The 288,358-nt window shown below is 36.0% G+C and overlaps 1 protein-coding gene across 1 annotated transcript; it reads left to right on the forward strand.

Moving 5' to 3' along the window:
• The first annotated feature begins 68,013 nt into the window (after positions 1–68,013).
• On the forward strand, positions 68,014–219,044 carry VWC2L (von Willebrand factor C domain containing 2 like). The gene is made up of 4 exons (XM_081051799.1): positions 68,014–68,629; positions 70,838–71,307; positions 94,246–94,375; positions 215,765–219,044. The coding sequence occupies exons 2-4, from the start codon at positions 70,918–70,920 to the stop codon at positions 215,911–215,913; spliced, it is 669 nt and encodes a 222-aa protein (XP_080907925.1). The 5' UTR covers positions 68,014–68,629; positions 70,838–70,917; the 3' UTR covers positions 215,914–219,044.
• Positions 219,045–288,358: the final 69,314 nt, after the last annotated feature.

A 288,358-nucleotide genomic window follows, 5' to 3' on the forward strand; every position in this document is an offset into this window, starting at 1 on the left:
ATGTCCTCTGACATCTGACTAACATTTGGGTTGTTTCCAGCTTAGTCTCTTACAAATAATGCTGCTGCTATGAATATTCCTGTATAAATTTTCAGTATAAATTATATACATTTCTGTTGGGTTATGATTCGCGGTGAAATATTTTCCCATAGGATGTATATGTTTAACCTTAATAATTGATGACAGACAATTAGGCAATGTGGTTGTGCCAAATATTCTCCCACCAGATAGTGTATGAGAAGTACCACATGCTTTCAAACACTTGAACTTGTCAGGCTTAAATTTTAGCCATTCCAGTGAGTGTGTAGTAGTGTTTCATTATGGATTTAATTTTCATTTCTCTGATGACTAGTGAGGTTGAGAAAATTTTTAAATTCTTACTGGTCATATCGATATGTTCTTTTATGAAGAGAATTTGGCTTAAGTCTCTTGTTTATTTTTCTTTAGGATCTTGCAATGGTTTTAAATCATGGCCACAAATTCTTTCATATTCTTCCTGTTGGAAAATGGGTCTATGTCCCCTCCTCTAGAGGCTTGTAATTATTTTCAATTATGGAATAGTGTGGAAGTGATGCCATGTGGTCATAAGACAATGTCATAAAGGGTCATTTAACTTCCACATCATTTACTGGAAAATTTGCTTTTGAAGTCCTGAGCCACAAGGTAAAATGCCCAACTACGCTGAGACTATCATCCTGCAGAGGCCATGTGTAAGCACTCCTGTCAACAGTGAAGCCCACTCTTTCTGCCATTCTCCACAAGGTGCCAGATGTGTGAGTAAGCTATTCTGGACCCTCAAGATAACCTCATTTTCCAGATTAAACCATTGAATGACCTCCATTAATACCACTTGAAACAAGAATCTTCTAGCCAAGGCCTGCCTAAATTCCTGATTCATTAAATCATGATATGTAATAAAATGGCTGTTATTTTAAGCCATTAAGTTTGATGCTAGTTTTTCTTGCAGCAATCGGTAACCAAAACACAATTTGTGTTACCTGAAAGTAGGATGCTGTCATGATAAGACCAAAACATGTGGCATGGGTTTTGGAAATGGCCAGCCGCCTTGAGGAGGCTCAAAAGAAAACAAGGAAACTGTTATTGAAGCCAAAGGAAAGGGGACTCTCAGTTATGTAGCTGTGGAAAGTTTGGCAACACTGTTGCCTGTGATTGCATGAAAAACAGGAAATGTAGGTAATAAACTAAAGCATCAAGCTGAGGAGCCTTCTGGGCGCAGTGTTAGACATGTAGGCTGGCTTCGCACCTCCTGGAATAAAATGAGTGATTAGACAGATATAGATGAACAAACTAAAGAATAAACTGTTTGGTGATTTAGTAGAATTTGAAGGAAATGTAAAAGCTCAGAATAGTCTTTACATTCAGCAAAATAGCTCCAAGATAAAAGATAACTTCAAAGCAAAGATCAAATCCTAGAGATGGCCAGTGAAACATTCATTGCCTTCAGGGAAATCCAGGTGTGACTAAAATTCTTTGGTAAGACCTCAGCAAGATAAAAGCTAGTGCCACATTTACCTTCTTGTTTAAACAAAAAAACCTCTGAGAATGTTAAGGGTGTGCTTTACCATCATCTCTGCTAGGCCATAGTGCTTCTTCAGGTATTGTTCTAAAGGTATCGTGACAATGAGCCTGGGTGGAGAGGGCTTCATCTCAAAGATCTGTGAGTGAACTTTTTGTCTAATGGATTATCTTGTAAACTGATATGTAAGCAGCTCAAAGGAAATTTAACAGCTTGGACTGGAGGGGATCAACATGATACCCCATGAGAACAGAGATTTGAACCCCAAACTTTTATGGGCAGGGAGCAGGCTGAGAAGACTACTCAGCTGCAAACACAAGCTACTCTCTATGGAAAAAGGATGACTCAGGAGGAAGACTCAAGACCAGTGAGGGCAGAGCCAAGAACTGTGGAGAATCATCCTCAGGGGGCAGGTCTGAGCCCTACATAAGGAACTAGGGATGTATGATGTAGTGAATTCCAGGATCACTGTGGAGCAGTGACTGCTATGCATTCTGTGTCTCCCACTTTTCTGAGAGGTAGTGTCTACTTTTACTATTCTTTGATGTTTCACCATCATCGGCTAGTTGTGTATGTGTATTTGGGTGGGGCTGGGGCCGGTGGTGCACGTAGCTTGTCTCTGTTTCACAGGGTGTCACATGGGAGGAATAGTACCCTAGAAACTGAACCTGAGGTGTTTGTGCCACACAGAGGCACGGGTCAGATAAGATTGTTGATCTTGACCCTAAGCCACACTGGGATAAGAATTTAAGGAATGAGAGTCTTTAAAAGGGGTGAGGGCATCTTTCACATGGAAGAAATGAAAATGATTTATGACCAGAGGTTGGACTCTGGCAGGTTTAAAACATGGCCACAAATTCTTTGATGTTCTTTCAGTCAAGTAGTAGGGACAAAGCTTCTTCTCCTTATATCTTAGAGGGCTTCTAACTGCTTTGACCAAGAGAGTATAAGTAGGAAAAAATGCTACATGATTTCCGGGACTAGGTCCTAAAAGGTCATAAAGGTTATTGATTTGTTGAAAAGTTTACTTTTGGAGCTTTGAGATGCCACGTATTAAACCCAGTTACCCCAAGAAGATCGTGCTGGAGAAGCTAGGCAAAGGTGCCCCATCAGAGCTGGGCCCAGCCTCCCAGTCAACCCTAACGGGGTGACATACAGTAAGTGAAACAGTCGTGGACCTTCCATATCAGGTCCTCTGCCACCTGTACCACCAGGCGACTCGATTATGCCAAGTGGGACAGAAGAATCACCCAGCCAGACCCTGAGTAAATTTCTGACCTAAGTACTAAGAGATCTATTGTTGTTTTAAGCCTCTCAGATGAGGAGTAGTTTGTTACACAGAAATACATATCTGGAATTATCTCTCTTTTTCTTATTGATTTGTAGGAGTTCTTTACATATCTTGGCTACAGTAGCTTTTGTCAATAAATGTTTTACAGTATCTTATTCTACTCTGTTTCATCCTTATTCTCTTAAATATGTCTTTTGGCAAACAGCCATGTTTAAATTGTAATGTAGTTTAATTTATCCATCCTGTACTTAGTATTTTTACTAAGTATTCATATTTTACTAAGTATTAGTATTAATACTAAATACAAAATATTTAGTATTTTGTTTCCTGTTTAAAAATTTTTGTTTAGTCCAAGGTTATGAAGATATTTTCCTAAGTTATTTTTCAGAAGCTTTACTGTCTTTCCTTTACAAGTAAATTTACAACCCACATGATCTAGTTGTTTATCTTACACTAATTCAACACTATAGTAATTATTGTAACTTGATAAGTATTGATATCTGAAGTTCTCCTACATTATTGCTATTCTTCAGTATTATCATGGCTTGATAATATTGCTTTCCCATATACATTTGATCCTTTGCTTTTCCATATACATTTTCAAATAGCATACTCGTATTTATATATACATAAACCCACATATACCCAAACGCAAAACTATGCTGACATTCTGATTAAGATGCCATCAAGGGACGGCCGGATGGCTCAATTGCTTAGAGCGTGAGTTCTCAACAAGGTTGCCGGTTCAATTCCCGCATGGGATGGTGGGCTGCGCCCCCTGCAACTAAAGATTGAAAATGGTAACTGGACTTGGAGCTGAGCTGGGCCCTCCACAACTAGATTAAAGGACAACTACTTGGAGCTGATGGGCCCTGGAAAAACACACTGTTCCCCAATATTCCCCAATAAAAATTAAAAAATAAAAGAGGCTATCAAGATGCCATCATGTATGCATATATATCAATTAGGGGAAAATTGACAGTAGTATTAGACAGATGTGACGTATCCCTTCAGACCCTTTCTCATCTGTCTCCAGTACTTTGCTCTTAGTCTCTTAGTACTTTGCTCTGTTTCTGTGACCTACATGGGAAGAGATGTCCTATAAGTTAAACCTGAGGACAAACAGCCATATGCCCAGAATCTCTGGGTTCTCCTACCATAGCCTGACAAGAAAAATAAACAACATGTAAAAGAACTGGAAAAGAGGAAGTAAGCCTGTCATTATTTGCAGTAGACATGATTGTATATGTACAAAATCCGTAGATTCCTTTTCCCTAACTGATTTTCATAAAATGGCATCATATAGTGTGTAACCTTTGGTATAAGTCTTTCACGCAGCGTAATGGTTTTGAGATGAGATTAATCCGTGTTGTTGTCTGTGTCAGTACTTCTTTTTGTCGCTGACTCTGTCGATCATTCTGCTATTGATGGATGCCTGGACTTTTTCTAATTTTTGGATGTTATGAATATAGTTGTTGTGAACATTCTTGCCAAACACTTTCTGTGAGCAAATGTTTTCATTTTATTGGGGTTAATGAATAGAAGTAGAATTTCTAGGCCGTAGCATAGGGATATATTTAGTTTTATAAGAAATTTTCAACATTTTTCCAAATTGTTTGTATCATTTTATATTCCCAACAGCAATGTATGAAAGCTTCAGTTGGTGTCAACATTTAATGTTGTTGGTCTTTTTAGTTTTAGCAGTTTCTAATGTCTGTGTGTAATGGCATCTCATTCTGATTTCAATTTGCATTTATTTTATGACTAATGATGATAAGCACTTTTTTATATGTGTTCATATGTTTAGTAGGCATTTGAATATCTTTGTGTATGTGTGTGTGAAATGTCTGTTTCTTACTAGGTTATTTGTCTTATTAAGTTCTCAGGGTGTTTTATATATTCTGCAAACCAGTCATTTGTCAGAGAAAATATGGTAAATAATTTCTCCTAGTCTTTGGTTTGCTTATTCATTACTTAGCAAGTCTAAATGTTTTCATTTATGATTACTGTTTAAGGAAACATTGCCTATCCCCAATGCATGATGTTTTCCTTCTTTTCCTCTAAAAATTTTGTGGGAATTATTTCCACATATGTAATTTGTCATTTTTTCCTGGCTACTTTTAGGATTTCTCTCGCTAACTTAGAGTTTCAGCAGTTTGACTGCCTAAGTGAGGTTCCCGTTTTATTTATCCTGTTGGGGTTTACTAAGTTTCTTGATTCTGTAATTTATATCTTCCAATAAATTTGGGAAAATTTCAAACATTATTGATTCATATACTTTTTTCCCCTTTCTTTTTTTCCTCTCTTCTTAGACTCCAATTACTCATTTAATAGACCCTTCGATAATGCCCCAGCAGTCCCTGAAGCTCTGATATTATTCTTTTGGCATCTTTGTCTCTGTTCTTCAGATTGGAGAGTTTTTTATTGTTTCTATGCACATCTGCTACTTCTTTCCTCTGGTATGTCCATTCTACTGATAAGCCCACACATACAGTGAAGTTTTATTTGAGATATTGCATTTTTCAGTTCTAGAATTTTCTTCTCTGTTTAAGCCTAGTAAGCATGCTTCAAGAGAATGACCCTGAGTGCATATGTCTTTTGTCACATAAGAGAGACAAGAACTATCTGACTGTCACCTGAAGAAATCAGAAACGGAGAGGCTATATGCAGTTGTCTGGGTTGGGAGTGAGCTCCACTCCCTCAAACAGAGAGACAGTGGTGCATATCTCCCATGGTTTAGTTGTTGTCTCCTACAAGGCTCAGGTTCATCTTAAGAGAGACTCTGCCTAAGAGAATCTCATGAAAGCCATATAATCCCAACTTAGTTGTGAATTTTTGGGAGCCCAGAGGCTGGAGAGGACATTGTGGATGGTCAGCAGGAAGGACTAAAGGCAACATCAGGTCAATGGATCTGCAATAGGCTTCCTGACCCCAGCAAGGGATCTCTAAAAAAAATCTCCAAAGGGAACCAGTGAAAGAAAGCTATCTGCCTCTGAGCTCAATCTGGAGTTGCCCCAAAACATCAGCTAAAACAAGAATTCGAGGAAGAAAAGAAATAGAATTGAATAAGACAATGCTATTTGCAATATGAGCATCCAGCATTGCTAGTCAGAGCTGAGTGAAGAGGAAAGCATTAATTGGGTCACAATGGGGATTTTCATCCTACGAGGTGTGATCAAAAAATACAGTGAAAGTTCACATTTTTAAAAAATGTATTACAGTAAACAACACATTGCCATTAATCCCCCTCAAAATACTCCCAAAATACTCCCACTTCGAACACACTTATCCCCTCATTTTTGCCACTTTCTGAAGCAGTTCTGTGACTTTCTTTCGTGAGTGTCTTTAGTTGTGCTGTCATGGCTGCCTTGATGTCCTGAATTGATTCAAAACATTTACCATTCATGGTCATTTTTACTTTGGGAAAGAGCCAAAAGTTGCACAGTGCCAGATCCAGTGAATAAGGTGGATGAGGACGCACTGTAGTGTTTTTATGTGACAGAATTGCCATACACCTGAAGCGTGGAGAATTGTCATGATGGAGGATGAAACCGTTTGTCCATTTCATGTTAGTGCCTTGTTCGTGATCCATGAATTACAGCACTTTAAAACACACCTCTCTCAACCGTAGCTCACCCCCTACTGACTGCACTGAACAAGTTGAAACTTGTCTCACAATGTTACTGACAATGGATGTGCCACTCCCCATATTGAAGATCCCTGCCTTTCCATTGGATGGCACTCTCAGCAACAGCATTCACTGTATGTTTTGAGCACAAAGGAAAGGCTCACACATTGCTTCTGGTATGGCAATTTCTGTCAAATAAAAACATTCCTGTGTGTCCTCATCCACGTTATTCACAAAATCTGGCACTGTGTGACCTCTGGCTCTCTCCTAAAGTCAAAATGATTCAGAACATCGAGACAGCCACAACAGCACAACAAAAGACATTCATGAAAGAGGACTTCCAGAACTGCTTCAAAAAGTGTCAAGATGGATGTGATTAAGTGTGTTCAAAGCGAGGGGGAATATTTTGAGGGTGCTTAATTGCAATGTGTCTTTTACTGTAATAACTTATTTTTATTTAAACATTCATTGTACTGTTTGTACCTTATGTATGGGAATGGGGATACATGTTTAATAGACTGGAATAGACTTTATTGTCCTCTAACAATGACCAGAAAAACTATGGCATTTATCTAATATTTCATTTAGAAGCTAGAAAGGAAAAATGAATGGCACAAAGCAAAAGCAAAATTTCAAAAGGAGAATTACATACATATATAAAATACTGAAATATTGGCAGTGACCTATAAGATAATGTTGTGTGTTTGTTTTTTTTGGTTTCTTTTTTTTTAGTTTTCTAATTTTCTACAATTAGCATGTATTTTGTTTACATCAGGAAAAAAGCAATGCAAAAATTCTAAATAGTGTATGCAGTAATATATTTCTGTTAATCAAGTATCTTAGATATTCTTGATTGGGTCCCCAGAGATATCACCATTTTCAAGCTTTAATTTTAATGATTTGACACATTAAAGAGACCAAGTATTTTATCATCCTACATTTGAAAGCTAAATCACATTTCAGTTCCCTTGGTTAAGTAATATACTTGAGAATTGACAAATGTTTTTATAGTCTTCTTCTTAAAGAGACTTTGTCTTTTTTCTGACTCTCCAATCTTCCAATCCTGTCCTGATACTCAGACGTCAGAGTTGCAACATTTGTCACACAAGAAAGTTAATGCTTTCTTTTTCTGATTCTTTCTGTGTGTGTATGTTTGTCACTTAACCTGCCTAATACTTTTTTCTTCTCTGTTTTTCTCTGTATAATGCTTACAGAATTTTAGTGTTCTCTTTTTTTTCCCAGATTGTTTGACATTTTAATATATACTTTTCTAATCCTGGTAAATCCATGTGCTTTGCTTCTTCTTCCTTTTTATTTATATTTTTCCCCTTTTCTGCTGGCTATGTAAACTGTTTACATGGCCTTAGATTTTATTCTGCCTTCAAGATAATTATTTAACTTTAACATACATTTCATTTTGTCATGAATTTGCTTTCAATTATTTTCTCATAACTTTTACAGAGAACCTTTAAAGATACAAATAATTACTGTATTACCACACTTGCACCCTTTTGGTAATAGCTCTCTCCTATGATTCTAGATCTAAGCAGAGGTATTAGGATCCTCCACTTGTGTTATTTTTCTCTTATAGATTCTTTAATACATTTAGTATGTGAGTCATTGCCCTCTCTGTTTGCATCTTTCCTGTTTTTTTTATTTTTATGATTTACATACAAGAAGATATGAATATTTAATATACACGACCTGATGAGTTTGAAGATAAGATACATCAATGAAGCCATCATTAGAATCTATGACATAAACATATCCATTACCTCTAAAAGGTTCCTCTCACCCTTTATACTACTACTATTACTGCTTTTCTCCCTCCTTCTCCTCCTTCTCTTCCGCATTATTATTATTACTATTAGAATGCTTAACATAAGATTTACCTTTTTAGCAAATTTTTAAATACATAATACAGTATAAATTAACTATAGGCACTATGCTGTATAGAAGATCTCTAGGACTTACTCATCTTGCATGACTGAAAATTTGACTACCCATTGACTACCATTTGGCTACCCATACCTCCCCATTATCCCCTTCTGCACCCTTGGCAACCATCATTCTGCTCTCTGTTTTTATGACTTTGACTTTCTTAGATTTTTCATATAAATGGTATCATGTAGTATTTGTCTTTTTTTTTTTTTTTTGGTCTGGTTTATTTCACTTAGCATAATGTTCTCCAGGTTCATTCATGTTGTCATAAATTCCAGGATCTCCTATTTCTTTATTTGAGACATCCTATAAAATTATTTTACATCATCCTGTTACAAATGGGGCTTAATCTAAACATTGATTTGATTTAATCATTAATGTTTCTGTATTGCATACAATTTACACTAAACCCTAGAAAGCTACAGGCAAAAAAGAGGGAGGTATCTTTGCTGAAAGGCTAAAAATCAAGCTGATTAATTCAACATTTCTTAAATTTTTGTCTAATTACATATGAAATTACTGAGGAAAATAAATCAACTCTGATTTCATTTTCTAAATCCAGTGATAATACCGTGCATAGAGAGATCAGTATAATAAATTTCCTAAGCCCATCTACCATGCTCAAAGGATAATCAAATATTTTTAAAAAGTCACATTTTCAGAACTACAATTTAGGATTTAAATTATAGAATATTCCAGTGCCCAGAATCTATCTGTAAGAGATGTGGGCAATCGTTGAAAAATGTCTCAGTAAATTCATTCTTTTCTTCAAGAGAGAGGTCTACAGATCAGATACTCTCTTTACAAATTAAGCTCTGCATTTCATAAATAACAAAATCTATGTCAGTCAAGGATCAAATGCTAATAGGCAGAGTCGAATCACCCAGGAATGAAAGATACAATTGCATCAAGACACAATACCTCTCTCAGAATTCTAAGATACTGAAATAAAACTTCCTCTGAATCTCAATTCCTCTTTGGCCACGTGAAAATCAACATGTTATTTATATGATTAATGATAAACTGTGATTGTAGTTATCATCAAATAAAATATAGCCAAGTCACTAATTTCTAATCTGCTTCCATTTTATTTATATTTTAAGCCTGGAAACATGTTTCTTAGCTATGATTGAATTATGTTAGTGAGAAATATACATCTGGAAATATAAGATGGAGAAAAAAATGATTTCCATTGATGTCAGTCTTGCTGTTCATGTTATTCAAAAAAGATATACATTTTCCCTCTGGAGTAAACATATCCAATAAACTCATTCCACGTCCTTTTGCACAGTCACATATTATGAAGAAAAACTTGTCCATAGGTAGAATGCATATATGTGTTCCAAAAACACATAAAGTAGAAGAAATGATATAAATATCTAGGACTCCCATAATTTATCAACCTTTTCTGTAAAAAGCACTTAGTGTGTATCAAAGAGCAGAATGGTTATTAAAACTTTTTAATGTTTCCAAATGCATTTTTAAGCATTTCTCTTCCTTTGGATGTACAAAAAGCCCCCGCCTCTCTTAACTCAGAAGTTATATACTTTATTTTTGTTATTTTAGTGTGTACTCTAGAGATTCAATATACAGATTTGCCATACAGATAATCTGTGTTAATTCTCCTCCAGAACAATGCAAGGACCTTTAAACAATTTAACTCAAGCCACTGGCTTCTCTCTCAACTAAACTTTTATAAGGCAGTATTTAAATTTTATCTTAATTTTTAACACTAAATGTTTTAATGATTTAGTATTGCTGACATGATCAGTTTCTCCTTAGCTCAAGTTTTCTTCTTTCATCTCATACCTTCTCTTTGTAGTCATTGTCATTTCGAAAATGTGATCAGTGCTCTGTTCATCCTAAATACTCTTACTGTTTGTCTCTAATGCCCTCATTTTGCCTACAGTCTTGAAGGTTTTGTTAGTAAAGATTTGTAGATCAACTGTTTTCTTTCAGCACTTTGAAGGTAATCCTCTCTTCTAGTTCCCACTGCTGTTATGGAGATACCACGTTCAATCTAAAAGTCATCCCTTGAAAGGAGCCTTTCTTTTTCCTAGATGCCTATGGTCCCTTCTATGTTTTGGGTAGTCTGCAATTTCACTAGTATGTGCCTAGTGTGAATTTCTTTAAATGTATTTTTCTTAGGATTGATAGTTTTCATCAATTCTGGAAAATTAGGATTTTATTTCAGAATACTATATCTTTCCCATTCTTTCTATTATCTCCTACTAGAATGCAAATGAGAATTATGTTATAGGCTTTCCCTCTATTCATCCTTTCTTATCACCTCTCTTTTATATTTCCATCTGTTTGTCTGTGCTGCATTCTGTTTAATTCCTCTTGATCTATCTAATAGTTTATTCAGTCTCCCTTCAGCTGTGACTAATCTGTTTTTTATCCTATCTACTGAGTTTCTAATTTCAATTATTCCCTTTTTTCATTTACGGAAATTCTCTTTGGTTCTTTATTTAAATGTGTATCTATTTGTATAGTCTCTTGTTTCTTTATCATATTTAGATGCTGTATTTTATTTTCTTATATATATTCAATATGCTTATTTTATATTCTCTGACAATATCACTATCTGCAGTATTTTGGGGCCTGATTGCTTCTCATATGACTTGTTACCTGACTTATTTTGTGATTTTTCTTTAGGGTGACTTATGTTCCATAGGAATTCTTTGAGGGTTGGATTTGAAAAACAAATTCTGCCAGGGAGAATCTAGTTGTGTTTCTGGCAAGTGTCTGGAGATGTTACTTTCCTAGGAAAATATCAAATGATTCAGGAGTTTTCAGGTCACATGGTTAATTTGAATTTGGGGCCCAAATTCTTAAAAGAATGAGTTTATGATTAGCAATTTTCAGAGGATTTAAAAAATATATATTTTCTTCTTTACCCAGAGCCATGACTGGAACATGCACATATCCTTGATATATCCTTCGGAAGTGCAGGCTTTTCTCTAATCCACATAGTGTTGATATTTCCCAGAACTGCCATCTATAACTTCAGGGGGACACATTCACATTGTGGTCCATGCAAAGAGCTTTCCATGGACTCTGCAGTGCATAATGTTTACAATCATATGTGATGGTTTTGGTGTCACCATTTGGGCACCTCACTTTTAAATGAGTCTCTAACCCTATGGCTCACCTTGCTTGGGCCAAAATTGTTTTTCTGTTTGTTTGTCTGTTTGTTTGTTTATCCCTAAGGTCACTTGATCTATTAAAGAACAATTTCGACTAGATCACCAACAATGAACAGCTAGATCCCTAGAGCAAACTCAAGGTTTAGTGATCTGTATTTCAGTGTTTTTGCTTATTAGTTATTGTTTTCTTTTTTTTTTCCTCCTCAACTATATAGCCCACTTTCCCCTGCAAGCCAAGCAGTGCATTTAAAAAGATGTTTTAAAGTAGTCTGTACAATATTGCAATGTGTTTTGTCCTGGAAGAAGTTCTCTGGCATTTGGCCTTTTATATTGCCAAAAACAGAACCTATAGGACCTACTCTGAAATCACAGACCTAGTCAGTGTTGTCACTGCTGCTTATTCCATCCTTGTGAGCAGGGGATGTTTATTAGCTACTGGTCCAGATGGAGTCTTCTGGTTGTTGTGGCCTTCTGAGCTCTGGTGGCTTTATTTCATACTGGAGAGTCTACAGAGACTCGAATAATAATGAGAGCTGGGAAAGAGATAACAGGAGAAAGGATGTACTTCTAACTTTTCAGGCTGATCAGTTGACTCTGTGTTGGGTATTCTCAGTTGCCATGCACATTGTTATTTCATATTACTACAATAATTTTTGCCCACTAGTTTAGAATCTATGACCTTATAACAAGGAACCCATTGATAACAATTTGCTGCTCTTTTTCCTTGTGTAGAAGAAATGACTGATTCTTTTCACAAGCTCATAGATATATAGGGGAAAAGAAGGATCAATTATTAAATGCTTACTATGAGTACCTGCTAGGTACTACCTATGAGATTTTTTTATTAGTCCTATTTTACAGATGATAACATCAACAATAGTAATATTTGTTATTAGCTTACACTTATTGAGAGCTTACTGTGTGTCAGGCACTACTTTAAACGTTTCACATTTATCAAATTTAATAATCCTCACAACTATTTGAAATACCATTTCTATCTCTATATATAAAAAGCAATCTAAGAGAAGTTAATTTTTCAACTTCATACAGCTAGTGAATGACAGGTCATGGTTTAAACTCAGGTCTTCTCGATGCCAGACTTTATATCCTTTCTATGTGTGGCAAATAAGCTACTCTCTTAAAATCATATTGGGCATTTGGGGAGTTGTTCTTTTGTTTGACAAAACAATTAACAAAAAGGAATTTTAATGATGTTAAAGAGTTAATACGATTTTAGAACACTAGAGAGAATATTTTTAACAACAGAAAAAATATCTAACACTTCCACCTTTTAAACAGCATTTAATTCTCATGGTCATGCTTGTCCCCGTATTTCTACATCCATTGTGGATGAACTATTAACTTTCAAATTAGTCGCTCCAGAGTTCTGTTTACATTTTTAATAGAGACAGTATCAGAGGATCATAAGGTCTGAGTTAAATTCAAGAGAATTTTCCACAGAACTAAGTGATCGGAGCAACAGAATGTATCCCAATGCCCTACGTGTCATTAAAGAGTTAATTAAATATATGAAGCAAAACGTAGTGTCAATTTGCTCTAATTGAGGAAAATTTTTGTGAGAAATTATTAAAACCATACTCAGATTAAGAAGGTTTGGTCTGCATAATCTGCAGGAGATGTTTTTTGTCCACCAAAGACTCCGTGCTAATAAACTCTGACTTGTCCAAAGTCCCTTGGAGGGAGAGTATTTAGTCTACAATTGGCTTGCTAATGAGCTCTGTCAAAATGTAGATTGGTCTCAGGTGTTGTACTCTAAAACAAGCAGGAAGTTTTCCTGAAGTCAACTTTTTGAACAGAATTTGATTTGCAAGTTGACCCTATCGCCTTCCTCCAGCCAAAAATCACAACAGTTGTGTCATTTCTCTGGACAGGGCACAAAGGATATTTATCGTAACATGAGATGATTTGTAATTTGGGGGGACATCAATAATTTCCCCTTAATGGCTCTCCCCATCAAATAACAGTTGGATTATAAATTGTTAAAAATCAACATGACTTGATATTTTAATAAATTTAAAGTATATTGGAATATTCTTTTGGACAGGAGAAACAGATATTTTAAATGTTCAAGCATGTCTGTTTAATTCTTAAGCAGCTACAGACAGAAAAAGCCACTAAAAACAAACTCAGTTCTGGGGTGTTGATATGTCATTTTAACTATAGCAAACAAATTGAAAAGCCTAGGTGTTCTATAACTTTTCACCAACTTCCTCTTTATGAACAAATTCTAAGATAATTTATAATTTTTGGAAGTTCTAACATTTTCACAGAAGCAAGATTCTACAGCCACCTTGTCATATTGTCATGCAAAATTTCTATTGTCATTTACAGGATACTCTGAGTTAGATGCAAATCCATTTATCTAAAAGTCCTGTCACTCTGGATTACATGCTTAAAGTAGGCTACTAGGACCACAGTTTTTCAGGCCAAATGAAACTACTTCAGTATAATACAGTTTTTACAATTTAAAGTTGTCTTTTGCCTTGTATGAGTCAAAAGCAGCCAACAATGCAGTGTTGATCAGTAAATTAAAGTCCTTCATCTCTGATGTGGGCTTTCTTGCATTGCTGAAACCTTAATATTGCTCAAGTGGTCAGGACACCAATAATAGTATCGTTTAAAAATATAGACACCCACACACACTAATCTATGTTTTTTTGCCTCTGTTACTAAGTTCATTATTGTGGAATTACATTCAATGTGAATTGCTCGCCCAACTATAACATCACTCCTTAACCCAATCTTAGTTTTTTTGTTTTGTTTTGTTTAAGTAGAGAACCAATTTGAAAAATTATTTTAATAGAGATGATTGGACTTTCAAACATAGAAAATTAAGGAGGCTCTGAAGATTCTGAACATGAAATTCTACATGTTTGAGAAAATGTCCTCATTCTTCTCTTTAGCCCCTGATGTTTGTCTTTTAAAACTCAACTCCAGATATACTTTTTCTCTGAAACCTTTACTTATTTAGCCCACCTGCTTCCAATCTCCACCTACAACTCTCAAAAATCCACTTCAAGTTATAGTCTACTTAGAGATAATTACTTTATATTATTCTTAAATTTTTCCATTTGTGTATGTCTTCTCTGAAGCTAGATTGAATGTGTACCAGGCAATAGGCCTATCTTCATGATTCAATTATCTCAGATGACTCTTCATGGAGAGGGTACGGGAAGGAGAATGTATCAGTCCAGATTGTTTACTGTAGTAACAAACAATCCCAAAATTTTAGCTACTTACTGGAACAGAGTTTTATTTCTGAGTCACACAAATGTCCTTTGCAGATGCAGAGGTTCTGTTCCACGTTAACTTCAACACAGGACACAAGATGAGGAACAGCTTCTAATCTGGGATATTGTCAGTCTCATGGCAGAGGAGGAAAAAAAGGAAATTGTCAAAACATGTCACTTCCACACTTTATGATTCAAAGTAAGTTTTACAACCATTCCTGAGTTAATCAGAATGTGATGTGTATTTCCCCCACATGGAAGGGCCAAAGGAAGTCTTATGGCCTAGCCTGAATTCACTGGATAGGGAAGTAAAATCCTTCCTTAGGGAGTGGCAGCAAGTACTTTGAACGATGCTACAATCCATCATAGAGGGAAAGTGTACAAAGATAATCAAATATATCAACATAACTTTTTCTCACTGGTTATACTGCATGGATGGATCTACTTGACATGTCAAAGTTTTAGTAGACTCTTCCATCTTCATACCCTCAGGCAACTAAAAAGTAATGATTGTCTTTTTGTTCTACTAAAACATGTCAACTAAAACATGGTTCTTCCTGCTCTTCTCTGTTCCTCCTGCTATAGTATTCCCAGTAATTAGTAATATCTGACCAATAGTAGATTCTCAGTAAATATTTGTTGAGTACATTAACTATTTACTACTTTTAGATGCTATTTCCTCCATGTGGAATGCCTTTCCTTTGTTCTACTTGTAGAAATAGCTCAAACCTCACTGGCTCTATAAAGTGTTCATTTACTCTCTAAAGAGATACTCCTCTGTGTTTCCATATTACTTTGCTAATACCTCTAATATAGGTAAGAGTTAAAAACTCTTGTTATGTTGATGTTGCTCTTTGTTTTTATGTATTCTCCCCAGTAGACATTTCACTTCTTGAGGATAGGTATCACAGTGTTATTTACATTTGGTACCCTTACCATCTTTGCAATGCTTGGATGAATCAGTGCATGGTTGGATGTTGGATGAGAGTCAGTTTACTAAAAGCTTTATGTAGTAGACAGCATTTGAACAGGGATTTAGAAATGGATTCTACTTGGGTATGATGAGAATGGAATTCTGATTAAAGTACAGAGTATTCTCTAAGACTACCCAGAAGGCCAACTCAGCTAAAATATGGGCACATTTTGGAGGAAGAATTCATGACACATATTCTGGAGAGTGGATCAGAGCTGATTATGGGGTTTCTGAAATGACGGACATGTGTATTTATTCTATTTTCCCCTCTGGGCAGAGGTGAGCTACATATGGCTTGTAAGTAGAGTAGTGGCTTATTCAAATTTATTACTTTAAGAAGATTACTCTGATGTGAGTATGTCTTATGGAATAGAATGTAGGCTGCAAAAGCTATTAGAAAGATACGGTAACAGTCCAGAAGGAAGAAATGTGTAAAGGAGAAAGGAAAAAGAGAATGGTAGAAGCCACACTGTAAAAGGTACCATCTAAAGTACTGAGGAATGCAGCTGCTAAAAGATAAGCAAAGAGAAGACAACTGAGATTTCAAGCCTGAGTGACAGAAGGGATGTTCCTGCTTTTAGCAAGAGATAGGGAATAACAAGAGGAAACAAATGTGTGTAGAAGATTATGAGTTCAATTTCAGACATAGTGAGTGTGAAGAGCAAATATGAATTTGAACTTGAATTTTAGCACTTATTAAACTCTTCATATCAGGATTGCTTTCCTTTTCCTGTTAAATGACCTAAGGATCTGTCATTTGGTAAGATATTCAGGACCAAATTCTGCTAACAGCAGTCTTCAAGGAATGACTGCCAGATTGAGTGATTGGAAGTTGCCATCCAACACTAACAGTTGAAGCATAAAGCACCGCTACCAATGAAGTGAATAGCAAAATTAAAGCAATATATAAGAAATGCAACCTTAAGAATTTTAAATAAAAAAAGAAATCCATGCTTCAGGAGCATTTCTTATAATATGCAGTAGTGTTAAGAACTGAGTTAATGCAAAAACAAAAAAAAAGCTTAGTTCATCAAAATTTATTAAAATAATGATTTTTCATAGTATTTCCTTTAAAAACATGAAGTTGACTGATGCCCACTTACTACATTTTTTATATTTTGAAATATATTAATTTTCCCTTCTGTTAAAAAATGAAATTCAAAAACAGGGTTGTAGGGAAAGATGACATCTTTATTATTCTGTCATATAAAACTCGTTCTTCACACTCTTCAAGGTCTGTTTCTTTCTAAAAGTGACAGTCTGATGCACTCTATTATCAAATTCTAAGTAGCCTTGATAAAGCACCCATAAAATTTTTCTTACAACTGAAAATATAAAGGAATTCTATAAATGCATGCCAAGGAAAAATGTGAGAGGCTGGTCATCAGAACAGCTATATTTGTCAGATGTCTTTTTTTTTTCTTTAGTGTTTCCTGGTCATTACTGAAATTTTGACTATGGTCAGATAGTAGGTATATAGCTTCTACTAAAAGACTTTTCCACTACTTAGTGATAGTTTGGTATCTACTTTTAGTTTGATCTACTTTTTCAAAGTATTACCAAGACCAGATATATGTAAACATTTCCTCAGAGAAAAATTGCTCAACATACTATAAAATGTGTGTGTCACATATATCTCTAGCACGTATACATGTAGTAATATACATATATAAATGATATTTATAATGCATGTATGTAATATCTCTATATAAAAGATCTGCTATGCATAGATACAGGTGCTATCTACTGACATCTATATACAGCACAAATATATGCAATATATATGTGCAGTATATATTATATATGTGTATGCATGTTATGTATATATATGCAATATATATTGCAGAGAGAGAGAGCGCGCAAGCAAGCACAAACAGCCACAAATCAAAACTCCAATAGCCAATTTAAGGGAATTTGGATTTTAATAAATATGTATTATATTAAATTTTGTGCATCATATCATTTACACTTTGAGTATGTTTGGGTTAAAATCAACCAAAGCATGATTTGATTGTTGCTTCAATGGGTTTCCAATTGTTGGAAGGGAATGATTAGACGTTGGGGGAAAAGGTGAATACATACAGAAAAAGTAATAGCATTAAATGCTGATTACTCACCTCCCACCATCTGCTGTGACTTAGGTTACATAGTGCACCTCAATGGCTCAACGTAGTTTGGAAAAACACATTTGTTAGCATGAATGCTCCCTCCAAGCAGTCCTTCCTAGCATGTTATACTCCAAAATCTATTGCAAAGACTCTGTTCAGATTCAAATTCTTAAATTCTCATGCCTAACTACATAGAGATGGTTAGGAAGGAGAAAGCCTGCTTTTATTGCTCTTTGCCTCTCTCCAACTGCTTTTCTTTGGTCTGTCTAGAGACGAGGGTTTCTGTTGGGAACCACTGGGAGACAGGAAAGTTGGCAGAGACCAAATTCTTGTCACTTTAAACTTGACGCCATATAAGAGAATTTAATCTATGACGTCTTACAACTACTGTGTAGAAAAGGTTAAGAGTTAGATAAAAATTAATCTTTAGAAATTGTTTTAAGAATAGAAAGTTTGGAAATTGCTTACACAATTCATGTAGCCAGTAAAATTCACGTTTATGATTACAAGGCAAACAACTCAGTTAGCTGAGCTTGCATTGACTTGTTCTTTGTAAAAGCATGCCTCTGTCATCCTTCATGTGTGTTGGAAAACACACATATCAGTATGGGTGAGGGAATAGTTGCATGAAATTAAAGAAACTCTACATCAAACTAAACTGACTCTAATTAGCCTAATACATTAAAGACATTTTAGTACTCACTGATTCTCTCTGAGTAAACAGATAAAAGCAGAAAGGCTTCTGTGATATGTGATTGCAAGTAGCAGTTCTACAGGGAAAAGAGATGAAATCTCTTTGAATTCAAAGAATCTTCTTCAGGGAGTGCGGACTAAATTCTGAGACATGTAAATAAAATAATGCCTTTACTCCCAGCATGTTTCTGTGTGTGTGTGTGTGTGTGTGTGTGTGTGTGTGTGTGTGTGTGTGTGTGCGCACGCGTGTGTGTGTAGATAAAATAGTACTCCTGCTTCATATAAATACACTTCCAAGTCTCTTGTGCCTTTTTTTCTTCCTGCCACTTGTTTCATTGGGACATATTGTCTTCTGATTATAATCTGGCTATGTCAACTAGCTCCAATTTTTTTTTCCTTCAGAAAATGTTGTTACTGGTGTTAAAAACAAAATTCAACACAGTAAATCTTAAAGATCTTATTGATTTTATTCAACAATTCACGAATCAGGCAGCATCCAATTTTGCAGGTAGAAAGGAGCTCTGAAGAGCTGTACAAAATGAAAGGCTTTCATAGGCAGAAAGGAAAGGGAACAAGGAAGTTATATTAGACAAAAAAGCAGAATGGATATGGCAAGGTCACTTTCCTTTAGGGGATGGCAAGCAGATTACCTGACTCATGCTGATTAGGCAATTTCTGATTGACTGGTTTAAGATTTCATTTCTGAGAGAACCAATACTGTAATTCTCAGTTTGGTTGACTGACGTGAGGTTTAGCATAAGTGACTCCATTTTTAGTCTGTTGCCTTGTTTTTAACACTGGATAGTTATTTTAAGTGTGCGAATATGATCAATGTCCATCTCTTCCAATAATGCCAATAATGTGTCTCATTCTCACAGTATATGAACATGTTTCCATAATTCTCTGACTTCTGTCTTCAAGGCCAGAATGATGTTAACATAGTGAAAAGCTTTGAAAACTTTTGTGTGGATATGGTGGATAGAAAAATGTTCTCTTTCTGAAGACAAGGATCTCAATATTGAAGTATTCCTATCATAGCTTTGACTTTGTATAAAATGTACTGAGCCCTTCCTTTAGTTAAGTGTATCATGAAAATGCTCTTTGTCAATCACTTATCAACATATATATATATATATATATGTATATATATATATATATATATTTGTTTTGTTTCATTTGTTTGTTTGTCTGTTTAAGGACTGTGCAGCTCACTGTGGCCCACGCAGGGATCAAACCAGCAAACTTGGTGTTATTAAACCACGCTCTCACCAACTGAACTAACCAGCCAGAAATTAAATCACTTTTCTTGACCTCCTTAGATACATTTTTCTTTCTTAAGCTGTCACATCTGTTTAGACATGCCATGTTCTTCTGTACGCACACCTTCAAACACATTCTATCCTGCTTCTTACTCCATCTTTTCCCTTCTTCTCTTCCTGGTCCCATCAAACTTCCATCATAATTCCTCCTCTGATTTTCTAATTTGTGGTTAAGAAATATCTGTATATATTTTTTCCTCTCATGAGAGTATCTATAACTTTGCTTAGTTGAAACTTGATGTTTTCTCATAATTATGCCCCACACGTAGTTTTCACAAGTTGAGAATGTTCATTTTTCTTTTCTCTGCTTAAGGTTAATGAGGACAAATTTACAACATTCTTGTTCTACTTTATACTATCCCAGACCATTTGTCTCAAACTAGCCTGGTGTAGTTCACCCAGATTTGAATCAAAGTTTCTATTGATATCAACTCAATTCCACTTTAATCAACAAACTCTAAGCTATTTTTCCTGATTTTTGGAAGACTGAGTACCTAGTTCAGTTATCGTCTCTCCACTAATTATTATCTTTATCCTGAAGCAAATCTAAACATGGGCTGCCTAATTAATTAACTTCACAGTCTTTGATTTTTTATACTCCTGTGTCAAAATTCAAGTCACTTTTGAAACCAATTCACATGACCATACCATGAAATTTAGTTACTAGCTAAAACACTATACCTCTTAGAATTTTCTGAAATTCCCATCTCTGCCCACAATATCTTAGCTTTCTAATTCTCTTCTAATTCTCACCCTTATCCCTCTTATTCTGTTCTTCATCAGAAAATTTCACCAGACCCTCAATATTCATGTAGTTCATATTCTCCCTTTTTTGGGGTTACTTCTTACCTTCCACAACAGAACCCCATGAGCAATTATTGCACCTACTATCGCCTAGACCCTGGATCCTAATATTTTCCTATATCTTTGCCATACCTCTTGTCGACCTGCAACCTGTTCAGAGGAACAGTCTGAACTTAGAGACTGTATGGAAAGAAAAAGAAAACCAGGTTTTGTAGTCTAATTTGGACCAGAATCTTATTCTACCCTATGTTTGTTGTGATGAGAGCTTCCGTTTGCACATTCGCAAAACAAAGATAACATTTGTTTCTCATATGATGGGGTTTCTATGAAAGCTACATGATGTAAATATACAGGCCGAGAGCAGACAATACGTGATAATTCTGTTTTCCTATCCACTGAGAAAGATTGGACCTATTCACTGTTCAACTTTATCTCCATATTGATCTTTGGTTGACTCTTTTTTTTTTATCCTCTACAATAATTTATTTTATTTTATTTCCCAGCACGTGTGTTCCACACTGGTTCCTGATTCTCAACAGATGGCATGGTCTTTGTTTTTAATCAGAAAACTATAAATCATGAGGTTGTGATCTCCCACAATTTTTCTTTCAAACTTATCTAAATATTCACTTATGCTATCTCATGGGAAGAAGTAACCCCTTTCTAAGGTCAACCTCTCTATCAGTAATATTGATCTTATCATTTTTGTTTCGTCTGTGATGATACTCTCTCAATTATTTCTCTTCTGTTGTCAGTAATCTCTCATCGCTGGATTATTTCCCTACTCTGCCAATCTGTTTCACCCTTTTTAAAAAAGAATTAAAAATGCTTTTCCACCCTCACCTCAGTATTGAAATTCTTTTTTCAAAAGTCAGAGATAATCTGGTGACTGGCAAGCCTAACAGTTTGGTGGGACTTTATATCTGCAGTTCCTGACGAAATTGCCCAGAACCTATTTCTTGATTATATTTTCCTGCGATGTCTGCAATGCATCTCTCCTAGGCTTTTGGTTTTGTTTTGTTTTTCCCTCCTAGTTTCCTGACTAACCTTACTATCCATCTTTCCTTGTTACACTTCTTCTGCCATAAATCTCTACAGATTGACTCACATTATATACAGTAATGGTAGGGTTCAGCCCATTTCTCAGAAAAAAGAAGTCACGACAGAATGTTTAGGCCATATCTATTTGACCACTCCCATCCATGCCGGAACCACATTGGGTCTCCAACATGCCTCTCACTTCAATTGCTATGCTTCATATTACAAATCTGCCATGTTCACCCTAACATGCATTGATCGTTATTTAAGGATTCAGGTTTCCTAGAAAAATCTAACCTGCTGCATTTCTCAAGAACATGTGTTAGAACACATTGTAATAAGAGGGTTATGTTCTGGGAATGAATAAATGAAGCCCCATTTCAGTCAAGCTTTCTGTACAAGTCCCAAACTCCTTGACGTTCCAAGACCTTTTTGCAGCTGAATGTTTCACTTCCAGGATCTCAGTCCTGTTCCGGGATGGTTGTTTCAGATCATTTGAGAGCTCTAAAGAGACTTGCTCTCTGACTGAAGGCCTCCAAAATACAGGAGAGCTCTAAAGATATTGTTTAATGAAGTTGCGGTAATTTAAGTGCTCTAGTGGGAAAATCTGTTTCTATATAACAACAGCCCACTCCGTTATTATATTTAACAAGTGCATGTTGCGCATGAGCACTTGTGCTTCTGTGCCAGGCTCTGTGCTACAGCTTATCTGTAAAGGCAAACATAATTTTTAGCTTATGTGAATTTATTTTCCTGCAAATACTAGAATATTCTGATATATGTGTATGGATGTGTGTGTGTTTTGTATATGAGTTTCTTACTAGACCTTTTGTCTTCTCTTAACTTTGAGATATATCACAGTTTCATAAGTCTCTCTTATTTTGAATAAAATTGATATACAGTGTAGCAGATTCCTTTAGCAGCCAGATATTAGTGAGTCTTTACATACCAGGTTTAAAGCTAGGGAATCACATGTAAAGCTCATTAGGGACCTAAATCTCATGCTGTTTTATGCTTCATCTCTATAATAGAAATCATGCAAATAGCCTGTAGTGTGTTCTGTTTTCTTTCCATATCCAAATGGGATAAATAGTGATCTCAGCTATCCTTGGAGCATCATAACAGTGTAACTAACTAGTCTCTATCATTTAAGTTTCAAAATTAAACAAAATCAGACTTCATTTCCTAAAACAAACAAAAAAAATCAAATTGCATGCTTAAAGGAAATCAAATGCAAATGCTTGAAGGAAAGAAGAATGAACAGCAAGTAACTTTCTTGTTTCATGTCATTTGAAACACATCTTGGGAATTGTTTCAAACAGAAACAAAACAAAACAAAACAACAAAGCCAGTTTTTTATCGAGGGTGCACAGGTGGGTGTCAAGGCTTCCCCACAGGCCCTTTCTCTGTGTTGTTTATTCATCAGTCCCAAGAGGATTGCATGAATTTCAAAGGCGTGGTCCCAAGACTTGGTTCCAATTTAGGGCATAAGAATGTATCATTATTCTATTTGTAGTATTTTGTAATGATATACTTCCTGGACAAATGGAGTAACAGCCTGTAGTAGGAAAATCTCAGCCCTTCCTTTGTTATCACTGTCTGCCCAAAATAAATGCCATGACATTCCATTGCCCACTTTGCTGTTTTTATACTAGAAATAAGATTTTTATTTAAATTGAAATGTTCAAATATGCATACAAGCAAATGGTGCTACCTACATCTACTGATGCTCTGGAATAACAAAGTGATATTCAAGAAGGAAGAAAAACCATGATGAATGTTTTAAGTTACTCTGAGTCAGAGACTGTATGAGACAATCAGAGAGTATATCAAAGAATGTAGCAAAATTATATATTTTATGTTTATTTATGAACTCTCGGTGAATTTAAATATGCCTCCAGACTGGTAATTTCTTAATAAAGGGAAATAGTTGCTTCAGAAAAATTGCTTTCAGAATAAACTAACAATATTGAGACATTTGTGTGAGCAATTTTACAACACCTTTAATAAAACGCCATTTTCTCACCACCCACACATATTATGAAGTTGCTAGGGAGGTGCTATGTGCCAAAGCAGAAACATAGGATTACATTTTCCTCTCATGATACCATTGATTACATGAGATATAGCTATAAACTAATGAAACTGATTACAAGAGCCATACATTGTATGGTTAAACCTTATAACATGGCTCATCCTCTCAGAATAACATCAAATCTAGTATATTTGTATGAGATAAATGTTAATAAATTATTAATTTTCAAAGTAGAAATAAGTTATTATACAAGCAGTCTGTGATTTGCAATGCTCCACTTCTTAATTATCAATGTATAGAAGTAAGAGTACAGAAACGAGAGCAAAGCCCCCACTCCACTAGAACAATGGCCTTTACTTTCTAGTTCAAAAGCTGTTAGTTCATCTAAAAAGAGACAGACAGAGAGAGAGAGAGAGAGAGACAGAGACAGATAACTTTGCTGATAGGAGCACGAGCTTTAAGGGAGGAGCCTTCTTTCATGAAGAGGGGAAAGTCAAAAAAAGTAATTTACTTTTGATTCACATCTTGTTTATCTCATGCCAATGATGGATGAACTAGACAAAGTTCAGATTTCACTTTCTCTTAGCAACAATTTCATAAATCATGGTTATAATTGAAATAATGTGAATTGGTTCCTTCATTTAGCAAATAATCCGTTGAACACCCACTATGTGCACAAAACTAACCATGATCAGGGTTATGGAGGCAAGCAAAAGAGTCGTGGTTCTTACCCTTGAGTTTATCAGTCTACTGAGAGCCAAAAACAAGTAAAATTAGAATACAGTATAGGATGAAATGCTTAAAGAAAACAATGCAAAGTTGTAAGGAACAGTGGCTGGAAATGGAGCTAGAGATAGGCTGAGGCCAGCTTGTGAAAAACCTACCTGGAACTGTATGCAATTTGGATTTTATCTTATGGGCAACTTCTAAACACTGCCTTCATGCTAATTATTTTAAATGAGCATCCAAAAGTGTCTGCTTGGCAGCGAGTAATAAGCCAGGAAGGGAATCTGGAAATGACTCTAAAAATATCCAGAATGATTTTCTTCAGATCAAATTCCCAAGCAAGCAAATTTGTCCAAAATCTATTTGGCAGATGTTAAAATTAATCCTTCCAATGAAACGTGTCTGAGTATACATTAAACAGGAGAGGAAATTTGAGGGGCTACCAGTGTAAGAACACGAACCTCTCTGGATATTTATCAGATATAAAAGATATCTCTGCCCACATTCAAATTTCTTACCAGCTTATGTCTCTAGCTCCTGTTGCCTGAAAAACTTTCTCCTCTAAAATATCTGATATCATAAACTCTTTTGTCAAATAGAATGGAGCCAAGCAGAACATTAAAACCTCTAAATTTCTCAAAATACACAGAACGCTGGAGAGGCAAGCTTGCACCTGCAGCCCAAAAGCAAATGTGTTGAATAATCAGGGATCCCAAACAGAGCCGCACTAGAGTAATTTACTCAGCTAATCATTATATGAAACAGAACATTTGATTTCTGCACCAAAGTTACATCAAAGTAGATGCATACCTCATTCGATTAAATAAAGTACCACAAACAAAATCATTTAGCTCAATGTGTGGTTTTTAGTAAGCACTCAATAAATCTAAGTTCCTTCCTTAGAGAAGGCACTGTGTGTTTTATTTTTGGTGTGTGTACTCCTGGCACATGGAGAGAAGGTCTACATGATTCAAAATCCTGTTAAATGACTGTTGGATGCCATCTAATATATTGTAGAAAGATACACTGTGCTTTAAGATATTTAATATCAAAATGCCCTCAAGATAAGCCTGGTGTCTTTGAGCTCACATGTCAGAATAGAACTTTTCTCCTTTATTCGGCCATAGAACTAACATCTTCAGTCACTGAGAGCTAATGATTAGGAGAAGGGCTGTAGCCTCAGTTTACTCCCTTTCTCTAGCACTTCCTGGCTTTTCTAGACCTCAGCCAATTTTGAAACTGAGCTTTAATTTAAATGGTTTTCTAGTGTAAATAAAGAATTTGGGTTTCCAAGAAAATATGTGGAATTGTTAGAAAATGTAGAAGTTGGAGTATCTCTGAGTTATTTTGGTTTTCCAGAAACTTGGCAGGAAACAGTTGTCAAAAACCAGTTTACAAAGTGGGGCAGAGATTTTTCTATTATATTTATTTTTTTTCCTTACCTTGTCTTTCATATTCTGTTTTCATTACTGGAGAGTAAAAAGTAACTTTTCATGATATATAGCCTCCAACACTGAATAGACTCTCAACCAGCACGTGAATGCATGCAGACTCTTATATAACCCCCCACTAACACACACACACACACACACACACACACACACACACACAAACACGCACGCACACGCAAAAACACTGTTCTGCAGCATCGTTCCTGAAATTCCTAAAACGTTGTAGATATGTACTCGTATGGTCAAGTTGTGGAAACAATGAAAAAAGGAAAAAGTAAACATGTTATGCTTTATTGTGTATCAATATATCTATATATTTTAGGCATGTAGATTCTTAACCATGGAAAATTGAGAACTATACATCATCATACCACCTATGTTTTTGTTTTGTTTTTTCCACATGTCTACCATTGGTATTGAAATAAGCACAGTGGTTATCTCTGAAATGAGAGATGGAGAGCGAAGATTTTCCTAACTTCACTAGTTAACATTTTTACAATTGGTAATTGTTTTAAAATTGATAGTGTGTCGGCTTAATTGGAAGTGCTTTTCTTCTGTCTAGCGGCACATAAAATAGCAGTACTTGTTACAATCTGTGTGCCTTAGATTCTGTAAGATATTGTTATTGTTGAAGTGGTTGCATTATGGGTGATTTTTGTTTTCCTGTGGCCTTCAAATTTTTAAGTAACAAAGAGTAAGGAATAAAAAATAATAATAAAAAAATGAGAGGAAATGCTGAAAAACAAACTAGAACCTGACAGTGGCGCAATTCACGGCAGAATTAAATATTCTAAGATGTATTGAATGTATTCTGGTTATTTGTATACCTGTCCTGTCTCTAATTAGAGTACAAGACACTGTGGTATCTTAATCACCTTGGAATTGCCTCTGGGATGCAGCACACTCCTCATAACTTGGAAACGCAGCAAACATCGTTTGAGTAAATAGATTATGAAATGAATTTGCTTTTAAATATATTGTGCAAAATCATCTGGACCACATTTCTCAGACTTCTTAGGAATCCTTTCAAACTATGCCTGTTTGACCTATCGAAACCTGACCTGTAGAAATTTAAAAAACCTATTTCAAAATAATAGGACCAATCGGAAATGGATTAGTTTAGAACTATATATTTGTTTGGGTTGTAGTAACGTTAATAATCTTGGGTTGTAGTAACATTATAATCTATATATGCAATTAAAAAGACCAGATTATAAGCAGAAAGCCTAACCTAGCAGTTAGAGTGAGGGTCCCTCCCTGTTCACACAGCTTCTACCACAGCACCGAACATTCTCTAATAAGACCTCTTGACCACTTGTCTGTCTGTCCCTTTTAAAAAGGGACAATGACCCATTCATCTTTGTAAACAAGATGCTTAGCACTGTGCCTAGCATGTAGTGTTCTATAAATGTTGATTAAATGACATGACTGAATTACAATTTTTTTAAAAATTTAAAATATTAGTAGTGCTTATTGGTAAGAGACCACAAAGACTCCCCCTTAAGAATACAGCCATGTGGCTATGTTAAGTACACGTGGCCAGCAGAATAAGAGCACCCCACCAAAGCTATCACATCCTAATCCTCAAAACCTGAGCATATGTTACCTTGTAGGGCAAAAGGGATTTTGCAGGTGTGATTAATTTAGAGCTCTTGAGATGGGGGGGTTATCATAGATTTATACAGTGGGCCGTGTATAATCATAAAGGTCCTGCATAAGAGGGGTCAGAAGAAGCAGAATCAAAAAAGGAGATGTGATGGCAAAAGCTGAGGTAAGACTGATGAGGAGCCATAAACCAAGGAATGCGGTAACCACTAGCAGCTGGGAAAGGCAAGACAAGGGATTCTTCCCTAGAGTGTCCAGAAAGAACACAGCCCTGCTGACTCATTGTAGACTTCTGATCCCTAGAACTATAAAATAATAAATGTGTGTGTGTGTGTTTCCAGCCACTAAGTTTGCGGTAATATGTAACAAGAAAATAATATATAAACAAAAAAATCAATTAGGGATAATTTGGCTTCGAATAGTAGGAACCTCTACCCAAACTGTAAGAAAGTGCATGTGTTGACATATTAAGAAGTCTGATAGGAGGCAGAGTGGGTGCTCCATTGTCTCAATGATATTATCAGTGATGCTATTTAATTCCTTTCTGTACCTCTACTCAGTATTTCTGTTCTATTGGCTTCATCCTAAGGCTAGTTCCCTTATAAATTTGAAAAGGCTGCCAGTAGCAATTGGAGTTAAATGCTTCCTTGTTCATTTTTAGCAGGAAAGAGCTAGCCTTCTCATAATCATCTACCTTGATAGACTTGGACAAATCAGGACCCATCCCTGGAGCTTCCCTCAAGGGCTACCCTCAGGGCAGATGGCCGAACAAAATCAGAGCTTTGTTAGGAAGGAAAGAGGAAAATGTATTCAGATAGGATGCTAGCAGCGCCCCACAAAGCGTATCACAAAATCCTGTGATTAGGGGAGTGTGGGAATGAAAGGGGTTAAACAAGTTCCAAGGATAACGCGCCCTCCGTCCCAGGTCTAGGAAACAAGTTCCAGCTTTTATTTGGCAATGTTTTCTCTTGCTCTATAAGGACAATTGTATAACAGAAAGAGTAGCAGCAGTTAGTAAAAACTCACGACTCATTCTGCCAGGCTCAGACTGGCAGTTAGTCTGGACATTGTCCCACCTGGGGAATGGCAACATGCCCAGCCCCTTGGCTCATCATAACACAGTCTGGCATACCTGCTGCAGGTTTCTGAACTCTGGATTAGATTGACACCAGACAGCCTCTTGGGAATCATCCCCCAAATGGTGCATTCCCTTTGAAAACTGATACATTTCTTTAGGTACATTACTACATCAAAATCTGCATCTTCATATATGTTTTACAAGTATCTGATGATCTATTTCTGATGATTTTTCTTCCCACCCAGTTCTGTAGCCAGGCAAAGTAATACAGGGAAAAAAAAAAAAGGAAAAAAAGGAGACAGAAGGGATATTAATTGGGTAGATATAAGGTACGCTCTATGCTTTATTTATGATATTTCATTTAATCCCCAACTTCCAATGCATTATTTTCTCCAATTTTACAGAAGAGGAAATTTGAGAATTAAGTTGCAAAGCATGAACTGTTAGAGCTTGTTATTAAACTTTGGGCAGTGTGATTCCCAAGCCCCTGTTCTTACTTTCCTATTCCTACCGGCCACTCACAGAGTTGGGTATCTGAATAGACCTGACCTGTGAGAGTTGCCCCATCCTAACACTATCCCTGTGATTTAAGGTTCATCCTAGAACTGGTCCTGATGTCCCATAGGTAGGCAGAAATCTGAGAAGCATCGAACTTTCCCCAATTTAGTTAGAATTAGAGATCGAGATGAGGAAAAGTCTCTCTGGCCGAGTTCCAGAAGAAATCTAGAATACACGTAGTGGCTTAATGGCCCCCTTCAGTGGTCTTTACCCCAATTAAACATAAGATGGAAACCTGAGTACAATAACATTGATTATCAGGACTGATTATGGAATTTGGCTTGCCAGGTGGGCAATCCTTTCTCTAAGCATTAGCAGAGGATTAAGATCAAAGATAGGGAAGAATTACCCTTCAGTATTCTTCTGTTTCTGGGGACCCTTTCAGAAACAATACACGAATTCCCCCAACCCTATGTACAGCTCAGGAGAGCCCAGGGTGTGAATTTGCCAGACTCAGTTCTACGAGAGCAGAGATTGCATGATATGAATACTGCATCTCCTCCAGTTCCAAGCATAGCACTTGACCCACAACAAATTACTGTTATATGAAGGACTCATTTAATGGGAGAGAGTAGACAACTTAGTAAACATTTTATCAGCAAAGATGAAGGCAAGGATAGAGTAAGATGGTGAGCTGATGGCAAATTGGGATATTCTTGAATCCTTATCCAGCAAAAATGGTGGAACATTTTGCTTTCAGACACATCCATAAGTCCTAGACATATAGTGATGACTTTAAAATAGTGCAGAATCCACTGTTGCCATTCAGAGGGTAGAAATGAAAGATCTTTTTACCCAATAAGCATCACATGAATTTTCAGGCTTTGCAAAATGTTAGTGTTTGAAAAGCATTTCAAGTTACTGGCAATCTTCAAGAAAATGCCTAAAACAATTTTCAGAACCGCTTCTATTGAACTCTACTGAAATTACATTTTATGTAGTCCTGGGTGATTGCTTCTGCTTTATTGTTCAAGAACTGTTAATAATGAGTGAGAGTTTTAATATGCAGAAAATGAGCAACATAATGGGACCCAAGATTATTTTATTTTTTTAATAAAAAAAGTAAAGACCCTGTCAGAGTCAGTTTCCAGAGATAATTTACTGGCATATACATTGTTTAATTGATTCCTAATTTAGAGATAAATCAGTGTGTTAAGAAGTTAAAACATAGCATGCCATCAAAATGAGATGGTTCATAGGCTCTCAGGATCCCTAAAACATTTTTTTAATGTTTTTTTTATTGATAGTTGTGACTTGAAATCACAGACTGGAAATGATAAACACCACAGTATATGTATATGTGTGTGTGTGTGTGTGTGTGTGTGTGTGTATATATATATATATACACTCTATATAGTATATACTATATATATATACTATATATGTGTATAGTATATATATATATACACACTATAGTATATATAGAAGTATACTATATATATAGAAGTATATACAGAAGTATAGAAGTATATATAGAGTATATACAGAAGTGAGTTGAACGTGGTCACTACTTTTCCATCACCATTTCCAGTGGATGTTTCCCACAATGTGTAGTCAATTCTTGCTTCCACATCTACATTAGTGTAATTTGTTCTTGCTCTTCAAAGGAAAATTTATCAAGACAATTTCAGTAAATAAGGGAAAAGGGCTCCTGATTTGCTACTGAATCCAATGAGTGTGGATAATGACTTCTATCTTCCTCCAAATCCCACAGGGGTTCTTGGTACTACTATATAAAGAAAAGCAAAAGGACACTATTTTTTTTTTGAGAAAATTGATATGCTTAATGACAACAATTTTAGAAAGCAATACCTTTCCAAGTATTGGTTATCATATGTTTTAAAGAACACTTAGAGGGTGTTCACAGGATAGTTCAAAGGAATATATTTACAAGGCATATGCCATTTCTAAATAGTTTTAAATCCCAGTTGCTATTAAGAAAACGCATGCCAAAGCTAAATTTCCAGCAGTCCCTTCATGAAACCAGATCTTTGGTAACTTAGCAAAATCAAGGGAACTTTTCTTTTGGGAAAGTTATTCCAAGTATGAAAGAGCAATGATGCCTTTTCATATGGGCAAGTTCTTCTTACAAAGAGTGTGGGAGATGAGGAGGCATAATTCCCAAGATGGTTGACTCTTTTCTGCCAACATTTTCCATTTTGAGTAAAATATTTTCAGAATGCCCGAGAGATTCCATTATTTGAATAGGGAACTGGAACATCACGTTTATAGCATATTTGGCAAACTTTGTAATGTAATGAAGAAATCAGAACCATTTGCAAAATTATTAATGCATTCTCCACACATTCTGATGCAGCCAGATTCTACGGGTGAAGTGACACCAAAGGGGGACTTCAGGTAAGTGAAGCACCAGTGTGTGCATCGTCTTCAATGGGACACAGGTGGCTATAGGTTTTCTAGACTTAGAGAATTCCAATACAAAGTAGTAGGCAATTTGTTACTTCATCCAAGCTAACCAAAGCAAAGCAAACAAACAAAAAATGCTCTATTAGATATCTTTGCAAATATTCTGAGGGCTGGAACAATCTTTTAATTCAGGTGAGGACAAGCAGTTCTTCCTCTATTATCTGGATTGTTGCCTTAACCCTTAGCTTTGCTTTGAAAACCAGACCTCCCTTTGCATCTTTAGAGCAATATTAATTCAGAACTGACTTGAATTTGTTCCTTGGGCAAAAGGTTAAGTGATCCATAAATTTATTTCCCTGCAGATTTGGAAAAAGAAAAGTAAATATCACAGTGATTTGTTAGCCAGCTTTTTTGCAACAACAGAATCATCGAATATCCCTCTTGTTGCCAGAGTCAGTGTCATGTGGTGAATAAAAAATAATTAAAATATTTATGACTCACCCACATGATGGATGCCAATGAGCAGAAAGATCAAATCCTCAAAGAAATCTGATTAATACGAAATGGCTCTAACCTGCTTCATGTTTGAGTAGGAACTAAATTCCATTACAAATGTGCAAAGAAGCATAATCCATCCCTGCAAAATGGCTTTTTGTTAACATAACTTCACTGTGAAGAAACGCTCAGTATCTCTAAATCACAACATATTTGTTACAAAATAGAACCTACATTTTTCAGGACTAACCTTAGATTTTTGTGGTTCTCTATCCGGTGACTCAACATTAATGTAATAAGTACTTTTATAACTCATGACAGGTGCTACTCTGAGCAGCAGATTTTGTGATTGCAGGTAATAGCCTTCAGACAAACACTTTCATGGAGGAGGGTGTGCTTGAAAAGATAATAGTGGTGGAGAGATTCTTAGAGATGGCACCATCCTCTCTCAACAACAATAGTTCAGTTATTAAGGATCTGTCAAGCACATGGCATTCGTCTATGCTCACTGAAAGCTTCCATATTGAATCTGAGCCTCTTTTTCTAAATGAAGAGCTTTGCCTTCATGTCCCTTTGTGTCTCCAAATAATTGTTCAATATGCAGCAAGAGACTAGGCTTTTTCCTCTGAGAGTTGTGGAAAGATGTGCCAGATACAGAAAACTACACAGTAGGAAGGATCGCATGAGATCAGCTTGTTTGGCCTTTCGACTATCCGAGCATGACTATTACTAAGGCCTTTCATAAAGAACACCAAATATTACAAGCCCAACGATTTGCATGGGGTCCCCATCTCTGTGCCTGTGCTCATGCCGAAGCCCCCACCCTCCTATCCCATAAAACACAACTCCATTCAGTCAGCAAATTTCTTGAGCTCAACACACAGTTCTTGTTCCTGGAAGCAGAGAGGTAAACCAAACAGACATGTTCCCAACCTTCACCGAATTTATGATCCAGTGGGGAAGACAGGCATTGTGTAAGATTATTGCAAATAATTATTTCTGTAACTACATGTTGCATGGTCTGGAAAGAGGGACAGGTGCTCTGGACACACAAAAAGGGGTCCTAGACATAGTCTGAGAGATCAAATGCAGCTCCCGAAAGGAGGGTCATTTAGACTAGAACTTGAAGGAAACCCATTTAATGAGGAAAAGGAGGTTCTTTGGAGGGAAGAACATTCCAGCCAAAGAGAATCTAATTTGTCAAGGCTGGGAGATGGGACGGGGTGTGGCAAGTGATATGAAAAGTAAATGGAAAGGTGATTCTATAAACCATAAAGCAAATAGGAAGCCATCGAAGCGTAGGCAGGTGACATGATCAGATTTAGATTTCTTGAAACTCGCTTTATTGTGTGGATATTTGTTTAGAGAGAGATAAGAGAAGATCCTGGGAAGTCAGAGGGGAGGCTGTGTAACAATTCATGCACGTGGCAACCCTCTACAAATCTCTGTTGATAAAACAACTTGGTATGATTTCACTGACGTATTTCTTCTGTCCTCCAGGTGATTAATATAAATGTAGAACAAGGATTCCGAATTTCTCAAATAGCATTATTACTTTTAATATGAGCTGCTAACCTGTCCAAAGATTTGCAGACAGAGCAAATGTCAGAGCATTTCAATTTAAAATCAAGTCTGTTCTTTAATGAATATATCAAATGGAACAAAATCAAAAGCATTATTAAAATAGTAGATTTTACCTCCCCTTGATCTTGGACACAAATGAGTTGTCTGAAAAGACTTATACTTCACCAAAATATGACAGTTACTACCTGAACTATATATGCTATAATATTTTTCCCCCGATAATTTTTATTTTATGTATGGATTCCATTTCTACTTAAACAATACCAACACTTGTTAACACTTTTTTTTTGTCTAGAGATGATCCTGTGACACACTAGGTAATGGAAGTTAAATAGAACAATTAATATGGTGTACTTCTAAGTATGCCTCTGTTTCTCCAGTGTCATCTTCACTCAAGCAATCTGTGCTGGCCTTCAGAGAGGTGCCATATTTCATACAGAGAGATTTAACTAGTTTTCCTCCTCACAACCACTATCTCTACTTTCTTCCTCCCCATCCCACTTGTAATGCATATACACGTCTCAAGTACCTTGAATGTCCCCTTGATAAGCACTCCACATCTCCCTCCAGGTGGAAGGTAGGCACATACCAATGGCAGAACATGTTTTCCAGGCAGGAAAACTTTTTCAGATTTTTTCAGTTTATGCAATAGGTCGCCAAACATGCCATCTGCCGATCTGGTTTCCAAGGCATATGGTTGCTTCTTCAATCAGCAGTGCCAGAGACAAACTAAAAGAAGTCATATTTAGGAAAGAGTAACTAAAGCACATACATGTGACTCACTCCTATATGAATTTCTAAATTCTATCCCTGGGTCAAGTTGGAATTCCTGAAGTCCTCATACTTGGAACACATTAGATTTGCCTTTTGCAGAATTGCTGTCACTGGGTTCCATTTTAATATTACACTTTTAACATAGGCAACAAGAGACAGCCATAGAAAAATCCATGACTGTTTGCTTTCAAATAGTATTGAAAATGTTCTCTGTCCTCTATCACAACACTAATAGTCATTAGACATAAAGCACTCACGATGTGCCAGGCACTCTCATGGCTTTCATTTTTTCCGATGGGCAGCACAGCCAGTAGCTCAGAGCCTAGATCCAGAACCAGGCAACCTAGGTTCATGTTCTGGCTCTACCACTCATTATTATATGCTCTTGAGAGACTTACTTAATTTCTCAGTGCCTCATTTATAAAACAGGGCAGACGATAACAGCTCACATCTTTGGGGTTATTGTAACGGTTAAATGACTGGTATACATAAAGTACTTGGATCAGTTCCCAACATGTTCTCAACACTGTGGAAATCTTACCTATTAGTGTCTCATTTAAGCCACACACAATCTCCATCTGATATATGAAGAAACTGAGGCACAGAGAGCTTAAGTAACTACCACCAAGGCATTCTGACTCTAGATTCCATAATCTTAACACCTCATTCTTTATATAACGACTTAAGAAAGAATATTTTTGTTTTAAGAGTGATAGCTATTAAAACTATGAACTTACTTTTTTGACTGCTACCAGCAAGCAAAGATCCAAATTTGAAGTACAATAATGACGACATTGTGTTAATTTTTTTGGTTGCCATTTGTGTGTTCTCTTTTATCATGATCCTGATTTTCTATTAACATTTCAATTTGGCTCTCACACTGTATATACATTTGGTAATAACCACCTCATAAAATGCTTCATAAAGGGAAAAGGTATGAATATTGTTTTTATAAAGAACATTGCAGTCTGTAGAGGGAAAACTCAGCTAAATAAGGAAAACAAATTTCATTCAATAGAGAAATCTTGTTCTAACAGAGACCACTGAGGAGTGAAAATAAAGACACATTATAATATGAAATGGGAAGGATTACTTGCCTTTGTCAGCTACCTGACTTCAATCTCAGCATCTATCAGTCACCTACAGATGCCCTACCCTCCAAACCCAATTAATTTAATTTCTCTAAACAAGTTGAATTTCTTCACATATCTGTCTTTTTATATACCACTTCCTTCTACCCCAAATAAGTTCAAACTTATTTTCTGTGAAGCCACAGTTACCTGACACCTTTAAGCAATATCTTTCCCTCTTTGAGCTCTTATAGGGATGCCATATACATACCGTGTTTCCCCGAAAATAAGATCTAGCCAGACTATCAGCTCTAATGCATCCTTGGGAGCAAAAATTAATATAAGACCCGGTCTTATTTTAATATAATATAATATAATATAATATAATATAATACAATATAATACCAGGTCTTATGTAATATAATGTAATGTAATGTAATGTAATGTAATGTAATGTAATGTAATATAATATAATATAATATAATATAATATAATAATATAATATAATATAATATCAGGTATAATATAATATAACACTGGGTCTTATATTAATTTTTGCTCCAAAAGACATATTAGAGCTGATGTTCTGTCTAGGTCTTATTTTCAGGGAAACAGTATTACTATTATCAGATTTTATGGATTCACTTGCTTATTCTTGTAACACATATCCATTGAGTGCCTGCTGTCTGACACTCTGCATTAAATTGGAATTATCATGCAAATCTCATTTCCACTTTTAAAAATGGGTCCCTGGTTTATCCATCAGGATACCTGAAATAAAGCAGGTTCTTAATGCATGCCCAATGAAAGAAAAAGTTGGCCAAAAGCCAAATAACATAATTCTACGATTTTGTGTTTATATTCTAATTTTTAACCAAAGATAATACTATTTCAATTTCTCCTCTCCTTTCTACCAGACTCTCATACTCTGAATACCTTTTTTTTTGGTAGTTTTTTTGATGACTTGAGAAAATCAAATTCATCCTTAGAAATTAGCAATTTACCATCACTTAAAAAATTCAAAAGCACATGCTATCTTCCACAGTGTGATTGGATCATAATATTTTAAACTTTTCAAGCAATGAAAGTCAGGTTGTTGTCATATTTTTAATATCTTACAAGTGCTATAATGATCCTTGTATATATTTCTTTGTATATTTGGCAATTCTTTCCTGTTGAAGATTTACATTTGTGAGAATGCTAGAACAAAATGGATGTATATATTCCAGATCTACTCCCCGAGAAAGATGATCACACTCAGGAATAGATCCACACTGTGTGTAGCCTGCCACATGAAAAGTCAGGGGTCCTCTTTAAGAAAATAAATAAATAAATCATGAATTTCAAAAACTGCTAGGACCGCCCCCACCCTGCCACCAGGTTTTAGAGGGGCCCATACAAGCTAGGAGCCCTAAAGGTCATAGTCACTTATTTCATGGTAAACCTGTCCATATCTATGGTATGTTGCTAGAGGAAAAAGAAAATGTTAAGCCAGGGGTAACGTAAGGAAAGATGTGTGGTTAGTGGAGTGTGTGTGTGTGGAGGGGTGGGGATACGGGGAGAGTTGTGATCATCATTTTTATTTTAGACATTTATTTTCACGATTACAGTGATGATGTATAACTTTTTAATTCTAAAAGCTGAAATAAACTTGACCGAATAGAGAGTAAAACCACGAGCTGCTGTGCATTCTGAAGGCATTCCTAAGAAGGTATTCTACAACTGACTTTAGGATAAATCTACATCCTCCCAAGGTGACTATGCCAAAATATAACATATACTGGTTTTAGAAGTTCTGTTGTATTTGCTACAAAATTAGCCACATGCTTTTATGAGAACATCCTTTATATTAATAGAGTGCTCCACAGGCATCCCGTAAAAACATGCCACAAAAGAGCCAGATAAGAAGAGAGAACATAAAAGCTCACTGACCTACCAAAAAGACTTTCCAGGATATCACCATGAAATTACTTAAATCAATCACCATTTGAAACCAAGAGGAACTTTCTTCCTTAGATGAGGAGAACTTAAGATGAATCCAGAGGCATATATAACCCACAAGAATAGAATATAATCAAGACAAGTCAAGCCAAAAATATTTCTCTTGACTTCTATGCAGGTACCACTTGACTGCGGCAGAGGAAAATCCAATACACATTTCAAAAAAAGTTATAAAAAGAAATTAAAGGAGATTCACACCAGAAGAAAACTGTTTTTCAAACTAGCTATGTACAATCTAACTTGCATGATAGCTGTATGCCAACAGCAGTTTCCATCAAGAGATTCTATGGTTCCCAAAGGCATAGCAGTGTAAGGCTCATGACTACAGGGTATGTGATGGCAGTCCCAGCCTCAGCTCCAACATGAAAGCAGATGCCTTTCTTTTAGGTGTTCTGACAGGATGATATTAAAGAGCAGCATATGTCAGAGATGTAGGAAATCAGCTGGATTCTTTGACAGATTTTACAGTGCAGTGTTTGTACTGTCAGGGCAATGGGAACGACAGACCTGAGAGATGAGAGTAATAGGAGTATTTAGGTAAAAGAGCAAGCTTAATAGATATGCCACTGTTGACAATTATGTGCTTACGTTAAAAGAACAATCCTTGCTTTCTTTTTCTACTAGCTATTGCAAAGCCCATTTTTTAAATCAGCTTTTTTTCTAAATCTTACAAAATGACCTTTTAATTCTTTGCACAGGCAGGAGACTAAATTACCGGTCATATTTTCTCATCTCCTTTTCAGGATACCTCAGCCCATCGTATTATTGACATTTTTCAGTCAGGGCATTAGTCTGGATTGAAGCAGACCTTATGTAGAATTTTGAAGTGACTGTGACATGACTGCCAATTTTTCTGGAGTATACTTCAAATTAACCTTGGAGCCTCAGCTCAAGAATGGCTATTACCCAACATGTGTAGTAAAGCCCAACAACCCGATGCGCAGGGTATCTTGCAATCATTCTAAATCAACTATCTCGTTATTTTGTACCACAAATAAAATGTATGAAAAAATATAATCTTCCTCTCCACAACCATACATAAATTTTATATTTTTTTTCCATTTCTATGGATATTTAAGTTAATTAGAGTGTCTATATCCCATCTCTAGCAGTAACCTACTTCCAAGTTATTTGAACGCCTCCAGAAATATTTTACTCTAACTCTGCATGTGCGCTCAGTGACAGAGCATTTGGGAGAATTAACTGCCAGTTGTGAATTGATGCTAAATGAATGGGTATGTTTTAAAAAAAAGAGTCCTTTTCACTTGTGGGCTTTAATACTCATCTAATTATAATGATTTCACATTCTCTCAAGGCTAAAATTAAACTGGGCTTCCTGGATAGCCAAACAAGTGACTACTCTTCTACACCACCCAGCTCCCATTTTTATCTCAGGCTCACTTTGAGTATAAATTGGTTAAACACAGTCATATTCTGAATGCTGAATTAAATATCACTAAAAAATATCATGTGAAGGGGCAGTTAAAATCCAACACCATCCGGTTAGAATGACTGTCGGGTGTTGTCATTCCACACCCAGTGAAATGGGACAGGCAGGTGGTGCTCAGGGAACACAGCACTGGTTCTAGAAGCCAGTGTCCGTCATGGTGCTAACGTCCAACAGGATGCAGGATGTGGAGCCAAGGAGAAAGTCACCAAAAGCACAGTTCCAGTGAGAGCCACATCAGACTCCAGAGGATGGTCAAAAATTCAGCTGCCAGTCTGTAGTAGGCTTCACAAAAGAGACAGCCCTACATATGACACTGATTGACACAGACATAAGAGTGATATTCCCTTAATAAGAATTTCATAGAAAATGTTTGAAATTGATATAAAGAACTAGCAGTGGCACATAGGGAAGCAAATATAAAAGAAGCAACTCAAAGGATTGAAAACAGGTATTTCTGGGAATGGGCCTTTATGGTATGAGAAGATTTAGGGCAAAAAAGTGTTGTTTTTTATTATAAGCCTATAAAATTTGTTGATTTTTTAAAACCTATATTATATATTTCCTCAATTAAAATTATTTTAAAATGTAAAGATTTTATATGGAAGCAGTCTTCCAACCTCTCTTTTTAAAATTAGATTAAGGACATTTTCATGAATTTCAGATGGCTTGTGGGTTGTTTATCCCTGTCTTGGTTGACTACAGTTTTCCTACAATTATGCCCTGTTCTTTGGTTGGCAGTCCCTGAAGGAAATATGCAAGATTTGGCTTTATCTTGTCTCTTCCTTTTCTATCACCAGGCAGAAAAGTTTGATTCAACAATATCCAGAATTAGGTTTAAAAAAACATACATTTTTCCTTTTGACTGGTTCATTGGATAATAAAAAGTAAGATATTGATTGGATTAAGTATGTAATAGATGAGAATTAGCATTTCCAGGTCTAGGAAAAGGACAAATATTTTTACGAATATTTTTGTCAAAGTACAGAGTAGTTATCCAGTAAAATAAGTCGGCATTCATATCAGTTAGGATCATTTAAGTCAAAATAGTCATTTTTTTAGGTACAGGATTAAATGTGACCCTATATATCTTCAGAGGTGTGTTTGTATTTGATTGAAACTAGGAATACTTTATGCCCCTCATGCTTTATAACACATAATGTGAAGCTAAAACCAAACAAAATGAAACAAAAAAATACACAGAAAGACATTGAAAAATATTGAAGATATTGATCAATTCCAGAAAAAAAAAGATTTAAAGGGCTAATAGTGTGCTATTTTGAAGAGACTTCTGATGTAGAAAGTCCAAATTATGTTTAATTTGTTTTAATGGAAATCTCTCTTCAATCATAGGAAATGTACCACCAGGACAATGTAATCAATGTGAACCAGATAGTGGAACAATTATCTGGTGTATTTGGGTACTACCATTAGCCAAATCATAGAGTGAGGGCCAGGAAATTCATTCTGTTTTCAATCTGCTTTCTGGGTATAATAGATAATGTATTTTTTATTGAAAATCTTTGTATTATTTCAGTTTCCATAGTACAAGCTGCATCTACGTAGACAACTTCTCTTTTCTTTCCTTTTTTTCTCTTAATAGCTTTTCATTTTTTGTTTATGTCCAGTTGGAGCTCTACAATGATTCTAGGAATCTATTTTTGAATTTGAGCTGAGATTATTTTTTAATATCAGCATGGTTTGTTACTTTCAATTCTTTGGGTAAATAACTGCTTCCTATACCAATACAAATTTGAGTATTTTATTTAAATTCTTTAAATATTTAAAATTATATAGTGCGAATCACAATTTAGAATACACTATTTTTGAATGCTTATTCAGAATTATGCACAACAGTTTAAGACTTTAAGAAGACATTTAAAGTGCCTACTTTTCAGCACTTAATAAAGTCATGTTAAGTGATTATGTATTTTGCATTATGTATTATATGTAATTATAATATGTACAAGTAATAAGTATTATAATCAGAAATTATCTATAATCTCATCTAGGTTTCAAGTCTGTTTTTTTGAACACATTATATTTAGTATCTTCAGTTATCACTATCTAACTCTATATCTGCTAACAAAATTACTTAGACACATTGTATACATACCCAGTTCTAGAACAATTTGTTATCCTTTTAATAATAAACATATTTTTAGTTCTAAATATAAGAAATGACTACATAGTAATGATGCTGATGCGATTATATAACTAATATGTTTAAAACTTTGAATATCATTTTCCAAACCTATTATACATAAAAGTGGAGCAAATAGTATAAGGAACCCCGTTTATCTGTCACCCAGGTTCAACAACTATCAAGATTTTGTCAATTTTGTTTCATCAATCCTCTCTCATCACATTTTCATGTTTTGAAGCTATTTGGAAAAAATATTTAAGTTTAAACACAAAAATTGTAGTTATTTTTAAGATAATGACTTTATAAAATAACTTATTTATTTGCTTATATAAATTTATATATATATTATGAAAATGGGCTCTTTATTTTAGAAATAGCTGGTATGCAAAACTCTTTTCAGAACTACATCAAGGTCTTTTGATCACGTGCAAGATTGTTCCTGAAATTTAAAATGTATCAACCTAACAAAACCCTTAAAAAGTTTTCTTACATTAATTTTTTTCCTGCAAATACTGCGATTATTAAAAAAGCTTATACCCCAATATTCCCCCAATAAAATTTTTAAAAAAGTAAATAAATAAATAACAAAAAAGCTTATAAAAAAGCTATGATATGTTTCTAATTTTTGAGTTTATAATAATTTTATTCTCTAACAAAGGAAATTCAATGTGAATTGTTGGGATGGTGTTTCTTTTGCGGGGCATACTCTAGTATATAAATGCCGTGCAGATTTTAGTAATCATAGTATCTAGCTAATGCAAAGGAGGCCCAATTTTATGGACTATTTTCCATTCTCTAACACAGATTGCTTGTCACTAGATATTTGGTTCTTTCTGTTCCTTTGCAAGTAATTCTCCCTTCATCCCCACACTCCCTACAGTTGTCCTTGGAATTTTTCTGCATTGTATAGCCTCACTGTAAATCAAGAGACCGCCAAACATAGGCTTCTGTTTAACAAAGTAATTGTGCTGATTGCTTAGTAAAGCCAGATGAAGTTTATTTACATAGGAATCTTTTAGGAGGCAAAAGTATAAAATGAGATGCATTGTTAAATGGAAAAAATACAAAAGAAAATAAAGCATTGTTTCCGTGGCCTAGAATGTAGCTTTCTTTTTCTCTGATGCAAAAGTTGGCTCTAGTTGTGCATAGTGCGAATGGCTACCTGATTAGGGTTCATTAGTTTGTCCTTCATGCAAAGTGCCCATTCCTCTTCAATAACAACGTATTGATCTCCCTTTGTGTCTCTTGGTGTACTTTGAATTGTTGTAGTGAGCCTGGTCCATCACACCCTTCCACATACCAGCCATGGTAATTGGTTCAGAGTTAAGCACATGATCCACGCTAGCCATTGAGGGATGTTTTTTACCCAATGTAAAACTGTTGAGCAATAGAGGTTCTCTTCCCTTGGACCTTGAATTTGGGAATCTATGAACCTGAACCTGCTATGACCACAAAGTGGAGAGAAACTGCATGACAGTGAATTCATACTCCTGAAAGCACAGCTGAGAGACAATGCGAGATGGTATTCTTATAACATCATTCCGACCTCTTGGTCCAACTATTTCTACTTTCAGTCTACTTGTATTTCTGGGTTATAAATATATATTCTTCAATTATTTTTTTCTCTGTGCCACTTTGAGTTGATTTTCTTTCACTTGCAACTGAAAAATGTCTTGAATAATATTCTGTCCAATCAGACAAGTCAAACCCTATTTTTTAAAAAAATAATTGCAATGTCAACTTTGCCATTTTTATGCCTCATGTACATATCTAAATCATTTGGGTTTCACATTTTATTTTAACCCCACATATTCATCCGTGCCCTTAATTTCAAATTGTCTCCTAGCTTTTAGCAAAAGCCCATATGATACAAGTGGAATGTCAGATTAAAAGTATAAGAACAAGAAAGTGTGATGAAGGGAGACTGAGTAAAGCACAAAATAATAACGTGTTGCTTTAATTTTTCTGAGGTACAAAGCAGGTCATCAGAATACAATGCACTAGAACATTACTTTAGATTTCCATAAAGATGACTTCACAGAATTATGAGTTAATATAAATTTATTTAGCACTTCATGCAGTAGCCAAATTAGCTTACCATTCTGGTTTAACAACTTTACTTTCTCCCCAGGCTAAAGAATAGAAAGGGTTTCTAGACAATCTTGTGTTGGCACTTGCTCTAACACTAGGTCTGTTATCTTAAAGAAGCTATTTAACTTCTTTGTGATTCAATACCTTTATCTATAAAATGAAAGTAGTGTTTTCTGCACATGTGGTGCTAAGGATTACATAATATAATAGAAATATTCAGGAAAAAAAATAGATGCTCAATATATGGAAACGAAGTTATATCTTTGATCAACTACTAGAAATCATTTTGAAGGTAGCATATCTATTATATGTTAAATCTTTGTACTTCCTCAGGTAATGATTTATGAAAGATTTGTAATTTAGGCTAATCTCTCTATGATTTCAGATAATTTGATGATTTTCTAAACACCAGCAGATTTTACTATTTCCACTTCAAACTCATACAGGACTTTCATATTTGATATTCCAGCCATTCTTTTTGTCTTGGTGTGGGTGTGTGGGTGCCATCTTTGCTAAAATTTTTATCAAATATTTGCATCTTTTTGACTCTAACTATTAATAGTGTAGTGATGCTGATTTATCACTAAGCCACTTTTATCCAGTTGATGATGTTATCCTGGAGTAGGAAAGGATGAATTTCTAAAACTAAGGATATAATTATTAAAAATTCACCACCTCAACATTAACAGAAACTGACACCATTTTCTTCCCATTGACAAAACTCCACATTCAGAAAGGGGGAAAAACTCCTAAGATATTAGAAATCTAACTTTTTGAGTCTTAAAATGTAGTAAATGTTATGGTTTAAGTAGTGAAAAATGAGAAATACTAAAGATAGTATTATGACTTTAGAATAGATTCAGGTCTCTCTCTACTAATGAACAATGGGGAAGAAGATATCACAGTCTATGATTTGCTCTGAACCACTTTTTACCATACTTGTCTGATCCCCAGAACTGAATCCAAACTAGATTTTCTTCTGACATCAGCAAAAGCTTTTCTGAAATTACAAAACTCCAGGTGCATGCAGTCCCTGAATAAATTATTATTTCAACACTGATCAGCTACATAGGTGAAAACTAAGTTAGGAAACATGTCTACAAGGATTTCTTAATGAAAGCAGGTGGCTGTTGATATTCTAAATAGATTCTATAATTAGAACATTTTTAGGACTTGAGGTGTATCTCACAAGGGGTTTCTGTAACATTCAGAAGACAGCTCGTAGAAAAGCACATGTTCAAGAAGATATAAATTCATTCTCTCTTAATAGGAGGAAAATATTTTAAAAACTACATATGATAAGACCAAAAGTTTATGTTGCTAGCAAGGGAAGACTTTACTTTTTGGATTTATTCACTGCTAATGTTTAGAAATTTCTGCACTATCAAAGAATTGCCTTTCTAAACAAGAATGAATTTCAGGTGAAAAAAATTATTATTGTATCTGTTTAAAATTATTTAGGCCAAACATATAAAACATACTTTGTGGAAAAAAACTCACTTGCTTATTAAATAACATTTCATATCGAGTTTAACTAATAGTATATTTTTTTCAAACTCTGTTGACTCCATTAAACTTATTATCTATTCCAAGTAAGGTAAATATACCTGATTAACTCCAGTCCTAAAATGAGATTTTGAAGCTCTTTCTAGCATCATGTTTTTGACATGAGTTTCTACCCAGAGAAATTCATAATGCATTTATTTTTTTAACCTGTATTTATACTTTGAAACAAATTAATCTTTGTTCAAGCAGTACTACCTACAATAGAAAAGTTTAGACCCTTTAGCAAAAGCATGAGATCAGACAATTAAGTTCACAAACTCATCCTAGAAAACATGCTACATGCCTCATTGCTGAATATCACTGCAGTCACCTTTGAAGTACTCCCCTTGGGAAACTAAGCACCGACGCCAGTGCTTAGTCCACCCTACAAAATAATTTTGGAACTCTTTTTCTGGAATGGTCATCAGAGCTGTTGTATTACCCTGGATGTCCTGAATGTCATCAAAATGTCTTCCTTTCAATATTTCCTTTATCTTTGGGTAAAGAAGCCATTGGGGGCCAGATCAGGTGAGTACGGAGGGTGTTCCAATACAGTTATTTGTTTACTGGCTAAAAACTCCCATGCAGACATTGCAATGTGAGCTGGTGCATTGTCGTGATGCAAGAGCCATGAGTTGTTGGCGAAAACTTCAGGTCGTTTTCATCTATCTTTTTCACACAGTCTTTTCAACACTTCCAAATAGTAAACTTGGTTAATTGTTCGTCCAGTTGGTACAAATTCATAATGAATAACACGCCTAATATCAAAAGAGCTTAACAACATTGTTGCAACAAGTTGGCAGACTTAATTGTCAGACTTTCATACTTGGTAAAAATACTGGAAAAGTTTATAAATTGTTACTGGCACTTAAGCAAGTTACATTCCCAAGTAATATATTTCTTTTTCTGAAATGTATTGATCAGAAATAGGACGCAAAATAAACTAACTCAAGTTTTACATCTTTTTTTTTAAGGTGTATTTGAAATTCTACTGAGTAATGACACAGGTTGAGCCATTAATGCAAATCTTCAAAACTTAAATAGTTTCCTAATACTTTTCATTTTGAGACATCTTTTAAAGAAACAACAGATGCCTCTCCACATGCATTCTAAAAATCGATATAGTTAATCAATAATGCTCTCCACAGGTAATAAATGCTGAGAAGCATTTCTGCCTATCTGTATTGATCAAGAGAATTGCTTCAAATTACTTCTGATGTGTATAAAAATCATTTCCTTATTGATCAAAGTCTCTCTTTTCCTCTCTGATATGTTAGTGCATATATGGCACACAGTTGTTCTGGACTTCATTCTTCTATATTTGTGATAAAAATAAAATTCCTATGATCCATATATGAGACTAATTTTAATGTAATATAAAGTGGGTATTTTAGTTTTCTCAGGGGAATGTATCACTCAAAATTTAATCAAAGTATGAATAATCATGAGAAATTAAGTGACCTATTGCTTATATAGATATGTATGTATATATATACAGAGAGAGAGAGAGAGTAATAAGAAAAGTATGTCTTCTAAATTTTCTAAAAAATAAGTTTACAGTTTCATTAGGTACAGCATTTAATGAGTCTCATTCAATAGGACTCTTCATCTTTGATGCAAACAGTATAGGTATCCATAGTTGCCTTGCTAACAGTGATGGCAACCAGTGGCTCATTGGGTTAATGTTATTAGATCAATTAAGAAATTTTCCAAGGAAGCTCAAATTCTAACTCTTGATACATTAACTAGCATTGTGAATTATTCCTCCAATGAAAAAAAAAATCAAAGATTCCTATCAATGTGATTTAGCAAATTTCATAACTTACACTACCTATTTTCCTTCTCTAAATGTCCTATTACAAAATGGCATTATTTTGTCCAATGAATATACAACAATGGAAAGTGTTTCTCAACCAGTATCTTCTTAAAACTTGACCACCAATTTACTTTATTAAAGGTTTCATTCATCTCATGATTTTTATTTGGAATTTCAGGGAATATGAATTATCATGTAGACAATTGATATATATAGACAATATCTATATTGATATATATAGACAACATCTCTACCTGAGATAGTTTTACTTTATCAATCTAACAATTTAATTTTGTCTTGTTTTAATTCTGAGGGAATCTTTAATGAAAAACAAATTAAGTTGAAATCTTTCAATAAAATGACAACTCTTTCTTTTTCCATGAACAATTAGTGTAAAGGAATTGGATAAAATATGTTCACTGTATTCAAAATTACTGTTCAGATGAGTCTGAGGGGATGTTAGTCAATGTTGAAAGCATAAGCATCAAAAGGATGATGTATTCTGGAGTGTTTCCCAGAGCAAAAATAAAATGATACATTATTATAACATTTTAATATAAAACACTTATCTAAAGATGTGAAGGTGTCTTTTCTGCTCCCTGTTGAAGGCACTGCGGAATCTTGGGAGGATGGATGGGCTCTCTGAGCTCTAAAAGAATAAAAGATGCTTTCCTAAGGCCCTAGCTTATTCCCAGAAAGCTAATTGCATAGTAAGATTCTCAGAGTCAGTAAGTGCTATTAGGGTAATCACAGAAATGAAACTTTTAAAACATTGTGTGAATAAATAGAAATTAATTTGAAGTATTCCTAGGAGCAAGCATAGGTTCAGCTGGAAACTGGAGCCGCACACCCAAGGGATGTTTACTCTGACTCATGTTGTATTTTAGGAAGGGCAGTTTAATCACAATGGGAGAGATGACATTGAGCCAATCAATAAAAATTTATCCAGAGGTATTAGGGCATGACGTAGAGGATAAAAGCATGAGTTTGGAGTCAGATGGGCCTCAAATCCAGACTCTAGTACTTATAAGCTGTGTAACATTGGAGAAATTGTTTTTATCTCTCTAAACCTCATTTTCCTCCTCTGAAGTAGGATTTGTGCTAGCACTTTCTAATAGAAATATAATGTGAATCATATATATATAATTTTAAATGTTTAGTAGCCACATTTTTAAAAAAACAGGAAAATTAATTTTAAAATATGTTATTTGGACAAAATACAATTTGTCCAAAATACTGTCATCACAATATATAATCAATATAAAAATTCTCAGTGAAATTTTTTTTTCATAATAAGTCTTTGAAATCTGGTGAGCATTTTACAATTATAGCATGTTTCAGTTTGCACTAGATGCATTTGAGGTTCTCAATAGCCACATGGGAGTCATGGCTGCTGTAAAGTATTGTGCAGGTATGTACCTACCCCATATAGTTGTTGTGAGGATAAAAAGAGATGATGTGTGTAAACGCCTTAGAACAGTGCTTGGCAAATAATAAGCACTGAAAGAGGCAGTTGTGAAAACTGTTACTATTACCACTGAGCATTGATTACAACAGCCAGTGTGCTCAGCTAAGGGGAAGGGCAAAATATGCTGTAGCCTCTGTTCCTGAGTAGTTACAAAGTTTAGAAGGTAGAACAAATACATATTTAACTGTTATTTATGGCATCTTATTGTCATGTGAGTGATATGAATAAAATGCAAAAAATGATCAAAAGAGGAAGATCACTCCATATGCCTTATATCGATTTGGTGAAGCAAGTCATTTTGAACTGGGATTTAATAAACAGGTCGATTTTACTAGGAAGATGTGGTCGGGGATGGGAGAGGGCTAAGGAAAATATTCCAAAAGGAATAATAGAAGGAACAAACCAAAGTTGGGGAAGTGAAAAATATATTCAAGAAATGATGGTGAATCATTTGATGAACACAAGATTTACTTAAGAGTGAACTTGCGTGAATAAATGTGGATTTGTTTTAAAGTGTAGAGATCTTAAAAGCCATGCAAAAACACTAGGACCGTTATTCAGTGTCGGAGGGAAATCATAAAAAGGTCAAAGGTCTAATTCAGTTCTACAACTGCCATAAATATGTTTTCTCACCTTAGGCAAGTCAGCTTAATCTCACCGGTTTTGTTTGTAAAAGGAGGTGGATAGATCTAAAGCAAAACCAAACCTGAGAATGTCAGAGTTGTCAGGAGTCTCTTTGTTGTTGCTGCTTCTGCTTTCATTGTTGTCCTATTCAAATTTATGGTATTTTAGGATAGGAGGTACAAACTTGAAGAAACACCTTAAGAATTAATATAGGTAAATTTCAAAGTAAAGACATTGTTTTAACAAAGATCATTTGGGGTGTCATTTTAATGGTCCTGACATCGAAAGTTAAGGACATCAGTATTGTGGACACAACAGTTAGAAATGGGCAGATTATAGAAAATTAGTAAAGAAGAATAGACAGAACTTGGGTTGAGGATGGAGAGGGAGAAAAGGTGAGAAACAGATGCTACTGCCATTTGGAGTCTGGGAAAGAGAATATCGTATGTCTTCAAAATGGAAAAACTAGGTGGATTATTTTGCTGGAGATATGGAAAGGGATGTAACATGAGTCTTTTAGTTATCAATTAGGTATGATTTTTAGTATGTGCAATATATGCACTAAAAATGTGTGTATTTAAGAATTTAATGGAGATATATATATATATATATATATATATATATATATATATATATATATATATATATATAAAGATGACTCCTGCAAGAACATGGATGTTTTAGTTTCAGAGTTTTGCAAAGTAGTAAAACCAACACTGAATAAAAGAATTATGGGATTAACATTAGCATTACATTTAAGGTCCTATATATCTTATAAATTCATTGGCATTCATAGAGAAGCCCCAAAGTGTCACACTTATCTGAGTCTTAATTTGTGAAAGAAACATTCAAGCCAATAGATGAAGCACAACTTTTGAATATAAAAGATTTTGATACAGATTCCAGCTTAACCTTCTCTGAGTCTCATTCTTCATTCGCTAATAAGGGAGACCTCATTCATCATAAGGTTGAGTGCAAAACATGTAAGGTAAACAGGTGGAGCTCTAAGGTGTTTAGTAAATGATGGCTACTATAAACTTCTTCCAGTGGACATGGAAGACAAAGATATGAGTGCATATTTTTACTATTTAAAAAAAATCATAAGGATGTTTGTGTTCTTACTTATATGACACTACAATTTCTCATGTAAGAAGCATGTATTAAGCACTGATTATGTCAAATTTTATGACTGGTGTCAAAAATATTGCACTAATAGGCAGCATGCAGAATCCCTAAACTTAAGAAGAGTTTCTCTAGGTTAGGAGATAAGTAAGTGTTGAAAAGTTTCAGATAACTCTTGGATATTCTATGTGTATACTCTCATAATCAAATTGAATTATCACACATGTATGTATCTAAAATTAATGTCAAATTCTTTAATTGAAAAAGTGCCAATTTGTTTACCTTTTATTTTTATGAGATTAAAAGGTTCCAATTTATGTTGCTTTATCCAAAGTGATTGCTGTATTTTGCTGTGTATAATGTGCACTTTTTTGCCCAAATCTATGAGGGAAAAGTAAGGATGCCCATTACACATGGATAGTACTAATTCTATATCTATATAAATGTTTTCAATTCTTTTATTTATGCTTATGAGTTAAAAGTATAACTCTAGAAATCAATAATGATATCCATATGCAAAATAATACCCTGGAATACGATAATCAGTTTTGTTGAACTTACAATGAAGTTTATTTTGCTTTTTACATTTCACAGATAAGTGAGGTCATATGGTATTTGCCTTTTTCAGTATGACTTATTTTACGTAGCATAATACCCTCTATGTCCATCCATGTTGTCACAAAGCTAAGATTTCATTATTTTCTATGGCTGAATAATATACCATTGTATATATGTACCATTTCTTTATCTAATCATCTATTGATGGGCACTAAGGTTGCTTCCATTTCTTGATTATTGTAAATAGTGATGCAGTGAGCATAGGGGTGCCTATATCTTTTCAGTTTAGTGTCTTGGATTTCTTTGGATATATATATATTCAGAAGTGAAATTGCTGGACCTTCGAATCATTTTCCATAGCGACTGAACCAATTTACAATCCCATCAACAGTGCACAAGGGTTCCCTTTTCTCTGCATTCTGGCCAAAACTTGTTGTTTGTTGATTTATTGATGATAGCCATTCTGACAGATGTGAGGCAATGCATCATTGTGGTTTTAATTTCAATTTCTCTAATAAATAGTGATGCTGAACATCTTTTCATATGTCCGTTGGCCATCTGTATGTCTTCTTTGGACAAATGTATACTTAGGTCCTCTGCCCATTTTTTTAATTGAATCATTTGGTTTTCTTTGGAGTTGAGTTGTGTGAGTTCCTTATACGTTTTGGATATTAACCCCTTATCAGGTATATCATTGGCGAATATCTTCTCCATTCAGTAAGCCGTCTTTTTGTTTTGTTGGTGGATTCCTTTGCTGAGCAAAAATTTTTTTAGTTTAATCCTGTCCCATTTATTTAATTTTTCTTTTGTTTCCCTTACCCAAGGAGATAGATCAGAAAAAAATATTACTAAGAGCAATGTCAGAGAGTTTACTGTGTATGTTTTTTTCTAGGAGTTTTTATGGTTTTGGGTCTTACATTTAAGTCCTTAATCCAATTTAGGTTATTCTTGTAAAGGGTATAATATAGTGGTCCAATTTCTTTTCTTTTTTTTTTTTTTTTGCATGTAGTTGTCCAGTTTCCCCAACACCATTTATTGAATAGACTTTCTTTACCTCATTGTATATTCTTGATAACTTTTCCATAGATTAAATTATCATGTACTTGTAGGTTTATTTCTGGACTCTGTATTCTAGTCAATTGATCTGTGTGTCTGTTTTTATGCCAGTACCATGCTGTTTTGATTGCTGTGACCTTGTAGTATAGGTTATCAGGTATTTTGGTACCTCCAATTTTGTTCTTCTTTCTCAACATTGCTGTGGCTATTTGGGGTCTTTTGTGGTTCCATATAAATTTTAAGGTTATTTGTTCTAGTTTTATAAAAAATGCCATTGGTATTTTGATAGGAATTGTATTGACTCAATAGATTGCTTTTGGTAATATGAACATTTTAACAATATTAATTTTTCCTATCAATGAACATGGTATATACTCCCATTTATTTCTATCTTCTTCAATTGCTTTCTTCAGTGTCTCATAGTTTTTGACAGGTCTTTCACATCCTTGGTTAAATCTATTACCAAGTATTTTATTATTTTTTGATGCAATATTAAATGGGATTGTTTTGTTAATTTCTCTTTCTGATAGTTCATTATTGGTATATAAAATGCAATGAATTTCTGAATATTAAATTTTGTATTCTGCTACATTGCTGAATTCATTTATCAGTTCTGATAGTTTTTTGTGTTTTTTTTTTTTTTTTGTCTTTAGGGTTCTATATGTATAGTATCATGTCATCTGCATAATAACTGTTTTACTTCTTCCTTTTCAGTTTGGATGGCTTTTATTTCTCTTTCTTGTCTGATTTCTGTGTCTAGGACTTCTAATACTATGTTGAATAAAACGAATGAAAGTGGGCATTCTTGTCTTGTTCCTGATCACAAGGAGAACACATTTAACTTTTCCATGTGGGATCTGATGTTAACTGTATGCTTGTCATATGTGGTCTTTATTATGTGCAGATATGCCCTCTATTCCCACTTTGCTGGGAGTTTTTATCATAAATGATGACATATGTTGTCAAGCATTATTTCTACATCTATTGATATGATCATATGATTTTTATCTTTCATTGTTTATGTGGTGTATCATAATAATTGGTTTGTGGATATTGAATCAATCTTGCATCCCAGGAATAAATCCCACTGAGCATAGCACATGATCTTTTTTATGTATTGCTCAATTTTGTTTCCTAATATTTTGTTGAGGATTTTCACATCTATGTTCATCAAGGATATTGGCCTATAATTTTCTTTTTCTTTGCTGCCTTTGTCTGGTTTTGAATCGGGGTCATGGAGTCCTCATAAAATTAGCTTGGGATCTTTCCCTCCTCTTGAATTTTTTCGGAAGAGTTTGAGAAGAATAGATGTTAATTTTTCTTTCAATATTTGGTAAAATTCACATGTGAAGTGATCTGGTCAAGGACTTTGTTTGGTGGCAGTTTTTTGATTACTGATTCAATTTCACTTGTAGTAATAGATGTGCTCAGATTTTCTGTTTCTTCTTGATTCAGTCTCAGAAGGTTGTATCTTCTAGGAATTTATCCATTTATTCCAGATTGTTTAATTTATTGGAGTGTAATTGCTTGTAGTATTTTCTTTAAATTTTTTATATTTCCATAGTGTTTCTGTCAATCTCCTCCATTTCTGATTTTATTTATTTGTGTCCTCTCTCTCTCTTTCTTGGTGAGTCAACATTATCTTTACACAAAACCAGGTCTGGGTTTCATTGATCTTTTGTATTTCTTTTTTTTTTTATGCTATTTTGTTTATTTCCACTCTGATCTTTAGTATTTCCTTCTTTCTAATCACTTTCTAATCACTTTGAGTACCTTTAAATGTAAGGTTAAATTGTTTATTTGAGGTTTTTCTTATTTCTTAAGGTAGGCCTGTATTGCTATGAATTTCCCTCTTAGGAATGCTTTTCTGTATCCTATAGATTTTTGGGTCATTGTTTATTTTCTCATTTTCATTTCTCTCAATGTATTTTTTGATTCTTTGATCTCATTGTTAACCCATTCATTATTTAGTAGCATGTTATTTGGCTTACACATATATGTGTGTTTTTTAGTTTTTTTCTTGCAATTAATTTCTAATTTCATACCTTTCAGTCAAAGAAGATGCTTCATATGCTTTCAGTCTTCTTAAATTTTCTGAGACTTGTTTTGTGGCCAAACATGGGGATTATCTTTTATGCTGCTTTGGGATGAAATGCACTAAAAATATCAATCAAATCCATGTGGTTTAGTATATCACTTAAGATCGTTTTTCCTTGTTGATTTCTCTGTCTGGAAGATCTGTCTGTCTATTGGTGTCAATGGAATATTAAAGTATCCTACTGAGATTCTATTGCTGTTGATCTCTCCCTTTATGTTGATCAATATTTGCTTTATATATTTATGTGCTCCTATATTGGGTGCGTAAATATTTACAAGGGTTATATCCTCTTGTTGGATTGATCCCTTTATCATTATGTAATTTTCCTCTTTGTCTCTTATTATCGTCTTTATTTTAAAGTCTATTTTGTCTTTTATAGGGGGCATTGCTATTCCAGCTTTTGTTTGTTTCCATTTGCATGAAATGTCTTTGTCCACTTCTTTACTTTCAGTCTGTATGCTATTTTTGGTCTGAAGTGTGTCTCTTGCAGACAGCATATGTCTGGGTTTTGCTTTCTCATCCATTCATCTACCCTATGTATTTTGATTAGAGCATTTAATTGATTCATTTTTAAAGAGAATATTGAAAGGTACATAGTTGTTCCCATTTTATTATTCATCTTTGTGGCACTTTTTCCCTCCTTCTTCTTAAATAAGTCCCTTTAACATTTCTTGTAATACTGGTTTTGTGGTGATGAACTCTCGCTTTTTTTGTGGGGGAAACTCTTCATCTCTCCTTCTATCAATTTCAAGTGATAGCCTTGCTGGATAGAGTAGTCTTCATTGTAGGTCCTTACTTTTCATCACTTTGAGTATTTCATGCCAATCCCTCTGGCTTGCAAAGTTTCTGTTGAGAAATCATCTGACAATCTTAAAGGGAGCACCCTTGGAAGCAACTACCGTGTTTCCCCAAAAATAAGACTGGGTCTTATTAAGTTTTGCTCCAAAAGACGCATTGGGGCTTATGTTCAGAGAATGTCATCCTGAAAAATCATGCTAGGGCTTATTTTCCAGTTAGGTCTTATTTTCAGGGAAACATGGTAGCTGCCTTTCTCTTCCTGCTTTTAGGATTCTCTCTTTGTCTTTAACTTTTGCCATTTTAATTATTATGTGTCTTGGTGTGGGCCTCTTTGAGTTCATCTTGTTTGGTATTCTCTGTGCTTGCTGGCTTGTATTTCTATTTCCCTCACCAGATTAGGAAAGTTTTCAGTCATTATTTCTTCAAATATGTTCTCAATCCCTTGTTTTCTCTCTTCTCCTACTGGTACCCCTTTGACGTAAATTATGTTATGCTTGATGTTGTCCCAGAGGTCCCTTAAATTACCCCATTTTTTTTCTTTTTTTCTTTGTCTTTTTGCTATTCTGATTGGGTGTTTTCTGATACCTTGTCTTCCAATTGCTGATTCACTCCTCTACTTCATCTAATCTTCTGGTGATCCCTTCTTGTGCATTCTTCATTTCAGTTATTAGTTCTGACAAGTTCTGTTTTGTAGTTTCTATGTCCTTTTTTGTTTTGTATTGTTTTGTTGAAGTTCTCACTAAGTTCCTTTAGCACCTTTATAACCATTGCTTTCAACTGTGTATCTGTATTTGTTAGGTTGATTGCTTTCATTTCTTTTAGTTCTTTTTCTGAAGTTTTCTTCTATTCTTTCATTAGGGCCATATTTCTCTGCTTCCTCATTTTGGCTGCCTTTCTTTGTTTGTTTCTATGTATTAGGTAGATATGCTATGACTTCCAGTCTTGGCCAGGTGCTGTTACTGTGTTTCCCTGAAAATAAGACCTAGCTGGACAATCATCTCTAATGTGTCATTTGGGCAAAAATTAATATAAGACCCGGTATTGTATTACATTACATTATATTATATTATACCATACGCAGTCTTATGTTGTAATAAGACTGGGTCTTATATTAATTTTTGCTCCAAAAGATGCATTAGAGCTGATTGTCTGGCTAGGTCTTATTTTCAGGGAAACACAATATGTAATAAATTCCCTGCAGTGGTGCAGTCTCCCTGATCACCTGTGACAGGTATTCTAGGAGTAGCCTTTATGTGCATTTTTTTTTGTAGTTGAACCTCTAGGGCCGGCCCGGTGGCTCAGGTCATTGGAGCTCTGTAGTTGAAACTCTATTATTATTGGCACATCAGTAGGTGGAAATATTCGCTGGCTGACTGACCCCTGTGGACAGGGGTTTGGCCCTGTCCACAGCTTACAGGATGCTGTGTGAGAGACTTACCCTGCAGAGCAGGATTCACCACAGTGGTTTCTGGTGCCCACTGAGACCACCCTATTAGTATGACACTTGTAGTGCTAATTGGGTGGTGCTCTGTTGTGTTCTGAAGCCAGCCTCAGAGTTTGTTGGTTCTGGGGTCTCTTAAGAGACTGCAGTGCAGGCCCAGGTGAACCTCTACCTGTGTACAGACTGAGGCTACCTGATAGGATCTAAAAAGTGATCAGCATTTGTTCACTGCCTGTGCTGGACCTGGAGGTTCATGGAAAAGGCTACACTGCAAACCAAGGATGGCTGCCACCAGTACAAGGCATGGGGTGGCTTCACAAAAAGCCCAGGATGCCCTGCGGTCTGTTGCTACTTGCTGGATGCCTGAAGTCTTGGCTGCTTATAGAGCATACTGCAGTATGGGAGTTGGGTCTCAGGATGTCACCAGGATGGGGCAAGTGGTTTTCAGAAGGTTAATGTAGATTCTGGTTTGGCATCAATGCTGATATTAGAGCTACTCAGCAAAAGGCTCAGAGCTCATCGAGGCCAGCTATTGCCCATGTGCTTACTCCCTAGAGTTGTCCAAGAAAGACTTTAGCATGGGCTGGCTGCTGGCTGTCAAAGTGCCTCTGGTGGTGTATGAGTTGAGGCCAGCTATTTGCTGTCAAAAGAGTCTCCTGGAGTGTGCGGGGCAGGGGCTGGTTGCTGGTCACAGAAACTGCCCTTGGTGGTGTGTGAGTTGAGTAGGGTGAGGTCTCAGGGAGTCACCAGAGTTGAGCAAATGGAGTTCACCAGACCAATGCAGTTTCAGATTTGACTGTATGGGAGGAGGGCAAAATAGGAAAGATAACACCCGCTTACCAGCTGCAGGGGAAGAGAGTTCTACACATGGAAAATAGCTACTGTCCCTCCAGTCCTCATCCCAAAGCCACAGAACTCAGTCTCTCAGTGTATGTCTCTGGAGCCTCTTGAGTTTCTGTCCCTCTGCTGAAGCCTAGGGTGAATGCCCGTGGACTACTGAGTTTGTACACTGGCCCCGTGTACTGAGTTTGTACACAGGACATCTGGGTTTCTAGCAGCCTTCCATCTCACCCGTATGATAGGGAATCCACACTGTTTTTCACAGCCAGTTGTGAGGGCTTCATTTCCTAGCACTGGTACTCCAAGATGAGGATCCTGGTGTGAGACTGGGGTCCCTCTCTCTTCTGGGTGGGGAGAGCCACTGTAGTCAAGATAGCTCTCCCAATTCTCAACTGCCACACACAGGTGTGGGGCTTGCCTGATTTGTGTCTATACCCGTTTTACCACTCTTCATATGGCTTTTTCTTTATATCTTAGTTATAGCATTTCTGCTCAGGTAGTCTTCAGATGGTTCTCCAGGTTGACTGTTCTATGATTTAGTTGTAATTTTAATGTGGTCATGGGAGGAGGCAAGCACCTCTTGCTTCCCTCTCTCCTACATAATTTATATTCAAATATATAGTGTGTTTTATTTGCTGGCTGACTGACTATGGGGTTTGGCCCTGTCCACAGCTTACAGGGTGTTGGGTGTGAGACTTAACCTGCAGAGCAGGATTCACCACAGTGGTTTCTGGTGCCCACTGAGACCACCAATTTATGCATCAATTTGCCTGTTTTTATTTTTAAATTGATGTTGATAAACTATATTACTCTGTTTTTTTAATCACACATTTTCAATCCATGTGATGATATTTGTGGAATGTGTGTATTCATAATTTGGTATCTTTATTCTTGTTAAAATACTATGCTAAATCATATTTTAAATAATCTATTCTGAAATGGAATGTTATCAGACAATTATTTTGGTTAAATTTTATTTTTATAATATTTTAATAAAATATATATATAATTAATAAAATATATAATTATTAAAATATATATTTAATAATATATATTTAATGAAATAAATATAATTTACCATTTATCTTTTTATTTTGCACTTTCAAGAGGTGTATTTAATTTTTCATGGACATTATTAGTGCAAGTCTGTATAAATTTTTATGGTACTATTTAAAATTTTGTTTCTGCCATATTTTAATTCTATTGACCAATAGAATTAAGTTTTGATGTAGTTAAATCTACTATACTCCTTAAATTGTCGTTAAGTCTCTGACATTGGGATGACAAATAATTTACATTATAGTTTATTTCTCCTTGCCAATCAGCAGACTATTTATAAAGACACCTATGCACATGTCTGTAAAAATTCCGCTTGCTAGAAATGCTACCAATAGACATACTGTGAATTTTCTTTTTTGAGAGTGCTACCTGTCTCTCACACCAAGTAGATACTAATGTAGTAATTGACACATCTTAGTAAGCAATTTTCAAAATCTTGAAACCTAGGAAGAGTTCATCATCTCAATTCCCAATAAAACTAATTTTTAGACCAGGTATTGTATGCCATGTAATAATCCAATATACTTTATTTTTAGTGTATTTTATTAAAGTATAGTTGATATCTTTGTACAATATTATATTAGTTTCAAGTTTAAAACATAGTGATTCAACATTTACATATCTTACTATGTGATCACCACAGTAAGTCTGTCACCATACGAAGTTATCGTGAATTTATTATCTACATTCCCTGTACTATATATTACATCTCCATGACATTTATTTTATAACTGGGAATTTATAGCATTTTCTTTCCCTACACCTTTTTTTACCATCCCCCACTGCCCTCCCCTCTGGCAACCTGATTATTTAGTTTTATGTATCTATGAGTATGTTTCTGTTTTGTTTTTATTCAGTTTATTTTGTTTTCAGATTTCACATATAATAGAATTCACATAGTATTTGTCTGTCTCTATTTTACTTATTTCTCTTAGAATAGTATCTTCTAGGTCCATTTTTGTTGCTGAAAATGGCAAGATTGCATTCTTTTTATTGCTGAATAATATCCCATGGTGTGGGTGTATATGCCACATATTCTTTATCTATTCTTATATTGATTGACACCTAGGTTGTTTTCATATCTTGACTACTGTAAAAAATGCTGCAGTTAACATAGGGGGTGCATATATGTTTTCAAATTAGTCTTTTCATTTTCTTTGAATAAATACCCAGTAGTGGAATTTACAGGTCATATGATAGTTCTATTTTTATTTTTTTAGAGGAAACTCCATACTGTTTTTCATAATGGCAGCACCAGTTTACAATCCCACCAACGGTGCCTGAGAGCTCCCATTCATCTATATCTTCTCCAACACTAATTATTTGCTTCATTTTCTGATAATAGCCATTCTAAGAGGTGTGAAATAATATTTCATTGTGATTTGTATTTGATTTCTCAGATGGCTAGTGATATTGAACATCTTTTCATGTGTTTGTTGGCCATCTCTGTCTTCTTTGGATAAATGTCTATTCAGATCCTCTGCTCATTTTTTAATCAGATATTTTTGTGATGTTTAGTTGGCTGAGTTCTTTATATATTTGGATATTAACCCCATATTGCATACATCATTTGCAAATATCTTCTCCCATTCAATAGGTTGTCTTTTCATTTTGTTGATCGTTTCTTTCATGGTACCAAAGGTTTTTAGTTTGATGTATTCCCATTTGTTTATTTTTGCTTTTGTTGCCCTTTTGCAAAGATACATATCCAAAAAATATGGCTGAGATCAATGTCAAAAAGTTTACTGCTTGTTTTCTTGTAGGAGTTTTATGGTTTCATGTCCTGCTTTTAAGTCGTTAATCCATTTTGAGTTTATTTTTCTATATGCTGTAAAAAGTCATCCAGATTAATTTTCATTTGCATGTATTTGCCCTTTTTCCCCAACACCACTTTTTGAATAGACTGTCTTTACCCATTGTATATTCTTACCTCTTGACATAGATTAATTAATCATATAAGCGAGGGTTTATTTCTGGGTTCTCTATTCTCTTCCATTCATCTATGCACCTGTTTTTGTGCCAGGACCATACTGTTTGGATTACTATAGCTTTATAGTATACTTTGAAATCAGGAAGCATGATACCTTCAATTTTATTCTTCTTGCTCAAGATTGCTTTGGCAATCTGGGATTTTTTGTGGTTTTATATAAATTTTAGGATTCTTTGTTCTAGTTCCATGAACGATGCCATTGGTGTTTTGATAGGGATTGCATTAAATCTGTAGATTTCTTTGGTTAATATGAACATTTCAACAATGTCAATCTTTCCAATCCATGAGCACAGTATATCCTTGCAATTATTTGTGTCTTCTTCAATTTCTTTGATCAATGCCTCATAGTTTTCAGAGTATAGTTCTTTTACTTCCTTGGTTAAATTTATTTCTAGGTATTTTAGTGTATTTGATGCCATTGTAAATGGAATTACTTTTTAAATTTCTCTTTGTAATAGTTTCTTATTAGAGTATAGAAACACAACAGATTTCTGAATATTAATTTTGTATCCTGTAACCTTCACAATTTATTTATTCTAATAGCATTTTGGTGGAGTCTTTAGGGTGTTTTTTTTAATATATAATATTATGTCAATTTTACTTCTTCATTTCTAATTTGAATGCCTTTTATTTCTTTGTCTTGTGTGATTTTTGTCTCTATTACTGACTTACAATACTATGAAGAAAGCGGTGGGAGTGGTGACAGTGTGCATCTTTGTCTTGTTCCTGATCTTTAAAAAAAAAAAAAAAAGATTTTATTGAGGAAGACGAACAGGACTTTATGGGGAACAGTGTGTATTTCCAGGACTTTTTATTGGGCAACAGTACTGTGTTTTTCCCAGGACTCATCAGTTCCATCGAAGTCAACCTATTGTCCTTTCAATCTTAGTTGTGGAGGGCACAGCTCAGCTCCAGGTTCAGTCGCCATTGTTAGTTGTAGAGGGGCAGCCCACCATCCCTTGCAGGAGTCGAACCCACAACCTTGTGGTTGAGAACCCGCGCTCCAACCAACTGACCTATTTGGCCACCTGGAGTTCAGCGGCAGCTCATTGACTTCATTCTAGTTGCGGAGGGCTCAGCTTGCTGGCCCATGTGGGAATCGAACCAGCAGCCCCTTGCCCAGAGCTTGCACTCTAATCAACTGAGCCACCCATCCGCCCCTTGTTCCTGATCTTACAGGAAATGCTTTCCTTTTTTCATCATTGAGTGTGATGTTAGCTATGGGTTTTTCATATTATAGCCTTTATTGTGTTGAGGTATGGTTTCCTCTCTACCCATATTGTTGAGAGTTTTATCATAGATGGATGTTGAATTTTGTCAAATGCTTTTTCTGCATCTCTTGAAGTGATCATGACTGTTATCCTTAGTTTTGTTAATGTGTGTGTCATGTTAACTGATTTGTGGATGTTGAACCATACTGTCATCAATGGAATAAATCCTACTTGATCATGGTGTATGATCCTTTTAATATATTCTTGAATGTGGTTTGCTAATATCTTGTTGAGAATTTTTATATCTATGTTCATCAGGGATATTGGCCTATTATTTTCTTTGTTGTAGTTTGTCTGATTTTGGTATCAAGGAAATTCTAGCATCATAGAATGAGTTTGAAAGGTTACATTCCCTTGAATTTTTTTAGAATACTTTGAGAACTATAGGTATTAATTCTTTAAATGTTTTGTAGAATTCACCTGTGATGCCAACTGGCTCTGAGCTTTTGTTTGTTGGGAATTTTTTGATTACTGGTTCAATTTCATTACTAACAATCAATATGGTCAGATTTTCTGTTTCTTCCTGGTTCATTCTTGGAAGTTTGTATGTTTCTATTTTTTTTTCCATTTATTCCACATTATCCAAGTTGTTGGCATGTGGTCCTTTATATTTCTGTGGTGTTAATTGTCACTTCTTTTTCATTTCTGATTTTATTTATTTAGGCTCTCCCTTTTTTTATTCTTGAGTCAGGCTAAAGGTTTATCAAAGAATCAGCTCTGGGTTTCATTGATCTTATATATTTTACATTTTGTTTTATTTATTTTCACTCTGATCTGTATTATTTCCTTCCTTCTACTAACTTTGGGTTTTGTTTATTCTTCTTTTTCTAGTTCCTTTAGTTCTACAATTAGATTGTTTATTTTAATATTTTCTTGTTTGTTGAAGCAGGGCTGTATTGCTATAAATTTCCCTCTTAGAACTGCTTTTGCTTCATTCCACTGATTTGGAAAATTATTTCCATTTTTATTTGTCTCAAGATATGTTTTTTTAATTTCCTCTTTGATTTCTTCTATGACCCATTTGGTTGTTTAGTAGTATGTTATTATGTGTCCAGTTTGTTTCTGTTGTCTCTAGTTTCTACTTGTAATTGATTTCAACTTTCATACTATTGTGGTTGGAAGAGATACTTGATATGAATTCAGTTTTCTTGAATTTACTGAGACTTGTTTTGTAGTCTAACATGTGTCCTGTTCTGGACAATGTTCCGAGTGCACTTACAAATAATGTGTATTCTGTAGTTTTTGGAAGAAATGTGCTACAAAATAAAAGTATATTAAGTGCATCTGATCTAATGTGTTGTATAATGGTTCTTTGATTTTCTGCCTCAGTCATCTATCCATTGATGTAAGTGGAGTATTAAAGTCCCCTAATATTATTGTATCACTCTCAATTTCTTTCCTTATGTCTATTAAGATCTGCTTAATATATTAAGGTGTGTCTATATTGTCTATATAAATATTTATAAATGTTATATTTTGTTCTTGGATTGACCCCTTTATCATTATACTGGGGGTGCCAAAAAAGTGTGTACGTATGACTTGTATTCATCTTTTGTTATCAGTATATATTGAATATATAATTTTAATACACTTTTCACTCAAAATGTGTATACATTGTTTTGGCACCCTCTGTATATTGACCTATTTGTCTCTTTTTAGAGTCTTTGTTTTAAAATCTGTTTTGTTTGATATGAGTATTGCTACTCGGGTTTTTTTTGTTTGTTTCTATTTGCATGGAATATCTTTTTACATTCTTTTACTTTCAGTCTGTGTGTGTTTTTCTATCTGAAGAGAGTCTCTTGAAGGTAACATAGAGATACTGTACCTCTTTTTTTTTTTTTTTAAATCCATTCAGTCTCCCTATGTCTTTTGATTGGAGCATCAATCCATTTACACTTAAAATAATTATCTATAGGTATCTACTTAATGAAATTGTATATTTTTGGTTGTTTTAGTAGTTCTTCTCTGTTCCTTTCTTCTTCTCTTGGTTTCTTCCTTTGTATCTGCCGGTTTTCTTTAGTGTTATATTTGAGTTCCTTTTCTTTTATTTATTGTGTATCTTCATAGGTCGTTGGTTTGTGGTTACCATAAGGTTCATATTTATATCTATATCGATATCTATAATCTATATATCTATATATCATAGATATATAGTAGTCTATTTTAAGCTGATAGGCATTTTATTTTGAATACATTCTGAAAATGCCACATTTTTACTTTCTCCTCCACACTTTGATTTTGACATCATATTTTAGATCTTTTTATTCTGTGTATCCTCTATTTACTTACCGTATTTTAACATTTATTGTAGTCTTTAAATGGCTGATCCATGCCTTTACTACATATTTGCCTTGACCTGTGAGACTTTTATATATATATAATTTTATATATATATATAAAATTTTAAATTTTCTGCTTATGGCCCCTTTTCTCCTACTTAAAGAAGATCCTTTAACATTTCTTGTATACTAAGTTTAGTGATGATGGACTCCAATTTTTGCGTTTCTGGGAAATTCTGTTTCTTGCCTTCAATTCTGAATAATAATCTTGCCATGTAGAATATTCTAGGTTGTAGGTTTTTTTCAGCACTTTAAATATATCCTGCCACTTTCTTCTGGCTTGCAAAATTTCTGCTGAGAAATCAGCTGATATTTTTATGGGGTTTCCCTAGTGTGTGACTAGTTGTTTTTCTCTTGTTGCCTTTTATATTCTCTCTTTAACTTAATTTGCCATTTGAATTACAATATGTCTTGGTGTGTGTCTCTTTGTATTCCTCTTATTTGGAAATCATTGTGCTTCCTAAACCTAGATGTCTATTTCCTTCCCCACTTTAAGAAATTTTTTAAATATTATTTCTTCAAGTAAGTTTTCTTCCATTTCTCTCTCTTTCCTTCTCCTTCTGGGATCTTGATAATGTGACAGTTACTGTCTTTGATGTTTTCCCAGATTTCCCTTAAATATCTCATTTTAACTTTTTTTTTTCTATTCTGATTAGATGATTTCCACTATTCTGTCTTCCAGGTCTCTAATCCATTCTTCTGTATAATTTAATCTGATGATGATTCCTCCTAGTGAGATATATGTGTGTGTATATATATATATATATATATATCTTTTCATTTCACTTATTGTATTCTTCATCTCTGGTTTGTTCTTTGTTATGTCTCGCTGTTGATGTTTCTCACTGAGTTTCTGCATTATCTCAAGTTCGGTGAGCAGCCTAAAGACCATCACTTTCAATTCTTTACCAGACAAATTACCTGTCCCAATTTCATTAGGAGTTTTTACTCTTTTTTTTCCCTTGTTCTTTCACTTGGAACATATTCCTTTTTCTTCTCATTTTGTCTTGCTTTCTATGTCTATTTCTATGTATTATGTAAAACAGCTATCTCTTCTAATCTTAAAGTGTAGTGGCTTTGTGTTGGAGCAACCTCTGTGTAGATTATGTGTGCTTCATGGTTTTGGCAGGCCAGCAGGGGCTGAAGGTGGTATGTTTGCGCCAGGGGCAACCAGGTTTATCAATGGGCTGCAGCTGCAACAGGCACTGCCTCAGGTGGCCAGAGAATGCTGTGGAGATCTTGCAGCTGTCCAGAGTGCTTGTACCATGCTCCTATTTGTACTGTCTAAGTGGAGGGGGAATGTAACAATGGTGCCCATCAGCACCTCTAATCCCAGCAAGTTCCCGCGCATCCTGAGAGTTCCTGCAGTTCTCTACCAATTAGGCAAGTGTCTTGGGGTCAGTAAATGGAATTTTTTATGTATAGTCTAGGATCCCTTTGAATTGCTGTTTTATTGCTATACCCTAGAGCAGATGAGGCTTCCAAGGGCACCTCAGTGATATTTCTCCCTACTGCAACTCATATGTGGGAGTGAGGTCCCCATGATTACCACATTACCATCTCTCCTACCCTTCTCTATTTGGTTTCTCTCTCATTTTTTTGTGCAGAAGCTCTTCAATCAGCCCTCAATTCTTCAGGATGAATTGCTCTATATGTAGGTGTATATTCAGTTTGTCCATGGGAGTAGATGAGTTCAGGGTCTTTTTACATGACCATCTTCCACTTTAATCTAATATACTTTAAATAAAATTGAACATGATTATAAATTTATACCCCTTAGTTCAAGGAAACCTGAAAAGAACCTCACCATAAACTTGCTGACTCAAGTCTGTTCTAGCAAAGGCAAAATCTTTTTTCAATACCTGAGGCGTGATACTGCTGAATTATATAATCCTATCAGTAAGTTCCGATATTATCATTTTCTCTATTTTATTGAATAAAGTCAGAAATTAACAAGAATCTTTGTATTTCTAATTTTAAATTTTACAGATTTGACTTTAACAAAAGATAATGGTTTAAAGCTAATCATTTCCTTTTTCTTTATGGGTTTTGATTCTGATTGTTTAAAAAGTAGTAAATATTTACCCCTTCCTAGCTGTTGTATGGACTACAAGAAAAAAGTTATTCATTTGATTCTTAGGAAAGTCACAAACAGCAATTGCCTATAGAGTGAGACTAGAAGTGAAATCCATGTGTAATGCCTCTGTCAGCAAAGACGAAGTAGAAGAGAGTTTATAATAAATATTCACATCTGCTGCTTTGGACACTCTAATCCATCCTAAGGATATTTGCTGTGTCAGGCTTTGTTCTAGATGAAGAAGCCCAGTAGTTATAAAGGTTTGCAAATAGGCCATATTTATCATGATTAGCTTTACTTTTATAACTTTTCTCTGTTTTAGAGATGTTATGAAAATTTTGAGTATAATTTGTGATTAAATATTTCACTGTAAGTTTTATAGTGATATCATTATAGAATTTTTATCATGAAATGGATAAATTCTATTTTGACAATATATCACCTACTTAAAATCTGCCAAAAAGGCATCATGGATAACAGTGCTACACTGGATGTGGAGAACATAGTGACTAAAAGCCCAGGTTTTAGATTCAAAGTGCCTGTGATTAAATGCTAGCTCCCTCCATACATGGGGTATCATCTTAAGCAAGTTTCTTAGCCTTTCCAAACCTCTCTTTATTCATCTATATAACAGAGTTAATACTTTCTTTATCATTAGATTATTGTAAAGATTATATGGAATTATCTATGCAAGGTACTAAATCTGGTAGATAGCATGTTGAAAGAGTTTAATAAATGTGAAATGTTATTACTGAAATGATACTTTATGCCTTCTAAGAATGAGTAGATAATCCCAGGTATAGTACTAATATCATACTTATTTACCTCATCCCATGTACTGTACTTATGTAAGCATTCTATTGTTTTTACTTACCTCCAAATTCCCTGATTGTTTGCTACTGTACTTTTTAAAATAAAAGTATTAGTTAGAATTTGATTGGTGATATGACTTTTCATTTAAAGACATTATTCATTCAAAAATATATAGCATGAAAATTATGTGAATACTCTGTGATGCATTCAATTCTTTTATGTAACAAAAATTTAACAGCATTTTGAATTTTAGATTAGAGAAAAAAAACCTAAGTCATCTTTGAAATGGAGGTATCTTCAGTTCAACTCCAAAGAAATTTGTTGTATTAATGAGTATCACAATAAAAAAAACAATAAGTATATTATTATAGTTTTAAGTAATGATTCAGTATACTTATAATAGAGTTGAAGTAAATATAAATTTTAAAATATAAATTATCCATTAAAAATGTGTTATATATATGATATATTCTCTTGTATGTGTGTGTATGTACATCTTTGCCATAAATACATGTGAAGCCTATGCTTTCTAACAATTTTCACAAATAATTCACTTTTAAAAAGCTGCATTACTTAGTGCTTCTAATCTCATCTTCTCAAAATTATTTATTAATCCCCAAATACAAGGAGACTAGCAGGGCATTTTATGACCTCTGCATATAAAGCAGGCAGAGCATTAGGTGTTACTTCTTTATTTAAAATGTCTATAATATAACCATTGACAAATCTTAATTTTGGCAGGAATTATTTCTTATACTAACAGAAGTTAGTTCATATTTAATGACTGACATCTAACATAAAATGAGTCTGTTGAATTAAAATGGAAACAAAACTATATTACATTGCTTATACACTGTGAAATAAAACTTTGATCTCTCTCTCTCTCTCTCTCTCTCTCTCTCTCTCTCTCTCTCAGGTCGAGTATTAGCTCAGGCGAGTGGCAATGGGGTTATTAATTTGCTGGATCTTAAATCAGGACAGATTCACAAGTTGATGGGCCATGAGAATGAGGCTCACACGGTTGTATTTTCTCATGATGGAGAGAATCTGTTTTCTGGAGGCTCTGATGGCACTGTTCGAAAATGGTCTTGATGGTCAGCATATCCCACTACAGAGGGCATTCCCTTTTATGCTTCAAAATGCCTCTCATATAGTCCCAAACCAGTAAATATCTGGTTAAATATGCCAGCAGGTAACAGTTACAATTTGCTTTAAAACATGCTTTCAACATATATTTTACTGTTACCAATAATAAAAATTTTTAAAAACTTTCTGCTCATTTATTTGTGTATGGGTCTTTTTTCTTTCTCATTTTGATGAGATTTTAGAGACAGAGCATCTTTGCTAGGGGTTTGGAGGAAACAGCTTTACAATGACGCCTAATGACAGACTAGATGAATTACAGGAGATTGATTTTGAATGTTAGAGAACACACTGCAGAAGAACCAGGCTACTTTTTAAAAAATCAAATTCAAGCTGCAAGAAGACCTGAAGTTTAACCATGTAGCACAGAGAAAGTGTTTCTTCAACTAAAGGGTCAAACAGAATCAGGGAGCATACATCTTCACAGATTCTTTGACAAAGATTATGCTTCATCTATTAATAATAATAATCAGAGACTGCAGATACTTAAATCTAAATGCAAGTCTCTTACGGAACTTTCACCTCTGTAGCCCATCCAAGAATACATTAAGTATAATCACAATGTTTTTTTTATTTTTGATTGCAATTTCAATGCAAATAAGTATCTCGCACGTCAAGTGCCTCCCCCCTTCCCCCCCAATGCATGCATCAGCTGTATAAAGTGCTACTGCTTAGAGAACACTAGCCTGGTCTAAAGAAGCAGCTCGGGATTTCGACCGAGATGGGCTCAGAAGCCAGTTGGCGCTGTCCGTGGTGCTGAGGAATTCCCGGCTGCCGGCAGAATGAGCTCCAAATCAGCAGTCTGCAAACTGCTCTCAGTGATGCAGAAACCCAGCTAAAGTTGCTCCTCTCCTTCGCGTCCACAGTTAGTATTTTCTGGTGTGTTAGAGGGGATTCGAGTAACATATTGTGGATGATGCTGATGTTATTGCCAGCGGAGTGGGCTTTAAGCTACAGCATGCTGTTGCTGTTTGTGATCCACAGAGCCTAGCCAAATCACCTCTACTGCCGTAGCAAACACTGTGTAAATGAACTCATGTGTGGAGGAGGCATAATCAGCCGGGAAATTTCATAGAAGGATCTGAGAAAATGCTAAATATAAGTTCAACATGATTCTGCTACTGGGGTCTGGATTTCTACAGGACCAGCATTGCTTCTTGCTTTGAATTCTGAAGACAGGTCCAAAGCATATTTCTTATGTGTGTCTGCTGTATTTCTCTCTGGAAGGGCGGGAGACTGCTTCTTGACTGGTTTGAAATGGGAGGTAGAGAGAATGGATTGCCTTTAATTCAAGCCTGAAAATGTATTCTGTGGATAATTAAAGAGAAACTGCTTTCTTAAAACATACCTGATCTTTTAGTTCATATTGGTCTATGACCCCATCAGCACCATTAACCTCCAGAGTGATTAGGTAAGTGTATCTTATGACATGAGTTATATTTGTTTTCTCAAAGAAATAGATGCAGTCATGTTAAATCATATGTAGCAATAAGGGGAGGGGGGAAAGTTTAGCTGGGAAGTGATCTTCTGTCTAGCAATGTCTACTTACTTATTAAAAATCTTCAGATAAACATTTGGATCTCTCTGATTTTTTTTCTCTTAAATAAATAGTGTCTTAAACTGAACTAGAACAGCTTAATTATGAAGAGGGATTTTTAAAAATAGCCTAAGAACTTTGTTATATTAAAAAGAAAATCTTGTTTTCTCCATGCAGATTTTAAAATACATTTCATATAATAAAAGCATGTTTAATGTTCATATAAAGTGGATGTCACACCCCTTTTTTACCTTTAAGTTCACATTTGCCATAACCTGGCACATTAATGCCTACCTGTGGCTTGCAAAGAGATAATTTTTGTCTATGTCCTTTTGAAGCAGAATAATATGTGTATTTTATATGGCTTATCTTGCATGTATTGACAGATACTACTGAAATACTATAAGGAATCACAATAGCTCTTTTTCTCATCCAAAATAAACTTTATAAATATGTGAGAGATGTATAAAATGCATGCCTTAATTAGTAAAATATATGAATGCTTTTTCAGAAGCTTCTGTTGTGTTTGTGGCCTCTGTAGTAATTTCAGAGGGGAAAAAAATGCTTTGTCAAAGGGAGCTTCCAGCTTCTCAAGTAGAATTATAGGTTTGCATTTTTTTGTTCTGTCATGACTCATTATTTTTGACATTTTTTTTTTAAATCCATCTCCTTTATCATTACCTACCCAACAGGAATTCTAATATCAGAAAGCAGTTTTCCTTTGAAAGGAGGGCATGAATATAGTACCTTCCATTTTACTATTACTAGAATTTACATATCTAACTTAAAAAGCAAATATTATAGTTTGTGAAGTTTCCTAATGCCATTTTTTTATCTTATTTAAAATTATCATCAGTGTATGTTAGACTGGAAAAAGATGGTTTATCATTTCTCTTATTATAACTTAAAAATAAACCAATAAAGAATATTGATAAATGATCTCTGAAAATGTCCTATGTACAATCTTAGTGATATTGGCATAAAGCCAAAGGCATTTAAATAAACAAATGAACTATTTGACATTTTTCCTGAGCTATTACTCCCTAAAGTCACAGTTTCCCCAGAGTTTTTGTGTGAGTTAGTCACTCTAAACATTTAAATAAGAGCCCACTAGCAACACTCCACACAAGCACTAATACAAAGTGAAGTTTTCAGGAGTCAATGCCACCAAACTAATAAGGCATATTTTCTATGAATGGTAACAACTCATTACTGTTTTAAGAAATTTTAATAAATAGTTTTACACTGGCATTTTTGTGCAAAATGACACTGGCATTTTTGTACAAAATGCAAACATCTTTGTCATGTCAAAAGAGAAGTATGTATTCAAGACTGTATGAATGGTATTTATTATATATTGAAGTATAATTCAAATAGTATTCCATGAATACTAGGTTCATGTTTCTGTAAAATAAAATTCACAGATATATCTTTCCTGCCCACTAGGAGCTTACTTCCTGAGTAAAATAGAGGTATGGACAATAATACAAATAAATTTATTTTTAAAATTATTTTTAATACATGCAGTTCTGTTGTATTAGTTATTATTTAAAATTTCTTTTCTCTTATTCACTGTGGAACAGTTGTGCTATTTTTCTGCTTGCTATGTTTTAAAGTCCAGATTTATGTTAACTAAAACAAGTAACCCATATTGAGACCATTGTTGTTCTCCAATGATGGGAATAAAGAAGTAGGAAGGCCTTTATACTGGATTCATTCCAATTATAATTTATATTCAATTGTTGGTTTTTTTCTCCTTTCTTTCTTCCTTTCCTGACTTAGAAGTAGAATTTTTCTCACTAAGCTCTTCAGTTTTCATACAGATGATTGTAACATATATACATTCTGTCACTGAAACTGGAGTTTCCTAGGTGAAATAACTCCATAAAACACAAATTTTAATGTATATGTTGTCAAGGACCAACTCTCCAAATTTCATAATAAAGTGTAGACAGTTGCATGAACTTAGTCTATTTGAGGTCTGTCTTCCAAGGAGATCCCAACGAACAAGAGCGTAGGCTTAAATGAATCTATGTTCTCTTCATCTATGTCAAATTTTTCTTTTTAAATATTTATTTTCAGCCTACCCCTCTTGTATTCCCATGGAAGGAGCTGAGTATATTTAATATTAGGAGCACATCCAGAAGCCTTTGAGGAGGGGGATGGCTCTTCATATTCATGAAGCTTGCATACTTCTGTTGGTCATCCCTGGATTGGTCACCTCTGCTGCCATCAGTCATGAAGACTATCCTGCTGATGAAGGTGACCAGATGTCCAGTAATGACAATCTGATCTTTGATGACTATCGAGGCAAAGGGTGTGTGGATGACAGCGGCTTTGTATACAAGTTGGGAGAACGATTTTTCCCAGGGCATTCTAACTGTCCATGTGTCTGTGCTCTGGATGGACCTGTTTGCGACCAGCCAGAATGCCCTAAAATTCACCCAAAGTGTACTAAAGTGGAACACAATGGATGCTGTCCTGAGTGCAAAGAAGTGAAAAACTTTTGTGAATACCATGGGAAAAATTACAAAATCTTGGAGGAATTTAAGGTATGAGTTACCATCCATATTTATTGAATACTAACTTTTCACACCACATGTTCAGTAAATTAGTACATTACAATTAAAGTTGGAAACACATTTTTAAATTTCTCTTTAATTTACAACAATATGGTTCCGGCTAGCATAAGTACCACTGTGGTCGACAAAAGGCCAAGTGGTTTGTTGATCGTTATCTGAAGGGTTTCATGATAACCTTTTCCTTTAAAAGTATTTTGGCCATGCTTAATATTTCTTTTGCCCTTAAACATTTCTTCTGTGTTATTAAATATATATTTGATTAGGGAAAAATGTTTGTTTGGAGGCTATGTGTCTATTAAGTTAATGTTTAAATTCTGTAAACTGTGTGTGTGTGTGTGTCTGTCTGTCTGTCTGTCTTATTAGCCTCTATTTGGAGCCATTTAAATATAGCCTAAAATTATCTATTTAGTGTGTGAAAATGCAGATGCTATAGAGATACAATTCTGAGCTGTGGTCTTTATATTTAAAATATGCATTAGACCTACTTGCTATAGAGCATGATCCCCATTCTGTTCTCTGCTCACTAGATTTTTTTACTTAAAGGACCCCAGAGAGGACTGCATTTTTATAGTAGTCCATTGTAAAAAAGTAGTAAAAAACTACTTTTTCAGTCTCTGTGGTATTTCTTGGTCTTTCTTTTATGCTTGTATTATATTTTCAAGTAACTTGGAGTCCATTTTTATCTCTTCTTAGAGTCTCTTTTCTCCAATGGCTACTTATAATTAGGGTTTCCTACAAGCCAGATCTGAGCCCTGAGGGTATAAATTAATATGTCAAATTACCCTCCTTAAATATAATGACAGTTTGTGCTTTGGAGTGTCTGACATACTGATGGCTTGATATAACAGATTTTCATTTTATCCAATCAAGTTTGGTGACAAAATGCCCAGAAACTGATAGGCAAAGGAAGATATAGCTGGTTTTCAGTATAACTGTGTATGTTTGGGAGAGGATGTTAAGGTATTAGCACTGACCGAACTCCTTTCTTCACAAGAGTCAAATGGTGGAGGAAGTCAATATGTGGTAAAAAGGTTTTAACTGATCATGATCAGAGTATTCCGTGTTTTGGCATTTTATTGCATTCAGTCCATTGCAGGTTATGGGTACAAACCAGTTCTAATTTACACAAGAATACCCAATCATTTTAACTAGATTCTCAAAGACATGAGGGGAATTTTAAAGATAATTATCACTTTCAACTATCTTGCACACGTTATTCTAGACTTTCCTTTTTCATGTCTTACAATACTGTGTTGTACAATATTGTGAAGAGGCAGGATTGTCTAGTAAAATTATCAATACTTACATCAAATAATAATTTAGAGTATACTACATTTATTAATGGCTTTGTGGTGTCTAAAATATTGGATACATATTGACATTCACTAGTCTTACTTTTAGGATAATGAAAGTAAACGTGTGTTAACAGATGATTTGATTCTAGACATGGTTCTAGAATCATGTAACTCCTTTCTAATATGCATATTTATCTAGAGTAGAATGCAAAAATTCATTGTAGAATAGCCTAGCCCAAGCAAAAAAGTATATCAGATAAAATTTCTGAAATTTATAAAATTTGATAATCAATATTTAATAAAGGATAAAAGATATTGACAGATTATTTGAAATTGGTAAACTCACCACTAAAAATGCTATAGTTTAGCTCTATTTGTTAGATTTTATTTTATTACCAAAGTAATAACTATATACAGATATAAAGTTAATTCCTTCACACTAATTATATGTCCCTGCTATAGTCATTATATAACCCATTTGATCTGCACTGCCTTTCTACCTGACTCTCTATGACATGAGACTTTTTTAATGTAATTTTTTTTAATGTCACTTTTTTAAAAAAATACACTTTAGAGTTATAAGAGATTTAGTGATTATCTAGGGCAAATTCTTAAGAATGAGGAAAGTTTGTTACTTGTCCAAAATTGTCAAGTTATTTAACCTATTTCTAAACACTGCTATTCTAACAATAACAAGTCTACATAATGTCTCAAAGCACTTTGGCTGGAGAGCCAGATAGAACTGCATTCAAATCGCAGATTCCTCACTTGGATGTAAGACTTTGCAAAGATTCCTTAATCTTTTTGAGTCAGAGTGTCATTGACTAGAAAATGACCATCAGAATAATTACTTCTCTTGGGAGGAGATATTGGGAAGATTTAATGAGATAATTTATGTGAAGTTAGCAGCCTTGTGACTGGTACACATAGATAGTGAATAAATGGTTGTTTCCCTTCTAAACTCTTATGTCCAGAGATTTACTCTAAGTTCTAAATTCCTCTGTGTCTTCTACCTACATTTTATAATTGAAACCCAACTTTAAAATTCTTTCAACTGAAAGAATCACAACACATTGTTTTTAAATGTTCTACTTATCTATGTGAAGTATATACACCTAAGTAAATAGCAGCCGTAATCTATCATCTTGATTCTCTTTCAATTCAGCTAGCAAGAGACACGGAACTAATTTTGAAAGATGTACTGAACTGTCACATAATAATCTTGGCGTATCATTAAGGAGGTTATGTTATGAGGTATGTTTACATATCATACTCATCCAACAAGCATTTATTGGACTGTTTAGTATACAGGATACTATAGATGTACTTACATTGGGAAGTGAGATCTCTTGAAGGCAAAATCTCCACTCCCAAGAAAAGCAGAGACAATGTGGAGAGAGAAGGGTGGGGCTGGGGGAGAGGAAGCATTCTAAGGTGAATTATATGATTGTGAAGCTGAACATCAAGGAATTGTGATGTTAAAATCTTGCCAACATGGTGTGAGTTTGGTTAACAAGCTCTATTTTTCTTCAGGATGGTCAAAGTTGGGCCTGTTCTTAAAGAAGTAATTAAAATTGATCTGGGGAGATTAAAATTCCAAAGAGGAAACTGCTTGAGCAAAATCAGAGATTGAGGTGAATGAAATCTGCAAAGCAAGATGAGAGATGAGAATAGTAAGAAGCTAGATCTTACTAAAACGCAATTATAATGAGAGAAGTAAATTTGTACATGTATTTTGGACAGTGGAGAAAGGAACTGGAATACTGGGCCAAAATATTTATAGATTCAGTCTAAATAATGAAGGAAGAATATCTAAAGTATAAAATGCAGGTTGTACATAGAGATGACCTAGTTAAATTTGTTTTTTAAACAAGGTCACTATGTGGCCAAGTATAGAATTGAATAAAAGGTGAAAAATTAGTGGCTGGGGCGGTGGGGCTGCTGCAGAAAACAAAGAATGAGATGACCAGGACAAAAAACAAAAACATTCAGGACAGTATTTAGGATAAAAATCTAAATTCCCTGGTATAGCCTAGATTCTACTCATCAACCTCTCCAAGGATCTTTAACTCTCAGTAACTTATCTTCCCTGCGTGCTTGTATATGCTGTCCCACAGTTTTCCACCATTGCACACCTGTATAAATCCTGCTAGACTACTTGAAAACTCCACTGAAATTTCATTTCATCTGGAAAGCCCCCTCGGATTGTCCTACTGCTGCATCTGGGTTGGGTCTCACTCCTCCCCTGTATTATCTCCCAGCATGCTGTGCACGCCATTCAAACAAGAACTGTAATCATAGCCAGACACTGTTAAGACCTCTGTGTGTATTAAAATGCATTTCATTTCATAATAACAGTAGGAGGATTATACTTTTGTTAGCACTGTTTTACAGATAAGAAAACTGAAGCATCAAAGTGCAATAGCTTGCCCAACATTACACAGCTCTAAAGCGTAAGACCTGGGATTCAAATCCAGGCAGCCTGGCTGCAGAATGGAAGCTCGTCACCACCCCTGCTACCTTTATCCTACTACAATGATATAATTTGACACCACCTGTCTTTCCCACTACACAGGGAACCCTTTGAGCCTATGGACAGGGTTTTTTTTTTGTTTTGTCTTTTCTTTTCTTCTCTGTTCCCAACCATAGCACTCCTGTGTGAACCACATAACAGGCATTCAGTACATTTTTGGTAAGTGACCTAATGGGTCAGATTATAACTAAACCCATAGAGTAAAGAAGTAAATTAGAGTTTCTTTAAAATGCCTTAGTTTCTTTCTGTTTATTTGTTGATCTCTTCATTTTAATTAGTTAAAGAAGCACTCAAAGTTGAAATAAAGAGTGCTCTCCGGGCCCCTAAAGATGACACACATTGCTCACAAAGCACCTATTTCCATCCTGCTACTTTCTACTCCATCTCCCTACCTGAGTTTATAATTCGCACTCAGCTAGAATTAGCTTGTGTGTGTGTGTGTGTGTGTGTGTGTGTGTGTGTAGATATATATAGATATATAGATATATATCTATATCTATATATACATTTTTTTAATACTCTGAAAATTGGACTGATTTAGTTTTAGGTCAGACACTGAAGGTTATACTACATGCAGCTAAAAGAAATAGTCCAGCTTTTGCATAGCTTGTCTTATTTTAAAGTGATTTTCTACAAGTCAACACCCAGTATCCCTAATTCAGGAGTTGGATTTGCCCAAGGTCTGCCTTCCTCTGCAGGCATTGGCCTTTGTCCTAACCTAGGCTCATCTTGAATTGTGTCTCCACCCAGGGGTTATAATGTCCCCCCAGTGTTTTAGTTGTGCTGCCTCACTCTGTATAGTTGCAAAACATATGTCCCTACTTCAGTTGTTTCTGATCACCAAATTCAAATGTAAATTAACCCACATGTGCCTGGTAGGAAGAATAAAGTTATTTATAAAGGTTAGGTTTGGGTTTGTTTATTTGTTTGTTTTTCAAAATAACTGATGCAAGCTTTGAAAGTGTATTTCTCTCTACTCATTTTGAAAACTCTAAGTTTTCCAGTGTTCTGGTAATAATGTATTAAGATAAAGGTCACTGTATAGTAGTTTTCTCATCGTTCTTTTATGTGTACCCAGGCAAAATAACACTGGACCTACTTTTGAAAAAATAAGAAGTATAAATAATAAATTACAATAGCATTTCCTACAAAAAAGTTGATTGGAAATATAGGCCCTGTCAGCTTTGACTCAGTGCTTAACTAACTTATTCTGAGTTTCTCAAAGGGAGAAATAATTTATCATTTTGCTCAGTATTTCTATAACTCTCACTAGGCTAGAATTAGCTTTTTTTGTATGTTTTTTCCATACTCTAAAACTTGGACTGATTTAGTTTTCGGTCAGATACTGAAGGTTATAGTATATGCAGCTAAAGGAGAGAGTCCAGTTTTTGCATAGCTTGTCTTATTTTGAAGTGATTTTCTGCAGTCAACACCCAGTATCCCTAACTCAGGAACTGGATTTGCTCAAGATCTGCCTTTCTCTGCAGGCATCGGCCTTTGTCCTTTTCCCACTGTGAGCCAAAGACAGTAGATCAGGTTTCTGATTTTTATTTTTAAAAGGTTCAGTGTGATTATTTTCTCATGCTGCACATTTTGTGTATATGTCACTTTTTTTAAAAAGTAAACATGTTTTCATGCTGTGGCGACCTGCCTAGATTTTGCCCTGAATTTTGCATTTAATATTGAAATCTTGAAGAAAGAAGCAAAGATGACAGAAAATTAATCAACTGAAGTATTTTGCCAAATCATCACACTCATAAAAATGTCAACGCCAAGGTTTAGAAGTGACTTGTTCTTTAATGGATACATTCGCAGGAAGGCAGGTTTTCCAGCTTTCTCATTAATCTATGCCCCATTATTAAAGTCCAGTACTGTAACATTAAACCCAGAATACTGTTTAAGCAGGCAGGATTTTTGCATTTAGGTTTGGGAAATTTGTTTGCTGTCACTTTTTTTTTTTTTTTTTTTTTTTTTTTTAATATGGCAAAAGAATGGAAGGCAACATTCTAGGGGCTGAGGACCAAATATGCAAAAGTACAGGAAAAACTGCAGGCTGTAAAGACATCTCAATTGAGGGGCTAACAGTTAACACCTTGCAGAAAAACATTTCACTGCACCCACCCATCTACCTCCCATTGCACCAGTTTATGTGAAAGGCACAGAAACTAAGGTGATGGCACTAGGCCAAGGGCAGAGTTCATCCTTCCAGAGGTGTGAAGGTTGTATTTATTTTAATAATAAAGAAATGGGTGAATTTTGAGTATATGGGTGGGATTTTTAAATAGTATTTTTTCCAAGAGAGCATTTACAAATTCTCTGCAAATGGTTAATGTAAGATTTCTTCTAAAGAAAGTCCTAGAAAACGTCCTAATTTCATACAATAAAGGAAATTTAGGATCTTTGTTGAGAGGTTGAGAAGAGTAATTCCACAGTTGTTGACTCTGCAAAATACAGTTTCTGTTTTGCAGAGCATGATGTGGTTTTAATATTAAAATGGCCTTTGAGCGAATTCAGGAATGGCTGCTCCTTTCAAGTTGCTATGAAATAACACAGGTCAAGAAATCTTCATCAGTAACAACTTGCTCACCTGAGGTTCGGCCCCAGCATGCAGAGGAGTCTCAAAGTGAATTTTCTCAGTGGGGAATTCCTATCTCTGTAAATAACTAAGGAATCACGATTTAATATGTATAATCTAAGACCAATTTCAGAGATTAGATGTCAATTTTATTAAAACTTAAATTTATAAAGTTCCTCGCACCCTTTCTCATTGTTATATTGTGCTCACTTGACAGTTTGTAATTCTATAAAAATACACTAAATCTAGGAAACAGATCAGTTTTTTATAATAATTTGTTTTATTTTCAAAATCTCCAGTAATAATGGGGAATGTTTTTTTTCATTAACAGTTTTTTAAATGAGGGAATAAGAATAAACGGCTTCCAAGTTAACTCTGGCAAAGGTGAAATAGTCTGTGTCCAGTCAGAAAAATTCTCTAGCTTTAAATTTTAAGAGGACTGATGGTCAGCTAACCCTTTGTTTAGTTGTATGTAGAAATAGTTTTTCATTCTCACGCACCGATATTTATTGCTGTCCGTCATATCACAAGACGCTGCTGCTAATGGCGATAACTGTGTGATAAGAATGACTACAAAGATTTGTGACTGGGCTTCTGTGCCCTGAGCTCGTGGGGCAATTGGTGTTTGATTTGCAGCCACATCTGTGATTTGTGGAGCTTGTCACTGTTAGTGACTACCTCAGACTTGAGTTCAGCCACCAGCCACTCACTGAGTCTCCAACTGTACGAGAAGATGAAATTGAAAAGGAGGTGACCTGGTAGTCTCCCTTTCAAACTTTAACTCCAGTTGTATAAGGTGTTGGATATTTTAGAAATTTGCCTATTTTTAATTGTGGCCTTACTCTCCAAAATGCATAATTGATTGATTAGTGGTCTGATATTAATGGGTGTGTTTCTTTCTATTTCCTTTACATTACTTCATAAATCAGGTCTACATATTTGTGTAAATTTTGTAGAATAATCTATATGATCTAAATTAAAATTGCTCTATATGTGTATTGAAGCATGTACTCGCATGCGTGCTTACATGTATGGTGCATGTTTGTGTTTATGTTTGAAATTCTAAGGAGGTGGAATGTTCTTAAAGAAAATCTTACTTTAAAATTATGTGAATCTTGTTCCTACTTCTCCTTAGTTGCCATGACCATATTTTTGTTTTCTTTTCCTACAGCTTGATTTATACATCAGGCAGTGTTTTATGAAGGCCAGTACAGGAAAAACTTATTGGTTTATTTTTTAGTTGTACTTTGACAAGTTTTTGAGGAAGAGCTTGAAACAAATAACCAAGAGGCAATTTGAAGTGATCAGTAGTTTTGCTTATTCAGGTGATCTTTCAAACAATAGCCATTATTAATAGGGAACCGGCTTATTTTAGAGTCTGTACTTTGAACTTTTATTATCACTACTGATTAACATCAGTAATTTCAGTCTAACACACCTCCATCGTTGATTTCCTTGCCTCTAGCCTGCCATATAGAGCACATCACAATAAAGCCATCTTTGCAAGGATTTAATGGCACAATGAAAAGAGTGAATAAAGTACTAAAGTAGCAACAGAAATTATTTATCTCCTGAGAAAGTTTTCAGATGATAGTTTGTGGCTGTGAAAAGTTGTCTAAAGTAGATAAAAGTCCATTGAACACAACTCTTAATTCTTTCCCTATTATGTCATGTGACCATGAACAAAACTCAAATAATTTTAATCTTTCTATCTATGGGATGAGTACTATAATATATCATATAGGTCTTGTGAAGAATAAATGGTATTGGGAGATTGAAAATTATAGTATTACATATTAATTTATCACTAAATTCTAACTGCTTAAATTTGTTTGAATTAAATATTACTTGGATAGGATTTTGAAATAACTTCGTTTTAATATTGACCTTAGATTACCAATGTTACTTCTTGGCCTGGAATTGGTTTTCTAGTATCTGAGTTTATATAAATTCTTCTATTGATAAAAGACCAGCATTATGGTCTGTTTTTCACAGTCTAGGTCCTACCTTCTTTTAAGAGCTGACCATAGAATTTTAGATCTGGAAAAGAACTTTGAAATTGTTTTGTAACTGTAACTCCCTTATTTTACAGATGATAAAACAAAGCTAGCAGAAACGTATTGAAAACACCACAATAACATAGCTCATTATTTGCAAAGGCAATATATTAATACACAGTTCTCCTGTGGTCTTTTTTCTACATTTTACTACCTTCAGGTATAACAAGAAAATGCCGCTCATTTGCATCTTTCTTTCCAATAAATATGTTTGCTGCAAAGATTTATGTCAACCGATTGTCTATAGAAATGTGATGTTAGGACCTATTACCATGACAACCCAGAGTTACAAGTACACAAGAACAATAAAATATTGGCATATCTAAAATCAGTCTGACACAGATAGGCTCCTTTTGCAAATTGCAATTTGCAAAGTCTCTGATAAAAAGGAGATCCTCTGTCTAAAAATGAACAATTCTTTAATTTAACTGAAAAACATAGGCCAAAATAAAATAAAAATAGATTAAACACTACCTATTTATTTTGACATAGACTATTAAGAAGTAACAAAGAAACTAAATTAGCTGTTCTTGCCATACATTTGGTGGTTTTCAGGAAGTGAGGACTGTGGTCTTGATTTTTTCACTCTGCAAACTCCCATCTCTCAATGGATAACTGGAACAGAGTATGCAAAATGGATGGTGTGTGCAAATATCTCTAGTTACATGGCATTGGAACAAAGGCATAGCCTTAAAATGGCACGTGATCAGTATCATCTAAGGCAGAAAAGTTGGAAAAACTCACATGCCTTGATCTCTCCTTTTCTAATACCAATTAAAGTGATTTAAATTTACATTTTTCTAAAGTTTCCCAGACTATTCTAATGATCAGCTGTATCTGGTAATCAATGCCATAATGTAGTCTTTTCCAGACTTCTAGGAACACTATAGTCTTTTCCAGATCTTCTAGGGAACACTAGTATCCTGTGAGATTCTTAGTAAGGATTTCAATTTTTTTTTGTCATGGTCAAGTAACTTTGACCATGACAAATTTACTCAATTCCCTTAACATGTCTTGGAAATGGGCAGTGCACATTAGTATACTGACAGTGCTTGAGCACTTTAAAAGTGTTTGTTTGAGAATCGGTATGTATAGTTTACCAGATAAGAGCTTAACAGTGTGGTTGAAAACCGGATTTTAGAGTGGGCTCTATCATTTACTGCCAAATGACTTAGGCACATATTACCTCTGTCTGTCTTAGTGTACACATCTCTAAAATGGAGATCATAGTAAAAACTTGGCACACAAGAAGGGAATCATAAAAGCTATTTGACATTTTTACTATTATTACTACTAAACTGACTTTAATCCTGTTTCACAAATTTTTGAAACTTTGAAACTTTTGAACTTTTTTTTCTCAGAACATCTATTAACATCTTGAAGTTAATAATAATACAGTGAAATACAGTTTAAAATTATTTGGTTAATGATTAAACATTATCGTTTATTCTGTTGACTCTGTGGGCAGCTAATGATAAAAAAAAAATCTATACGTCTCAGTGTATCTTCTCATTTCTAGTTCTTATTAAAGTTCCCCAAATTGCAATTAATGTGATTATTTACAGCAACTTATTAATTTTTGTTACATAAAACTGTTTAACTGAAAAGTGACTTATCCAAAATAATAAAGACAATGATGCCAGTGACATATAACCAAAAAGCTAAGACAGGGTTCGGCACATTGTAATCCATTAGCCAAATCCAGCTCACCACCTATTTGGTAAATAGAGTTTTATTGGAAACAGTAATACTTTTCATTTATGTATTATCTGTTGTATCTTTTAGGCTACAATGCACAGTTGAGTACTGCCCAAGAGATCGTATGACCCAGATGGATGAAAACTATTTTCTATCTGGCTCTGTATAGCAAAAGTTTGCCAACTTCTGATCTAGGATCAAATTCTTCTTCCCTTTGTATTTCCCTCAAATTGTACTGTCAGCAACTCTTTCTACTGAATTCTTGCAGGTTACATATTATTTAGGTGCTGATAGATATCGGACCTACTTCACTTGTGGGTGGTCTCAGGGATCTCTTCTCACACATGTAAATTTTAAAAGGCATGTAGATTTGCCTATTTTAAATGTGTTATATACATACTTAACAGTAAATATCTCTTTGCATTCACACTTGTCTGCAAGGAATACAGTTTTGCTTTTTGCATGGATGTATAATAATTTAATAACTTTCCACTAACAGAGAATTCTCAGATATAATAGATAAGCAAAAATAATCAAATTTCCATTATTTTTATATCTCGTGCTTTTTGAGATGTGGCAAGTCAAATATGTATTTTAGTTTAAAGTAATGTAATTATTTCCTATTAAACTAAGTGAAAAAATACACACACACACACACACACACACACACACACACACACACGTATGGTCTGTGTACTTAGATTTCAGTCCATTTTTACATTTTTCGATCAATTTATATAATCTATAGTTTGATTTTATAGTGCCCCATTTTACTAAATATCTCACATGTGGTAGGTCTTGTTGTGGTATACCAAAATATATGACATAAATCTGACACTCCAGGTTTTCCTAGATTATCAAAAGAAATTATACAAGTACCACTAATAACAGGTGGCCTGTGATGACTTCTCTAGGAACTCCTATAAAGAAAGGAGTAATTCAGTCTCAAGGACTGAAGGAAGATATCCTAAGAGTGGAAATTTTAGTGCTTTGAAAGTATTTCAGAAAAAAAATTGGAAAATTTGTGAAAGTAAATGCAAAGCATGTACAGAGAAAAGTGAATTAACCCAAGTGGCCAGAGCACACAGCATAGAGGAAACAAAAAGTGAGTGAGAAGAGTGAGAAGGGAGCATGGGGCCAACTCACAACATGAATGCTAGGCTAAGGAGCTTGGGTCAAAGCCTGGACTAAGTAGAAAGTTACCCAAGGGCTTGAGTGACACAACCAGATCTAGGCCTCAGGCAGAACAAGTAATTGATGACAATTTCATAAAATATTTTGCACCAGTGTTCCCTTATTAAGTTATTTCGTTCTAAGACATTTTTATTCTCATAAATGAGAGGGAATGGCTTTTGATTCTAACTCTAATTCTCTATTATAGCTGACCAGGTTCCACAAGTTCACTGTGGACATTACGCAGGACAAGTGGTAGAGATGGCCTATTTTTCATTCAAGCGTATACATGTCCTATATTCTGGAATATGTGTTCAATTATAACTCAAAAATTTAATGTTAAATCCCGTATATTTCTGATGGAAATGTAGTACATTGCTGACATGAAGAAAATTCTTTCTCCGCTCCATATTTTACAGGGCTCAATTTCTTTCATTTTAAAAACTCCCATGGCCATAAAGAGGCCATATAAAGAGGCACATTCCCAATCATTAAAACAAACAAACCAAAACTCCATTCTAAATGTAGTGTGAATTAACTAGGAATAGTTTTGCAAATTTAGGTTGTTTTTTTTTCTTTCTTTACTTCCTACATCAGTGAAGTACAAATTTAAAATAACAACAACAAAAAACCACAGACCTCAATAATGACTTTTTCATTCTAAAAATACCATAGTCAATTGTAAAAACTTCCAGTAGTTATCAAATTTAGTCATTTTTTTTATAGTGAAGAACAGCTATAGCTCTCTGAAACTTATTTTTACTGCATATTAGTTTTATTTCCTGTTCCTAAATATGACAGGGGAAAAAATAAAATTGTTCAATCTAACTTTAATTTTTCCCCAACATTAAAAGTAAAATCCTGCTAGAATACTAAACTTTTGGCTACTGAGATTTAGAAAGCTTCATTAGGGAGAAAAAAGACAATCACAGAGAATTTTACTTTTGTTCATGAGATTCTAGGACATTCACATTGAAGCTAGAAGATACTTAAATAAGACTCCAAAACATGTGAGCTTACATTACCCTGTCAAAAAGTCTGTTTTGGGCAAGAATCTGATTAAAGATTGAAGTTTCATCTCTGTAAATAAGAATCTAACCATGATCTGAGTGAAAACATTGTTACATTTTAGAGATGGTTTTCAAAACTCTAAAAGATATATTCTTTACAAATCCAATGTAAATGAAAATGATTATGCTATAATAACATGAGTACTTTATGGTAAATGTAATACTTCCTTGAGAAATACACAGCCATTGAAAATGTACAAAAGGAAGTAAATAAAGGAATACTGGTCAAGTTGAAAGCTATGATGAAGATGATAGTCATTTAAATGATGTTACAGGCTTAGAAGTTCCGTTATATAGTTCACAAGTTTCTCTTAGTCTTATAAGAAATCAAGTGAGAAAATTAGAGCCCTATTAATATTATGTTATTATTACCGCCATCTTGCAAATGAGAAAACCCAGGTTCAAGTGGCCTAAGTAATCCATCCAAGGTAAAACAACAGTTTTTGACAGCATGACTTGAGCTCCAAATGTGCTTATTCCATACAGCTCAATTCCAGTGGGCGATAGCACTAACAAATTTTATACATAGTTTCAAAATTGTGGCTGTTCCTGATGTACCTTGCACAGAAATACACACTAAAGTTGGAAGGTTTAACAAGAAATTACTTGTTCAAGGTTTTTTAAATTGAAATATACTTTCATATTATTGCCTACAAGCTATCTCAATATATTTTTATGGAATGAGGTAAGCTATGAATTAAGCATCAAATAATGAAGTATAAAATTCATTAGGAAATTGCTGTTTGGACTTCAAATAGGAAATTAATATATTTTAATATTAGCTGTTATAAAACACTTTATTAATTTTAAGTACTTCCCCTTTATAACATGTAAAAGAACGTTATTAGCAAATGGAAAATGAAGAAAAGATTTCAACTTTTAGATAATATTTGCTCAGAGAAAAACTGAGACAGTGGCAAAGAGAGATTTCTTAAGTAATAGTCTGATTGGCATTCACAATAAAAATGGATTTGGTTGTACCAGGCCTATAACTCCTATATCCTGAGTTCCCTGTGCACCATGGAAGGCTAGCAAGCTAAGTAATGGCCCTCTCTCTTTTCTGACATCATTTCCTTTTCATGTTTCCGTGGAATAGGACTGGTGTATTTGCCACTTACATAATTCTTTCAGGTTTTAAAACTCTAATGATGTATTCTCCCCCACCCACACATGGCCTTATTTTAATGCTTTTATAGATAACTCGCTTTTTAATTGATACCACCAATCTGTCCTTCTCAGTGTCAACGGAAAAGTTTTGAAATTATACAGTTACTCATCTCTTCCCTATTGCATAAATAGATGATAAATGAAGTATCCTTAGTATGGAAACACAGGCTCTACTGAAAATACTTAGTTCATTGTCAAAGACCTGTCTTGTACCAAAGTCAACTGTCAATCCAGCTTATCAGTGAAGGACTAAAGGCTGCTGCTTTTATAGGCTATTTCACAAGTATAGGTGTGATACTTTATCAAAATCTTTGTCTCGAATCTTCTAGCCTTTGTCTATTCCATTGGGTTCTCCTTCTAAGATCTTAGGGGCAGCAAAAACATTTTCCCCCTTTTACATTCAAACCGATATTTCCTTGATAAGTGTACTTTGCCTACTTAAAAAATACATCTGTGATTGCAACTAAAGAAAAATATTTTTACTTACATTCTACTTATCTATATCCTTTTCTTTTCTGCATGCTGTTCTTCATATTTCAGAAAAAGCTACTTTTTTTGCCATGAAACTCTTGAAAACATTCAGAAAATAATGTCAGTTCACTAGACCATCAGTTTATGAGAATAAATGGTATATAATTGTAGAGGTAGAGTTAACTGTCCATAAAACATAAGCCAAAGTATATTTAAGTAATTTTTTCAGGTAAAATATGTTTAGGAAAAAAGTAAGCCATTCATATAATGTCACTGTTGTGTTGCAACTATAAGATGAATTTTGAAGAATGAGTGAACTTTTTTGTACTTGATAGTTAACAATTTTGTATCGGGCATTTCATCAATTGTTTTGCAATATTCTTGAGTTTTACATTAGCTTGGAGTACATGCAAATAAAAATAAACTCCAATAATTCTGTATTCCATTTTTAAAAAGTACCATCAGTTATTCTTATAAAAATTCATTTGTTTTAAAAAATTAAAATATATTTATAGATCTAGATTCTCACTATTGTGTTTTAGACTGTCATTTATTAAGGGCAAGCCAGATCTGTAGTTCATCTTGGTTCACTTTGTATACATTATCATGAATATAATATACATTTCATAAATATACTGGATAAATAATTTTTAAAAATTATATCTTATTTCTGAATTTGGTTTATTAACTAGTTTATCATAAATGTATGGGCAAAGCTATGTGCACTTCTTCAGTCACTTGACTGAAATGTGTGTTTTTAATAAACATGAAGTGTTCTTTGACGGACACCTAGAAATAATATTCTAGAATGTATTATCAAAATATCAACTTCCCAGAAAAAGCCAGAACAGCTACTATTTAACTTGTTACTCAAATGATACATTATACATATTTGCTATAAAAAATATTTATGCACCTGATTTTTTTATTTTCTTCAGCAGTATTAAAATTCTTTAAGAAGTTCCAGCTCTATGGTCATAACTTTGTAAGACTTACAATCTCAGTATTTCAAATATACTCCAATCAATAGGGCAGAACACTGAAGAGGTCATCATAATCCCATTCAACAGGGGACATTGAGGAGCACATTAATCAGTGACGCAGTGGGTTTTCTTTTTTGCGGATGGTTGTAAATTTTGGTTAAATCCCATCAGATTCATTGATTATTAGGTGACACCTACTGCGCGCAAATTACTGGCTACAGGAGTGTCAGTGGATGTTAAGTATTCTTGTACTCTGTAATTTAATGTATATTTTAATGAAGTGAACAGTGAGATTCCCGACAGGCATCAGCAACTTTGAAATAGTGTCTTCCAAACTTCTCATATAGTTTGAAAGTAATGAGATTTGTTTCATAAAGTGATGAAATTTATGCCATAAATTATCCCTAAAAGAAGAGTGCTTCTTAATACAGTGTATTTTCCTTGGTAGAGATCAGATTTTAAATAGTTGTTTAATGGGAAATTTTTGGAAAAGTAACCTGAGCACTCATATATTTAATAATTTCTACCAATTATCAAAGGTAGAGACCGCATGGTTTCCAAAGTTTAATGTAACTTGTTCAGAAGGAAAGTCATTGATAGTATGCTAAAACTTGGCATGTGGAATACTCATATATCCTGTCCATTTAGTTATCTATTCCTTAGACCTCCAGCAATATTTACAGAGGGCTTTCTAGAAATCAAGTTTTGTTTCTCAGAATATTCAGAATGTGTTTTGTTGGACTTTGTACTCTAACCCATCCTTTAAGAAAATGGACATGTTTAAGGTCTTTTTCCTAAAAAAATACTTTATCATATACTAAAATAATTTTGTTTAATAAGCAGTTATTGAACTTGATATACATTATAAATGAAACTAGTTTTTCTCAGACTCTTGAGCAATTTCTCTGTGTGTATACTTGTCCTAAATTGAGTTATCATAGTATTTCTAGTGCAATAAAAATCTGCAATCATCTGCTAGATAGTGTAGTCAATGGAGTGCTTGAAGATTGACTTACCTTGTGATCCACCTGATAGATATTATGAATTTCAAATTACCTTTAGAGAGTGAGTTTATGTTCATTGCCATAATATTGAAACTCAAATAGTTATTTCATGACTTATAGTCCAAAACCTTTCCCCCTAAAGCGCCCTTGAACATGGATGAAGCTTCTCAGATGTATGGCTTAGTAAATAAAAAAAACATAAATTTTGCATAAGTGATTATGTGTATGTTAAATATTTATTGATTATTATGTGATAAGTTGTCTTCTTAGTACTCAGAATATGGCAATGAACAGTATACTATATAAGAAGTTTATAATCTATAGGGAAGGCAGATAAGAATCAATCGATCAATAACTATGAACAAATTCATAAGATAATTTCATGAACTGATTAGAGCTCAGAGTGAACAACATTATGGAGAGAGATGATGGAGGGTTAGTCTGGGGAGACCTACCTGCAGAGAGGGAATTTGAATTGACATCTAAATGATGAGCCTTCAGGAAATTAAAATGGGTCTGTTGCTTTTCTTTTTCTGAGTGATTTCCAATAGTCATTTTAGCCATTCACAATTGTTCTTAATCTAGAGGCTTCTAATCATTTGTTTTCAATGTGTGACATGACATGATTAATTCTATTTGTTCACAAAATCCCCCCTCCACCAAACCAAGTCCAGTAAAACTTCATTGAGACCACCTCTGCCATCAGATTACACTTTGGACCAGAGAAATAACTTAAATATTCTTTTAAATATAGTCTTGTGCTCCCAATTTTATACTTTAATTTTTTTCAGAAAACCCTCATTAAGAACGCAAGTGAATAATAATGATAATGATAATGTAATATTTCTCACATATTTTAAGTGCTTCACAATAACTCTATGAAGCTGGTAATATTGTTATTCTCATTTTATAGATTAAGAAACTAAGGCACAGAACAGTTATGTAATTTCCCAGCCATTAAGCAAAGCGTCTAAGACTAGAACTCAAGAACCATGGCTACAGAGAGCTTGCTGTTAGCCATGATACCACAACCACCCAAGCAAAGCCAGCTATGTAAGATTTTTTTTTCTATTTTTCCTAATTTAGAGTGTCTCAACTTGTAATATGAATATTGTTATAGTATACTTCATTGAATTAAAACAGTGAGCTGAACACTGCTATGTCCCTTGTCACTTTGACATTTAACTTCATATAACAAATCTTACGGACTGTGACCATTTCCTCCTGGGCACTCTGTGAACAATGCCAGTAACAGTCACCACATAAATAATGATGCCATGAGGTATGGTTGCATGAACCAAGCACTCAGGTTTTCCTCAGGTACAGATAAGTATCAGTATATTCAGAATACAATATAAATGTGCATTGTCTATAAATATTTGGAAAATTCTATGTAGCAGTTTGTAATAACATGTTCAAATAATCCTGCATTAACTCTTAGCTTCCAAATTCTTACAAATAACATATTTGACAATTTTTTAGAAGTTATTCAATTATTCCAGTAATTAAGTTACCAGTTCTCAGTGTAATTTTTTCATTAAAAAAAAATCATGGAGAATTCTATTATTTCTAGGATTCTAGTACCTCTCCTCCAATTCTCCAAGAATGCTCAGAAATCACAGACAGAGACATTGGGATTTGAACTTCAAGGTCTTTAGAAGATAACTATTTTGAAAATGATGGTATTGCCATGTTTGCATTCTGATACCAAGGGGAAAAAAATGGATTCTAGTCACCTAAAGCAATATTAAAGAAAATGTGTATATATATATATATATATATACACATTTCCCCCAAAATAAGACCAGATCTTATATTAAAGTGTGCTCCAAAAGATGCATTAGGGCTTATGTTCAGGGGATGTCAACCTGAAAAATCATGCTAGGGCTTATTTTCCGGTTAGGTCTTATTTTCGGGGAAACGTGGTGTATGTATGTATATATATACATATGCATATATATATATATATATAGAGAGAGAGAGGTATATATATAATAGGTATAATATATACTATACTATATATACTATTATATATACTAGTGTATATAATATACTATATCAGGAAACCCCTTTGAAATTTGAGTGCAACTGGGGCATTTGGATTTGCCATGCAAATGTATTCAGTGATAGCAGGAACTACAGATAAAATGTACAGTTTCTGCTTAAACAAGATCCCACATTAGATATTCAAAACACTAAGCTTGAGGTGTAGACTCATAACAGACATATACTCAGATCATCTAACACATACATCAACAAATAAATTTTATCTTTAACCCTAATTTCAATTAAAATTTACGTAAAGGTATATATAGTGAATGTGACTTCATTTTCCAAAGCTTTCATAGAAATAAAATGTTCTGTGACATTTCTTAGAAGAAGATTTTCCTGGTATAAAATTGTAGGGTGGTGTCATTTAATCATCTTACTTACCAAATCTCTAACTGACTAAAGCCTTGTACTAGAAATCATTTCTCACATGTTCCTTTAAAAAGGCTAGTAAGGATCATTTTTTTTTCCCCAAGTGCTTGTTTCAGTCTCCTCTGTTCCTCTAAGGACAGCTTTATTGTTTAATCTTTGGTTTTACGGGTACATTTTCAGATTTAATCTATAGTTTTCATACTGAAGAGCCTGATAAAAGGGAATCTGTAACCAGCTCAGCGCATGAGATGTAAAGATTTATTCAAAGCACCAAACCTTTCAGAGTTTTACGCTGTAAAGCGGGAAGGATTTTTAAAGCCTGAACTTAATGTCAAAGTAGCACACAGCTCACTCCTAAGAAACATCTTGCTGTCTAAGCAACGTCTTTTCAGAAGAGCAGGGGAAAGCAGGGGCAGTGAAGGAAGTGAAGCCGTGCAAAAAAACAATGGTGTTGAACCGGTGAGCTTATGAAAGGAAAGAGGCGTGGCAAGAGGGCTGAAGGGACTTTAGCCGGAAGTCAATGGGTTCAATTTGATGGGCAGTTTAGAGGGGGAAGAGAGGTGCACATGGAGTAGATGAGCAGAAATGGACTGAAACAGGGACATTATTTGGGAAAAAAAAGAAAACAAAAGAGGAAATAACGTTTCAGACAAGAGATTCTGGAACAGGAAGTGACAGAGTATGGCACACGAGTAAAGTCAGGTTCAGGAAGGATTTGAAGCTGCTAATGGCTAGGGTGACATTTTTATTTTTCTAATTTATGTTTCTCATTATTCCAAATCCTTCAAAAATCAGGCACACTTTTATCAGGAAGCCTTGTAGCCTAAGCTCTTACCCAGAGTATTTCTCAGTATTTCTACTGCATGCACATCCAGCCTTCTCTGACTTCAGACAAATGCCCTGGGGTCTCTACTGGGCCCCCATCCATTAGTGCTTCTCCCAGATACCAGTGAATGTAGCTTTCAGGCTCCAAGGCTTGTGGCATGAGCCTTGTGGCAATCTGACTTCAGCCTACTCCAATTTTCTACTCACAGAAGGTTAACAAGCTCTGCAGCTCCACAATAATCTTTTTTATGCATAATTATCCTAGTTACTGTAATTGTCTTTCTTAGCAAGAAGTATCTATCCTCTATAAATCAATTACAGGTAATCCCCGTATAACACGGTTGTTAGGTTCCTAAACAATGCCACGTTATGTGAATCTGTGTTATACGAAACAAAGAACTAATACCAAAAAGGAGGTTGGGTTCCAAAAATTAAAAAAAAGATACTATTATATTTTTATAATTAAGAGAAATATCTTTATTAAAGCAATTTTCACCAAAATATAACATATTAATATGTAACTAATATTTTCTTCATCACTGCTAAGCACCATTAATCAAGGGCGTTTATTTTGACAAAATATCTTTTTTCTTTTTTATGTTTTCTAGTTCCATAATTTTTTTAAAAAAATTTTATTAGTTTCATGTATACCAAACACTGTAATACTTAGACATTTGTCATTTATACCCCTCACAAAGTGATAAGCCCCCTCCCCCAATCTACTACCCCTCTGACATCACATGTAACCATTACATTTGCACTGTCTCTATTCTTTATGCTGTACTCCACTTCTTGTGACCGTATACATACATATATATGTATATAAAATTATGGTTGACATTCATTCATTATTATTCAGCTTCCTCTTCAGGTGTACAGCGTGGTGATCAGGCATCTACAGCATCCCTGAAGTGGTCTCCCTAATAAGACAAGTGTCTATCAGATACTTTACAAAATCTTTACAACATTATTGATTATATTCCCCAAATTGACTTTCATATCCCTGTGGCAATCTTGTGGCTTGACAAGATATCTTCATCCTCTGAACTTAATACTCCACAAAGAAAATGGATTTTAAATTCTGATAAATTTTAAAATTCTGCAGTAAAATCTTGTACGACATCCACGCTCGAATGAAAAATTTCAAATGAGATTATCTTTTGCTCTTAAAAGCTCTTATTACTCTCCCTGTTATTGGAGGATTTCTCTAATTCTCAAACTCTATTAGAGCAAAACTGTGTTCTAGTATGCCGTGTTGTACGAGGGTTTTCCCCAATTCTTGAACCGTGTTAGAGGGAAGCCATGTTATAGAAGTTCCAATGTTATTCAGGGGTTACCCGTATAACACGGAACTTCTATAACATGTTGCTAATGGTTGTTCCTGGGAACCTGGAATGCATGTAGAAATGTACAAAGCTTTGAAAAGTGAACTACTTAGATGGGAGTGCACAGAATACGATTATTGCTATCACATGGCAATAGTGGTTTGGCTGCCAAGAGCCAAGTCCTGCCTCATCCCTTTCTGCCTATAGCACCTGGGAAAGCTACTGAACCTCTCTCAGCCGATTTCCTCATCTGTGAGACGGAGTTAATAACCAATCTTCCTGCACAAGGTTTCTATGAGAAATAAGTAAGTTGACATAAGTAAATTGCTTAGCATGATAACCCAGTAGTTAATAACATTAAAAAACATTTGAATTAGAATGGCATTCTTCATCAGTCTGTGTTGGGAATCTAATAGTCCAACACTATGGTCTTTCTTGAAGACTATAGTTATTTTGAGTTAAACATTTTACATTGGAAAATTTAGGAGGTCTTTGGGATTTTTAATGCCAGAGTCAGTTCACTAGAGTTGCAACAGATTAGTCCTTCCTTCAGCAAGAAAGAAACCAGCGAGAACAAAAAATCACAACTGTGGAAGAGCAGAATGTGGAAGCAAGGATACTCGTGGCTCTCTTTTTCTCTCGAATTAGCAATAAATGTAGGTCAAGTTCTTGCTGTACTGTAAAAGTTTGTACAAAACTACCTTGCAGTTAACCAAGGACAGGGGGACACCTTCTGACAATTTTGCTTGGGAATTTAAGATACAATAAGGGAGCAATATGGCAGCAATAATTTCCATTGCTTACACTGCTTCCTTGTGAAACACTTCCTCCATCAAATAATCTGCCATAGTATCAAGTCTTTTCCTTCATTTACTGAAATTATTCAGTAGAGGATCTTCAAGAAAATCCCAGTGCTTGGGAGGATACAATAGATTCTTCTGAAATGCTTAACACAACTCCCCACCTGGGCAAAGAGCTTAACTGTACCCTTCAACAAACTAATTGACCATGCTAAGAAATAGCAATACTCTTCCCACAGATTCTATGTCTAATTCTCTTGTTCCTGTGAAACTTAAAAGTAAAATAATTAATTGAAAGCTAGATTACCATTCTTCAAGCAGAAAGCAAAGATAAAATTAATTTAAAGAGAATTAGTTGAAAGGTTTCTACCCCCACAGACAACCTGAATCCAGGAGCACTGATGTTACTTAAGTTGTCAGGTGTAAGAAGAAACAAGAGCCAACAGAAATTATAGACAGTAGGCCCTGAGACAAAGGCAGAGGGTTTTAATGAACATAATCTGGAAGTGGGGAGCTGTGGCATAGGTTGGAGGCAGAATTTTCTAGGAACAAATGGCTTTTTTGAGAAGTAGAGACCTGCATAACTTCTGAGACTTCCAAGTTGTCATTCCAGAATTCTAAACCTCTGTTTCATGAAAAAGGAGAGCTAGCACTTGTAAAGAACGAGAAAGTCACAGAGTGGCCACTACTTTAGATTATTTGTGGTGCAGGCAGTTTCTAGAATGGAAACAGAAAATTCCAAACTCACTCTTGGTCGGTAAGTACTCTGAAGACAAAAATTGTTTTCTGACTTTTTACATTTTTTCCTCTAAACTAACCACTTTTCAGTTCTATTTTTAGAGTCCTTGCTTCCTAAACAGTGGCTTTTTAAGTCAAACAATTTTAGTTCATTTATAAAAGCAAGCAGGCAAGATGTAAGGTGTTCACTCAATTTTCTGAGAGGCAGTACCTAGATGTTTGGATCCCAAATACAATCTCCTCTAAAATTCTCATTGGAAAAACAATGCCATTTAGAGTCCAGATTAGCTTGAAAAGAAGAGTTCATACAAAGGGTTAAGATGTTCCTTTACCATTTTCCCAGTAAATGTTCGTTTACCATTTGCCCAGTAATTTTCTTAGGAAGAAAAATTATAAATGGCAAAAACTTATTTCACACGTTCCAGTACCATTCCTCTTTTCCAGAGGAAGACAGAGTAGTCAGCATATCTAAAAACCAAACCAGGAGGTGACACAGTAGTTGTCCAAACATGTCTTTGGAAAGTAGGAAAATAGACAGGAAAAGTCACACGTGAGCCCCCAGTTACTCATGGCAACCTGATCTGCACGTGGCAACTCACCTTGGCTTGGATGTCCAGGTGGCCTTCAATTGGGGGAGAATGATTATATACATGGTGAATGGAGTTAATACTGTAAAGCCAATATAAACACTAATGTTTTGTCTTCTGACAGCCTATGAATGTGCAAGCATTAAGTTATAGGAGAAAAGGGGCTAATTTTAGATTTGTTCCTAGCCCTCTCCATGTGAATGGTGTCGCTGTGAGCCCAGCAATGAAGTTCACTGTGTTGTAGCAGACTGCGCAGTTCCTGAGTGTGTCAACCCAGTCTATGAACCAGAACAATGTTGTCCTGTCTGCAAAAATGGTAAGACTGTACTGCATTAGCTTTCACAGAGGGGTCAGTGCAAAATAAAAAATATTTCACCACCGCACACCATTCAATGCAAGAGCCCTCTAAGATTTGCCTGTGGTCTTTCAGGATGGGCATGGCCAATTTATGTTTATCACCCCCATAAAGTAAAAATAAACCAGCAATGGGTGAATAGTGCAGCTTTCTATCTGGGGAATGAAAGCTTTTATAAGCTGACTTAGTTGTGATGCCTTGTATTTATTGTTGACTTATAAGGAAGATATTGGAAAGAACACAGTACCATCTTTTCTTAGTGACTCAATTTCTGTCTCGTGGAGGCAATCCAGCACTTTACCCCTGGTGCATAACCAAAAAGAGCGAGTAGGATAAAGGCCAGGTATTTTACTTTGGGCATAGATACGCAAGACGTTAGGTTTAAAGTGAAGGTATCAAAGAAATTCAATTATTAATGCACTTAACTTGAAGTAAGAAAAGACTAGAAAGTTTAGGGTTTTTATTCTAAGTTTTTATCACAATGGAATCTTGCTGTCATAGTAATTGCTGTAGAGTGGAATTCAGTTTATAAGATTTTGGGTCCCTTTTTGGCCCTCAAGGAATGGAGAGGTTGAAATGACAATATTATGCTAATCATCCAAAATCAAACCGATGCTGCAGAGAAGACAATGTAATGCCATAAAGCCAGAACAGCATATCAGCAAAGCCAATATCATGCCCTTCCTACTGGTCAGATACTAACAAGAAACAAATTTTCTCTAGGAAACACTCCACAAAATCTTTGCATCAAAATCTGCTTGAAAAAGTAGATCTAGCTCTTAATTAAGCTGAAGTCACTCTAATGCTGAGTCCCTATGCCCTTTCTTGAATTAACAGTCCCCATCTTCCTCTATTACACGTGGTTTTTTCTTGTCCTGAATGTGGCATTATGTTAGTTCACCTCCTAATCTTTTACTTTGCAGAATTATAATTAGTGAAGAGAGGTGTCAGGTTATTTACTTACAAAAAACACAGAAGAAGCTCTGTTTGTTTTTAAAATGATTTTTTATTCTAGTATCTTCCCAAAGGACTTATGAAGAATCCTATGACATTTTTCCAGGCACAGTTTTCACTATTTCTGATCATAAAAATCCACTGAGTTGAAAATATTTAACGATTCACCTGGCTTCTCCTTTTCTTCTTCTCCCTCTCACCCAACTAACCTGTGTCGTACTGACCAACTCTCTGACTTAGAATGTGAAAATAAATATCTTCCTGAAGTTCTAACTTATCTCTATATGCAAAAGTATCAAATTTAAGACTTTCCATTTTAAAAGGATTTTGAAAAAACTGGAGAAGATACAGGGAGAACAATAAGATGATTTAATGGTTGGAAAATAGGCCCTCTGAGGACAGACTGAAGGAGTTAGCATAATTTGTCCTGGAGAAGAGAAGGCTCAAGGGAAACCTAACTGTCATAAAGTATATGAATGGTTAGTCTAAAGTGGAAGGAGACCTGTTATTTCTCATTTTCTCCAAGGACAGAAGGAAGAAAAAAATCAGCTACCTAATCAATCTTTCAAAATAGGATTGACAATGTCTTTGCAGAAGACTTTTTCTTTTTCTAGAAGCAACTGTCTAAATAGGTCCTTAAGGATCCCCTTTTCCCTAAGTGGCCCTGGTTGGCTTTGTTTCACATTTAGGGAAAACAAAACTATGCTTACAAACTCTTGTCTGGACATAGAACAGTCATAGAATTAAAGAATTCTAGGCCATATATTTAAAATACAGGTTTTACACATACATCTGCCACATCATCCTGGCTACCCCACACCAAAGCCTATAATATATCCAGAGCTAATTCCTATGTCATGTGTTAAATCAGCCACTACAAGCTAGTCATGCTTAATTTGCTGTCACCTAAAAGTATCCTATTTCTCTCTATCACGTGCCAGAGTAGGAATTTGTCTTGAAATGAAACCCTCTTTGTACAAAAACGAATAATGAATAGACTTTAATTTTTCAATTAAGTAGTAATCCATTAGTTTTCCTGAAGAACATATGATGATAGAACAAGATATATTAGTAAAGCTTCCAAATTTTTGTTCATGAAGCATTACAAAATGACCATTTTTGTTTCCTTATGCCATTTCCAACCAAACTTTATTTTCTTTTTTAAATCAGGAAATTAACCTGAATTAAAATTAGTAGGAAGATTAACTCTGTGTTATAACATTATAGCATATCATCTTTTTTCCCCCATTATCAAATGTCAGTGATTAGTCACTTGTACATAAAAGTAAAATATAATTAGGGTCAAAGATGATCATCTTAAGGACCCCTGGAGAATCCTTATGACCACCAGTATTACTAATATTTTTATTGAGACAATAGACTGAGCCCAAGTCTTGCTTGCCCTCATTGGAAGCCTAACTCAGGAAACAGAAACAAATGACCCAAGTGTAGAAAAGCTGGGGAAAAATAGATGTTTATTACCACAAAATATAACTAGAACAATTTCTTAAAATCCCAACAAATGATAAGTCTATCTCATTCTATATGACAAGATTAATTTGCCCATTATAATATAAACTAATTTTTTAAAGTATGCTACTATTTTCTTGTATTAAAAAAGAGAGAGAGAAAACGAAGTGGGGGGGGGAATTTACTCTATGGATTCAAGGTCAAGGCAATAGATTTTAATCTATAAAAGTCCTATAACATTTTCTACATTTTCTTAAATCTTCATAAATATTGAAATTTCCAGTTTGCATAAATGTTGATTATCTTGGGTGACAAATACTTTCTTTTTGCATACTAAGATTGGTTGTTCTGCCTTCTTGAATTATAATTTGCCAAGAGCAAGAGGCACTAATGATATAAAATAAAAGTTTAAAGCGATAGAATCTACCACATCTAAATTTAAAACTCAATATTCAGCTAATATCACAACCTTTGTTATCAGATTATTTAAGAGAAAACAAAACAAGGAAATGCCTGGCACATGTAGTATTCCAGAAAACGGTAGTTTACCAATGAAAATGTAGCAATTATCTTTAGATATAAGTATTTAAAAAATATGTTTAGTGCAAGGTCATCTACTCCCTAGATAAACAATGATAGCCTGTCTTTATTTTCCTTAATATAAATTTTCAAAATAAATTTAAAGACACATACTTCTAAGTTTTTTTCTCTAATAATGTGTATATATATATATATATGCATATATATGTGTGTATATATATGTATATATATATGTATATATATATGTGTGTATATATATGTATATATATATATACATATATATAAAGAAAAGATTTCCAGTAGTTATCAATGAATATTGCCAAGTCATAAAATATACTCCATTAAATTAAAGTTAGTTTAGCACCAAGAAAAGATTCAATTTAGTCTGAATAAAATAGAAACATTAAGGAAAGATGTGAATGCCTGGGTAAACACAAAACAAGAGAAGAAAGAGGACAGTTATTTGGGGGGCGGTGGTTGAGGGTGGAGGATTGAAGGGATTCACACAGGAACTTATTGTTTTTCAAAAATGTTATTTAGCATTTGCTTCTCCCTCCTTTATATATCTGCAAGACCTAACAATCCAAATGCCTTCTGAAAGATATGGCATTTCCAGACTGTTTTTCTTTTACCAAGGTAGTATTACTTTGACCTATCTTTTGGCCCCAGTCTTTTTCATGTGAATTAATGAATACTCTTTATGGGTTTTTGTTTGTTTTTATAATATGAAAAAATAGTGTAGTACAGCATCTTCTTAAAGAAAATATTCTACATTGGAGTGTCATATAAATATTTCAAATATTTAGCAACTGATTATACATTTGACTAGTGAAATATATATCCTTATGGCATCCAGATGACAGCATTTTTTCATTTCATCAGCCAGTATGTCAGTGAGTTCTGTATTTTCACTGGGATATATAGTCAATCATTACTCATGGCTCTGAAGGAAGTCACTTCATGAAAAATTGACAGGAAACACCCACAATATCCTCCATACATGCTCAGTGAGGGGCTTTCATATCTTTTCTAACTAAATCAAAGTTGTCATAAGCCCTGTTCAAATATGGAATTTTCCATATCACCTACTCTCTTCTAGTTAGTAGTGAAACAAATATGGGAAGAAACAGACAAGCCAAAAGGGCAAATGGAAAGAAGACAATATAGGGTACGGGCAGTGCATACATAAGAAAAGAAGGGGGCTTTAGAGGCATCTAATTCCTTCTAAATGTACATTGGGCGAAAATGTTTGACACACATAGTTGTTAATTTTTCTAATATACAAAGAGCTCCTTGAAATAAATAAGAGAAAAACAATTATACAGGAAGGAAAGAAAGAAGGGAGGGAGGGAGGGAGGGAGGAAAGAAGGAAGGAAGGAAGGAAGGAAGGAAGGAAGGAAGGAAGGAAGGAAGGAAGGAAGGAAGGAAAGAAGGAAGGAAGGAAGGAAAGAAGGAAGGAAGAAAAAAGGAAGGAAATGAGAAAGGAACATATAAAGGAAATTCACAGAATCAGAAAACCGAGTGTCTTATAAATACGTAAAACATATGCTTAACCTCACAAGGGATCAAGAAGAAGTAATTAAACAGATACCAATATCGTACTGATATTTGAGACTGATGATACCTCAAACTGGCAAAAGGGAAGGTTGAGAAAATATTGGAACAACTTTCAAGGAGTTCCTTACTATTGGAATTTTCATGTAACTTGAAGTCAGCAATGACACCTCTTGTACTTTGTCCCACATTTCTGTCCTGAATTTTAACTGCATTTTAAGAGTGAAAAAGTGAGGGAAAACTAATAGTCCTTCGATGAAGTAATGAAATACATTTCAGCCTTTAAAAAGACCCTACTGGCATTTTTTATTGCTGTACAAAATAAGCAAGGAGTAGACTATAGTAGACTAACCATTATTTTATACATAATATAGTAATATACCTTATATATAATACATTTTAAGTGATATATGTTTAAAACACTTTTATTGTTAACTGATACACAATATTAATGAGATGTTAAATTTGTATATAAGCTAAGTGGATACACAATAGAACATTAGCAATGATTCACTGATTACTTGTAGAGAGTAGAAATGAGAAGGTAAAAGGGAGGGTAGATAAGAGATAATCTTTTAAAAATATTAAACCTTTACAGATTGGTGACAATAAAAAAGCAAAAATGTACACAAACAGGTCATTCATAAACAAAATACAAATGTTTAAAGTTATGAAAACTGTTAATCCTCACTAACACATTAGGTTATTTTTAAAATCCTTGTTTCTTATTTTTGTACGTAATGTAAGGAAAGTTCTGGAAGAATACACACCAAATTTTTAATAGTGATCTAGTGATCAGAAGAGTAATTAAAGAGTAGAAGTGAGAAGGTAGAAGCACAGAACTTTGACTTTTTTTAATGGGCCTCTTTATTAAATAAATTTTCCAAAAACTATTCAATTTTTGTAATTTAAAAGGCTATATGAATTCTTTAAAGAATAGATAATTCTACTGTTATTTAAGTTTTTCCAGAGGAGAGACAGAACAATTTTTTTCTTCTAAAGTATAATATTGATACAAACCAATGATTACAAACTAAGAAAAAGAACACAGAGAACCTTATTTATGATTAGTAATGAACAAGTATTAAAATACTAAATCCCCATTCTAAAACCCTTGGGTTGTGGATTTTAGATAGGGAATGGTGTTCATATATTTTATAATATATTATATCACCAGTGGGTCTAGGGCAGCATTCTTCAATAAATCACATGAACATTTCTGCAACAAATACTAAGTATGATAATCATACTAAGGAGACTGAATAAATGTAAAGTCTCATATCATCTCAGATCAGTTTTAATCCCAATTGAGTTTTGGTATCAAAATTATGAAAAACTATTTGTTCATGTGATTCAGAGATTATGGGAAATGAATTGTATATTGTGTTAGCAAACAAAATCTAGTAGTAGGTTAAAATAATTATTCATTTCAACTAAGTAGAGTTTTCAAAAATAGTTCAAAATTAGGAACTCTATTAATACAATTTATTCCATTACTAAATTGCAGAGAAAAATCATATTATCATTTCTATACATATGTAAAAACCTGAGACATAAATCAGCAAAAATTACTGACAAAAACTTTTGATAAAGTAAGACTAAGTGGATACTTTTTACATGATAAAATATATCCACCTCAGGCCAAAAGGAAAGAATGCTTAAAAGTGTCACCCCAATAAATTAAAAAAAAAAAGAATGCTTAAAAGGTAAATGCTAAAGACATTCTCGATAAAGTCAGGAATAAGACAATGAGGCCCACTATTACTTAAAATTTCACATAGATATTAGATATGAACTAGCTAATGTAATTAGAAAAAAAATCAGAAGTGAAAAATTAGAAAGAAGGAGATAAAACTATTACATTGGCATATATGATATGATTCTATACTTGCAAAACCCAAGAAAATAGATTGAAAACTACTATAAAGAGAGTTGAGTAAGATAAGGTACAAAAGAAATATATAGATCTTCCTAAATATGTACATGTATATTTTATTAAAATTGTGGCACTGGTCCATGGTGCAGAGATATCAATGGAATATAATGGAAAGTTTATAAGCAGACCTAACAACGTATGAAAATGTGGTATATGGTAGGTAAAGTAGTATTTCAAATCAATGGCAATTTGTAGAAGACAAACTGGATTGTTGTTTGAAAAAAATAATTTAAAATTCCTACCTTATCTTAGAATTCATAAAAAAGTTAAATTCTACAAAGAATTAAATATAAACTATTTTCCAAAACAGTACAAGAAGAAAACCTGGACAATGTGATTTACAATCTTGAAGATTTATAATCTAGATCTTAAAAACAAACAAACAAAAATCTGCATATAGCAAAACAAAACAAAATATCACTGTAAAAAAATTAAAAATGGGGGGAAAATTAATCTTATATCCTAAAGGATTCATCTGCCTCATAGATAAAGAGCTCTTAGAAATTGATAAGGAAAATGACCAACAACTCTATTTTAAAAATAGGCAAAGAACTTCAAAAGTCATTACACCAAAAAAATGCAACAAAAAAGTTCCTAAAACATATGAAAAATTGCTCAAATCACTTATAAAAAGAAAAATGCAAATGAAAATTGTATACTATTTTTTTACTTATAGATTGGTAAAAATCCTAAAATTTAATAACCCACTTTGTTGTTGGTACTGTGCTGAAACAGGCAATCTTTCTTATTGCTGGTGCATGTATAAATTCGTACAACCTGCTGGAAGGAAATTTGACAATATATGTCAAAATCAAAGTACACATATGTTTTACTTCAGCAATATCACTTCTATTCACAGATGTGTGAAATGACAAGCAATGTTGATCATTTTCTATGTTGTACTTCCAGTTTTCTGATTAATGAAAAATTATCAGAAATTTTGTAGAAATAACTAAAGATTTAAATTCTCTTTTAATGTACTATTAGTTGATAGTCACAATAGTCACAATATCTTTTTAAAATACTCAATAAAATACTTTAATTGTATTATAATTTAACTAGCTTCCATTTAGCTTTCTTTTATTTTTTAGTCTCATAATACATTTTTAAACTTTAGTTTCACGTGGTTTAAAACTGTACAATAGAAATCTATTTAACATCAACAGGTGTTAGGCTACTTTTTGTTAAAAGTAACATTAAAATAAATAAAATGGAGGATATATGTATACAGTTTAAAAATTACAAAACCTTACTCAGAACTATTTACAAATAATAATCAAGGAGACATACAAGATTTCTAAATGTGAAAACTCAAATTCGTTGGGTTGCAATTTCTCTAGTGATAAATTAAGTAGAAATTCTATCAAATTTTCAAAAGTGATGTGATTCTTTTCGTAGGTTGACAAAAGTTGAAAAATTTAAGTCCATGGTAAAGAATACACTTAGTAAGATGGGGAAATTCAATTTACTGGATATGTTAAAATAATACATAAAGATATATATTTTTTAAACAGTGTGATAGTGGAACAAAAATAATCAGATAAATGGAATAGAAAATCAGAAAGTAACCAATATTTGTATTATAATTTGGTATACAGTTAAAGTGACATTCTAGTATCTGATGAAAAAAACTATTATTCTAAAATTATATTATAATCATTTTTAAAGTGAAATTGCATTCCTGTCTGACTTACATAAAAATAAATTTATCTTCCATTAAAGAAATAAATCTAAAAAATGAATTCCTAAAGGAATTTTTAAAATATAAACCTGTGCAGTCAGACAAAAGCAAATAAAAAATTTATCAAAGGAAAAAATAAAATGCAAATTAAGTAACACATAATTTTATTTATAAATTTCTTCATAAATTAAAAGAAGAGAATGTCTGATTTTGGCAAGGTAAAATACAATTGGCATTCTCACTACTGGTGTAAACTGATATATCCTCTCTGAAGGGGAACAAAAATGTGTGGATCTTTGATCCAGCACTGTCATTTCTAGAAATTGATTAAAAAGAAATAATTAGATCAGTCTGTAAAGATATGTATAGAGATATTTAATACAGACTTGTTTACAATAGCAAAAACTTGGAAAACCTGAAACCTAAATATTCAACAATAAGGTAGTTTTTGGAACAACTACAGTATATGTACACGGACTGACTACTAAGAAAACATACGAATAATACTATAGAAAAAAAATCCTCCACACAAAAAAATGCATGATCAGAGTATATTATTAATTAAATTATTATTATATAAATAATAGTGTCATATATGACCCTATTTTTGTTAAAAAGAATATACGTAATATGTATAGAAAAAGACTGGAAGAAAATAGTTCAAAATGTTAATGGTACATACTCTGAACAGTAGGCTAATCGATGATGTTTTTTTTACCTTTATACCTTTGCTAGCCCATATTTTCTAAATTTTCTACAACAAACATGCATTATCCTTGTGATTTAAAATTATGATTAAAAAGGGACAATAGCAAAAATTCTTTTAAAAGATCATGTAAAAATATTCTCACTATTTTCATAATTTATGTGTCACTTATTAGAAATTGTACTATAAATCCTTTTTAAAATTTGTGCTCCATAAATTAATTAACCAATTAACAATTCTACCACTTGACTTCAGTTCCTTAACTATGAGAATCTTCATAAAGTATTTGGAAAACCTCATTGCCCATTTAATGCACCTGTTAGGACAATTGCTAAAATATTCACTGAGGTGTATCTATTTAAATTGTCATGAAGTTATTTTGCAAAATCAGTCTTTCAAGTTCAAATATTGGATGCAGTCTCTCTCCTTAATTTGATTTTTTCTCACTTCCTCTTAGGTAGACAATTAGTAACAAGTGAAATAGACATAAACACACTAAAGATGAAAAATTTTCATCTCATATCCTTTGCTACAGTTTCCCTGAAAATAGTTCATGATGAAAGCAGATCCTATGAAAGGCAGTTTGAAAGTCTGCATTTCATTGACTACATAACTGAAGGTCAGAATTATCATATTCGTATAAAGTAGATGTCAAAACAGAGTAATTATAAATAGCTATTTTAATGAGCCAAACAATAATTTTCTATTGCTTTCATAGAGCTTCCTCCAAAATATGAAAGGAAATATTTATATTTTTGTTGTCTTAAACCTACAGGATTCCCTCTTAATTCATCAGCAAATTAGATTTCAAAAACGTTATTGTACAATGTTGACACAATGAAAATTAATGCCATATTCATTTCCTGGTAAGCACATTTTTATTTTTTTAAATTACCGGAGCTAACCAGTTCTTCAGAAAATGAAGGAAGCCCAACACATGGAAAAATGTGAACTTGTTTTCTGTGTTTCCTCCTCTACATATAGGAAATGCTTAGGGACTATCTTTTCCCTACAGCATGTTTGCCGTATGGAGTCCAGTCCTCCCACAAAGCACATACTCACTCCCTTGAGAGCACACATTAGGAAGTCACACTCACTCCCTCAAGTAGTGCTTTAATGTTAAGCGCACCTCCCCACAGAGTGCCTCAGAGACCAGAGGAAGGGTAATGACAAACATGTACTGAATGTCTTGTTCTTAAATGTTCACAGAACCTCCAGGTAATCTGCCCCAAAAGAGTAACTTGGCACAGTATTGAATATATCTCCCAGAAGTGATGTTGCATTTCTAGTCTTAACTCCACCTTCTCTCTTATTCTTGAGCCTATCTTCAATGATGTTTTTATGGAATATTGTTGACTTCTAGAATTGTATACAGAAAGATGTAATAAAATACCTCTGTGAACTGGAGATGGCAGTATACGGGCAACTGAGAACAATAACAGGTTCCTTGGGAGCTGGATTTGATTCTAGGAGTAATTAAGTGGGATGGGGTCTAACTGGGAAGCCAAGGCATTCAGTCTTGCCAACAGTCATGAACTCCTGGGAATAATTCATTTCTCTAAGGGAGGCTTAAATCATTGGCCATGGGAGAGCCTCACTGAGGGCGCAACACAACTGCTTGGTCTCTGGTGCCATCAGTCTGTAATGATTTGCTATGTGAGCTCATCCTCACATAGCCCAGATGTCCGTGGCACACTCAGGGACAGCCAGAGACCAGTGGGTCACTACTGCTGATGAAGGTACACAGTAAGTCTTAGGGTCTCATTTCATCCAAACTTCCTTTCTGATGCATACACATTAGAATGTTGTACTCACTCCAGCCGTGTGGAAGCCCAGGGCAAGCTGTGTCCCAGCACCCCCACCCTCTTTCCCCTTCACTGATTAGTATGAACCTTCAATAGTCAGACAAGAAAACAAAATTGCAATGTAAATAGTGTTCCTTGACCTTCTTTGAATTTGAATGTTTTCAAAAGCGTTTATTTGAGCAAGAGGAGCCTAGAGGACCCTTAGGAAGGTGTTAATCCTTCTTTCAGACCAGAGAACTGGAGCAAGAGTTTCTACTGGACTCATCCCTGAGGCCTGATTGCCAGATTCCCTTTCTTACAGTTAAGACCACACCTCTTGGGCCTCTGCATTTCAGGTCACTGGAAAAAAAGAAGACCCATAACTCTGCGTGGTTCTAAATCCTAACACCTCCTTGGCCAACAGTCACAGCCTCAACCTCACTGTTGGGTTAAGACACTTAGGCCTGATTTCTCCCTGCTTACCTCAGACCCCGCCTGAAGGCAAGGGCCACCAGGAAACCCTTTCGCCCATGGACTCTGATCCTCAGAGAGTTCTGTGAGCTATGAGGTAACACCCAAGCCCACCACTTTCCATTCCTGCTCCTTGCTTTTTCATTCTCCATCACGCCTACTGCCACCTGAATAATATAGATTTTACTTTTTCAGATGCTTTTCTTCCCTCGTTACACAAGTAGAAACTGCAGGCAAAGATTTTTCTCTGTATTGTTGAGAGTTATATCTCCAATGACTACAACATGTTGTACTGTGTTTTCCCAAAAATAAAACCTAGCTGGACAATCAGCTCTAATGCATCTTCTGGGGCAAAAATTATATAGTAAAATAAGACTGGGTCTTATAATATAATGTATAGTATAGTATAATATAATGTAATGTAATGTAATGTAATATAATATAATATAATATAATATAATATAATATAATATAATATAATATAATACTGAGACTAATATAATATAATGTAATATAATAATACCGGGTCTTATATTAACTTTTTGCTCCAGAAGACGCATTAGAGCTGATTGTCCAACTAGGTCTTATTTTCGGGGAAAGACAGCAGGTACAAACATGTTTTTGAATAAATGAATGGATAAATATATGCCCGTATTTTGCCTCTGGAAGCACTAAAGTTAAATAAGAAATTTGATTCTTTGAGTTATTTTAAATTCTCTTTTGAAAAGTATTAGTCTTCTATTTCATAGAGAAGAACTGTCATATGGAGAGTCTAAAATGCATTGTGTGATAGGAAGGAAGGTACTTATCGGAAGATTTCTTTCCTCGTTAAGTTTGCTTTAGTTTACCACTAAGATCCGTGGTACATGTATTGATAGAAGTTGTATCGGGGTGTTCTGGAGGAGATAAGCTGATTGCCAGGGGAAACTGAGTCCAGTTTGATACCATACTGCTTCATAATCTTGCCATAAACCTCTGTTTCTTAAGAACTAAATTACTTAATGTAACATATGGATGGATTGCCTTAGTACAAAATTAATGTAATACTTTAGCCAGTATTATCCTTAATGATATATTTTATGTAACAATAGGAATAGGACTTTTAAGCATTATGAAGCCATGAACATTGACTGAATTTGTGATTTCTCAGGGTCTGATACAATCAGCTGAACGTACTGTGAAGATACGAAACAAATTCAGAAAATGTGACTGATAATTGGGGCAGAGGGAGAAAAACTGATTGCAGGGCATCATAATTAATTTTAGAGATCAAACTGTGCAACTGGAAAAAAAAAAAACAGAAATGCGGCCTAAAACAGGGACAAAGCAAACTGACTAACCAATCTCTTTTGTGGCAATTAGTAACTGGGGAACTCTCCAAGGATGGCTGTGGTTGAGGCAGGGAGCCCTTGCAGTAATCCTTCTGATATTTAAATCTAGCTCAGAGCCATTTCAAATCAATCTATCAGAAATGTTAAACCTCCTTTGAAACATAGTTATGGTTGGATACCCCTCAATTGAGGAAAGGGAAATGGGAAGTTCCTGCATGCAAACTTATTTTGCTTACACGAGCTTCATTTGTATAAGGTGATGGCACAGAACAGCCATAAATGCTGCTGCTTATCAGGGTAGATCATCAGCCAACCCTGAGTCCTCCCTTCCTTTCACCCGTCACTTTTATGTGTTCTGCAAAAAGGTCCATAAAGCAATACACCTTCCTTCTGGAAGGCTAAGCTCAGTTAGTTTTAAACGTCATTAAATAACAAAATAGTCATCAGCGTCATATCCAAATCTTGAAAGCCTGCCTCACTCCAACTTTCTGTTAGGATTTAAAATAGAAGCAAGACGTAGGGCACTAGGGATTGATGTCATGTGTTTTAAGGTGCAGGGTTCTCGGAGGCATCTGTTTGCTTTCTCCTGCCTGCTTTCGTTTGATGATTTCTTTAAGAACGGAGATAGATGACAACATACGTAGGAGGAAAGCTGCAGTGTAGTGGAGAGCACAGGAGCCTTTCAAGCTAGAATTCCTGCAGGTTCATGGTAAAAAAGCTTTATTGGATTCTGTTTTAGCTCCCAGTAAATGCAATAGTGAGGTCCCTGAGCTGAGTAATCAGCCTCCTATACAACACCATCTGAGGTATACTCAAGCTTTTCAGCCCATCAAAAATAGTGCCCCTCCTCGCCTACCAACATACACACACATTCATAAATACTTTCTCACAATTTCTTTCATTTCTAAAATTTTCCTTATTAATGTCACTAAAATTTTGAGGAAAATAGCTGAGATGTCAAATATTAATGACACCAATTAAGTTACATAAATTTTTTGGGGGGGGTTATCAAATGACTAAGTCATCAAATATACGCTCAATTAGTTTAAGTGTGGGGAAGACTAAACCTGGGCTAAAAGGGAGACAGTAGGAAAGTGCTGGACCAGAGAAAGAGAACACCTGGAATAGGTGCGTATAGGATGAGTAAGGGAGCAATGAATGCCGGGAGATTGAAATTGAAAGGGATGTCTGCTGATGGTACATGCTGAGGGAAATAGTTTCCTTTTTCATATATTTTTCAAATGACTTGTCTATTAATGATAATTAATCTACTAAGAATAACACTAGCTTTCATGTATTAAGTCCTTATATATTCTAGGTGCTATGCAGATATTAACACATTTCATCTTTAGATCCTATAAAGAGGAAACAATGATAATTGTTAATTTGCTGAGGAGGAAACTAAGACTATGGTAAATAAATTATCCTCAAGTATATATGTGGGATTTGAACCTTGCTCTATCAAAGTCTAAAGCCAGTAGCATTTAATCAGTAGATCTCAAAGTAACTCCAGGTCAGCAACATCACCATTATCTGGGAACTAGTTAGAAACGCATACTTCTCAACCCACCCGAAATCTGCAGAATCACACATTCTGGGAGTAGAACACAGCATTCCATGTGTTAACAAACCTTCCAGGAGTCTCTGATGCTCAATGTTTGAGAGCCATGTATGTTTTCTCCGGTGTCCATTAGGGAGTCTGTTCTCTTTCAAACAAAGAATAAATGTGTGTGTTGGGGTTAGTAAAAGCTGAAATAATTACCAGTCAATGCTATCTGAGAGAATGTTATACTAGGACAAGAAGACAAGGCCGGAAAGAAAGTGTCAGCCCACAAAACGCTCTAGTCAAGGAGGATTTAGGAGTGGTAAATTCCAATGGGGGCAAAAGCAAGGGCTTAGAAGTGAGCAAGTGGGAGCTACCAGAAAAAGGATGTTCAGGTTAAGCTGTCAAGAGTGGTCAGACCTAAAGATATTTCTTAATAATAAAGCCATGATCATTGAGAACTAAATTCAACTGACTTTTAAGGCAGCAAAAGTCACTAGAGAAAGCACAAGGAAAGGCAATGTGAGATGAACATAACTACAGTTGACCCTTGAACAACCTGTTCCCTCTACAGTTGAAAATCCACATATAACTTGACTCCCCAGGTGTCCCTCGCTTACCTCTGGTGATTGGTTCCAGGGCACTCTGAGAATACCAAAATCTACAGATACTCAAGTCCCTTATACAGAATGAGTAGAACAGTGCACATTGTCAGTTCTCTGCATACCGGTATTCCCAACTATGGACTCAAAGTACGATTTTCCATCCACGGTTGGTTGAATCAGCTGATGCAAAACCTGGGGATTGTAGAGTCGACTATATTTATTGAAAATATATGTGTATCAGTGGACCCGTACAATTCAAACCCATATTGCTCAAGGGTCAACTGTGTTGCTAATTCATTTGTCATTCATCCTGTTTCTCTCAACTGCTCCACTATGAAGAAGTTATTGTTTCCAGTGAAGTATTCTTTCTGGACTTCAGTTATGGTAACTATTAACACTTTATAAGTCATAGTTATATTTAAGAACACTTTAATCTGTTTAAACAGCTGTATAAATGTCTAATTGACATAAAATGAACTCTGCATTTGTAAAGTGTACAGTTTGATGTTTTGACATATGTATACCTGTGAAACCATTACTATAGTCAAGATAGTGCCCTAATCCATCATTCCCAAAACGTTCTTTATGTCCTTTTGTAATTCTTCCCTCCAGCCCTTTTTTGCCCCTTCCCATCCCAGGCAACCTCTGTTCTGCTTTCTCTCATTATACATACATTTGCATTTTTTAGAACTTTACATATTATAAATGGGATTATTCAGTATGTGCTCTCTTTAGTCTTCATTCTTTCATTCAGCACGATTACTTTGAACTTCACTCATGTTGTAACATGTACCAATAGTTCATTCCCTTTTTATTGCTGAATATTATATTGATATACCACAGTATAATTTATCCATTCACTGATCAATGACCATTTGGGTTGTTTCCAGTTTTTGACTATTACAAATAAAGTTGCTTTAAACTTTCTCACACAAGTCTTTGCGTGAATATATATACTTTATTTTCTATAGTGAAAATACATAGTAATAGAATGCTAGATCATATGGTAGGTGTATATGTCACTATTTTTTCTAATGCCAAGCAATTTCAAAGTGGCTATGCTATTTCAATTTCCCATCAAAAATGTAGGAGAGTGCCAGTTGCTCTATATTCTCGCCAATGTTTGGGATCATCGGTAATGCTCAATTTTAGCTACTCTAACAGATATGTATTATTATTTTATTATTGGGCTAAACTGCATTTTCCTAATGACTTTTGATGTTGAGCATCTTTTCATATACTAATTTTCCATCTGTATATTGTCTTTAGAGTAATGTCTGTTCAAATCATTTGCACTTTATTCTCTTAATTGGGTTGTTTGTTTTTTGTATTGAGTTTTGAGAGTTCTTTATATATTCTAGAGACAAGGCCTATATTAGACATATGCTTTGCAAATATTTTCTCCTAGACTTTGGCATGTCTTTTCATCCTATAAACAGGGTCTTTTGAAGAGAAGAAGTTTTTAATTATGATGAAGTCTAATTTATCAATATTTTCTTTTATGAATTGTGCTTTTGGTGTAGTAAATAAGACATCTTGACCATATCAAAGGGGAAAAGTTATTTTCCTATTTTTCTTCTACAAATGTTTTAGTTTTAGATTTTACACTTAGGTCTATGATCTATTTTGAATTATTTTGTGAACATGATACAATAAATAGATTGGAGGATTATTTTTAATATATATACCAATTGTTTTCGCACCATTTGTTGAAAAATTACACTTTCTTCTCCGAGTTATATTTGTAACTTTATTACAAATAAGATGTTCATATATGCTTATGTATGTTTTTATCTGTTTCTGAACTCTTCATTCTGTTCCACTGACATTGTTTTGACTATTGTAGGTTCTTTGTATGTCTGTCTGAATTTTAGAATTCAGTTTATCAGTTTTTACAAAAATAAAAGTATTTATTGTTGGCATTGCACTGAATGTATACATCATTTTAAGTAGAATTGATATCTTAAGTATGTTGAGTCTTTTGACCCATGAACAGAGTATGTCTCTCTGTTTATTTAGCTCTTCTTTTTCTCATCACTTTTTTGTCATTTTCGGTGTACAAACCTTTCACATCTTTGGACAGTTTTATTCCAAAGTATTTCATTTTTTAATGCTATTGCATTTAGTATGCATTTTTAAAAGAATTCTATTTTCTGCTAGCATATAGAAATAAAATTGATAGTCATATATAGATCTTGGATCCTGAAACATTGCTAAACTCAATTATTAGATCCAGTTGTTTATTTATTTATTTATTTTGTAGATTCCATTGGACTTTCTACATAGATGATTATGTTACCTGTAAATAAAGACAGTTCATTTCTTCTTTACTGATTTGGATGCCTTTTAGTTCTCTTATCTTACTGCACTTGCTAGAATCTCTTATACAATGTTGAATGGAAGCACTAAACCCACATATCCTTGTGTTATTCAGATATCTTTCCCAATTAATATGATTATTACCTGTATGCTTTCCCAATTAATATGATTATTACTTGGGTCTTTCCCAATTAATATGATTGGGAATTTGTCTTTCCCAATTAATATAATTCTTACCTGTATGCTTTTCATAGATGTCCATATCAGGCTGAGAAATTTCCCTTCTATTCCTAGTTTGCCAAGAGATTTTTATCATGAATGGAGATTGGGTTTTGTTAAAAGCTTTTTCAGTATCAATTAAGATGATCACGTGATTTTCTTTTACAGTTTTTAATATAGTGAATTACATTGATTGATTTTCAAATATTAAACCATCCTTGTGTTCCTAGGATAAACTATATTTGGTCATGATGTACTACTATCCTTTTTAAAGGATTTAAAGGATAGTAGGGTTTAAAGGGTTTAAAATTGCGTTTAATTTTTTAACAATATTGAGTCTTCCAATCTAAGTATATGAGACATATTGGTATGTAGTTTTCTTTTTTTGGAATGTATTTGTTAGGTTTGGGTATCAAGGTATTGCTGACCACATAGAATGAGTTAGGAAAATATTTACTCATTTTTCAATTTTATGGAAGAGTTTGTATAGAATTTATATTAATTTTCCATTATATGTTTGGCAGAATTCACCAATGACCTATGAAGTTATCTGAGCTTCAGGTTTCTCTGTGGAAAGGTTTTTAAAACAAACTGATTTAATAGATGTAGGAGAATTTTGGTTATTTCATCCTGAGTTTGCATTAGAAATTTTTGTCTTCAAGGAATTACACAATTTATCTTAAATTGTTGAATTTATAATCATAAAGTTAATATTTCCTTAGATATTTTCTTGTTGATATCTTCAGATTCTGTAGTTTTTTCATCTTTTTCATTCCTGATGTTGGTAATTTCTCATTTCTGTTTTTCTCCCTGATCAGTTGGCTAGAGTTATCAGAGATTATTTATTTACTCAAATAATCAATTTTGGGGTTCGTTGATTTTCTCTTAACATTTTCTGTTTTCTACTCTAGTATTGATATCTACTCTAGTCCTTGTCATTTCCTTTCTTCTACTTACTTTGTCTTTAATTTGATCCTCTTTTTCTAGTTTCTTAAGGGAGAATCTGGCATAATCAATTTGAGGTCTTTCTCCTCTATAAATACCCTAAGTTCAACTTTAACATAATCTGCCAATTTTGACATGTTGTGTTTATATATTCATTACATTTAAAATGCTGATTTCTTTTTTGATTTCTTATTTGAACCGTGGGTTATTTAGACTGTGCTAGTTTCCAAATATTGTATATTTTCTGGGTATCTATTTGTTACTAATTTCAGATTTAATTCCTCAAAGAGGAAAGACCATGCTTTTATTACTCAAATCTTTTATATTTATAAAGATTTGTTTTATGGCCAGGAATTTATTCTATCTTGGTAAATATTCCATATTTATTTATGCTGAAAAGAAACTCTCATCACCCATTTTTAAAATAAAAATTGAATCAATATTGTCAGTACAAAAAAAAAAAAACACTTTTTTAAAACTTCTATGTTACTGTGACTGTCAGAAAACATCAAATAATTGCATTTTACTGCTGAATTCAACCATAGATGAAAAGTACACAAAACATAATAAAGTTAAAGAAATATTCCATACACATTGTGCAAATAACTCTATCAAATAGGAACAACCAATTAGCTCTAATATAATCCATGCAGTCAACTACAACTTTATTTGAGAAGTAGGTCTGCTTCAGATTCATTCTTCCTCACTAAAAGCTGTTTAAAGTATCATAGTACACTGTTACGGTATGTGAGAAGATGAAAAGAAAATCTATATAGCATTTGAGATCTTTACATTCTCTTAGGGATAGCTGGAAGTAAAATATCACCTTGAAAGGCATTAAGACAAAATAATAAAATTTCCAGAATTTTATTATTTTATCTTAATGCCTTGCAGAAATTAATACTCTGCATTCATTTCCGGTATTTAAAATGTCCTACATCGAAGCAAAAAGAAAACTTTAAGACTATTGCATTCCTGTTGAAGAGATGCCTAAGAAACAAATCTTGGCTATACAAATAAATATGCATGTTACAATTTTTTTCCTTCATAGTATGGTTGTAAAGAATAGAAAATGGAACTGACTTTCTCTAAGTCTCAGCATTCTTCAAACACCCGAGGAACTTAGAGCCAACTGTTTTAGAGGCTTTGATATCTTTAAACAGGGTTTGACTTTTTTTTTTTTTTTTAAAAAAGGCAATAGATAAAATGATGTTACATGTAAGTCCTCAAATGAACTATTAATATATGCAAAACATTATGGTGATAATATGGATACAAGTATGGACCCACAACAGAATAGGCATAGTTCTACCGGTAAGAAGAGAGCTGGACTGCAAACTATAAATGAATCTTTTTCTAATTACTTTCTAGATAAAATTGGAAGTCATAGAAAAGAATATTAAAACTAAAAGAGACCTTGGAAATCATTTGATATAAATCTCTTCCTTTGCACTTGAAGAAAAACCAAGGATGAAAGGTGAAGGTGAATTGTTCAAAAGACCACAACAGAAAGAGCTAGGACTAAAACCCGGCTCTGCTCCTTCTCCGGAGACCCATGTTTTAAACTAAATAAATACATATTCTGTGTTACATCCCAAAGGTATTTGTGGGTTTGTTTTCATTTAACAGGATTGCTTGCACATTCTGATGACAAGTATTTTATAGAATTTAATTTGTTTTTATATGCTGCTGGGTTTTGAGTGCCAATCAAATGATTCTTAAGGTTATTTTTGATTTTGCAAGTACAGTGCACCTACAAGTAAAAGTGTGTGGTTAGAATGTTAATTGCAACATGTACTAAAGAAAACTAGAGGATCTGTCATGTTAATTAGTTCGGAAAACATCATGTCCCAGGGCCAACTTTGAAGAAAAATAAATAAATAAATGAAAACCCATTTCATATTACTTCTTGGGAGAAGAGATCCCAAAAGTTTTGAGCAAAGTGTTGAAAAATGGGTGATGAGAGTTTCTTTTCAGCATCTATATCTTTCTAGTGGCATGTTTTATTATTGTCATAATGAATATATCTCACAGAACGATCAAATTAAAATATCAACACTTTTGTGCTCAATTCAGTTTAACAAGTATTTATCGCTCTCCTTCAGTTTGTCAACACATGAGTATCCACCATTTGCCAGGCATTGTGCTAACTTCTAGAAATACAATGGTGACCAAGATTAGTCCCTGCCTTCAAAAACTCCCAGCTTTAAGGGAAATCTGGGCAAGCAAACAAGCAATTAATTGTCATTGTAATGTGCTCAAATAAAATTATAGGGAAAATCTGCTGAAGAATGCCTAGGGAGAAAAAAAGTAAACAGAAATTTAAGTCACTTTGGCTATATTAGAGAGAATTAATTGTAAGAATTAATTGCAATATGGGACAATCTATTGGTCCTTATGCTTTTCCTTCTAAAGAATCTTTGAACTGTTATGTCCACTAGCTTGAACACAGCTGAAAAGATTGATTTCATGTACTTGTAATTTAATTAATGTTTAATACCTTTTTATTGGTATCTGGTGATACAGAGGATTGATAGAGTGTTAGGCATTGTCAGGTTGAGGAAATTTTTGTACTACTCCCTGCTCTCTGCTCCCATAGTAAGAAACAAAAACCTGATAGATAGTATTTAGAGAAATATTTTTTTAAAAAGTTTGAAGATTAGAGTCAAGGAAATTAAGAAGACACAGACTGGAAAATTTATTTGAGATTCTCTGTTTCTTTGTTTCCTTTTCTTCGCTCCCACACCACTTGATATTTCTCAGTCATCTTCCCTTTGTTTCCCTGAGAACCGTAGCTACGTAAATCATCTATAATTTCAATTAAAACACTAGCAAATAAAGAACAATTTAATTTTAAATGATAGCATCTGTGACTTGTTCCTTTAGTTTTTAGAACTTGAAAATATTGCCTTCTACTCTTGTTTCAGGGACTTCAACAGCAAATGCCCCAAGTATTCTGAAAGACTCCCTAGGGAAAAATAAAAGTGTTTTCTTTCTCAAAGAATAAGTAAGCAGAAATAACAGAACTTCAGTTTGTAGCCTCCTATTGAGACAGGTGATCACATCATGGGCAGATGAAGACTAGGTTAAAAATTAGGTTTAAAGTCATATTTTAATGAATTGTATCCTCTTGATTACAAAGTATTTTCCCCCACAAGAATTTTTAAAGGCTATCTCAATAATTTGTCAGTAATTTTTATTGTTTGCAAGAATATCTCAGTAATCTTTCCAACACGAGGAAGAAGATACTATACAGACTGGCCGTGCTCTAACCACATTGCATTTCTGGAAACCTCTTGAAAGAAAAAAAAGTTTCAAAGCCTAAATCATGCCCCTCTTAGAGCTTGCAAGACTCCTTTCTTTGCATCTCCTGGGTATATGATTCTATATAATTTAAATAGGACTCTAAGGTTATTCATGGAAACTCATTAAGGACTAAAATTGATGAATAAATGAATGAATGAACGAACGAATGAATGAATGAATGAATGAGCTAAGGCAGTAATGCGTAAAGTAGGCATTGTTTTATGCACTTTAGGATGAGTAAGTTAGATGAAAGTATAGCTGTAACAGGTAAATTTTTCTATGCAATAGACATATATGGGACAGCTAGCTTAGGTACTGTACACATGTAATCTCATTTAATTTTTCCAAGAGTCCTGTTACAGATGTGACTGAGGCTTAGCAATTTATTATTGGATCACATGGCTGGAGAGTTATATAGACACGTATGTTCACCACTCTTTCCTGTCCAAACACCATACTCTTTCCACTAAACCCTACAGCCAATGTGTGCTCTATGAGCAGGCTACCTTGATGGAGCACTGTCATTCAAATATACTCCATTAACAAATGGCAAAACTGAACATGGGCTTGGACATCTAGAACAAACTCACAGGACTCTATAGGCTTTAATACGATAGATGTGCTCTGCACTCTACCTTTAGTTCCTTATTTTCTAGCTATAGCTAGAAAATTTTGTATTTGTAGCTATATTGGTGAGGACCAGCTCAGTTGCAAATGACAATAAACTCAGCTCCAGTCAACTTGAGCCAAAAAGGTTAGCATATCTGAAAAATCCAAGAGCACTAATTCTAGGCCTAGATGAATCAGGGGACTTGGATAGTATGAGGTCTCGTCATTTTTTTTTTTCTTGTCATGTCTCTCTTCTGCATTTCTCTTGTTGGCTGAATTTTGAGGCCCTTCATCGTGACAAGATGGCTGCCAGAACGTCCAGGCTTTATTCCTGTCTATATCTAGTGGAAGATAAAGGAATGGGTAGATCTTTTATCTAACATAAGTATTTGGTATAACTCACATTGCCTGAATTGAGAATAAACAGATTTCTGAACCAAACCCCCTGAGCAGAAGAATGTGTTTCTTAGTTAACCGGTCAGGAGCCACATTTCCATTCCTGAAGTTAAGGATGGAAACAATACTACTAGAGTCACATAATAGAGAGGATGGGTATTATTCCAAGGAAAACAGGAATGCTATACTCAGAAGAAAAAAAAAATTCCTCAATGTCAAAAAACATGACATTCCCACTATAGTACAGAATTAGGAAGAAGTTAGAAATATTTGCTATAAAAAGTTTTTGTGTACAAGCACTGAAGCTAAAGGTATTTGCCAATAACAGTGACAAACACATTATGGATAATCTAAGACTAGGTAAACTTTGATACGGAATAGCTTATGGTCATGTTTCTGCATATTCATTCCATAATTGATGAGTGAGAACCACCTTTTCCATACAAGGAATCTTGATATAGAACATCACCCAAAGGCAGGCAATAGGTTAAAGAGACCTAGATCACAAGTCTTATCTTCAATAGACTGTATTCCCTGTCACCATGGATAATCTCCTTATTTGTTTAGAACATGTAATTAGTATTTCATGGAACACAGTTTGAGAAATGTTGCATTTTTATGCCACCTCTTCAGTGAATATTTATGTAGAAATATGTACAGAGATACACCGCGTTTATGCATAGGTTTCTGATGTCCTGAGTTTGGGGAGGAAAGCACTGAATTTTACAACTTGGTGGTATCAAAAAATTGGACCACTTTTCTTGTCTTTGCTATGAACTTTGGGAAATGTGGTCAAGGTCAGGAAGCAATCTGTATCTAGGGACATGAGCAAAACAAAATTATCATCTTGGTTTCTGGCACATGTCTAGGTAAGCTGATCAATTACAAACAGGTTCCCGGAGACTGTTAGGAAAAAACTTAATCATTACAGACACCTCCAAAAGATGTCATGCAGTCTAAAAATTTTATCTATGAGAGATAAAAGAGTCTGTGGGTTTAAAATGGACAGATGGCTGTAGCAGTATAACCCAATTAAGAATAACATTTTTTTTATTGTTAATCCATATTGCAACACTAAAATAAAAAATGAGAAAGAAGAAAATATTTTATTGTTTACATAGAATGCAAATCATTTTTCCTCACTGTAAGAGAGAGGCTCTTGCGTACTTAGAAGCTTATCAACCAGCTAGTCTACAAGAAGAGAGGCAGCCTGGCATGATGAGGGAGTGTATATGAGGACTGTAGTTAAATTCCATTACCGTGTTTCCTCAAAAATAAGTCCTAGCTGGACAATCAGCTCTAATGCATCTTTTGGAGCAAAAATTAATATAAGACCCGGTCTTATTTTACTATAACACCAGGTCTTTATAATGTAATGTAATGTAATGTAGTAATATAGTAATTATGATATGATATGATATGATATGATATGATATGATATGATATGATATGATACCAGGTATTATATTAATTTTTGCTCCAAAAGACATATTAGAGCTGATTGTCCGGTTAAGTCTTATTTTCAGGGAAATACGGTAGCAGCATAACCTTGAGACAGTCACATCATTTCAATAGGGCCTGGTTTTCTCACTTGCAAAATGAAATCAATGAGACCTGTCCTGTCTGCCTCCTGGGTCTGTTGTGAGAGTTAAATGTGTGAACGTATCTTGTCAAATATGAATTATAGGAGGACAAAAATGCATATTTGTAGGAAAATATTATAACATTTGAGGGGAAAATAATGTCTATTATTGCATAAGTAAGCCAGAATTTTGTTCCCTGATCTTTGTCAAAGCTATTAAGACCATGATACAACAGGGTGAGGTGGTTTTGAGCAAAGCCTGTGGCAATAGAGAGACTCACTCTCTCCAGTGCTACATCTGTGACCTTCAACCAGCTATTTAACCTCCCAACATCTTAGACTCCCCATGTGAATTGGGGAAAATAATACTGTCTTCATAAAGTAATTATAAGGATTAAATGAGATAACATTTTGCATAGCACCTGTACATAAATGCCTGCGATTTATTGTGCTTATTATATTACAAACAAGGGTATGAGATATTATTTACCTCAGGCTTGTTTTTTTCTGAATCTCACCCCTCTTGGGTTTCTATTATTGCCAAAAAAAAGAAAAAAAGAAAGAAACCACAATGTAGAGTGGCAAGCAGGACAGAAATCTATAAATCTTTGGTTCATTGTAGAAATGAAACAATACAGGGAAACATGGAAACTTTGTTTGGGAAAACCATTCTCTCAAGCACACAATTATCTCTCCAAAGCCCCTGAATTCATGTAAATTGCTTATAACTGTTCAGCAAGCTACTTACCTGGCCCCCAGAGCCCTTCTTTTGAAAGCTTTACATTGTATGTATACATGCCCTTCTTCTGGCTATTAGACTCAGACATTCTCCCAAAGAATTCTCTCTTTGGTGTACATTACTGGGACTTTCAAAGGAAGGCATCTGTTGGGAAGTTTGTACATGAAGTTATAGAATTCTAGCATTGTATACTCAAATGGACCACGGGTGACAAATTTGAATCCCTAGAGAGGCCAGATAAGTAACATAAATAAGTGAAGTGGGGCTTGTATTTTTTCCATTGGATTCTTTTTGTGAGCATAATGAAATCAAAGAGAGATTTTTTTCGTTTTAAAAAGAAATGTACTCTTCCCATATACTTTTTTTGAAACCTGGGTGTCTTGGACATTCTCTTTTTCCAGTTTAAATACAGATGCAGATACTGAAAAATATACCCATTCTATAAGAAAATTGACAATAAGCATAGTAAGTGGGACTACCATTTAGTCCCAGGGTTGGGGAGATGATAGAACGTGGTGGAGACTGAGACAAATGGGAGAAAGCACATCCCATGTGAATGAGCTACTATCCTGCTCTGATCATTACTGCTGTGTCAGAATGTGAAACTGGCATTCAGTCTGCCAACTTTTGAATGGAAACCAGAAATCTGATTTTTAAGTAAAATCTCCCAATTTTTAAGTGTTTGTTGGCTCAGAAAAATTTAAAAACATAATGCAGGGAAACAAAAGAATATCTATAGACCAAATGTGACTTTGTGATTGCTGACGATTACAAGAGTCCCTGTTGCAGCGAAGTAACTGATTACAAAGGAGGCTAAATTACTTCCTCGAGGTGACGTGGATATTGGCAAAGACAGAAGTTAAACCTGAATCTCCTCATCCTCCAACCCCAGGAAATCAGCCTGTCTTCTCACATCTAAACCAGTCACATTGTTGTTGATAATAGAATGCATGAAAGTAGGATAGAGTAGTTAAATACATGTGTTATTATTATTTCTCTTTTTCTCCTCAAGAGATTTCTCCATTTTCTCATGTATTATCCAGGACATGATAAGACCCCCTTTCTCCTTTCTTAGTGTAATAATAATTCTCAAACTCACAGAAAGCAATCTTCTGCTCGATAGCTAATATCTTTGTAGATTTAAGGAAATACAATGCAACCAATATGCAGAGAAGTTTGGTACAAGAAGCACATACTGTATCATTTAAATCAATATTTTCAATGATATATATTCAGAACAAAATCATGCACATTTCAACTCTTCACTTGCATAGTTTTTAATAACCAGTATGAAACTTGTAAGTTTCCATACCCACATACTGACATTCCGGTCAAAATTATAGTTTCCACACAACATGGCAATCGTAAAAATATTCACTCGGTTACAGATCAGAGCATCAAATGCCAAACACTAATGAAAAGACTGTTTTTTGGACATAGTGCATCTAATCTGTCCAGCCTCTCTTGCTCTGATGCACCAGAGGGTTAAACTGAAGAGATTACTTGTAGTTACCTGGTGAGATAATGCTACCCAACCTAAAAGCTATATGACAGCAGGCGCTGAATAGGAAATTATTAGGTAGTGGGGAAACAGTGATTAAAACCTGAAGCTGGCCTTGTTAAATCTATAATTATATTTATGCAGCACATTTGGAAGAGAAACCACATTTTCCCCTTCCTTTCTCATGCTCTCTTTCTCTTTTCCTTTTGAGCTATTGAAGTTTTTTTTTAATATATATATATATATTATCTACTTATTAACAGTGTGGAAACTCAGTTAGGAAAGCTGAACTTCAAACATTTACTTTGTCAATTGGTTATGTAGCTGGAACCAAGGGTATTAATTAACCTTCCTTAAGAGTCTAAGCCCCTTTTAGAACCTCTCTACTCAGAGATTGGCTTTTATGCTGTGATAAAATAAAAAGTTCTGAAGAGGGAAAAAAAGTTTGCCAATGTTAATTCACCTTCCATCTGCTACAGCTAATACCACTCTTGAGAAGAACTGAAGCATCAGGATACATATACATATGTAAAGGGAAAAGAGATAAATCTCAATCAGAAAATGCATTTGTGTGAACACTCACTAATTAATGAGGCTGTGGACTGAGTTCTTACCATCCTATAACAATGTTGGAGAATTCCCCAAGGAATGGAAGGAGCCATGATATTTTCTCCTTCAACCCATTATGCTCCTGGAAGCCGTAGCCATGCATTTGTATCACAAGCTTTGAGACCCATAGAGAGGTCATCCTTCGTTCAACTCTAATACGGACTTGTTTGGCATAAATCTTTAGTCAAAAATTTGCAGCACCCCCTTAATTTATAAGGATATATATCCTTTGCTCCTTTGACCACAACCTCGGGAAAAGGGCCAATCCTGCTTCATTTCATCACTGTCCCTAGAACCATAATAAACACAACAGCTAAATTGTGCAGAGCACTTGATGTTTAATGGATGAACTCATTTAATCCTCACAACAAGTTTATGAGACAGCTATGATTATTCCCCGTTCCCCCCCCCCCAATTTTGCAGCTGAGGACACAAAGGCTTAAAAATATTAAGTGTCTTGCCTAAAATTACACAACTAATAAATGACGTGGCAGGATTTGTACTTAGGCAGGCTGACTCTTAATCCCTGTGTTATGCTGAATGTACAATGAAAGGCCTTATTTGTCCTTGAGTTACATTTATTCTTAGATAATACCATTGTGATATTAAAGGAACTATGTAGGCTATTTCCCAGCTGTGATTTATTTTAGGGTTTTTTTTGTTTGTTTGTTTGCTTGTTTTTTCACTTATATATTTTTTATATTTCATTTTATTATTTTATTTTATGGCGGTAAGAACACTTAACGAGATCTACTCTCAACAAATTTCTGAATGTAAAATATATTATTGCTGACTATAGATACAATGTTATACAACAGATCTCTAGAGCTTTTTCCTCTTGCCCCACTGAAACTTTATGCCCATTGATTAATAATTTCCATTTCCCCCTTCCCCAAGCCCATAGCAACCCCAACTGACTGATTCTATTTTCAGATACCTCATGTAAGTGGAATCATGCAGTATTTGTCTTTCTTGACTAACTTATTTCATCTAGCATAATATCCTCAAGGTTTATCCATGTTATTGCATATTGCACAATTTCCTTCTTATTTTAAGGCAGAATAGTATTGCACTGTGTGTACATACCATATTTTTTAAATCCATTTATTTGTTGATAGACATTTAGGTTGTTTCCACATCTTGGCTATTGTGAATAATGCTGCAATGGACTTAGGAATGCAAAAATCTCTTTGAGATACTGATTTCAGTTCTGTTAGATAAATATCCAGAGTTGGGGTTGCTGGATCATATAGCAATTTTATTTATTTATTTATTTATTTTTGAGGAATCTTCATACCGTTTCCTGTAGCAGCTACATTCCCACCAACCAGTGTGCAATGGTTCAATTTTTTCACATCTTTTCCAACTCTTATTTTCTTTTTTTATATATACACCGGGGGTGCCAAAAAAATGTATACACATGACTTGTATTCATCTTTCATTATCATTAGTATATATTGAATATTACAATTTTAATAAAGCTTTTTCCTTTCTTAAAGTGTGTATACTTTTTTTTGCACCTTCTATATATATATAATAGCCATCCTGGCAGGTGTCAGGTGATGTCTCATTGTGATTTTTATTTGATTTCCCTGGTGATTAGTGACATTCAGCGTTTTTTCATAGCCTGTTGGATATTTGTATATCTCCTTGGGAAAAATATCTATTCAAGTCCCTAGCTCATTTTAAAATCAAATTATTTGTTCTTTTTTTTACTATTGAGTTATATATTTTGGAAAGTAATCCCTTATTAGATACCTTATTAGATATATGATTTACAAATATATTCTCTCACTCCGTAGATTGCCTTTTCACTATGTTGATTGATATCTATGTAGAAGATTTTTAATTTGATGTGGTCCCACTTGTTAATTTTGTATTTATTGCCTGTTCTTTTGGTGTCATATTCATAAAATATTGCAAAGATCAATGTCATGAAGTGTTTCCCCCATTTTTTTCTAGGAGGTTTACAGTTTTGGGTCTTATGTTTAAATCTTTAATCCAGTTTGAGTTGATTTTGTATATGGTATGAGATAAGAGTTGAATTTCATTGAATGTGGATATTAAGTGTTCTCAACACCATTTGTTGAAACGACCATCCTTTCCCCATTGTGTATTCTTGGCACCCCGAAGGTTAATTGACTGCACATGTATGGATTTATTTCTGAGCTCCCTATGCTGTTCCATTGGTCTATACATCTGTCTGTTTGTATGCCAGCACTACACTGCTTTCATTACTGTAGCTTTGTAACACAGTTTGAAATCCGGAAGTGCGATGCCTTCAGTTTTGTCCATTGTCAAGATTGATTTGGATATTCATGATTTTTTGCAGTTCCATAAGAATTTTAGACATTTTTTTCTATTTCTATAAAAACTGTTCTTTGGATTTTGATAGGGAGTGCATTGAATCCCTACCAAAAAGACTGCTGTGTGTAGTATGGATATTTTAACAATATTTTATCTTCCAATCCATGAACACAGGATGTCTTTCCAACTGTTCGGGTCTTGTTTAATTTTAATCTTTCCTCAATGTTTTGTAGTTTTCAGTATTCAAGTTTCTCATCTCCATAGTTAAATTTATTCCTATGTATTTTATTCTCTTTGGTTCTATTGTAAATGGAATTGTTTTCCTAATTTTCTTTTCAGATAGTTTGATATAGTGTATAGAAATGTAAATGAATTAAAAAAATGTTGATTTTGTATCTTGCCACTTTACTGAATCTGTTTATTAGTTCTAACAATTTTTTTTTTTAGTTTCAGGTATACAAAGCAACATAATAGTTAGACATTTACACCACTCACAAAGGGATAACCACCCCCCCAATCTACTGCCCCTTTGACATTGTATATCGCTGTTACAATACCATTGACTGTACTCCACATCTTGTGACTTTATCTTCCCTATGCTCTACTCCACATCCTGTGAATTTATATTTATAATTAAATATAAATATATATTTAATTATAGTTGACATGCAATATTCTACTTCAGCTTCAGGTGTATAGCACATTGGTCAGGCATCTACACAGTAGTTCTAACAATTTTTAATGGGATCTTTAGGGTTGCATATCTCTATATAGCTATACCTATATATATTCATATAGTCTGCAGACAGGGACAATTTTACCTTTTTCTTTTCAATTTGGATGCCTTTTATTTATTTTTCTTCACTAATTTCTTTAGGGAAGACTTCAAGTACTATGTTGAATAGAAGATGTGGTAAGAGTGGGCACCCTTGCCTTGTTTCTGATCTTAAAGGAAATTATTTTAGTTTTTACTGTTGAACATGCTATTAGCTGTGGGCTTTTTATATATGACCTTTATTATTTGACGTAATTTCCTTCTCTTCCTATTTTGTTGAGAGTTTTTATCATGGAATTTTATTGAAATTTGTCAAAAAATTTTCTGTACCTGTTGATATGATCATATGATTTTTATCCTTTATTCTGTTAATATGGTATATTACAGTAATTGATTTTCACATGTTGAATGATTCTTGCATCCCAGGAATGAATCTCACTTGGCTATGGTGTATGATGTTTTTTATTGTGCTGTTGTACTTAGTTTGCTATTATTTTGTTGAGGATTTTTACATCTATATTCATCAGGGATATTTGTCTGTAATTCTCTTCCCTTGTGATGTCTTTGTCTGGCTTTGGTATCAGGGTAGTGCTGGCCTCACAAAATGAGTTTGGAAATGGTCCCTCTTCTTCAATTTTTTGGAAGAGTTTAAGAAGGATTGGTGTTAATTCTTGTTTATATGTTTGGTAGAATTCTCCATTGAAGCCATCTGGTCCTGTGCGTTTTTTTTTTTTTTTTCCCTTGGGAGGTTTCAGAATAAACTGTTTCAAAATGCCTCTTTTGTTCAGGTTATGTTCTGCATGTACTTAGTTTATTGATCAAGGCTTCCATAGATTATGGACAAATGCAACTTTCTTTTTGACTCAGTTCTTTTTAAACTTTTTTGGTGGGAGGTACCTTTTCCAGCTCTTAGATAGAAATTGAGCCAGGGCTTGGACAGTTAAAGTCACAAACATAGTCTCCCAAGTGCAGGAAACATATTCCAAAGCTCTCAATTAGGCCCCCTCATTAGGGTCAGGGTCAGGAACTAGTAGGACCATATATCCCTCCTCCAAAGTGGGACGTGAGGACTCAGGCAGAACAGCTATTTCCACAAAATAGCTAACAGTGTTGCTTAACAATGTTGTGTCCCCACTCTGACCCACTTTCTGACACCCTTTAATATCCTTGATCTAAGAGAGGAGCCCTTAAATCATGGAGCAGCTTCACTCCCTTTGCAAATTCTGCACATGGGTGCAATCATCTCAAACTCATTTTGTTGTTATGACATCAAGCCATTCAAAACTGATGAAGCAAACTTCCCTTTCTAATATGTTTTACAGTTGTGTTTACAGTCCACCAACAATATTATATTTTACTTTACATTATCCATAAGACTTTTCTTTCTTGTTACAGTCACCCTGTATATGTGTATCATGTAATTTCTTTCTGCAACCACCATAAAGAAGTAATTTAACATATAAAACCTATTAAAGGATCCACTTACTCAACAAATTGACCATTCTTCAATTTTTATTATACTAAAGTAGATCAAACAGTAAGAACATTAGATCCAATTAGGTTTTATTAGTTTCTATATTTTAGTATTTTTAAAAAATAATGACTAGCTCCTGAATTTTCTATGTTAGTAAAAGAGACAGATAACTTGAATTAACAAACCTAGAAAAATCCAAAAGTCCCTGATTTTTGGTGATTTTTTAAAGTTATGGTTGACTGAACGCAAGGAAGAAGATAATTAAGTTCCTATCTCTGTATGATATCAAAAGGGGAATAAACAACAACTTGATGATGGGTTCAGTACATTCTGAATGGCTCTCTAATTGTAAAACAAAGGGAGCTATGTTAGCATTCAAGTTTATCTGCAAATATTAGAGAAACCCAAGGAATAGTGCTCAGATGATTTAGAAATGTATTTCTCTTTGACAGTCAGGAAATCTAGAAGAAATCAGTCCAGGAATCATGTAGCATTTCTTGGGGTTGGGAACTTGGAGGTTTATGTGCCCAGTTAAAGAAAAAAAAAAACAAAAAACAGACAAATACAGGGGATTTATTTCTGATGAAGAAGGAAATAATTAACTTCGAAGGACAACTAACAGTCTTTGCCAGAGGAGGATAATGTGACTCATTTAATCTTAACCTAAAACCGAACTTGGCCTTATGGCCAATGGACTACTTGGCCAAGTGGGAAGAAGACTAGAGGGACAGAGAGAGATGCAAACTCCCAAAGAAGGAACCAACTTAGAAAATGATGACAGGGGTCCTTAACAGTAACCCCAACGTCCTCCCTCTATGCACATCCCTTTTCAGTGTGACTCTCATCCTCCCACTAAACAGGGGCGGAGTCTATTTCTCTACCCCTTGAATCTGAGTTGGCCTTATGAATTGCCTTGAGCACTAGCATGTAGCAGAGATGATGTGAGACTTCTGAGGCTAAGCCTTAAAGAGATATAGCAGCTTCTGTTTTCATCCTCTTGCAATACTCCCACGGTCATGTGAGGAAGCCAGGTAGACTACTGAATTTGAGAGACCACACAGAGAAAAGGATCCCGTTGACAACCAGCACCAGGATCTCAGTCTTGAGAATGAGGCTAGTCCAGCACCACCTGACCTGACAGCTGCCTGAAGCCTTGTGGGTGAGCTCAGGAGAGGCCTATTGCCTAGTCAACCCACGGAACATGAGACATAATAAATCATTTCTAAGCCACTAAGTTCTGGGGTGGTTAGCAGCAATAGACAACTGATACAATGGTATATTTGAAAATCATTACAAATAACAGTTTGATATCTGACATACCTTAAGATGTTGGCTTTTAAATTTTAACAAACTATATAGTGCTGATGTTAAATTCTGTCACAAATATCAAAAGTATTGATTTGCATTCTAACTTCAGAATATAATAACGTCGGTACTATCAAGCTTACCTTCTTTAAAAAGCATCATAAATACCTTATTGAATTCTTGAAAATAAAAGTAACATTACCATGCTTGTGCAAGAGAACTCTTCCCAGATACCAGTGCCTAGTATAACTTTAAAAATATGTGCTTGGTTAACAAGTTGAAGAAATGCTCAATATAGGAAAGATAATGCAATAAATGGTGGGAGGAATATAAAAGCAAACCAATTTCTTTGTTTATAACTCATATCTCAAAGGAGCAGCTAATGCCTGAGTCTGGGGTACTGATAATTGCAATATTGGAAGAAAATATAAGAAAAGCGACATGGTCATACCAAACATGGCAGAATAACTAACACGAGTAGTCAAGAACGGACAAAGACCAACAGGGCAGTCCATATGTTCATAGCCTTAAGTGTAGGCTGGCCTTAGGCCTCCATCCTCTTCATGCTCATCAACACCATTCAATACCCTATATGTCAAATATTTTTAAAAGTTCTCATGAAAAGAAATAAAGGATTCCAAAGGAGATGTAAAGCAGACCAGCTTCCTCCTAAAACATACTACTCAATTCCTCCTTCCTCACTACTCCTTATTGAGAATGCGGACCATCCCCTCTCACTGACCCTAGCACCAGCGAAAAGAAACATTTCTCTCTCTTCTACTCTCTTACACAAGAGCAATAACTATGTCTGATGGTGTTGTAAACTGGTAGAAAAATAAGATAAAATAAAAATGTTCATCCAACATAGATTTTAATTTACCTGACGGCCAGTTTGATTTTTCTTTTTCTGCCCTATTCCTCCCTAAAATGTACTGTCCTGGATACTGAGAAATTACCCATTCCAAGGGAGAGTAGAAGTGTCAAAAGACCATTTGCCCTAAAAGTACTTGCGTTCAGTCTATCGGCCCACTCCTGACACAAAGCTCCTACCCCTTCCTGTGTCTTCCCTTTGTTTGCAGGCAGCAGTACACAAGCAGTGGGCTTGAAATCAATACACTCTCTCTCCCAACCTCCCCATTATAAGAATGAGGGGGCTTGAAATGTGAACTTCTAATTGACTGGTTATTGATGTGTCATGTAAACAAAACTGAAGTGCTTCGGTCTAAAACGGCATTTCTGGTCACAGAGCCTGTGCTTTCCACCCTCCTTTACTCCTGCGTGGCTGTAGATTGAGTGCAAAGAGTCTCCAGCTATACTAGCTACAGTGACCAAGAAGGCAGATCAATGGAGAGCTGGAGATGAGTTTAGACTCTGATAAACTGTAGTACAGTAATCCGAGGTAATGGGTCATTTTGTTTTTTTTTCTGTTAGACTTTCAACTTCAATCAACATGGTAAAAATCGGAACAATATATCTGGCAAAAAAGGGGGGGGGGTCAGTTTGAAAATTGCAATGTGCCCATCAATTCTGTGGGAATACAGTGCTCAGAATTTTAATATGTCTCTTACACTGACCTCCAATAATCTATGCTCTCTTAACAATTCTAGATTTCAATACCCACAACAAGCAGGAAATCATTTTTCCCCATTTTATTCCTGTTTGGTGTAAAAGCAAGCAGCAATACATGTACGTTCAATTTAAATAGGTCACTGCTTCCTGTGATGAGATGTAAGGTGACTTACAGCTAATTGGAACACAAACAACAGTAAATGTGTTTGTTGGGTGAGAGTGAGAGACCCGTTTTGTTTATATATTAAAATGTTGTCCTTCATATTTGAGGGTAGGACTGTAAACCCACTGGCAGCGGCAGCACACTTTGGGCTCTTGATCTAGTAAGAAATATGCCTAAGATGAGCCATGATTAAGTAGAAGAGATTGCATTCATTACCTAGCACTGCCATAAAAATGTACCACAAAATGTGGCTTAAAATAACAGAAGTTTACTCTCTCTTACTCCAGTTGTGAAGACTGGAAGTCTGAAATCAGGGTGTGTGGGGAGGGCCATCCTACCTCCAGAGGCTCTAGGGAAGAGTTCTTCTTTGCCTCTTCTAGCTCCTGGTAGTTATGGATAATCCTTAGTGTTCCTTAGCTTCTAGATGCATCACTTCAACCTCTGCATCCAGTTTTTCCCCCGCATGGATCACTGTGTCTGTTTTCTCTTCTTATAAAGATACAAGTTGTTGAATTAAGGCCCAACCCGTTGTTCAAGTATGACCTGTTAACAAGTTACATCTGCAAAGACCTTATTTTGAAGTAAGGTCATGTTCTGAGTGGACGTGAATTCTGGGGAGACACACTACAACCTATTATAAGAATGCCAGTGAGGGATTCAGGTGGTCTGAATTCTTCCCCGAGATTTGCCACTAGCTTATTGGGTGACGTTGGGCAACTCACTTTACCACTCCCATGCCTTAAAATGAACAGCCTTGAACTAGATGTTCTCTGAGAGCCCTCCAAACTCTAGTTATTTGTGATTCTCTCATGTACTCAGTTTCAGCTGTCCCAATTTCCCCTTGTGAACAATGGCATACATTTACCAGCCAGCTGGCCAGCCAGGCAAGAAGCACTGCTCGTGCAGAACAATGGTAAATGATCTCCTGTTGGGTAGCTTAGTCACTGAGAACATAAGTCACACTTAGGCCTTTACATGGATGCTATGTTAAGATATATCGGGTAGAAATCAATGAAGTTTGTCCATCTCAAAAGTATGGTTCATTTCTAACATGTTTAAACTCCTTTGAAAAGCTTTTCTAAGACATGGTAAAAAGTGAAGCAACACGATAGATAATATTTGTGTTATTTTTTTTTCATAATTACATTTGGTCTTTGCAAATTACATGTTCTCACAAATTGTAAGCATCGGGGTAATGTCAATGTCGAAATTTCCATACGATGAACTTTTAAGCAACACCCTTTCCTGGATTATTAATATTTTTATAAACATAAAAACGTATCATCATGAAAACTATTAAGGGGCTGTTTGAAGCTGAGATATGAAGAACAAACATTTCCTACCTTTAGAACTCTGTATCTTAAGCACAACTAGTTGGGGAAGAAATAATGAGTAGTTGTAAAGAGACAAGCCTGGATTTGATATCTAGCTCTGCCATTCATTAGTTGTGTGACATTAGGTAAGTTACTTAGCTCTCTGAGTCTATTTTTCCTCATCTGAAAAATTAGGCTAATAAAAATGTTTTCCTCATTGGGTGGCCATAAGAGATGAAAAATAATCTATGAAACGCACTTAGATCATTGCCTGTCACAGAGGGGAAAGAGAAGAGTCTTACTGAAAAATGTGGTGGTAGGCTGAAATCCACACATTTACATCATTCACGTAGGAAATAAATGTGCTTTCATCTTCCTCTGTGTCAGCACTACCATATATATATATATATGGTATATGGTACCATATATATATACCTGCACTCATAGTTTAAAATTGTAACTGTTCTCAAGTCACTTCTCCTTAAAGACAGCAATTCCATATCTTTCATCTTTTTTTTCACCCAGGAGGGTCAACACTGCCAAATGAATGAATAAGGCAATTACAAAGAAATAAATACTAGGGAAATTTTAATTCCATGGATAGGTATTAAAAGATATAAAGCTGAAACAGTGTGTCCATAGAAATAAATTATTAAAGCTACAGTTGATGTAGACCCAGACCCCTATATTTGATCATTTCATCTGAGAATAATTCTAAGAAGTATTTTTCCTTCCCATGCAATGTAATACATGTGTGTAGACTGTGTGTGTGTGTGTGTGTGTAAAAAGAAAATAGCCATTGCTATGTTAAGCTTTAATTATATATGCAGAGCCCTTTTGAATTGCCTATTTATCACCACAATCTGATGAGGAATGTCACATCCCATCATTTTTTACAGATAAGACCCTGAGCCATAGAAAGGGTAAGTGGCTTAGGGAGGTACATGCAGAAATCAATGGCAAAGGAGGAGTTAGAGCTTGCAGCCCTGGAATCCCCTATTTATCACTTCACACGGAGAGTTTTTTTGCAGAAGGTACAGAGATTTCTCGTATACCCTCTGCACACTGAGTTATCACTATTTGTAATAGTGTGTTCTTACAAGAAATCTTAGAAGACTAGGGGTTGAAAATTGATCTGTGACGGCTTGCCACTTTCCCTTAATTCTTCCTGTGTCGCAAGCAGACTATTTTATTCATGTGGCGGCTTCATAGAACTGACCAGAACAGGACTCTTACGACTCCAATGATTATACACATCTCCATCAGAGTAGAAATTAGCTATAGATGAGGGAGGCAGTGATGAGAGTCCTACTGCCCCCCCATGCCGAGGGGATCATGATATACTTTGTTCAAGAACTTGGCTAGCGGAGCCTTTTGTGTTTATTGCTTCCTATACACATTTTCCCATTTTTAATTGTTTTATTTTAATATGAAATTTATTGGGGTGACATTGGTTAGTAAAATTATATAGATTTCAAGTGTACTATTATACACCATCTCTACATTGCATTGTGTGTTCACCACTCAAAGTCAGTTCTTCTTCCATCGCCATATACCATGTTTCTTCGATAATAAGACCTAGCCAGACAATCAGCTCCAATGCATCTTTAGGAGCAAAAATTAATATAAGATCCAGTATTATATTATATTATATTATATTATATTATATTATATTATATTATATTATATTATATTATTATGTTATGTTATATTATATTATATTACATTATTAAATTAAATTACATTGCATTACATTATAAAGACCCGATCTTATAGTAAAATAAGAATGGGTCTTACATTAATTTTTGTTTCAAAAGACGCATTAGAGCTGATTGTCCAGCTAGGTCTTATTTTTGGGGAAACAGTATTTGATCCCCTTTACCCTCTTCTACCACCTCCCCTCCCCCTTACCCTCTGCTAACCACTAAACTGTTGTCTGTGTCTATGAATTTTTATTTGTTTGTCTTGTTCATTTGTTGCTTTCAGTTTTATATCCCACATATGAGTGAAATCATACGGTGCTCAATTTTTTCTGTGTCACTTACTTCACTTAACAAGATAATATCAAGATCAGATCCATCCATGTTGTCAGTACAGCTGCAAATGGCAGTGTTTCATCTTTTCTTAGGGTCGAGTAATATTCCACTGTATATGCAGAGGGTGTCAAAACAATGTATACACATTTTAAGACAGGAAAAAAATTGTATTAAAATTGCAATAGTCAATATATACCTATAACAAAAGATGAATGCATGTCACATTTGACTTCTCCAATTACAAGAGTTGCTCAAAGTGGTTACCATCAGCGTAATCTTCATACAGTTTTTTCCTTTCTTAAAATGTATATACATTTTTTTGGCACCCTCTGTAAATACATCTTCTTTATCCAATCATCTATCAAAGGACACTTCAGTTGTTTCCATGTCTTGGCCACCGTGAATAATGCTGCAATGAACACTGGGATACATATATCTTTACCGATAAATGTTTGCAGATTTTGGGGGGTAGATACCCATAAGAGGGATTGCTGGGTCATACGGTAGCTCTATTCTTAATTTTTTGAGGAACCTCCACACTGTTTTCCACAGTAACTATACCAATTTACATTCCCACCAGCAGTGTATGACGGTTACTTTTTCTCCATAACCTCTCCAACACTTGTCTTGTTGATAATAACCATTCTAAAAAGTGTGAGGTGATATTTTATTGTGGTTTTGATTTGCATTATTTGCGTTTAGAGCAGGTTTAGGTTTACAACAAAACTGAGAGAAAGGTACAGAGATTTCTCAGATACCCTCTACCCCCACACATGCATACCCTTCCCATTATCATATCACTCACCAGAATAGTACAGTTTTTAACAAGGATGAACCTACATTAACACATCATAATCACCCAAAGTCCAGAGTTTACATCAGAGTTCACTCTTGGTGTATACGTTCCATGGATTTGGACATATGTATAACAACATATATCCATCATTATAATATCATACATAGTACTTTCACTGCCTCTGTGATCTGCCTATTCATCCCTTTCCTCTTCCCTAACCCCTGGCCACCATAAATCTTTTTATTATTTCCACTGATCTTTTGTTGTCTCCATACCTTTTATAGAATGTCATATAGCTGGAATCATACAGTATGTAACCTTCTCAAATTGTTTTCTTTTACTTAGAAATATGCATTTAAGGTTGGATGACTTAATAGCTCATTTCTTTTAGGTGCTGTATAATATCGAATTATCTGGATATACCACAGTTTATTTATCTATTCACCTATTGAAGGTCATCTTTGTTGCTTCCAAGTTTTGGCAATTATGAATAAAGCTGCTGTAAATATCTATGTGCTTTTTTTTTAATGGACATAAAATTTTAACTCCTTTGGGTAAATACCAAGGAGTGTGATCACTGGATCGTGTGGTAAAAGTATTTAGTTTTGTAAAAAAACATACCAAGCTGTCTTCCAAAAAAGTTGTACCATGTTGCATTTCTACCAGCAATGATTGAGAGTTCCTGTTGCTCCATATCCTCACCACCATGTGATGTTGTCAGTGTTTGGGATTTTGGCCATTCTAATAAGTGTGTAGTGGTATCTATTGTTATAATTTAATTTCCCTGATGACATATGATGTGGACCACCTTTTCATATGCTTATTTGCTATCTGTATACTTTCTTTGATGTCTGTTAAAGTCTTCAGCCCGTTTTTCAACTGTGGTGTTTGTGTTCTTAGTGTTGAGTTTAAAGACTGTTCTGTATATTTTGATAAGATTTATTTATCAGATGTGTGCTTTGCAAACATTTTCTCCCAGTCTTTGGTTTGTCTTCTAATTCTCTTAATATTATCTTTCACAGAGCAAAAGTTCTTTAATTTTAATGAAGTCTAGATTACCAATTATTTCTTTTATTATCATGGCTTCAATGTTTTATTTAAAAAGGCATCACCATACCCAAGGTCACTTAGATTTTCTCCTGTATTATCTTCTAGGAGTTTTCATACTTTTCAAGTTTTTATAGTTGTTCATTTTAAATTTTGGTCTATGATGCATTTTGAGTTAGTTTTTGTTAAAGGAGCAAGGTCTATGTCTATATTCATTATTTTGCATGTCAATGTCTAGTTTGGGCCTTTTGTTTTTCATTTACTTTTTCCCCTTCATTATCAGCTATAACTTCTCTGTGTAATCACTGAGTCTGCTTTAAGCGCTTTTACTTTACTTTTAATCTGCTTTGCACTTTACTTTTAAGCTGAACTCAGAGCTTTTAAGAAAACAATTTACCAAATTTGTCAGTTTAGTGTTATGGGCTGAGCTGTGTCCTTATTGGTTGAAACTAATTTAAAGTGAGGTTAATAGGGTAGACCCTAATTTAATATGACTAGTGTCCTTGTAAGAGGAGATTAGGATTCCCACCCAGAGGAAAGATCCTCTAAGGACACAGGGAAAAGACAGCTATATACAAGTCAAGGAGTGAGACCTCAGAAGAAACCAACCCTACTGACACCACGATCTCAGACTTCCAGCCTCCAGAATTGTGAGAAAATAAATTTCTGTTGTTTAAGCCATTCAGTCTGTGGTACTTTGTTATAGCTGCTCAAGCAAACTAATACAATTTAGCAATCTTTATTTTACATTCACTACTAATGAGCAAGCATTGGCTTGAAGAACTGAAGGTATCTGATCCATTACTTAGTGAGTACCTACTGTTCTGACTATTGATCACCTATTGTGTACCAAGCTCTGTCCACTTGCTGGGCATACAATGGTGAGCAAGATAAAGCTGCTGCTTTTAGGAAGCTTACAAGCCTATAAGAAGAGATAGTCAAAGGAAGATTTGATTATTACACAATGTGAAAAATTAGCAGGCGCCCAATGTGCTATGGGGATACAGAGGAGAGACATACAATCAGAAATATCTTGGAGAGAGTAAGGTGTTAGGCAAGTCATCCAAAAGAAGTTTTCGACAAAGTTATGTTTTGAAGAATGAATAGAAATCAGCCAATGACAAAAGGCCTTTCATGAAACAAGGAGCTGCATTTGAAAATGCAAGAATACCTCAGCACAGCGCATTCAGGAACACTGCGTATACAGCATGATTAAAGCACCTGACATGAGTGGAGGTACAATGAGAGAAGGCTGGAGAAGCAAGCAGAGAAGCCATGATGACCTGTAGATTTTATTTTTTGGTTACAAGCAATGAAGCTGCAATATTCAGTTTAATTCAAGTGATGGGTTTTATTAGATTAGGTGAAAGAGAAAAGAACAACAGAAAACACCTCATAATCCCAACTGTTAGGTCTCACTGGAAAAGTGGAAGATGAATCAGCCTACAGCATCAGCTTTAGGCTTATTGTTATTCTGGCTACTTCAGCAAAACTCATTTCCTCCTAAATGAGTATCTGTTATTCTTCCTCCAGGGACTCACCACACCTTAAATTTAATCCTCTTGGACTTGGATTCTACTATGACAAAATCTACATCTTCTTCCCCACCAATTCTTTCCTCTCCTCTATACCTTATGGATTTTGCTTACTATAGCTTCATAGCTTTTGCTCATGGATGCCTTCACTTGATAGATTTCACTAAAAATCTATTTTCTGTGATGCTCTTTTTATTTATGTTGCTCATATACCTCACATTCAACCCCCCCCTAAGACAGAGAATCTGATTGGGTTGATAAGTCACAAGCCAATTTAGAGAAACTGCATTGGACAGAGTTGGAGTCCTAGGCTACTTCACTAGTTGTGACACACTAATCATAGAGCTGCTGTTGGTTTGGTTCCCTGTTTGAGTCACCCTTGGCCATCATCATATCAACTAGTGCTCCAGAAAAGAATTCTAACTGATGAGTGCAGAGGGGGCGATGGCAGGTGGCAGATAAATGGAATTTCATAGACTTTTATCCAGAAGATGTTACAAAGTCACTAAAAAGATTTTATGAAGAAAAATTAAAAAAAAACAAATGTTTGTTTCTAAAGCTATGATAGCAGAAGAGGAAAGAATGTTATGAACTGAGTTAACCTAGAGGATTAGTTGTAAAGCTACTGTGATAACCCAGCAAGAAATGCCAAAGGCATTAGCATTTCTGAGTGTAGAGATTTTAAATATGTGAAATTAGTAGTAGTTGCTGACCTGCTGTAACTGGAAATTACAGAATACGGAGCAGTGAAATATGATGCTGAGATTTCTGGCTCACTGGATGGTAGAAGTTATCAGATTATATCTATATATCTATATCTTTATCTCTATCTATCTATCTATCTATCTATCTATATATCTATATATCTATATATCTATAGTCAAAGATATATAGTCAAAATAGATATATAGATATATGTGTGTGTTGGTCTCTGCTTCCAGTTATTGACATAGACCTCCCAAAACTCTTGTAAATTCCTAAGTAATAAGACCACTAGGACCATTACACTTCTCTGGAGAAACAGAAGGGCCAAAAATTGAGTTAATAATTTATCATGTCTGTGAGAAAGTCTCCATAAAATCCCAAAAGCACGGTATCTAAAGAGCTTCCAGATTAGCAAACACATTCACATAATGGGAGCATGATGCACCCCAACTTCTTGGGGACTGACACTCCTGTGCTTGGGACCCTCCTAGACCTCACCCCATGTGTTGCTTCCCTTGGCTATTTAACTGTATCTTTTATCACGTTGTTTAATAAACTTGTAAATGTAAGTAAGTTTTCTCTAAGGTCCTTGAGATACTCTAGTACATTAGTCGAACCCAAGGAAAAGGTCTTGGGAGCCTCAGATTCATAACTGATCAGCCAGAAGCACAGACAACAACCTGGACTTGTTATTGGCTTTGGAAGTGAGATGGGGGCAGTCTTGTGGGACTGAGCCCTTAAACTGTGGGATCCAACACTATCTCTAGATGGTGGCACAACTGAGTTAAGTTGTAGAACACCAGCTGGTGTCACAGAGAATTGTTTGATGGGGGGAAATCTCTACAGATCTGGTGTCAAAAGTATTATGAGTATGGTAGTCATGTAAGAGTAAAGAAGAAACACAGGAGGAAAGATTAGGGTTTTTTTTGTTTGTTTGTTTGTTTGTTTTCCCCAATTCAGAACGAGTCACTAAGATTTGGGGACTGGAGAGAAGGGGAAGATTATAAGTGTGGTATTGGGCATGTTGAATTTGATCTAGCTGCAAAACAACATATTAGTAAAGGTAAGTAATATTGTTATAATGTTTATAGCTAAACCTTCCAAATCTCAGTGGCTTAACTCCATAAAAGTTTATTTATTGTTTTTGGGGTTTGGATGGCTGGTGATCTGCTTTGTGCAATCATTTAAGGCCTTATATATTCAACATGTGGCTTCAAGGTCACCTTGGCAGTGTCTAGCATTGATGAGAGAAGAAACTAAAGACAGCATACTTATTCCTAAGTGACTAAGACCAGAAGTAACGTGTCACCTGCAGTCACATTCTTTTGACAAGAACTAGTCAGTGAATGCAAGAGGACTAAGATGGTGAGAGGAGGCTGGGAAAAGATTACCTGTGTGCCTAAGAAGAAGACATAGCCATTATCTAGCCAGTCTGCCACAAATAGCTGAGTGGGGTTTTCAAAGGCAAATAGATATCCAGGGCAAATTTAATCTGATAATATATTTGGGAATGGATCAGTTAGATCCCAAGGGCGGGTATGTAACCAAGCTCCAGGAACAGACTGAGACCTGGGCTTATAAGGACTCACTCTCCTTGTATAATTTCTCCTCTTTGGTTTCTCAGGCCACATGGTAAAAACATGACCTCTGATAGCTACCAATCTCATGTGATTTGGGTATGCACATGAAAAAAGAGTAAATCTAAACTTCCTTTTTGGGTCCAACTACAAATTTCTAGGAAAGGTTTCTGATTGGTCCAGTGTAGGTCATATGCCTGTCCCCTGACCATTTCATTGGGAGAATTATGTCACAGGAGCTTCGCTGCTAAGAGTCTCATTAAACCACATGGATGGGGGAGAGAGGGGAGAATCAAGCCCAAGATATGTGGAGAGGGTAGGGGTAGGAAGGAAAGGAGCAGAACAACCCAATAAGTAATACTGTGGAAATTTATTAGAATAAGTGTGGCAGCCAAAACCTTGGAAAGGAGTAAATCATCAAAAAGAGACTATAATGGAAAATGGGCTGTAGGTAGAACCCTAGAAAATATTAATATCTAAGTGTCAGGTAAAGGAAGATGAACCTGTAAAGAGGTTTACAAAAGAAGAACTTCAGGTGCATATGATGTACAGGAAGGAGAGAGACTGAGGAAGGAGAGGGGATATTGCACAGAGAGCAAGTCAGACATGGACAGAGGGCATGAGGGTAAGGAGTTGAAATCAAGGTCCATAGACCACAAGCTTGAAAAAGCTACTCTAGAGCTACAACAAAGATGAATCATGGCAACATATCATGCTAAGTGAAAGAAGTCAAACACAAAAGACCACATGTTGTATGATTCCATTTCTGTGAAATTTCCAGAACAGGTAAAATTCAAAGGGACAGAAAGCTGACAAGAGATTGCCAGGTATGAGGGAAGGGGGAAATGGAGAGGGACTGTTTAATAGGTATGGAGTTTTTTGGAGAGTGATAAAAATGGTCTACAATTAGATTGTGGTGATGGTTGCACAAGTTTATGAATACACGAAACACCACGGAATTTTATACTTTAAAATGGTTAAAATGGGGAATTTTGTGTTATCTGAACTTTCCCTCGATTTTTAAAAAAGTTAGGCAACAAAAGCATGGCAAGTGATTTGGCTACGGATTGGGGAGGGCAGGTATCTTTTTTTATCAGGAGAGTCTTCAATGTGTTCTGTATACAATAAAGAGAGAGAAGCTAAATATGTAGAAAAAGAAATGGAAAGATACAATAAAGAGAGAAAAGCTAAATATGTAGAAAAAGAAATGGATAATTTCAATAGGAAAGATACAATAAAGAGAGAGAAGCTAAATATGTAGAAAAAGAAATGGATAATTTCTGATGTTTTGCCTTGACTGGATGGGGATATTTACGAGGCAAAGGATAAGTAACAGGTTAAACTTGGAGTGGAGAAAAGACACCTTTGCCATCAGAGAACCATCAGGGAATGAATAAATTACAGATCCAAAATGTTGGTAGGAAAATAACAATGAATGGAAGAAACCTCTCTGCTTTTCTCCAATACAATAAAGTAATGGGCCTTGGGCAACCATCTTAGATTCATAGAACATTATGATAACTTAGAACAAGTTATTTTCACCTCTGTCATTACCTAGGAATCTTACATAACTTTATCCAAATCATGGTTTCCCTTCTGCCCTAAGAACTTTTTCACTTAATTCTAAGAAACATCATTACATAGAAGAAAGAAAAGAACTTTGGAGTCAGTTGGAAATAAGTTTGAATCCCAGCTCCATTACTTATGGCACCTTGATTATATTACTTCTGAATCTTCCGAGCTTTATCCTCAGATATAGGTAAAATATCTACTTTTTAGTCACTACAGTTTCTAGCCCAATAATAGGCCCATAATAAGTGTTCTTCTCCCGCTTTTCCTCCTGCATTACAACCTCATTTTCTGGTTCTCTCCTAAGTAGGAAATAGCTGAAATTTGTAGAAATCTGGCAACTGATAAATAGGATGATATTGTATTTTTATTTGACACATCTTTTTTTGCCAAAGATATAAACAGCAAATTATCGAGGCTTAAAATATTGTAGGGCCTCAGGAATATAATATCAGACGGATAAAAGTAAGCATGCTAACAGCTGATCTTAGAGAATTAAACATGATGAGCAAATCAAAGAGGGGAGACGTCAAAGAGTGATTTTCTGTGTGTAGTTCTGGGACACACAATATGATATGCGGTGACCCACTAAGCAGCACAAAGCCTCTTGTAAGCAAGAAGGCATGTGACAACTATCCCCAAAGGTAGGGGTTGGTATCAGGGACGCACAGCTCTCGGAGTGCAATGTGTCACAATAGGAAACAGCTGTTCAAAGAACTCCACAGTCCATCAACAAGACCATAAAAGGTTATTACAAAAGAAATGCTGCTGTGACAAGTGCCTTCTCTTGTGACATTTGTTGGCAGAGTAGCTGAGGTGCTGTCAGCTTAGAACAACAATGCATCAAAATATCTACCAAATCAACAGTGCATTCCCATAGAGTACTGTATGTATGAGACACACAGAACAACCAGAGCCCAGAAAATACAACCACGGAAGAAAACGGAGTTACATTACATTCAGAACTGGGGTGGACTTTGCTATGAATGCATTCCTTTAGCTAATGTAATTTTAAAAAATAAATTGAATAATATAAATGCACCAGAGGAACTTGTAATTTAAAGAGGACACCTATTGGTACTATGAATCATTAATTTTAAATAATCATTTTTTTTCTTAACTTTGGGTTTTGCTATGCCTAATGTATCAGTCAGTATTTATTAGGTTTTGCTGATGTAACAAACAAAACCAGAATCTCAGGAGCTCATGATAAACTATTATTTCTTATTTACATCACATGTTGGATGTGAATTGGCTATGACTCTATTTCTCATAATTTCTTCATTCTAAAGTCTAGGCTGAAGGAGCAGTCCCTATCTGGCACCCATAATTTTCTTGGCAAAGGAAGGAAAAATCAAATGGCAGAACTATGGGATGTTTCTTACAGTTTCTGCTCATATATGGGGCTCATCACTTCCATTCAAATTTAATTCATCAAAGCAAGTCACCTCGCCAAACCTGTGTCAGTGTGGCAGAGAAATATAATTGTTTTACAAGGAGAAGAAAACAAATAATTCAGAACTATATTAAAAATCTATCATAATTTATATTCCTAATATGGAATACACTTTATATATATATAATTTAATATAGTTCTGAATCTGTTAAGCTTTTGAAATTACACTGAATTTAGGTTCAATTAGACTAGCCCTCTCTGAGAAAACCAGGCAAAATATAACAGAGAACCTTGCAATCTCAGAACAATATCTCAAGGAAGAACTTTATGGCTTCTGAGAGACAAGGTTTAAATGACTAATTCAATTAGTATTATTCCTATTAACCCATATGTTATTTGATTAGGCAGCCATTTTTGTGCAAATAAAACCTAATCCTATGTTAATAAGATCCAAAGGAAAACTATTACTGCATATAGCTGAAAAATCTAAGCATAGGTATAGTTGAGAGCATGACTAGGCTCACAGGCCCAGAAATATCTTGAAGATTCTGTCTCTTTGCCTTTCAATACTCTGGTACTTCTACCCACTATTCCCTTCATTCTGAGGCATGCTTCCCTCATCCATTTTTGTGGCAAAGACAGTGCTGTCAATAAGCTAACCAACTAATATACAGCCGAATTATATAATCCTATCCCCCGTTTTCTAAACTTCAAAAAGAAATCAGTGGAGAGGGACACTCTACTTTGCTATAGTTATTATACTTTAATGCTAAATGCATTTACCATATCCTCATCAGTACATAATGAAACTAAAGTAGTCTTATTTAGCATAAACTCATTCCCATATGAACAGGGAATACTGTAAATAGCTTATCTAAGGTTTTTCTTCTTGCTACAATGCCTTCAATTATTTATCCAGTCCTAGGTGTAATAAAATATTATAATTTATTCTCATAGACACGAAATAAAGTACTTTTCAATTATTTTGATTTGGGATTTTTTTGTTTAGGAAAGCAAAGTGCTTTCCCATGCAGTGTGAGCACAAGGCTATCAGGAAGACTTAAGACAGATAAATTTTGCCCAAAGCATTTCAGCAGCAAACCAAACAGTGAAACCCCACTCTGTACATTGTTGAAGAGTTTTTCAGTTGAGGATCAGGAATGAATTTGACCTTCACCTTCTTCAGAGCCTCTCCCATGTGTGATAGTCTCCTCCATTTTGGAGGAAAATCTCTTAGCTCATCTTTGCGTCTCAAAGTCTCTTCTGATCAGCTTTGTTTACCCTTTCCTCTCAGAGGTTCTTGAAGTCAAATCAGAAATTAAAGTTTATCAGAATTAAGCAGGTGTTACTGCCTCAAGACTTGAATGTGCTTAAAATTCATCCTTGAAATGTTACTCACTATGTTTTTTGTTTTTTGGTGTGTGTGTGTGTTGTGTGTGTGTGTGTGTGTGTGTGTGTGTGTGTTTAATAACACTTGGTAATTTTTTTGAGGTTTCTAATGTGGTGACTTGGTTTTTTTTTGTTTTTCTTTTTTTTTTTTTTTTTTTTCTTGTTCTTCTTTCTTTCAAGGACATACTTGAAGTAGAAAAACCTTCTGGAAAAGTGACTGCTTCTCTCATTTGTCCATTTAAGTTTCCATCTAGAACAAATCGTAGATTTCTCATGCCTGTTTTTTTCTGAACTATCTTCTAATACATTACAGTCTTTAGTTGGTGCTATCAAAGTCTAGAATTTTCATAAACAACTAAGTACATACCTTAATGTTGGTGACCAGTTTAACGGTTTCTGTTGTGTTTTATTTTTTTTTACATTAATCTGACTTTATGCTTCTCTGGACTGGAAAATATTCTGCTAATTCATTGTTAAAGAAAATCCAGAGCCTGACAATAGTTAGAGGGTAAGAACAGATTTCATTCAGAGCTATTGCAATAGGGGAAAAGAAACCTAAGTATAGAACTGGTCTCCATTCTGAATACAACATGGACAAGTCGGGGATTTCCAGCCAAGGTGGGAAGGGGCTGTCAGTGAATGAAAAACTACTTAGAGGAAACATCAAAGGTAAAGGGGGATTTCTACCTAAACTCTTGACGGGATTCTTGCTGAAGATAGACCAGGATGATCACGTATCATCTAGGGGCTGTTGGGAAATGATGAATTAAGATACCGAGGGTAATCGACATCGAGGGTGGAGGGTTCTCAGTAAACTTCCCTAGCAAAATTTGAGCTAAAATTGGGCTCTGCAAAGATGGACACAAAAGTCCAAATGTCAAGGTCTGGTTGGCAAGAGAATTCATAGGAGCCTGACTAAAGTGGGGGGGGGGGTCTTTATCAACTCTCTCCTTCCAGTATCATGTCACCAAATGCTGCAGAAATTAAATTACAAAGCCAATCCCTATTCCCCACCATTTGTTGACCCCTCACTGCTGCCTTTCTATCCACTGTCTTCCATCAATGAGCCAGCAATGATGCTGAGTACCTGTTCCCGAATTATTTGCTTTATTCCCCTCAGAGAACTGTGAGCTGCTTGGTGGCAGGGATCAAGCTTTCTCACCTTTGTTTTGCCTGAAATTCCAGAGTAGCTTCTCAACAAGCATTTCTTAATTTGAATGATTTCATTTTTCTGTTACTTCCTAAGATAACAAATCGGGGGCTCTTTCAAACAAAAGTTTTCCTCAACTGACTAGTGTTTGGGAACTACTTCCAGACAACCTCACCGTCCCACTAGTTTAGGGGTGCAATCTTTCAGCAGATAGCTCAATCTCTTTTTGTTTCAGTTTTCTCATCTGTAAAATGAGAACCAATACAGTTCCAATTATATATTTAATATATTTCCACTACGTATATTTCCACTATGGCACTGGGCTATTGTAAGTGGCAAACAAATTGTCTTGGTCAACATGTTTGGTAACTTTGAACATGCTATGACTATTGTTTCCGAAAGGAACACAAGCGCCTACAACATTCACACTCAAACTATATCATTTTACACATAAGCCACATAAGCTTGAAAAGCAGCATGCCCTCTTTCTGAAATCCTCATGACCAGCTTCAAAACATGTAAATTACAGGAAATAATATTTCAAAGAAGACAACAAGTCAGTTCAGATATTTTGTGAACTGGTTATCCCACATTTTAAAAAAGAAAGATGCGAGAGAATAGTTACAAGCATATGCAACATTCCTCTCCATTACTTTTAAATTTACTCAAGATATCAGGCACCTTGTCATAGAGTATGACACTGGGTGCTGTACTGTATTATTTTACAAATATCAGTCATGCTTAGGTCTCCAGACCTGTCAATCTACAAGAACACCAGCTTTCCCATCACTGATGGACCCCTTAATTGAATTATTTCTAAGAACATGATGGCCACTCTGCTGTGTCCACTTTGGGGTTTGGTATCACTACAGAGCAAAGATGTTTTTTTAACAAATGTACCTGATTTCCCAATGGAAGCACAATTAAAGAGAAATCTTATGTAACTGTATTCTATTGCTTAAAGCTGTTGCTGACTGACTAAATTGTCAATAATTGAGTATTATATGTGTTGATTTGTGTATTTTGGTCCTTTCACCTCTTGCTACAAGCTTTCCTTTTTTTTTTTTAATTGTGCTAATTATACTGCACCAAAAGACCATAGCTTTGAGGGCAAAAGATGGTCTGTTCCACGTTGAGGTGAAATGCAGATTTCCCATTGAAAGGCAAATTCTACCTTTCAGAAGATTGAATAGGCTGGTACTTACAGAATCCCAGCTGGTTAAATTTAGAGCATTGGAAAAGATCCAATCCAAGAATAGTCTTTGGATTTAGGCCTGTAACATTTTTATTTGATAGTGTATTGGAAAGAAAAAAAAAAGACATTCATTTTAAGCTGTTGTCTTTATACGTGTTTTTCTGTGGTAGGCGAATGGGTGTTGACAGTGGCGTTGGCTTCAAAACCATCACTTCCCTTAAATGATCTACTTTAATTATATTATGCCAGTTTAAAGGGGCTTCTGTTTGCAAATGTTTACACTGAAATTATCCTCTCCTGCATCTCTCAACGTCAACTGCTTCCTTCTTGGCTTCACCCCATTTTTGCAATCCTGTCTTTGAGCCTTTATCCTCCTTGAAATATGCAGGGTCATGGGTGTCTGAGTATTAGTGCTCATTGCTGCAGTATGGAACTTTTCTTTGACAATTTTTCCACTTACTCATTGATTTCAAAATCATCTCGCTCACGCTTTGGCTCAGGTTCCAGTGTGCTATCCGTTTCCAACCCCAGACTCCCAGTTGCCATTTCTGCAAATCCATTCTCTTTATCAGAATTCTTCTAAATGTGCATCTAAATCACCTGAAGTGGTCATGAAAATGCCTCTTTCTGGGCCCCATCCCAGATCTAATGAATCAGAATCTGAGAGTGAGGCCTGGGGATTTGTATTCATAACAGACTTTCTCCCAAAAGATTCTGCTGTTTGAGAACTGCTACTCTCTGCTCAGCCAGCTTGTGCTAATGATGGTAGCTTTATAAGCGCTGTGAAAGCTGTAGCATATGTATACTAGTTGAGGTAGTGCTACGTGTTACACAGCTTAACAAGCTGAAATCTCTGTGATTTCACACAACAGTATCATGAGGAAAGATGCTCTCCTCTCAACAGTCTTTAGGTGACTCACCCTGACAGAGGCCCTGCCTTCTTCAATACCTATTTCCCAAGGTCACCCTGCACATAAAAATGCAGCCAGCCAACCCAGGAAAAGAGCGTGAGGATCACCCAGGAAATGTTAATGGCCATGGCCTACGAGTGGCTTCCATCACTTCTGCCCATATCCCTACGGCGAACACTTGGGACTCTACCTCACTGCTTGAGAAGTGATGGGAAAGGCAAGCTCTGGGCAGCTGCTTTATAGCAACCACTGTGCACTATACGGACATGGAACGAAACTGCTGGACCCCTGGCATGTCTGCTGCTCAGTGCCACCCAGAATGTAAAGAAATGGATTGCCTGGTTCCGGCACATATTGTGGAGCCTCAGAGGCCTGCTATTCTAACACCTTCATTTCCAGAACTTCCTACCCAAGGAGGAATACCAGGATCCGCACAAGTTGTATCTCTAGACCTATTGGAATCTTCAATATTTCTTTTTCTTAACGTTTCTGCCTGGCTATCTTGAAACACAAGCAGATTTTATAAAATTTTGGAGGTGAGCTATATGAATACTATATCACATGAAAATTAGTGGGTGAATCTTTCAATATGGTCCTGATATTGAAAAACAAGAAAATTATGTGTGTCTGTATACGTGTGTGTGCATGTATATGTATATTTATATATATACACCAATCATATATTGTGTGTACACATGTATACATATTTATATATGTACATTATATATATATATATATATATATATATATATATGCCTCTCAGTTTTGGGGTATGTGTGTTTGTGTGCATGTACATAACAAATTCCAGTGGCAGATTTATTTTTCATGAATGTAAAACATTGCTTTGTGTTCATTTTATTACTAAGGAGATGTAGGGTATATCGGCTCAAGAAAAATTAGAGACTATGTAGCCAAGTCAACATAAAGGTGATTTATGAGCACCTTCATGTGCCTTTTGAGGCTTATATCTCACCGTTCTATTTCTTTCACATAAAATTGAAGGGAGGGAATCAGTGAAGTTTGAAAAATTGCCTTCTAGCTTAGACACTTCCAGTTACACTGAACAATTGTAACAAGACATATTATTTTAACAGGCACAAGGACGACTCTGAAGTTTAACAGGATGTTTGAAGTTCTCCACCTGAAATGAGCCATGAGTCATAATTTTTTTCTACATGCGTTGATTTGTTGGTAGTTTTCTCAGAAAACTTTCAGAATCAAAACATGCATTAGTTTTTGCTTTTATTCCTTTATTACTTCAATTGTTTAACAAAGATTCATTGAGCAACTACTAAGTGTAAGACACTGCTTTAATCACTGAGGAGACAATAATGAAAAATAACGTAGTAAAAAATGTCAAGAGTCAAAAATAAATAGAGGACAGTTATAGAGAATGATAGGGGCTATTATTGTGTAGAGGATGATTAGGAAAGGCCTTTCTGATCTGTGGATATTTGAGCAGAAACCCCAGTGAAGGGAAGGAGTGGGCCATGTGAATATTCATGAGAAGAGGACATCAGGCAGACGTCAGAGAAAGCACTAGTGCTCTGATGGAAGAGAGTATCTTACGTGAGACATCTCAAACACATACATACACACATAAGAAAATTCCCCCATGTGATTTTGAATAAGTAATAATTGGTGAATAAGTTCACCAATATGTATCATCTTTCTTGGAAAAAGCATCCACTACACACTTTCATTTGTCTGCTGTAATAAAATGGTCAATTAGAAACTGTGTTCAACTACAAAGTAATGGAAATATTTTTAAAAAATAAACAAAACAGGTTTTTTTCATTCCTTCACTTACATTGAAGTCAGGGAGTAGGTGATGGAGGGCTGGGGCAGGGACTCCATCGTCTCATCAAGGTGCCAGCCTCCTGTCTTTTTGCTATTCCATTCTTAGTGCATGGATTTCATCTTTAAGTTTACTTCGAGATCACAATATGGCCACTGTAGCTCTAAGCATTATATCTGCTTTCCATGTAGGAAAGAAGGGCAAGTGAGCACCTCTTCTCTGAATCTGATCTCCAGGTCCTTAGCCCTATAGCCAGCTTCTGAGCAACTTCCCCACAACTCTCACCTAACAGCTAGTCAACTGGGTCATATGGCCTCTTTTTTCTGCAAGGAAGGTTAGGAAATATAGTTTTACACAGATACACTGCTCTCCCCAACAAGATCAGTGTTATACAAGGACGAAGGGGAGAACCCATTATCAGTAAACCACTAAACCCAAGTAATCATGGCTTCAGTTATAAGAAGAGAATACAGAACCTTCATTCTATAACCCAATATGAGCCGAAAATCCTATTACTCTGGCCATTATTTGTCCTCCTTAGGTTATACAATACTTTTCTCAGTATATACATCACTTACTCTTCATCTCTTTTCTTTGAGTCCCCACACATGTCTCATCATTTATAATCTCCTCAGGTTGTTGTACTCCCTGAGAAGGCCTATAAATAGCATCTCTCTTCCCTGAATGGAAAAATCAAATGACACTGTAGCAGATGGAAGCCAAATATCATTTTGGTTACTCATAAAGACCAATTCAGAGGGCATAGTTTCAGGTTTATTAGCCAGTAGCTACTACTGAACCCCAAAATAATACAGACTTTTCTACCCACAGTGCTGGATTCCTCCTACAGAAAAAACTCACTCCCAAGAAGCAAATGTATTTGGTTAGTTTTCATAAAATTAACAGTCAGACAGGCACTCCACTGACCAAGTAGGAAATTATTTCACTAACTGTCACCACAATCTGAAAAGAAACCTGAGGTGTGGGAAAGAAGTTCTCCCCCAACACTCATGGTTTCTGGTACACTGGTCATCCCAGGGAATCATGCATCTCAGAATCCTCCCCCTTGAATCTGCTCAAACCAAAAGAATGTGTCAACCCTAATCCTAAGCCTTAGAAAGGTCACTTGCTGCTTCGATTGCTCTCTTGAGAACTGTGAACCAATATGTAAGAGTCCAGCTACTCTACTGGACAGGCCATAGAGGAAGGCCACTTACAGAGAGGGAGGGGCTCTGAGATTATAGAAAAAGAAGGAGAATTCCAGCTATCCCAGGGTCCAGCTAAGCCCAGATCCCTACTGACTCAGCGACTTAACTGCAGCCACATGAGTGACCACCCACAAGATGAGCAGGACTGCCCAGCCAAGACAGCCCACGTGGCAAGACTGGAGCAAATACATTAAATCACAGCTGTCTTAGATCGCTAAGATTTGGGGTGGCTCGTTATAGAACAATCAATAGCTAAAGCAATTAAATACTGGTATTTCTTCTTCTATAATATATTTCGTATTGTTTCCTTCTTATCTAGTCTCAGCTTCAGTGCATATTACCTCTGAACTTAAGATATTGGCAAGTTCTCAATAAATATTAGTCATTATTATGTAAGTTGCTTTGTAAATGGCAGTGTCAGTGTAAATATTCAGAGTAATAACCATTTCTGAGCATTGTTCACTGCTTGTTGCTTTTTCAAAACTCTTTAATGATGCTTAGTCTTCTCAGTGATTGGAAATTGTCCTTTTTATGGTCTTCTATCGGTTGCAGTGCCTATTCTATTTTTGGATAATGCCGGGTGGGTCTTTCTTATTTGCTTCTTCTTAGAAGTTCTTGTGAGTGCTGTTGCTGCTTCATATTATGAACTGCTTCCTTATCTATACAATGTTTTCACATATTCCCTTTCTCTTTCCTCCCATTCTCCTCTTTCCAATTGCCAGACTCTAGACACTGGGCCCTCAGAGTTAGTATTCCCATAGCCTAATATTTCATAAGTGTGCATGTGTATGTAGTTGTCATATGTGTGTGTCAGTATGTGTCAGCTACATAGGATGATGGTACTTGAGCAAAGCTGAGACCCAGCATTCTCACTTTTGAAATTAACTAGTATTGAGAAGTCAGTTGGAAGCTGACTGCCTGCCTTCACACCTAGGCATCTGGCTCCGAGCACAAGAACAACCTGCAAACTACCTTCATGCAGAGTTGTATCCTCGAAACTCCAGCAAGTTTTGACCTAATCTCATCACGGTATGTCAAAGATATGATGTGGTTAGGACCTAAATTTTCAGAATATTAGATGACCAATTTTCTAGGTTGATTAGTCCTTAATTCATTCTGGGCTGTAGGAAAAATAGGAGGCATAGTGTGTAAAGCCCACAGGACTTTTAAGGGACCATGAAATTGTTTTATTTTTCTCTCCCATTCAGAAGAAGTAATTGAACTTGAGGTTGAAGAAAAAAAATGTTATATATAATATTCATCTACATGCCAACGCAGTAGTAAAATATAGTTTTAAATATTTTTTATGGAGGTAGAGACCCACAAATGTACAAGGGCCTAGAGAAAGTCATAATGTGGCCCAAGATTTATTAGGCTGATTGGTCTCAAAATTTAGAAGGCATTAGACTTCCCTGTGCTTTTTATTAAACAGATTCTCAGTCACAATAGCAGTGATGCTGTTAAGCAAATCTAGAATCAATCTCAGGAATCTGCATCCTTGATGAGCAAGTTAGGTAATTTTATTACACACTGAATTAGAGGAAAAGTAAAGAAGTAAAACCAGAAAAAGAATGAAGTTTTTTTTCTGCTTCTAAGGAGCAGAGTTGAGGGATGGGACATAATAGGTATGAGCATGTTGCTTTTTGTTATAATTTTTCTGTCTTAATTGATTTGTTCTTACCACATGCATATGGCAAGTATTCAACTGTTGTCTCCTTGATCAGAAGCATACCTGTACTCCCTTGAAATAATCCGTGTGTAGATTATTCTGCAGGGAGGAGCACGATTTGTGGACTACAAGAAAATCACTTAACTTGTACACCAGCAAATAGGAGCTAGGTCAGGTGAACCTTGGACACAGCTCAGATTTTTGTGCCTTATACAAATTGTAGCTGGGTCTGTGTACAACAGAATAGTTGAGTAGATGATAAAAATACTAAACAAAGAAACAAAGAATACAGGTTTCAAAATGAGAACTTAGAAAGGTTCTTTCCTGTTAATTTTGAACAGCTTTAGATGTTTTCATTTCCCTAAGAGAAGAGTGAAATCAAGATGTACAAGGCCAAGAGAAAAGCAGAGATAGTTGGGTTGGAATGACTGATGTTCAAATTAGCCACCTATGATGCTGCACCCATCGGATAAATCAATGGTACTGCAAGGATGGGCTATTCTCCATACTCATATAAGTATCTGGGATCTCCAGCCAACTGCTCATTTGTGATAAGGTGTGTAAGAGCAGCATATGTATCTAATTTTGAGGGGAGCTAAAATTTATTAAGTTTAACCAGCTTGCCTAGCAAAAGTCAGCTTTCAGCCAAGTTGATTATACACAGGCCAGTAAGTTATTATTTTGTTAAGATGAATTGAATAACCACCAAAGAATTTGTCAGGGGGCAGGGCCTGAACAAAGCTAGGAACCTTAGTACATTATAAATAGTAACATCTTCCCTATGAGATACCATGATGTGTTCCACAGCATGAACTGGAGTTATTGGTTATTCCCTCCAAGTCCTGGGAAATACAATTCAGTGTTCCATGATTGCAAAGTGCCTCATAACAGTCATTATTTTATCTTCACAACAAGCATATTGGGCAGCCTGGGGATGTGATTCCCATTTTACACAGGAGGAAACAATCAGAGAAAGATTAAGTAATTCACCCAATGTTCCAGAATGCAAGAGGACAGACAAGTCCAATTTTGAGCTGTGAATTTCTATCACATCATTTAGCTCATCGCCCAGCTCGCTTACAATCCCAAAATAAAATTCGACTGGTTTGAACATTTAAAAAGATATCATAATTACTTAAATGAAAGACGTCTTGATGGACTTGAATGCTATTTCTTGTCTGCCCTCATCCCCTTGGACACGTTCTGTGAAATTTCTTTTCTCAAGGACAGTGTTGATTTAATTGGAAAGAATCATGCTCCTGTTTCCTATTTTGGCTACTGCAGTACCCCCCGCCATATGCACAGTGGCCATCTGGAAAAATTCGTTCCTAACTTCAGGGAGTATTACAGCAGTTTGCCCTAAAACTGTTTACCCACTGGCACCACTCTTCATTTTTCAGAAGCAGGGTGATTTCTACTTGGGTTTATTTGAGATTCTGCCTAACAACCAAAACAAACAGTGGTGCGTAAGCCTCCTTGAGCACATATGTAAACAATACTCCCCCAGTGCTACTCTATAATTTGGTCCTTTTTTGGCAGTTTTTGTTTTTTATGAAGAGTTGTTTAATTCAGGCTTTATTCAATGTATTCATGAATACAAGGCTTTTTTTTTTTTTCATTTCCTTTTTTTCAGACTAAGAAATACTCAAAGGTATAATCAGGTCTTTCCACAGTATTTAATTAGCCATAATTAAAAGACATCTACAGAAAGCACGGTGTTTTCAAAGTCTTTTCTTCTGTTACATTGCTAATGAATTAAGAAATTAGTTGGCATTGTGAGTTACACTAGAAAATGTCAATGAGAAAATATTAACTGTCTTATAAAAGTATCCTTTTCTTGTAGATCATTTTCTGTCACTATATTAAATTCAATGTCATTCCCAATCACTAAAAGAAAAAAAAGAAGCCAAAGCATAAAAATTGTGGGAGGGGGGAAAAAGCAGAGAAAGGGATAAAAAATGTTCCTATAGACTCGTATTCTAGTAAGTTTATTTTAAATGATTAAATCTTCAAGTTATCACAATAGGTTTTGAAGAATTTTTTAAATCTCCAAATCTCTTAGGGATAGTGGGGTGGAGGGCAGGGGATAACAAGAGTGTTGGGAAAATGAACTTATTTTCATACCTGAAAATCTGACTCTATCAGTTAATAACATATATGGAAATATTATACACATGATTAATTCTAACAACAATAACAAGGTCTCATAAAGGACAATTTAACAAAGAATTTGGAAAATATTACTTCGTGGAAATCTCTTGTCCTTCAGAAGGCTGTTTTCCATGGGCATATATAGACTTTCTCCTTCCATTTTAAATGATAAAAAATAGTTTTTACTTGGGTAAAAAATAGAAATCAAATATAACAACTATGATTGGTAAAAGACAGACAGAATGTACCCAAAAAACGTATACATATTTTAAGAAAGGGAAAAAATTGTATTAAAATTGTAGTACTCAATATATTTACCAATAACAAACGATGAGTACAAGTCCTGTATCCATTTTTTTTGGCACCCCCGGTATATGTTTAGCATGTGAAAAGCTATATAAATCTTTAAGATACTAGAAAAGTGCCAATGCATGTGAACAAAGGGGATGAACAGACCAAATCATATCCAAACAATACTGATAGCTAATAAACATAAAATAGGTCAATTTCACTAGTAATCAAAGAAATACAGATCAAAATGAGATCACTCTTTACTTCTATACGTTATTAAGAATTTCTTAAAATCATAACACCCAGTTTGGAGAAGCTGTGGAGAAATGGATAATCTGATCCACTGGTGTGGGACTACCAGTGATGTATCTTTGTAGAGAGCAATTAAGCTGTGTGTTATCAAAAGCATTAAAAATGAGCATATGCTTTGACTCAGTAATTTTATTTCTAAGAATTTCTTTCTAAAGAAATTTTCAAAGATGAAGTGAGATGCTTATCTTGTAAGTTATTTATAATAGCAAATATCACAGTAAATCTGTATTACCAAAAATATAGAAGTAATCTAAATGACAACAACATTTCAGGTTTAAATATATATTAATTATATGCATTTAGTTAAATATTATGCCAATAAAAATATTTCTGAAGAAAATGTAATGACATACAGAAAGAGTTATCATACAATGTTTTGTGAAAACAGAATATAAAACTATATTATCCAAATGTTTTCAAAAAATGTATATCTAAGTGTATAGAGAGAAGACTAAAAATACATTAAAATATTAACAGAAGTTATATCTGGGTAGTTGAAATTCCTTGAAATTTTTGCCTCTATTTTTTGTAAAATGCACTATAAGGACAATGTTCTATTTTATGATTACAAAATATAAAATTGACTTCATAATACAAGTTTAGGATCAATATGTTTCTTTGAAGGAATAAGTACTAGAGCAGAAGCATATTTTCAAATTTAGACTTTTGCCACAATTAAATGTAACTGAAAATATTTATAATATTTAATCCGTATATCTGTAGGCCTTAATGACTCTAAGTTATCCCATAATTATTTTAAGATTGATTAAAAAATCCTCTAATAAATCTAAAAAGACAAATGCCATTATCTACCCTCCATAATCGGACAGAGTTTAATTTCAAATTGAAGTTTATCTGGAGTCCTTAATTCTGTGCTAAACAATTTGGAAATCCACTAATTAGTGAATCAGATAGAACAATGGCATGTGCAGAATGATCACAGAAATGAAGACTAATAATCATTTTCATACTATATATTTGAAGAAGTGAAGACTGATAATCATTTTCATGTTATATATTTGACTTTCATACGTGTAAACAGGAGTGATGTTTTTCTGATTAGAGATATGGAGAAGTTTATTAGAGTAAAATTAACAGAGTTGCCCGGGTCTCTTGTCAAGTCAAAAATGGAACCAGGTTTTTCACTTTGTACATCTGATTTCTAATCCTAGACCAAAGTTCAGAGTTTGTGCCTATGTTCCAAGCGAGCACCCAAAAATAATCACTCTCCCTCATCCATCAGTGATTCTACTAAAAATGTTTGTTCTTAAAGTTAAGTATGACATCATCTGTAGCTGCTAAGTTTGATAACAACACACATTTCTAGTAAACAGCCTTGGAGACGCAAAGCCATGAGCCTGAAGTGGGCTCAAATTTCCACTAGGTGGCAGGTAGCCTGCTTTTCCTCTAGTGAACGAGTTGCAGGGAATTTGCAGCTGTTTGCCACATTTAAAAAATGTAATTTAAGCAAACTCTTACCAGATATTATATTCACATTGCTTAAAAAGCTAATTAACATAAAGGCTTAAGTTACAAGTGCCTTTTTGAACATTTAAATGATATAGTTACAGTTATTTTTTTATTCCACAGCTGGGGACCTGAACTCTGGATTCCCCATTTAATAGATGAAGATATTATTAGTGTCTCTCTCCCTTCCCTTCATCCCACCTTTCCCTTTCTATTTTCCCTAACTAACTATCATCTGTACTTGAACATTATCAAACTTGGTAACATTCACAGTCTGTCAATCATGCTTTGTTCTTCGATGATTCTAAATGATGGAACTATAAATAGTAACATTATAACTAACAACATAATTTTTTTCACTAACAATCAAGTAGTTTACTATAATCACAGTCCCCTTCCTATATAACTAGGGTCCATTTGTTTTAACGTGGAGTTTCCCATTTCCTTTTCTTCTTATTTTTCCTTTTTCTCATAAAAGTCTTTGATTTTTCTTCTAATATTACCATGGATTTTTTTAAACTCATAATCATTTCTAATTTCCAAGAGATCTTTCAAGTTTTCAGATTTTATTTTTTATGTAGTATATTGTTTTTTTACTAATGAAGAATTAATTTTTCTCAACTCTACTTGAGAATTTAATTTGAATCTTATTTTGGAAGTCCTAACACGGTCCCTGAAAGAGTACGAATTTCTCAATGATTTTTCTTTCCTTTCTTTCCTCTTTCCTCCCTTTCCTGCCCCTCTCCCTCCCTCCAGCAGCTCACAGCATCCCTACTTCCCGTTTGAATCACTCTGCAGCAAGTTTTTACTGTGTCCCAGAGTTCCTCAATGACATTGGGCCCAGTTGTGCACAGGCTTTTCTTGGTCTCCTTTCCTTCCTGTTGTCACTTCCCCACTTTCCCACTAGAGTGTCTAGAGGTTCCTTTCCAAATAAACTACTTCTATCTAAATGAAGAGAGTGAATTTTCTAAAGTGTGACAGATCTTTGATTGCCCATTCATACTAAATGTGAAGCAACTGAGTAAATGATGATAAAGCATTCAGTTTGTTGGGCGACTCATACTTAACCAAAGTTGAATGTTTTGTTCTTTAGCACTAAATACCTTTACTACCTATCAGCCTCAGTTTCCTAAAACACTGCCCGTTTACTTCGAAGACAGTTGGGTAATTTTTCTATTTCTTTAAAGATAAATTTTACTAGTTGAAAAAAAAAGTTTACTGTTGATATTGCTATTGCCTGAAGGATAAATGTCTTGACTCCTGATGTTGCACTGGAGATGGGGGGTTGGGGGGAGGGTGGGTAAGGGGGATACAGTTGATTTGAACACAGCCTTGTGGTTTACCCTCTTTCTTCTGTCTCCTCTGCTTTAAGGGTAGAACAGTTGAATTGCTTTGGGGTCCTGCAGGGCATAGTGACTCTGCTTAGCTGTAATCCCTCCTTTATTACATAATTTAAGCAATAGCTTTCTCTGCTCCACTTTATAGCTCATTTTTTCTCCTTCCAAATAGTTGTTGAAATTTGCTACAGTTGATGGCTCCCTTCCTATTCTCTTCATGATTGTAGATACATACATTTTTAAATCTCTTTATGATCAATTTAAGGATGACCTCTTGAAAGAAAGGGAACAAATGCATGTGATCGGAGTACCATATTAAAAGGGAAGCTAGCTGTTATCTTTTCTAAAAAAAAAAAGCTATCAGCAAAGTGTACTTCATACCTTATGTAACTATAAGCTATTAAAATGAGATCTCATTTGTAACTGGAGGATTATAAAATATATACAATTTTGATGCAGAAGGCACCTGGCTCAGTTTTGATGGGCCTTCTTTTTAATTAAATCTCTATTATATCCCAAGCTTCATTATAATTTTATTTTGTCTCTCTTCAGAATCACAAAGCCATTTCATACTCATTCTGGAGACTTTTGAATCCTAATAATTCATTAAGGGAATCCAGATGTAAGTTGAATTGACTATCAGATACTGTAATGATCAATTATGTTTATGCTTCTGGGTGCTGAGATGTTTCGAAATTATAATTTATTCTCTTTATGCGTTAGGTATTATGCATTAAGTATTTAATTCCTTCACATGTTATCTAACTCCTCTATTTTGGAGATTGCTAGAAAGTCTCCTGAGAAAACTATATTATTCTCAGTTTCAGTGCCACACCCTATCCTTCGATGTATTCTTCTCTGTAAAGCACAGAGGGTACTTTGTGGTTCAAAGATTTTTCTTTTTCCCTCCTCTACTTAAAAGGAGATTTCACATAGTAAATCAAGTTACTCCTAGTTTCCCCTCTCACAGTTCTGGAAGAACTGAAAGAAAGGTTACTCTTCCTTGGGATATCAGACACATGCTAATGGCCCCTCTTGCCCACTAGAATGGTGTCTTCAGCATTTAACAATGCACCCACAGAGTGTATTGCCTGGCATGTTCTCATTCTGTAACAGTCATTACTGAATGAAAGAATGAATCCCAGAATAGTGCTCCTCTTTGGTCCATGTAGAAGGCAGAATAACAGCTCCTCTAAAGATGTCCACATCCTAATCCCTGGAACCTATGCATATCTTACCTTACATGGCAAAACGTATTTTACAAATGTAATTAAGGTAATATGGATTTTTTAAAATTTATTGGGGTAAATATTGTTAGTAAAATTACATAGACTTCAGGTGTCCAATTCTGTATACATCATCTATAAATCCCATTGTGTGTTCACCACCCAGAGTCAGTAATCCTTCCATCACCATATATTTGATCCCTCTTACCCTCATCTCCCACCCCCCATCCCCTTACCCTCTGGTAACCACTATTGTCTGTGTCTATGAGTTTTTGTTTTTCATTTGTTTGTCTTGTTCTTTTGTTGTTTTTGGTTTATATACCACATATCAGTGAAATCATAGGGTTCTCTGCTTTTTCTGTCTGACTTATTTCGCTTAGCATTGTACTCTCAAGATCTATCCATGTTGTCACAAATGTTCCTATATCATCTTTTCTTATCATCGAATAGTATTCCATTGTGTATATATACCACAACTTCTTTATCCATTCATCTATCATAGGACATTTTGGTTGTTTCCATGTCTTGGCCACTGTAAAAAAAGCTGTAATGAACATTGAAGCACACGTGTCTTTATGGATAAATGTTTTCAGATTTTTTGGGGTAGATACTCAGGAGAGGGATTGCTGGGTCATATGGTAATTCTATTCATAATTTTTTCAGGAACCTCCACACTGCCTTCCATAGCAGCTGCACCAGTCTGCATTCCTACCAACAGTGTATGAGGGTTCCTTTTTCTCCACAGCCTCTCCAACACTTGTTACTATTTGTCTTGTTGATGATAGCCATTCTGACTGGGATGAGGTGATATCTCATTGTGATTTTTATTTGCATTTCTATGATGATTAATGATGTTGAGCATTTTTTCATATGTCTATTTGCCATTTGTATGTCCTCTTCGGAGAAATGTTTCTTCATGTCCTCTGCCCATTTTTCAATTGGGTTGTTTGTTTTGTTGTTGTTGAGTTTCATGAGTTCCTTGTATATTTTGGATATTAGCCCCTTATTGGAGGCACTGTTTGCAAAAACCTTCTCCCATTCAGTCGGTTGCCTCTTTATTTTGTCGATGGTTTCTTTTGCTGTGCAGAAGCTTTTAAGTTTCATATAGTCCCATTCGTTTATTTTAGCTTTTACTTCTATTGCCTTTGGAGTCAAATTCATATAATGCTCTTTGAACCCAAGGTCCATAAGTTTAGTACCTATGTTTTCTTCTATGCAGTTTATTGTGTCAGGTCTTATGCTTAAGTCTTTGATCCATTTTGAATTAATTTTGGTATATAGTGACAGACAGCAGTCCAGTTTCATTCTTTTGCATGTGGCTAACCAATTCTCCCAGCACCATTTATTGAAGAGGCTGTCTTTCCTCTATTGTATGTTTTTAGCTTCTTTGTCAAAAATTATCTGTCCATATTTATGTGGTTTTATTTCTGGGTTCTCAATTCTATTCCATTGGTCTATGTGTCTGTTTTTCTGCCAATACCATGCTGTTTTGATTATTGTAGCCCTGTAGTACAAGCTAAAGTCAGGGAGTGGGATACCTCCAGTATTGTTCTTTTTTCTTAAGATTGCTTTGGCTATTCGGGATCTTTTGTGGTTCTAAACAAATCTGATGATTTTTTGTTCTATTTCTTTTAAAAATGCCATTGGGATTTTGATGGGGATTGCATTAACTCTGTGTATTGCTTTGGGTAATATGGCCATTTTAACTATGTTGATTCTTCCAATCCATGAGCACGGAATGTCTTTCCATTTCTTTGTGTCTTCTTCAATTTCTTTCAAAAATGTTTTATAGTTTTCAGTATATATAGGTCCTTCACATCCTTGGTTAAGTTTATTCCTAGGTATTTTATTCTTTTTGCTGCAATTCCAAAAGGAATTGTTTTTTGTATTTCTTTTTCTGAGATTTCATTGTTAGTATATAGGAATACAATGGACTTTTGTACGTTGATTTTGTAGCCAGCAACTTTACTATATTCATTGATTGTTTCTAATAGCTTTTTGGTGGAGTCTTTAGGGTTTTCTATATATAGCATCATGTTATCTGCAAAGAGTGATAATTTAACTTCTTCATTCCAAATTTGGATGCCTTTCATTTCTTTCTCTTGCCCAATTGCTCTGGCAAGAACTTCCAACACTATGTTGAAAAGCAGAGGTGATAGGGGACATCTCTGTTGTGTTCCTGAACATAGAGCAAAGGGTTTCAGTTTTTCACCATTAATTATGAGATTACATGAGGGCTTGTCATATATGGCCTTTATTATGTTAAGGTATTTTCCTTCTATACCTATTTTGTTAAGTGTTTGAATCGTAAATGGATGTTGTATCTTGTCAAATGCTTTTTCTGCATCAATTGATAGAATCATATGATTTTTGTCCTTTATTTTGTTTATGTGATGTATCATATTGATGGATTTGCGGATCCTGAACCATCCTTGTTCCTTGGGGATGAACCCCACTTGGTTGTGATGAATAATCTTTTTAATGCATTGTTGTATTCGATTTGCTAGAATTTCTTTTAGGATTTTTGCATTTGTATTCATCAGAGATATTGGTCTGTAGTTTTCTTTTTTTGTGTTGTCCTTACCAGGTTTTGGTATCAGGGTAATGTTGACTTCATAAAATGAGTTAGGGAGTACTGTCTCTTCTTCAATTTTTTGGAAGAGTTTGAGCAGGATTGGTATTAAATCCTCTTTGAAGGTTTGGTAGAATTCACTAGTGAAGCCATCTGGTCCCGGACTGTTGCTTTTGGGAAGGTTTTGGATGACTGATTCAATTTCTTTACTGGTGATCTGTCTGTTTAGATTTTCCAGTTCTTCATGGCTCAGCCTTGGAAGGCTATATGTTTCTAAGAACTTGTCCATTTCTTCTAGGTTATTGAATTTGGTGGCATATAGTGCTTCGTAGTATTCTTGGATGATCCTTTGTATTTCTGTGGTGTCCGTGATAACTTGCCCTTTTTCATTTCTGATTTTATTAATTAGTGTCTTCTCTCTTTTTATCTTAGTGAGTCTAGCCAAGGGTTTGTCAATTTTGTTAATCTTTTCAAAGAACCAGCTCTTTGTCACATTAATTTTTTTCTATTGTGTTTTTGTTCTCTATTTCATTTAGGCTGCTCTGATTTTTGATATTTCCTTTCTTCTGCTGACCTTGGGTTTCTCTTTTTCTTCTTTTTCTAGTTCTTTAAGGTGTAACGTGAGGTTATTTATTTGGGATTTTTCTTATTTCTTGAGATAGGCCTGTAATTATATAAATTTCCCTCTTAAAACTGCTTTCACTGCATCCCAAAAATTTTGGTGGGATGTATTTTCATTCTCATTTGTTTCTATGTATCTTTTGATCTCTCCTCTAATTTCTTCTTTAACCCAGTCGTTCTATAAAAATATGTTGTTTAATCTCCATGTATTTGTGTTTTTTCCTGCTTTATTTTTGTAGTTGATATCCAATGAGGAGACTATCCTAGATTACTCAGGTGGACCCAATCTAATCATATCGGTCCTTAAAAGCAGAGAACTTTTCCCAGCTATGGTCAGAGAGATGCAATCTTGCTGGCTTTACAAATGGAGGAAGTGTCCCTGAGCCAAGGAATTCAGAAGGCTTCTAGAAGGTAGAAAAGGCAAATACATGAATCCTTCCTTAGAGCCTCCAGAAAGAAAGACGGCCCTGCTCACACTTTGATTTTAGCATAGTGTGACAGACTTCTAATGTACAAAAACTGCAATTGAATACATTTAAGTTGTTGTAAGTCACTAAATTCGTGGTAATTTGTTACAGCAGCAATAAAATCTAATGTACCTTTGACTTCTATGCCTGCAAGATCCTCACTTTTGTTTCTACCTGTTAAAAAAAAAAAATCTATCCATCCTCCAGCACCTATCTTAAATTCCATTTCCACGTGAACACTTTCATGTTTCCCCCTCCCCAAATGAGTTGATCCTTCCCTGTTGTAAACTTTCATTGCCCATTTTGATGTATTTTGTGTTTTTCTGTTATCCTGCTTTTGTATTGTAAATCTCTCAAGAGCAAGAAGCCAAGAAGTTTACTGTAAGTCTTGAGGGTAAGAATCCTGTCTTACTTATCTTTTTATCCACCAATATAATATCCATGTAAATGTTTGCTAAAATGATCAGGAAATGAAAACTTATAACCACACTGCTGGGAACTGAATTCTGTCCAGCTCATATTCATATATTAAAGCCTTAACCTCCAATGTGGCTGTATTTAGAGATAAGGCCCTTAGAGAGTAATTAAGGTTAAATGAGGTCACAAGGGTGGGGCTCCAATCTGATAGGACTGTGGCTTTACAAGGAGAGAGAGAGATCTGCCTGCTGTGAGAGCACACTGCTAGAAGCCAGGAAGAGAACCATTACCAGAACATAATCAGCCCATTCTTTGATCTCAGACTTGCCAGCTCTAAAATTGTAAAAAATAAATTTCTGTTTAAGCCACCCAGTGTATGGTATTTTGTCATGGCAACCCAAACAGACTAAAACACACACCTGAAAATAAAATTATAATATATTTCACCATAAGAAGTATATAATATCACGAAACCCTACATTATTTAAACTGAAAGTATAAGATGTTGAATTGGATGAAATAATATATATATGCATTGGTCTTCCTCCCAAGGGGCGATGAACTTAATCTTTGCCATTTGTGCTTCTCTTTTTGAGACATGTTATTTACAAAACTATCCCTCTCTCCACATTGAGATCAAAGAGACTATCCATTTAACTTGATATAATTCGATCATAGTCTTGGTCTCATTTGATTATGGTTTTAGGTAATGTATGAGAAAGATTGAAGTATTTCTTTTCTTTCTACAACAAATTAGCTGGAAGCACCTGTACTGTTACCTGCTCAAGCAAAAATAGGCCAGCAGTTCTTTTGTTTGCTGTGATTACCTTACCTTCATGCTACCTCTCCTATTGTGACGTGGTAAGAATACCTGCATTTGAAAATTGATCACTATTACTTTCTAAAAATTATTCTGCCAATGTGACAGGTACCTGATGATAAATAATAGGGTTGTTTCTACAAACCAAAGACCAGTGCTGTCAGGTCAAAATATGACATTCAAGAAGAGCTGCATTAAATCTAACATCCAAGAATTTCAAATCTAAGGGTGTCAAAAGGAGTAGTTTCCCTATACAACAGTGATAGACCACAAGAAGAATGTATAACGTGAATGTAACTGGAAAATGAATTGTTTTAAAATTTATGTATTAAGGTTGGCATGATGAATTATAGCTGGAAGTAAAATGATCACATAAAGCATGGTGGCTAAGTGAAATATGTGCTAGAAAGTTCCCCCTGAAATATCAGTGGTCTTCAAGACTGACTCCCTACAGAATCCACTGAAACTCTGGTGATTTTCATGGTTGAATGCTTATAGAATGCACTGTAGTGATAATCCAACTATAATGAGTAAATAAAGGCAGCAAAGCTCTATTGAAAAAGGAAGACTGCCTTTTGGTCATTGAGCTCAGTTAGATAAAAATATTATTGCACAGCTATAAACAAGAGAAAACTGTCCTAGTGTTGATGGTAATAATTTAGAAATGAATGTCATTTTTGTCAGACAAGTGATTCTTCTAAGGTCAAAAAGAACCAGTGAAGTCTCCCCAGTCATTATATACACAAGATCCAACCTTCAAGCTTTACTTCCTTCATCTTGAAATTCAATCAGTCAGCCTTCCCAATCAGGAACATCCACCAGTATGCAAGCCAGTCTAATGGCTTTGTGAACTGATTATTAAATGGTGCCTGAGATGCCAAAATAACAGTCCTGATTGATGTTTCTGAAGATGTAGAAAGTGTGATTCATTTTTCCGTTGGGTCAATATCAGCGTGAAGAAGGGCAAGAATTACATATGAATACTCATAAGGTGGCTGAAATGATTCTCACTATTGATGCTCCTCAGAAGTATGATATAAGTGGAACAGAGTTCAGCATGATATCTGGACAGACCAGTTACTCATTTATCCTTTCAAATATTCAACATGTAACCTTGGAGAGCTACGCAGTGCCAAACAAAGTTTGCTACTCATGGTCCTATTGAGCCATGTATGTCTTCTTCATGGAATAAATAACCAAATGTGAGAAAACATTTACAGGTTAAAGAACAGAACCCTCTATCTAATGCAATAGTATCATCTTCAGCACCCCTAGAGCAAGAGGTCATCCAGTCTCTGGTTAAAATCTCCCAGAACGCTCTAAAGACAAATTCTCAGATCTATGAAATCTGCCCCTGATATGACCCCTGGCAGCCAGTCCAGTCAGCAACTTGAAGGGCTGCTACTCTGCCAGAGACAGTCTGCAGGATGACAGCAGGGTGCCGGTGGAGCAAATGTCTGTGGCTCTGAGTTTTATTTCTGAGTGAGAACCAATGGATGGCTCATCCCATATACACGCACGCATGCTAATGGCTTCATCTTTACAGTTCTAAATGTAATGCCATGTTAATTTGGATAAACAGTTGTTAAGGTTCTTATCAAAGTTTTTTTTTTTTCCTGTAGCCATTTACTTAACATTGTAGTTTTCTCCTCTCAAGCCTTCCAGTTTAAATTGTTTAAAGATAATCTCTGTGTTAATACCAGATATAGACAAAAATCATCTATATTGTGTCAAGTACAGACAAGAGAAACATAAAAGCCTAATTTCTGATCTTTACGTAATGTTTCTTCTTCTTTCCTGACACCATTAAAGGTAAGCCAGTGAAACATGATATTTGAATATCAGGGTAAAATTCGGTATTTTTAAGCTTTCCTTCCCATTCATTTTGGACTTTATCTTGATAGATAGATGACAGACAGATAGACAAATTGATCTACATGTACAATGGAATGGCATTATTTTTAAAACTCAATCCCACTCCTCACTTTACCTAGAAATCCTTTGTTAGGTCCACAGCATGTGATCTAGGGACTGGAAAAGGAGGGCTGGAATTGGATCCTGTCAATACATACACATGGCTGAAAACTGGCAGTCACTCTTTTTGGTGATGTGTTATTCCAAAATTGGCATAATCACAGTTTCCACCTCGTTTATGACCAGCATAAAAAATTGCATAAAATATCATGCACAGCTGTAGTCAGAAGGAAGATTCAATTTGGGCTTTGTGTAGACTTGGCTTGCTGCCAGCGCAGTATTACATACATCATCAAGGGCTGTATTTAAAAGGATAAAATACAGTTTTAATTCTCATGGCAAATTTACTTTTTTAAAGAGACATAAAAATGTTAAAATAGATCATAAAGAGCATTAAGTCCCTCCCTTGTTCCCACCCAGTCTATCTTTTGTTAATATAACCTTAAAGGGTTCGCAAAAGATGGAAAAGCCATACAATTAAAGGTTAAGACTGCGGTTCTGTCTATCCTCAAAATGAGAAGTTATCTGGTGTGATTGCATACTCCTTTTCATTATTTCGACAGCCTCATAGGGAATATTATTATATGTGAACAACCTCAAACATCCCTGCTGGTTCCTTTGAGAAATCTCAAAGGCCAGAGTGATAGAGAACAGCATGGGAAAGCTGCTGAGGAAAGACTGCATTTTCCTCTGAAACCCAAAAGCACACATTTTTAGGAGATTTTCTCCACCCCTATGGAGGAGTGTGCTGACTTCTGGCATCCTAGGTCCCACTGCATTTGCAAACTCTCAAGAGCCTTAAAGGGCCAGGCACTCCGTTTCCCAATCAGGGTCCAAAAACAATAAGGCACATGGCTAATCATTGACTGACTAAATCAGAACCAGACCATCATTCTCTGGAATTTGAATACACTGTTCTTTCTACCTTTTTTATGTTACTTCACTGTATGCTGCTTCAAGAAGCACGTATAATGAGAGAGGATGTCCACTGAGAGATATAGGTAAAATCTTTTTATTTTTTTTATCTGATGCTATGCTAGAGCCAGTTTGCACAGATTCTTGAAAGTAAAATGTTCTCATCTCTTCCTGATTCATGATAGCTTGAAATAGTGGGAGTGTTTACACCATAGAAGTGGGCAAATACTACAAATCAGGGTTCTTTTCCCTAGAGCTGGTTGTTAAACATTTAAACATTTATCTGCATGACACTCCTCTTATTGTACCACACCAGAAGTTAGCTCATCAAAGATTAGGTGTGATACTTACCAACACGCATCCCCTCCTCACCTTCTCCAATTATCAGCTCTCAGTCCTTTACCGCACAGCTTGTGAGCATCTGCTGCGAGGCTCCTTTGAGACCACAAGGGATCTTGAGAATTACCTGTTTCGGGGGTTTAGGACTCCACCAGGACACCCGAAGTCCAGAGATACCAGAAAAGGAAGTTTTGTCACTGAATTACAGAAAGCTAATACGCTCAGTAGTTTTTTTAGATACTCTTTGGGTTCTAAAGATTTATTTCTTTTAATCTAAAGGGTGCACTGGTATCTTTAGTTTATGTAGCTTATCATTAAGCAGAATTTTGCTGCAGGAGAAACAGTTTCTTAAAATTAAGAAAAGAAGCAGAGGAAGAAATTATAATTTTTAATATAGAATCATATGAATTTAAGATGTACAAAAAGTTGACTCAGCTTCATCTAAAAGGATATGTCTTGCCAACAAGAGACCAGGGAACGTAGCTGCTAACAGTTCTGTAGGCAAGTAGGCTTATGTTGGACCCCAGCTCTGACAACGATAAGCTCTGGGACCTTGGAAAGTTCGTAACCTCTCTAACCCTCACTTTCCTCATGTAAAATGGAAATTAAAATGTTATCTGCTTCTTAGCTTTATTGGAAAAATTAAATGAGACAATGTGCACTCAACCCATCTCTTTTTGCCTACCTAAGAATTCTGCTTTAGCAATTCTCTCCCTCTCTCTCCTGCATCTTGAATTTTTTGTTCTCTATTCAAGGTTTTATTTCCCACCAATTCAAAGACCTCTGTTGATCTTGTCAAGGTTACAAGTGATCTCCATATTACATTGGCCAAGTGTTTGTTCTCATCTTACTGGACGTAGCATATGACAGCTAATCAACTCCTCCTTCCTAATATACTTCCTTCACTTGGCTTTCAGTACCCCAGACTCTTAGGACTTCCCTTCTCCCTGTGGGCACTGCCAATGCCAGTGGTCTAACAGCTATCATGGAGTGCTACATTGTATTAGGACAGATTGTTATGGGGACATTGAACCCTGGTGAGGGAGGTGGAGATGCTGCAGGTGAGATGTGAAGAATGAATACAAAATGTTCAGACCAGTGTTTTCCATTTTGGCTGAACATTTGAATCAATTGGGGAGCTTTTGGAAACTATGATGTGTTGGCCACACCAAGTAAATCAGCATCGCTGGGTGTAAGACCCAGGCATCAGTATTACTTAAATGGTCACAATGTGCAACCAACTAATTCAGATGAAGAAGAAGTAAAGTCGGATCCCAAGGGGAGGAAACAGTTTATAGAAGGTCTCCCTGGTAGAGACAGCAGGTCTCTACCTGCATGAAAAACTGAGAAAGGTGAGTGACGCCGGAGAAAAGAAAGTAAGGGGAATATAATATTTGTAATACAAGACAGAATATTATTTAAAATGTGTCATAAAATGTACATTTACAAAGTACTAGTTAAGAAATTCAGAGTGAATAGAGATGATTTTGGCTCATGATAAAGTATATAAAGATGAAAATTAAAAGAAGCAGTGCTGTGTATCAATTGATAGGAAGACTGGAGTCATATTGGCTGGATTTGAATTCCTATTTCACTATTTTCTTTGACCTTGAGAAAGAGGCCTCGGTTTCCTCATCTGTAATATGTATATAACAATAGACGTATCTCATAAAGATTGTGATGATGATGATACAAGCTTTCACAAAAGTTGATGGAATTAAATTGGAAAGTTGACCCATGTTTGGGCTTTCAATCTTAAGAGAACCACGATACGATACAGTGATACAAACAATACAGTGAATGTTTACATTTTAAAAAAGATATTACAGTAAAAGACACATTGCCATTAATCCTCCTCAAAATACTCTCCCTCACTTTGAACACACATATTCCATCATTCTTGCCACTTTCTGAAGCAGTTCTGGAAGTCCTCTTTTGTGAGTGTCTTTGGTTGCACTCTCATGCCTGCCTTGATGTCCTGGATCAATTCAAAACTTTTACCTTTCACTTTCATTTTGACTTTGGGGAAGAGTCAGAAGTTGCAGGGTGCCAGATCCGGTGAATAAGGTGGATGAGGACACACTGTAATGTTTTTATTTGACAGAAATTGCCGTATACCAGAAGCTATGTGTGATGTGGAGCATCGTCATGATGGAGGATGATTTACAACACACTTTAAAACACACCTCCTCTCAACCGTAGCTCACTCCCCACTGAATGCACTGAACAAGTTGTAACTTGTCACACACTGTTACTAAGGTTTGATACGCTGTTTCCCATATTGGAGATCCTTGCCTTTCAGTTGGATGGCACTCGGCAGCAGCATTCACCGCATTTTTGTAATCATAAGGTAGAGGCTCCGTGTGACACGTCACTTCTAGCATATGGCAATTTCTGTCAAAAACATTATGGTATGTCCTCATCCACCTTATTCACCAGATCTGGCACTATGCGACTTCTGGCTCTTGTCCAAAGTCAAAATGACCACGAAAGGTAAACATTTTGAATTGATTCAGGACATGCTCAGCACAGAGCATGTTGGATCTTTCTGGAAGACCCATGTTCCTCACTAGCAGCACATTAATCCAGGCTTACAGAAAAAAAAAGACTTGACTACCATGAGCTACAATAAGCATTGTGGCAAAAACCAAGATTGCAGATTGCTTGTGAAAGTTTCTGTTCTTCAGAAAAGATTTAACATAAAAATCATGCTGATTTATTCATACAAGCATGATTAGGCAGCAAAGGGAGGAGAGGAAACATACGAGTATGGATACATGTGTCCCTAGAATTACACTTGTCCATTGTCAGATCCTGTCCTTCTATTTGGGATTCCCACTTCTTACCAATGTCTCAAAAATATTTATGAAGTTCCCACTATGAGCCAAGCACCTTTTGTGGTACTAGAGATACAAAGGTGAGTAAGAAGACATAGTCTCTGCCTCTGAGAAGCATGCAAGAGAGTAGGGTATGCAGACCACGTACATAAATAGGTCAGTTTAACATAAGAGCAAAATTGCAAAGATGGAAGCTGGCACATGGTGTTGTGTGCCCTCCTCTCTCAGCCAATGTTGGAAACCATTATATCACAAATGTGTCTTGATAGAGAATAGTCTAGCCAGGAAATGAAATCTGCAAAGAATGTTCAATACTAAAGAAAAAACAAAACAACAAAAAAACCATGAAGGGACCCTAGTAGCATACTAGTCATATCAGCTCCCAAGCAGTAGCTCATCCTCCAAATACCCTAGTCTTCAATTAGAAAAGACTGTCCCTTCCTTCCCAGAGCTGCCACATAATTTCTCTCCACTACCTGAAGGGATGCAATGTTCTCATTTTCTTCCGCCAGCTACTGAAGGTTCACACTCAGCTGTGTGCATGCACACACCCATACTCCTCCCAGGTGTACTGCCATGACCCAATGATGCCTTAGCACCGCACACGAAATGGTCTAGAAATTTAAACAAAGATATTTATGGACATAGATATACATTGTAATTATCTACATGTTTTAAACAATACCAAGACTTAAAGACATTATGGTATATCCACAAACTAGAACACCCTAAAGCTATTAAAAATACATAGCTTTGAAATTTTAAGATTATTCAGTGGCCTTGGAGAAATTATCAGAATATAACGTCTGTTCCAGTTTTATGTGTTTGTGTGTGTGTGTGTGTGTGTATAAGTATATATTTGTATTTCTTGAATGTTCTGCTTTGAGCATGAGCTTATATAAACATATGAATATATACATAGATATGTTTTTGAGTGTATACCTATATACATATTCACCTTTCATGTTTACATAAGCCCGTGCTCAAAGTAGGAATTTTGAGAAATACAAATAAATAAATAAACACTTAAATGAATTTTATATAACACCAAGAGCCAGAGATAATCATCGCTAACATTAAGGCATATATTTTTTTTCCAGGCCATTCTTTGTACATGCTTGCTTTTTAAAAACTAAACTAGAATACTAGGGTTTTGTGTCATTTGTTATGCTCAGTCCATCTAGGTTCCTATCAGGAACACTTTTCCATATTTTAAATTATTCTTCATAAATTTTACTTTAAAGTCTGTATAATATTTCATCTTTTGAATGTAGTATAATTTATTTAGCAGTTTTCTTATCGTGGACAGTAATAATTTTTATTCTCTTGTTGTTACAAATGACTCTTCAGTGAACTTCCTTGATCATAAGTCCTTGTTCATATATTTGCTTATTTCCTGAGACTAGCTATATAGAAGTAAAATGACCAGGTCAAAAGGTAGATGATTTTTAATGCTCTTGAAACGTATCTACTAAACTGCTTTCAAGACAGGATATACTGACTGATAGTCTCACCAATAATGTACGAAGACACTCATAACTTTGAGTCTCGAGTGTTACCATTGCCAATGTGACATCTGAAAAGCAGTTTCTCTTTCTGATGCTACATTATGTTAAATAAAACAAAGTATACAAAACTGTATATGCGATATGATGGCAACAGTGAAGAAGCATGCCTAGAAAAACCTGAATGGAAGGAAATACATGAAAATGTTAAAATGAATAGATGACTACTATTTTCATATAATAATATTAATAACAATATTAATAACACCAATTAATTATTAATAACAATATTAATAATTAATATGTAGCATGGGAAACATGCTAGATAATGTACCTGCAGTATCTCACTTAATCCTCAAAACCCTACTAAGTTTTATTGTGCCGTTTACTTAAGAACATGACTACGCCAAGAAAATAGAGGCCAGGCCAGTATTTAAAAGCCAAGCTTTAACTAGTTCCACTGTTCCTGCTTTTTCTTCTTTCTCTTACTTTCCCATATGTTGGGGTTTTGTTTTTGTTTTTGTCAATGAGTATATATTTTTTTAATCACAAAAAGCAATAAAAATGATTTTTACAGTCATTCCAATAAAAAGATCCCTTACTACAACTGTTGTCAATAAAATTTGATCAGCTTTCTCAGAAAAGAAGCTCACTCTCCAGCTCAAGGAGATGTAAACTTGAGATACTTTGCTGTCCCACAGAGTCCATGGGTTGCCCAAAGGTACAGAATCATCAGTGTCATTACTTGAAACATCAATCCCTGGCACCCTTGACGCCACGCTACATGGGTGGCTGCTATTAACTGGACCTTGACTTGCAGTGTACCACTCCGTCCATAAGAAATGCTGCCTCTGGGAGCAAGGTGGCTACATGGGGGAGATGGATAGAGTCAGAATGCAACCTGTTGCCCTTCTTGCTTTAATTGGATGGTTGTACTTTCTTTGTATTAGTATTAATTGTAGTATTTTAAAGAAGATAGACAAAGTAATGATGTAAATGTGATGTACTCTTGTTTTTACAAATGACAAGTTTCCTTCTGTTTTTATTAAAGCGCACATAACGTCTAGACAATTTTTATGACAGTCTTTAAATATGTTACATAATGCAGTACCTACCCCCCCAAAAAAAATAGCATAACTGCAAAGGAGTCATTCTAACGTCTTTTAAACATACATTTCAGAAAATTGCTAAAAACATATTACTTAATGATCATTACGAGCTACGAAAATATGTTTGTATTTAGATGGATACGATAGCTATTTTAAAAATTAAGAAGCTACTTTTGACACTATTATTTCTGTTTTGGGTTTTAGTAAATCTTGATATGTTAAATATTTATACGGAAAACACAATACACAGAAAAATGAGGAAGGAATAAGGAATAACTGTCTGTGAGTGAAAAGTTCAAAAGCTAACTTTTTTAATATTCAAAGAACATGTTAACTGTATATGTAATACACTCAGATACATCATCAGACATGGTATCAATACAGAAATAAGCATTAACAAACCAAAGTTTGTTAGTAAACTATCAGGCGAAAGGAACCAGGTCAACACATTTTGTTGACTTGTTAGAAGAGAAACAACTTTTCTTAATGAGTCTATCATGTAGTAGTGACTTGTGTTTCTAAGACTACAAAGCCAACATCCAGGACCTATTCTCCTGGCCTCACACCATTGCCTCATTTCATTTGAACTCCAGATGTCTGCTAATTGTTTTACCTCTGTGACGACATGACTCAATGCACAGAAGCCTTTGGGGCATTTACATTCTTAAGAAAAGTGCAATGACTTACTCATTTCTTGTTTTTCGAGAGCCAATAAAAGTCTGGGAATTTGATCAAGTTTTGCTTTTCCCCATTTCCCCTAAGATGTCAACACATTTACAAAAGTTTCACAAGCTTCTAATTTGCTGGATGCACTCTACATTTTAGAAGTGAAGATTCCTCATCAGAAAACAAAACTATTTTAGAAATCCTAATTCCATCTTTTATAAATTGAGGAAGACATTTTTTTTTCCTAATGTGAAGAGAAATGAGTTGATATGCCAGAGAGAAATTCATATGAAATTGTTAAGTCTGAAACACACTCAAGTTTTGCCCAGTGTCTGTTTTTACTGGTAATAGTTACTGCCTGGTGTTAGCTATAATTACAAAGGGAAGCATAGTGGTTAGAATGATTTAAGTCTTATTTGGGCAGGAAAGTTTTAAAAATTCATGTTTCATATAGCCATAGCTTATTTTAAAGAAATCGTTGATTAGTAATGACAAGAGAATAAAAAGAAAAGAAAAAAATTCAAATACATAGAATCATACCATATTCTGCCCTATTTTAAAAAAATCAAATGATCACAATATATACTTTATCATCTAACAGCAATAAAACTCATGTTATATTTGGCCCCTCTTTGTCTGATATGTATTTTATCAACCCTTCGGTTTTCTGGTTCTAGCCTTCCCAGTTATTTCAGTTGTTAAACACTGAAATTCAAGCACATAATGTCACCTTGACACTAGGAAGAATAATATCTCCATTTTCTAACATGATGTGGCCTGGTTCTGGTCACTTTTTTTCCCCAAGTTTCTACTTTCTGTAAAATTCTTAGATCTTAGCCAAGTTCTGAGAAAGTTTCTCCCTTAATCTGAGTTGGAGCCCAGGTTTTCTCATATACAAAAATGAAAGGATTAAGCCAGAAGGACCCCCTGACCTTTTTGGGGCAATAAAATGAAAATTAATTCAAGTCTGATTCTAACCCGCTTTATATTCATTCCACAAATATTTAGCAAGCATTGGTATGTGCCAGGCACTGTATTAGGGATGAAGAACACGGTGGTGAACAAGCAGCACAGGGTCCCTGCCCACCCCAGCCCCTCTCCTGAGAGAAAGGCAGGTATTGCATCATTGCTCCTGCATCGCTGCCCCATTATTATTTTCTCACTCCTGCCCTGGTCTCTCCAAGGCAAAGACCCCACTTTTCACAGCTTATTTAAAAGAATCAGATCACTTGACCATCAAACTAAATATATTGCAGACAGTTATTACAGAATCTTGGCTCAAACAAAGGTTAGAGGAACACAAAAAGATTTTGTTTTCATCTCTTTGCTGACGGCTTTACAGCCAAGGGCACTTTGGCTCACTTTATGCTTTTAGAAATGCCAAGTACAAGATAGGTCCACCCACTTATTGAGTGATTTGGGTTTAGGAGAGTGTAAAGGCAGGGCGGTCAGGGGAGGCATTCTCTCTTTTATTTTTTTTTAATTTTAAATAAATAATGAGCTCATTAGTTCTTCATAAGTTCTTTTTACACTGGCTAAAAAAAGAACTTCATCCTATCTGGCCTGTTTTTCTGCAGGGAAAATCCCTGTCTGAGATTCTTAACCTGTCTACCACATGCTGTTACTTGGGAATTAAATGAGTTAATATGTGTAAAGCACTTTGAATAATGTCCAGTATATAAGTGCCCAATATATATTGCTATAATTTTTATGTTCTGGAATTATATCAATATATTCTGTTCCTTAAATATCACTTGATTAGTTCAGAATATTTTATTTAGCCACAGATAATATTAATATTTTTAAAAGGCAGTGAATACCCTGTCTCAGGATATTTGAATGTGAATTGAAACATTATGGGGGGGTAGTCAAATATTTGGAAAAACAGCCATTTCTTATCCAGAGAGTTGGACTTGTTTTATACAGATATATGGAGCTATATCAACATTTAGAAACTCAGATAAAGAATGAAATGAAAGTAGATTAACCCTCCTGCTAACATCTCCCCATCTTCATAATATACTTCTTTAGTATTATTTAGTTTCTTTAGGGTAGGAAAAAATAGATGACACAGTTGGGGCCTGAGGCATTTAATGGCAAAAATGAAGCCACTGTAAAAAAAAAAAAAAAAAAAAAAAAGTCATCATTATTGATGCACAAAAAGTGTAAGACTGATAGATGACTCCAAACTAGCTCTGTTTTATCTTGACCTAACTTATCATCATAAACTCAATTAGAAAAGACTGTGAAAATTCTCTACTTCCTTTCTACTAGTTTTCCTTTTCCCGTCGCTTTCTTTCTTCACCAAAACCCACTTACCACACAATGCCAACTTGCTCCCCTGCTTATGCTTATCACTCTCCAATGACTTCTGTGCTTCGACTAGAATCCTTATCTCAGTCTACAAGGTTCCACGTGATATGGCCAGCTGCTGTCTCTGCCCCTCATTTCACATCACTCTTCCCCACCTTAGCTTTTTTTTTTTTTTCTATTCCTTGAACCAGGACCCTCCTTGCCTCAGAGCTTTTGCACTTGCCATTACCTCTGCCTGAGATGTTTAAACCTCAGATCATACCTGGCCTGACTCCATCTTACCGTCAGAGCTGATAAGAAGTGGTAAATGACATCACTTTCAACAGCACTCCTTGATAGCACTAAGGTAGCCCTCCTACCCATCCTCTCTTGGCTTAAGTTTATCATACCACCAATTTTATTTTTCTTAAAGTACCAATATGTATTTGATATAAATGAATAAATTAATATTAACACCAAAATTGTTCTCGTTATCTCCATGGCGCAAATGAAGTCTTCTATATTTATTTACGGAAGAATGGGGAAGTCACCCTTATTTACTTATTGTTATTGATCTGTAAGTCCCAGCCACCATAATCAACATTAGCTCATTAACTCTTAACATTAATTTTATAGCAATCCCTTGGGTATAGGAATAATAGTAACACATAGAGGAAACTATAATTCATATTCATTAGCAAAATACAGTCTCCAAAGAATGTGCCTGTTTACTCTGGAAAGATCAACAATTCATGAAGTCGTATGACTTTATCATTGAAAGAAATCAGAAAAGCCTTAGAACAGCCAGTCATCTAATATTTGAATCCTTCCATGATGTTCCTGTCAAGTGGTTATTCTCCATTAATAAGGAATTTACAACTTCTTTGCTAACTCTTTCTTCTTTGAAAACTTCTGAATTTTAGAAAGCCTTAAAAGATGAGATGAAACAGGCCACACAGTAAAATATACCCACTGGCCCTATTTCAATATCTCAAATCTTAGTGGAATAAACCTAATCTTATATACAACGGTTTTTTTGGTTTCTGAAGGCAATTGTAATATCCTCTTAACTTTCCTTGTTTCTGGACTGATATCATTATTCCTTCAACTATTCTTAATATGCCATTGTTTCAAATTTTCATCAAAGAGCAGTCTTCCTAATTTACACCACTTTCTCTATAGACCTCTTAATAGGTGGAGCCCAGAAAAGAATCCTTTGCAATAGGTAACCAGATCATTGCCAAAACCTGTGTTTGTGATGTCAAAAAACAGATACAACAACAAAGCATATAAAACACCCTAGAAATTTAATACATGGGGGTGGCGGGAGAGAACAAAAGAAAAGAACCTGGTGAACACCGGCCCCACTCTTACCCCCTAAATCTCCCACCATCCTCTAATCATTTCTAGTCTCCTTGATTATTTTCTTGCAACTAAGTTTAGGATCACTATGATAGAGTCTCTCTCCCTTGATATGTAGAGATAAAAAATCCTGCTTAGCTTAAACTACATGAAATTGCCAATATGTGGTTATTTAACCTACAAAAATAGCAATGTCTAAATCAAAATTATAATGAGATATCACCTCATACCTGTTATAATGGCTATCATAAAAAAGACAAGTGAGAAGTGTTGGTGAAGACAGGGGAAAAGGGGAACACTTGTCTACTGTTGGTGGGAATGTAAACTGGTGCAGCCACTATGGAAAACAATATGGAGAGTCCTCAAAAACTAAAACTAAAACTCTGTCATATGATCTAGCAATTCCACTTTTGGGTATATATCCAAAGGAAATGAAAAATGGATTTCTAAGAGATATCTGCACTCTCATGTTCACTGCAGCATTATTCAAAATAGTCAAGATAGAGAAACAATCTAAGTGTCTGTCAACAGATGAATGGATAAAGACGTGTGTGTGTACACACACACACAAACACACATACACAACACATAATGGAATATTATTTAGCCATGAGAAAAAAGGAAATTCTGCCATTTATGACAACATATACTGACCTTGAGGGCACTGTGCTAAGTGAAATAAGTCAGACAGGGAAGGAAAATACTGTATATCATTTATATATGAATCTAAAAATGCCAAACTATGAAAGAGACCAGATGATGGTGACCAGGGGCTGGGGGGGGGGGGCGGGGGTTGTGGTGGGGGAGGGCAGGGAATAAGGATATGTTGGTCTAAGGATACAAACTTTTAGTTGTAAGGTGAATAAGTTTTTGGCATCTAATGTACTGCATGAAGATATAGTGAACAATGCTGTTATATATTCTTGAAAGTTGCTAAGAGAGTAGATCTTAAATGTTCTCAGTACAAAAAAGAAATGGTAATTATGAGAGGTGATGGCAGTGTTAGCTAAAGCTACAGTGCTAATCACTTTGCAATATATATGTGTACCAAGTCGGCACATTGCGTTCCTTAAACTTAATGTTATATGTCACTTGTATCTCAATAAAGCTGGGAAGAATAAGCAATTTCTTAGGGGTTGACCCAATATATCAGGTATATATAAACAAAATACACTATCAACATTGTTGAGGTGAAGAAATTAGTTAATGGAGAGTCAGCAACTTGTCTAATGACAAGTACTGTATCTCATTACTAGATACAGTAATGAGAAAACCAGGATTGGATCTGAAGCCAGACTCCTGATCTAAGGCTCTTGTCACATATCACGTGAACTCTACCGAAAGCCAGCCTTTCCGACTCCTAGAGAGGAAGTGAATGTGCTATACCACGAGGCAGATTCTAACATCTTCTCCATGTTATTAATGTAGAAACAGAATTTCAACGAAGTTTATTAATCTGGCCAAAATAACAAATCAGGGAGCTGGGAATTTGAACACAGGAACCCTGACTCCAGTGCAAGGCACTCTTAGCCAATGTGACCGTTTCCACATTTCCTGGTTTTGTTGGGTTTTCTGAATTTTTCTTTGTTTTTAACTTAAAAAAGTCAATAGGAAACTTGATCAAAATTTGTTTTCTCACTTAATGTATTTTTTTATATTTTTACATTTCTTCTTACAAGAATGCATATTGGTTTTACATCTTTAGGCAGTCTAAACCATGGAGACAATTTGTAAAAGCTTGAGAGGCAAAAAATACTTGCACCGAAACCATTGCCAGTTCCAGGTTTTGTTTCATTGCAGTTTTATATCTAAATTATAAAGCTTTTCTATAAACTGGGAAAGTGCTGAGTCATTTTCATTATTGCTTTGATTCTACACAGGGGTATCAAAATAATGTTTGAGGAAGTCAAACAGTTTCTTTTTTTTTTAATTTACATCTCTGATCGATGAAATTATCAAATCATGTATGCACATCTGTTAAAGTGATTCATGCTTAAGCTCAGATGTTTGATAGCTTCATCTTTCATCTCCTATCAGGTGATGGGCTGGCAGTTCCAGAAGCCTGCATCATAAAGTCCTTCAATTCAGTAGATTCAATAGCATCCTAAGTTTAAACGCACAAGCTTCCTCCAAACTGGTAGTTCTTTAGATCTCACAGCAGCAGCAGCCGAACCAGCAATAACCATGTCAAAGTCATGAGAATTATAGTAGTTGAGCGAATAACTTACCATGCAGAGAAAAAATAAAATTACTCTGTACTTAGGTCTCCATTTTCTTTGCAAAGTACTTTTAAAATGAATTGATGCCAAATGGGGTTCAAGCCAAACCTTCTCTCCTTCACAGCTCCCCTTTCCTTAGTTAAAATGTAGACATTATGACAGCACCACCATTTCCATTGCACGGTGGTGAGTGGGTAACAAAGACAATCAGCATGTATTCCCTGAGAAGGGACAGTTCATGCCAGAAACAGAGGGGGTCGAGCTCAGCTGTGAGTGATGGCAGAGTCTTCATTTTCTAATATGAACTATTGATCCTCATTTAGTCATTTGTTCACAATACACATGAGGTAACATTTTTCTCTGCTCCAATGCCATAGCAGCTGGTCCTTTATTATAAACACATTCTTAGCCCTGAGAAAACTGGGAAGATAGGCAGACCTGGCCACCTACTCCTGACTCAAGGACTCACAACTACCTGTGGGATGAAAGACATGAACCACTTGGGGAATCAGGAGATGGAGCTTTCAAGTAGTGAGAAGATAAACAAAGAGCTTAGTAATCAAAACCAATTTCAGCAAGTTATACACAATGCGTGCAAGTTCTGAAAATAAACTGACCTCATAAGTACCTGGTTATATCTGTTCCTATCCCATAGCAACGTAATGAGGTAGATATATATAAAATTTATGCACACTCATGAGTAAAACTCATTACTAAAACAATATTAACGTGGCAACCATATAAAATGAAGACCTTGAAATCTCTAAACTATTGCTTAAACTGCCATATTAACTTGGTGTTTTAGTTAGTGGTATAGTAATCATGTTAGGACAAGTAAGTGGAAATGAAAAATACAGAAACACCTACAATAGAGGTGATTTAATATTGCCTCCCACTCAGTAATTTTAATACTTCCCAAATCTACGATATTTCCGTTTTCATTCTTACAGGAATTTTACTGTGTTTGGGCAATGATCTAACTACTTTTCCATCCACTCAATAAGATTGAAAAGGAAAGTGGTTACTCCCGAGGGACATTCCAACCAGCACCTCCAAAAATGTTGAATTGTGTTAAGATCACACAAAGCATGAAAAATGCAAGCAATGGAGGAGAACAAGCAGGGTAGCTAGCAGTCCCTATCTAACCAACATATACCCATAGGACTTTCCATGTGTAAACACATTCTGATTGCGTATGGACAGTATTAGGACAAATTTTTTTGCTGAGGATGTGAAGAAACACTGCCAAATAATTATTACTTGGAAGTAACAAATGCCTTTTAGATCAAGTTGTTTTTTTCCTTCGTATGCCATTCCTTCTTCCAAATGTATACAGGAATAGGTAATTCGTTCTGGCACAGTGGAACAATGTGAAAATAAAAGAAGCAATTTTGCATTTTCTCTGTATTGGGATATTAGGTCTATTCTGCAGGAAATCAACTTTCCTGAGAGTAAAGTGTTCTGTTTTTCAGGGAGGGTGAACTTTTCAGCGGCTATATAGATGTCAAGCAAAGCCATTTGTTAAGTGGGCTCTTTGCAGAAGTGGCTGGCTTCACATTAAGGCAGAGTCAGAGCTACAAGTGCCCCATAGGACATTACAACTAAAACATTTGTCCTGTGATTGACTGCCTGGAGGAGAGCCTGCCTAAAAACATGACTGTCAATGGAAGCTACCAACATCTTACTTTTAATTGAAACAGGTTTGAACGCCCGGGGTTCAGGGTCCCAGAGTGATATTAGCTACCAGATTTTAAAGGGTGAGTAGAAATCAAAGCTATAGTAACATATTTTCCACTCACACACTAATTTTGTATTTCTTCAATTCATAGTCTCAGTTTTCATCCCAAAGGAACTGTCCCATAATACTTGCTACTTCTCTGTATGCTCAGAAATACTATGAAAATAAAAAGAAGTCTCTGGAAATTTCCAGAAAGCAGGGTTATAGACCTTGAGATCCCAAAATGCAAAGGTAGCCTTGGAAAAAGGGAACACAGACCAGAGATAATAAAAATCTCCTCTATGAGTTGACAGAACCCACTTCTGATCACAAGATGCCTACACAGTATCTGGCACATAGTGGGGAAGCAGCAAAGAGCTAGGCGTCACAGTAAGGGTAGTGATAATATTAAGAGTATTATCATCATTACTTCAGATTCTAGATATAAAAACTGGTAATAAAACCTGATTTCTTGCTTTACTCACATGGATATTACTGAGGTAAGAATGTGCTCTTTTTTTGATAAATGTATTATGAACAAAGTTAATAACTCATTTAACTGGAGCCACACTAAGAAACAGATAGCACAAACGCTCCTTAAGTAGCCTTTTCACTGACATGAAAAACCAAACTCCCACCTTCTCTTTCAACAGTTTAATATAATTTGTATTATTGTGTTGAAATGTCTTTTAAATTCATTTCCACTCTGTTGGTACCAAAATTAGGAGATAAGGGTAAAGACTAATATGACTTCATTTTTACCTCCATTGTAGTTTTGCGGGCTTTTACAAAACTATCAAGGTTTTGTATGTGTGTTATTGTTGTATATTTTGTTTTGAAGCCACCCATCTATGAACATAAAAATCTGACAATGGCAACTTTATTTATTTGGTGGTTTCAACTAACTGGGAATGGAAGATGGGTTGGGGAGCAAGGGGCAAAGCTCATTGCACAAACTTAAAACTCTCCCACCTGAGTCTTTGTCATCTGAGACTGGATAGGAAAAGCCAGAGGGAACCCCATTACCACATGAGGCTGGGCTGGGGATACAGATACCAGAGCCAGTGACCTTGTGCTAGGCGGTGGACCCCTAATAGGCTGAGTTCTACTTGCATTTTCACGAGCATCTCCCCTCCCCCCATCAACCCAAATATTTCCTCATACATATAACAACTTCCAAAGACATGGTTCCTTTTATAGCGTGAAACCCAGGAAACCCTACAACCTCTACAAGTGACTAGAATCAAATTCTGCCTTGATCGATGTATCTGAATTATGAGCTATGCTCATAATTACCTGACAAACCATTTAAACCTGCCATGCTCCCGTTTCTTTTGCAACCCACAAACACAGTAATGTACAAAATCTTTCTCATGGGATTATTTTGAACAGCAATCACACACACGTACACACATGTGCACGCACACATGTATATGTGTATTAAAGCACTTTAGCTTTATATAAGATGCTCTAGCAATATTTAAAGATAAAATCGGAATAACTGAATAAGCCTGCAGCTGTAGTGAGTCAGCTGTCTACATGAGGTTGCTGGTATTAAACAGCACGACTTAGAGATAGTCTTCCCAGGTCTCTATCCTCGAGAGCCACTGCCAGCCTTGTAACTTCCAACTTTGGATTCTGTCTGCCTCGACATTCACCCTTAATTTAAAGTGACATGCTCCCTTGCAGGTCTAAGGAGGGGGTGGAAAAAGCCAAGGTATTCAATAAGTATTATTGAAAAAACAAATAACAGACAGGATCCATCCCTCAAATACATACTTGTCAATTCTATCCACATAAATGCCAATTCAGCCAAAGAGTAAAATCACAAGAAATTCTCTGACTTAAGGGATGTGACTAGTAATAGTCACAGGCGTTTTCCTGGTTTTAGCCAGCCAAGTGAAGAGCAGAAGGTTTTAGGAAATGCCTAGAACTATGCCCTGAGTGATTTGTGTGTGGCTTCCATGAATTAAATTGTTGTGCTTATCTATGGATAACGGCAGGCAGAGTTTAGCCATAAACCTTCCAAGTAACTGTGACTTCCTAAGCCCCTTCTCTAACCAATATTTCTAAACTGTTTTCCTTGACTCACTGCCAATAAAATGGATGGAACGCTTTCAATTCTCTCTTTTTCTTTCTTGGTCATAGCTTCAGAACCCTAGCGCTGCTTTGATTCCCTTCAGTTGCAGATATTGGTGGCTGGAATCAAGGGCCAGGCCCCAGAAAAGTTTCACAGAAGGGACATACGTAGGGCCAAACTGGTCCCTCCGATTCACACCGTGTATCTCTGAGATGTGTGGTAAGTGTCCGAGGTACTGATAACATTGCAGCCAAGATGGTACGATAGAGCCAACACACCGCTCACGCTATTGAAAAGTCGTGTTGCACCCTCACGCCAATTGTGCTGCAATGCATACTGCTCAGGTCATCAGCCTCCTGGGCGCTATGCATTTTAATTGCACATGCTGCAATTAAAAATCAAAATTCAGAAAAATTATTGTGTCCATTGTGTTTCCAGGTCATTGTCTATTATCTCTGCATTCTTTGACCAAAATATTTAAGAACTGAAATTGTAATATGGATGGAGTCGTAGGGACTGTTTTCAAGCACCTTGTACTTGAAGAGAGGAGAACGCATCTCAGTGCTTTCCCAACACTGAGAAGGCAATGGTGGGGGGTACAGTTGCTGCACAACTCTAACGGGCACCATTTACTCAGATCTCAATGTGAATGGTGTCCCCTGGAGCTGTGCAATGAAGAAATCCTGCAAGATCCCATATATCCCTAGACAAATCTTCCTAAAGAAAAATTGACTCAAATAAATTAGAAATGTCCATCTAGGAGATATAGGTTCCAGTTCTCCTGTTCTCAGGGTCTGACTTTTCTCATTGTTAACAAGGTTACATGAGATCATCTCTAGTATCAACTCCAGCTCTTAAACTCTGTAATTCTGAGTCAAAGCCAATTAATAAACATCGAGTGATAGGACTAATGCAAATATCCCCCTCTTTCAATCAGTAACTTATAACTAGTGCCATATTCGTGGAACAGGAAGAAAGTCCACATAATTCCTATTTGTTTTAAAGAATGCCTTTGGACTGCCTAACCAGTTTAGTTTCTTTTTCAACTAATAAAAATACTGCATAAAAAAAGAAAGACAGAATAGAATCATAAAGAAAGGAAAGTTCCATTAAATCAATATAGACAGTATTTCAAAAATGATTTTATGAGTTTTGTTTCTTTCGAGCTGGAAACATACTCCTTGAGCTAAATAATGAAGTTTGCTTTAAATCAAAGACAAACAAAGCAACATCCTTGACTTGGGATTGTGCTATAAATATACATATTTTAAAACTGTTTCTACAATGTTTTCTCAAACTGTCTTTTACTTATCACCAGCCAAATTCTTTATTGTTCTTTACACTCTGTCATTTGATTTATGATAGTAGTAAATATACTGAAGATACCTTTTTGTGTGTGTGACACTGCCCATGTCCCTCTCTATTCCCCTGGTCCAAGATTCTCATACTAGGTGGTAAATCCCCTGTATCTTCATAGCCTACTGAAATGTGAGCTGAGCTTGGCTTCCTGATGAGAACCACCAGGTTTATGCAAACAGACTTAGCAAACACTTTAAAGACTATAAATCCAAGTGACACTATGATTACCTATAAACCACGAGCTTTTGTTTTAGAAATATAAACAGAAGTGTGATTCTGATAATTGTGTAAGTTATCCCAATTCCAAACACTAGGGACTGGTCTAAGAGCCTGACTCAGGCTGGATACAGCTATACAGTATTGAGCTCAATTTTTGTTTATATCTTACATGATTTCACTCACATGTAGGATATAAAATTGAAAGCAACAGATGAACAAGACAAACGAAAACTCAGGCACAGACAACGGTATAGGGATTACCAGAAGAAAAAGGAAGTAGGGGGAGGTAGAAAAGGTAAAGGGGGGAGAGATGGGGGGAAGAAAAGGGGTCAAATATACGGTGACAGAAGATTAGACTTTGGCTGGTGAACACACAATGCAATATGCAAATGATGTATTATAGAATTGTCCATTTGAAATGTATGTAATTTAATTAACCAATGTCACCCCCAGAAATTTAATAAAATAAAAATTAAAAAATTTTTAACTACAAAAAACATAAATAGATAGATAGATAAATAAATAAACAAATAAATAAATATTCTCCAATATCTTTTACTGGTACATGGGGAGAGATGTGTTTCTGCTAACTTTATTCTCATCTATCTATTATTATACTATATTGTGAGTCCCCTGAGGACATACTTTTGTTCACCTTGGAGTCCCAATGGCTACCATATGGCATGGCACATAGTAAAGCTCAGTAAATATTTGTTAAATTACTGAATAAAAGAATTCTTTTTTTTTTCTTTCTTTCCCATGATAAATGTGAAACACATTTATTGAGTATCTGCCAGAAGTTCTTCCTGGCACATACCATGTTTCCCCGAAAATAAGACCTAGCCGACCATCAGCTCTAATGCATCTTCTGGAGCAAAAATTAATAAGGCCCAGTATTATATATTACATTATATATTTTATATTATATTATATTATATTATATTATATTATATTATATTATATTATATTATATTGTATTATATTATACCTGGTCTTATATTAAAATAAAACTGGGTCTTATATTAATTTTTGCTCCAAAAGACACATTAGAGCTGATGGTCTGGCTAGATCTTATTTTCAGGGAAATATGGTAGCAGTACTCGATAAATGTGTATGTAAATTGCCGTGCAGTTTCAATTCAATGTCAGCTTCTAGGATGAGAAAATAAAAACTTAGATGGACTTGAACTCAGTCCTTAGATGAGTAGTCTCTTCTGTATCCCCCATATTCACCATGAGGAGTAAAGTTCCTGGCCTTGGCTAGTTACTAGTGTTTGTGTACTATTCAGCCAGCAGAGAGTCTCCCTCCCCTGGCCAGTACCTACTTAATCCACTATGGAAAGTTTGATGCTTTAGTGACATCCAGTTACGCTAAAAACTTAACATTTGTGATTAAAAAAAATAGAAATTAGGATTTACCCTTTCTCTCGTTTGTAGGAAAAAATGATAGATAGATAGATAGATAAATAGATAGACAGATAGATGATAGATAGATGATAGATAGATAGATAGATAGATAGATAGATAGATAGATAGATAGATGATAGATAGATAGATGGATAGATAGATAGATAGGTGATAGATAGATGATAGATAACAGGCAGACAGATAGATGATAGGTAGAAAGATAATAGATAGCTTCCTTTACCTTTTCTTGTAGAACAAAAATTATTAGCATTGTTTTATGACTTACCCTCACTGCCTCTAGAGAGTTTTCTAAAAATACTCATCTGCTCTCTTCACTCCAGGCTTAAAATATCCCCAAATGCCTTCAGCATAAAGTCTAGATTCACAATATGACTTACTGAAAGCTTGATGATCTGAGCCTCTGCTTATTCTGAAAGCTCATACCATAGCACTCTTCTCAACAATAACCACTACTACCCCCAAATAAATCTGTAATACACATTTCTTTCTTCCTCTTGTCCTCTTTATTTGATAATCCTTTTCTCCCCTCCCCACAAAATCATATCTTACACACACACACACACACACACACACACACACACACTTCACCATGGTAACTTCTATTCATCATTTTAATTAGCTTAGGAATCATTCTTTCAAAAAGACTTACAAGTCCTCATGCATCACTCTCCCCCCATAATCTGGGTTGGGCGGCCCTCTTAGATAACACCTGCACTATTTTAGCTCATTTGACTGCTCGCCCCTTCCTCAATAATCAATAATCTATAAGTCTTGGAAGGCAGGTCCTGAGTCTTAATGTCTTTGGATCCCTAGGATCCTGCATCACGTTTATCATTATAGTCAAAACAATAAAAAATAATGAAATAAATAAACAAATAGATCCATGCCTTTTTTTCATTTGTTTATACTTCCTCCCAATAGAGTCTGCATGGATTTCTTATTGAACCTATTAACTCAATGCATAAAACCAAACAAAGCAACCAGGGACAAGCAGATTGCAAATGGGTCGGTGGTGCACTGTTTTTGGTGGACTTGCTATGGATAAGAATTTAAACTGAACACTGAGTAAATATATATGTCATCATGTATGTTCATCCCCCAACCTCAAGCAGTTTTCTCCTCCAGTCTCCTTTTTGGGGCATGTGTATTCTTATTGCTATTTTTCATGAGAGTCCTGTAGCAGGTGGGATGGTTTTGCTTGGAACTGGATTGTGAGATGTGACAAAGTGTCAAGCATATATCCCAATGTCTGCATGGTTGTGGCAGACAAAATAAGAGACTAAGAAACAGACTGAGCACTATTCATTGACAACTGCTTAATGGCTCTTCCTAAACTATTAATTTACCCGCATACTTGGGAGCTGTTATCCCTCTAGAAAATATCACTTGATAAGACATACCCATAGACAGCCTACTATACTCTGCAGGTGAGTGCAGTTAGCTTCATGCATGGGTAGAGAGACAGTGAGATGCTCAGACTATTTTAGGCAAGTTAAATAAATACTAGCATGTTACAAATTTCTCTGACTCACTCAATTCCACAAAAATGGATCAAGCAAGTAACTTCGTGGCTTCCTGTGCTACAGGTGAGGACATACTCCAAATGAAAATGCAAAAGGATCCTTAGAGTTCATTGTCAGTATAATTTAGTATAATATATAATTTAGTGTAAAAGTATAGTTACTTAAAAAAAAGTGTCCTATGGAATATTTTCTCTAACTTCTCCCAAGGGCATTTATAAAACATTTTACTTCCTGCTCCCTTAAGTTTGATATTCTGCTTTGTCAACTTTAAGTTACTTAAGAGCTAGAAGTGGGTAAGTGGGTAAATGCAGGGTCACATCTATCAAATTCCTCAGTTATCTGAGAGAGGAATTAGCTGTCTAGCCCATTTGTACAACTCACATTAAAATTTCCATTGGGGAAAAACCCTCATAATTTTTAAACTGAGTACTTTTAAATTGCATCTATACATCTTCCTTGCATGAATGGCCATCTGGCTTCATATCAAGCGATGCTTGCTACAATGCCTCCTCATAAAATTAAGCAACTGTACAATCAATTAAACTTTTTCAAAGGCAGTGTGACGGTGCTCTCCTTGGATACCACACTGTGACTGATTTGTTTGGGGACTACTGTGCTTGACTAAGAATGATAACAAATACTCGATAACATTGCAAAGGAAATGTAAATCAACTCAGAGGAGCAACAAAGCATAACCCCCTTAGCATAAAGAAAAACTATTTATTCCCTTGGTGAGTTCAATTCAATCACAGAAAAGTTTATAAACTTATTTTGGTAGCCTCTAACAAAAATTTCATTCCAGTTTCCAAAATTTGCCACAATCAAAATGCAAATGCAAACTAAGTGCAGTTATTAGTTCACTGTTAGTGAAGTTGTCACTGCTAGCTGAAATCTTTGTGTGTGCCTTGTACTAATTAGGTGAAAAGATCAATGAGAATGAAAGAGATCTTTTAGTTCCATTACTATCTAACTACTGATTATTCTGAATCATTAAACTGAGAACTTAAAATTTCCATATTTATCAACAAACTTTGTTAGTGAATAATGAAGTTATCCTGACCTTGCTTAGTAGCTAATGTAAGTGGAGAGTTTTGCTTTGTATTCTGTATTTCCTCAATGTACTGCTGCTTTTTGATAAGCAACTTGTAATTAGATTGTGTAAACTTTTTACAGCTAATATTTTAGCAAAGATACTACCTTTTGTGAAACAGACTGTTTATCTTCTGTTAAAATAAATTACAACTTTTAAGCATCACAGGTATTGGAAAACACAATGTTATTACACAAGTTAATTAAAACAGTTTAGATTTCACCTCTAAAATGGTTTTTAAAAATGAAAAGATTAATTTTGATCTTGGGTAGACTTTAAATGATGCATGAGTGTTGTTTGTGTGTGTTTTGCATTGGTAAAATTCACAGGAAACTTAAAAATATCAGATAAATTAGCTAAAGGGATGAAGTATAAAATTTAGAAACTACCACTTTTGATTCATCCTTTGCAAGAAATCCTAGCTGGACCTGAATATACCTGTAAGTGTTGATATCTGTTTGGTGAGAGGCCCATGTGAAATAGTGGATAACCTAATGGTTATTGAATGTTTGTTTATTGAATTATATCTAGATTTGCGAAGGATATCATATAAACCCTTTGTATTGGAAAACTTGGTTAAAAAATGTCAGAAAGAAGATAATAGTATTATATTATACCAACAAAAACAATATTTAACTTTCACTGGGCATTTACTAGAATCTTTATGTGCATTATCTCTTGAATCTTCACAATAACCTATGAGCAGAACACCCCATTTTACAACTGAGAACCTTGAAACTCTAACAAGTGAGATAACTCAGGCAAGGACCCACAGGTAGCAAATTTAAGACCAAGATCCAGACCCAAGAACCCTGACTCCAGGGTCCCCACTGGAAATCACAGTGCAATGCTGTTTAAAGAGAAAACACTATCTTTTTCCAGAAGATAGTTCTCCTTGTAGACGGTAGACATATGTTGGAAAGTTGGTATATTTCTCATATATAATCAACATCTATACCTGGATGGGAGACATTTATTTCCAGAGTTTGTTTTTCAATGCTAATGAACATTAAATTCTCACTAAGATTTTCATGAGAAAAATGCACACCTCATCTGAGTTAGAGGAATCCCAGGGAAATTAATTTGCTTCCTAAGAAATGCGTGACGAATCGCACACAGCTTTTCTTCTAAAATGCCTCACATCTGTAAATAATAGATTGAAAAGCAAGAGGAAAGAGACTTGGGATGAATTTCATGACGCTGTAACACATGCCCTCAACAGAGTCAAAATGTGCTCTCCTTCACCCAACAGTGACTAGAGTGGGACCAAAGCCTTTCTTTAGACAACACAGGAAAAGGAGCCAATAAAGCTCCCTCTACCCATGAATTTCATTTTATTTTACCCCCCAATATCCCTAAATTCAGCTTTTCCTTTCCCATTGCAGGTGGCATTTTTTTTTCTTGGAACACAGTAGTTAGATGATAATATTTGGGAGGGATAAATCACAAAAGATTGGTGCTTCAGCTAGTAAAATTCAGGATTTTTTTTTAATACAGTCCATAAATACTTGGCTGAGAATGGTAAGATGTTATGTAAGATAATACCTGCGCTGGATTGGAAAGCAGCATGTCCTCTATTCTCCTATCACCTGTCAAGGTCATTTGGCTCTTTATGTAGTTTATTCTCCATCCCTTTTAATTCCCTCATTATGTTTCCTGTCTTGGTACCAAAAAGGAAACAAAAAGGAAAAGGAAAAAACAAACCTGTCTCTTCTTTGACTTCTCCTTGTTCTCTATGTGACATTTAGTTATTTCCATATCAGGTTGAACCACCCAGGCATATGTCGTTCTGTTAATCTGTGAGCTCCTTATCCCATCTCCATTATAGCTGCCTTATTGCTCCGTGTAGTCTTGATTCATTGATTTTGCATGCTCCCGGCACAGAATAGGAATTCAAACAACATTTGTCAAAGGAATGTTTGAATAAACTTGCAACTTATAATGAAAGATGAGCTTGGGAAGACTTTTCTGGGTAATGCATGGATAAAAATGGCAGTATGCACAGTGGGGAAGAAAACTGAACTTTGGGGCCAGGTAGTCTTCATTTTGCATCCTTGCTCTATCGCCTACTAGATAGGGCCTTGAGCAAGTCACTCAAACCTCAGTTTCCCCATCCTTAAAATGGGGACAATTCACATGTACCCTGCTCACCTCTGTGCCTGACACCAGGCAAATACACAAGAACAGCATTTATTTATTTATTTATTTATTTATTTATTTATTTATTTATTTATGTATTTGTTTATTTATGTATTTATTTATTTGACATAGAATCTGACATAGTCTAGGTGAACTTTAGAATAGCATTAGAGTTCTGGAGAAGAGTAAGCACTGTTTGTTCAATTTTTTTTTTTTCCTCCTGAGGCAAAAGTGTCGAATCTAATTCAGTACAATAATAAACAGCAAGCAGAAAAAAAAATTCAGCTGCTGAAGAGTGGCGTAGTTATTTTATTTTGCTCAGGTCATTCAGGATGGGAGAGGGTTGGCTCCCTGGGTAAATGTAATACCGATGACAGTCTCCCTGGCGTGAATGACTTCCCCTCATTTTAGGTGACTCTCGCCAGTGGATTATTAAGAGTCCCTTCAGTTTGTTCTTGTGAGCAGTGCAGTAAAATTTGGGGACAATAAGCTATGACCACTGGGGACAATTTGCATCCAATCATTTATACGCAAACCACCCAGCTCCCAAGCAGCTTGCAAAAGAATACAAACACTTCCTAAGCCAACCAGAATCTCAGTCCCTCTCAGATGCCTGGGGACCAGCATTGCCAACTGCCCCTGAATCTTCCATGCTTGCTGCACCAGTGAGCAATCATTGCTGCTGACAAGACTTTGATGATCTGTCCGAACACAGAGGTGGAACAAAGTTGAAGTGACTGAAACCTTCTCCTGCTGCTTCCTGGCTCCAAGTGACCCTGACATCGTTCAGAAGTGTGCAGTTAATCCAAGATGCAGATGGCTGGTGGTAGAGGTGTCAGGGCTGACTGAGTCTTTATTTTAGCAAGTGTCCACCATGCAGTGACAGGGGTGCGCTAGGCAAGCAAAATTCAGCTCAGGTACCCGTCAAAACAAGCTGCCTGTATCTTATTATCCACCCAGTGTGTCTCTCCTGTGCCCTTTCCAATCTTTCAACCTTCATACTCTTTCTGCCTTTTCTATTCCAGAAATGGATGTATCCCAGGGGTGATTACAGCTAATGGCTGTACAATTTTCATACACTTTCATCCAAGACGTATTTATATAAACCTTTCTATTACTGAAATGTGTGCACAATTTAGAAATGATGTGCCACCTTGAGGTTCATTCACTCAGCAAGCATTTATTGCACACCCAGCCTGTGTTAGGTTGTCATTGTGTCACACTAATTCCTTTTCTTTACAAGTTTCTAACAGTTCTCATTGAAAAATCTAAACCGTGCTCATCAAATGACTTGTACCTGTAAGAATGTAGTACTCGGTTGGCATCAGTCTTTCTGGCAGTTGTTCAGTAGCACTAGCAATCTAGTTAATAACTGTTAGAATTAGGTTAATATGAAAAGTTGATTTCCAACTTAGAATACAAAGACTCCTCCCATACAACTGCCCTGTCTCCAGAATTTTTAACAAAGCTTGAATAGGAATGATTTCGTTCAGATGTGTTCAAACATAACTTTCAACCGAGCCAAACTTTAATTCACTGTTGAGGCCTCTCAGTTCTCAAGAGTGTTTACCTTGAAAGCTATTTAACTATATAAAACTTACATAAAACAACAGTAATTTCACATGGATGTGATTCAGTTCAATAGAAATTATAAGGAAAAGCTCATTCTATTCCACAATTTAAAAAGTTAATCAACCTAACCTAACTGATATTGTCAGGTCCTTCCCTTCACCTATCATAAACCAGGTTATTGTTTTGAAGATCGTTATCAAATATCATAGTCAACAAAAATTATTTGTCTTATCCACAGAACTTTCCAGAGACACAAACTTGCTCCGAGAACTTATAGATTAGGTATCATCAAGCTGAATATGCTGACCAAAGAAAGCAAGAGAAATAAAAGACAGAGAGGAAAATGAAAATGGTTGGCAATCTCTCTCAGCTGAATTGAATAAACAAGGGAATTCTAAATAGTGTCCTATGTGCCCTCTGAAAGCCAAACTGGTTTGGCTGATTCTAAGGTGCTAAGTGGTTCTACAGGGTATGAAGGAGTTCTGGCTTTTGGCCAGATCTGCCAAATGGCTTCACTTTCACTGTGCTGCTGGGGAAGGGGAAAACCTAAAGTCTTTATGATGCACCTAAAAGTGTGATTATTTGCCAGCATCGTGCGTGTGACTATGGAAACAAGAAGAATACCATATTACTCTGCAAGTTACAGGAATATTTTCTCACTTATTATTTGACTTGGTAATCTTAGGACCCTATGAGGATGAAAATACAGGTATGATATTGCTATCCCCGTCTAAAAATGAGGATTTGAGATATAGAAAGATCATACAGCTGAAAAGACACAGAACCGAAACTAGAACCCCTGGCTTCTGATTCAAGTCTTTTGTTTTGTGCGTGTCAAGGGGGACAAGGAAGAGACCCCAGGTCTGGACAGTCAAAGCCTAGAATTTAGAATAATCTGGGTCATGTGTCTGTACAGGCACAGAGGGGTAGCCTCAGAGTCACTGATCCGTTTTTTAGCTAGAACTCAATTCTGTGAGAAGATCTGGTCTGTAAAGCCTTCAAGAAGGTAGTAATTGGCCATTGGCAGGTAGCCAGTTGGAGCTACTGACCCAGGCTGGTCAACAGAGCCCCTCTGTTCAGCCCCTCTGCGACTTGGAAGTTCCTTAGACCTGGCAGTCTTCCAGGAAACTCCCCTACACCTGCATGTCTTTCCCCGGACATCCCAGCCTAAGTCTGGTGCACCTGATACTCCCTGATAATACACTCCATCCTCATGGCAGGATGAAGAGTCTCAAGCCAAGACTTGGTAATGAAACAGGTAATTGAATAATGGTGAACGGTGCATGGGATTTGGAATTGACCTTGGGCAAGTCTCTTAACCTCTATGAGTTCCAATTTTTTCATTTGTAATGGTAAGCACTGCTATCTTTTCAAATTTGTTGACATCACAAAAAGTTAATGGATTAATTTCTTATATTGTGCTATGGGTCGGGCACTATTCTATGCCCTATAGAAACCCTATGCGGTGAGTATTATTATTATCTAATTTGCAGATAAGAAAAGTAGAGCATAGAGGATTTAAATAACTTGGCCAACAGTATGTAGCTAGTAAGTAGCAAAAATGAGATTTGAACCCAGGCTCCCAAATTCATTATGTTATGCTGCTTCCCAATTATCCTGAATTTCCATATCCATATCATTTAATATGCAAAGTCTTTTAGTTTTGCTAATCTGGTTAGCTGGGTCTAAAACACCCAGACCCCAGGTATTCATCACTAAGCCCATCTTCTAGCAATTATAGGGTAACGGCTATAAAGAGTACATGCTATCTATAGAACCTTGACTATTTTACTACTTGGTTTTTATCTTCTGTTTTATGATTCTTCAAAGTCAATCTGGAAAGTTGAATTATCTGTAGAAAGCTTTTTTGTAAAGATTAAATAGAAAAAAAATCTACCAGTTACCTTAGTAGCATTGGCATGTACTATACCCTTATACACCACCCTCACTTTGAAAGCTGTTGTTATTAATTGCTCACCTTAAGTAATATCTCTCCCAACATACTGACTAGCAGTTCTATCCAAGCTGTTGTAGAAAATACAGAATTATCCCTGGAAGTTGCCTTTTGAATTAATGACATAAATTATTTTCAACCAAGTATCACAATAGCATGTGATCATTGTAAGGGGTGTGTTTTAAGCATGTCATCATTTTGCTCATGACACAAAAGGTATCTGTGGCGGTAATACTAGGTCTAAACAAATATGTAACATCTTCTGTGAAACAAAATGTTTCTAATGTTTCAGAGATGGCAGAAACTTAAGAAAGGCATTGATGTCTCTCCTGAAAAAAGTTTACCTCTGTGTCAATTTTATAAAGCTTTTTATTGATTTCAATCAAATTGAAAATATAGTTTAAAAAAACTTTTTGGTGAGGCTATTAGGGAAATCAAGGAATTCCATAAACATCTTTGGTGACCATGTTCCATGAATCTAACCACAAACACAACCGTGATATCCCACTGGCCTCGCTACACTACTTAAGGAAATGCCTGATTTTCCTTACCTCCCCATACCCTAAGGGAAAATAAAAGAAAATTCATGAAATCATTTAATCATTCAGCATCAACTGATTCAATTTTTTTACATTGGATCTAACAAAAATAACTGAAGGAATAATCACCAAAAGTAATTTATTCACCTCCTGGAAGGCATTTTTATATTTATCTTCCTATCACCTCCATCTCCAACCCTGCTCATTAACTTCTGGATTTGATTTGCAATCCCAGGCCATAGCATGAATATTAGCATGCTTAGGTTTGAGTGGGGGCAGTAATTTGTATAAACAAGGGTGGTAACAACCGTAGCATAGATCTAGAAAATTAACTGCCCCTAAAACAGTCTAGTGAGCTAAGCCTGAATGATTTCTGCTTCCTCATAGTATTGAATCTTTCATTTCCTCTTATGGTTAAGCCATTTACTAAACAGTGAGAAAGAATTGCTGTGGCATTTGGCACAAGCTGCCAAGATGTACAAAACTTCAGTTTGATTACCATATGTTCATTGTGTTAATTTTCTTTCAGCCAAATGCTCCCTAGATCTTGTTTGCTATCTGTTTTAGCTTCTCCTAGATGCTCCTGAATTCTAATGTTTTTCTTCCTTTCTCAATAATGCTCTAGCAGGGAGCATGCAAAAGCTCTGTTTTATTCTCAAAATGGCCACAGTAGGTATAATATTGCACTTCTATGGCAGTTGTTCTCATTGCCAGTGATTGTTAGTTTCATAAAAATGAAGAGTAACGTTTGCAGGCAGACCAAGTAATTATTGCAAATATCAGATTTTTAACAACAAAAAAATGCATGCATTCTTTAGAAACCTTGTCATATGGTTTATATTATAATGCTTGCATGTTTGAATCAGGGATGCATTCTTATATCCCTGAAGTTCCAGTTTTTGTAAACATCATTTTTAGCAAACACTGAGAACATTGAATGTCACAAACCATGTAAGTGGCTGAGTGAGAAGGGTCCTTGTCGGTATTGTTGGCATGTTCAAGTGATTCTGTGCCCAAACCAAGTGTCACAGGGGGAATCCCAAGGAGGAGAATGTCCTCATTTTAACACCAGAGGCAAACCTAGTGTTAGCTGCACTGTTGAATAAATGCTGCAATGATTTATTGGTCCTCTACTACACACTGCCGAGTGCCTTTGTGGTGTCCCAAGTTCAGCTTGAAAATGGGCATGAACATAAACATCCCTCTATGCCAGATTCCATAACAGAGACACAGAAAACTGGAGGTATTTATCAGAATCTGAAGGCCCCCATGAATGCCACCATACATCTAGCAGTGAGCAGAGGGCTTGAGAAAATTCTAGGAAAACAAATAGGACTCTTGGGGTTACATCCTCAAAATCTGAGTTTACACCCTCCTAAAATCTTTGAATCAATCCTACAACTAAAGCAAGGATGTTTAGAAGCCAGAGTAGAACAAAACAGACAGGTATCGACGGATCCAGTCCTCCGTGACTGGAAAAGGTTTTACATACAGTCTAGGGTCCCGTAAAATGTACTAGGGCTACAGCCATAGGAGATATTTAAACACTTTCCACCAAGGGTCTGTGATGATCAACATCTGTGTCCCTGGTGCTCATTAAAAATAAGTGCTACGATTAATTTTTAATGATAAATATTGGCCTCATCATGAAAGTTACTGGTGAGTAAGAGATTGAGCATCACTTGCTGAAGACTTTCACGGAACAAAACTCAGCATAATTCTATCTAGCTTTCTTCCCTAGTAACAGGACTCATCATGAAAGTGTTCTAGGTTGCATTCATTGTCACAGATACCTGAATGTTTAGAGACTTCATGGGAAGCAAATAAGTGAAAGCACATTCTCTAAGGGCCTGGGTTTCAGTGGAAAATAGTCTTGCGGAGACCTCATTAGTTCTCAGCTTAGAATGACCATTCTCTCGTACTAACCATTGCAAGCCAATTGTTTTCCTGAAAAAAAGTACAGTGTGTAGTGTACAGAACAGGCACTGAACAGAACTTGTGGGTGAATATATGAAGATTTTCCTGTTCTGTATGCATGAGTTTTTATTTATTCTTCCACTTTTTTCCATTGATTTAGATTTCACACTGAGTTGCACCAGTTAATGTAAATTTTGCTTTCTTCAAATGTCTTCTCAGTTTGGAGGCAATGCCAACGTAATTCTAGGGTTGTCTCTATATCTACAAAAATCAGATGACTCATGCATGGTTTCCTTTCTGGGACTCTTCACCAGTAGCATAACTAGCAGAACAGTTAATCACTTATACTACTCAGAGCTCTTGTTAGTTCTGTTCATCCATGTGACTCACCATCTCTCCTTGTGTTACAGATATCGCATCACTGCTTGTCAACACAAGGCATGCAATTTACAAGCTTAAAACGTTTATACGAGTTTAAAAAAAACATTTATGCCAACATTCTCTAGGATTTGCATGGGCATTAAAAAAAACTGTGTGTTGGCAGAGATGATGTACTTTTGATTTCTTAAAAATGAATAGTACAAGCCAGGACTTACAATTTATAAATAAATTTTCATGTTTTCCCTGCAGGATATAAACACTCAAAAACGCTGCCTACAAATTCAAATCTGAGCAAGGAATTCAACCAACGCCAATGGATCATGATATAATTCTGAGAGCCTTAAAGAATACTTGATTTCTTTTTAGTACATAACGCAGCTAAGGGTAGATCACAAATCCTTCAGTCAAATCCAACCAAGTTGTTAACACAACTGGTCAAGTGGCTACCATGATTAACAAGTATTTTGACCTTTTGTGTGAAGTCTGATTGGCCTTCTGTGTTTGAACATAATCCTTAACCCTCTAGAGGTTCTTTTTAAGAGCAATAATAACAGCATTTGTAACTAATATACAGTTTGAAATTATTTTAAAATCCATTGGGAAATTCTGCCATGTCTAAACTTACCCTTCCTTCTTTAGCATCATCTATAAATTGATTCAAGCCTATAGCTTCTCTAACCAATTACCAAAGCTCACTGTCTTAAAATAAGATAAATTTATTATTATACAGTTCTGCAAGTCAGAAGTCAAAAATCCAGGTGTAGGCTGGGATGCTGCATTCCTTCTGGAGGGGAGAATCTATTTCCTTGCATTTCCTAGTTTCTGAAGACAGCTGGCACCGTTTGGTTTGTGACCCTTTTCTTTTATCACTCCAACCTCTCACTTTCATCATCATATTTTCTACTGCTGACACTTATCCTTCTGCCTTCTTCTTATAAGGACTCTTGTGATTACATTGGACTGCCTGGATAATCCATGATAATCTCTCCTCCTCAAATTCTTTAACTTAATCACATCTGCAAACTCTCTTTGACCAAGGAAGTTTCACATATTCACAGGCTCCAGGGATTAGGATGTGGACATCTTAGGGAGGCCTTCATACCACAGGTAGGTATACCAAAGAGGACATAAAAAGTGTGGCTCCATTTATTTAAGACGTTATTTACCCCTCTAAAGCACTGAAGAATCATGGATGAAAAGAAGCAATTAGCAGAACACTAAATTATGTTACTGCAAACAGTTTGTATTAAGAAGTTGGCCTAACCATATATTTGTGTTATAAAAGACTGAGATCTGAGTGGAATTCAAAGGTACATTTCTTGGATTTTCCATCTTGATTCCTAAGCATACCATCCTTGATGCCTCTTCTATTCCTCTATCTAGATGCCTCTGCTAAGATTCAGAGAAAAATTCTGAGCTGGATCAAAAACTTGACTTCCTGACATCTTTCACAATCACTCTTCAAACTTTCTGATGCAAAGAAGAGACAACCCAGATATGTTTAAAAAGTGCCTAGCTCAGTGTTTAGAACCTACTTTTTGGCTGGAAAGATTTTGGCTTGAAAATCTGCATGTGAAATGCAAGGGTTGCACAAATCCTCTTTATTGCTCAAATGCTCCAGAAAGTACAATCCCTAGGGCTGTGCAGTGCAATTTGGAATGAAAATGAGCATCATATGAAAACTTGGGTCTATCTAAAGGTCAGTGGAATTTCAACCAGATGCTTTGCTTCCCCACCACAGCGTTGGCGGTAGGAGTGGTTTATCAATTCCACCTCGGGGAAATAAATGTAAATATTTTTAATAACATTTTCCATTTCAACCTTGGATCTTCTTTAAAGTTCAAAACACAGTCTCACATTCATTTTTTTCCTAATGTATTCAACCAACGTTTATGACTATAAGTAAAATATTTTAAAATGTCTAAAACTGAATGCATCACTCCCCACCTTTCATATATCATCACTACCCCTTTCCTCTTCCCTGAACCTGTTGTTTCTCCGCTGTCCAGCTCAGTGAATGGCATTACCTGTGTTACCCAGTCCAGAAACCTGTGACAAGATACGGGCTTCTCCCCCTGCCTCATCCCCTACATCCAACGGCATGAAATCCTACCACGTAGGAAATGAGAATTTTCCTGTCCAGACCCAAAGTTATGCCTTCTTTCAGATTCTTGTCTCTCACCTGGACACTCATGATGGTTTTGTAATTCACATCCTTGCCTTTCACTTTGCACCCCTCTGTTCAGTCCTCTGCACTTTAGACACAGTAAGATTTCAGAAACGTTAATATCATGTCACTTACTTCCCTACTTTAAACTTTTCAGTGGCTCCTCATTTTAGAGGTTAAGATCCAAACATCTAATTTTGGTACAAAAGGTCTTTCATAACCTTCCACCAGCCCTCCTTCTAGCATAATCTACTTCATTCCTGAACCCTGTGTTTCAACTTCAAAACCTCTCCTTTTTGTCCAGCGCTGCAACAAAAATTACCCAGACAGCTCCTGCAAAAATTACCCAGACAGGTCCTGCTATTTAAGATTTTACAATCTCTTAGAAGGGATAAAAACTGTTGAACTATATTTGTATATATTTAAATGGTGTCATAGAGAGGAACAAAGTGCTTTGAGGTTTGAAAGTTAAAGAAAGAACATTTTGGGGGAGATCAGTGTGGCATTCATAACATACCTCAAGTATAAATTTTGCAAATGGTTACAAAGAAAATAAAGGGCATTCAAGGTAGGAAAGAACATCATTCTGGCCTTTTAAACTCCTCAGTCAGATTTTAGAAGTCCTCTTAATCCCACTGAAAGCACTAAGAAGTTGTAGTAGATTTTATAATGAGGAAACTATTTTAGTGGGCAGTTTCAGGACCTGGAATAGTTCAGACTCTAGTTGGATATGTGACCAGGGGATGAAAGAGAATAGTGACTGTTTTAGATGGGTTGTTTGTAAAACATACAAACAAAGAGACTGTGCAGTGAGAAGTAATAGCTCTCTTTTAGACAACCAGTCACTGTTGCTGCCAGTGTAATATTTCTCATTTCTATTAATGATTATGATTAGCTCCCATTTCCTTCCACGCCATCAGTTCCCATTGATTTTTATTGACTTTCCTTTGCAACCTAGATCCTGTGGTTCATTAATTCACTCTCTTTCTTGCCAACTCCCATTGCTTAGCAAAACTACACACCTACATCAATCGATGTGTCTGTCTCCTCTAATACCAGCCCTAGGCTGTTGGAGACATCCGCACAAACACTCAGATGCATGCCACCATAAACTCCAGGGTTTTTCAGTCAAGCTTTCAGTGTTGCTTGTTCCAACCTCCAGATCTGGCTTTCATCTACCACATGCACTTATTCCCCTCTGACTCTCAGTAGATCATTTCATTCCTTCAGAGCCAAATGAGTTAGCATCACTTCAACTCCCTTCCTTGCCAACACCACTTATGTGTCCTTAGATCTATCTTTTCCTTATCCTCATATCGCAGGAGAATTTTCTTTCTTGTTGAAAGGCAGACTCTGATGTAGTAAATCCGGGTCGGGCCTGACATTGCTCATTTCCAGTCATGCCAAGGTGGCCGGCCCTGAGATCATGGCTCTTGGTTACCAAGTCCTAGAACTCATTCCCTGCACAAACACCCGGAACATTCTCTTTTTCCAAACCTGCCATCTGTCTATACCATGGGTTCTTCCCTGTTAGCATATGGATAGGTACAACTCCCTGATTTTAAAAATAAAATGGGGGCGAAAGGGGGGCTCAGAAATTGAATGAATAAAGTTCATCCCAGTAAATTCTCTTGTCATTTAGTCCTACATCTCACCTTCTCTTCAAAACTAGGTTTCTTGAATGTGTAGGTTACAAACTTTTTCCACAGATTAATTTGAAACCCACTGAAGTCCATCTTCACCCCCTACAGTGGCATGGATGTTGTGTTTGTTTTTTGCCTGCTGGATACGAAATTCAATGGATATGTTCAACTCTTATTTTATTCAACATCCCAACAGCATTTGACTCCTCCGTGAAACCTACTTCTCCACTGACTTCTATCACATCCTCTTACTCCCATCTCAACATCCATGTATTCAGTTTCCTTCTCAGGGGCCTATTTCTCTACTCATGACTTAAATGCTAGTTCCTTGGGGTCCCATCCGTAGTAACCTTCCCATTATTTATTCTCTCTCTTCCTAGGAAGACACTTCCATGGATTCAATCACCATCTATATTCTGAAGACTTCTAAATTGATGCTTTTAGTTCACATAACTCGCTTGAGATCTCAACCTTTCTATCAAACTACTTACTTTAAGCTTTCCAATGTTTATAAGCCAAAGACATTTAAAATTCAATATGTATAGAACTGAACTTTGGACCTTTCACCTAAACTTGATTATCCTACATTTCTCCTCTCCATGAAAGCTACCACCTGCTATCCAGTACAAAAATAAGAAATATGGACAACATTTTATTCCCGTCCTCTTTCCATACCACTTACATCCATGTTCTACCAACTCTACTCCCTTTCATATCACCCCAGCTTGTCCTCTTTTCTCCATCCTTAATGCCACTATTTCAATGTGGTCCTTTCTTTGCTGGAACAGTTATTACTCTTGCTTCCTCCAGCTGGGGTACCCACCCCACATAGCAGCAGTAGTGATCATCGGGCTAACGCACGGATACAATGATATCACTCCACCACTTAAAAATCTTTCAGTGCCCTCCCAATGCTACAACAGTAAAGCCCAGAACAACTTAGAAGGTCTTCCAGAACCTGGCCACTTCCTTCTCTTCCAGCTTCAGCACTTTACACGACTCCTGGGACCTGAAGCTGCAGCTACATAGAATTCCTAACAATTTTTTCAATGGGCCATAACCCCTTCTTTGCTTATGCTACACTGCCCACCCACCACCGTCACCCTGATTCTTCACCAGAATTGTTCCTGTTCACCCCACAAGATCCACTCAGTCTTCACGTCTTCCAGGAAGAATTCCTTTCTCAGTTTTGATTAGGTCTCCTCTTACATTCTCCTATGAAATCCTATTTCTAACTTTGTACTTGCCCACTTCTGCTAGAGTACAAGCCCATTGAAAACTGGAAAATATATCTTCTTTTCACTGTATTTCTAGTGATTTGCACAGTCTCTGGTACATAGGAAACCTTCAATATATGCTTTTGAATCAATCAATCAATCAATCAATCAATAAATAAATAAATAAATTCTTAATAAATGACATGTGTTCATTGGCAATTCCTGGGAAGTAGCAGATTTAGGAATATCTTTCAGATAAGAGTGGCAGCGGTTTTTTCCTAAAATAAATGGCACTGATCTCTTTTCTCTTCACCCTGCCCACCTTTAGATGTTTCCTCTAATTTGAAGGAAAAATAATTTACACAAACAAGAATAAAATCAATATTTGTAGACTCCCAGGGGCCCAAACCCCAGTCTATAATTGTGTTTTATTTACTTGCTTGTTAGTACATGAAACGATTTCCAGAGATCTCAATGGGCTCTTCAGTAATATTTTTACCATATAAAACTTCAACCATGTTCATACCTAGAAATAAATGTTGGTGTCTAATGTCCATTTATGTTTATGATAAAAGGCCAGGGTCCCAATGCATGATCTGAATGACCATACAGAATGTATTCCCAGAGACAAAATAGCACCTCTGAGCATCTCAGCACATCAGCAATGCAGAGAGTTGCTTTTAAAGTTCAGTTTTGAAGGTTGTGTATTCTGCAGCAATTCAAGCTTGGGCCAAACTGATTGTTTTTTCTGGCTTAAATTGCACTGCAGACGTCAAGGAAAATAACAAACTGTTGCTAAATTTACAGCCTCTAAACAAAATTGCCTTAACTTGAGGGGATTCCCTTATATTGTTTCTTATAATTTTTTTTTCTCATTTTTAAGAGCTCTCTCATTTCATAAGAATTCAGAACATGAAGTGTCACAGGATCTGCTTCAAGCTAATGTAAAAATAAAATAAAATAATGCACAATGACAGTATCTTTTTAATGCAAATTCCTTATGTATCGGGTATCACAGCCAAAGTATAGAATAGGAGTTGGAATGACAGAGTTCAGGTAATGTTATTCATTTTCCATCAACACTCTAATTCTGTCAGAAAAACTAGCATACTATAATCTTAGGCCACGAATCCATACCAGAAGGACTTTCAGTAAATACAAAATCACCTAGTGATTTCCAAAATCAATAACTTCACTTCCTTGTTCTTCAGTGTAACTCCTTAGTCTACACTTTCAACCACTCTCTTGTTAATATCTCCCATTCCTTTGCTTCCGTCATCCCATGCCTGCCAAAACCCCAGAGCTGGAGAATAGCTAATATTAGATTGGCGCAAAAGTAATTGCAGTTATTGCAATGATTTCTAACCTGTTAAACCGCAATTACTTTTGCACCGACCTATACTGGCAGCGTGCACATGATATGCTAACTATTCTCGGCACGGTTATGTGTATTAACTCATTTAATACTCCCCCAAATCCTACCAGATGGGTACTCTTATTGTTCCCAGTTTACAGATGAGGACAGGGAGATAGAATAAAAATGACTGGTCCAAGGTCACACTGCCATTAAATGATGACTGTCTATCTGGGGCACTCTTTCATAATATTGTGGCGCTCCAATGGAAAAGCTCCCACGTGCAATCAAATCGGTACCACTACACATTGTAGTCACCATCTTCCCCTAGACGTTCACCCTGTCCAACAATTTCATTATGCTTTTCCAGTCAGCTATCTTTCTCCTTCTCTAGAATGACTGCCTCAACCCTCTCTTTTCTGCATCGTCTCCCTTCACTCTCAGCAGATTAGTTCCCAGCCTCTTTTCCAGAGACAAAAGAAATTATCAGACAGAAACTCCTTTAGCTTCCCATTGTCTATTACAATGGAAGAAATTTCCTATTTCCCATCTAAGAACACAGAATTCCATGCTCTTTTGCTTTCTCAGGGGCTCTATTCTCTAAATTATTCTGCCCGACCAAGCTTTTTTATACCCAACCTCTCTCTTCCCGATTTTTTCCCAACACTTAAAACATTTCTCTCTCTTCTAAACATCCTCTCTCAACCCTGACCCTTGTACAACTGTTGATTGGGCTATATTTATGTCCACACCCCCTTACCGCCCACCCATTCATTCCTCAACTTTCTTCAACCTGGTTTTTGCCTTCACTACTTCACAGAAATTACTCTTGTGAATCACCAATAAACTTGTCTCAGCCCATATCTCATTTGCAAGCTCAGCTGCCTTTGACACTGCTGCCCCTGCTCCTACCAGAAATGTTTCCTCTCCTTCGCTTCTCTGATACCATACACTATTTTTTTTCTCCTTCCTCTTTGGAGATTTCCTTTTAGTCGCCTCAATTGGCTCCAGCTGAGGGTCTGCTGTCTTAGGCCCTCTTTCTTCTCGCACTACACCCAGTGTTCCAGGGAGCCCTCATCAACTTCCCTGGCTTCAATCCCATTCATTTGCCAGGGATTCCCAACTCACTCTGCCCAATGCAGGCAGTTCTGCTCCACTGTTCATCGCCACTTAGATGATTCACGCGTACATAATTTCAAAATGTCTAACATTACCTCATTCTCTTTCCCTCAAATCCTGCTCTTTTATCAGTGTCCTGTATACTTGCTTAAATCAGAAACTTAATGGGCATCTTCTACCTTATTCCACACATTCCACCCACCACCGAATCACACTGATTCTATCTCCTAAATAGTGCTCACATCCATTCACTTCTCTCTATTCCCATGGCCACCACCCTAGTCTAGCCAACCATTATTTTTGCCTGGACTAACGTAAGAATTGATGAAATTGGTCTACTCTTTGCAACACAGCCCTCACCTTGGTTTCAACTCTTTATCTACATTGAAGCCAGTGTAATCTATTTAAAAAATGTCATGGCTGTAATTGCTCTTTAGATGGCATCCCAAATCCAACATGTTTTGGTTTTTTTTTCAAAGCATCAGAAACTAGCTTCTACTTCTCTCTACTGTTATTTTGTTCCCTCTTCCACGGGCTCTCCACTCTACAGTATTTCAAAAGCTTCCCTAAGCCCCACGCTTTTATTGCGCTTAAGAGCTGTTCACATGTGACTTCTTTGCCCCCTCCCTCCCATTATCACCCATCACTTTCTCAAGGCACTATTCTCTGGTATCTAAACTAAATTAAATGCCCTTAGTATGTGTGCTCTTTACTTTATTTTTAAATAAATTGTATCCCATTGTTATTTATATTCAATATCTAAGTTTGTTATATGCATACAGGAAAGAAATATGACTATCTGGTTGACATTATATTTCTAGACTAAAAATATTTCTAGATGGAACTCATACAGTTTGTGGACAATTTATTTTTACTAATTTTGTCATCACTTCTGTGTCATAATTATTAGCTATCTGCAGGCATTGATAGATGGACATGAAAGAAAATGTCACTTTGTTACTTAATTTACCCATGGCATGTCTAATAATACATTATCATGAAAATCTTGGAAATGTCAGTAGGGCAGCTTTGGTCATATGTTGCAATAATGAAATAATCTGCTTATCATCTTTTTTGCAGTTGCGAAACATTTTGTGCCTTTGAATACAGAGAATAAACGTGGTAAAATTTCTGTTTTATCTCCATTATGAAACGTACTCGGTGGGGGGCGGTGATGCTCACTTTGTTGAAAAGCATACCCCATGCCAAAGCCCCACTCACCCAGTGAGGACGTGACTTCTATACTAGTGTATTCAATCAAGTATATTGTTTTAAGGAAGTAAAATAGGCTTACATTTTTTCATCAATGAAGTAGGCAGTGTTCAAAGATGATACTAAATTAGTTGTCAGAACTAGAAAATACGTTGCTTAAAACATTTTTATTTTTCATATACAAGGTAGATAAAACTGAGTAATACAACTTTTTCTAACTTGATTGTATCCCAAAGATAACATATACTACTTTCTTTCCAGTGATAATCAACTTGTGGGTTTTTTTTGGAAAATGAGGTCATTAAACATCGAAAATGGTTCCAAATGCCAAGTTTCACACATGATTCGTTGAATCTCAAAGCTGTCACGTGGGTAAAAATCACACCTATCAAAGAAACACAATAATGACAGCTCAGAGGTCAAAGCTGAAACTTGAAAGTAATTGAACCATTTAACCACCATTTACTTGCTCAGAATTTCTCCTTAGGAATGACCGATTGCTAACAGCCTTATGTTGTTTAGCATGCTAAATTCATTGCCTTTGGGTAAGCTCACTCTATTTTGAAACATCTTCCAAAATTCAGACTAACTGTGCTATCTTCCTGGTTACCAATAGTATGGTTTTTATCCAAGTTCTGCCTTATCCTAAAGCAGGGGTTCTCATGTGTTAGTATCAGAATCACCTGGAACGTTTGTTAAAACACAGATTTCTGGGCTCATACCCAGAGTTTCTGATTCAGTAGATGTCTGATGGGGCTGAAAAATTTGCATTTCAAAGATGTTCCCAGAGATGTTGATGATATTGATCCCACACTTTGAGAATGTCTCTCGTAAAGATATGCCCTTTTCAACAACACTTAGTATTTCTTCCTACCAAACTGTAAAACTTAGTTTCCTCTTGATCATTCCTAATGCCTCTTTATCCTTTCGTAATTCCTCTAGGCCAAGACTGTCCCATGGAAGTACCATGTAAGCCATGATATTTTCCAAACTTTCTAAATTAGCCAATTAAAAAAGTAAAAGAGATGAGATTAATTTTAAAAATGTTTTTTATTTCACCCAATGTAATCAAAACGTTTTCACCCAACATGTAATCAATATAAATAAAAATCAATGAGCAACTTTACTTTTTTTTTTTTCATGTTTAAGGAGTACTAAGTCTTTGAAATGTGGACTTTTTGCACTTACAATGCACCTCATTTTGGACTGGCCACATTTCAAGGGCTCCCTGGCCACACATGGCTAGTGACTGCTGTAAGGGACAGCACAGCTCTAAGACTTTAGAGTCAAGGAAACTGGAATATTGGTACTTGCTAAGGTTCTGGCTGCCAGCGCTTGAAAAAGTTAAAAATCGAGAAACAAGATTGGTGGATAAGGAGAAAAGGAGGTTTATTCCAAATGCTGGCATTCTCGGAGGATGGCGGACTCCTGTCCAAAGGTCATCTCCCCATTCCTAGACCAGTCAGAAGCTTTTATGGGTACACAAGAAGAACAAAAAAGGAGGAGTCAGTCGGTTCAGGCAGGTCTGAGGGCTGACATCGCTTCCTGGGGCCTGGTCTGTTGTAAGATAATGTTATCTCTGGACTCAGACTTGGGCTCTGCCACTGCAGCCTGGGGCTTTATGCTGCACCAATAAAAACTGCAAGGGAGTAGCAAAACGGATTCCAGTGTCCTAGCGATTGAGGATTAAAAAACTGTTATTTTTAGGTTAGGATTATGCTGATTAACGGATTAATGAGGTATTTGTAGATTTAGGAGAGGGAACAAAACAGAGGTCTTAAAACAATGAGTGAGAGCAGAAACAAAGAGAAAACAACTGAATATCAGGGTGGATCAAACTGTACACTAATCAAGTTTATGTTATTGATTTCCCAAGTTTCACCCTTACAGTGTCAGGGACTCTGCTCTGCCTCTTTCTATGACTTACACTACATTTCCTCGGTTTAAAATGTGCCTGATTGTCAGATGCATTATCAATTTAATAACACATTTTAAGAAAAAAAATGAAACCATTACATCATTAAATGTACACATTGATTTTGAAATGCATGCCAGTTAAGAATTTTCTCTTTTTTAGTATGCATAGAAGAAATATGAATATGTCATCATGCACTTGTTTTTCTCCTGCCTTTTTATTCTACTCAAATCCTCTGCCATCAAAAATCTTTCCTTCCAGCAAGATAATCCACGTTAACAGCACAATGTTTGTGCTTCTTTATTTTTCCTTCATCCTCATATAATCCTATACAAACACGCACACAGAAGTTTGTCTATATTTGTTTTATAAAAATAGGATCCTATTATACCTACACTTCTCTGCATAATTCCTTTCTTATCCAACAACTCATGAAAATCCTTGCAAGTCAGCTGCAGGTTGTGATTCATTCTTTTTAATGACTACAGTAGAGTCCATTGAGTGAGGCACTGTAATTTATTCAATATTTCTGTTATTGGCAGGCATTCACATTTTATCCCCTTTTATTTTATTTTTTTAGCATTAAGAAAAATGCTGCAAAAAAAACCTCTAGATAGGTACATATTTAGATATATAGATATATATCTTTGCCTACTCTCCCTTTTATATAGCATGCAATCTCTTTGTTAGCCTCTTAGACTTTCTTCCACCATGTCTGGGCTTTCTTTCCAACAAGCAAAGGCAGTTATCATCAGTAGTCCAAGCAAACCATTTTAAATCATTTTCCTAGTCAACCCTTCTACAGTCAACTACTGGTTCAGACGAACACATCTCCCTTTAACCCTCCCCAATGATGCTGTCTCTATTCATGCGAGAAATCTACAGAAGAATAAATTTACTGTTGTATGCCCATTCACTTTGCAAAAAAAATTAGTTGATCTCCACAAGATTAATTTCTTTACTGATATTTTAAAATTAACAAAATAAAAATTGGAGTAGAAATCAAAGGATCTGGACTCCATATCCTACCCAAGTAGCACAGATTATAACTCAAGTAGTAACTATAATCAGAATGATAAATAGCAACGACTAACATTTATTGAGTGTTAGTATGTGACAGGCACTGTTCTAAGTGTTTTACATATACTAATCTATTTGCTCCTTCAAAACTTTCATAAGGTAAGCACTCGTATTATTTTAATATTATTCCCACTTTATGTCTGAAAATGCTGAGCTCATACCTCCAGTAAATGGCAGAAACAGGGCTGAAATGTGACTAGACCATCCTAATCTCCTCACCCAGAAGTAAATCAACTCAACTCTTAAATACACCTAAGTACTAAATCACCTCACTTCCTCTCTTTTTGAATCTCAGTGCCCTCAGCTGTATAACGGGTGCAGTAATACCAGCTCTTCCTACCTTTAGGATTGCTGAAAGGAATATGAAAGTCACTTAAAAACCACTAAAATCTCTAACTAGGGAGGTAGTGTTGTTTCAGCTTGGAAAATTTGGCTGAGACTATTTCATTGCTCCAAGCAAAAACTAAGCAGATAAACTGTTTTACACAACGGCAAACCAAGCCACAGTCTAGCCACACACATTCTTCTGAAGGTGAACCTGAACATATACAGCCACCTAACACAGAGCATGAACTATGCCAGATTCTCACAGCCTGCTGATTTGCCTGAAATTAGAAACAGAGCAGCCAACCTTTACTTCTATTGTGTAGCCTGACTGCGCCCTTCCTCTCTCTGCTCCAGCTTTTGCATTTTACTTAATTGGAGCACCAACCTATAAATCTTACGTACTTATGAGCCAGAAAACTCTCTGGAGCTCTCACACTGAAATTTGTGTGGGAGTTCAGCAATATTGAATTTTCAAATAAAATGATTAACAGGCACCTTTAGGGCAGCCTCAGAGAAAACAATCCTTCCTGAATCTTGCCACCTTAATCTGAGGAAGCTTTTTGTTCTAAGGTTTAATAAAATGGTTGGAAAGTAACATAGTGAAGAGTGACTAAAAGCAGGAAGAGACAGACAGAGGCACTCCATTCTCTGGAAACTCCTTTCAGCAATCAAAATCTTGTCACTGCTCTCTGTCCAGGCCTAACAAGGGAGGTTTCAGTCACTTAGTTCAATTTTAACTGCAATCAGCTCTACTTACTGGTTTTCTAGAAACATTTTCTCCAAGATTTTAATAGTTGGAAATGGATACACCTGATCAAAAAGACTATTTGCTTTTCTATAGCAGAATAACACCTACCAGACTTCATGAAGCAGAGAATTAAAATCAGTTAAGAGGAAGAACATAATCAAACCTAATTTAGCCCCAGACTGAGGCCTACAAGCCTACTATTTGCTGAAACAATGGTTTAGCTGCTCTGCCAAATAAATATGGGATGTTTATGGTTTCACACAATAGGAATCCACCTCATTTATGCAGCAGGAAGATCATTTACAACCAATTTCTAAAAGACACCAAGCATCAATAATAAATTTTCAAATCAAGGCCAGAAATTGCAATACTCAAACAGGGACTATTAAACAATATGAAGTTGTTGTCAGAAGGAGGATTTTTCAGGGATGCCATCGCAATTTATAATCCAGAAGCATCTATAAAGTGGTCATGACCAGCCTGGCTTACCTAACCTCTAAGAAGGAGGAGGCTTGGCTGTAAGGATCTGGGCCAACAAACAACAAGGACAGGGCATCTCCTGCTGAGAGATTTCAGTGCCAGTCTGGCTGCCTTCTGAGATCATCACCAGAACCACACTGTTTTCTCAGCCATATTTGCTTCTTGGGAGTAATTCTGCTTTGTGGTTATGGAGAAGTGGTTGAATAAAGCTGCTGGAGGGGCCCACTTCTCTGCCCCACATGGGGATTTTGTAACTGGACCTATCTCTTTCCAGTCACCATTTGCCTATTCACCCCTTTGCTTACTCATTCTCTTTCTCTCTCTCTCTCTCTCTCTCTCTCTCTCTCTCTCTCTCTCTCTCTCTCTCTCTCTCCTTCTATTTCTCTTTCTTTCGCTGTGTGTGTGTGTGTGTGTGTGTGTGTGTGTGTGTGTGTGTGTGTATCCCAGCTCAATCACTTACTAACTGTGTGATTTTGAGAAAGCCACTTGATATTTTTATGTCTCATTGTCTCAACTATAAAACAAAGAAAATAGTAGGTCATGTAAGGATGAAATAAGGTCATGTATGAAAACTCTTAAAAATAATTCAAAAAGTGTTAAGTGAATTCAATGTCGTCAGCTAGATCTGGGTTTCATCTGCGCTTCCTACAAGAGAGCTGGGGAATCAGGAACAGGAGAATGTATAGTTACGACTGACATTTGGATTAAATAACAGCACAAATAAAGAAAGACTCTCCTCAAGGAAAGTAGTCAACCAGGGGTCAGAATACAAGGGTTGAAATTAAACTCTCCTGTTGTTTAGTTCTTTCTCTGCCCTTTGTCAAATCCTTTCATCTCTCCTAACTTTACTTTCCTCACTTGTGCAATGGGATTCATAGTAAACATCTTATAATATGATAGTAAATATGAAATAAGAAAACATATATGAACATGGTCTGTAAACTATAATGAATTTTCCCCCTCTGGGCCTACACACTTGACTACATTGTCTTATTTATTTTCTTCATAGCACAGAATGACTTGAAATGGCCCAATTTAATTGTGTTTTGCCTTATTCACCCCACAAGAATGTCAACTCCCTAAAGGCAGAAACTCTGTCTTATTAATAGTTGCATCACTCATACTTAGAGCAGTCTTGTTCTGAATGAATGAATGAATGAATGAATGAATGAATGAATGAATGCATATTCATTCAGAACAAGAGAGGTATACTTGCAATCAGCCCCAGGGGGAAAAAAATTGAAGCAGATGAAGTTTGCCACATTAACTCCTCTCCCCATCCCTCTTAGCATCAAAAAACGATCAACTGCCCCCTTGCTGTGATTGGGCTTTCTTCTATATATGAAGAAAGCCCATCTCTCCCTAGAGAAGCTGAAAATGCCAGCTATTCGTGTTCCAGCCCCCGTGTAGCTACAGTGCAGGTATTCGACTAGACTCTGACCTCAGGTTTACCTGCTGAAGACTTTAAGTTAAAAGCTAGAAATTTCAAGAAGCACAGGAGTACCCAGTCTCCATTCTGGCAAGACTGGTAAGACAAGCAGCTAAGCCCATTGTTCTAGCAGCAGCATCAAGGGTCCTGGGTTGGCAATATTGATGGGGCAAACTGGTATATCTGCACCAAAGGTATGTTTTCACTGGGTCAAATCTCTGGCATGATTTTGGCCCTTGCTCTTGATTGTATTACACCAGAAGCTTAGACCTCTAAGCTATTCTAGATATTCTCTACATACAACTTCCTTTCATTTGTGCCTTCTCTCTAAGATTGGTTTTGTTGCTTGACTGGTGGGATCATTCTCTTCCCCAAACAGCTAAGTATCTCCATCAGATTGCACATGATCCTGGTTCCCTAAGGGACTCCAAATTAGTTTTTCTTCTACAAAGTACTTGCCCACTCCAGCCCTTTTCCTTCTCCTTCACTCAGATCAAATTGCATATTTCCTGGGCTTTTTTCCCCCCCTAGGACCTTACTTTCTATAAGGCCCAATCTGATCAGTTAATTCAAGCCAATGTGTTCATTGCTGACACTAATTTAATATTATCCGAGCACCTTAGCAGAGACTTTTAATACCTCAAAGCAAAGGAGAAAGAAATGTGCTTTTACCGCCACACAGTGCCAGAGCTGATGAGGGCTCTAGTCTGCACTCTCAAAATTCCATTATCCATACAGATATTTCCAGTCCAACCTCAGGTGCTCTATGGACTAATCATGGAGTGACACTGAGGCAGTTCATGGAATTGATGCCTTTTGTCACAATTCTGCATGCACATGCGTAGGTCCAGCAAGGCCCCAACCTGGAGCCCTAACCTAGTAATATAAATGTTTAAAAACTGGTTCCTGGGTCAGAGGAGGGGTGGTGAAAACCCTGATTTATAGCACTTGCTGGTTTGGATGGCATAAATACTTCTACCATGGCCAATTTCAAGCTATGAAAATCATGTCAACAAGGTTAAAAAAACTCTTGAATATTTAACAATTGGCTTGTGAAAGTCACTAAGAGCCACTGGCTCCAGCACACCACTGTTTTCCAAGCCACAAGAACTTCTTTACCTCACCACTTTTTACTACACTCACCATTCTAAACCCATCGACTTTTTCAACTTCCTCAGTGTGTCATACTCACGTCCGCCTTGCACATAAACACACACACACACACACACACACACACACACACACACATCTCAAATCTTTCCACAGACCCACAGCTTAGGTCACGTTCTCTGTTACAACCTTACACAGGTCTGTGATCCTTTCCTTCAGAGTGCTAATTTCAGGTTAAGTATTTGTTCCTTCATGAAAGTGATGTAATATTTAACATTGTAAGCAAACATGGATCTATAGGAGATGTGAGGAGAGTGGCTATCAACTTCCTTTTCCATATAGTTTCTATGCATATAGTTTCTTGTATGGGGGACATTTTAGGGCTTACCAAAAAAAGACTTTAGTGGATGAGTGCATCTGCTCAGTTCTTAACCACAAACATCACAGAATCCCTTCTATTTTCTTCTGGTTTCATAGATTATTGAATCTGGAGAGATAATTCCATATGCCTGTTCTCTGATTACTACATATTTTATGGAGATGCCTTATGGGCTACCTCTGAGTGGTTGATGTTTGGAAATCGGGGCAATACTGCTATGGAAAGACAGAGCTCCAGGCTCCCACAGCCACTGCATCAGACAAGTTCTGCTTTTATAAGATTTATTTTGAATGATTTCTATTGTGGACAGAAAATGTTTTGCAAACCAGTTTTCAGTTTATAGATGTGCAAAATCAGTGCTCAGAAAAGTACAGAATAATAGGGAAAAACATGTATGTGCTTCATGGGTTTTTTTATTTTTAATGTATGAGAATTTCTAGCCTGCTTATCCTTCTTCCCTCCTTGTTCCAACTCCCAGTAAAGACTGAAATTGCATTTCTCATGTATTGCACTTTCAACACATGAATCCTTTCTGAGACTAGACCACATGGGCCCCCATTTGTATTTAGGTTACAGAGTGTTTACTTAAAGTCACATAGATAATTAATTGTCTGTGTGACTTTTAACCAGCTCTCCTACGTCCCAGTCTACTTTCAGTCTGCTTCTTAGTTGGTCCACTTTCAGTAAGAGTGGAAACTTCACTGCTGCTCAGAGAAAGGCCAAAATCCCACTGCCCAAGCATCTTTGCCACGAGAACTTTCTTCTCACTTTTAGGAAAATTGTATTTTCTGGAGACTGTATGGAGACACACAATATGAAACTGGGAAATCGGATAAAGGTTTAAAAAAGTAGTTTCACTTCCTCCTAGCCATCAAATGTCTTACCTCAATATTCACCCTCAATACTAAAAAACTGGACTTCTAAATTCTGAATAGAAACTCAGAATAAGGGCAAAGGAACGCAGCAGTGCATTCATTGGCATCTGCTTCTTTTCCTGGGCAATTAAAAGTATCCTGTAGATTAAAGAGGTTTGAGTTCATCTTCCATCGGTGCCACTTACTAAATATTACAAGTCACTTTGTATCTCTGAGACACAGTGTCCTGAGGGTGACGCTGTGCACCTTATATGGTTAATTGGAAAGGTTAAATGGCTCAAACTTCTGGCATGAAGTAAGTGCTCAAGAAATTATCACTCCGTGTTTCCACTAATTAATACATATTTCTATACCTATATTACTAGGGCTAGGCTTGATATATCTATGTAAGTCCTGATCTATAAGCTCAGAAAATAATTTTGCTTCCAATATATAGCTAGTGTGGTCATACTATGTCATTGTTGAATAAACATATATTGAGTTTTTAATATTTGCTGGACAGAGCATTAGTCTGGACCATAAGGAATGACAGACATTCCCTTCCTGTTTTCAAGGTGCTGATGATTTAAATCATCCCCGACAGATGAGGCATCCTATGTTCCTAAAGATATCTAAGAGAAAAGATCTCACCCCACTGTTGGCAACTGCCATAGTCAATTCTCAGTTCTCTGAGCCATTTATGTGTGTTTACAATTCCTTGAGAATCAATGTATCTCCGTTTTCTCTTATACCAGGTGTCAGAAGAAAGAAAGAACAGTTGGTCACCATTCTTCACCTAATAAGCCTTCATTCCCTGAGAGTTATTGAGTTATTCTTCTGTCTTCTCTTTCTAGATTAAATAATTCCAATCCCTTTAACCTTTTCTCAGAGGTCCTATTTGCCAGCCTTCAGTTTAATCATTTTCACGGCTCCCCTCTGGAGTCTCTCCAAGTCTTATGCATTAAAATATGTTGCTTGCTATTGAGTTCACTCTTCTAAGCATCTTATTTTTTCACATAAACCAAGACAAAAGGAAAGCAGCTCCCAAATAAAAGAAGGGCATAGACAGAAGGATAGAATTCCTATGCTCAAAGCACAGTAGTATTTACTGTCACCACTGTTTTACTGTCACCATTATTAAGAACGACGGGCCAAAACCAAAACAGTTTCTAAATGGTGCCAAACATTCTGTTTGACATTTATCTAAAGTACTTTTAAGCAGATCACACTATTAACAGCAAACCTGAGGCTTGCTTTAGTAATACCTGAAGTTTTCAAAAGGGTGCTAATAATATCACTGTTAATGAGATCAAACAGGATTTTCTGATTCTGTAAAATACCTCTGGTTGCCAAGTAGACCATTGAAAGTTCGTCGTGTTATTTACGGGCAGTGCCTTTGACTGGTCAGTCATGGCAAAGTGCTAAGGGTCTCTCTTTGCATTCTGTCAATCAATATTAATTAATATTTCCTAAGCTGAGAGTGCAGTAAACTCTAAATAACTCTTAAGAAATGAGGTATAAAGGCTGATCAAATACATGTTGATCATAGTATGACACTGACATATGCAGAAAGGGGCAGATATGAACACCAGAACCCTAGTAAAATATCTCTTTAAGACATTCGTGATAAATTATCAAAAATTTATTTTTACCAAGAGCCCTCCCTCCCTTTTGCTCTTATTGTGCCATTGAGATGAATCTTCCCCTTGTGAGCCAGTGACACTCCTCTCTCTCTCTCTCTCTCTCTCTCTCTCTCTCTCTCTCTCTCTCAAGATTCTTCTGACAAATTTCTAAATCCTCTCAAGAAGCTGGGAGAACAATTGCTGGATAATATCCTGCCTGTTTCAGGGAGTTCTTTGTTTTGGAACCACTGTTTGGAATGTTTGTTTCTTTCTAATCTGGAAAAATTGAAAGTGTACAATTGGGGTGAAAAGAGTTGGTTAGAAGTGAAGAGGTGGAGAGAGAGAAACTACGCCTACTCTGGGTGACTCTGGGAAAACAAATGGTAGTCGCTATGTAGTTCAATTTCTGAGCTAGTTTGGCTCTGGCCAGCGCCTGTCTGGCATAGCACTCACTGGGCTGAGAGAGATCTGACAACAATCATAGTAGAAGCAGCTACTTCTGAAAAAGCCTCCTTGCCAAATTCTCTTAAGTTCTGGTAATAGAACAAATTACCTCAGTTCTGGTAACAGAACAAATACGTGACTTGGTATCAGATTTTCCCAGGGAGGTGTAGTCCCAGAGACAGTTCAAGCTATCAAACAATAGCTAAATGCTAAGACTTACGAAATATATATTGTGATCCTTAAGTAAGCAGCAGTTAGGGCCTTATAAACACTGTAAGAAGTGCCCTCTTAGGCAAAAATAGACAGTTTGCCAGCTGTTTAATTGTCACCCTTGACCCATTATATCCCTCCTACTTTCACTGGTTCTTCATGTCCAGGCACACACCCAACGTATTTGTCCACCAGAGTGAAGGAAAGGCATAAGTCCACAAGCGCCATGGGTAAGTGTATGTATAATTGAGGTCTGGGTGCTCTAAAACAATAGGTGATTAAAGCCATAGCATATTAAATTGTTTCATGTTGATAAATAGACATCGTAATCTAATAGTTACCATTTTTATAAAAGCAGTTATGAAGTGGAACTATAAATTGCCCCTGGTTTCATTTATTTGATAGTAAAGATTGTCTCTTATCAATCATTAAGAAAGTGAAAGTAAGGCATTGATGAGGATGTACGTTGCTGTGTTACTTTGTGGTCTTGGCAAGTGACCGGTAATGCTGAATTAATAAATCACTAGCAGACACAACTCAGCGCTCCCTCTCTTTATCCAAATATGTACTTCAGAGACTTATATCAAATCATTTCAAAGAAACAGCAATTTGTACCACCCCACTATAATCCACTGCATCCTGGGAAGCAATTTTTATTCCATTTGAGTTTAAGAAATCATATCCCCAACACTGAACACTGGCATTTGTGCATTGAGAGAGGGTTAGAAAATAAGTAAAGGGAAAGAGAAAAGGGAGAAACAAGAAGTAAAAAACTGAGATTGGTGAATTTTAAAAACATCCATCTATAATGAGCAAGAGACATTTTCAGTAAAGCATTTCTGAATGTGAAAAAGTAAAATTCCTGTTGCCTTTAGAAAGCCAACCATTTCTGTCATTCTTTAAAAAAAAAAAATAGATAGCCAGCAGATTAAAGGAACTCCATTTATAAAAATCAAATGAACTTCTAACAAAGCTTGTTTGGGACATGAATAAATCATCTGGTCATGAATTATTCATTATTATCAAGAAACAAGCTGGGATTCCAGGAACTGGGCTTAGGGGGGTGCTGAAACTGGGGAGTGAGCGAGTTCATTATCTCATACTTACCACAGAAGCAAGAAGACAGGCCACGGAGTACCATCATCTGATGCAGACCTTGCTAGACCCACATTCGAGTTTCAGGGGACACTTCAGCAGTCTTTACACCCCAAGGCAAATAGAGTTTAATCCATAAAACCCTCCTTTATAAAATTGCATGTACTCAGTAACAGACAATATTTTTCGAGCACTGGGTCTTTTGTTTTTTAAATGCATGACATACATAGAGAATATGAACTGTGTGCAAAAGCTACTAGGGGCTGCAAATTTGCATTTAAAGGAGATAGTTAGAAAATTCCTTAATGATAGACTATAAATAATAGTCTGATCTACTCATTCATGGCTTTGGGGGTTGGATTTGTAATTGGGGTGGGAGAAGGAAGCAAGAAAGGGAGCTTCTCAGATTTAATCAACTAATCAATGGATATGTGTGTTCCAGGTCCAAACTGCTTTGCAGGAACTACAATAATTCCAGCTGGCATTGAAGTGAAAGTGGATGAATGTAACATCTGTCACTGTCACAACGGGGACTGGTGGAAGCCGGCTCAGTGTTCAAAACGTGAATGCCAAGGCAAGCAGACTGTGTAGAACAAACTCCCAACCGATGATGAGTTCTTAGGAGATGATGCTATGGCTTCTACTCTGCACATGTTTAAAATAAAACAAAAGAAACAAACAAACTCCTGCCAGCTATAACAGGGTCACCAGCAAAATCTTTTAGGGTTGACAAAAAAGTGAATATTTTACTAAGAGAAAATTTCATTCTCTCTTGCTATATAAAATATATGTAGTACATAGCTATCAAACCCGCTTTTGTAATCACACATGCTTGATGGTGACTTGACTACTGGATTTCTGGAACAAAACAAAGAAATCGCCTCGTACAGCCTCCTTCTCTGGTGATACCGCTAACCTCCCAGCTCACAACCCACCGAATTAATCCGTTTTTACTCTCCTGTACATCATACATGGCATTTTTCTCTTGCAGTATTTCTTTTTCCTGTTTAGAGTCTAACGGGCCAGATTTGACCGCACAGTAAAGTTTTGAGTTATGTCAAACAAGCTTTGGTAAAGAAATGTCAGGGATGAGGACACTTCCTGACCAGGAAAACCAAAAGCATCCAACCAATCATTCCCCTTGAGTGAGTCATGACCTGTAGGCTAAGAAAAGAGAGGCGCACACAGATGGACCCACAGCTGGGCAGGGCAGGGCACTGGTGCTTGGTGCATTTGGGGGGGGGCACCCAATTTGATTCTTACAAACCACACATTTCATCTGCAAAACCTTGAAACTGCCAATCAAAAACTATCATATGAAGAACACCATGAACTTGACTAAAGAATCCAAAGGAAATGGGTTTTCAAAATTGTAGCGTTAATCACCAGACTTTCACATGATGCTGAATTTGAGTTCAACTTGTAACACTCTAAACCCTCTCTGTCACCTGGCAGTATAAATACCAGAACCAGGGTGAGTAGCCCCACTGTGAATCTGAATCCTTCTGAACACTACTGGCTTTTGAGATCAGATTTGGCTGGAAGCCAGTAGTACACACAGGCAGTTTTTATGGTTTAGGACGTGTTTGCCATGTTAATGACCACTCAGCCCTATGTCTAAAACACAGATTCAGGACACTTTTTCCACCTCAAGTGCTGATTTCAATTAAAGATTAGGGTAGAGTGAGTCTTGCACAATATAATTCCATTTGTTGAACATTTTTTAAAATGTATATATTAGATACGGAACAATTAAAGTGAACCTTTGAAGAGTCTCAAGGCTGCCCTGGTAATGCTGCTAGCATAGTAACAAAAAAAATAAAATACACAGGGTATCTGATGCCACCTCGATTCAAGTGCAAATTTAGCAATTCTGAAGTCACGTGGCATAGTTAGTTGCTTATTCCACTCTCCTGTTTTGAAAACCCTGGCACAGATCTGGTAGGGTCCCTTGAGGAAACTTTAAGGTTGTTTTCATTATCAATTTTCTTTCTTTCTCTGCTCTCACCCCAGCTTGGGTTTTGCAATAGCTCCTGTGGAGTGCCACATTCTAGAACAAGGTTTTTCAACGTTAGTGTTATTGACATCTTGGGCCAGACAATTCATTGTTGTTGGGGGTTGTCCTGTGCATTTTTAAAATGTTTAGCAGCATCCTTGACCTCTATCCACTAAATACCAATAGTAACACCCTAGTTGGAACAACAAAATGTCTCCAGACGTTTCAAATGTCCTTGAGGGGTGAGGGGAACGGGCAGAATATCAACTGATTGAATGGCCTAGCATAATAAGTATAGAATGGTTTCTGCCAGGGGACATATGAGGCTCACTCTGGCCGAGTCTATTGCTTTGCTGAGACTCAGCTCTTTGGGACATGCACAATCAGCAGCTCTAAGGGGGAGGGCTCAGTTTCCTCCAAAGGGAGTGATGCTTCCATGCCATAGGTCCACCCTCAGGTCACGTTTCCTTTGCCTCATGAACTGGATTTTTATTTAAAATTGTCAGCCTTTCCTTCCTGGAAGCACCTCCTGTCATCAAGAAAGAGTTGTCATTTCCAAAATTAATGTGTTGACAAGTTGGACCTGACACTTCTCACGCACACTGTGCTTACGTTATGATACAAATAGCCATGCCGGTGCCATCCAAGGAAGAACATCAAGCCGCCTTCTCCTAGAACACCAATTTGCACAAGGTTGGTGCCTTTCAATTGCCACCATGGATATATCCTATAGATAGTCATGAATCATTCATAAACCATTCTGCATGATTTATTCCTGTACTCCAAAGTAAAGGCATTCCATACTTCAGCTTGTGTCTAGACAGAGATGTATTATAGAGCTTCCTTTGCCCCGAGGTTGTCTGTTGCCAGCTTAAAAAATCCACACTTTTGGAAAACAATATAATAAATGACAGGCATAATATTTGAAACTCAGAAAATATCATTAATGAAGCCATGTAGCATAGTACCCTACCTAGTATTAAGAAGTTACTATGTCCTTTTTAGAAAAACAGAAAGAGAGTGCAGCTGACAAGCCAGGGTACAGAAATTTTGCATCAAAATCTTGGCACAGTGATAGTCCCAGCAAGAATGAACTAGAATGACGTACAATATCCATCAAGAAATGTTCTTTACAGAGTTTGCAGAATGAAATCTGCTCTGTGGCCTCTGTTACCAGCTAGAGAAAGAGATTTTTTTTTCTTTCTAATGTTTCACTACAAGCTTTTTCTTTAAGACTTTGCAGCACTGACATTTTTCCCCTTTTAGGGAGAGATGATCCTATACTGTGACAGAATTTCTCATGACCATAAACATTTACAACTTCCTTCTACCGGTATCATTGAGAAATTCTTTCCAAACTCTGAACAACAGAGTTGTGGTCTCATCTGTTGTTCTTTTGTTTTGTTTTGTTTTGTTTTTCCTTTTAAAAGTTTTGTTTGCAACCACACTGTCACCTCTGTCCTTATATTCCTCCTCTACCTTTGGTTCTGGGCTTTAACTACAGCTATGTTTAAATAAGCGATCACATCCTGTTTGTCAACTGATGCCTGTTTAAAAAAAAAAAAAGATTCAGTTTCTAAAATCTTTGAAAAATGGTGTGCCTGAAAACTAGTGAGAAAAAAACAAAACCTAAACACTAAACTGTAAAAAGGGGATTCTAGCAACAATATTTGATGTGTAAAAAATATATTATTAAAAATTATTTTGTTAAATATAAAGTGTGTTAACCAGCAAACTTTGTGGTATATTTTCCTTCCTAAATTTCTTCCTTCTGCCTACCTTCACCGTTTAATGACTAGTTGTCAGTGACTTCTGTCATCTGAAAGTACATGTGTCGTTGGAACTCTATTCAATTAGAATTAAGTGTTAGCTTTAGCATTTGCCTGTGTACCGTTTCATTTTTCATAATATAAGGCAAAGCTGACTTGGGGATCGGAGAGAAAACTCAAATAAACCAGCAGTGATGGGAAAACATTTTCCTGACCTATATCCATACATAATACTACTGATAATCTATAATTATTGAGTGTTTGCTCTTTGGCAAGCCCTGTACAATGATACATTGAACCTACTGCATTTTCTTCAATCCATGAGGTACACCTATTATAAGGAAGGGACTCTCATTATCTCTGCTTTGCTGTAAGGGAAACCAAAACACAAAGACGTTAAGTGATTTGGCCAAGTGGCAAAGCAGGAATTTTGCATCATAAATGTTTTCAAACACACACAAACAAATCAAGAAAATCATATAAGGAACCTCCATTTACCTGTTGCCCAAATTTAACAGTTGGCAAGCTTTTGCATAATGCTTCATCTATTCTTTTTGTTTCCCCTTTGAGTATTTTGAAGCAAATGTCAAGCATTATATAATTTCACCCCTACATCTTACAGTAATCATCTCTTTAAAAAGAAGGGAGAGTTTCTTACAAAACCATGTGTTATATGTTACATTACCAAAACCTAACAAAATTAATAATAATTCCTTAGTAGCATCTAATATCCAGTCCATTTTCAAATTTCTTCGACTTCCTAAAATAAGAGAGGGAGGGGATATTTGAATGACCCAAACCATCCATAACACTGCACTTGGTTGTAATGCCTCCTAAGTCCAAAATGAGGATTTTAACCCGGCCAATTGACAGCTGTGAATTCTGACAGACTCCTGGGTTAGTTATTGGAGGGTTTGTGAGAGCAAAATTACTCTTGTAAAGTGCCGTCTTAAACTCCCTCCTAGATGCTGAGCAGGGCAAGCAGCGGGCAAGAGACTTTCTACCAACTAATCTCTCAGGGGCAGCAAAGAGGACCCAGTGGACACTGCCTTTTATATGTTTGTAAGCTTTCCTCGGGGAGTAAGAGCAAACTGTTATTTTTCTCCTCCTTGAGACAAACATACTGCCTAATACAGAGTAAAACTGAACAATATTTTATAAATTGCCATCATTTTCTGCACTGTTGGAGAATGAAAGCAAAAAGCCAACCACTAAGAAAACGTCAGCATGGAGTCCCCACACATAAGCATCCATACCCCCCCTCCACCAACATTTTCTTAAAACAAGATTAGACTCTTGCTTTTCAGTTTCCCATGTGTCCAATTTTCTGCTCCCTACGTCCCTTGCAAAGGATTGTTTATAGTTCATTTCGAATTCAAGTTTCACGGGAGGGCACTTCAAAGCACAGGACAGAAAGCTATGAACTGTGACAGTCCTGGGTTTGTGGTTATTTGAGGGGTTACGTTGGGAATATTACTCTTTAAAAAAAAAAAAAAAGGAACCTTTATGGTTTTGAAAGACAAATGCTATCTCTGAGCCAGCAACCTCTCCTATCGTTTCTTACCATGTTTGTACAGGATCCATACCTTGAATTGGAGTGACAGTCTTATCAGTGAGCCTCAAAGTGTACTGTCTGCTGTGAACACCTGATTGTCCCTGGTCAACCATATACATCTAGAAGGCATGTTGTTCATCTGATGAACAAGACATAACTTGTGCCATCGTGCCTTTCATAGACTAAGAGTTAAATTAATGGAGTTAAAGGAATTTCTTTCAGTTAATTTTAAGGACTCAAAATTTGTTTTGTATTCCAAATCTGTTTAGTTGTGGTAATGATTTGATGTGTGTGTGTGTTTTTTTTTTTCCAGGCAGGAAAACAAATAAATGTATTATGTATTAAAAAACCAAAGAATAATGGTGGAAGATAGACAATTTAAAAATGTTTTTGATTTTTTTATTACTTAAGTGTTATAGTAGAGGAAAGAGAAGAAGCTAGAGTTAATAGAAATTAAATTTTAATTTTGAATTTAAAAATTCCAGAGAACGACAGAGTCTGCTTTTTAGAGAAAACAACCTCCCAGAAAAATCACCTGAGAGTGCCTCCAAGTCTGGCTTCTTACATAAGTCATCTGTATACTTTGTAAAAGATAATACATACATACATACATACGTACATGTGGTTCCACAGCTTTCCTTAATTGCTAGTTTAGTTTTGAGCAGTTTATTTTCTCTTCTCAAAAAACTATTTGTTGTCTTACCAGGTAGCCCCAAAGCAAGACATATATATATATATATATATATATATATATATATATATATATATATATATATATACACATATATATATAACCAAAAAAAGTATACACATTTAAGAAAGAATAAATTGTATTAAAATTATAATACTCAATATACACCAATAACAAAAGATGAATATAAGTCATGTATATATATTTTTACCACCCCTGGTATAGATTGTTTTGTGGTGTGGAGAGGCTTTTCCCCATGAATAGTTCAGGCAATTCCTGATAAAACCCAAAATCTATATGCTACAGTGTAAACCCTATAGTTCGTTTGTTTGTTTTTTAAGAATAGTATAATGAACCCAATTTTCTCTCACTGAGCTTTAACAATTAGCTCATGGGTGATCTTGTTGCGTGTATTACTACTACCTCTTTCCTCCCCAGATTACTACTATTTTTTTTCTTTTTAAAGGATGATGGGTGGGAGAAATGGATGAAGGGGGAGTCAAATGGCTTTCTTTGTAACTTTTGAAAATTCTGGACTCATAGTTATTTGAAACCCAAACTCTAATTTAATTAATTAAATTACTTGATAGTACTTGCATTACTATTAGGTTGGTGCAAAGGTAATTGTGGTTTTTGCAATTATTTTTAAACTTTTAAACCACAATTACTTTTGCACCAACTTAATACGTGGCTATGAGCAGGTACACTTTTTTAAAACACTGTACTTTTAGAATTAAGTTTGAGTTTTAAAATCATCCAAATAAATAGTTATATGAGGTGCGTGGTGTTGGGGAAGAATTTGGATATAAAGTTTGGCTACCATTTCTTGAGCCCCTTCTGTGTGCCAGACACTGTATTGGCTACTTTCCGTGAGACAGTAATTTATATTCATTCGTTCAACCATCCTTATTACCACCATGAAATTATGAACTGGCATTCTCATTTTGCAAACTGGCACACTGAGATTCAGAGAGATTTTTCTTAGGCTTACACCATTAGGAAGAGGTAAAACCACCTTTAATATCAAGAAGTCTTAAGTCTTAAACAGAATACTACCCATAAAACAGCTCAGAATAGAACCTGGCAGATAAAAGCCTAGTCTAGATTATTTATCTTTAGGACTCACGGATTCAAAAGAGAGATCTCATAGATAAGGTAAACCTGGACTTTGTAGCTTGAGTATAAGTTAGGCCACTATTTATGGAATGATACTGTAGTGCAGAAAAAAATGAATAGTGTATTGGGAGTGTGACAAGAAGTCAGGTGTGACATGAGTGTGAGGTTGGAGATGGTGGGACACAGTAAAAGATGTGTCCAGGAAGAAAACCCAGTTCTTAAGCCCTGGAAGATCATACTGAGAAAATCAGATTTTTTTTTTTTTTTATTGAGACTGTAGACTAATTAACATCCAAAAAGAGGGTGATATGGCCTTATTTGTGTCTTGGAAAAACAATTCTGGTAGCAGAGTGAAGGGTAGATTGGGGCCTGAGGAGAGCAAGGTGGGGACACTAGTGAAAGACAATTACAACAGTCCTGGAAAGAATAATAAGGATCTGATCCCGTAGTAGTGAGACTCACACAGACCAGTTGGGGCAATAGGACTTCATGGAAGATCAAGTGGGAATTGAAGAATTAAAATAGCCAACATTTCTGGTTCAGGTGATTAGAAGGATAATGATACTAAGTGGAACCTGTACTGTCCTTGGGGGTGGCACATCAACTCATTTTAGACTATGCCAAAGATGCTGGTAATATCTGGTATTTAGAATCAACCTCAGATATGATTGTCGCCAGGGTAGTCCACTCTGTTTCTATTTGCCAATTCTGTTTTCACCTCGGTTTGAGTAATTGCCATTTGAATAAAGCAAAGTTATCTACTGGTCATACATTTTTTCATAGTATTCTTGAAATGCGAGTTGAAGGTTGGAATGGCAAGAATAACAGAATTATTCACTAATCTGTGGCAAATATTAAGCTCACACCATACTGAAAAAAAATTTATTGGTATATTGTGACATACACTGCTTATAAATTTCAGCACTTCTTTCTCCTCATGCCCCTTTGGGATATAAAATGTAAATTTCATTTTCATGTTGTTCATTGGGGTTCTGGAAATTCAAAAAAAGGATTTAGCTATCCACTGTGACCCTCTCTCATTTTTTTCCCCCTGTGAGAGACTTTTGATTTGAGATTTCCAAAGATGCCACCCTTCTCCCATTACATTTTTCTTTGCCTTTGTTTGTATTTTTAGGTTCAATCCCTTTTTAATTAATCACAGCATTGGGTCAGCCAGACCCATTAACTGCATTTCTCATTTAGACCTTTCAGAGATGCAGCTGCAGATGCAATTTAATTTGTTGACCCATGATCGATAGCAATTAATAGCATATCTTTAATCTTGTTGAAAGGTCTGTCTTTGGCTTCCAGTAGCTACCATCTCAAGGGAAAGGTATCCACCTTCACAGGTTATTTAGCTTTTAGGCAATAGTTGCCCTCAACCACCTACTTTTCTTGTGACTTAGTAGTCATTTCAGAAGTCACTATTTTCTAGGGCACTTTCAATTATCACAAAATAGTTCATCTGCATTCTGTCATAAGATTCTTCCATTACAAGTTCATCATGAAAATGTACTCTGAGAAAAATATTATACAATGTTTTTTTTAATTCAGAAAAATAGATTTGACTTTTTAAAGTGTATTATGTTAATAAAATAATTGCTTAAGTTTCTTGGGATTTCTCCATGTTGTCTTTCAGCTAATCCAATCATTACAATCCAGTCTTTTTCTTTTACCTGTCTTATTAATTTAAAAGTTTATTGAATTAATAATAACATTCGAGCTGGGAAACTAGGCACTGTGGTTAAAACTCAATGAGGCTTTTTTTTCTGCTCTCAAGGAGCTTATAGTCTGATAAAGACAAACAGCAAGTCAAGTCCACAATAACAGAGGGAAGTTCTGTGTTCTAGACATGAACAAGTGCTCTGGGATTGTTTGTGAAAGGCAATGCATCATCGTGGGCCTATGGGAAGGCTTTGTGGGAGATGAAACTTGTATTATGAGTTGTAAGAGGAGGAATAGATAAACAATGAGAGAAGTAACCAATGCCCTCTTACAGTTTATAAGGTGAAATTTCTAATGATACAACTCAGACCATAAAATTGCCCCGTTTTGCTAGTAATAAAACCCATCCAAGTCAGTAAATAGGTGTCTGGCACCAAACCAAGGACTTTGAGCAAATTAAGGGGGGGGGGGAGAAAAAAATGAGTCACCTCCATATTGTGAAGAATCATTTACTTCTTTTGGTGCCATCAACCCTTCCTCTCTCTATAGGCATATCTTAGAGATATTGCAGGTTCGATTCCAGACCATCACAATAAAGTGAAATATCACGATAAAGTGAATGATACATTTTTTTTTTGGTTTCCCAGTGCATATAAAAGTTATGTTTACACTGTACTGTAGTCTATTAAGTGTGTAATAGCATTATGTCTAGAAATATAATGTACATACCTTAATTAAAAAACACTTTACAGCTAAAAAATGCTAACCATCATCTGAGCATTCAGTGAGTCATAATCTTTTTGCTGGTGGAAGTACACTGTCAATAAGCATTAATATTTTGAAAGAACTCTTTTTTCCTGAGCAATAGGTCTCAATAGTAGGCTTAAAATACTCAATAAATTAGGTTTTAAACAAACGTGCTATCATCCAGGCTTTGTTACATTTATAGAGCACAGGCAGAGTAGATGTAGATTTACCATAATTCTTAAGGTCCCTAGGATTTTCAGAATGGTAAATAAACATTGGCTTCAACTTCAAGTCACCAGCTGCATTAGCTCCTAATAAGAGAGTCGGCCTGTCCTTTGAAGCTTTGAAGCCAAGCATTGGCTTCTTTTCTCCAGCTTTGACAGTCCTAAATAGCATCTTTTTCAAATATAATGCTGTTTCATTTACACTGAAAATCTGTTGTTTAGTGTAGCCACCTCCATTAATTATCTTAGCTAGATTTTCTGGGTAACTTGCTGCAGCTTCCACATCAGCACTTACTGCTTCAGCTTGTACTTTTATGTTATGGAGACAGTATCTTTCCTTGAACTTCATCAACCAACCTCTGCTAACTTCAAACTTTTCTTCTGCAGCTTCCTCACCTCTCTCAGCCTTCACAGAATTGAAGACAGTTAGGGCCTTGCTCTGGATTAGGCTTTGGCTTAAGGGAATGTTGTGGCTGGTTTGATATTCTATCCAGACAACTAAAACTTTCTCCATATCGGCAATAAGACTGTTTTGCTTTCTTATCATTTGTGTGTTCACTGGAGTAGCACTTTTAATTTCCTTCAAGACTTTTCCTTTACATTTACAACTTGAGTAGCACTTCTAATTCCCTTCAAGAACTTTTCCTTTGCATTTACAACTTGGCTAACAGTTTGGCACGAGCGCCTAGCTTTTGACCTATCTCTACTTTCGATATACCATTCTCCCTAAGCTTAATCGTTTCTAGCTTTTAATTTAAAGTAAGAGATGACTGGTTCTTTCGCCTGAATACCTAGAGGCCATTGTAGGGTTATTAATTGACCTAATTCAACGTTGTTATGTCTCAGGGAATGTGGAGGCCTTAGCAGAGGGAGAGAGATGGGGAATGATCGGTATGTGAGGCGGTTAGTATACACCCACCACTTATTGATTGACTTCACCATCTTATATGGATAGAGTTCATGGCACCCCAAAACAATTACAATAAAAACGTCAAAGACCACTGATCACAGATTACCATAATAAATAAAATAATTAAAAAGTTTGAAATATTGCAAGAATTACCAAATTATGACACAGGAAAACAAAATGAGCAAATGCTGTTGAAAATATGTTGCTGATAGACTTCGATGAAGGGTTTACAAAAGCCTTCAATTTGTTATTTAAAAAAAAAAAGCAATATCTGCAAAACACAGTAAAGCAAAATGCAATAAGATAAATATACTTGTGTTGGTAGCCAACTCACTGACTAGTAGAATTCTCTCTTCTCTATCCAACATTGGATACCCACCACACTACATTTTATGAAAACATGTCCTTGCATCTCAACAGGAATTTGGGTAATGCCATCCTTCATTGGTATTTGCATTATATTCTTTTTTAATTTTTGAAAATGGCAATATGAGGATGGCCAGATGGTCTGTAAACTCACAAAATTAGTGTTGAAATCAATTGTTAAGAAGTTTCCTCTGTTACAATTTTACATACAGATAATAAAAAGAGGCTGGGTGATATAGATAAGATTTGAGGATATTGGTTATAGAAATACAAGGCATATGATTTGTAAATTGCAAGTATAAAACATCTAAGGTGCACATATGTGTATATTTGTATCTTTGTGTAAATACATATCTATAGAAATGTAAAAAGCTATAGATATTATGGTGAACTGCTGGCTGTGTCATTAAGATCATATACTGGCTATAGCTACATAGAACTGATACACTTTTCTCTGAATTTTGTACCTGACAATTGCAGGCTTGTTCAGCCTACAATAATTCTTATCCCACCTTTGCCTTGTTGTGAGGTATTTCATTAGTTCTGCTTGTTCATAGATTTAATTTCCCATCTCTAATCATTGGTGGCTCATGTGGTCCATCAATTTCAAACAGAGGCTGAACATGAGCAAAACAGAGTGGCAGAGGAGAATAAAAATCAAGCTGCTATGGAACTTGAAGTCATTACAGTGACAATGAGATTTATGTATATAAAAAAACACAATATTTCTTATTAAATATGCAAAATATTAACATAAACATAATTGGGGTTTTTGCTTGCTTTTGTTTGGATTTTTCTTTATTTGCAACTAAACAGTCATTTCTGCTCTAGAGGGCCTATCTCCCATTTACCTTCGCTGTCTACTATCTTATGGGCCCCTACAGGGCACTATTGCTATAAGATGAACAGAGAATGACTTCCCTGGGTATCCATATATGATGAGGATACTTGTATGCAGTCAGAGGATAATGTTTGCCAAGCCACTTCACTTATTTACATAAGGCATACTCCTACTCTGTTGTTTGGGCTGGGCATTACTTTCAGTTCTCCAGAGAACCCAGCAATGGTCCAGGAGCTTCTTACCTCTCAATTGTCTGTTTCTAAGCTGGGCAAGTATTCTCCTCTCAGGAATGTCAACTTTAATTGCCTGAATTTGCTTTAGAGACCCACTTGTACCTTCCAGTTTATGAGTTATTGAGCAGCTCTCACATGGCAAGGCACACTTTGGATATAAACAGTAGTATGAGCGGCCCCAGCACCACTCATGCGTGAGAGCAGAGAAAACCAGTGTTCCATTTCCTACTCCCTTGCTTCTAGCACAGTGCTTTAGCCAGGCCACTGGCAACCAAGACTCCAGAGTCAGCAGGCTATGATAGCTTCATTAATACATTATGACTGGGCCTTTAAAACAAACAAACAAACAAACATTCAACTACCAGCCAGTGAGCAGGGAAGTCAGGGTTAAAGCAGAAAAGCTGTAAAACAATATATCTGAAAAAGCATGAAGTAACTTAACAAAAATAGGGGAGGTACACTGAATTAAGATATTTCATAACGCCGATGTAGCGTGCTATGACACATTTCCCTTCTTGGCACTTGCAGAAGTAAAACCAGAATATACATCTGTAATCACATATTCCATCCCACTGATTTGCTTGCACAGAAAATGGAAGGCTAGTCTTCAAATGCATATGCTTATTAAAATGATGTCAACTCAGAAAAATATTATTTGTTTACGATAAAATCTACATTTCGGTACATATAAATTCACTGTATGTAGGCTGTGTATATAGCACCATACAGTTTTCTTTAGCTATCTTCTGGAGAAATAAAAAAAGCATATTGGAAATGCATCATGCATGCAATGAAACACAATCTAGAGAGAGGTTCTCTAACCCTCTGCTCTGATACACAATGAGATACAGATTTTTAAAACCATTTTGGTAGTTTGAGCAACTGTATACTTACTATCATCTGATTTGGGATTTAACTAAATAATCTGGCCCAAAGTAATTTTCTTTGAGATTTGATTTACGTCTATTGAACAGAATCAAAGAAACTGGATCATGGTAAAGGCCCACTTCTTATTGACTTACACTGTATGTACATAAAAGCATACATATGAGAATACTTATAACATGGGATGTAAAGGGTATATCACTAGTACCCCAGAAGTTCCCATTTGCCCCGTTCCAGTCAATATCCTCACTGCCACCAAGGATCACTCCCCCAGTAATGGCTGAACTTCCAAACAACTCTTGCATGTTTTGAAACTCTATGTAAATAGAATCGCACAGTATGTACCTTTTGAACGTGCCATCTTTCATTCAATATTTTATAGGTGGGGTTCACTCCTGTTGTTGCACCTCTTTATTTTCTTTATGAAAAAGGAGATTTGATTTCATTGACAAAGCTGCCTTCCTTTATTTCCTAGGAGAAATATCATAATCTTAATATTAAATATCTAAAATCCTACCCAAAGAGCAGAGATTATGAAGAAATGGGGTGGAAATCTTTCTAAACTAACAAGTTTTTCCTCTGCTAGATATTTAATAATGTATATATTAATTTAGGAATTCGCTGGACTCCTACATTGGGAGCTGCAGTGGTAAAGCAAATTTTCTATTTTTGAAGGAGAAGGCTTGTCCTTCGGTAGTATCTCATTACTTCTCGCTGAATTTGTCACATATCACCTCTCCTTTCAGTCTTCAGTAAAGTCTTACACTGGCTTAGAAAGAGAAGAAAGTCTCCCTGACAGGTGAGCTCAGAAAAGTCAGATCTGAAATAGAAAATGGAAAAGCATCATGACATCTAGGCTGGGGTCACTGGAGACTAGAGGGACTATGAAAGTATTTCCCTAGGGAAGACAGCTCATCCTAGCAGAAGCTGTATGCTATGTAAGTTTTGCCTGGAACTATCTAGCAGGAATTGTACACTGTGTAAGCTTTGCCTGGAACACCTGAACCAACCCCATCTCCACTCCTTCCCCCATTTTCTTTTCCACCCCTCAGTTCTCCGCCTAATTGCCACTTCTCAGGGAACACTAGTCTCACACCTCAAATGGAACAGGTCCCTCGGGATGTTCTCCCGTAGCTCTATGGACCTCTCTTTTGGGGAAATTCATGACTCCATAAGTAAACTATGCTTTGGTTGTCCCCTCCACCAAACTATAAGTTGATGAGGTACTTAGAAGTGTACCTGGCACATAGCAGGTATTCATCTAATATTTTTAAAATGAGGGACTAATAAAGGAACAAAATTAAATTAATATTGCAGGCATCCTCAAGATACAAAATCAATTTTGCCCCTGAACCTCTTGATTTGTTTCCTTCTTCTTGTTCTTATTTTGTGGGTGGTGGGGGAGGGGATATGTAAGTCTCTCCACACCAACAAAAAAAAAAACCCTTGAGTGTCACATAATTCCACTTCTTTCTAAACACAAAATGTTTCTTCATTTCCAGGAATATGTGTGTAATAGGTTCTTTAAGTTAGAGGTCCAAATGAATGGAAGTTCAGTAGAGCAAACACATTTGCTTTGAAAGAAGCATATCACCTTATCTCAGGCAAATGGAATGACTATCAAAATGTCACCTTTAAAAAGACTTGTAACTTGCATACCCCTCCCCACATCTAGTGGATCCATTTAGAATGAAGTATTTGGCTGAGAGAAGAGACAGTTAAGATGTGTGTTTTCTGTTAACCCCTGTTTTCTTCAAAGAAATTAGACTCTGGCTTTTTTCAAGATTCTTAGACTGTAAGAAAATTTACTAAAATGACCAAGGGAACATGTTAATACAAAATGTTCGGGCTTTCTTCAAAAGTGATGCAGGTCCTCACAGGATAGGTCCAGTCTCTGTAGTCCTAGAGGACCAACATGATCAAGTGACGGTACAATAAAGTTGAAACAATTTTTATTCTGAGGTTTTTTGGGGGCAAGGAAGTCCTGGAATTCCCAAGCTGGAAGGGGCCTTTGAGGTTGTGAATTACTTAATTTGATAGGATGAATTATTAACAATAATTTACACATGAAGGTATTTTCATTTCTAAGAATTAAAATGCCTTTATAATACATGTTATTTCATATGATAGCAATCCTATAATCCTAGCAGAGCAATCAATTTCCAGAAATTTTTAGCCAATGTCTTAAAAAGCTGATATATATATATATATATATATATATATATATATATATATATATATATATATACACACATATATCCTTTAGGACTTTTTAAAACACAATGCTTCCCATCACATAGGGGGTTAGGTAAAATCAATCAATCAATCAAAACACAATGCTTGCTATTAAAACCTGTTTTCGACCTATAAGTGACACAGAGAGTATCTAAATTAAGAATACTTCCAATGTGTTTTTTTTCAATAATCTACCCAAATATTCAAAACTCTCAGCCAAAGAAAGAAATCTTATATAAAACTATTAAGTGTATTAACTTAACTCAAAGATGATTTAATGAGCACCTTTAACCATTTCCCAAATTAAGGACATTGGGTTTAATGTTGAGTGTACTAAAATGAATACAAAATAATCTTTTCTCAAAAACTTGACAGCCTAGTGAGGTAGAAACACAAACAAAGCTGTCAATAATATTTATATAGAGGTTTGGATAGGATGTGATGGAGCATAAGAGGGTTAATTACTTCAAGTTGGATTTCAGAGAAGGCTTTCTGGAGGAAAATAAAAATGCTGCAGCTGACTTTTGAAAGGGCAAACTGGATGTGGAGAGATGAGCAGGCTATTGCACCAAGGGAGCAACAGGAATAAAGACATGCAGTGGGAAGGAACACTGCAAGTGTGGAGTGTTACCTGCAAGTCCACAGTGCATTCGGATTGAGGGATGCAGCTAATGAGGCCGGCGTAGGTCAAATCTGGAAGGATTCTGTGAGCCCTGTTAAGGAGTTAAACTAGGAAACCACTGACATAGTCTAAAGGGCGGAGCCATGTAGTCAAATGTGCACATTGGAGAGAGGATTCTGGTCCTGGCTACACCAGGAGAATGCATCTGGGGAAAGTGACACTATACTGGAAGCAAGATTTGATGACAGCTGTACTCAGAACAAGGGACAGTGAGAGTCTACCCTAGAGCACTGCTTATAGGGATAAAAAGAAGTGGGTTCACTTGAGCTGAATTTAGGCAATACAATAATGAGAACTTGAAAACTGAATATGGGAGTTGAGAGGAAGAAGTAGTAGAGCCTGAGTAAGATCTAAATTGTAAGGGGAAGAATAGGTTGGATTTGTGGGAATATGACTTTAAACTTTAGGCATATTGAGTTACGGGTGACAGTGAGATTTCTAAGTAGCTTTCTCTAGCAGTCCATTGGATAAATAAGTTTGAAGTTCAAGTCCAAGCTCAAAAGAGGGATACATATTCAGCAGTTCTAACGTAAAAGACAGTTAAAATCATGAAGAAAATACGCTTGCACAAGTAAAGACTGCTGGGCTCGGGAAAAAATCGATTATAACACATAGAAGCAAACCAAATGAAGACACATGTGACTATGATCAGAGGATCATAAATCTGCATGGCCACACTTTTTTTCTCTATTCTATTCATGCTAAGACCCTTACTCAATGTTTCCAATGGTCAAAATATTCATTAAATCTTGCCCATTTATATTTTAGAGAAGCAAAGGCAAGGGCTAATGATGGATTAATATTGAACAAAATTTAAGTGGTCTAATGAAAATTGATTCTCAGTGATCTCAGAGAGATTCAATAAAATGCATTGGTATTACCTACCCATGTAGATAAATACATATATCGCCGGATAAAGGGCATGTGAGTAATTTATTCTCATACATAAAACTCTTACCTATATGTGCTGAAATGCTCATTTCTCAGTCCATTAGGTTCAATTTAATGCATATAGAACATGTCTAGAATCGATAAGACTTTGAAGGTTTCATTTTTAATTTTACTCAGATGAAAAATTCCGATAGTTCTAGCACTTACGCAGCATGGGCAACAGGCCCCTCAGGAAGCATGAGGCCAAGGTTAAAATCCTTCTAAGTCAAGATGCTACAATACCCAAAGAACCAATTTTTACTGTATTGCATGTCTTCTGGTATTTTATTGGCATTCCCAGAATCTAAGAGCAGAAGGGGTGTACTGGGACCAATTTCAGTTGCAGATAGATAGCTCTTGGCATTAAATTTTCCTTAACTTTCACAAAATTCAAGGTTACTGCTTTAGCTTATTAGTCTTTAGCTAATTTTATACCATGTACAAAAACAAAAGTAGGCATGCTGTTTTCCTCAAAATACAAAATACAATAGTGTAATGGGAGATGTAGGTCCAAGTTTCTGCTGAATTAGCAAGTACACACTAAAGTGAAAATAGCTCAAATCACTTTTCTTCATGACTAAAGTAGTGGTTGTCTGTATACAAAAGAGATACCCTTCTGGCCAAGTGGCATTCCATTACATTGTTTAATATTAAATATGAGTTTGGATATCCCTAGCTATATTCATATTCTCATTTGCAAAATGGCCAATTAGGAGTAGAACTAGAGTTGGGATAACCAAGTGTATAGTATATGAGCACACTTCCCATACTATAGGAAATACAATCCAAACATATCTTCAGGGCAAAAATTCTCCCATACTATTATTACTATTATACTATTATTATATACTATTTATTATTATATTATATTATATTATATTATATTATATTATATTATATTATATACTATATATATACTATATACTATACTATATACTATATTATATACTATTATATAGTATACTATTATTACATAGTAACTTATGTGCCTCAAAGCCACCTTTTACTGACACATCATCCTTGGTGATTTCTGCATTAGTTTGATCCCAAAACTTGTTGAATGATACTTCATACCTAAACTTGTATTTGTGTAGTATTTTGCAGTTTTCAAATATGCTATATTATAACCTAAGAACTCACTATAGTGACAGAGCCACTGTTGTTAGTGCATTATCTTAACTGAAGCTCTAAGAGGTTAAATGGTTTGCACAGAATTGCATGATTAATAAATGGTAAAACTGGTCTAGAAGATAAGTCTTCATATTTCTATGTAAGCTTTACCCTCACTCTACCCCCAGGCATCCTGTAAAAATAAATAAATAAAATAAAATCCCTGAGGTCTTACACAGACTAGGAATAGTGACTAGTGTCATGGAATAAAGGATTTATCTTATGTTTCTTAACTGACTAGAGCAGATGACAGCACAACTGAGAGATAAACTTTGCCTTTGACATTCTTATCCATTTTCCCAGAGTCCTATTTCTTTCCCACATCTTTTAACATTCAGATCTGAACTTAGGGACCTCAGAATGACTCAGAATCCTGAGGAGAGTCATCTCATCTCTTCCTACTAAGAAATTCCCCTAGTCCTTCACAAGACACAAATGTGAAACTCTGAAAATTTTCCTTATTTCTCCCAGAATCATTTATTTCCCCCTCTTCTAAGCTACCAGAGGATAGCTTTGTTCATACATTTTAATATCAGTCATTACATTATGTTTTAATATTTAATATCATCCATTTGTTCACTGGGCTGTGAGTTCCCTATGTTTTATCTTTGTGTCATCCACAGTGCCAGGGAGAGTCTCTGACACATAAAAGATATTCAAGAAATGTTGGGACTGTGGATCTGAAAACCTTTAGTTTAAAGTGTCGGTGGCAATGTATTTCCTCCCTTCACAATAACAGATGGATTTAAATATTGAGATATCTTCAGGGAGAAGTCAATACTTAGCATTAAGTAATGAATCTCTCATTATGAAAATCAGACCCTATGATGGCAGAGGCATATTTTAGAGACTGTGTAGTCTTTCTACTATTTCTCAAATCATGTTACATAGGCAACTTCCAAGACCAATTCAAATTATTTCCATCACCATCTACCGAAGGACACTTTGGTTGTTTCCAAGTCTTGGCCACCATAAATAAAGCTGCAATGAACATCTGAGAGAGAACTGACTCTGGGTGGTGAGCACACAATGTGATATATAGAGATGTATTACAGAATTATACACCTTAAATCTATGTAACTTTGCTAACAATTGTCACCCCAATAAACTTAAAAAAATTATTTCAATCAACAAATGTTTACAGTGGACATTTGATATTTATAAGGAATACGTTCAGAATCCTCTATGTATCCTTGAGTTCACTGTGTTAGAATATTTTGCAAAGGGACTTGGTTTCCTCCAGAACCACATTCGATTCAAAATCATCTGTTTCCTTTCCATATCCAAGCCATAAGGTAAACACTTTTAAACTTTTTATTACGTAATGTCTCTTATTTCACCTCCTTTTTACACATTAAAAAAATTCAGTTGTGAGCACTGGAAGATGGTATTCAATAAAGATCACTTAATAAGAACAGAAAACCACTAAGTCATGTTAAGATGCATGTGCTGGAAGCAGCAATATTCCAGGGCCCTCTGGAGGTCACTTGGGAAATTTAAAACCACAAATGTTAAATTTGCAGATGCCAGGAGTTTAATGAATAACGAGTACCTATTACGTGCAAGACATTGTGGTGAGTGCTGCAGAGAACTCAATATACATAGTCCTAAACAGTCCTCAACACTGTCCTAAACAGTCTACTAACTAATCCAGTACCTCAATCTCTGTTTTGTATTACCATTTGAACTTAGTTTTTAATAGAACTTCCTAAAACAATAGCCCAAAGGCTTCCAGTCAAGATGGTGCCTTGAAGTCATGCTTGAAGTTTCTCTATGACACACTCACACACACAGTAGTCATTGATTAGATACTTCTAAAAATGTTAAAAATACAGACTTTTAAAAAAAACATATAAATATGCACAAGAGCTTGAAATAGAACAAAAACAGAACTAAGTAGGTGCTATTGCCTCTAGATCAACAAGATTCCATACCTGTTCACAGTATATATCTTAAACAGCTCAGGATAGAATAACAAACAAAACAAAACAAAAAGTCAACACAAGGAAAATGAGAAGTGTGTATAAAGCACTGTGTTGCATATTGACATACTCAGGTTATCTTGAGAAAAAGCTACTGTTTAATTGTTTGAATTGTGTAATGAATTACTACTTTTTCCATGGAACTCCGTTTTTTACTTAAAGGAATGACTGATAGATAAACTATAGTTACCAACATTTGGTTTTTGGCATACATTTTCTAAAAAAAATAATGCAGTAAGACTGTTACTTCAAAGAAAACTGACACATGACATTGTCTATTGCCAATTGGTAAAATCATAATTAAAGTGGCAAAAGTTAACAACAAAGAGAATCACAAAAACAGCAAGAGAAAGGCAATTAGTTATTTACATGGAAGCTGATTTCTCAACAGAAACTTTGAAGGCAAGAAGGGATTGGCATGAAATATTCAAAGCGATGAAAAGTAAGGACCTACAATTGAGACTACTCAGCCAGCTAGGCTATCATTTAAAATTGAAGGTGAGATAAATTGCTTCTCAGACAAGAAAAAGCTAAAGGTGTTCATCATGACCAAACCAGTATTACAAAAAACGTTAGAGACTTTTAAAAGAAGAAGAAGAAGAAGAAGAAGGAGGAGGAGGAGGAGGAGGAGGAGGAGGAGGAGGAGGAGGAGGAGGAGGAGGAGCAGGAGGAGGAGGAGGAGGAGGAAGAGGGGGAGGAGGAGCAGGAGAAGGAGAAGGAGAAGGAGAAGGAGAAAAAGAAGAGAAAAAAAGGATATAAATATGAATAATAAAATAGCAATAACTATGAATCTATCAATAATCACTTTAAATGTAAATGGATTAAATGCTACAATAAAAAGACACAGGGTAGCTGAATAGATAAGAAAACAAGACCCATACACATGCTGTCCATGAGAGACCCACTTCAGATCAAAAGACATACACGGACTGAAAGTATGGGGATACAAAAGGATATTTCATGTAAATGGGAACAAAAAAAATCTGGAGTAGCAATACTTACATCAGACAAAATAAACTTTAAAACAAAGGCTATAATAGAAGACAAAGAGGGACAGTAAATAATGATAAAGCAATCAACCCAACAAAAGGATATAACTCTTGTAAACATTTATGCACACAACATAGGAGCACCTAAATACATAAATCAAATATTTACCAACAAAAAGAGAGAGTAAGACAATCATAGTAGAGACATTAACACTTCATTGACGCCGACAGCCAGATTTTCCAGACAGAAAATTAACAAGGAAATAATGGCCTTAAGTGACACACTAGGCCAGATGTATTTAATGTATATTTTTAGGGCATTTTACCCCATTGTAGCAGAACATACATTCTTTTCAAGTGCACATGAAATATTTTTCAAGAGAAACCACATGTTAGACCACATAGCAAGTCTCAATGAATTAAGAGGATTGAAATCATATTAAGCATCTTCCCTGACCATAACAGTATGAAACTATAAATCAATTACAAGAAAAAAAAAACTGAAAAACACACAAACACCTGAAGGCTAAATATAATAACATGCTAATAAATAATGAATAGTTTAACAATGAGATCACGGAAGAAATGAAAAAATATCTTAAGACAAATGAAAATGAAAACCCAATAACCCGTAATTGATGGTAAACAGTGGAAGCAGTCCTAAGAGGGAAATCCATAGCAATACAGGCCTACCTCAAGAAACAAGAAAAATCTCAAATAAACAATATAACCTTACACTTAATGATACCTGAAGAACAGCAAACAAAGCTCAAAGTGATTAGAAGAAAGGAAATAATAAAGATCAGAGTGTGAATAAACAAAATAGAGTCTAAAAACAAACAATACAAAAGATCAATGAAACCAAAAGCTGGCTTTTTGAAGTTGATGAATCTTTGACAAGACTCACTAAGAAAGAGAGAGAGAGAACCCAATTAAAATAAGAAATGAAGGAGAAGTGACAGCAGACACCACAGAAATATAAACAATTTTAAGAAAATACCACAAGTAATTCTACTCTGAAAAATTGGACAATCTAAAATAAATAGATAAATTCCTAAAAGATGCAATCTTCTGAGACTGAATAAAGAAGAAACAGAACATCTGAGCACATCTATTACTACAAGTGAAATTGAATCAGTAATCAAAACAAACAAAAGTCTTTGACCAGATGGCTTCACAGGTGAATTTTACCAAACATTCAAAGAATTAACACCTATCCTTCTCAAGCTCTTCCAAAAAATTCAAGAAGAGGGAAAGCCCCCAAGCTCATTTTATGAGGACATAACACTGAATCAAAAACCAGACAAAGACAATACCAAAACAAAAAAGAAAATTATAGGCCAATATCACTGATGAACATAGATGTGAAAATCCTCAACGAAATATTAGCAAAGCAAATTAAGCAATACATTAAAAAGATCATATGTTATGATCAAGTGGGAGTTATTCCTGGGACGCAAGTTTGGTTCAACATCTGCAAACCAATTAACATGATACATCACATAAACAAAAGATAAAAATCATATGATCATATCAATAGAAGCAAAAATAGTGTTACAGATAATACACCATCCATTTACGTTAAAAAAAAAGCTCTCAGCAAAGTGGAAATAGAGGGCATATCTGAACATAATAAAGACCACATACAACAAACACACAATTAATATTAGATCCCACATGGAAAAGATAAATGTGTTCTCCTTTTGATCACGAACAAATGCCCACTTAAACCCTTTTTACTCAACCTAGTAGTAGAAGTCCTAGCCACAGCCATCAGACAAGAAAAAGAAATAAAAGGCATTCAAACTGAAAAGAAGTAAAACTGTCATTATTTGAAGATGACATACTATATATAGAGAACCCTAAAGATTCCACTAAAAAACTATCAGAACTGATAAATGAATTCAGTAATGTAGCAGGATCCAAAAGTTAATGTTCAGAAATTTGTTGCCTTTTGCAATGGAAGTAAAAGCTAAAATAAACGAATGGGACTATGTGAAACTTAAAAGCTTCTGCACAGCAAAAGAAACCATCGACAAAGTAAAGAGGCAACCAACTGAATGGGAGAAAGTTTTTGCAAACAGTGCTTCCGATAAGAGGCTAATATCCAAAACACACAAGGAACTCATGAAACTCAACAACAAAAAAACAAACAATCCAATTGAAAAATGGGCAGAGGACCTGAAGAGACATTTCTCCAAAGAGGACATACAAATGGCAAATAGACATAAGAAAAAATACTCAATATCACTAATCATCAGAGAAATGCAAATAAAAACCACAGTGAGATATCACCTCACCCCAGTCAGAATGGCTGTCATCAACAAGACAAATAGTAACAAGTGTTGGAGAGGCTGTGGAGAAAATGGAACTCTCATCCACTGTTGGTGGGAATGCAGACTGGTGCAGCCATTATGGAAGGCAGTGTGGAGGTTCCTGAAAAAATTACGAATAGAATTGCCATATGACCCAGCAATCCCTCTCCTGGGTATCTACCCAAAAAATCTGAAAGCATTTATACATAAAGACACGTGTGCTCCAATGGTCATCGCAGCTTTGTTTACGGTGGCCAAACATGGAAACAACCAAAATGTCCTGATAGGTGAATGGATAAAGAAGTTGTGGTATATATACACAATGGAATACTATTCGGCAGTAAGAAAAGATGAAATAGGACCATTTGTGACAACATGGATGGATCTTGAGAGTATAATCTAAGCGAAATAAGTCAGACAGAAAAAGCAGAGAACCCTATGATTTCACTGATATGTGATATATAAACCAAAAACAACAAAAGAACAAGACAAACAAATGAGAAACAAAAACTCATAGACACAGACAATAGTTTAGTGGTTACCAGAGGGTAAGGGGGGTGGGGGGAGGGAGATGAGGGTAAGGGGGATCAAATATATGGTGATGAAAAGAGAACTGACTCTGGGTGGTGAACACATAATGGGATTTATAGATGATGTAATACAGAATTGTACACCTGAAATTTATGTAATTTCACTAGCAATTGTCACCCCCAATAAATTAAAAAATAATAATAATATAAATAAATAAATAAATAAAATATTAAACTGTAAAAAAGAAATTTGTTGCTTTTTTGTATACCAATAATGAAATATCAGAAAGAAAAACTAAGAAAACAATCCCATTTAAAATTGCATCAAAAAAAAACATAATACCTAGTAGTAAATTTAACTAAAGAGGTAAAAGACTTGTACTTCGGAAACTATAACACACTGAAGAAAGCAATTGGAGAAGACACAAATAAATGGAAGTATATACCTTCCTCTTGGATAGGAAGAATTAACATTGTTAAAATGACCTTACTACCTAAAGCAATTTATTGAGTCAGTGCAATCCCTATCAAAATATCAATGACATTTTTCACAGAATTAGAACAAATAATCCTAAAATTTATATAGAATCACCAAAGACGCCAAATAGACACAGCAATTTTAGAAAAATGAGCAAAGTTGGAGACATCACACTACCTGATATATACCTATACTACAAACCCATAGTATTCAAATCAGGATGGTACTGGCATAAAAACAGACACATAAATCAATGGAACAAAATAGAGAATCCAGAAATAAACCTATGCCTACGTGATCATTTAATCCATGACAAAAGGAGGCAAGAATATACAGTAGGGTAAAGACAGTCTATTCAATAAGTGGAGTTGGGGAAACTAGACAGATACATGGAAAAAAAAATGAAACTGGATCACCATCTTATACCATATACAAGAATAAACTTAAAATGGATTAAGGACTTAAATGTAAGTCCCTAAGCCATAAAAATCCTAGAAGAAAACACAGGCAGCAAATTCTCAGATATTACCCTCAGTAATATTTTTTTCTGATCTATCTCCTCAGGTAAGGGAAACAAAGAAAATATTAAACACGTGGGACTACATCAAACTAAAAAGTTTTTGCATAGCAAAGAAAACTACCATCACAAGAAAATGATAGCCTACTGAATGGGAGAAGATATTCGCCAATGATATATCTGATAAGAGGTTAATATCCAAAATTTAGAACTCATACCCCTCAATACCTAAAAAAATCAAACAATCCAATTAAAAAATGGGCAAAGGACCTGAATAGACATTTCTCCAAAGAAAATATAGGGATGGCCAATAGACATATGAAAAGATGTTTAATATCACTAATCATCAGAGAAATGTAAATAAAAATCACAATGAAATACCACCTCACTCCTGTCAGAATGGTGATCATCAATAAATCAAGAAACAACAAGTGTTGGCGAGGAAGCAAAGAAAAGGGAACACTTGTGCACTGTTGGTGGGATTGCAAGTTGGTACAGCCACTGTGAAAAATAGTATGGAGGTTCCTCAAAAAATTAAAAATAGAACTATCTTATCACCCAGAATTCCACTTCTAGGTATTTATATGACGAATCCAGAACACTAATTCGGAAAGAAATATACACCTCTATATTCATTGCAGCACTATTTACAATAGCCAAGACATGAAAGCAACCTAAGTGCCCATCAATAGATGATTGGATAAAGAAGTGGTATACATAGACACTGGAATATCACTCTGCCATTAAAAAGAATGAAAGTTTACCATTTGCAACAACATGAATGGACCCAAAGGGAATTATGCTAAGTGAAATAAGTCAGACTGAGAAAGACAAACACCATATGATCTCACTTATATGTGGAATCTAAAGAACAAAATAAATGAACAAACTAAACAGAAACAGACTCATAGATACAGAGGATAAAATGATGGTTGGAATGATGGAGGGAATTTGAGGGGTTGCATGAAAACGGTGAAGGGATTAAGAAATACAAACTGATAGTTATGAAATAGTTGTGGGCCTGTAAAGTACAGCATAGGGAATATAGTCAATAATATTGTAATAACTATGTATAGTGCCAGAAAGCTACTAAACTAATCGGAGGGATCACTTCATAAATTATATAAATGTTTAACCACTATGTTGTACACATAAAAATAATATAAAATAATACTGAATGTTAACTGTACTTAAAAAATAAATAATTTTTAATAAAATAAAGAGAAAATCTTCCCAGAAATTGATCTGCAAATTCAAGTAGGTTATCAAAATGCCATAGAAATTTTATGAAACTTAAACTGATTTGAAAGCATATATCAAACGAAATGTCAATAAATGTAAGGCACAATTCATAATAACGGTAAAGAACAAAAAGTACCTAATATGAGATATAACATAAGACCTACATGAATATTACAAAGGAAATTTTAAAAATTTGCTAAAAACTACAAAAGAATTAAATATATAAAGGCACATGCTCTTTGCATGAAAAGAAAAACTAAACATCAGAAAGATGTCCGTTGTTCCCCAACGGACAAACATACAAATTCAATAAAAATTCCAATGAAAATCCTAGGAGAAAATTTTAGGAAACCTGACGAGCTAATTCTAAATTTATTTATGGAATAATAGCAAATACTTAATAGTATTTTTTGTAAATCAGACACTTTCTAAACACTTCATACATAACTCTTTGATATCCATAACAACTATATTTATAAGGTAGGTACGATTTCATCCTCCTTTTACCTATGGTCACACGTTAGGAGGCAGGGCTGAGGAGCCACAGAATGGGTGTTTTTGTTTCAGCTCCTTCCTTTTCCGAGGCACTAGGACACCTGTGTGGATGAGCCCTGTGGCCAAGAAAAGGCAAGACCTGCCAGCTTGTCACTTTACAGCCAGCGTGCTGGGGGGATGCAGGATGCTACTAGGAATGCCAAGATCCTGTGTTTGATTCCCTCTGGAGCTAATTAGCTTCACTCATCCCTACAAGTGTTTGGCCAGGCACTGCTGCCTGCTGACCCATGGAACAACTGAGGCCAATACCAAGATGGGCACCGGCTGTTCAAAAAGCCTTCATTTCTATTTTTGAGTCCCAGAATGTATAACCTAAGAGCAGGAAAGAAGCAATGGGAAGCTACCTTTATCCTAGTTCGATGACTCCTCTCGTGTTATTTCAGACCTCCATGACCAGGTAATTAACACTGCGTTAAAAAAAAAGTCTCCACAGAATAGAACGGTCTACACAAACCAAGGAAAGGGAGCAGCAAACTCAAATAAAATGGCCTGAAGACATCATGGCCTGGGGTTAACAACACGCATCATTCTTTTTCACCTAATTAAATATGTTTTCATATTGAAATAATTACAAGTTTAAACTGAATAATCATTACTGATAAATATTTAACCCCCATTTATCAATTTATTAACCATTCCAGCTTTCTTCTCTGTAAAAGACTGGGCATTCTACAGAAAAAGCTGTGTATAAACTTTACCCAGTAAATGTTTCTATGTTTCTCTCATTTTCATTTATTTTGGTCAAATATTGATTTTAAATAAAAACAAGAGTTTTTCATATTCACATGCAGAAGGCGGTAATAACATTCCCAACTTCTCATGAAAGCATTCCAAATGTCCATGTTTTTCCTCTTTTAAGTGAGAAATTCTTCGCGTCTTCCTGCCTCAGGAACTTTGAGCCTCAGCATTTATGTGGATTATCATGGAGACATCAGCTGGGAACACAATGCACTGGACTCCTCAATACATAGACATAATTTGGGGGGGGACTGGATCTGCACGTCTCTATTTGTTAATATCCTCGGAATGGTGACCAGAGAACAAGTGTGTGAGAGTACTCTTGGTTGTAAGTAACAAACCCAATTCAATCCAACAAAAAGAGGGCTTTTTGACACTCCTAATTCAGAAGCCCAGGAGTGCTTCAGGCACAACTGGAACCAGTGCTCACATCCCAGGCTCCTGTACCCCCCATCTCTTAAGGTCTATGTTTTTCAGAGAATCACCTGAAATAATGACATGGTCCAACAAGAGCTCGCAAATGACATCCCACTAGTGTAGCAACACAAGAAGAAAAAAATATAAAACTTCGCTTCTCTGGTATTTCCAGCAAGAATCCCAGATTTCATGATCACTGAATTATCCCTGAATCAGATCCCTGAATCAGATCAATGTATCTAAGCATATGCTGGGCTCTCACCTACGATGCCCGGTCCATGTACCCGGCCCCAGAGCCTAGGAGAGACATGAAAACCCATCCCAACCCTATGGACTAAAATGAATTAGGGCTGGTTTCCCAAAGGAAAATTGGGGTGCTGTTATCAGAAGAGGAAACGGCAGGCAAAAACAATAGATATTCATCATCGAGGACCTAAAACTGTTGTTGCAAAAAATATATACTCTTAGTCACAAGAGGTCAGAAAACACAGCAAGCTCAGTACAAACTCATCATCATAACTGGAAAAAAAATAAATTAAAATCCATTTCCCACTGCTGGGGGGGCCAACACTGCTTTGTCATATGGGCAAATAATTTGAAGTTGCTGTTTTATCATTTGAAAGCTGCTCTGTAGGTTTCAGAGCAAATGAAACCTACAAGAGCAAATGAAGAGTGATACTGAAAGGTTGTTTAATTCATCCCCAGCCACCAATAAAATCACACCTAAGCCTTCAATTTTTGAAGACCCACAGAAACACGGTGTTACCATAATCATTCCATTATAATTAAATTATTAAGAAAATTGATATATGCTGCCTTTCTAGCCCTCTCCACGCAAGGAGCTAGCTCCTTCTGTACATGTCATGAATTAATTTTTTGTAACAATTAGTTTCAATGCTCCTGTGAGACATGCTAATCTCCCACCAGGGTAAAATGAGGCACTTGGATAAAACTAGTGCTTCTGAAAAGCATGAATTTCCAGCCCTGATAATGACTTTAAGATCAAAATATGTTCCCTCACTCCATGGACTATTCACATGAAGTTCAAAAGGCTGTGAAAGAGATGATCTCGCTATGTACGTGCTCTTTCAACGGCCATTTATGACAGATGCCCTGTTTGACACTCAGCCCCCTTGAACTATCTGTCTAGTGGTACAGTCATAAGCATCAAGAATTTCTTGTTCCCATTGTAATGCTCTATCATAGTCTCACACTGTACTTAACGTAGGCTAATTTTATGTTTGTCTAAATAACCCAATACAATTTGTTTCAATTTCATGTGTAGCCAGATTTTTTAATGCATTATCTGGAAGAAGGGGTTTTTTTTGTTTTTGTTTTTTTTTTTTAAATCAGAAATTAAATAAATATAGGACTCCCCGTATGCGCAGCCTGGGACATTGCCTGCAGCATTTAGCAGGGTCAGATTATCAGGTTTCATTATTTGATACATTTTTCAGGCTGGCAACAGAGTTGCAAAGAATTGATGGGAGCAGCAAATTCATTTTAAAATGGGTTTATCGCGTCATCAAGTATTCATTTAAGCACAATCCACAGCATAACTGGATCTCTTTGGCCCTATGTGACATGTTTTTTCAAATGGAATGATAATAAGTATAGAGACGTAATGTGTAGTTAAAGACTTCGCATTTCATGAGGCACCCAGATAGGCAAAGGAAGAAATTACTTTCATTCTGAAGCCACTGCTCACTAGAGGATCGATGGCCAGCTGTTTCAGTGTTCTGCTAAAGAGAAATCTAGAGTTGCCACGATCCCTCGGGGTTTTAGTGAATGAGACTAACAGATATGTTATAGAGAAACCATCATAAGGGATTTAGTTTCTGGTGAGAAAAATATATAAATTTAGCATTAAATAAAGTATAATAATATATTTTCTTAAATCTCCTAAGCTAGATCAAATAGGAAAATGGCATTAAATTAGTTAAGATAAAATTTTTATACAAAAAATATTAAGAAACTTCCAGCTATTTTAGATTTCCAGAACACAGTGAATTATGCACGTGATATGCACACCAATCGAAAATCTACAGAATCCACATTCTAGCCTGAGGTAAAGATCGTTAATTTGCTGAGTTCTTATAGAATGTCTTTCACTTAATGAATTCTATCAGTCTCCTCAAATCATTCACTTCAAAATAGAAATTGTTGAGTTTCCAAATGCATGTGGACATTTTGAACACATAGAAAAACTATAGGTGGTGTAACAGTATGTTCAACAATGACAGACCACATATACAAGGGTGGGTCCATAAGTTATAACGGAGCTGAAAAATGTAATAGCACAACACATTACTCACGTGTTGGTGGTGATACTGGCTTAAACAGGCTTAAACTAGGCTATACCATCTAGGTTGTGTAAGTTCACTCTATGATGGTGGCACAACACACAATGACAAATTTACCTAACAGTGCACTTCTTAGAAAGCATCCCCATTGTTAAGCAGCACGTGACTGTATTGGAGGGTATAGCTTAGGTCGGCTACGTAAGTGAGCTCACAATCCTGCTGTACAGTGCATTACCTGGAGAGCTTATAAAACACTCCATGCCCAGGACAACTTAGTCAGAGACTCATTAAGGATTTGTCCCCGCCATCAATATTTTTCAAAACTCTCCCAGGTGCTTCCACTGTGCAGCCAAGGTTGAGAACCATTAGTTTAGAGTAGTGGTTCTCAAAGTGGGGTACTTGGAACAACAGCTTTAGCATCACCTGGGAACTTGTTAGAAATGCAAAGCAGGTCCCAACCCTGACCTACTGAATCAGAAACCCTAGGGGAAGCGGGCAATGGAACAGATGGTCCAGGTGATTCTGAAGTGTGAGAGCCACTGACCTAAAACTTGGAACAGCCATTCAGAGAAAGTTTGGGTCTGCAGAGCACACACTTAACTTGGATCTTCACCTCTCACTGGCCCATAGTGGAAAACACAGAAAGAAAGCCAGCGATGGAGTTAGGCTTTAAAGAGCTCGAAATCACTGCAACTTCAAGACCTTAATAATAATAATAATAATAATAATAATAATAATAATAATACAAAATTAAGTACAAAAGTAAATATTTATTTAGATTCCAAGAAATCACTTTTTTAAAATTTCATGCTAACAAGTATCACAAACTACAAGAAAACATAATACTTTTTATTAATCTATTTCCTGAGACTCCTCGCTAATGCCATTTTCCTGCTATTCTTTTCCATTGAATACTCTTTGAATGCCTTTTCATAGGATAAAAATGTTATAATATTTTCCACAAAGATAAAAATGATAATTCATTCTTTCCTCTGGCATGGCCTATTTTTTTCTCTTTTTCCTTTTTTGAGAGTTTAGAAAAGCTATCTTTGAGGTTATTGTTGAATTTGCGAAAAAAACTCTTCATCGCATTTCATTCATATATGAGCTATCGGATTTTGGGGCATTTGAAGTATTTGTTTGTAGCTGTTTATCTAAAACACTCTCTGGATTGACGTCTCTAACCAGGACCTTGGAAGTGGTCTTAGCAAGTGAGGAGCCTAATGCTTTATTCTCTTTATGCTAAGTCTGTGCTGCACAGAATTTTGATACATTAACTTCCCCAATCAACCCACCATCCAGGTAACTCATTCTACTTCTGTGGGGAGGAGGAGGACATGATACAGAGAGGAGGAGGAGTTAGGAAAAAAAATCTCTCCTGATGGAAACTAAATGCAAAGAATCTTTGTTCCCCTGAAAGAGAAGGGCAGCTTTGGGGGTTATCTACATATGGAGAAATGTATGCCGTCCAATAAAGTCATCCAACTAGATTTCCTTCTCTCTATTGCTCTCCAAAGTGTGATGCGTCAGCTTCTGAAACTAGAAAGTCCCAGCGGGGTCTAGTATAATTTTGTAGACAGTGAAGTAAGGCCCAGATGTGCACTGTGGTGTCAAGTGCCAAAGCCTCCTCCCTTCCTTTGTGAGAGCTGGATGTTCAAATATAGAGAACTATTGAAGACTCTTATCAGATATATCTGGAGAAGAATTATTATTTGGACATAGTTCAAAATGGGTTATTTTGGTTTACTCTTACATGATACATGATACTCTTGTATCATGTCCTCCTCCTCCCCACAGAAGTAGAATGAGTGTTTTATAAGCAAGGAAGCAGCACGTAGAATATACAGAGAATGAAGATAAAAACATGGATACGAAGGAGCAGCATAGCCTCCCTATCATCTCCTAAGGGGGCAGCTGAGGTACAGAATGAACTAACCACCACTTGAGAAGAGCTCAACTGTGAGCTTCCTGTCTTTTATAACCCCAGTCACTTCAGCACCCAGACACACGTTGTTTAACACATAAAAACAACAATTCCGACACATAGGGAGCACTCATGCAGGTCGTAGTTTTTCAGATACCTTCCAGGCCAGCATTGAGAGAACCTCTCCTTAGATACACCTACTTTCTGGACTCAGTCAGCTTCCATTTTTGTCCACTAACTTGCAGAGTACATGGGACATAGCAGATGCCTGACAAATATTTATAAGATAAATGAATGGATAAACTTAAAGTTTATGAGATTATAAAATAGAATGTGACAAGTACATGGGAAATAAGTGTGCCTGGTACAGAGTTTTCTTTTAATTTGATAGTTTAATAAAATTGCTGCTAAATGAACGTCTCTTTACAAACTGTCTTTTATCACTATTTGTCTGCTGACAGGCTAAAAAAAAAAGAACATATCTTGTTGCGGAACTCAACAGTGGCTTAATGAAGTAGGTGGCATTTTGGATGGGTTTTGAAAGATGGGATTTGACAGATGACATATTTCAGGAAGATATCCCAGATGGAGGGAACCTAATTAACAAAAGACATAAAAGTGAGAAGGCATAAGGTACATGGAGGAAAACAGTGATACAGTTTAACTGAAATGTAGGATGACTGAGAAAACTACTGCAAGTTTGGGTCTGCCATGGGAAGCTGAAGAGTTGGGATTTCTGTCAGTAAGAATGTGGGTGCCATGGAAAGTTTTGATGAGGAGAGTGACATATCAGAATTGTACTTTAAAGAGATGTATCTGCTGTCAAAGATACAGTGAGGACTAGAGAAGAGAATGACTACAGAGCTACAAGACCAGCTAGGATATGAAAGCCACAATTCAAGTACAAAAGAACAAATCTTAACTCAGATGGTAGCGCTGGATGTGGAAAGGAAGAGATGACTGTGAGGAACAAGGTTGGGAAGTTTCTGCTAAATGTGTCAGATGGGAGAAAGTGTGAGTAGGGGTTCAATGGGACAGTAGGGCGTGAAGAAGACATCCAAAAATGCTCTAAAGTTTTTAATCTGGAATCATCGTAGTAAAATTGCTGGGAATATGCTGTGTAATTTCCTGGAGACAGGCCCAGCAGACCACTGGATAAACAGGTCTGGACCATTGGAAGTCACCTCCAGACCTAAACCTAAGCTCCAGGAAGACAGAAAGGGTGTCTGTGTTCTTCACCATTAAATACTCAGCATATAATCCGGTATTTAGTAGGAGTAGTTATGTAAGAAATATTTACTAAATAAAATAATGAAGATTATAGTTGAGTCAATAGAAACGATTAGGATGGCAAAGTATAATGAATGTAGAAATTATGGAAATGGATCAAACACAGAACCTTAAATAACACCTACAAATTATACTTTGCAAGAGGAAGAAAACCGTCTAAGACCAGTAGCAGTATTAGACAGTATGGGGATATAATAATAAGCAGGTTAGATGAAGCAGATTATATATAATTCACAAGCTTATAGTTCACTGGAACTTTGGAAAGAATTTGAACCCAAGATACGTGTGTTCCTAGCATACCCTGGAGCAAAAATTGCAACATTGGGACTGTGAGATCAAAATGGTGGCGTGAGGTGAGCCTCTGTAAAGCTCTCCTGGAATTTACAACTAATCTAACAACAATAACTCCACAAAGGACTCCCTGCACAGCAGACAGCCAAGACGAAGAGGCCCACTACTGAATTCACCTAAAGGTGGGCAAATCATGCGGGCCTGGGAGGAGGAAAGGGAGAAGTGCGGAGATGGAGCCGCGCGGGCGCAGGACGCAGACCTAGCTCAGTGCTCCGAGCTTGCTACATCCTGGAACTACCGCAGCTGTGGGAGAGGGAAGAACTCGGACTGCTAGGGCTCCGCTTATGGCCCACAGGGCTGAGGGGCCAGCATATAACACGGCTGAACCCAACGCTCACGGCAGAGACCTCAGAGAAAAGACTGAGTGAAGGAGGCTGAAAACTGTGGTTTAAGCCCTCAGTACCGAGCAGAGAACTAGGCACTGAGACTAGCCGCCCCCTCCCTACCCTCCCAGAGCTCGCCCTGCCCCCACCTGCCCAGTGCTAGAAGTGGAACAGTAGCAGTGTCAGATCAAAAGAACAGAATATTTGCTGTTCTGAGAACTGTGGACCGCAGACACAGATTCGCAGCCCAACTAGTTCCGGCAAAGGGGAGGGAGCTGTAAAAGCAGGACCGGCTGTGGTGGTGGTGGCCGCCATTGCTCTGGGGAACCTCTCACAACTCACCCCGCCCCTGGCCCCACCTATCTGGGTGGATCCCTGCAGGAAAACAGAACTGCTGAAACATATGGGCTCTGAATCTGGTGCAGGAAGAGCTTTGGAACTTCAAAAGCTCTCCTCATGCCCCCACGGACACTGCGCCCTGTGACTCAGGCGAACTATTAACAGAGAAGCCTGTCTCCCAGGGAATCCCCCCATTGTGTGAGAAGCTAGAATAGTGCAGAGAAAACATAGCGCTACCATGTGAGAGAGGAAAAAAAAGAAACTGGAATACTCTAAATATCAAACTTTCTTTTACATAAAGTGAAGGGTAACCACTCAAAAAAAAATCCAAAATTGAAATACATACTGTAATAAAAGAAGAAACAGAGGGAAACATCATAGAATACCACCACACAGAAATAATAGACAACAACAAAAAGGCAAAGAAACAATGGAGACACAGCCTTACCAGAAAACTAAAGATAGAATGACAGTGAATCCTCACATATCAATAATCACCCTAAATGTAAATGGACTGAACTCACCAATAAAAAAAACACAGAGTAGCAGATTGGATCAAAAAACTAAACCCAACCATATGCTGTCTCCAAGAGACACATCACAGCTACAAGGACAAGCATAGACTCAAAGTGAAAGGGTGGAAATTGACACTCCAAGCAAATGGTACCCAGAGAAAATCAGGTGTAGCCATAATGATATCAGATGAAACAGACTTCAGGGTGAAACAGATAACAGGAGACAAAGATGGACATTTCATAATGGTAAAGGGGACTATACAACAAGAAGACATAATAGTCATCAATATTTATGGCCCCAACCAGGGAGCATCAAAAAATACCAAGCAACTACTAACAGAACTAAAGGGAGAAATTGACCAAAACACAATTATACTAGGGGACTTAAATACATCATTGGCAGCTATGGATAATCATCCAAACAGAAAATAAATAATGAAATAGCAGCCCTAAATGACACACTAGATAAAATGGATATCATTGACATATATAGAGCACTTCATCCTAAAACATCAGACTATACATTCTTTTCTAGTGTACATGGAACATTCTCAAGGATAGACCTTATATTGGGACATAAAATCAGCCTCAGCAAATTTAATAAGATTGAAATCATACCAAGTATATTCTCTGATCACAAGGCTTTGAAATTGGATATCAACTGCAAAAACAAACCAGGAAAAAACACAAATACATGGAGATTAAACAACATACTTTTAAAAAACGACTGGGTCAAAGAAGAAATTAGAGGAGAGATCATAAGATACATAGAAACATATGACAATGAAAATACATCCTACCAAAATTTTTGGGATGCCGCGAAAGCACTTTTAAGAGGGAAATTTATATCATTACAGGCCTATCTCAAGAAACAAGAAAAATCCCAAATAAATAACCTCACGTTACACCTTAAAGAACTGGAAAAAGAAGAACAAGCAAAACCTAAGGTCAGCAGAACAAAGGAAATAACAAAAATCAGAGCAGAACTAAATAAAATAGAGAACAAAAACACAATAGAAAAAAATAATGTGACAAAGAGCTGGTTCTTTGAAAAGATTAACAAAATTGACAAACCCTTGGCTAGACTCACTAAGATAAAAAGAGAGAAGACACTAATTAATAAAATCAGAAATGAAAAAGGGCAAGTTATCACGGACACCACAGAAATACAAAGGATCATCCAAGAATACTATGAAGCACTATATGCCACCAAATTCAGTAATCTAGAAGAAATGGACAAGTTCTTAGAAACATATAGCCTTCCAAGGCTGAACCATGAAGAACTGGAAAATCTAAACAGACCGATCACCAGTAAAGAAATTGAATCAGTCATCAAAAACCTTTCCAAAAGCAAAAGTCCGTGACCAGCTGGCTTCACTAGTGAATTCTACCAAACCTTGAAACAGGATCTACTACCAATCCTGCTCAAACTCTTGCAAAAAATTGAAGACAGTACTCCCTAACTCATTTTATGAGGCCAACATTACCCTGATACCAAAACCTGGTAAGGACAACACAAAAAAAGAAAACTACAGACCAATATCTCTGATGAATACAGATGAAAAAATCCTAAACAAAATTCAAGCAAATCGAATACAATAATGCATTACAAAGATTATTCACCACGACCAAGTGGGGTTCATCCCCAGGGCACAAGGATGGTGCAACATCCGCAAATTCATCAATGTGATACATCACATAAACAAAATAAAGGACAAAAATCATATGATTATATCAATTGATGCAGAAAAAGCATTTGACAAGATACAACATCCATTTATGATTAAAACACTTAAGAAAAGAGGTATAGAAGGAAAATACCTCAACATAATAAAGGCCATATATGACAAGCCCTCAGCTAATATCATAATTAATGGTGAAAAACTGAAGCGCTTTGTTCTACGTTCAGGAACACGACAGGGCTGTCCCCTATCACCTCTGCTTTTCAACATAGTGTTGGAAGTCCTTGCCAGAGCAATCAGGCAAGAGAAAGAAATAAAAGGCATCCAAATTGGCAATGAAGAAGTTAAATTGTCACTCTTTGCAGATGACATGATGCTATATATAGAAAACCCTAAAGACTCCACCAAAAAGCTATTAGGAACAATCAATGAATACAGTAAAGTTGCTGGCTACAAAATCAATGTACAAAAGTTCATTGCATTCCTATATAATAACAATGAAATCTCAGAAAAAGAAATACGAAAAACAATTCCTTTGGCAATTGCAGCAAAAAGAATAAAATACCTAGGAATAAACTTAACCAAGGATGTGAAGAACCTATATGCTGAAAACTATAAAACATTTTTGAAAGAAATTGAAGAAGACACAAAGAAATGGAAAGACATTCCGTGCTCATGGATTGGAAGAATCAACATAGTTAAAATGGCCATATTACCCAAAGCAATACACAGATTTAATGCAATCCCCATCAAAATCCCAATGGCATTTTTTAAAGAAATAGAACAAAAAATCATCAGATTTGTTTGGAACCACAAAAGACCCCAGATTGCCAAAGCAGTCTTAAGAAAAATGAACAATACTGGAGATATCACACTCTCTGACTTTAGCTTGTACTACAGGGCTACAATAATCAAACAGCATGATATTGGCAGAAAAAAATGACACATAGACCAATGGAATATAATTGATAACCCAGAAATAAAACCACATAAATATAGACAGACAATTTTTGACAAAGAAGCTAAAAATATACAATGGTGGAAAGACAGCCTCTTCAATAAATGGTGCTGGGAGAATTGGATAGCCACGTGCAAAAGAATGAAACTGGACTGCTATCTGTCATCATGTACCAAAATTAATTCAAAATGGATCAAAGACTTAAGCATAAGACCTGACACAATAAACTGCATTGAAGAAAACATAGGTACTAAACTTATGGACCTTGGGTTCAAAGAGCATTTTATGAATTTGACTCCAAAGGCAATGGAAGTAAAAGCTAAAATAAACAAATGGGACTATATGAAACTTAGAAGCTTCTGCACAGCAAAAGAAACCACCGACAAAATAAAGAGGCAACCAACTGAATGGGAGAAAGTTTTTGCAAACAGTGCCTCCGATAAGGGCTAATATGCAAAACATACAAGGAACTCATGAAACTCAACAACAACAAAACAAGCAACCCAATTGAAAAATGGGCAGAGGACCTGAAGAGACATTTCTCCAAAGAGGACATACAAATGGCAAATAGACATAAGAAAAAATACTCAACATCACTAATCATCAGAGAAATGCAAATAAAAACCACAATGAGATATCACCTCACCCCAGTCAGAATGGCTATCATCAACAAGACAAATAGTAACAAGTGTTGGAGAGGCTGTGGAGAAAAAGGAACCCTCATACACTGTTGGTGGGAATGCATACTGGTGCAGCCATTATGGAAGGCAGTGTGGAGGTTCCTGAAAAAATTACGAATAGAATTACCATATGACCCAGCAATCCCTCTCCTGGGTATCTACCCAAAAAATCTGAAAGCATTTATACATAAAGACACGTGTGCTCCAATGTTCATTGCAGCTTTGTTTACGGTGGCCAAACATGGAAACAACCAAAATGTCCTGATAGGTGAATGGATAAAGAAGTTGTGGTATATATACACAATGGAATACTATTCAGTGGTAAGAAAAGATGATATAGGAATATTTGTGACAACATGGATGGATCTTGAGAGTATGATGCTAAGCAAAATAAGTCAGACAGAAAAAGCAGAGAACCCTATGATTTCACTGATATGTGGTATATAAACCAAAAACAACAAAAGAACAAGACCAACAAATGAGAAACAAGAACTTATAGACACAGACAATAGTTTAGTGGTTACCAGAGGGTAAAGGGGTGGGCGGCGGAAGATGAGGGTAAGGGGGATCAAATATATGGTGATGGAAGGAGAACTGACTCTGGGTGGTGAACACACAATGGGCTTTATAGATGACGTAATACAGAATTGTACATCTTAAGTCTATGTAATTTTACTAACAATTGTCACCCTGATAAATTAAAAATAAATAAATAAATTGCAACATTGGAAGTTGATGCTGTTTTTTTTAAAAGCTGTAATTAGGAAGTGATGGGAAGGTTGAGTTTCCCATGGTATCTAATTCTGAGTGATCACACTTTGTGGGGAATCTGTAGGGGTAAACAGGTTGTGAAGATCTTGATGTCAGATTGATCTTTCTATAAGTCAAGCCTCTAACTCCTCAGTTTAAAACCCTTTAGCAGCTTCCCATTACATTTAGGCAAAATCCAAACTCTCTTAACATCGCCCACATAGTCCTACAATATCTGTTTCCTGCTAGCCCCTCCCACCCCCAATTTGTGCCTCCATCTGTTGCCGCCATGACACTGCAAACATATCTGCCACCTTCAGTTTCTCCAAACGGACTCTTCTCCCTCCTGTTTCACTTTATGATAGAACACCATCCTTTCAGCTACCACTTGTTTCCCCCAGCCATTCAGGTTATCTTGTTAACATCTGCTTATTCTACAAATTCAGTTCAACCATCAATTCTTTGGGGAAGTCTTTCCCCTCTCGAGTTCGGGTCAGATTTCCCTCTTACATACTATTGGGGTTCCATGTATATTCACTCTACATGTTTATAATTAGACACTTATTTGTCTCCTTTTTAAGTATGATTCTCTGCCAAACAACCACAATCTCCATTGTTGGCTTTGGCTCACTTTTATATTCCCAATATCTAGCAGAGTGACTAGCATATAATAGTACTCTGCAAAAATGTTAATAATAGCTAACGTTATCCTATATATATTAAGCATTGACTAAGTCCCTAAGCATTGGGACTAATTGACTAAGCATTGACTAATATTGTTCTAAGTGCTTACATGAATTGAAGGCCGTAGAAAAAGCATAGACTTGAACATTGACAGCCTGGGCTCAAACCTCAGCTTTACTATTTACTCATGTGTGAACCCAGGAAAATTATTACATTTCCTGTACTTGAACGTCCCCATCAATAAAACTGAGATAACGCAGAGTTGTGTCATGATTAGGTAACTGAGAACCAGAGAGATTGATTAACCTGCACAAAGACTTAAAGCTGCAAGCAGCAGGGCTTGCAAACTGAATCTGCTATTAAACCACTACAGAGAGGAGTAATAGCATACATTATACATAATATAAAGATGATTTCCATTTCTAAAATTACTATATAGATAGGCTGAGACATCCATGAGCACCTGCACCTATACTTCACACCCTACCCTGTTTCTTCCTTTCCCCCAGAGCAACGTCGGGGGCCTAGACCCATGAGGAAATATCCCAAGATGTGAAATCAGGTCAAAATTATCTTCTCCACCAATGCCAGAATCAACCTTAGAATAAGACCAACAACCGCAGGTACCCTGGAGTGGACTGGTGACAAACACTGCTGCACTTGTGTCTTGCTTTTAAGTAGAATGTCACTTCACTAACAGATTTCAAATGTCACTCCTTTGCACATACATACCAATATGCTTTATTTAATATTTATCACATAATAAACACATGAAAGATTGCACAAAATCTGTGCTCAATGATCCTTGATGACAAAGCATTAGTGACCCTATCTTTTCCCAGACCTAATGATATTTTGCTCCAGTAGCCTAGCACTATGTCTCATATGAAACAAATAAGACACTCATGCATAAAATTAATATAGTAAGCTCTCTAGGCAGTGATAAATTTGGAAAGGAAACAGGCCCACATAATCATTTCGTCTCTCTTGAAGGCGGATTTCCTATAAAACCTTGAGTCACCTACATCTTGACTTGGAAGGCTCTTTTGGAAATTATGCCATCAGAGCCCATGAAACCCAACAGGATATGTGCAGTCAAGGTGGAAATAAAGGGTGCAATGAAGCTGGTGAGGAGATGCTTAAAAATATGACTACTTCATTTTATGTGAAAAGGCTATTGATCTCCAAGCATTAAGAGAGCTCTCAGCTTGCCCTTTGCGATTAAGTTATCCTCCCCACTCTGCTCCTTTCAATTCACCTGTGTATAAATGGGTCTTGAATTCTCTTGTGTTATGTAGGGGCAAATGAAGGTGACTGTATGCCTGGGAAACCTTTGATAAGCAACAGTGTCAAGAATACCACCGTGGAAAAGCAGGGTTGCCTTGATTTCTCTAATAATCACTGGAAAGCACCTTTATATCTGAAAGCGTGAATCTCATGAAGACATTCACAAATCAAACCCGTGTCCTTGCAAACACGTCTTAGTCACCCACACAATGAAGCTTACTGCTGAGGTTTGAAACAAACATTAGAAAGTGGGTTTTCAAATCTGAAAACTAAACAACATTGATTTTAAAATTCCCATTTATAAGTTTTGAAGAACACAGGAGGTAACCATTGCTGCATGGATCCCATTAGACCTCCGTGAACAGAGGAAAATGAAAGCTTTGATTTATTTAGGGAATACACTGTTAATTTGCTCTATGTGTCATGCTATACTTGGCAGCATCTGAGAAAAATAAGGATTCTGGTTGAAATGATATTGAGGATGGCAGTAACTGGGTTTTACTTTGCCAGGCTCAAAACAGCATCTGTTACAAACTTCAGATGCATGCTATGGCATTTTTTATTGTCATTGCAACTCTAGTTGCAAGAGTGATTTTCAGAATGCATGTCTCATATCGCTACTGGACAGTCAGTAAATTGTATATGTGAGTGTGTCTGATGGATTCCTTTTGATCTTGTTGGTATTTAGGTTTCTTGTGCCATTTTGAAGAAGAAAATGGAAAATAAACATTATCTTTTAAGGTTCTCTTTTCCAAAAGGAAAACTGGCTAACATTCCCTTTTTACCTCTTCCAGATGGGGGTCCTGAAGCACAAGAGTAGTTTACATGTTAAATTGATAACAGGAGTCTCTATGGAAAAGGAAAGGCAAGTTAAAACACACCCCAAGGGGATTCTAAGGTGCAGAAATATGATCTTGTTTCTGTGTAACCAAAGCATTAATATTAATAGTGAGTTAGGTGGACTTGCTTAGCAAGCAACACTTCTCCCCAGGGTGTTCTCACAGCACTGACAATGTCTCTTGGTTCTGATTCTGCTTCCTGACTTTGAAATCCTGGCACAAGGATGTTAGTACTTTCTTGCAGATTCTTCCTTTTCCTTACAGGTCAGGAGCCCTAACTCATCCTTCCATTTGTAATACATACTTCTTTCCAAAGTTACATAGGGTTTCTCTTTCTCCACCCTCCCTTAATGAAGAGTTTTTCCTCTGTATTTCCCCAGGCTGTGTCATGCTGAATTGTAGCATTTCTAATAGTAACTGTCCTAGATCCCTGAATTATGAGAGCTAGGTGTAATTAAATGTTAACTGAAAAAAAAAAAACTAATACATTTTTAAATGCACTATAAAGTTCCCAGAAAAGCACAACCCACCAGAAGAAAAACTGCATTCCACTCTGCCATGATCAGACTTCCTGTCTTATGAACATAATTGTTTCCCATATCTTTTTTTAGTGGTATGTGTCTTTGTAAATTCGGGGAAAATATCTGAGTAAATGTTGTGATTACTGATAAATAACATGGGACTCATTGTTCAGGATGGTAGATCTTTATGTGTTACTACTCGTGTTTATTTATAAAGTATTTCAATGAAAAATAGTTAAAATTACCATATTTTGTTCACTGTAAACAAATCATTCTAAAAGCAACTCATAGACATTAGAGCTGCCACAGCACATATTGGGTTATTTGGAGATTATGAGAGATTGATTCAGTTTCTTAGCCTCTGTTTTGGCTTCTTGAAGGAAGCTCAGATCTCTACGAAAAATGAAGACAGGATTTTCTATGTAAAAAGGCAAGATGTCCTATCTCATTCAAAAACTACTATTGGGGGTCTTTGCTAGACTATATGCAAGTTCACAAGTCTACGTTATTCTTTTCTTTCCCCAATAATTGCATCTCGTGGTAGGTATACACAAGTAAATAATTCTCTCTATTGGAAAAATAAGTCTTCATCTGCTTAGAATCCCAATGTACTAGAATGTTAAATCTGAACTAATATTTTAAAGTTTATATTGTCCACCCCAATCATTGTATAGATGAGCAAGGGAAGCTCCAAAGAGATAAGTGGTTTGCAAAAATAATACAGTAATGGAACATATTGAATAATCATACAGAATTAGGATACCTAGTATATTATACTGTAACTTTCTGTTAAAAATAATGGGTTTAATTCATGTTCATCTCCTCTCTTCATACCATTAAAATATTAGTATAAAAATGTTCTTAAATATGAACTCATAACAGCAAAGAAAATGAGAATAGAGGCAGCTGTAGATAAGAGATTTCACAGATTTCTAGAAAATAGAGGTAGAAGAAGAAAGGATACTTAATGAAAAAAGGCAAAGAGAGCTAGCATTCTCAGTGTTAACTTGTGTGGCAGATGGTGGGAAGCATGGGAAATCCCAAAGTAGCTAAAGTCCGGCAGACCCAGAGATAAACCAGCCCAGCATACAACAGAGAGACATACAGTTTTACAAAGGAAGTTCCAGAAGTAGAAGGTGATTGTCAATGAAATAGAGCTTTTAAGAAGGATGAGTGGGCGTGTACATGACAAGGAAGTCATGTAAGATGAAAACAAAGCTAATTTGAAATGTCAGGAAAAACAATTGCTATACAAAAGAAGAATATAATCCTAATTAGCAGTCAGACTTGTTCTAAGACCAGATAGAATGGTTGAGATAATTCAATTTAACCAACATCTATTGAACATTCACTATAAACAAAGAACTGTTGGAGTTACAAGTTACACAAGAAAGTCCTTATCCCCCAAGAGCTTGGGTCTGGTGAAGGAGACAAACATATGCACATCTAATTCCCCAGATCATTGACAGCATGGAATCCCAGAGAAAAAGAATTTGCACATATTTAAAACGCTTAAGTGGCATGGAGCCATCAAATATATGTATGTAAAAGAAATCATATTTTAAAAAATCAATCTAATAAAGGCATGATTTGCACCCAATAAAATGCACCTGTTTTAAGGGAATAGTTTTACAAGTTTTGACAAATGTACATACTTGTGTAACCACCATCCTAATCAAGATGTAAAACATTCCCATCATCACCCAAAAGTTCCCTCGTGACTTTTCACAATCACTCCCTCCACTTCCCACCCAGAAAACTATTGATCTGATTTCTATCACTATAGACAAATTTGGTCTGTTCGGCAAAATTATATAAAAAGAACTGTATCGTATTGACTCTTTTGTGTCTGGCTCAATTCACTCAGCATAATGTTTCTCAAGCTTCATTTAGTCTTGCTGCTCCCTGCCCGTGTACCTCAAAATGAAACTCCTTTATCAACAGAACATGCCCAATTTCACAGATCCTGTACTCAGCCTCTGTGCCAGTTATCTATTGCTATATAACAAACAACCCCAAAACTTAGAGACTTAAAACAGCAATAAGCATTTGTTTTCCTTATGAATTAGCCACTTGGTCAGGAGTTGATAGGAACAGCTCAGCTATGTTCCACCTGATATCATTGGGCAGTTCAATTGGGGCTAGAGTATTCATGTCCAAGATGATTCAGTCTGGGCTGGACCGTTAGTGCTGGCTTCCGGCTGAGAGCTTGCCCAGGGCAGGGCTGTCAGTTAAGGGCCTTAGTTCATCTCCATAGGGGTGCTTGGGCATCCTCTCAGCACGGTGGTTGAATTCTAAGAACGAGTTTTTTTCAAGAGATAGGATGTGGAAATAGAAGTTGCTGATCTCTTAAGGCCTGATCTCAGAAACTGGCACAACACCACATCTACTAGTAAAGTATTCTGTGAGTAAAGCAGTAACAGAATTTATCCAGAATCAAGAAGCAGAGACATGGACCTTGACTAGGAAGGTATGAGGAAGGAAGTACCAAAAATTGCAGCCATTTTTAATCTTTCTATTCAAGGGAAATAACTTTTTTTTTTTTTGGCTGTTGTATATTTTTTTTTATTAGTTTCAGGTGCACAAGACAAAGTAATACTTAGACATTTATCATTTATATCCCTCACACTGTATGAACCCCCTTCCCCCATCCACTATCCCTCTGACATCGCACACAACCATTACATTTCCATTGTCTCTATTCCTAATGTCTCTACTCCGCTTCTTGTAAGTATATATATATATATATATATATATATATATATATATATATATATATATATATACAATTTTATATATATATAAAATTATAGTTGGCATTCATTATTGTTCAGCTTCAGGTGTACAGTGCAGTAATCAGGCATCCACATCATCCCTGAGGTGGTCTCCCAAATGGGACATGTGTTCATAGGATACCCTACAAAATCTTTAATACATTACTGATTACGTTCCCCAAATTAATTTTCAAAACCCCGTGGCCATCTTGTGGTTACCGATTGTTTTTTAACCCCTCACCTTCCCCCTTATCTCCACCTCCCGCCCATCTAGCAACCCTCAGTTTTTCCTCTTTGTCTCCAGAACTGTTTCTGATTAGTTCATTCACTTACTCTTTTCTTCAGATTCCACATATAAGTGAGATCATATGATATTTGTCTTTCTCTGTCTGTCTTATTTCACTTAACATAATGTTCTCTAGGTCCATCCACGTTGTTGCAAATGGTAAGGTTTCTTTCTTCTTTATGGCTGCATAATACTCCATTGTATAAATGTACCACAGTTTCTTAATCCAGTCATCTACTGATGGGCATTTCGGTTATTTCCACATCTTGGCTATTGTGTATAGTGCTGCAATAAACATAGGAGTGCATAAAGATTTTTGAATTGGAGTTTTGGATTTCTCCGGATAGATACCTAGGAGTAGAATTGCTGGATCATAAGGTAGATCCATTTTCAGATTTTTGAGATACCTCCATACTGTTTTCCATAGTGGCTGCAGCAATCTGCAATCCCACCAACAGTACACAAGCGTTCCCTTTTCTCCACATCCACGCCAGCACTTGTTGTTTGTTGATTTATTGATGATAGCCATTTTGACTGGGGGGAGGTGGTATCTCATTGTGGTTTTTATTTGCATTTCTCTGATGGTTAGTGAGGTTGAGCACTTCTTCATATGTCTGTTTGCCATCGGGAGATGACTTTTTAAGAAAAGATTTATTCAACAACAAAGGAAACCTACAATAGGAATCTACACAAATTAACCTAAGTCTTCTAGTCAGACATTTGATGAAAATAAATCCAGGAAAGTGAATGACAAGATGAACACACAGAATAATGGTGGGGGTACAACATCTGATACAAATAACTGGAAATAACTTGTTTCCATCAAATTTAAATTCAATTCCATTTTGTATTTATATCAAAGATAATAGAGAAATATTATTACATTCATAAAATAAGCACAGACAGGTTGCAATATTTTTTAAAAGGAATCTGAGAACAAGAGTGCATTCCTGGAAATTATGTATATAATTACCAAAATATAAAGTTCACTAGATAGATTGAATCTTGGAATGGATATGGCTGAAGACCAAGTAAGACATCTGAAAGATAACAAAAAATAAATCACTCAGAATTTAAACTGAAAGATGAAATGGTGAAGCAGGGAAAAATTAAACCACACAGAAACTTGATCCAGAAGGCATAACATCTGTCTGCTAGGCATAAGGATAGTACAGAGAAAGTTAAAGGAAAGAGATCAGCAAAGAAAGAAAAATTACCTAAAAAAGAAATACAGGCATTTTCAGATGGAACAGTCACCTCATGTAAAAAAGAGTGAATGACAAAGACTCACACTTACGCCGTTTTTGGTGAAAATTTTGAAGTTGAAGATTAAAAAGAGAGCTCTAAAAGTTGAGGTTGGGAATGTAGAATCTGATAATAAAAAGATTCACATTAACACTGAACTCTAACAGAGAATAATTAATGCCTTCAAACGTCTAAAGAAAAACGATTCGAACTTCTAATTTTATGAGTAGCCTAACTACCAACCAAATGTGTAGGCAAAATAATTACGTTTTTAGACATATGAGGACTCAGTTAAGTTACCTTTCAAGAACCTTTTGGAAAACAGTATTTACAGTTATATTCCAGCAATATGAGGGGGAAAAATCCAAGAAAAAGAAATGAGACCTAATAGTGAAATCAACCCGAGTACAATGAGACAACACCCTAAGATTATAGCAATTAAAGCAGGTCGAAATATAATAACAAGATGCAAGACTCTAAGAAGAATGATTCAATCATATTTCTTCAAAAATATGAAAAATATTTATAAGGGTTCCATAAAAACAAAGACAATGCATTTAAAAAATCTGGGGAGAAAAAAACCAAAAAGCTCTACAGGAGAGTCGTGGTCAAAATACGGAGCCAACTATTGAGTAAATAAAAGAAGAATCTATGTATCTTAACACCGAGAATATTCTACTTCAAATAGCACAGGTTAAGTGACATAGCATTATATTTCTTTCTCTCTGGATCTAATCATAGAATTTTTGGTTTCATGTTGCAATGAATAAAATTTATATAATCAAAATGTATTATGCAATGTTCAATGTTTTCATTTTATAATTAACCTATGGACATAGCTCAAAATACTGGAATGGATCTCTCATACACACACACATACACACACACAAACACACACATATATACATATACATCTTAAAAAATCTATATTTATACATATCTATGCATGTGCATATGACACATACACATATCCTTACATGCATCTCCTCTATAAAAGCAACAAAATAACTGACCAGGAGTGAAAAAGAGTGGTAGAGAGTGCATATATGCTAATTTCATAATTTTACATAAATGGATACTGCTTAAAATTAATGGTTCAAAAAAACCAGAGGTTTAGGTATATAATTTACAGTTCTAGAGTAGTAATTGGAAGATGTAAAAAGAATAATAGGTAGCATATATACCCTAAATTCCTTGTTAGTCTCATGGTTAGTATATAGACATTACTTCAAGTCACTGAATCAGGAAATCAGCTTACAGGTACTCCATTTAGCATTACTGAGGTCACCAATGTTTTGAGAAGGTAGGAGTGGGAAGGAGCATGACCTTTTTTGAAGCAGCTCTCTTGAGCTGAAGGCAGATCCCTCTTGCTAAGCAGCTGGGGACTGAGAATGTCAGTCCTGAAGGGGAATCCGATACTGCACTATCGCATCGATACCACGACCAGCTGGAGTTGTTAATATCTCTGAGTTCATATAAAACGGACACAATAACCGTGGTTTTGTTGTATAGAGATTTCCTGTTACTAGTAATTATGAGGTGGTTCTTTCTCATTCTTACTAAAACTATTATTAGTGTTAGAAATAGCATAAAAATAATTCCAAATACTTCTTTCCAACACGAATAATTTTTTGTAATAGACTCTCTGTAGAACCATATGCAATTAAGACATATTTGCTCAAACTCTCCAGAACATAAGGCATGTTCCTCTTCTTATTCAAAATGTAGCTTTAAAAATGTGTGAAAGTCTCATCTCTCCTAATTACAAATTCTCTGTTAGATTTATTCTACTTCTACTCTTTATCATGAAAAGATAGTAGTACATATTCAATTCCATCATTTCTTCACCTACAGGTTACAGATACAGTAAAACTTTGTTAATTCTGTTTTCAGCAAATTAGATTTATAGTTATTGTAATAGAGGATGGGTTGTTCTATGATTTTTAAAATAGCTTTAGTTTTCCAAAAAATTATATTCATAAAATATTCAACAATTACAGGAAAGTATAAAGAATAGGCAATTAATCACTTAAATCATGCCACTCAAAAATAACCAGTGTTAACGTCAGTAGGTTTCTCTTCATACAGATGAATAAATGGATGGATGGGTGGGTGGAGGGACAATAGATAATAGAAAAAAATTGTATAAATGGGATTACATGTACATACCACTTTACAGAATCTTTTCTTTACAACAAAGTAATGGCTATGTGTCAAATTCTTAAAGTATTTGTGATCATACTCTTCTAGCTCCTTTAAAGCATCTCTTTAAAGTCATCACGCTTCATGACCTATTCTCTTTTCAGTTTAATTGTAAAACTTCCAAATTATTCTAAGTTTATAATGTTTTGTTTTCATAGTAATAAAAACACTGCTAAGGTACATGAGCATTTACAACGTGTCAAGTACTATGTTAAGGACTTTTACAAGGGTCATCTCATCTCATTCAATGCCTCCAATATGCCCATAAAAAACTGAGTCCGAATAGAGAGATTAAATCCCATGTCCTCGGTCAAAGAGTTAAGTGTTGGACTGGATCTGAACCCAGGCTTTTGGACTTCAGAGCCTTCACTCCTAAGCACTACTCCATACAAAAATGCATAAACCCCTCATTAAAATACCCCAGCACAGACCAAGAAATTAATAATATTTTCCTCATTTGAATTTATGGTGTCTTAAACTCATGACAATACACTGCCATATTCAGCAAATATTAAGAAGCTACTAGATATCAGGTACTGCGCTATGGGACAAAGAATTAAGGGGAAAAAAGAAAATGAAAGAAACATTTGTGTATGGGATTTTGTCATAAAAGAACAAAGTAATGACCAAAGGACACTGCTGTCTATTTTTATAATATTTATATTTACTGATTGGAAAATGAATTGTAGTCTGTTATCTGACTGTCCTTTTTCTACACACAGTATGTAAATATGCATTTTCTTATAAAACTGAGAATATATGTCCTACTCCATTCTGTAGGCATCTTCTTTGTCAAATATTATAGATGAGCATTTCCCATAACATTAACTGTTATTTAAAAAAATAATTCTTACTAGCTCTTCAGATGTAATTTTAATGGGCGCATTTTAGCATATGGTTGAGCTATAAATATTGAAATTACTCCCCAATTGTTTAATGTTTATGCTGTTAATTTTTTTTCTATTATAAAACAATATATTTAATAAACCTTAGGAATGTCCTAGAGCAGAAATAAAATGATTCAACTTTTTCAATTATTCAAGACAAGAAGAGGATGGAATTTATTCAAGAGATTTCCTGATACTTAGAAATCCAAATTCATCTCCTAGATAGTGTTCTCTGTACTTTTTATCCTTGTATGAAGTGACAATTTCATTTTCTTCTTTACATTGCCTCTCTTCTCTATTTAATGTATTGTTTTCTCCACTTCTTTTCTTTTTCCTGTTTTGTTTGTATTTCTGGGTGAGGGTCACCTTTGATGCTGAAAATAGCCAATTAGAGAATATCTAAATTTCTGGGGAAAGCACCTCTTATTCTTTCTCATTGCTTTATAGTCTCTTGTTTTCCAGTGAACACAGGAAAATTCATACACCCGTCTGTATACAATTGTCCTGTCCAGAGTTCACCATCATCACTAAATAAATGTCGAAGCTTATGCTTAGAAAATTCAAGTACTTTCACCTGAGATCCAATTCTCTTAAAGTGATGTAATATTAATGGCTTTGGTTGTTTTCTTTCCCTTAGCAGAGGGAAATAGTTCAGTGGCTTAATTTTTCATGCTTTCATGAATCTAAAAATAAATTTTAAAAAATCCAAAGGCAATACATTATTCATTATGTTGCTTAGTCTTAAATCCCAGGTTAATGTTTTCTATAATATCCACATATATACTCTTTCCTGTTCCATAATACTTCAGATACTAGTTAATAAATACATGTGCTCGTGTGTCGATCACTGGGTTTAATCACATGAATGCTTATCAAATCCAAGGGACTAATTATCTTAAGCTTTCTACTGCATCAAGGAGCATTTTGCTGGGCATTGAATATTAAAAATGCAAAAGATTTCTCTCTATGTATAAACTATAAACTGATTTATTCTCATAAGAAAAGATAGTATAAAGTAAAGGAAAATTGGCCAAATACCAAGATATATTCTTATTGACTTCCTTGAATCCATTTTGATTTTTTTCCTTAATAAAGTATTGGATGAGAAGTCACTTAGTTTGCACAAGAAGAGCAGAAACCAACCATCATATATAGTACTAAAAATGCTTCTGTAATTCCATCTACTCCATTTTTAGGGCTAGTCATTATAGCTATAACCATTTGGATGAAGTAGTGGTATCCAATGTTTAAATACAGAATATGAGTTTTTGTGTATGAAGATGCAGTTCTCATGGGTCAGTTAATCCAGAACATTTGCCATGAGGCTTTTACCAGTGTGAATATACAACTGGCAGTGGGACAAATACCAACATTATCAGTTCTGTTGAATGCTGCCAGGTGTTTAAAGGATACAAAGTTGACTTGTGGTGTAACCAAGTGCTGGATAAAAGCAGTTGCAAATTGAAGGAATATTTGTATTTGACAACATCAGGCTATTTTGGAGAATATCTATATGCACGTTTGCTGAAAATTAGCACTGGAAATAGGTCCCAGAGACCATTTTATCCGGTGGTTTTTAAACTGTATTTCCTGAGAAATAAAATTCTTTGGTCCTACTCCCTTATTTTACAAGTAAGAAAACTAAGTATTAGGTAAAGAATTTACACACACTCTTCAATTACCTGGTGGTAAAATCATATAAACTACCCAACCCTTTTACCTACCCCAGCAGGATTTTTTTGTTGTTGTTTTGTGAGTGTGTGGCTTTTTTTTTTTAAGTTTATTGAGGTGACGATTGCTAGCAAAGTTACATAGATTTCAAGTGTACAATTCTGTAATACATCATCTATATATATATCACATTGGGTGTTCACCACCCAGAGTCAGTTCTCTTTCCATCACCATATATTGGATCTTCTTTACCCTCATCTATCACCCTCCTCACCTCATCCTCTGGTAACCACTAAACTATTGTCTATGTCTATGAGTTTTGTTTCTGTTTCTTCATTTGTTTGTCTTGTTCTTTTGTTGTTTTCAGATTTATATACCACACATCAGTGAAATCATATAATTCTCTACTTTTTTTGTCTGACTTATTTCACTCAGCATTATAATCTCAAGATCCATCCATGTTGTTGCAAATGGCACTATTTCAACTTTTCTTATGGCAGAATAGCATTCCATTGTGTATATATACCACAACTTCATCTAATCATCTATCGAAGGACACTTTGGTTGTTTCCTTGTCTTGGACACCGTAAATAAAGCTGCAGTGAACTTTATGTACATAAAATGCTACTTCTTTCATATTTCAAAAGTCCACTTTGAATTGAAAGTTTCCAAAAGTCAGATTATTTTGGGCCAACTTTCTTTTCTTAATGTACTGAATACAACTGGAAAGTCAAGCTCAGAGAGAATTATCCAAAAGGAAAGCTTTTATTTCAGTGACCCAACTTTCCTTTTATAAGTTCCAAGAATCTTTACTAGGTTTATGACTTTAACTTATTCAACTTTGTTGTGCCTTAACGTCTTCAGTTTTTAAAATGAGTATAATGTGATAACGACATAATAAAACAACAATAAGATATCATTTCACATCTATCAGGCCAGCAAAGATAAAAATCTGATGGTATCTGGTGTTTTTTAAAAAACGGGAAGATGATACTCAAGCACCGCTCAGGGAATGGTAATTTAGTTGGACCTTTGAAAACAGTTTGGTAAATACTAGTAGAGCTGACAACACAATATTTTATAAACCAGAGATACTACTTCTAGTTATATGACTTTGTACCTAACTATCTTATAAGAGACATCTATGAGGATGCTCATTGTAATATTATTTTTTTATTAGTTTCAGTTGTACAAAACAATGTAATAGTTAGACATTTACACCCCTCATAAAGTGATAACATTATTTCTTAAAGTAGAAAATTAAAAACCAATGTCCACCAACAGAAAACATGGAAGGGTGGGTTTCCAGTTGCCCATGTAAGAAGCTTGAAATCACTACTTCATCCAAATGAGTAAAAAGCTAAACAAACTGAAAAATCAACCATTCTTCTTGGATCCATAAGGAAATGGAGGACTCAGAGCAAACCTCAGCCACCTCCAGGTAGGAAAGACAAAGGGTGAATACAAGGAGTTGTGGTTTACCAGAGAAGAAACGCTCAAGGAGGGGAAACCAGCTCTGAGGGGATACCTTTTACTATAATTGACGAATTACTAGAGGCTCAGTGTATATAAGTCATACGGGAACCCAACCATGGGGTGGCCGCCACAATATTGTGAGATTTACCTCAAGGTGCTTGAGCAGATTTTCATAGTGAATATCCAGTAAATATGGGAGAAAAATCCCCTCAGGCAAGGATAGGGGAAAAGGAACCATCTTGAAATCCAGCAGAGCACTTGGGTCTTCTTAATAAAGCCTGTCCTCAGGAGAAACTAGTTAACCAAAGCCTGACCTGAGAATTATTAGAGCCCAACTGACTTAGGGGAAGGGAAATACCCAACTCCAACTGGCTTTAGCCACCCAGGTGTTAAGATACATTTTTCTGAATGTAAACTAATTGTGGGGACAGGGCGCCAGAGTGCAGTTTCCAGGCTCTCGGCCTCACATGGAAAGGCGCTGGCTCGGGTAGTAAATAGCCATCAACTGTGATTAGATGGTCATCAGCTATGGCTAGTTGGCCATCAGCTGTAACCAGTGAGCCATTGGCCACTAATATAACTGCCATGGCTACGCTAGCAGAAAAATGGGGCTAGCAAGAAGATGGTGGCTGAGCTAGCAAGAGCGGATTGCAGAGAGGCGATGCCGCCAGCGAGAATATAGTGGTATGACTCCCCTACCTATGGCTCTGTGGGTGTTCCTTATTGGCCTCACCATGTCCTGCGTTCTTATGTGGGGAGCGGGAGCAGAGACCCCGCAGGCCGCCCCGCACGACACTAATTCCCTTTGTTTCCATTGTTTTACAATGAATTGTAATTTATAACACATATTCAAACATTGGAAAATGTCAATGAACATTATTGAACAATATTCAAATAATGGAATGTTTAAATCTCCTAGCAAGGTTAGAGCATTACACAGAATCACATGCCTAAATTGCTAATTTAAAGACTGATTTTGTTTCCAAAACTTGTTATTTCTTGAACCACCATTCTTAAGATTTGTCTAAAGTATACTATGCATATGAACTTATAATAATTTCTTTCACCTGCAAGAATGGCTCATTCTTAGCATTAGACAGAACCACGAGCACACACTCATAATATGGCCACAGTCACAAGAAAGATTATCCCGTTGGATGATAACCACTTCACTCTGACACTCCCGTCCTGGTTCCTGATGGAATCAACCAGTGACTCTGCCTGTATTTTCTGCCTTCAACTTGACATGAATTAATTCCCTCCAACCAGTAATATTTCTATATTGATCACTAAACTTTCATTCCTGCAAGAGAATTATATTTTCCTATTTTCCCAATTACTCGACTAATTTTTCTTAAGATTCAGGATTTGAAAGAATATTTAAATTTCCTAACAAATGTTAAGAAGGAATTCCGACATAGAAACTGCACTATGCACTATAAAGCATGGACTCAAGAAATAATCACCATATTCCAGTCTGTGATTACAACTAAGAAGAGTCAGAAGGATGAGTACAGAGAGAGAAATAAAAGGAACTTAAATTGTATGTGCTCTTTTATGAAAAATTCAAAACCAAAGTGATAAACTTATGTCTGTTAGTTCTAGTGGAGGGTATATGTGTGTTGGATAATTTATGTTACTTTCCTGGGTCTTTCACAATTTTTTCCAAAAGAACTGTTCAATCTGATTCCTGGGCCTCACTGACAGAGGTCCTGATTCTGTGGGTCTGCGGTGGAGAGTAGAAATTTGCATTTTCACTATTCCTGCAAAGGATGATGAGGCAGATGGCATAACACCAAACTCGGATGAGTGCTGGCCAAGTCCAGGGAAACCCAAATGCAAACTAGAGGTACCAGCAAAGACTCCTAAATCATGGCCAAACACGATTTACAAATCACATCCTGAGGCCAAAGGAACAAGCCCCAGCTGCAGGAGTTCCTGGGCGCCTTTGCCCTCGGTGTGTGTGGTTGGAAAGGTCTCCAGATCCTTCCTGGTGACATAGCACCATGTAGACACCTCAGAGAGACTCGTGCTGCTCTGACTACCAGCTGCCACCCACTGCTGTTCACTGGTTTCAGTAATAACACAGCTGGGTGGGGAGGTGAGGGGTAGCAGATGATAAAGCTCTGTAGTAAAGGGGAACTATTTTAAGAGTTTCCAAATTCTTCCCTGTATTAAAAGAAAAATTGCAAGCCACATTTGTACATTTGCTTTCATTACAATATACTTCAAAAGCACTGTCTGGCCTCACGGTGTTACGTCTAAAGCCTTTCATAGCGCTTTATGATTTCTGATTGCTTTCTAATCATGAACCAGTGTGGGGACAGAGCCAGGAGTACAATTTCCAGGCTCTCAGCCTCATGTGGAAAGGTGCTCACTAGGGTAGTAAATGGCCATCAACTGTGATTGGATGGCCATCAGCTGTGGCTAGTTGGCCGTCAGCTGTAACCAGTGAGCCATTGGCCACTAATATAACTGTCATGGGTTCGCTAGCAGGAAAATGGGGGGCTAGCAAGAAGATGGTGGCTGAGCTGGCAAGCATGGATTGCAGTTAGCATGTGGGGTTGGTTGGCTGATAGAAAAGCGGACGGAAGGTTGCAGATAGTGTAGCTCCTGCTTCTTATGTCTCCAACCCAGCTGCCAGCAAGAGTATAGTGGTATGACTCCCCTATCCTGCTCCGTGGGTGTTCCATTTTGGCCTTACCATATCCTGCGTTCTTATGTGGGGAGCTGGACTAGAGACCCGGCATGATATCCTGCATGACAACCAGTTAATGATAAAATTACTAATTTCAAACCCTCATTATAAAGCAATAATGTCAACTTCCTTGGTTTTCTTGATTGCTTGATTTAAAAAATTTTAACTCAGTACCATTAGTTAGTCTATATGCTAATATTTGAGAAGTATTTATACCATGAGAAATTTTTGTGTGTTTTATATAATACTACCAAGTGCAGCAAGAAGCATACTTTAGGGCTTATGGTGATTAAGAGAAAATAAATCCAGACTCCTGAATTCTAAAACCAATGTGTATTCTTTCTTCAATCTCTTTGTGTAGAAAAATTGGATTTTGATTTTTAAAAAAAGTAGAAAAAGAGGCATAGCTCCCTAGAATTCTGTGTTTGAGCTCTCAGAAAAATCCTGATTTCTATTACTCCTTTGAGTTCCAGCAGCAGAGCCACTGAAAGTTTTGTGAACTTGATGTAAGCTTCTGACTTCTGAGCCTGAACCTTTCTCTCTGCCCTCCCATCTTCTGGCTTTTGCTAAACTGAAGATGGACTCCCTCTCCCAAATGCAATTGACAAGGCTCACTGTCACTCTCATCAAAGCTATACCATGTGCAAATTATTTGGATATTTTTCCAAATGCTATGGAGTAAGGGGGATGCCATCTGTACAGGGAGTTTCACAGACTATTGCTCTGACTTTGGCATTTAAACAGTGCTACACGCTGCTATTGTGGCATAATGGGCTATACCAGCTAATTCACAAACTTTCAATGATAAAAAAATTAATTTTTTTAAAATTGTTCTCTATAACTTCCAGTTGACAAAGACATCTGCCTAGCAGCACCCGAAGTATGTCTTTTCCACTTCCCACTTCAACTCAGTGTACGTAAGTAACATTTACAATTAAGACGACTGGATAACCCAGTGCCAGAATCTGGGTGTTCTCTGCCCTAACTCTGAGGCAGGTGGACTGAGAAACCGATAATGATGCTGGGCTGAGGAAAATCCATCCAAGCTTTGGCTCATGAAACACAATTCAGCATGAATTAGGTAAAGAGACCTACCAATTTCCTTTGTTGTCTGCTCTCTGACTCTACAGTTCTATAATTGGTGTCAAGGAAAACCCTGGACAACCACCCTTTCTCTGCATGAGACTACTGTTCTTTAAAACAAATGAAATACCGTACTCAGGAATCTGTCCTCACCCTCATCTTTTCTATGCACTGACAGAAAGCATATTCCAGAATGCAACCAGATAGCTGCAAGGGTGATGATGAAAGAGCAATAAGAAAAGCCATTGTACCCAGCTACAAGAAAGTGTACTGTGTGGAGATAGAGAAAGGGAAAAAGGCTGCTAGCAATCCTTTTGAATATATACTGTTTTTTAAATCCATTGGTGAAAAGTATTTGAGAGAAAAAACAAAACAAAACAATGTGTGTAGGGAAAAATGACTCCATATTATAAAGCAGAACTAAATTCAATGAAAGTGCTTTGTGTGTATTATTGCATTACTCTCTTCACAGCCACATAAGCTAAACACTGTGGGTAGGAAAAGTTAATTTTTCTTCTAAACTACAGTGGGATCTAGTCCCCAAACACTTTGGAATCTATTCACTAATTTAGCACATTTTCATTTCATGTCTATAAAGGCATGGTCCTGTAGCAGCTACCAAGCCTTATCAGAGACAGATGGTGTGCATGTCACTACATGCTGAACTCTCCGAAGTCACAAATAATCAAATTTCAACTCAAAAAAATGTAAATGACCAAAGAGAAGGAAAGATAAAGTGTTACAAGCATGCAGAGGAAAGAAAAAGGCACCTCAGGGGAAAAGAATTAAGAACTTTGAGTTTCCCAGTTGCTTGAGTTGAGTCCTTAGTTAGAAGGATAGGGATGAGTGGAGGTGAGGCACTTGGTTTGCCAGTGCCAAACCAAGGCACTGGCAAAAGTAAGAAATGAACAAAGAATATGATCTAAGACATAGAAGAGGAGAATAGACATGGAAATCCTTGAAGACTCAGCTAAGGGGTCTACAGATTTTTTCCCCCACATAGAAAACAACTGGTGATTTTTAAACATCAAAGTGAAAATATTAGTACTTTGTTTCAAGAGTCAATACAAAACAGACTAAATTGTATTGGAAGGGAGGATTGGAGGACAGTTGGGGAAAAAACAAACCTGTTGAAATAGTTTGAGTGTGATTTACAGAAAGCCTGTCTTATCATTATACTACATTTTACAGCTGAGGAAACTAAAGCACTCAGAAGTTAATATGTTCAAAGTCATACAAATGAGTGACAGAGTCATGACCCAAGTCTGGCAATCTAGTTCCAGAGTCCATGCTCTTAAACATTCTGCTGTTGGATTTCTCCGTATTACGACTTTTTAGTAGTAAATTGTCCTTGCCAGCATTCCGAAAGCTAAGAGCACTGCCATGACGTTACATGTGATAAACAAATACTTAAGGTATGAATAAAAGTGAGAATAAAAATGTGAGTGATCCAAAATTTCTATAACAGGCAAGTATGCAGACATCAATTATGAAACACATTGACCATGGGCATTAAAATATTGTTTCAAATATTTAATGGCATAGGTATAATTTCATAATATGGTCAGTGAAAACAATCAGATTATCAACTTACATCTACATCTATATGTGTGTAGCATAAACACAGGAAAGGTTTATACAAAAATATTTACAGTTCTTACTTACCTTGAAGGGAGGATTTGAAGTGATTTTTATTATCTTTATTTTTCTGCATTTTAGGATTTCTCGCTTGACTTCTGTAATAGAACTGCACAATTTTCTAGTGCCAAATAACCCATTTGCTCAGGTTCGTCACCTCACATACACATTTCTCATGTAGACAAAGCCTCACAGCTTCATGTTTAGTTTCTTTAATGTATTTGAGCACTAAGCAGGTACCGGACCCTGTGTTAAGCATTTGAGTTACAACTGTGAATAAGACAAATAGAATCATGAACCTTACAGCCTAGTGGAGATCGAGACATTGAACAAATAAAATGTGGTACTTGTTTCAAAACGGAAATTACAGGAAGCTATGAGGGTACCCACAAGGGCAAAGGACTGGCTAAGGAAGGAGGTTTAAGATAAAAAGTAGATGTGAAGTAGTGTGGGGTGAGAGTATTCCAGGATAAGCAAAGAGCATGCATGATGTCCTCAGGAGAGGGAGTGTGGAAGTGGAGAAAAACACAAGGATTCTGGGAAGTCAATAGAGATCCCAGCCAGTATGGAAGGTGAGGCATTTTGGAGAGATACTGTATTATTTCCCATGACTTTGTACTGAAGGTAATGGAGAGCCACCGTTGTCCTGTGGAGACTGGTCTGGAGAAGGAAAAGAGACATTGCAGGGAAACAAGTTTTTCTAGAAAGGATGGTAGCGTGCACTAGGAGAATAGCAATAGTTAAGGAAAAAAACAGATGAATCAAGAATATTTAATCAGCAGGATTTGCTTGGGTGTGGTTGGTGGGGGTGAGGAAACCATGGAAGACAACTCCCTGATGTCTGTTTTGAACAACTGAATAGATGGATGTAACTTTCTATGCTAGAAGGCTCTAGAGGTGGAAGAGGCCAGCAAAGAAGGAAACAGAAACTTCACCTCTAAAATCTAAACTAGCCCAACAAACTTCTGAAGTCATGTCTACACTTCCTCATGAAAAGTTAAACTGGCAGAATAAGCAGCAGATCTAGAATGTAATTTTCAAGGACCTGGGAGGGAGTGATTAGCTTTTGTTAAGACTTATAAAGATGAATGGTCCTCCTGACAGCTGGGATTTGAAAAGAAATACAGAAATTCAACCACTTAAATAAGCAATGACTTAAGTAGAGCTTAGCATCATTTGTCATCCAGACAAACAGGCAGGTGCCTCTTTCTGCATGGGTTCTCACTAGAATCTGGAGGAACACATCTTAGCTCTATTACAGCAGCGTGGTAAGCCGCCTTGCTCTCAGAGCTTGCCAACACGGTTATTGCTTCAAGACGGATTCTGTCTTTAATTAATAGGAGCTTTAAAGATAATGTATTATTTTCAAATCCTTTTCTGATACTCCTTTCAAAATAAACCCTTTTGTGATCTCATTCCCTCAAGGGTTCTCAAGCAGCACCAATCAGTGATGCCAATGATTGATTCGGTTCCTGGAATGGCATCTCATAATTCCCAAATGGGCAGATCAGAAAGACCACATGAGTAAGAGTAGGGCTTGAAAAATTAAAATGTTTACAGAGGCAAGGCAAGTTAATAGACTGTATAACAAAAAATAAATGCAAGCAATATCAAATGAAAAATAACATATTGCTGCAGAGCTGGTAACACATTAGGGAGTGGTGAAGACTGTAGCACTATGGACTGTGCTTGCCCTCTCCAAAAGCAAACTAACTACTCAGCTGACTGTTGCTATACAGGAATATGGGCGTGGAGCAAGCTTTTTTCTTTTATCTTAAATTTTTCTCCTGATTTGTATATATTATCAACTACTTCACTTTTTAATGTGTAAACCAAATAAAACAAACTTATCATAGGCTGTCAACTTGCAACTGTGATAGAAAAAAACACACAAATTTGCCAATATTTTTCAGTCACACTTTAGCTGAAAGAGGTGGTCCCTTCTGATTATGAATATCTTTAATATCTAGCATTCCCATTTTCAAACAAGTCATGAATACTTTTCCCACGTGCCCCTGACAGGAGGAGGTGCTGGAAAATTTAAAACTTTGGAACATATTATCTTTGCAAGAAACAAGGCTGAAAAATATTTGTGGCATAGTCAAACTTTGTAGATAAATCTTAACTAACTGAATCAAATCCATTTTTTAAAAAAATTATATTTCAGTGTTTGTTAAGCAACAGCCTAAGATAAGACAAAATGAAAATGTGGCCCCTGCCCAAGAGGCATGAAATCTACACAAGGAAAACAAAACATTCCCAAAATAAAAACACCAGCTGGGAAGGAGACATAATTAATGAAACATTGCCAAGATTATTGTCTTGCTGCAATTACCAGGTGTTTCTGACACTTCAACAGAGACTGATGACTCGTGGTGAAGGGGACAGACCAGGGACTCACATTTTCCAAGTTCTACGTAGGACTGAAATGGAGTGTAAAATTTTCATATGCTGCAGTGCCTCATTTCTGTCAACAAAATGAGCAAGCAAAAGTAACTGACTGCAAAGCACTGTGATAATCCTTAATGATAGTCATCCTACAATTACACATTTGCCTTGAACTTTACAGAGAATTAATGTTGGGGCAATAAATTGCCTTACCTCTTCCAGGTTCACCTCAACTTATTTTTAAAGGATTTTGCTATCACTGACTAACTTTTAACAAGATTTGAGTAAAGGATTAGGGGAAATAGATGGGACACATACACTCTAACCAACATAATGAGATCCCAATTTTGTTTTTACAAAATTTATGTATGCAAAGAAAAAAGACAACAAAGAAATAAACCAACATGCACTGGTTGTGAGTGGTTGTTATCGCAGGTGATTGTCACTATAACAGCAAGCAGAAACCCACCATGATTTCTCAGTATGGCTTCTACAAATCCATTCTGCGAATTGGCTGTGCCTTGCCTTTCACAGAGTTCTCAAAAACTTTCTCTGGTAACTCTGTTTTTAATCAGTTTCAGGTGCACAAAACAATGTAATAGTTAGACATTTATCATTTATATCCCTCACACTGTGTCAACCCCCCTCCCCCATCCACTATCTCTCTGACATTGCACACAACCATTACATTTCCACTGTCTACATTCCTAATGCTGTATTCCACTTCTTGTAACTATATGCATAATATATAAACTTGTAGTTGACATTCATTATTGTTCAGCTTCAGCTTCAGATGTACAGTGAAGTGATTAGGCATCTACATCTTCCCTGAGGTGGTCTCCCTAACAAGACAAGTGTCCATCGGATACCCTACAAAATCTTTACAACATTATTGATTACATTCCCCAAATTGACTTTCGTAACCCCAGGGCAATCTTGTGGTTACCGACTGTGTTCTCTAATCCCATCACATTCCCCCTTATCCCCAACCTGCCCTCCCATCTAGCAACCCTCAGTTTTTCCTCTATGTCTCTGAAACTGTTTCTGATTAGTTCATTCATTTATTCTTTTCTTTAGATTCCACATATAAGTGAGATCATATGGTATTTGTCTTTTTCTGTCTGACTTATTTCACTTAACATAATGTTCTCTAGGTCCATCCATGTTGTTTCAAATGGTAAGGTTTCTTTCTTCTTTACGGCTGCGTAATACTCCATTGTATAAATGTACCACAGTTTCTTAATCCAGTCATCTACCGATGGGCATTTCACTTGTTTTCCTGTCTTGGTTATTGTGTATAGTGCTGCAATAAACATAGGAGTGCATAAAGATTTTTGAATTGGAGTTTTGGATTTCTCTGGATAGATACCTAGGAGTAGAATTGCTGGATCATAAGGTAGTTCCATTTTTAGATTTTGGAGATACCTCCACACTGTTTTCCATAGTGGCTGCATCAATCTGCAATCCCACCAACAGTGCACAAGCGTTCCCTTTTCTCCACATCCTCGTCAGCACATGTTGTTTGTTGATTTATTGATGATAGCCATTTTAACTGGGGTGAGGTGGTATCTCATTGTGGTTTTTATTTGCATTTTTCTGATGGTTAGTGAAGTTGAGCATTTTTTCATATGTCTGTTTGCCATCTGTATGTCCTTTTTAGAAAAATGTCTCTTCATGTCCTCTGTCCATTTTTTAATTGGGTTGTTTATTTTTTTGGAGTTGAATTGAGTGAGATTTTTATAAATTTGGGATATTAATCCCTTATTGGATATATCATTGGCAAATATCCCATTCAGTAGGATCCCTTTTTGTTTTATTGATGGTTTACTTTGCTGTGACAAAACTTTTTAGTTTGACGTAATTCCATGTGTTTATTTTTCCTCTTACTTCCCTTGCTCGAGGGGATGTATTGGTAAAAATCTTACTCCAGGTAATGTCTGTAAAGTTTCTTCTTATATTTTCTTCTAGGAATTCTATGGTTTCAGATCTTACATTTAAGTCTTTAAGCCATTTTGAATTTATTTTTGTATATGGTGTAAGGAGGTGATCCAGCTTCATTTTTTTGCATGTGTCTGTCCAGGTTTCTCAGCACCATTTATTGAATAAACTGTCTTTACCCCACCGTAAATTTTTGCTTCCATTGTCATAAATGACCATGTAGGCATGGATTTATTTCTGGGCTCTCTATTCTGTTCCATTAATCTATGTGTCTGTTTTTATGCCAGTACCATGGTATTTTGATTACTGTAGCCTTATAGTATAATTTGATGTCAGGTATTGTTATACCTCCCACTTTGTTCTTATTTCTCATGATTGTCGAGGCTATCTGGGGTCTTTTATGGTTCCATATAAATTTTAGGATTATATGTTCTATTTCTGTGAAAAATGTCCTTGGTAGTTTGATATGGATTGTGTTGAATATGTAGATTGCCTTACGCAGTATGGACATTTTAACTATATTAATTCTTCCTATCCATGAACATGGTATACGTTTCCATCTATTTGTGTCTTCTTTAATTTCTTTCTTCAGTGTCTTATAATTTTCTGAGTAGAAATCTTTTATTTCTCTGGTTAAATTTATTCCCAGGTATTTTATAGTCTTTGAAGCAATTGTAAATGGTATTGTTTTCTTAATTTCTCCTTCTGGTATTTTATTATTAGTATATACAAATGCAACTGATTTCTGAATATTTTGTATCCTGCTACTTTACTAAATTCATTTATCAGCTCTAATAGTTTCTTGGTGGAGTCTTTAGGGTTCTCTATATATAGTATCATGCCATCTGCATATAATGACATACCGATTTGGATGCCTTTTATTTCTTTTTCTTGTCTGATTGCTGAGGCTAGAACTTCCAGCTCTATACTGAATGGAAGTGGGCAACCTTGCCCTGTTCCTGATCTTAAGGGGAATGGTTTTCGCTTTTCCCCATTGAATATGATGTTAGCTGTGGGTTTATCATATCTGGCCTTTATTATGTTGAGATATGACCCCTCTATTCCCACTTTCTGAAGGGTTTTTATCATAAATCGCTGCTGGATTTTGTCAAATGCTTTTTCTGCATCTATTGATATGATCATATGATTTATATTTTTCATTTTGTTAATGTGGTGTATCACATTAATTGATTTGCTGATGTTGAACCACCCTTACATACCAGGAATGAATCCCTCTTGATCATGGTGTATGATCTTTTTAATGTATTGCTGAATTCTGTTCGCTAATATTTTGTTGAGGATTTTTGCATCTATGTTCATTAGAGATATCGGCCTGTAGTTTTCTTTTTTTTGTAGTGTCTTTGTCTGATTTGGGGATCAGGGTGATAGTGGCCTCATAAAAAGTGTTTGGGAGACCTTCCCTTCTTCTGGATTTTATGGAAGAGTTTGAGGAGAATAGGTGATAATTCTTTTTTGAATGTTTTGTAAAATTCACCTGTAAAGCCATCTAGTCCAAGACTTTTGTTTGTTGGGAGATTGTTGATTACTGATTCATTTCCCTGGTGCTACTCAGTCTATTCAGGTTTTCTGTTTCTTCTTTTGTTAGCCTTGGAAGGTTGTATGCTTCTAGAAAATTGTCCATTTCTTCCATATTGTCAAATTTGTTGGCATATAGTTGCTCATAGTAATTTCTTAATTTTTTTTTGTATTTCTGTGGTGTCTGTTTTCACTTCTCCTCTTTCATTTCTGATTTTATTTATTTGGGTCCTCACTCTCTTTTTTTTTGATGAGTCTGGCTGAAGGTTTGTCAATTTTGTTTATCTTCTCTAAAAACCAACTCTTGGATTTGTTGATCATTTGTAATGTTTTTCTGGTTTCTATTTCATTTATTTCTGCTCTGATCTTTATTATCTCCTTCCTTGTACTCCCTTTGGGCTTATTTTGCTGTTCTTTGTCCAGATCCTTTAAGTGTGAAGATAAACTGTTGATTAGTGATTTTTCTTTTTTCTTTAGGTAGGCCTGCAATGCTATGAATTTCCCTCTTAGGACTGCTTTTGCTGCATGCCATAGATTTTGGGTCATCGTGTTTTCATTTTCGTTTGTCTTGAGATATCTTTTGATTTCTTTCTTGATCTCATGGTTGACCCATTCATTATTTAGTAACATGTTATTCAGCCTCCAGGAATTGGTGTGTCTTCCAGTTTTTTTCCTGTAGTTCATTTCTAATTTCATAGCACTGTGGTCAGAGAAGACAATTAGTATGATTTCAATTTTCTTACATTTATCAAGACTTGTTTTGTGGCCTAACATGTAGTCTATCTTGGAAAATGTTCCATGTGCACTTGAGAAGAACGTGTATTCTGCAGCTTTGGGGTGAAATGCTCTGAAAATATCGATTAAATCCAAGTGGTCCAATGTGTCATTTAAGGCCATTATTTCCATATTGATTTTCTGTCTGGAAGACCTGTCCCTTGCTGTCAGAGATATGTTGAAGTCCCCTACTATGATAGCATTACTGTTGACCTCTGTCTTTATGTCAGTCAATATCTGTTTTATATATATAGATGCTCTTATGTTGGGTGCATAGATGTTTACTAGGGTTATGTCCTCTTGTAAGATCAATCCCTTTATTATTATATAGTGCCCATCTTTGTCTTTTAATATATTCTTCATTTTAAAGTCTATTTTATCAGATATAAGTATTGCAACTCCAGCTTTTTTCACATTTCCATTTGCATAAAATATCTTACTCCGACCCTTCACTTTCAGCCTGTGTGTGTCTTTTGATCTGAGGTGAGTCTCTTGTATACAGCATATACAAGGGTCTTGCTTTCTTATCCAATCATCCACTCTATGTCTTTTGATTGGAACATCTCAGCCACTCTATGTCTTTTGATTGGAGCATTTAATCCATTTACATTTAAAGTGATTAGGTGCATAGATATTGCCAGTTTTTAAATCTGTAGTTAGATTGTTTTCATCTTTCTCCTCTTTACAGAAGCCCTTTTAATATTTCCTGCAATGCTGGCTTGGTGGTAATAAATTCCTTTAGCTTATTCTTTTCTGGGAAGCTCTTTATCTCTCCTTCAATTTTAAATGACAGCCTTGCTGGATAAAGCAATCTAGGTTGTAGGCCTTTGTTTTCCATCACTTTGATTATCTCCTGCCACTCCCTTCTGGGAGTGTTTCTGTAGAAAAGTCATTTGATAGTCTTATAGGAGTTCCCTTATATGTAACCCGCTGTCTTTCTCTTGCTGCTTTTAGGATTCTCTCTTTGTCTTTAACCTTTGCCATTTTAACTATAATGTGTCTTGGTGTGGGCCTGTTTGGGTTAATCTTGGTTGGAACTCTCTGCACTTCCTGGGCTTGTATGTCTGGTTCCTTCACTAGGTTAGGGAAGTTTTCGGACATTATTACTTCAAATATGTCCTCAATTCCTTGCTTCCTCTCTTCACCTTCTGATATTCCTATGAAGCGCATGTTGTTGTGCTTGATGTTATCCCAGAGGTCTCTTAACCCATCTTCATTGTTTTTTATTCTGTTTTCTTTTTGTTGTTCTGTTTGGGTGATCTCTGCTAACTTGTCTTCTAAGTTGCTGATCAATCCTCTGCTTCACCTAACCTGCTGGTAATTCCTTCAAGTGTGTTCTTTATTTCAGTTATTGTATTCTTTAGTTTTAACTGGTTGTTCATTATGATTCCCCAGTCCTTCTTTATGTCATCGTTAAGCTCCTTAAACATTCTTATCATCACTGTTCTAAACTCTGTCTCCGATAGGCTGGTTAACTCTATTTCATTTGGTTCCAATTCTGGAGGTTTCTTCTTTTATTTGGGACATGTTTCTTTGTTTCCCCATTCTGGCTGACTCTCTCTGGTTGCTTCGATGTGTTAGGTAGATCCCCTAGGGTTCTTAGTTTTTGCTGGGTTATCTTATGCAGTATGTGTCCTTTATATTTGACTTGCACCACTTCCTTCTTCTAGTCTGCGTGTGCTCCAAAAGTAACTCTTGTGTTGTGTATATTGTCCTGTTAATGTTGATCTTTAATTGCTTTTAGCTTGTGAGTAGGTGGGATTGACTGCTAGGCTGACTAACTGCCCACAGCAGAATGTTCTTCTGTGTGAGGGTTGACTGCTTAAATGAGGCTTGGCCTCTATGGGCTCTTGTGCCTGTAGAGAATTCCCTCTGGGTGTGTGACTTGTAGGTCAAACCCTATAATACTCTGGTTTGGTCTGGAGTTGGCCTCTGGGTGTGTTGAATCTTGTGCCTCTTGAGCTGGGCCCTGGTGTAAGGCAATTTCAGAACAAAGCAAATCACCAAGCACAACAACAACAACAACAAAGAAAAAACCAAATACATTCACATGTAAAAACAACCAATAACCCACATCCAACACAGGCAAAAATATCAAAGATATAAAAACAAAACAAAAAAAGCAGCGTCTGTCTTGGCTTAAGCCCACCAAGTAATCTCCAGGTTGTCCTCTGCTGTACCAAAAAGTCCTCTGCTCATTGTGCAGGCAGAGCCGGTCACCTGGTGCCCAGAGTGACCTTGGGGTTGCAGATTTAGATGCCTGAGTCTGTGGGGTCTGGATGGTAGTTTCTACAAAGTCAGTGCAATTTCTGCTCTTGCCTGCACATATGCGAACTGAGAGTAACACCACCAGCCCTGTGCCCAGTTCTCCTGAGTCTTAGGGCACTTCTTCCGAATGTGCGCGCGTGCTCGCGTGCACATGTGGCGGGCAGGAGATTTCTGAGCTGCTGAAAGCCCAGAGCTGCATCTGCCACCTACTGCTGATCCCTGGGAATGTCTCCACAGTTGCAATTGCCCTGCCCTAGGCAGGCCAGAAAGGGTGGGGTCTGGGGATGGAGGGGTCTTGTCTCTTCCAGCCCAGTAATATCACACTCTTCCCAGCCTCTTCCCTGGGTCAGAGCTGCACGCTGGTCTTCCCAGATCCTGAGCACTAGGGCTCCTCTGCAATCTGACACAGTTCAGGGGCCAGTTTAAGTCTCTGGAAGGTCCGGGGTAGGATTGGGAGAGTGGGGGGAGGGGCCCAGGTATGGAGTTTACATCCTTTGTCAGACCTAGGGCCCAGTTGGAGGTCTCAGCTAAGGTTACTGCCTCAAATGCTGGATATGCTGCCCTCTCGGCGGGAGAGATCAGCTGTGGGACGCAGGGAAAGAGCCCACCTCCTGGCTCTTGTGATCTCTGTTCTGTCCTGAGATCCCCTGTGTCTCTGCAGCCGGGGACAAGGGCCGCATCTCCACTCTGCTCCCTTTCCTCTTCCCCCGGTCGCCCAATTTGCCCACCTTCAAGTAATCCTCATATGAGTCTCTTAGCAGTTCTCTGTGATGAGCAGAGTCTTTGATGAGTTAATGATGTTCAGTTTGTGATAAGCTCTGGAGAACTCAAGAAGTCCACCCCGCTGCCGCCATTCCTATGACCTCACTCTCTGGTGATTCTTAAATAATAAAACAATAGTCTCTCTGGATAATAAAAATTTCAGTCTGGCATTCCTTGGAAAATGCCCTTGGAAATGACTGTTTCTTTTACTGGGTTCTTTTGCAAAGTCCTCAGTGATTCATCTCTGGGCAACTCTGACTGTAGTTCCCTCTCACACCCTGAATGATTCTCCTCTAAGATACTTCTGACACTCCCTCAGCCCCTGGATTTTCAATACTCCACATCCACATTGGGGTCATATTGTCCCTTCATATAGTATTCTGACAAAGTCTATTTTAATATAATCCCAGGCTGCTCCTTTCAATGGGGTCTATGTCTGTTCCTCAAGAAACACCTTTGTCCTACCTTCAAAGGAAGCACAACTCATTCCCAGTATCCCTGATCAGTCTCTTACCTTAGGATTTCTCCTGGAAGAAATCAAACCTCAGTTCTGACTTCACCAGACTCCAGGAAACAAATGTGAAGCCCTCCACGTAGATCTTCTGAAACCCCTTATCTCACTTGGCCAAAGTGAAGAAGGAGCAATTCAGCTCTTCTATGCTCTCCACATGGAAGATCACCCTGGGCTAACACCACTGGCAGATTCATCCATTTCTTGGTACATCCAGCATAAGTGTTCCACATCTCACTTTAGAATGTGGGTTACATGAAACCTATTGCAGTTTTCTTAGCCTTTCACGTTTCTACTGAAACTAATTGATAAAAGGAACAACACTTTAACATATTGCTGAATTATTTTCTTTTATATGTTTTTCTCCATCTTTTTCTAATTTTCCTACATTTACATGAATTATTTGATTATCAGAGAGAAAAAAAAAATGAGGGTTCTTTTCCCTAAGAGTATCCGATGTTAATTTGGGGAAACAATTTGGCAGCAGTTGCACATATTTGTTCAACAAAATATTTAAATATTATTTTTAACAGAATCAAACATAGGATAATTCCCTTGAAATTTGTAATTGTAAAATATTTACAAGCTTCTCTTAGAAATTTGCCACATGTATAACCAGAAAATACCACCTCTATAACAAGTTACCATGCCCAAATCAACACCACTTCTTTCCTCATTAGCATTTCTTGTTGTAAAGAGTCATGACAATAGATCAAAGGCTTATTAAGGAAAGACTACCTGCTACCTAGAAAAGGTTTTCAAGAATAGCACACATCTGGCAAAGTCACCATTATCCAGCGACTTAATTACAGCTCGTCTGTCTATAAATTCAACTTGATTAGGGACAGCAGAATTTATCAGACTTGGGATAACCAAACAAAATCATTTAAGAGTGACATAGGTGATATACATGTAATGAGTCCAAACGTTAGATCACAAACCTAGTTGTTCAATAAACGTTACTTTCTTTATGTTCCCTATCTGAATTTGTCTTGTATTTTGAAACTTCATGCTGCTGAGTGAAGAAATTTAATATTGGTCATATCACGGTTATCTGTTGATTTAGGGTTTCCTACCTCAATTTAGGATATCCACTCAGGATGGAGGTGAAAGGTTTACGTAACTCTGGGGGAGGCCAATCTGGTCTTGATGAAACACACTTTCCTCAGGAAAAAAAGCCTCCCCTGCCTCTTTCTTACCAAATTCCCTCCCACTTCCCCAAGTACTCACAGGTTGTCATTAATAGAAGTTGGCAGCTACCCCAAAGGAATCACTCTAAAAAATAGCCTAGAGCCAACCTGCATGAAAAAGAAAAGTATAAACAAATAAATCAGAGGGGCAAAAGGCAGAGCAGAAAAAGTGGGCAAAGTGGGATAAGAAATTTAAAATTTATTCCATTGCCTGCGATTTCAAAAGCCATGATAAACTACTTTGCCATTTTCTGACTTCGGAAACATCCATGTGGATTTAGGGGCTAGTACCAAGAAACAGCTCACAATCCCCCAAAAAGACAGTGTAATAATATTAACTATGGGCAACTCATCTTCAAGAAAATCACTGAGTTTGGTAGGGGATCATTTAATAAATTGCAGCCCTCATGCACTAAATGGTGCTTCTGTGGCCTGCGGAAGTTAAATGATTTTTTTTCAAGAGCTCAGTAGGCATCCACCATATCGCTACCCTGCTGAGATCTAACCCAGAAACGATGTTGGATCCAATTCTTCAATAGCACATATTTATTACAAGCCTGCAATGCAAAATACAACTCAGATCAGAGACAGAGTGTCTTTACGGCTGGATTCCCAGAGAGCACACATAACCATAATACACAGTGGAAGGTAGCAAGTGCCCCAGGGAAGAAAAGATGGAGTGTTACAGGAGCTGAAAAGAAGGCATAGAGTATTTCAAGGAAAGGAATTGGGGACAGCTTTCTAGGGGTTTAAGCTGAGTTCTAAATGACAAGAATGTGGACGTTTGGCGGTGATGGAGAAGGGCAATCCAAGGAACTGGCAGAAGCAGAGGCAAACAGCAGGAAAGGAAGCGATTGTAGAAGGAAAGGAAAATAGGTTGAAAACATAGATTAGGGCACAGACAAGGAAGACCTTCAAAGTCTACCTAAAAACTTTGGAGGATGTTTTGGCATTTCGTTTGCTTCTCCCCCCTCTGTACTTATGATCGTTGACCAATGGAGTATAAATATCAGAGATGCGCTTCATAAAACAATGGAAAGGAGACTATAAAATGGATTGGGGGCAGGACTGGAGACAGTGAGAAACAATCTATTGAAATAGTCCCAGTGACATCTGTAGAAAGTCTCATATGGTACTGTGTCACCCTACTCCTCTGGCGATCCCAGACCCACCACTGCAAGTACTAAACATGCAGGTTAAATAATTGTTGAATGAAGGAGATGAGGGAGAGAGTGAATGAGTCAAGTTCTTCATCTAGTAAAAGATTGGGAAATGTCACTTGAGGAAGACAAATGACTTTCGAGAGAAGGATAACATTGAGTCCTACAGATAAATCTAAAATTAGGTGCAAAGTTTAACATCATCTGGCAGGTGAGAAGTTAGGGTCGTGAAAGACTGAAATGATCTTAGAACTCTCACTGGTGTGCTCTCTCTCAAAGAATAATTTAGCAAGTATATTCTCTTTTCCTTGTTACCCCACCTAACTGCTATAGCCTCAGAATATATGCAACAAAGCACAACTTTCATTAAAATATAAATTTTTAAAAAACCCTTGGGCCGGCCCAGTGGCTCAAGCAGTGTGAGCTCCAGGCTCCTAACTCCTAAGGCTGCAGGTTCAATTCCCACATGGGCCAGTGGGCTCTCAACCACAAGGTTGCCTGTTCAACTCCTTGAGTCCCCCAAGGGATGGTGGGCAGCGCCCCCTGCAACTAAGACTGAACACCTTTAGCTGAAGCTGACGCTGAGCTCCCGGATGGCTCAGTTGGTTGGAGCATGTCCTCTCAACCACAAGGTTGCCGGTTCGACTCCCTCCAAGGGATGATTGGCTGCACCCCCTATAATTAGCAATAGCAACTAGACTTGGAGCTGAACTGCACCCTCCACAACTAAGACTGAAAGGACAACAACTTGACTTGGAAAAAAGTCCTGGAAGTACACACTGTTCCCCAATAAAGTCCTGTTAAAAAAAAAAGTTTTTTAAAAAAAACCCCTGGATTGCATCTTTTTCTAGATATAAAAATATCCTCTGCTCACTAAAGGTATATAATTTAATTAATAACTTGGAGAATTAAGAAAATTACTTGTAATTCCATCCCCAGAGATAAGCAGACTTAACTTGTATAAACCATTCCAAATATATGTAGATATATGGGCTATAAATCACTGGATTGGTAGATTTGCAGATAGAATCACATACATTGCTAGGTAAACTTTCTATTTGGGGTGGTCATCTAACTCATTCAATATGTGAAATAAATCCCTGTGCTTTTTTGTTATCTTAAAATTTTGTCATTGCTTTTGTACCTCACAGAGTCATCTCAAGATTAAAATCTATACTGAAATTAAAGAACTCTGTGTAGCGATCTCTTGGAGCACATTACTGTCCTTACTTTAATTAGTTATAATATGTATATAGGACATTTGCTGCGAGGGAGCTGGCAGCCCTCGTCAAACTCCAGGAAGTAAATAGGAACCACTTTTAATCTCGGTGCTCAGATTCATAAAAGCAGACATCCAGCAGTTCATAATGAGCTCCAGGTCACGTGGTCCATGAAAAACAGGCCTAGAAATCAAAGCCAGGGTTCTTCTATCCTCTTACCTAAGGATAGAAAGCTCTTCATAGAAGACTCAATCTCGCAGACATGGAGCTGAGACATAGTCTATTTCAATCTCTTTCCTCTACAAATGTGAAAACAAAGGTGTTGAGAGTTGGATATCTGGTGTAGGCCATGTGGATGGTTAATGAACGACCTAGATAGTTCTTTCTATTGTTTTAATACTGGACAGTGGACACAGTTTCTTGACTACTGGGGGAGAAAAGATATTAAGGCAGATGCTTTTCAAAAAAATGTAAAAGTTAATTAAAGCAAATCTTGAGTAGAAAATTAGAGTTCATGAAAAATTAAGAAAAGATAGTTTGACTATTTTTGACTTGATGAAAGTGATTTAAAAGTTAATTTCATTTTTTAAACTCTGCTACTTCAATGAGTTTTAAAATTAAGTTATTAAGTCAATACATGTTTTATGACTTTTAATTAACTTTACTTCTTAAACATTGCATAAAGCTTTGCTACACATTTAAAACAGATTTTGTCAATATGTGATATAATCCTATTCTTTTTATTTTGTGTATGTGGGGGACTGTGTGGGTAGGTGTTTGAAAGGTCATACATGAAAATATTAACATTGGATGGTGAGATTTCTGGTGATTTTTATCTTTTTCTTATCTGTACTTGCATATTTTCTCATTTTTCTGTTATATGTATATATTTCTTATACCAAAAATAGATTTTGTCAGAGAATTAATGATCTTCCTAGGTTTTGCGGGAAAATAGCCATTTATGGTATTTAAAACACAATGTGTGATTTGCTCATCGTGGCAGATATACTATGTGTGGCTTTCCTGCTTAATACCCATTCCAGCCTGCTTCCAGTACGTCTTCCTATATTGCAGTGTTTGGAAAACTGAAAAATGGTGTTGTTCG

Source organism: Rhinolophus hipposideros (genome assembly GCF_964194185.1).
Source record: "Rhinolophus hipposideros genome assembly, chromosome: 6".
NCBI classification, from domain to species: Eukaryota; Metazoa; Chordata; class Mammalia; order Chiroptera; family Rhinolophidae; genus Rhinolophus; species Rhinolophus hipposideros.

Bases quoted from the DNA above. Each gene is read 5' to 3' on its own strand.
- VWC2L (XM_081051799.1), top strand. From the start codon at position 70,918: ATGGCTCTTCATATTCATGAAGCTTGCATACTTCTGTTGGTCATCCCT. The intron at 71,308-94,245 runs GTATGAGTTACC...ATTTGTTCCTAG, and splicing joins AAATCTTGGAGGAATTTAAG to CCCTCTCCATGTGAATGGTG. The intron at 94,376-215,764 runs GTAAGACTGTAC...TGTGTGTTCCAG, and splicing joins TTGTCCTGTCTGCAAAAATG to GTCCAAACTGCTTTGCAGGA.